We start from the raw sequence: 285,135 nt of genomic DNA on the forward strand, positions 1-285,135 counted from the left end.
GGGACATTTGGGTGGCCGTCAGGAATATGACTTTGAAGAGTAATGAGGCGAGAATGTTCAAAATAAGGCATTGAGTGAAAAAGAGCGAGATGTCAACTATATACAACACAGTCTGTTTTCATTTTGAAACAACGCCTTCCCAGTGTTCTGCAACGGACACGTATCCTCCAAATTAGAAAAAAATGCTGATTTGAAGAAAACAGAGAGCCGTCTTTGCTCGCACAGGAATTAGGCCGAGGCCTGACCCTGCGTGTCCTTTTGTCTAGAGACCACTGCTCTCCACGGTGAGCCTGGGTCAGAGCAGCCTCCTCTTCCAAAAACACTGCTGAAGGTTCATAAGATTCGCCCTCACTCCCACCTAACTCTACCGGCGTTTTTGGTTTGTTTTTGGTTGGTTGGTTTTTATTTATTACTAGTAATTTGTTTTACTGATTTCAGAGAGGAAGGGAGAGGGGGGGGGGGAGAGAGAGAGAGAGAGAGAGAGAGAGAGAGAGAGAGAGAGAGAGAGAGAAAGAGAGAGAGAGAGATCAATGATGAGAGATCTCCACTGGGGATGGAGCCTGCAACCCGGGCATGTGCCCTGATCAGGAATTGAACCATGACCTCCGGGTTCATAGGTCAACTGAGCCACACCGGCCGGGCACTACACGGGTTTTTCTGAGATAGAGATGTCTCATGATTTCTGTGAAATACCCAGAGGGCCTTTTAATTTAAATGGCCTCCTTGCTGCCCTGATCACCACCGACTCACCTGGAAGAGACAGCTACACTTTGGCATTCTGAGCGGCCATGGGGTGGGAGTGTGTGCAGGGACCAGGGATAGGATGGGGGGCAGGATGGGGCAGACGGAGCCTGGGTGGGAAAGAACACGGGTGGGACCAAAGCTGAATCTCCTCCCAGAAGCCACCCCTCCCTGGTCTGCTGTAGGACCAGGGATCACAATGGGGCTGGCAGGAGGGACCGAGCTGAAGTGAGGGTGACCCAGGAGGGCAGTGCCGAGAGACCCCATGGAGGACAGGGTGAAGCCACCCACTGGTCACTGATCCAGGCCAGATGCCTCTGTTGGATGTCAAACTCTGAAACCCCCAAACAGCGCTGATGACCTGTGCCCTCTCATAGTCCGAGACCCCTTGCTCCTTACCCCCCCCCCCCGGCCCCCACCTGCTCGCTGCTCCTTAGTGCTGCCTCCTTAGTGCTGCCACGGAGGCAGGAGAGGCTCCCACCACCGCCCTGCGCTCTCCTGCCATGAGCCCGGCTTCTGGCTGAGCAGCACTCCCCCTGTGGGAGCGCACTGACCACCAGGGGGCAGCTCCTGCATTGAGCATCTGCCCCCTGGTGGTCAGTGCGCATCATAGCAACTGATCGTTCTGGTCGTTCTGCTGTAACAGTCGCTTAGGCTGTTATATAGATAACATGTATTTCATGATATATGTACATCTTTATACCAATTCAGTCATAATAGACATTATTTAATCTTTTTTATGATGCATCCCAGGAGGCCAGGTGCTCGGGGGCCCACGGACGTCACCACGGTGCTGCCCGTGGCCCGCTCCTAGCCCCCTCCAATCCGTCCGCTCTTCCCCTCCCGCCCACATGTGCCTTCTCCTGCTTCTTCCCGCCCAAGTCTTCTTATGCAGATCAGAGACTTTCTCCCTCTTCTCTCAGTTTATCTCCCACGCTCCCTACTCCCAACTCCACCTGGTCTAGCAGAGACAAGCTGCTGAGAGTCAGGCCGGACCCTCACCACCGACTTTGTTCCCTCCAGGCCCTTAGGACTGAGGAGTTCAAGTCCAGGCAGCCAGGCTGTCGGCCCAACCTCTCACCCACAGGCCTACGGTCTCAACTGACAGGTCAGTAAAATGGGCCAGAACCCGTAGACAGGAATCATGTTGGTGACATTATGAGAGTATAGCCCCACCTCCGATCTGGTGAGGGTGACCGAGGAGGGCATTGTCGAGAGACCCCTTGGGAGGACAGGGTGACGCCAGGTCTGGAGGAGGGGCTCTCCCCGGATCAGGGAGGGCTCTCCTCCTTAAGGAGCCCTGGCTCAGCTCTCCCATCGGCCTGCCCTCCTAGTCCCCTCCCCACCTTCACTCTGACCCCTACTCAGTGGGGTGGCCTCACGTGCACTTCCCTGGTTCCCGAGAGCCCCCTGTCACTGTCTGTAGACTCTCTTCTGGGATTTACCAATCTACATAGCCTTTGTCCGGTCAGCTAGACGTTTTACTGACTAGACAGCCGTGGGCAAACTACGGCCCGCGGGCCGGATCCGGCCCATTTGAAATGAATAAAACTAAAAAAAAAAAAAAAGACCCTACCCTTTTATGTAATGATGTTTACTTTGAATTTATATTAGTTCACACAAACACTCCATCCATGCTTCTGTTCCAGCCCTCCGGTCCAGTTTAAGAACCCATTGTGGCCCTCGAGTCAAAAAGTTTGCCCACCCCTGGACTAGAAGGAGCTGTCCATAGTCCAGGATGGCCATCCTCTCCCGCTGTTCACAGCCCCTCACTCACCTTTTAACTCATTCTTAATGAGGCGTGTGTGTGTGCGTGTGTGTGTGTGTGTGTGTGTGTGTGTGTGTGTGTGTGTGTGAGAGAGAGAGAGAGAGAGAGAGAGAGAGAGAGAGAGAGAGAAGCTCCCAATATGCAGTGCCCTGGTCGGTCTCTGAGTGTGGAGCCTGCCTGCCTCTGCGATGACATGTCTAATCTGCTGACACTGAAGCCTCACCCCTGGCCTGGCTGTAAAGCCCTTCAGAGCATCTCTCCTCCCTGGAGCTCAGTCAAGAGACTTCACTGTCTGCCCTGCTTCTCAGAAACACCCTGATCTGCCTCCCCCCGCCCCCCCGGAAACCAGAGAGAGCTTTAAAAGATGTCCATCAGCTGCCTCACACCCCAGCCCAGGCTCGGGGCTTCTGCACGTTTACAATTACAACCTCAGCCCCGCACCACACCCAGACCGCCCTGCAGGAGATGCTGCCTCCAGGGAGGCCCCCAGGGACAGCCGAGAGCTCCTACCCACTGCCCAGGAGGGCAGGCGCACCCCATTGTGCCCCCTTCCCACCCCTCAAAAATGGGTCTTGTCACAATAAGAGCAGGTGCGGGGTGGAGCTGGGTGGGAGTTTTCACGATCACCCTCTTTCCACCCACCCCCACCAGCCTGCGAGGCAGGAAGAGGTGTCAGCACCCCACCCCACCCCTTTGATAGCTGAAGTTCTGTGGCTGAGAGAGGGGAAGCGGTTTTTCCACCCTCACACAGCCAGGTAGAGGTGGGGGCAGCAGGGAAATCTTGGCATTCAGACGTATTTGGAGCCCTTTCATGGTGACAGGTGAGGGGTGGGGTAAGCAGGGACCACACTGGAGGAGCCTGTACGTGGGTGAGGGGCTAGGGCTGTAACTGGGAAGCCCAGTGGGTATTAGGAGTTGCTCTCCATTCCGACCACACCCCATGGGTTGGCGCCTAGCCTATACCCTGAGTCTCATGAGGATCCATAGCCCACTGAGTCAAACTCCTGGAATGCCCTAGGCTCCCCAATAGCAGGCCCCAGAGGCCTGCACGGACACGTGATCCGTGGAGAGGGGGCTGTTTGTAATAGAGGCTGCTAGCACGGGAAATGGCCCAGGGTTCAACAAGAGATGAGCCATCTGGTCGTCCCGAGGTAAACAATTTACAAGAGACAAGTCAAGCCAGCCTGCTGTTCTGGTTTTTCTTTCGACAGTGGGATGTGTAGTTTCTCTTTCCTCAGGGCGCAGGGTGGAGAGAGAGAGAGAGAGAGAGAGAGAGAGAGAGAGAGAGAGAGAGAGAGAGAGAGAGAGAGAGAGAGAGAGAGAGAGAGAGACCCAGGCACCCTGGCCCCAGCTCAAGTGCCTCCCTGGGGCAGGAAAAGTCAGATTTTTTTTCACACTTCTTTATGCCAGATGGTTAACCCACATTGTAAGGAGAGTAGATTTTCTCCCAAAGGAACAAACTTATTTTCTAGAATCCAAAACCTTGAATTACTAGAATCTTCAGCCTTAAATCCATTTCCTATGGGAAGGAGACCCCCTGCTGGTCTCCCCAGGTATTGCAGCCCTGCTCGACCAGCCGCTGTAAATGCCCACAAAAGCCTTAGGGGGGCTCCGTGCTCATCCTGGGGAGGGCAGCCGGTGGAGTCCCAAGCACGCAGGGCATCTACGTGGCTTAACAGCCTGAAATGAACAGCTGGTGCTGGAATCGTCATCCTGGAGTTTCCAAAAGTGTTGCAAAACATCCAGGCTGTCTCGGAGTTTGTGTACTACAAGCTGTTTATCAATTAATTCCCTCTTTGCCAAACATTCTTCCTTGGGTCTATAGGGAGATGATTTTGGTGGGAACGCATCTCCAGTTTTGGAATGAAAATAGCCAATTTTGTAATGAAAGCCTCACATTTTGCAATGAAAATTTTGTAATGAATGAGGGCTCGGTTTATAGAGGCTCATATTACAGAAAACGTGTCCGGAACAGGTAGTTCCCACGGGGACGAGGACGAGGATTGTACTAAGTTCTGTGCTCATTTAATAAGAAAAAGTGACACCTGGGGACTAGGATCTGGGGACTCTGCAGAGATCTGTGAGATACACATCCATAGAATCACAGAGTGGTGATGAGTATAAGTTGGGGGGCAGGGGAGAGTCAAAAAATCCAAGTTCAAGCCTAGCCTTTACCTCTTTCTAACTACTTGACTTGGAGAAGTCCTCTGAGCCTCAGTTTCCTTATTATAAAATGGAAGCCACTGAAATTACCTTATTTTATAGTTTTGAGGACATGCATTCTTCTTCTCACTAAAAGGAAGAACCAAACTATAGTTGTCAGCTTTTTCTACTGCTTTGTGCTGCTAAGGTTAGGGATGTGAGGTAGTATATTAATTTTCTGTGGCTGCTGTAACTAAGACCATACAGTGGATGGCTTAATTAAAACCACAGAACTGTATAGTCTCACAGTTCTGGAGACCAGAAGGCCATGTTCCCTCTAAAGGCTCGAGGAAAGGGTTATTCCTCACCTCTCCCAGCTTCTGGTGGTGGCCATCACTCATGGCTCATGGCTGCATCGTTCCAACCTCGGCCGCTGTGGTTACATGGCATCTCCCTGCGTGGCTCTGTCTGCACGGGCGTTTCCCTCTTGTGATAAGGACACCAGTTGTAGTGGACTAAGGCTCACTCTAAAGACCTCATCTTACCCTGGTTATGTCTGCAAATATAACCCTACCTGCAAATAAGGTCACATTCACAGGCACAAGGTATAGGACTTCAACATATGTTTTGGGAAATACAATTCAACCCAGAACAGGTAGAACACACTTTGTTTAGCCCAACACTTTAATGAGATTTTGGATGCGCCAAAGTGGGCCTCACGCATTGGTGGGTCGGGAAGAGAGGCTAGACTGTCCTGAATAAGAAAACCCAGAAGTGTGTGTTGTGTGTGTGTGTGTGTGTGTGTGATGACTGACAGCTGGAGAAGGGGAAGGCTTTGGGGGAGGTGAGGGGACAGCACATGAAATTCTCTGGGCAAAGGATAGGGATTCTAGAATTTATTTCCAAGTATGCTCCCCGTGGGTTCCCAGGACCCCAAATTCTGTGGACTTTCTTCCTGATGGCACCCCATTTTCCTTTTGAGGATTTGGTTCTTGCCCGCGGCTGTCGATGTGATGGGACTGGCCCAGAGCCCCATGGGCCCCTCACCAGAGAGAGGCACAGACCCGTGCCCGGCTAAGCAGGCACAGCCTCCCTGGCAGGGCAGGACACAGACCACGCTGGCTTCTCATCCTGTCTGCTGTGAGCCCCCTCAGGCTCCTGAGCCCCTAGTCCAGGCCCATTGGCAGGCCTGGTTCTCTGGATCCATCGGTGGCCAGATCTTTTACACCAGCTCACAACCGATATCTCCAAAGTCAGCTGTTCCGGAAGCCTTGTGTCAGCAAGGCCTTGGGAAGAACAAAAGAACTGGAGCCGTGGACAGATGGGATGAAAGGGAAAAGATAAAAAAATAACATATCGGCACAAAGGTGACTAGAAGAAGCGTTAAGCCCCTAGAGAGCACCCTGGGGGACTGTGGGAGCGCAGGGAGGAGGTGGTCCTGGGTTTCTGGCTGAGGTCTCTGCCTGGTTTAAATATTAAAGGGCAGGGTATCCCGCAAGAAGTCTAGAAGATGGGGGTGCCTTGGCGCTGACGCTTGGGCATCCATGTCACGTTCCAAGTAGAAAGCCGGGCACACAGAGACCCAGGACGGGGGACCGCTACCGACATACTGCCCTCCGGAGAGTGTGGTCCCCCGCTTTGGGCTGGGACATCACAGCCTGGGCAGATGCCTCCCCCGCTGGGGGCTGGGCCACCGCCAAGCTGAGCTCCTGCACGTAGCTGCTTGGACTCAGTGCCCCTCGGGCTTTCCTGGTTTTCCTGCTTGATGAGGTGAGTTTGCCCAGCCCAGTGGCGATCCCTGGAACAGCCTGGAGTTTCATGACCCAATGTGCTGAGTTTACAGGGAAGCGCTCCCTGAGGGCTGGGCTGGCTGGAAACAGATGCTTTCCCCTTCCTAAGGCAGTAATGAGGTTCTAATGGGAGGCAGGGGTGCTGTGGGCGCCAAGAGCCCTGAGCTGGGGGTCAGAAGATCTGGACTCCAGCCCCTGCTGGCTCACGAGGCATTCGCCTCTCCCTCATGGGTAACGTGGGGATAAAATGTGCATCTCACAGCATCACTGCTGGGCTACCAAGAGACGTAGAATCGCCCTGACCGCCACACGCTCTAGCTAGTGAGAGAAAGGGCCGGCCTAACTGTAGCTGTCACTCTCGCTGTCATTAGAACCTGACCTCCTGTGGCAGGCGGAGCATTAAACCCCCAGCGACTCTGACCTGGAACAGTCCTCTCCTGTTCGAGTGTGGGCGGAAGCTGTGAATATAATGAGATATGACTCCTCCGATTAGCCTCCTCTAGGAAAAAGAGGCTTAAAGCATGAGAGGGATTCGGTGTGAGGGAGGTTCTTTATTTCCGGCTTTGACGACCAGAGGCCATGTGGTAAGGGAAGCTGGAAGCCTCCAGAAGCTGAAAGTGGCCCTGGCTGACCGCTAGCAAGGAACCTACAGCCACGTGGAACTGAGTGACGCCAACAAGAATGATCTTGGACGTGGATTTGACCCTCCAGACAAGAATTCATCCTGACCAGTATCTTGAGTTTCAGCTTTGTGACACCCTGAGCAGAACCCCCGGCCTCGTCACGCCAGGACGCTGCCCTGCAGAGCTGGGACCTCCTCCATAGGGACTGTGTGAAGCTGCTAGGTTAGAAGCAATTTCTTGCACGGCGACAGAAAACCAATACCCACTCGATAAAGGAAGCCTTAACGTGGAAGGCTCCTGCAGGGAGGCTCCTGCCCTCCCAGTGTATCCTAGTGGTTAGAGACAAGGTTCAAATCCTGACTATACTGCTCACCACACTCTCTCCCTCACCTCTCAGAGTCTCAGTTTCGTCATCTGTGAAATGGGCATGGAAAGTAAAGCACATCGTAAGAGCATGTCGTAAACGCTCAAGAAACATGAGCGTTTTATATGTTAATGATTAGAATCCGCCGACAACTAACAGCCGTCACCTGTGGTCTTCAGAGCCCTGCCCGCACACCAAGGACATGGGAATGAGCTCTGACCTGGGAGTTAGAGGCCACTTGATGAATCAGGACCCCAAAAAGAAAACCCCAACTTTGAAGGAAATAGGTGGCATATGCATAACATTCTTAGTGGGCACAGCAGGGCGTAGACCAGGCCCCAGAGCTCACAGCTCCCCCGTGGAGTCTGGCTCAGGCCTGGGTGTTGTAGACCCTTCCTCAAGATCCCTCCGCACTGACTTATATGAGGGGGAAATTATTTTTTTAGGATTCTGCTGCTAAGCCTCTGTCTCAAGCCTGAGCTCAAGGCCTTGCCCTTGTGAGCATGAGGAGAAATGGGAAGCCTTGGACACTGCTGGTGGAAATGTAAAATGGTGCAGCTGCTTCAGGGGGTAGTTGTCAGTGCCTCAAATGTAAGCATAAAGCTACAATCCGACCCAGCAATTCTGCTCCTTAGTACACACCCAAGAGAAATGAACATATGTCCAATAAAGCCTGTACACAAATGCTCTGGGCAGCATTATTCATAACTACCAAGAAGTAAAAAGTTCCCATATGTCATCAGCTGATGAATGGATAAACAGAATGTGGTATATCCATACAATGGGCTATGTTATCCGGCCATATAAAGGAATGAAGTATGGATATATGTTACAACATGGGTGAATCTTGAAAACATGATGCTGAGTGGAAAAAGCCAAAGGTAAAATTTTTCCATTTATATGAAAGTCCAGAACAGGCAAATCCTTAAAGACAGGAAGTAGATTAGTGGTTGCCAGGGACTGGGAACAGAGAGAATGGGAGTGGCTGCCAATGGTACGGCGTTTCTTTTGGGTGAGATGAAAATGTTCTGGAATTATATGGTGGTGATGGCTGCTCAACTTTGTGAATATGCTAAAAACCACTGAACTGAACACTTTAAAAAGCGAATTTTATGTTATATGAGTTATAGCTCAATGTTTAAAAATCAATTTTTAAAAACGTTCTGTTACCAGCTACAGGGCCTTGCACGGGTGACTTGGCCTGAGCCCCCAACTCCTCACCCTTGGACAGGACCCAAACCACACTGCTACCCATGGGTCTGCTGAGGTCACATAAGCAAATGCAAGAAAGCCGTGCTCGATAAGCGAAGTTTTAGGATCCATGGTAGGATTAGTCCCTGGAAGAGCAGAAGGTCGGGGAGGCTTCCCGGGGTCTGCCTCCTCCAGCAGCTCTGCTCCCCTCTCCTGGAATGCCCTGCATGACCTTCCCTGGCAGGTCAGAACCCACCCTGCCTTCAAGCGCCCCAATAGCTCCTCCTCTGGGCAGCTTTCCTATTCCCAGCAGAGCCCTAGGGCATGCTGTCCCCTCCAGAGGCCCTGGCAAGAGGCGCTGACCGCAGCCTGAGTCACCATGAGTGCCCGCATCTCCGGAGCCAGGTCCTCTCCGAGCAACGTGACGAGAAGGGTCGTGACTTAGGCTGGTGTGCCCCAGATTTCACTCATTTATCACCGCCACAGTTTTCCCCGGTAATTCGCGTACTGGCTGTATCCAAGTTACTCCATCCTTTCCTTGATATCAACCTCACTTTTCAAAAAAATAAGTGTATTTTAAAAGGACACTTAAGCTTGATGGTAAATGAAGAGCCGGGGTCATTTGCCATCAATAACTTAAACAGGAATTACAAAGCAGTCCCACTGGTCACAAGACCCCATTCGGTGCCGGTGGGCCTCGCTGCCACGAAGCCTCTGCCACTCAAGGGGGGAGATCAGTGAGTCTCAGGGAGGCATTCAAGACATTAACAACAAACAGACGTTCTCTTGGCGTAATCGGGTCGGAGAGATCTTTGAGAGGGACTTTCTCGCCCTGTGAGTCACTGTGATTTCATGCCTGCACCTCCTAAATCATCTCTCCTCGTCTCCTGCAGGTGGTGACTAAATACCACCTACTCAGGAGATGTTTTCTGGCCCCTCATCTCTGTGGGTCCACCCCTGCCCCCCACTTCCCAGTCCCCCTTCCAGCTTAATTTTTTAAAATATATTTTATTGACTTTTTACAGAGAGGAAGGGAGAGGGATAGAGAGTTAGAAACATCGATGAGAGAGAAACATCGATCAGCTGCCTCCTGCACACTCCCTACTGGGGATGTGCCCGCAACCCAAGGTACATGCCCTTGACCAGAATCGAACCTGGGACCCTTCAGTCCCCAGGCCGATGCTCTATCCACTCAGCCAAACCAGTTAGGGCCCAGCTTAATTTTTTTTTATTGAGTATCGATTGCCGTTCGATAGTCTACGTGCTACATTTTCCTATTGTCTGTCACCCCAGCTAGAATGCAAGCTCTAAGCGGCAGTTTACGGCCAAGGGCCCAGCACTTCCTGAAAGTGCCTGGCACCTAGGAAGCATTCCGTAAATATCTCCTGGACAGACGGATGCATGGATGGATGGATGGATGCATGGATAGATCAATGGATGGATGAATCTCAGCTCTCCAGCGACTTTGCACTATCTTACACTAGCTTCGCACAAAGCCTTACACGGAGGAGGTGGCCCAGTAAACAATTGCTGAGTGAGAGAGTGAAGGGAGGAATAATCCATCCATGAATTTTTGCCTGGACAGTGAAGCTCCCAATTCTTGAGACAACCCAGACCTCATGTCTGTATGTTTTCAAAGTCCCCAATTCTAAATTCCTCCTGCAGACTGTCTCCAGGACTGAAAGAACAGAGACTTTGACAAAAAAAGAGGTTGCGTTCCCAGGCCTCCAGTTTAGATGAAACAGTGATGGCTTACCGGAAAAAGAGAGTTGGGGACCCCATGAAGTTGTGGGGAGCTAAAGGCGTGGGGAGAGCATTTCCCAGGGTTGGTCCCCTACTCGCCCTCCTGCCCAGCGCCCTTGGCACCCTGCCGAGCAGAGAAGCCAGCCAGACACACAGGCACGCTGCCCTTCCTAAGTGATCCTAAGCACATCAAGATGGGCACATTGACGCCAGCCGCTCAGAGGGGATCTGGAACAAATTGGGGGTTGTTAAGATCGACTTGAGCCTCTTCTCACAGGAAAAATATTTATTTCACCGAGCTCTGCTTTCTGGAAAGTTGCGCCTGTAACAATCTGCATCGAACTAGCAGAGTTTTGGCTACTGCTGGCTTTTGTCTCCCCTCCTGTCTCAGGCGGCGTGGGCTGAGCGCGTGCGTGTGTGTGTGTGTGTGTGTGTGTGTGTGTGTGTGCGCGCGCGCGCGTGTGTGTCCATGATTATTAAGCAATCAGCCATAAGACACCGCCAAGACACTCTGCTCTACTTTAACCAGAAAAAAGAAAAAAAAAGGACACAAACTGAGTTCATGACATGGGACAGACACAAGACCTGGTGTTTCAGCTGCAAAATACCTGCTTGCAAGAGGCAATTACTTCTTTCCTTCCCTTTTTATCGAATATGCTCCTTTCCCCCCCTAGTTTGTGGGAGAAAATACAGACAAGTATAAGGAAGAGAGTAAACCTCACTCCTCCAAGGAGCCACGATTACCTTCAGGGCACAGCTCTTGTCATTTCTTTTCTGTTCTTTGGAGCCTGAGGGTTTGAATTCTGGCCTTGCCACCTGCTGGCTCTGTGAGCCTGACAGTCATGTCACCACTTGGAACCTCTGTTTCCTCATCTGTGAAATGGAGCAAAAATAGTACCTTCCTTTGTGGGTTGTTGGGAGGAGTAAACAAGAGAAAGTCCATACAGAGCTTAGCAGTTTCCAGCACATACTAATGCTCACTAAATGGTAGCTATTTTGATAGGATAAATATATATAATTTTCATACCTTCTTTTTCCCTTTTCACTATCCTAATAAGCATTTTTTTTTAATAACTGCAAGATATTCTATTGCAGGGCTACACCAAACATTATTTTTTAAATATATTTGTATTGATTTCAGAGAGGAAAGAAGAGGGAGAGAAACATCAGTGATGAGAAACATTGATTGGCTGCCTCCTGCACGCCCTCTACTGAGGATGGAGCCTGCAACCCGGGCATGTGCCCTTGACTGGAATCGAACCCAGGACCCTTCAGTCCAACGCTGATGCTCTACCCACTGAGCCAAACCAGCTTAGGCCCAGACATTATTTTTTAACTGTTCCCTGTGGGTGGAAATAGAGGCTGCTTCCACAGTATTACAGAAACCGCTGTGACAAACTTCTCCAGACTCAAATCTTGGTCTGCATTCGAGGTTCTGTCTCTAGGATGAATAGGATGAATTCTCAGAAGTGGAATTATTTAGTCAAATGGTATGAACACTTCCAAGAACCGCAATGTATCATATTTAGCACTGGGAGCTGCTTTCCAGAGAGATGGACGTGTCTGAGAGGCTCCATCTCACCACAGCCCAGCTGCACTGAGGGTAATTGCCTTTTAGTTGTTGCTACTTTGACAGGCAAAGCGTCATCTCAATTCTTTAATTTCCATTTTTAAAATTTTTACTCACTCTTTTTCTCATACTGATTTTATTAGAGACAATATGTTGAATGTGCACTACAGGCCAAGCACGGGCTTAGGGTCTTTGTAAACTACCTTCATCACACTCTGGGTAAGCAGTGAAAGCAGGGTCTGAAATAGGCATGTGTGCCCCTGTGTTTATGGCAGCGTTATTCACAATGGCCAAAAGCGGGGAGCAACCCAAGTGTCCATCGACAACTGAGTGGATAAACAAAATGCAGCATATGCTCACCATGGAATATTAGTCAACCTCTAAAACAGTGGTTCTCAACCTGTGGGTCACAACCTCTTTGGGGGTTGAATGACCCTTTCACAGGGGTCGCCTAAGACCATCAGAAAACACATATATAATTACATATTTTTGTGATTAATCACTATGCTTTAATGATGTTCAATTTGTAACAATGAAGTTGGGGGTCACCACCATATGAGGAGCTGTATTAAAGGGTCGCGGCATTAGGAAGGTTGAGAACCACTGCTCTAAGAGGAAACGAATTCTCGCTAGAGCACGGATGGACCTTGAAGAGGTGCCAAGTGAAGCGAACCAGTCACAAAAGGACAAGTATTGTCTGACTCCTCTTATATGAGGTTCCTACAATAGCCAAATTCAGAGAGACAGAAATGAGCACGGCGGTTACTGTGGGCTGAGGGAAGGGGAAATGGGTACAGAGTGTCAGTTGGGGCGAAGGGAAAGTTCTGAAGACGAACGGTGGTGATGGTTGTACAACAGTGTGACTGTACATGACGCCACAGAACTGAAAAATGGTTAAAATGGTAAATTTAATGTTATGTATATTTTACCACCACCACAACAAAAAATCTCAATCAATCTTCATGCACTTAATCAAAGTACACGTTGTTATTACCCTCCGCCCTTCTTTAAAGGATGATGACACTGCCCTGGCCTGAGTGGCTCAGTTGGTGGAGCGTTGTCCCGTGCACCGAAAGATTGCGGGTTAGATTCCCATTCAGGGCACATCCCCGGGATGTAGGCTGGATCCCCAGGAGGGGCCATGCACGAGACAGCCAATCAATGTTTCTCTCTCTTCTTCTCCCTTCCTCTCTCTCTCAAAAAAAAAAAAAAATCAATAAAAAGATATTTTAAAAATAAAAATATTTTTAAAATAAATAAAAGATGATGAAACTACTGCTTAGAGAGGTTAAACACATTCCCAGAGTCACAAAGCCTAAAAATAGTGACAGGCTAAGATGCTAGGTCGTACCCTTGAAGGCTGTATTATCCTACAAGAATTCTGTGGCGGCAGGAGTCAGAGGTAAAATTCAACCAACTGAAGGTAGCATGTGGAGTTAGCAAGACACACTGCCAGACTCCGGAGCTGCTGGCCCTGGAAGTTCAGGGTTCAGTTCTAAATTTATTCTCCAACCTCCTTGTGGGTTCTAAATATGGCCAAACAAGTCCTTCCAGCCTAATCAATGACGTGGGTGTGCTGTTTTGAAGATCAAACCCTTTTCCTGCTATGAAAGTAATAAAATGATGCGGAGTTTGTTTGGAGAGCAGTCTGTTAGCAGCCATCTGGAATGAGCCTGGGCTCGCTGATGGTGGACACATGTGGCTGTTGACTGATTTCGCGGGATTAAAACTGTTTCCTAAACCCAAGCCTGAATTTCTCCTCCTGAATGAACCTGAAACAGCCCCTCCGGAAATAGCAAGGCAAAAACTTCCAACCTGAACCAAACATAAGATTTCCCTAAAATTACTAAATAAGACAAAATGGGGCTCTTTAGATAGTCTCCAGGCCGGAGAGAAACAGCAGGGTCTCTGGGGACCCCCAGGCTGAGTCCCCACTTCTCTGGGAAGGTGCTGGGGGGCGGGGGGGCGGGGGCTGACTGGCCCATTACCCCTTCTCAGACATGCTGCCTCCACTGAGGTGGAGTGGGCCTGTGACCCCCGTGGTCTGGCCACCAATGACTGAACAAGCCCTGAATACTGAACCCAGGAGAGACCACCGCTCACTGCCCAGAAACATACACCTTCTGGCGCTTGGCCCAAAAGGATAAGCCTAGAAATCATATTGCCTCCCTCAGGAATGCAAATAAGAGGTACAGGACAGCCCTAACCGGTTTGGCTCAGTGGATAGAGTGTCGGCCTGTGGACTCAAGGGTCCTGGGTTCAATTCTGGTTAAGGGCATGTACCTTGGTTGCGGGCACATCCCCAGTGGGGAGTGTGCAGGAGGCAGCTAATCGATGTTTCTCTCTCATCAACGTTTCTCACTCTCTATCCCTCTCCATTCCTCTCTGTAAAAAAATCAATAAAATATATTTTTAAAAAGAGAGATACAGGACATTGCAATTGGTGCAGATACTAGAGCTGAAGGTCATGGATATATGGAGTTGGAATGGCCATTCTGCGGGCACAAGCACACAGATGTACATGGAAGAGAGGTAGGTGCCGTGGCACTCTGGATCACAGTCATAGTCTTGTGTGGCTGGATAAAACTTCACCTGAAACCTACCCTACCACTGGATTTTTCAAATTCATTTTATTAGATTTTCTGGGCTTTGATTTTCATGTTTTTAAAATATATTTTTATTGATTTCAGAGACGAAGGGAGAAGGAGAGAGAGAGAGATAGAAACATCAATGATGAGAGAGAATCATTGGTTGGCTGCTTCCTGCATGCCCCACACCAAGGATCGAGTCCAAAACCTGGGCATGTGCCCTAACCAGGACTCGAACCGTGATCTCCTGGTTCATAGATGGACTCTCAACCACTGAGATACGCCGGCCGGGCTTGATGCATTTTTTTTAATAACCAAAAGGAATATGTCTATAACCTTCCAACGCCTCCCTTTTTACCTGAAATTGTTAGAGTAGACTGATGATCCACAGACCCAAGCAGGCACACCCAGCGGGCAGAAGCCTTTGGGAGAGTTTGGGACACAAAGCAGTGTCCCTGCAGGTCCCAGGGACAAGCTTCCTTTTCCTGCCTGAGGCCCTGGGAGGAGGGACGAAGCGGTTAGGCCTTTGCTGCAGGAACACGCTGTCCTCACGCCGACCCTTCCAGCCTCAGAACTGCTGGTATCAGACTCCCTGGAGGTTGGACAAAGGGTGAAGCCAGGAACTCCTGAGGCTGCAGGGCAGGGCAGGGGCCTGGGAGAGAGGGGCAGGCTGCGAGGGAGCAGAAACATGTCCTTGGTTTCCCTTGGGCCCTTGCAGCACAGCTGTTGTCCACAGTGAGTTTAGCTGACAATGGGGACGAATAGCATTCATTCGACAGGCAGTGACCCAGTACTATGGGGGAAGGGGGGGGGGTAAACTGAGTCTCATCGAGGGGAAGCGGCTTAGCCGTGAGTGGTGGCTCTGGGATTTGAACCTGCGTCTGATGGGCTCCACGTGTGGCGCCTTTTCCACTATCTGCCCTCGAACTTCCCTTCCAGCTGGTTCTGCAATCAGCAGCCCCTCCAGACGTCCCTCCGCGGCTGCGAGGAGCTCACGGCTGATGAGGAAAAGGATTAGCTGCAAACCTGCCTCTCCCTCCAGCCGCCGCCAGACAGACCCACCGGAGGTGTGGGTGTGTCTGCCCACCTGGGAGCATCTGCTTTTGTCCTCAGATCCCCCAAAGAAGGGGAAAGCCAGAAAGAATTAAAGTGAACTTCCACAGGAAATACATAAGCCACGAGAACTGGCCGCATCTGTGAAACTGAGCACTCAGAGCCAGGCACTGTGCCCGGTGTGAGCCCAGGTGCTGGACATCAGGAGCTGCCATAACGGCTGCAGGGCTGTGCCGGGGAACTGCTGGAGGCGTGGAGGCCCAGCCCCCTTCGGCGGTGCGTCCTCCAGGGCCCACCCAGGACCCTCCTCTCGGCTGCCCAGCACCGCTTCCCCCATTGGCTCCTTGCCTCTTCCCAGGGGCCCAGGGGAGACAGCTGAACCGGAACCAAGATACGAATTCGAGTCCTCGTCCCACGTTCACTGTGTGACTTGGGGTAAGTCCGTGCTCCTCTCTAAGCCTCAGTTTTCTCACCTGTACAATGGGGGCTTGTGCTAGACCGACGTTTTCAAACTGCTGATTGCACTCGTGTGTGTACTGTGAGCTCAACGGACTGAGTCCCGACAGGCATGTATTGCTGTTATTCGGCCTCCACGGTGAGGGGTACACCCCATCCTTCCTGGGGACGGCCATGTGCTTCTCCGATCCCACCGGGCACCTTGCTCGGAGCTGCTGCTGGGCGAGCGTGCTCACTGGTTAAGTGACTCGGGCTCTCTGCTCTGTTTCTCTGTGCATCGTCTGCTAGCCAGGAGTGTGGCTCGGTCAGAACGAGGGTCAGGCAGCCTGGTCCGTCCTGACTCCAGTGTGGCTGCCTCCCCAAGCCTCTGCTTCAGCATCCGCCGTAGGGAGTAACCCATGTGTTTAACTGCATCTGTTTTGATTACGAGGAACTGCATGCTGTGGGTCAGCGGCCTTCACAGGACAGCGGCCACTCACAGTGGCTCAACCAGCCACTCCATGATTTAACCCCATGACCTCATAGGCCCGACCTGTGAATTTGAATTGATATAAAGCATGCAAAGCTCCTGGCTTTGTGGGAAGCACATGGTGAGCCCTCAAACCACAGGCTCCCTGAGGTCAGGACAGCCCTCGGTACCTTCCCACCGCCGAACCAGCAGCCGGGTCTTGGGCACCGATTTTGTGACGGATGGATTGGCTGGGGCTGAGCTGGGAGAATCATGGATATCAGAGGGCTTAACCTCTCCTTTCTGGCTTCCTCCAGCTGGTTGCCAGCCCTCTCTTCTCCCCTCCTGGACAGCCCTGGCCCCTGGCCCCAGCATCACCTCCACTGGAGAATGGGTGTCTGGCAGAGCACGTGGCTGGGTTTTATGATATTTAAGGTGGGGCAACAAAGGCCCATTGAGGTCTCTGTGGACGGACCAGCGGTTTGAGGGTCACTGAGCCAGAGCCAGGTCAGCGGCCGAGCTTCCTGGCTACCCTTGACCTCGGGGTCTTCCTGATCCAGGGGCAGCAGCCGTCTGGAGTGAGTCTCCAGTGAAGGACAGACCTCCTCTCAACGTTCTAGTCAGGCAGAACCCCACAGGAACATCGGGAGGGTTGGGTCTGAGGTCCTGTGTGACGGTAGGCAAATGACGCCGGCTCTCAGAGCTTCGTTCCCGTATCTCCCTCGGCCCAGAACGGAACTTACAAACTGGTTTGGGCTTGTGTTCTAACACCACTGGCGGGTATGGGTGGCTCTGATGAAGTGTCAAGATGGATCCTGAGGCTCTGTTTTGCTCCTGGGGAAAGGGTGCTGGATTGATCGTCAATGTCTGCCATGAGTTGAAGGATGCGCATGGATAGTCTGTTTGGTGTCACACACTTGCCACCCCAACCAGAAGCGCTACAGGGCTCCTCAAAGTGTGAAATGGCTCCGGTTCTTAAGGTTCCACTGGATCACGTGGAATGTAAGCTCTCGCTGTGGATGCGACCTTTTCTCTAACACCCCCAGCTTTCCCCTGGGCAGGGACGCAGCCCCGCTTTTCCGCGCACACGGCGGCCTGTTCCGACCACCACATGGCACAGCCTCAGTGACTGGCTCGGCCAGGAAACCTCCCCCGGGCCAGGTCGCTGGGAATCAGCCCTCAGAGCCCCCGCCCCCACTGGATCCAGCCAGACCTGAAGCTAAACCTAATCCTACACGTTCACGTTCTGTGAGCCAATACATTGTCTTTTTTGCTTAAGCCAGTATTAATCAGCATTTCATCACTTGTAACTCAAAGAGTCCTAACGTGCAAATTCTTTCTTTTCCCCAGTCAGGCCCAGAATGGGCACCAACGAGGGTTTGGCTAACATGACAGTGAGAACATCTGGGGCTTTGTTTTTCTTTCCTTTCTTTTTTTTTAAAAAAATCCATCCTGGACAAGAGGCCTAGAATGCACGAAAAAAGAGACCAATTTCTTCAAATGTAGAAGCTGGGAGGCCGGGCGTCCTGAGGGGTCTGTGTGATAACACGGCCCCGGCTTTGGATGCGTAGAGTCAAAAAGAGGGCCAGTTGTCTGGAACATCCTTCTCTTCCCCGCAAAACAATGTTTTCATGAATGCTTTTTCCTTAGCTTCCTGGGGCACTGACTCTAGCGTGGTTAACGTTTGTTTAAAAACATTGACATAAATCATAAACACCCTTGAGAGGGATCATTAACCATCAACCAGCAAAGTTAATATCCCGCCACCCCCCCGCACCGCCCCCTCCTCCCCCCCCCCCCCCCCGTCTCCTCCAGCTAAATGGCCTGGAACCCCCACCCCATCCCCAGAGGAAACGTCCCTGCCTTGTCCTGAAACATTTCAAAATTGGGTTTCTGCGTAAGTTCCTGACGTATCCTCCCTCCAAGCTCAGCGTGCTGGCCGGCTCCTTCACAGTGAGGGGACCGTGACGTGGAACTAACAGCTCTGGGCATTTCTGGAGTCTGGCTTCAGACGTTTTCTCTGGAGCAGATTCTTCTCTGCACCTCCTCCACCCCCCACTTTCCCTCACCCCGCTCCCAGCGAGCATCCAAGAACCTGAAAGGCACAGCAGCAGTGGGAGAAAAGTGAAGGCTTTAGAGCAGCGGTTCTCAACCTGTGGGTCGCGACCCCTTTGGGGGTCGAACGACCCTTTCACAGGGGTCGCCTAAGACCATCAGAAAACACACATATAATTACATATTGTTTTTGTGATTAATCACTATGCTTTAATTATGTTCAATTTGTAACAATGAAATTGGGGGTCACCACAACATGAAGGACTGTATTAAAGGGTTGCGGCGTTAGGAAGGTTGAGAACCACTGCTTTAGGGGCAGATAGACCTGGGGACGAATCCTAGCCTGACACACACTTGCTGTGTCACCATGGACAAGCTGCTTAACCTGTCTGGGCCTCAGTTTTCCTTTCTGTAAAATGGGGATAATGCCACCCACTGAAGGGCTGTTCTGAGAATTCGATGTTACAGTGCTTGCACTGCGCCTGATTTAGTAGCAAATGGTACTTGTAGTAGTAATATTTATGTCATTCTCATTTTGATCAGCTTAGACCGGGGCGGGAAGGAAGGAGGATGGAGAAGAGAAAGAGAAGGGTGTTTAGGACATCCTCAGAGCTTCTGCATCATTCTACCTTGGGGGCGGGTCACGACCTCCCCAGCCCCTCTAGTTGAGAGTTGCCCTTTTTAGCCTACCGGGTCAGCCCCTGGAGAGCTGTCTGCTTTATCCTTTCAGAAGACTGATTGATCTCTTTCTTCCCCACGTGGGGAAACTGAGGCTGGGCCTCGGCCCAGATCCCAGAGTCCATTGGCAGAGACTGAGCCGTGGCAGGAGCTCTGACCACCGGGTCTGCGGGACTTCGTCACCGTCGCCTGAACAGGCTGCGACAATTGTTGCACACCCTCGCTGCTCTTCTTCGTCTCTCTGTCAGCACAGTTAGCACAACCATCCCCAGTGTAGTGTGCGATCGATTCAGGAACAGGTGATAGTTAGAAAACCTGGCTGCACTGTCCTCTTTGCCTGGCGTTAAGCAGCCCTCCCTCCTTGGTCCTCAGACGTCCACCCTCCTGGAAGACTGGGTTATGCACCGAGGGCTGCAGAGCGCACCACGCAGCATGCAGTTCCTCGTAATCAAAACAGAGGCAGTAGACCTAACAGCCACCCCAGTGAGAAAGCTGATGCCAGGAAGGCAAGCAGTGACCAGGGCATCGTTTTTGTAGCTTTTTGAGAAAACAGTTTCTAAAAGCCCATTAGTGCCTTGGCCAAGTAGCTCAGTTGGTTAGTATCATCCCATTATGCCAAGGTTGCTGGCTCAATCCCTGGTCAGGGCACATACAAGAGTCGACCAGTGAATGCGTAAATCAGCGAAGCAACAAATGGATGCTTCTCTCTCTAAAAATTCAATTAAAAATTTTTTTAAGACCATTAGCTCCTAATTAACATGGCAAAGGCATAGAGTTTTCCCACGTTGTTGAGAAAGTAGAAAGGTCTTCCTTCAATACCTCGGGCAGGAGCCCACGCATAGAGGGCAGGACACCACTCCGTCCTTCTTGGTCTCGGCCACAAAAGACAGGAGCATGGAGGAGGGTGGTGGTGAAGAGTATGGACTCAGGGTTACCTGGGCTCAAATCCCAGCTCTACCACTTATTAGCTGTGTCACCATGAGCAAGTTATTTTGCTTCTCTGTGCCTCGATCTTCCCATCTGTAAAGTGGGACTATGAGAACTTCCTCGAAGAGTTGCTGTGAGTATTAAATGAGTTGGTGGGTGAGGTTCTTAGAATGGGCCTTGGTGGATAACAGGCATTCTGCGTGTCTGCTGTTTCTGTGTATTTGTGTTTTTTTATACAAGTAGAGTCAGCCCCCAAGGCTGGGGTTGCACTGCCCCTCCCGGGGCTCGAGGGGGAAGCTGCACTGAGACCACCAGCCACCAGTGTAAGGTGGGGACCCTGGAGGTGCAGCAGGTTGAAAGGCAGGAAGCTCTGATGTTCCACTTTCCCTGGCTACACAGGGTCCCCCCGTGGTCAGGATAGGGCTCCACACGTGCCCACTCCGGTGTGGACACAGTTAGGATGACAGCCATTGTGACTGTGGCAGGGCCTGGCGGTGACAGCCCGGGTCGGGGGCCCGATGCAGTGGGGACGAGGGTGCAGAGCCCAGGTGGAGACAAGTGGGCCGGGCAGGGCTCCAGGCCCCAGCTCCTCCAGCTGCAGCCACAGATGCCGGGAAGGCAAGCAGTGACGGGGCCTCAGACACGGCCGCAGGCCCCGCCGCAGACCCCGCCTCGTTCCCCAGCTGGGGCGTCTCATGGTCAGCACACCTCCGGTCACACAGACTCAACGGTGCCCCCTAGAGAGAGGCTGAGGGGGCAGCGGAGGAAACCTGAGCTGAGCAGAACCTAAAGGCCTGAAGTGCGGGGTCAGATTAAATTGCCCCGATTACACTGAACCTGGTGTTTTCCTTGTCGCCCTGGGACTGGGGTTTGTGAGAAAGCTCAGCTCAATTACAGGAAACAAAGAGAAGACATCTCTCTCCACACACGCACGCGGCCCCGTCCGTTCAGCGGGCAAGAAGCCGCTAGGTTTTGGGGTCCTGTGTGAGGCGGCAGCTCTGCACCCATGGACCAGTCACTTAACCCTGATGTGTGTACCCTCATCTAAAAAAGGGCATAATAACCACACCTTTCCACCTTATGGGCTCATTGCAAAGACCAAGAAAACGAGTAAACGGATGGATGGATGGATGGATGGATGGATGGATGGATGGGTGGGAGAGACCACTGGTTGGATTACAGATTCAGGCAAGAAAACCGAAGGGGCAGGATGGAATGAAGCCGTGAGGAGCTCTCACTGAGCAGCTGCCACAAGGCCATGCCCGTGCCTTTGGGAGGGCCCCTCACCAAGGGAACCCCTACCTCCATCCTCACTTCACCGGCCGTTCTTCCTGAGGCTCACGGACCAGGGCTCAGAGCCGCAGGGATGCTCAGCATCCTGTGCCACCCCCACACTGAGATCTGCTGTCCCTTCTTCATGGGTATGTTCCCCCTGGGGCTGCTGTTGCCCAAAAACTGGCCGGGCTTGGCGCCACGGAGACAAACAAGCCGATAGCCACAGCATCTGATAGCCCCAGAACCTGACCCTCGTGGGAGAGCCACAGCCAGCTGGCATGGGTACCACGGCCTGGCCGCAGCTCCTGGGCAGTCAGTCCTGGGAGTGGCAGGACAGAGGGGAGGGGTCAGACTTCAGCCTTCACGTGGTCACGGATGCCCGACTGCGTCAGGAGAATAAACGCAGGCCTGGACACATATCACAGGACCTGGAGCCTTAACAAATACGCTGTCCACACTCCCTGCCTGGGTCTGTGTGACCCCCCAAACCTGAGCCTGACCCCTCATGTTGAACCAGGCTTGACTGCCCATAGAGGCACCCATCTGTCCCCCATCTCATCGGGGGCTGGAGCCACTGGAGCAGAAGGGCCACAGGGGCCACAGGGACCGTTGTCTGGCCCTCCCTCCCTCCCTCTTAAGTTGGGGATGTGAATCAGACCCTGCATGTCCACAGGTATGGAGACTGGTTGGCAGCAGGTTGGGGTTTGGGGGTAACCCCAGCCCCCCTCCCGAGTCCTCCCCGCTCTAGCTGATCCCACAGCCTCTTGGATGCTGGGCACAGGGGCCCCCCAGTTGCTCTGAGAGGCAGGTACTAGGAGCAGGCTCCTGCCCAGCGTGCATCAGGCAAGTCAGGAGCCAGGCCGCTGACCCACTGCCAGGAGGCTGTAGTGCTGTTTCTCTCGTCTTAACGGAGCCCCCCATCACCACCATGACAACAATGATCAGCATTAATGAAACCCTCTGTGCCACTAGTCCAGGGATCCCCACAAACCCCTGCCCGCAGGTAGGTTATGTGATAATAATCCCTGCTGGGCACAGGGGCGGGCTAAGGCCCCGCTGGTCAGTGGAGGAGGCAGGGCTTGAACCCAGGCAGCCTGGCTTGGAGGCAGTGCCCCCCGCGACGTGGCCGGCTCCTCCACGCTGGCCAGCCACCCCGGCAAAGCTCTGCAGGCTGGCTTTGCCCTCCGGGAACCCCCGTCTCCCCAGAGGCCTCCAGCCCACTCGCTGGCCGGGGCAGCTCCAGGCTCGCCCTGCTGACACAGCAGCTATTTCTTGGCCCCAAAGCCGCAGTTGTTGGAAATGACGATCCTTCCTTCCTGACTCCGAGCTCACGGCTCCAAGAGGCTCCTAATGCGCACGTCCCCCATCATCCAGAGCAACTTCTTTCCATGGCCACGACCCAGGCGTGTGGAATGCACGCCGCCGCGCACCACGCGCAGCAAGCTCATTTGTCTCTGTCAGGCCCCGCCAGGACGCTCTCCCTCGCCGTCAGCCCGCGAGGGGCTTGGCCAGGCCTGGCCCGAGCAGTCAGGGTCCGAGGACCCCACGGAGTGCACCACGACGTGAGCATCTAATAGCGTTGTCTCAATGTCGAATAAATCACACCTTCACGGGCCATTTTCCAATTTGTAGCCCCAAGTCGCCTAAAACGTTACCAGCTGCAGGGAGGAGATGTGTGCCTCTGGCACGCGGCTTCCTACCCGTGGCAGAGCCGGGCTCTGGTGATCAGAAGCAGAACACAGCTTCGTGTTTGCCACTCGAAAAACAAGATTCCTGCCCGGCCGGTGTGGCTCAGTGGTTGAGCATCGACCCATATGAATCAGGAGGTCACAGTTCAATTCCTGGTCAGAGCACATGCCCGGGTTGTGGGCTCAACCCCCAGTGGGGGGCATGCAGGAGGCAGCCAATCAATGATTGTCTCTCATCACTGATGTTTCTCTCTCTCTTCCTCTCCCTGCCTCTCTGAAATAAAAATACTCTTTTTAAAGAAAAAGACAAGATTCCTCCCCCCACCTTTCTTTGGCCTCTGGGGGGACATGCATCTGGAGAGGTGTGGGCCAGAAGCATGTCTCATGTGGCTGGGATTCTGGGACAGAAACTGTGGCAACTCCATGCTCTTGGAATGGGGTTGGCGGGCCTTGAAGCCTTACCAGCTTTGGAGTCAGAAAGAAAAGGGTCCGACCCCCAGATTTGCTATTTATCAGCTGTGTGACCTTGGGCAAGTCATTTCACCTCTCTGGGCCTCAACTAAGTAATCATAGCACCCCCTTCCCAGATTGGGGAGGGGGCTGAATGGGAGAAGAAGAGAAAGGAGATTAGAGTGTGCTTCGGGGGTCCTGTGGTAAGGGGAGTGTTCATAACAGCTAATATTTATGGGGGGGGGGCATGAATTGAACAGTATCCCCCAAATATGCATGTCTCTCGGGGTCTTAGAGCATGACCTTTGGAAATAGAGTCTCTGCAGATGTCATTGATTAAGATGAAGTCGTATTGGACGAGGTGGCCCCAATCCAGGGCCTGTGTCCTTGGGGAGGAGGATAGGACACGGAGGAGGGCCTGTGAAGGAGCGACAGCTGCTCACTCACCTGCTCTCTCCCCAGCAGACCAGGCGGGGCCCGGCCACATCAGTGGTGCAGGGAGCCTCTGGCCTGATCGGCGCCCTCAAACGATTCCCAGGTCATCCCTGCATTTACCCTACCTGGGTTTTATGCAGTTGCTGCTGCTAAGCAGTAGAAGGGGGAGAAAGTAGCAAAATACAGGCAAAACCATCCTTACGACGCAACCCAACAGCAAAGATCCGTCCCCCCCCCTACCCCCCCCCCCCCCCCCGCCGGGTCAGGAGTGTTTTTCCACCAGGAAACCAGAACAGTTCATCTGAGTTTCTTCACCCTTTGTCCCAAGACGCAAAAATGTCAGAAATGTCAGAAATGTCCCCCCTCTGGCCTGAGGGACACAATCTCGCCCTCGTGGTCCACTTCCTGCACCGGCCGAGGGTCGGGGTGAAGACCACTGGCCGGAGAGGCAGGACAGTGGGGTGGCTCCTGCTGGGCCACGTGCTTAATGCGGGGGTGGGAGTGGCGCCAGTTTTATTCGCTGTAAACTGGGGGTGATAATGCCTGGTCGTCATCTCACAGATTAAGCTGGAGCAGGTCGTACAGGGCTATTTTCCTCTGTCTCCCCTAAGGGGTCAGCAACGTGAGAGCCAGGCCTCTATCTGTGCCTCCAGACTCTACTTTATAACACGGGGACTTGGGCTGTGGGTAAATCCATTTGTATCCACGGAGCACCAACTGCAGCTCCACACCATGCCAGTTTCTGGGAGGTTATTTTATATATATATATTTTATTGATTTCAGAGAGGAAGGGGAAGAGAGATAGAAATATCAATGATGAGAAAGAATTATTGATCGACTGCCTCCTGCACACCCCCTACTGGGGATCAAGCCTGCAATGGGGCATGTGCCCTGACCGGGAATTAAACTGTGACCTCCTGGTTCATAGGTCGACGCTCAACCACTGAGCCACGCCGGCTGGGCTCTGGGAGGTTATTTATAACTGTTAACACGGATGCTTAGCAATACCAGCAGGAGCCATTGAGCATTGGGGGCTCGCATTGAGCATTCGCTACGTGCTTTGCCTTAGTTAATTCTCACAATAAACCTGCAAGATGCGGATCATTAGAAGCCCCGTTTTCCAGGGAAACTCAGTTCAGCGGGAGTAACTTGCTCGGGACCCCACTAGTTCAGCTGGACTCCCTTTCAACTCTGCCTCCAAAGCAGATCCTGCTGCCCGCAAGTACCACGGCCCAGTGGGTGGCTGCAGCGAGGCCAGACCCCCCATAGATATGACATTCCTCACACAAGCTTGTATTTCTAATGCCCAACACCGGGTCGAACAATCCATACACCTTACGTCGCTGAGACCTCATACAACCTTCCTGAGAAGCCATCGTCATTATTATCCTGTTTATACAGATGAGGAATCGAGGCCCAGGCAGTGACAAGGATGGTGGCACGAGTAAGCCAGGAGCAAAAGCTGGCCTTCCTGACTCCACATCTAAGGTTTTTCCCCCACCCTTTTCAAAATGGGGCTGGATACATGGGTGCTAAATCCATGCACAGCCAAGGGTGTTGGGGAAGAGATCCCAGGGGGCTTCCTGGAGGAAGAGGATCACAAAGGATGGGCAGGACCTGCCAGGCACAGAGTTCCTCTCTGCAGACACCTGAGGGCATTTGCCAGGAACCTGGGAGCTGGAAGGCCCCAGCCCCATCCTTCTGAAACTTAGCCCCTGGCACCTCATTCCCCCGAGGGACGCAGGAGGAATGTGTCCTGCCTCCCACCCCGCCCGCCGCACAGGCTTGTCTGCATGCCAGGCCAGGGCTGGCCCCGCGCCCTGTGCACTTCTCTCTCCTTTGTTCCTCAGGCCTCAGGGAGGAAGGTCCAGAGCCAAGGTTATCGTGGGGCTCGCATACCTTAGGGGAGGGCTGGGTACACAAAGCACAGGTTATTCGGTGCGGCATTATTTGCGATCACAAAGGCCTGGACCCAATCTCACGTCCATCCACAGGAGACTGGATGGAGACACTCAGGCACAGCCACATACCATCCAGGGTCAGCCGGGGCAGAGTGGGAGGGCCTGGGAGCGCTAACAGCTGACATTTGGGGAGAAGTTTGCATTTACAAGGGCAGGGCCTCATTCACGCGTATTAATCCGCACATCAACCTCGGGGCGGGACCGTGATCATCGCTTTAAAATGAGGAAGCTGAGGCGTGGAGAGGTCGAGTCCCTGGCGCCAGGACCGATGGCTACAAACGGGGCAGCTGGGATTTGGGTCAGGCAGTGGGTGTCAGAGCCACGCTCAGGACCACTCTGCCCCACGGCCTCCCTCCCCCGCCAGGAGCACCCGAGAATCTGGGAGAGAAGAGAAACACGCGGACAACCTTCGCACTCCCGTCCTGCGCTGGCCTGACAAATGGATTGCGGTAACGCAGACGCTGTGGTAGCCAATTTCTCTCTCCGCTCCGTGATGGCCAGCGGGCCCATTGATTCATTTTATAGCCTTTCCTGGAGTCAGGACAAGGAAAACGAAACGATCCGCAGGACCCCTTTCATCACCAGCAGCCGGGTTTCACGGTGGGGGCGGAGGAAGGAAAGAAAAATCACTTTTTCCCCGCTTTGAGCTCATCAACAGAACTCAAGGCCGGGCGGCCAACATGTTGGTGTTGAGAAAAGCTGTTCTCAAGCAGAACTAATTGGCAACAGAAATGGAATTTTCCCCCAAAAAAGGATAAACATGCTTTATCCCTGGGAATTACCCTGCGGAATAGGTATTCCAGACACGTTGTGTGCAGCTACCCGCGTGCGGCCGGCAGCCTCAGCCAGACGAGGCCAAAGGGGCCCGTGTGTGCTCACCATTCATCCAGGTCGGCCTATTTTGCACTAAAGACGCTCACGTAGGTCAACGGCCCAAACAGTGCAGCCCGGGGCGGACATGGCTCTCCTCTGGCCCGGCATCACGTCCCTCCTCGAGGAGTAGCAGCTGGCTTTGGGGTCCTCCAGACACTGGTTTGGAGGGGGTTGACCCTCCCCCTCCCCCTCCCCCTGCTCTGGGGACTGCCTGGCAGGCTTCCGCCGAAGAAGAGCATACTCCAGGGCTATTTCAGGAATGGGCACACAGCCTGAGAAACAATAGGCACGAGGAAAAGAAAGAGAGAAACCACTGGACGAGGCTTGCGGGAAGGGGAGCTCTGCCATTTTAGAGGTGCAGAGAGGCGGTCGCACAAAACTCAAGACAGCAGCTACTGCCGAGGAAAGGAGGACATAAATGCATGTAAATAACGTCAGCTTTCCGGTTCTCAGCGGCGGAGGGTGTACAGGTGTTTTTTATTTTACAACTGGACATGGTGAGACTTCGCGGGAAGGGTAAAGGCGGCCGTTCAGGCGCCTCTGTCAGTGTCTCGTGATGAGACGACGATTAGTTCAATTATGGACCTGAGGTCCATGTTTTCAAGTCTTGAGGGAAGCTCTCAGACCTGGATTTGGGGATCAGGGATCTACAGGGACCCCTCTCCCTGGATAAGTGAGCAAAAGACGTGAAGCTGTTCCTCTGCGGTTAACCGGGGACAAGCCTCTTAGGTCCCTGGTGGGTGGAAGCGTCCAATGGCATGTTTGGAGGGATCGCATGCCCCCTTCCACCTGCAGGGCCTCCCCTCCCCTCCGTGGGGTGAGTGTGGAAGGCGATGCGGGCCTGGTCCTCAGAGGAGGGCTTCCTGCACGCTGGGCGGGGGACAACACAGGAACAGCCACCTGACACCACAGAATCCAGGTCCCATGACCTGCCTGACTCCTGGGTTTATCTGGACTCAGGTGACGAAGAGGATGTGGTGTCCAGGGCCCTCCACGCCCACCTGAGACAGACACTGACTCTCACTGTGATGCAAACGGAAGGGCCACTGGATGGATGAGCTGTGTATACGTCAATGAAACACAGGCATGCGCTAGAGCAGTGGTTCTCAACCTTCTGGCCCTTTAAATACAGTTCCTCATGTTGTGACCCAACCATAACATTATTTTCGTTGCTACTTCATCACTGTAATGTTGCTACTGTTATGAATCATAACGTAAATATCTGATATGCAGGATGGTCTTAGGCGACCCCTGTGAAAGGGTCGTTCAACCGCCAAAGGGGTCGCGACCCACAGGTTGAGAACCGCTGCGCTAGAGGTTCCCTATGATTCTAATTCAGGATTCTCCCCAAAAGTCTGGCTGTCTTGTCACCCTTAGCAACATAGCAAAGCAAGTATGTCCACAAGTATGTGTTGAGTGCCTAGTATGGGCTATAGCATTGCATAAAACAGCCCACCACCCCCCGCCCCGCAAAAAAAATCCCTGCCCTCAGGAAGCTTACATTTTAGGGGACATTGAAGAAAAGAAAAATATATAGTATATTGGATGACGGATGATCAGTGGTGAAAAGTCGGCCAGTGGAGATCTGGACAATGAGTGCCCCAGGCAGAGGGGAAAGCAAGTGCAAAGGTCCTGAGGCAGGACTGTGCCTGGCACAATTGAAAACAGCAAGTGCAGTGAGGGGGTGAGTGAGGGGATGACCTCCAGATCCTGCAGGACCTTGTTGCCATGGCAAGGACTTTGCCTTTTACCCTGGGTGAGGTGGGAGCCAGGACTTGGGAGACGATGGTGTCCTGAGCAGAGGAAGGACAGGATCTGATTTCCTTTTTTTTTTTTTAAATATATTTTATTGATTTTTTACAGAGAGGAAGGGAGAGGGATAGAGAGCTAGAAACATCGATCAGCTGCCTCCTGCACACCCCCAACTGGGGATGTGCCCGCAACCAAGGTACATGCCCTTGGCCAGAATCGAACCCGAGACCCTTCAGTCCGCAGGCCGACGCTCTATCCACTGAGCCAAACCAGTCAGGGCTGATTTCCTTTTAACAGGACCCGACTGGCTGCAAGTGGAGAACAGACTGTCAGAGCGGCAGGAGGAGAAGCAGAGACCCCAGTGAGGAGGCAACTGTAATGGTCCAGAGAAAGATGATGGCCACTTGGGCCGGGCGGATGCAGTGGAGGAGACAGGAGGTAGTTAGCGTCCAGTTACAGGTGGCAGGTAGAGCCGGTCAAATTCTTCTTACTGCAGAGTGGAGGCAGCTAGGCTCTACTCATGTTTTGGGATTGAGAAAGTTGGAGAGCTGGTTAGCAAGTGGAGATGTGGTTGTCGAAAGGGCTTTCTTCTTACCACCTCCTGGGGCTTGTGTCATGCCGGCATTGAAAGGAATGGTTTGGGTCTTCGTGGGCTAAGAGGGAAAACACCCAGGACACATGGGCAAGTGAAGAAAGGAAGAGGCAACGTGGAGGGGAAATGGTCTCGCTTTCGGAAACTATGAGTAGGAGTGAGTGAATGGTCTGGACAGTGGTCGGCAAACTGCGGCCCCTTGAGTGTGGCTCTTCCACAAAATACCACGTGCGGGCGCGCACGTACAATGCGATTGAAACTTCGTGGCCACACTCAAGGGGCCAAAGAGCCGCATGTGGCTCGCGAGCCGCAGTTTGCCAACCACTGGTCTGAGAGAACAGGCACATCTGGCCCTTAATCACCTGGAGTGAAGACTTAAACTCGGGAATTGCCCTTCCTGCCACACAAAATAAAATTATAATAAACGTTGTTTTTAGTTATTTTTAAAGTTGCTGTGGCCCAGCCGGCATGGCTCAGCATCGAACTATGAATCAGGAGGTCACGGTTCGATTCCCGATCAGGGCACATGCCCGGGGTGCAGGCGTGATCCCCAGTACGCAGTGTGCATGAGGCAGCCGATCAGTGATTACCTCTCATCATTGATGTTTCCACGCCTCCCTCCCTCTCTCCCTCTCTCCCTCCCTCTCTCCCTCTCTCCCTTCCTCTCTGAAATTAATACAAATATATTTTAAAAAATAAAATGAAATAATATTGCTGTGGCTTCCCTCTGCCATCGCAACACACTTCTCTTAGCCAGTGTCCCTACCTGGGCCTCCTCCTTGGCCTGGCCTGCAAGGAGGCGGAACTTGGAAAGGAGAAATATTTTCCTCTCGTGCTTGCTGACTTGGGAGAGCTGGAAAGGGCCCACCTGGCTCCTAAAGTTTCTAAAAATAGAAAGTTGTCTTAACTTTCCTATAGTTTTGGCTTAGCCCTTCCTTCTACTTGTGCCAAGATGCCGTTTGTGTTAGAGAATCGGTCGCTCTGCATGAAAATACAGGCTGGCAGGGCAAGACCTGCAACGGGAAGGAATGAGCGGCCAAGTGCCACTGAGGGGCCGCCAGAGATGCTGCCAGTGGGGACGACACCTCCTACCCCACCAACCCCTGCACAGATTCCAGCCCCTGCACCCATCCCAGCCCCTGCACCCACTCCAGCCCCTGCTCCCATCCCAGCCTCTGCACCCACTCCAGCCCCTGCACCCATCCCAGCCCCTGCTTCCATCCCAGCCCCTGCACCCATCCCAGCCCCTGCTTCCATCCCAGCCCCTGCTCCCATCCCAGCCCCTGTTCCCACCCCAGCCCCTGCTCCCATCCCAGCCTCTGCTTCCATTAAGCCCCTGTTCCCATCCCAGCCCCTGCATCCATCCCAGTCCCTGCACCCATCCCAGCCCCTGCTCCCATCCCAGCCCCTGCTCCCATCCCAGCCCCTGCTCCCATTCCAGCCCCTGCATCTATCCCAGCCCCTGCATCTATCCCAGCCCCTGTATCCATCCCAGCCCCTGCATCTATTCCAGCCCCTGCTCCCATCCCAGCCCCTGTATCCATCCCAGCCCCTGCATCTATCCCAGCCCCTGTATCCACTCCAGCCCCTGCATCTATCCCAGCCCCTGTATCCATCCCAGCCCCTGCTCCCATTCCAGCCCCTGCTCCCATTCCAGCCCCTGCTTCCATCCCAGCCCCTGCATCCATCCCAGCCCCTGCTCCCATCCCAGCCCCTGTATCCATCCCAGCCCCTGTATCCATCCCAGCCCCTGCATCTATTCCAGCCCCTGCTCCCATCCCAGCCCCTGTATCCATCCCAGCCCCTGCATCCATCCCAGCCCCTGCTCCCATCCCAGCCCCTGTATCCACTCCAGCCCCTGCATCTATCCCAGCCCCTGCATCCATCCCAGCCCCTGCTCCCATTCCAGCCCCTGCTCCCATTCCAGCCCCTGCTTCCATCCCAGCCCCTGCTCCCATCCCAGCCCCTGCTCCCATCCCAGCCCCTGCATCCATCCCAGCCCCTGCATCCATCCCAGCCCCTGCTCCCATCCCAGTCCCTGTATCCATTCCAGCCCCTGCATCTATCCCAGCCCCTGCATCCATCCCAGCCCCTGCTCCCATTCCAGCCCCTGTTCCCATTCCAGCCCCTGCTCCCATCCCAGCCCCTGCTCCCATCCCAGCCCCTGCATCCATCCCAGCCCCTGCATCCATCCCAGTCCCTGTATCCATTCCAGCCCCTGCATCTATCCCAGCCCCTGCATCCATCCCAGCTCCTGCTCCCATTCCAGCCCCTGTTCCCATTCCAGCCCCTGCTTCCATCCCAGAGATCAGGGCAGGGAGAGCAGTTTGGCTGTTGATTCGTTTAGCTGAGAAGAGGAAGTTGAGGGAAGGGTTCCAGGGCCCATGGCCTGGAGTTTTAATCCTTCTGGGTGAGGGCTGAGGACAGTCCACCCCAGGGCTTCTGAGATGCTGTGGGCCAGCGGTGGGCGGGTGAAGGGTTAACCACAGCTCCCCAGGAGAAAGTGTGTCTGTGTGTGTCTGTGTGTGTGTGCGTGCACATGTGTGTACATACAAATACTATATATGCATATACACACGCACGCACACATACACATAGATACATATACTTAGGGTTATTATACATTGTATTGACATAAAGAATGTGTAGCACATGATTTACAAATAAAAACAAAATTTACAATACCACTTTTTGTAAATTTCATATCACCCATTGTTTCACACAGAACATTTTCATTCATTTTTTTCCCCCTCTATTCTTGCATCTGTAGTCAACCTATGGTTACAATGGATGAACGACCATAGTTCTTCAGGAATGGTGATTGATATTTAATTTTACCTTAAGGAGTAAGACCACCATGGTACAACAGAGAGCAGTCGAGCTTAACCCCTTTTTCAATGAAATGAGCAACTTGCCCGATGTTTGGTGCTATTCACAGTGTAACAGCCAGAGAGACAACGGGCTTTGATGTTTAATCCGCATGGTTAACTTTTCCTCCCTCACTTTCTCAAATCTAGACAGTGAATCAGACAATAAATCAAACCCTGCGTCATACTCATTTGCCAATTCCCAAAATGTAAATACTCCCAATACGATCAGTATCAGGCTACCAACCTGACATCGCTAACAATGAAGTTGGGAAGAGACGCACCGCAGCACACCGTTACAGTATTCCCACCAGACAGCCACCCTCGATGAAAATAGCCTCAGGAGCACAGTAACATCATAGGTGCCAAGGTCCTTGTTTGCCCGGGACCAAGGGGGCTTCGGGACTAGCCAATCACCCTAGAGCTGGGACCACCACTCGGGTCTGGGCTTGAGCCTAAGGCCGAGCCAGTTCCTGGAAGGACAGGAGGTCTGAGTCAGTGCAGAGCTGCGCTGGGATGGAATTTTCCAGGGAAGAGAAAACAGGAGGCCACATCTGGGTGCCAGGACCTCCAACTCCGCCCAGATGCCTGCCACCCGAGGGATTTCCCACCTGCCGTGGCCCTGCTGCGTATTTCTTATCTCTTGGCTGCTGCCGGCCACAGCTGCGGGGCGCATATGCAAATCGCCTGTGATAATATTAATGTGGGAAGGGGGGCGGGGGGAGGCATGTGGAAAGCACTGTTTGTGTTTCACAATTCCGTTTCTACAGAGGAGCAGAGGGGGCCCGGGGTGATTTGAAACACATTTTTGAAAAGGCAAAATAAAATTGGAACAAAACCTAGTAGAGACATATGCCACTCTTTCCACACCCAGCTCTCCCCACCCCTGCCTAAGATTAACCCTCTTCTCTCACGCCTAGGAGTCTCCTACAACAGAGCAGCAAACACAGCAAGTGATTCGCACCAGGAGCCCTGCCCACCCCATGCCAGGACAGGGTGCCCCTTCCCTGGGCTGACATACATCCAAGGAGCTAAAGGCTGCTCGGCCGGCTGCTTCTTCCTCTGTCCACGTCTCTGCCTCCCTCCTCCAGACAATTCCCCCTCCTCCTTCACCCCAGCTTCCTGGGTGATAATCGCAGACTCAGAATGCAGAATATTGATGGTGGGAACATTAGTGAAAGTCAAGTCGGAAAAACCGAGATCTGGTTCTCATCTCGGCCAGGGACCAGCTGTGTGTCCTTGGGCGAGTTATTTCACCTCTCTGAGCCTCTGTCTGCTCAGTGTACAACGAAGAGAATAGTAATAATAATACCTACTGTCTGGGGGATTGTGGGGCTTCCCCAGGCTAACGTTTCAAAACGCCTAGCACGGTGCTTGGTACACAAGCAGACACACGAGAAATAGCAGTCATAGCAATAACCACCACCCCCCTCCCCCCGCGCTTAAAGATCGCCTCGTTCAGCTGCTCCATTTCAGAGATGGACAAACGGAGGCCCAGAGAGGGAGAAGAACTTGCCCAGCGCCACACAGCGAGATACTGCAACGCCCTCTTAGCTTCAACGGAGCTCCAGGTGGGAAAGTGAGGACCCGCTGCCCTCCTGGCGCCTCCCCCCACCCTCCAGGGTCTGGTCCCCATGCGGCCGCACTCACCAGCAGCGGGTCCGGACCTTCAGGAGCCTGTCACCATCCTCCTGGGAGCAGCCTGGTTGGTCGCTGTAGCAGTGGGTTCCCATTCAGGGCAGGACTCCAGCCAGGACTCGCGCCGCCTCGCAGGAGCCCGCTGTCCCCGTGGTCTTTGCGACTGTGCGCTGCCGGCCCTGATAGCGCAGCCGGCGCTTATCTGGCCTGTGTCAGGGTGCAGGCAGCTGTGGAGCCGGGGTTCCAGGAAGCCTGCCTGGGGCGCCCCCAGCGGCCCGCGCCCCCGGATGCTGCCTGCTGCTCTGGACGCCGCCGATTTGCCCGTCAGTGTCACTCGGAGCTCTGCCTGGGAGGATTCCATGTGGCCCCCGGCAGGCGGGGCCCCCACCCCTTCACGTCCCACCCCCCCACTCCCATCTTGGCAAGGGGACTGGGAAAAGGCAGCAAGTTGCAAGTCCACACGGCGTTTGTGGTCGTGTCCTGAGCTCTCCGCGATTAATCCTGGAGCATCTGACTTCTGCTGTGCCTCGGAGCGGGGTGTGGGGACGCCTAGAAGTTTCTGTTTACTCCATTCTGCGGGGCTGCGTGCTAATCACAAACAGACAGGGACGCAGCCTCCCCCCACTCCGCCCCCCCCCCCTTCCCCTCCTTACCTTGCCGCTTTCTCCTCGCGCTTTCTCCTTTCCCTCCTCTCTTCCCTCTTTGCCATCTGTCCCCTCCTCAGACTGGGATCTGATCCTCCACACACCCCTTCCCCCAAACCCCATCGTCCCCTCTGCACCTCCCCCATCTCCTAGGATGTGAATTGGCTTGGCTTTTTCCCTTTACATCTTTATAGTTAGTAGTCAGCTTCTTTTATTACCTTTTCCCCTTTTTTTACAACCTAATTATTTCAGGGTTTGCCCTCCCCCCCCTGCCCCCCCCCCCCCGCACACACACCCTCCCTTCTTACATCTGTGTGTGTAAGACTCCCAGAAACTTGGTGTCTCTGAGTCGAGGGGTGGGGTCCCAGGCTCCTTTGGTCACCTCGTGCATCTTGCTTTTGGATTCTGCTCAGGGATGCAGCTGGGAACAAAGTCCCCATTGACGGAGGCCGGCCCCGCAGTGCCTCCCAGCCTCTAAGTCTAACACCTAGAGATGCATTTCTCTCTGCCTCGCCTTGGCTCCCGTCCACCCTACAGCCCTGCAGACAAGAAACCAGGGCTCAGCAGCCCCGAAGAACAGAAACGGACACCTCTCACCCCACTCCCCCACACGCATCCTCTGAAGGGTAACTGGGCTAGAGCTTTGAAAACCGAAAGTGAGCAGAGGGCGCACCCAAACGTCACTTACGCCTGTGCATGGGGAGGCACACACGGAGAAGTTCGCTAGAAAACAATGGTTTATCACAGGAAACCATTGGAAATAGATATCCATCAAGTAAGGACTGTTAAAGAGAGCACGGAAGAGTCATCCTGTGGTTTAAAAGACTGAGGGGTGTCTGTACAACAGAGATGCACCTCCAAGATGTATTACTGAGGGAAAGGGGGGTCAGAATGGAACATTTTATAATCCTGATGGTGTGACCCTCCCCCTTCCTCACACACATAAAATGAAATACTATGGAAACACGTACGAAGCCAGGAAAATAGTCTGGAAGAACACAAACCAAACTGAGTCATTACCTCTGGGAGAGGGGGCGGCAAAAGGTTTCGGGGCGATGCTCTGACCTGTAATAGCTTCATTTCGAAAAAAAAAAAAAAAGACAATGGGTTCGTCTGTCACTCACGTCCCAACAGCTTCCTTCTCTGGGGACACGGCGCCTCACACAAGGAGAAAACCTCATCCCGCCACCCCCCACCCCCCATTTGCCTCCTTGGACCAACTCAAAGAATCCTGCACCCTGTCCGGGGAGAATTAACAGCCGTCCTAAGGCGGGAAGCCAGACATTCTGCAAACGCTCCAGCCGGGCACCTCGGGTTAGATGTTGGGACCCCTTGGGCCAACAGTGACTTATCGGAGTGAAATTCCTTAAGAGCAGGGAGCTGTCCAGTTCCCCGCAGTGGGCCTCCTGGCAAGGACAGCAGATCCGCACTTGAAAGGAAAGGACTGGAAAGGGGTGGCTTCGTTTCAGGAAACCATGTCACTTACTCTAACCTATAAAACACGAAAACCTTTTTGAGGCGCTTTAAAGGAACCCGTTTGAACAATTCAGACAAAGGGCTACTGAGGAAGCACAGCATCGACTGAGCCACGTTCCTCCCCGTGCTGGCTGCACGGAGGCCCAGTCTCACGGACGGGAGGGGCACGCGGACCTTGTACCCTACGCGGGGGCACTCGCGCGCTGTGCATGGAACTCCCCAGCACGTTCTCTCGTGTTCTCCACTTGTCAGGAGGCGGCTTTGTCGGGGGGGGCTGCTGCGGAGAAGACAAATGGCACCCCCAACGCCTGAGCCAGTGGGGCAGCCCCCGCCCCGCCCCCGCCCTCCAGGGCAGAAGAAAGCCCCAGGTGTGGAACTCAGTCGTCCTGAACTTGGGGTTTCCAGCCGTCCGAAGGCCTAACGTCGCCAGGCCGTGCTGCTTCCCAGGCTCACGCAGGGTGGCCCCCGACGGGACTTGGTGACACACAGACGGGGCACCAGCCATCGTGGGAAAGGCACGTTAAACCTGGGGCAATGCCCTTCCAGGTCCATCTGGCCTCGGACTTGAACATCTCCACCATTTACTAACCTGCCTTTTCAACCAAGAGAAAGCCGGCCTCTGGCTTTTATTCACTCAGCCGCCAACAGCCTCCAGCTAGGATTGTGGTTTCCCATGGACACTTTCCAATCTTCACATTTTTAAAGTTTAAAAGTGACTTTATCAGATAAGGAAAAACTCACAAAAACGTGGAGTTTAGTTCATGATAATGTATGGATATTGGTGCATTCATTGTAACAAATGCTCCATAACATGTAAGATGTCAACAGTAAGGGGAGACGGTGAGAAACTGGAAACACGTTACATAAGCGTTCTCTGTACACTCTTTGTAACTTTTCTTTAAATCTAAGTGATTCTGAAAGTGAAAGTTTCTTAAATATTTTAATGGACCTAGAAAATAAATAATTCCATGTGGTTGTTTTGTTTTGTTAATCCTCACCTGAGGATATTTTTCCATTGATATTTAGAGAGAGAGAGTGAGAGAGGGAGGGAAAGACAAAGAGAAATATCTATGTAAGAAAAACACATTGATTGGTTGCCTCCTGCAGGTGCCCCAACCAGAGCCTGGGTCGGGGAGGAGCCTGCAACGGAGATAGGAGATACGTACCCTTGACCAGAATCTAACCCAGGACCCTTCAGTCTGCAGGCCGACGCTCTATCCACTGAGCAAAACTGGCTAGGGCCCATGTTGTTGTTGTTTAATGTATATATGGAGAGAAACAGAGAGAGAAAGCCCATGTGGCAGAAATATTAACAATCGGTGAATCTAGGGGAGAGGTATTTGGCTGTTGGTGGCGCTATTATCTCAACTTCCCAGCGGGTTAGAAATTTGTCCAAACAAAAAACTAGCAGACAAAGGAAATTAAAGAGAAATATTGAGTACGGGAGAGCCCAGGTGGCAAATGAATTTGGCCAGGTGGTGGCTGAGCTGCTGGCACTTCAGGCGAAGAGGTGCCTGGCAACGAGGTGGATCTGTGATGACTCCGATGACCTCTCTAGTCCCTGCGCGGCCACACTCACCACCGTGGCCCCACAGGCACACACTTTCGAGCCACACAGCGTTTCTAACACTTCCAAACAACTTCCCGTCTCTACCCGTGCTCCCTCATGAGGTGAGCAGGGCAGGTGTCATCGTCCCCCATGGCCAGGCTGGGTGTTTGGGACAGAGATGAGTAGAGAGGAAGTGTCCCCGTGTGGACAGGCGTGTCGGGCCAGCTGCACGGCAGCCCAGGTGGTGAGTGTTGTCATCAGAGCAGAGGGGAGGGGCCTCTGCCTTTGAGACTGGAGAGGAAGCCCCAGGGAAGTGTGTCACCAGGGAAGGATGAGGAAACAGAAAGGTTACGTGATCTTTCTAGAACACCTCTATTCTCGGGCCCTCAGGGGAAGGCCAGTCCCACCGCCCTTGCGGCCCTGTGGGGCCGGAGCCTAGCTGTCTAGTCCCACACAGCCCCCCTCCCGTCTCCTGCTTGGGAAGGGGGTGCAGGAGGTGTGGGGTGCTTTTAACAGGAGGAACAGTCTCCAAAACCCACCCCACTTGGTACCATCCATCATTCTCTGCTACCCACCCTGTCAGCCCTCAGCACTGACAAGGGCGTAGTTTGCTGGATTCCTCCTGGAGATAAACATCTCGATCCATCCTTCCAGGCTTCTTTCCCCTGCACTCTCACCGGCCCACGGCCTCTGCCGCACCTCCGCTCATGCATCAGTTAGACGTGCGCTCTGGTGAGCTGGGGAGGCGTCTGGGATGACAGGCTCCCGCTCTGGCCTCGGCCGGGCCGGGGCCATAAACCTGGATTCAGCAGAGAAGGAACCTGCCCTGCAACCTTATCAGTTGGAGGGACTGTTAGAGGCCTCGTCCTGACCCCAAAGAAAATCCAGACACCGTCCACACTCCCTCGGGACCCTCCGGAGTCAGATACTTTCAGAACCAGCCCCAGTTAAGTAAATAGTTTCCTGCACGTGAATGCTCAGGGGGCTTCTCGGAGGACCTGACATTCTCCACTTGGTGACAGTCGTTTCCTTGCAAACATAACACTGAGCGCAATCCTCGCATTCCCGGGATGACTTCCCCCGCGGAGGAATTCTGCGAGCCCCCTTCAGTTCAGGGCCGCGGCTCTGTTTTGTGCATTGATGCCAACCCCCCCCGCCCCCCCCCCCGAAATGCATCCTGTATAATTTGATAAGAGCCCTTTGCGCCCCCAGCCCATGCCTGTCTTCCTTCGCCACAAATTTCTAGGAAACTCTTCAAAATATGCGCTGCCTAAATTGGACCCTGATGCTGGGAGCACTAATGGGCGTCCCCTTCAAAGCGATTCTCTACAACTCAACCGCGTACGTGGGGCCGGAGACAATGGGCTGAAGCGCACAATTTATTTGTCTTGGCGGGTTTCACGCTGGTTGGAATCTGCTCTGGGGGGAAAACAAACCCTGCATATGTTTAGATTTATAATTTATACCAAAAGCACAAATACCTCGCAACAGAGCCAGAACGAGGCGCAGTCCAGAGCAGGAGCCCTGGGCATGGAGGCTGCCCTCTGCCGTGGGCGTACTAAGAGAGATGACAAGCTGCTTTTCAGTAAAGCCCCCTTCTTCTCCGCCCCCTCCCCAGGGAAACATCTACGGCAGATGCTCCCAATGGCCTGACCCTTGTGCAAATGGCCTGCTACGGCTCCTTCCTCGCTGTCTGGGGAGGTGACTGTCCTATGCCCCGTCCTGAGAGGTTCCCACTGACCACCTCCCTCCATCCTCACACAGCTGTCCCAGGTCCCCAAGCCAGAGAGCAGGAAACTTCAGGACAGGAATGGGAAGTCACTTCCCCCCAGTCCACAGCGAGCAATGGACAGGGCCAGGATTCTAACTCAAGGAGTCTTGTTCTAGAATCAACGTTCTCCATCCTTAGGCACTTTCGGAGCAAGATCTAGCCGGGATGCTTTACTAACTGGACTTTTTATTGTAGCCGAGTTGGAAGAGAAACAAGACAATAGCAAGAAAGTAAAATGAAATCATGACTTGACAACAATGAGGTCCCGCTCCCCAGATTAAACCAAGAAAAATGGGGAAAGAACATATTCAACCTAAATCTCTTCAGCCTTCTCCACCTCCATCTCCAGGCCCAGACAAGAGATGCCCAGTTCAGAGAGGAGACTCGGGACCCCAGAGGACTCTCCATCAACAAGCATGGCCCAGAGCTGCCCTTTGGGTTCCAGAACAAGGACCTGGAGGAGTGCACTGCGGAGAGATTGCTGTGAGGGTCGTTATAATAAGGGCCCCCATCAATATGCCTTCCCAGATCCATGGTCCCCTGCAGTGGGCTGATCCTGCTCACCGTGAGAGGTGGAACCTGGATGTCCACCCCTTCGGGTCTGTGACTTGCTCTGACCCACAGAATGAGCTGGAAGTGATGGTTCGCCAGCTTTGGGACCTTCTCCCTGCACTTTCTGTCTTTGCTTTCACTTTCTTGCAACCTCAAGACCAGCAGCAGTGAAGGCGACTGGGCCAGAAGGTGGAGGCCCGTGTGGAAGGGAACCTCGGCCCTCGGCCGACAGCCAGGCCACTGCTGGGCCCGTGGTGGGGCACCTGGACCCTTCAGCCCGGGTCCAGTTGTCAGGTGACGGCAGTCACACGAGTGAGCCCACGTGAGGCCAGCAGAGCCTGAGCACAAACGTTCTCAGCAGCAGTATTCCTAATCCAAACGGGAGAGACAACCCAAATGTTCATCAGCTGGCAAACGCATAAGCAAGTGTGGCACAGCCACACACCGGAATACTATTCAGCCATACAAAGGAGTAAGATGCTGACACATGTGCTGACCTTAAAAAATAAGAGTTAAACCGGGCTGGCGTGGCTCTGGTTGAGCATCGACCTATGAACCAGAAGGTCATGGTTCAATTCCTGGTCAGGGCACATGCCTGGCTGCAGCTCGATCCCCAGTAGGTGGGGTGCAGGAGTAGCCGATCGATGATTCTTTCTCATCATTGATGTTTCTCCCTCTCCCTTCCTCTCTAAAATCAATTAATGTATATATATATGTATGTATTTTAAGAGTCAGTTATATTACCAGAAAAATGGGTTTATTTAGAAACAGCAGAGGAGTTGCGATCTGGGACCAGCAGACTACAGAGAATCACAGACAAGTCTGAAGAACAGAAGATGGGAGCTGGCTTTTGCCAGGGAAGAGGGGGGAGCTGGGAGGGCTGTTTCCGGAGAGTTCAGGGTGGTAACGGCTTCTCATTGGCTGAGTGTGTCAGTTATTCATCAGCTGGGCTGTACCCAGGAGCCCAACCTGAAGGCAACCAGCTAAAGAGGTGCAGGTGGCCATGGAGGCATTTGCTGGACAAGGAGAAACCTTCCTTCCTCCTGCTGTGTATGGCCTCCTTTTGGGGTCTGGGCGGCAGGACGGAGGGCTCCCCCTTCAGGGCTTCCCAACCCCATCTCAAGTGAGGTTTTCTTTATTTTTAACACGTGCTACAATGTGGATGAATCTTGAAAACATTATGCTAAGTGGAAGGAGCCAGACACAAAGGCCTGCTGTAGGATTGCATTTAGGTGAAATGTCCAAAATAGGCAAATCCATAGAGACAGCAAGCAGACTCGTAGTTGCAGGGGCTGGGGCCAGCGGGGTGGGGGGAGGAGTAAATGGACGGTGACTGTTAATGGGTATGGAGTTTCTTTTGGGGGTGATGAAAATATTCCGGAATGAAACAGTGGTGACAGCTGTACAGCTCCGTTAACATATTTAAAACCACTGAATTGTACACTTTAAAGGGTGGATTTAAATTATATCTCAAACAAAATAAAACGAAAAGATGAAGTCGAACAGATAGCCAACCACACAAGGCATTGTGGCCCAGGCTGAGGAGCTTTTATCTTCAACCTCAGACTAAGGGGAGCCACTGAAGGTTTGAAGCACACAATGGCAATATAGGTTTGCATTTTAGAATGACCTCTGTGATGAGGGGGCTGGATATAGGGGGCATAAACGGTGATGGAAAAAATAAAGAGTGGACTGGAGATGGGCAAAATGGATAGTTTTGAAGGGTGATGAAGATCAGGGTGTCCGGAAGACTGCTTGGCTTGGAGCTTGAGCAACTTGATGGAAATGGTGCCATTTGCCGGAAGGCTAGAAGGCAGCACATTGAGAGCACTTTGCTGCAACAGCTGTTACAGAGATACAGTGGTGCGCGATGAGACAAGATCTGGAAGAAATTACTTCTGACTGGCAGCACCTGGGAAGACTTCTTGGAAGAGGCGGCATTTGAGCAGAGCTTTGCAGGGTTGGCTTAGGCCCGTGGTCAGCAAACTGCGGCTCGCGAGCCACATGCGGCTTTTTGGCCCCTTGAGTGTGGCTCTTCCACAAAATACCACGTGTGGGTGCGCACTTACAGTGCGATTGAAACTTCGTGGCCCAGGTGCAGAAGTCGGTTTTTGGCCTGGGCGAGTCTATTTTGAAGAAGTACTGTTGATATTTGGCTCTGTTGACTAATGAGTTTGCCGACCACTGCCTTAGGGCATACAAAGATTCAAGGGGCACGCTAGGGAGAAGGAATCACATAAGCACAAATATGGGGGCTAGGAGTGCCCAGGGATAATGGGGTTCTGTTTAGCCAGGTCAGAAGGGAAACAGAAATGATGGTGGTGCATTTATCTGGGTTCTCCAGAGAAACAGAACCGATGGGATATTAGAGAGTCATCTACGAGGAGACATGATAGAAATTGGTCCATGCAGTTATGGAGGCCCAGAAATCCCACGACGTCCCATCGATAACCTGGAGGACCAGGAAAGAGCCGGTGGAATTCGGTCCAAATCCCAAGGCCTGAGAAGCAGGGGAGCTGTGGCCAAGGCCTGCAGATCAATGTCCCAGCTCCAAGAGAACAAATTTCCTCTTCCTTCACCTTATTGCTGGATGCAGGCCCTCGACAGATTGGATGATGACCAGTAGCATTGATGAGGGTGCCCTTCTTCACTCAAACTCCCGATTCAATATTAATCTCTTCCAGACACCCTCACAGTCACACCCACAAGGAATGTTTTACCGGTTCGCTGGGCATTCCTTCGCCCATCATACCAACACAGGAAGCTGACTATCACAAGTCTACCCCTTGTCAACCTGGCACCCACCTGCATCTCCTTGAGCCATACTAAATCTCCTAATAGAGACAATGCCTCGGGCATAATTCTGCCTAACATGATACAACTCGCCTAGGAACAACTGAAAACACCCTAAACTGGCCAGAAGGGGGTGTTCTCTCATTTCTCACACCTTCTATGGGAGGTACTAGTTCCTTTTCACAGGGGGCTGAGGTTCCAAAGGGTCTAAGTGACTTACACCTGATGCCCCACAGCTTGAAGAGGCTGGCTGGTTTTTAATCTTAGGTCTATTTGGAAAAAAAAAATAATAATAATAATAATAAAAGATGCACAGAGTGGGTTCGGGCCAACGTGTAGCATGTGGACTTTATTTTATAGTCAATAAAGTCATTCTTTCTCTTCTTGGGCTGTAAAACGCAGTCTTTCCCCGCAGGTCTGTTTTGGATTACACATTCCGATCCCTCGAATCTTTCGATTGCAAGTTTCCTTAAGGGAGAAATTGTGCTCATTGTTTGGAAAATGTAGTCCGCCATCGCATAGCAGATGATGGAGGACTCCTGACACCTACATGTAGGGATGTGGGGTGTGTGTCATTTAAGCGCCAGAGAACTGTAACCTGGGAACGCTGTATCAGTGGGGCGATGACAGCTGCCTAATATTAAACAGCCGACTGTGTTCTTCCTGCCACTTACACTCCCGGGCTTTGCTCTGAGCAATACGTACCCAAAACAAATACATATTTGTTGAATTCTTGTTTAATTCCGGTTGGATTCCAGTTGTTGAGATAGAATCGTTTCTTTTATGTAATGCATGTTTTAAAAATGTACTTGAATATTTTTACCTTAGGGTTTCAACAGCCATGGGGAAAGTCTTGAAATATTTTTAAAGGGAAAAGGGTGAGGCGGGGGGGTGGGGGGGGGGGGCGGGGGGGAGGTCACAGGGATGAAGGATGCAATGATTAGAACTTGGGAACCAGCGCAAACCTAGCTGGAGACGATGGGACATCTGAAAGGGAGGAGAGTGAAGGGGAACAGATGCCCAGCACATGCCACCAGCTTGCGTCTCACCTGAGACGTCATGCAATCCGGGGCGCCCAGGGGGCCTGGCTGAGGGACAGAGCGACCTGGGACTGCTGGTAGCTGCAGCCCTAAGATGAGCAGAATTGCCTCCCAAAGTTAGTCTCGCGTTTTATCTAGCCTTTTCCAGAAAGTGCATCATTTCCCAACTTGCCTCAGGACAACCACAGCCACAGGTGCTCTTTAACAAGGCAGGTTTAAGGGCCTGACCTAAAACCAGTGAAGTGGAATGTCCGGGAGAGACTGTTAACTGCGGGATTACAGGCAAGCTGCTCAGCTCAGAGGCGCCTCTGTTTCCTCTTACAATAGTGATGGGAACAAGCACCCAGCCCCGGGGTTGGGGGAGGTGGGGTTGAATCGGGGAACCCCAGCGATGAGCTCAGCAGCGTGCTGGCACCTGTCCATCCTCGATGGCTGTCACCCACTTACCTCCTATTTTCTGTTTCATGCGAGGCACACGTCTACACATCGCCTTCTGCAGCCTCAGCCTCCAGAGGTGGCCCCTAGGAGAGTCTCCTCAGAGTCCGTCTGCGTCTTGATCCAACCGGAATCTATTCACCTCTTTTGTGTTTTGGCAACACCGCCTGTGCCCTGGTTCACCTTTCGCCAGGTCAAGTGGAGATGCGTTGCCTGGGGTTTCGTCTAAGGTGGTCACTGCCTCTTAGAACTACATAGGTTTCCATCGCTCAGCCTCATTCACTGACAAGCACTGACCCTGGGACAGAACTATTCCAGGTCCTGGAAATAAAGTCAGAAAAACAAAGTCCGTGCCTTCGCGGAGCTCACCTTCTCTGGGGGAGCAAACAATAAACAAAGAAAGTGAGAAGATGTGTCCAGAACCTGACCCTCTCTCACCGGAAGCAAAGAGCAGGAAGAAGTGAGGGAGAGGCAGGGGAACCTCAAAGGCCCTGCATGAGGGGAGGGTGGTCGGAGATAAGGTTGGGGGGAGAGGGAGGAAAGATTTGGACTATCAAAGGCTATTGTAAGGAGTTTGGATTAACTGTGTGAGATAAGAAGTTTTCAAAGGGCTTTAACCAGAGGAGGGACCGGCTATCACTTAGGTTTTACCTTCTGGCTTGGTGTGGAGAATAGACTGTAGAGGGGCAGGGGGAGAAGCAGAGAAACCAGAGAGGTGGCTACTGCAAGAGTCCAGGCAAGAGAGGATGGAGACTTGGTCCAGAGTACAAGATATGAAGGTGGTGAGAAACAGTTGGATTCTGGATATTTTTGGAGGTCAAGCCAATAGTCTTGGATGTGGGGTAGTAGTCATCTGGAAGACACATCTGCAAGGATGGAGTTGCCATCCACTGAGGAGGAAACGACTTCTTGATGAGCTGTGGGTGGGGAGAGCAAGAGTTCAGAGTGAGCTGCCTAGTAAGTAAGGGGCCGAGGAGGCAAGTAAACACACAGTAAGGAGTTCAGGGGAGAGACTGGGCAGGCGATAGCTATGTGAAGCCATGTCATCGGATGAGGCCACCCGGGGAAGGGGTCAGAGAAGAGAAGAGGCCCGAGGACCAAGGACCGAGGCTGGGGTGCTCAGGGTGTGAAATGGGGGCCAGCAAAGCATCCGCTCCGCAGATGCGAATCCAAGCCCTGCTCACTGTAGTCACCAGGCGCTGGACCTCCTTGGACCGGCTGACGGTGGACGGTACTGGAAAGAGAACTGGATTTAGATTCCCAAGACCTGGCCCCTGCCACTCACTATGGGATCTTGAACACAGCACTCTGCTGCTCCCAGCCTCCTCCTAAAAGTGGGGATGCTACTTCCCCAGCCACAAGGTGACTGTAAGGACCCAGTGAGATTATGCTGGGAGGGAATGCCACAGACTCTCAAGTCCCGGTCAGCACAGAGTTCTTCCTCGAGGGGCCCAGTCCAGAAACTCAGCCTGGCTAGGGGGACTCACTGGTTGAGGGTCAACCTATGAACCAGGAGGTCATGGTTCAATTCCCAGTCAGGGCACACGCCTGAGTTGCAGGCTCGATCCCCAGTGTGCGGCATGCAGGAGACAGCCGATCAATGATTCTTTCTCATCATTGATGTTTCTCTCTCTCTCTCCCTCTCCCTTCCTCTCTGAAATCAATAAAAATATATTTTTAAAAAACCAGAAACAGTTCATTCTGAGTCCGATCATACCGTCAACGTTTACTCATTCAACAAACATTTCCTGAGAGTCTCAAATGTGCCGGGAACTGGTTCCCCAGCAGGGAAGATAGACACGTCCCCGGCTGGCTGCAGCTTATTCTCTAGTGAAAGGGCCGTCGTCCTAACAGGCACCTTTAATAGAATTCTACTTCTCCCAGAATCCTTGCATTTTGTGTTTTTAAGGTGGTTTTTTTTTTCCAATTTTGTTTATTTCTAAGAGGTGAGAAGAGAGATTATCAGGTTTTTATTTGTAAGTGCTGCTCCCCTGAGTACAGATATGTGTAGAATCATTGTTATGTTGTTGTTGTTTTTTTGTTGCTTTTTTAAATGTACGTTTACAGTTGTGAGTATGCCAGTTTATTCTTGTATTATTTATTATTATTATTTTCCACATGAACAACTGTAAACCTATGTTTTTATTTTTTTATGTGTTTTTGTTGATTTCAGAGAGGGAGAGACGGCATAGAAACATCAATAACGAGAGAGAATCATTGATTGGCTGCCTCCTACACACCCCACACTGGAAATTGAGCCCGAAACTTAGGCATGTGCTCCGACCAGAATCGAACCGTGACCTCCTGGTTCATAGGTCAACGCTCAACCACTGAGCCACACTGGCTGAGCCATTGCTGTTTTTCTTTTTAATGTTGATTTTGCAATAACATAAGTGCCCCATTAATTAGGTTACAACAGCAGTTCTGCCATGGTAGGAATAAAGCAAATATAGGTCTGAGAGAGAACCAATGTGATACCGTCCAGCCGCCCGTGCTTGGGGAGTTTCACCGGAACTGGTGAGTGGCTGAGCCGTGCACACTCACTTGTCTGCACTCACCGCAAGTGGCAGCTCCTACACTGCCAGCTGTTTTAAGGGAAATTTAAAAATAATTTTTTCATCTTTTTAAAGTTGGAATGGAAACAGACGCCATTGCATTTTTGACATTTCAAAGGACTCTCTTAATTAACAAACCCGGGGGGGGGGGCGGATATGAGGCCCACCCCTGGGAAACACAGTTAAAACACCCAGGGCTTTAACTCAGGCATTGCCACTGCCTGGCTGCATGACCTTAAGCAAGTCACTACATCCCCTTTTTTCTTTTTCTTTTTTTAATTTATTTGAGAGAGAGAGAGAAAGACAGAGGGAAACACTGATTTGTTGTTCCACTTACTTATGCATTTACTGGTTGATCCTTGTATGTTCCCTGACTGGGGATCACACCTGCAACCTTTGTGTATTGAGACCAACTGAGCAACCTGGCCAGGGCACAAGTCAGTACATTCTTCTGACTCTTGGTTTCCTCGCCCATAAAGGAGGGATCATAATACTCCCTATCTCCTGAGCATGAAATGACATCATACCTATAAAGGCCTTTGCTTTACACAGTCCGCTCTCCACAAATGGAAGCCATGATTATGGGAACTGAAGGCACAGGGTTGGAGGCAGGCCCTGGAGAGCCCTGGGTGTCAGGCGAAGGTGGGGAGGGCGGTCACCCCGTCAGCCGGGCTCTAGAGGGGCAGTCAGATTGCTCTGGCTGCAGCCTCAGCTGGGGTGGCTCAGACTCGTCTGCCTGTGGTGTTTACTAGTAGTTTCAGCAGGAGATCACGAAGGCCACCCTGGGATGCTGCTGCGTGTTAGATGTTTGCACTCAGGCAGCTATATGGAGAGGGTCCAAAACAAAGTGGCGGTCCTGCCTGGCCAGAGACAGTGAGGCCGAGGACAGAGATGGGTTCCGTGGGAGATAGAGAAGCACAGACGGATGATATTTAGGAGAGGAAGGGCTTAGAGAGGGATTAGAGTGCAGGGAGTGTCTGTGGAATTTGGGGATGTGGCCACTTCTTGTCCTTAAATAACCTCTTCAGAGCAATGCACCAGTGATAAGTAAAACGGACTCTAACCTCAATTAGATCTGAACTCTGAGGCTAAATTAGCACCACGGTGCTTCTCACTCGTGCTCCTCTCTCTCTGGGTCGGAAAATCCCACTCCCAGCTCAGACTGCCCTCTGTTGGACGCCTCAACCGCAAGTCCTGATCCTTTTCAGCTCCACAGGAGAAGGGTCAGAGAGGACTCGGTTTCCCGAGAGCCTTCCAAGCCTTTGCCGTACAGTTACCTTATTTCCACGATCACTCTGTGAGAAGGTTACTGTTTCCAAGGTGGGGACACTGAGTCAGGGCAGAGGTAAGCTTGGAGACCAAGTTCTGTGCTTCACTCACTGTTCTCTGCTGTCCCTATACTAGCATATGACAAGGATGATTAGGTCAAACGAGAATCAGATGTTCCTCCGAAAGGGCTGCCAGGGCACCCCAAGTCACAGTCCCCTTCTTAAGGGATGTAAGACACAATCTTAGGGACCACGGTTCAAATCTGACACAAATATAATTATTTAAAGCCTTCACTCTTGGTTCTGCATAGGGCCCCCCACCAGTCAAGGCCACCGGCATAGGGCTGTTAGAGGGCGAGGGAAACACTAAAACTTCGCCAGACAGAGTCAGGAGTCTGTTTTCTTAGCTCTGTCTTGAACTCACGTGTGACCTCGATCAGGTTCTTCCCCCTTTTGGCTTCTTGATCAGCAAAAGGAGGAGTGAGTTCAACAGCACCCTTTTCCAACGTCAAAATCTGATGTGATTTGTACTGTCTTTCAAGAGGGCTGTTTTGGCAACACCTACAACACCCACTGGCTTCTTGGTACCTATCCTAGAGAAATACACATAGAAGCATGTGGGACGTACGCACATGATGTTTACCGCAACACCGTGAGTAATAATGACCTGAATGTCCACCATCACAAGACGGCCTAAGTAAACTATGGCGAACCTAGACCTCGGAAAGCAATGCCACCTGGGAGAAAAAAAACAACAAGGGAGGTATCTAAGTAGCAGAGGGAAGTATCCCCATGATATGTATTGAGTGAAGGAAGCAAGATTTGTTTTTAAAAAATTCTGTGTGGTATGAGCCCATTGCTATATTCATGTGCAAGACCTAGAAGGAAGGATAGAGGGGAGGTTTCTTTTTCCCCTACAAAATGCTTTACTTTTAGAAGAAGAATGATTTTTAAATATTCTAATCTGTAGAGTGCTTTGTACGTCGAAACGGGTCGCATCTGAGCGGTCGGAGTGCTTGAACTACCAGAAGGGAAGGATGATGAGACTTGCACGGTATTCCTCCAATCCGGGGGCGTCCAGTGCTTTGTGTGTTAGCTACACCCAACAACTGGGTGGAGTGGGGAAACTGAGGCCCCACCGATGATCGAGCCCTTTGGATTCCTACACAACGATTTATGTTCCTGTCTTTTGGGATCTCAGCCTATGAGGACATTTATCACATTGTATTGTAACTGTGTGTACAAACCCCATGCTGGTCAAATGTGGTCTGCACAAAACGGGGAATCCAGCACTAAAAAATGGGGCTTGCATTTTGTATGTCTTTGGGGTTTTTAAGTTTCTTTTTTTTTTTCCTGATAATTCATCTTTATTATGTTTTACAAAAGTATCCATCTGCAACAATTAAAAAATTGTAAATTGACCAGGTCCTTCAGCACTATCTCTGAGAAGCCCTGGGCGGAGGGAGCAGTTGAAAGGTGGGGCAGGCCCTCCAGGTTTGGTGTAGGAATCAGTATGTCACCGACGAATGGCTACATAAATGAGCAAGGGAATGACCCAGGAAGGAATTTGCCCGGAATCCAGGTCTCTCCAGCAGGGCCATGCAAAGCGGGGAGAGCTCAGGACTTCAAGTTCATGGCCAGACTCCAGAGGAGCATCCGTAAAGACGCACTCTCCTGATTTACAGATGAAGCTGGGAGACCTTCCCCCGCCCCACCCCAAGTCATAGAACTGACACACAGAGGAAAAGTACCAGCAAGGGCCACACGCAGAGGCAGAGCAGCATTCACTGCTCATCGTTGCAAAAATCAGACGGGGTTTGTGGACTAAGATAAACATTCTCCTTACCATCCTGAACAGGCAGCTGTAAACACAGGCTCCAGGCCCAGCTCCTATTTTAAGGACCGCTGTTTACGCTGTTTACGTGGAGGGTTTTGGACACATTTACCTCGGGGAGATGGAACTGAGGAGGGGGCTGGGCTCAGCCCTAGGGCACAGGTTCAAGTCTGCCTGGAAGCCCTTGGAGTGTGTGGAAAACAACTTCAGCCTGAAGTCATTGCCTCTGACACAGGCAAAAACTTCCCCATCCAGGAGGCTGCCGGGCACACCTTGCTCCACTTTGAAATTTCTCATTCCAGAAACAGATCTTCATATTTAAGGGGCCCTGGGACTAGAAAAATGACATCTTTAAAAAAATTATTAGTTATTATTATTTTTTTAAGTTTCCCTGGAACGTTGTGCAGTAAAAAGCAGAGTCAGAATGGACCTGGGGCCTAATAATCCCTTCCTCTCTGTGTGACTCTTCAAGCCAAACCCTGAACCCTCCCCTCTGTGCCTTGGTCTCCACATCTGCAAATGGAATAATCATCAGTCCCTGAGTTAAGGTGAGGATTAAGTATCAGGTTGTGTGTGGGATGCCTGGCTGAGGCCTGACAGGGCAGGAGCCTTCAACAAACACGAGCTCAGATCTCTGCCTAATCGCAGACCAAAGGCATCCTGACCAGGAACAGGCACCATTTACTCAGAAATGGGCCAGAAACAGGGTTAGTGAGCGACTTATAATCTGCTGGGTTTCTTAACACAGCCCTCTAAGGCAGAAACTCAGTATCCCCTTTTGGAAACTCAGAGAAGGAGGTCACTGCCCCAGATTAGCCAGCTCAGAGACAGGCAGGCAGGACTGAACCAGCCCCCCCTCTATGCTCCCCAGCTGTGCTCCCTATCACCCGGCTCAGAGGCAGGCAGCCAGGACTGAACCAGGCTCCCCACTATGCTCCCCATCACCCAGCTCAGAGACAGGCAGGCAGGACTGAACCAGGCTCCCCACTGTGCTCCCTAGCTGTGCTCCCCATCACTCAGCTCAGAGACAGGCAGGCAGGACTGAACCGTGTTCCCCAGCTGTGCTCCCCATCACACAGCTCAGAGACAGGCAGGCAGGACTGAACCGTGTTCCCCAGCTGTGCTCCCCATCACTCAGCTCAGAGACAGGCAGGCAGGACTGAACCGTGTTCCCCAGCTGTGCTCCCCATCACTCAGCTCAGAGACAGGCAGGCAGGACTGAACCAGGCTCCCCACTATGCTCCCCATCACCTACCTCAGAGACAGGCAGGCAGGACTGAACCAGGCTTCCCACTGTGCTCCCCAGCTGTGCTCCCCATCACCCAGCTCAGAGACAGGCAGCCAGGACTGAACCAGGCTCCCCACTATGCTCCCCATCACCCAGCACAGAGACAAGCAGGCAGGGCTGAACCAGGCCCCCCTCTATGCTCCCTATCACCCAGCTCAGAGGCAGGCAGCCAGGACTGAACCAGGCTCCCCAGCTGTGCTCCCCAACACCCAGCTCAGAGACAGGCAGGCAGGACTGAACCAGGCTCCCCACTGTGCTCCCCATCACTGGGCTCAAATGCTCTTGGCATCCTTGATCTCGCCTCCTTCTCTGTTTCCCAAGAGCATATGATTGTGGGCATTGACTTTGGATGGCTTTGTTGTTGTTCTCAAGCCTCTTTCATCATTGGTATAATTTTACATAAACTTGGCATTCCTTTAAGTTTTTTAAAAATATGTTCGGTTCTTAAATGTCTCCCAAGGGAGAAAGGGGTTTCTGTAAATGATTTCGTTTTCTTCTTCTTAATGTTGAACTTAATAAGGCTCAGTTACTGGATCTCCGTTAACGAGTTGGGTTGTTTGTTGGTTTATTTTCATTTTGGAAACTCCTCTCTGTAGTGAACAGCACACTCTCTCCTCCTGAAAAAAATCCCATGAGGAATTTTGATCAGATGCTGGGGCTGTGGGGGCAGGTTCTCTGGAGGGTGTCATGTTTCTAGAAGGCTCCTAGAAGGCAACAAGTCTTGCAACCTGACTCTTTACTGACTTTTTACCTGTAGGATTGCCTCAGGGCAGGAGAAAGGACACAAGCATGCTTCCAAACAAAATGATGCATTTCATAAAGGAAGAAATATTTTTAAACCAAGAACTGACATTCACTTGACCCTATAAAAGGCAATGTGGGAGGGTGAGGGACCTGGAAAGCAATGGCTTGGGTTTGAGTCCCAGCTCTGCCACGTACCTGTGTGACCCTGAGCAAGTTACTTAACTTCTCTGTGCCTCAGTGTCCTCGTCTAGAGAATGAGGGTGGTAACTGTCCAGGTGTTTTCGTGAAGATGAAGTAGTGTTTGCTAGGACTTCTCTGGGGTTTTCTGGAACTCTCGGGGCTAAAACTGGGAAAGTCCCACGCAAACTGGGTGAGTTGATCAACTTGCAATGAAATGAGGGCAGACGGTGTGCTCTTTAGGAACCGCCCCTGCATATTTCAGTGCTCCATAATGTTTATGTCATTATTTGTCGCTGCCTCTAGCAACCATCTTATGCCTCGTGATGTGTTGCCATGGTCTCTCATTTCCTCACTATTCACTCTGCAGGGGCCTTCAATGTGCCTTTTATTCTGGCAGGACACCCCCAAAGTCCCCAACAAAGTTTCTGTCCACTCACGGGACAAGCACTGGGAGAACTGGTCATATGCCAGGCAAGCAGCTTTTAAACCAGGGCTGCGGAACCTTTTTTCTGCCATTTGGATATTATACCGTCATGCGCAGGCCATACAAAATTATCACCTTCAAAACTAGCTTGGTATATTTGGTCAAACATTTAGTTAACTCACCTCTCATGCCTTGGCAGGACCAGACCAAATGATTTCGCAGGCCTTCTATGGCCGGCGGGCCGGATGTCCCCTACCCCTGTATGAATCCTATGGTCTTTTCCCTCATCTTTCAGGCAACATGTAACTTAAAAGTTAACATGGGGAAAACGCAACGTGATTATAAAATGGGAGACTTGAGTGACGCTCCTGCAAGCGCAGGAATACCAGTGAGGTGGCCACCCCCAACCCCCACCCCTCCCCTCCATCCCCGGAGCTGGGAAGCTGGGAAGCTGGGAGCGAGGCCTGCATCAGATTCTCCCTCTGCCTTTGGCCTCCTGAGCGGTGAGAGGACACACTTCTGTTGTTTTACGCCTCCCATTTGCAGTACTTCGTTACGACAGCCCTAGAAAATGACTAACGGTCCCCTTCCACAGCCTGTGTCCAGCCCCTCCCCCTCCTGTGTCCTGACACCAGCAAGGACCCCATCCTGGGTCTTCTGCCTGCGAGTTTCCTGTCCTCAATCTACCGTGGACACCGGTTCTGACTCCCAAGTCAGAAACCTGCAATGATATGCCTACATCACCATTTTCCCAGACTTACCTGAGGGTAAGAATCCCTGGATGATAGTTAAGATTACAGGTTCCCTGAGGCCCATTCCAGAAATGGGACCACAGAAGGGGGGCCCTCAAACCTGCATTTTTAATATTCACCCAAGATGATTCTTAGCCTCAGGCGTGCTTGGGACATCCTGGCCTACAAGATAAAATCCCTTGGTTGAATGATCTCCATAAAATGGCACCAAGCCCCCTACTTAAATGTCATCTCCCGAGGATTCCCAGGGTCTGGAAATCCATCCCAGTGCGATCACTGCCTCACTCTCCTTCAACTGTCCTCCACTCAAGGGTGAGTGAGAACTTGGAGAACTAGTTTGTTCTCACTATTTTCCTCTCTAGAACATCTCTTTGTTTCCTCCTTCTTCTAGATCTAGACTCAAAGGCCACAGGCATTAATGTTATTTCTAATTATTCAGAGACTAGAGGCCTGGTGTATGAAATTCATGCGGGGGGGGGGGGGGTCCCTCAGCCCAGCCTGCACACTCTCCAATCTGGGACATCCCTCTCGCAAGCCTGGACCACTGGCTCCTAACCGCTCACCTGCCTGCCGGCCTGATGCCCCTAACTGCTCCCCTGCTGGCCTGATCTCTCCCTAATTGCCCTCCCCTGCCGGCCTGATCCCCCATAACCGCTCTTCCCGGCTGGACTGATCACCCCTAACCACCTCTGCCTCAGACCCCGCCACTGTGGCTTTGTCTGGAAGGACCTCCAGAAGACATCCTGTCTAATTAGCATATTACCTTTTTATTAGTATAGATGGCTTCTCAATGAACTTCTCCTGGATGACCTGGCCCTGCCCACCTCACCTCGGGTTCACCTGGAGTCATTCTTCTCCTTCATCTGAAGCTCCAGGCACGGCCTTTCTTTGAATTCTTCAAAAACACCAAGTTCTGCCCTTACTGGACCCTTAGTACTGCTCTTCTACCTCGACCCCACCCTCACCACCTTGTAAGACTTACATATCACATCCTCAGAACCTTCCCATCCTAAATAGAACACATACACACACACACTCTACTTATTCTCAGTCACCACACTGTTAAAACAGTTGCCATCATTTAAAAACCAGAAAGTTTCACTTAAAAATGTCAGCGTCTCCTCTAGAGTCAGACCTGCACTGTGAAGCTCGCCTTCCGCACAGCCACACCAGCTGGCGGAGAGCCAGGCTGGGGCTGGGGCTGGGGCTGGGGCTGGGGCTGGAGCTCTCTCCTCCGCAGGCCCCTCCCTGCCTCTTCACTCCTTTCAGTTACAGTCTTGTCTGTGGCCCTCCCCTGCCCCGCCTCCCAGCTGGTCTTATTCCCAGAGCAGCCCCAGCCAGCATCTAGCCTGTGCCTGGCACATAGCTGGACCTCTATAAAGATGTGCTGAATGAATGAATAAATGAATGGACGGATGTCCTGCCTCCTCCCTAAGTCTCACGGCCACACCACTCATTCTGCCATTTAATCACGCCCTTCCCTGCAGAACTCATTACTTTGCTGTCCCCAGTGCCTACCTCCTGGCTAGATCTTATGAAAACACAAAGCTGATCCTTTTATCAGCCCGTTTTAAAGATTTTTCTCCCAGCACCAACTGGAGAAAGCATAACCTCCTCCCCAAGGCTTTTGAGGTCATTGTCATCTGGTTCCCACCTACTTCTCCAGCCCCCATCTCCAGAGAGGACCCCCACCCCGCACCCACCCATACCCCACTCAATGGCTCGGGGAACACACGGTGTTTTTTCTCCCCCCACACTCTTCTGGGAAGCTCCCTCTCCCTGGAATGCCTCCTCCCCTTCTCACTGCCCGCCCCCCCCCCCGCCCCGCCCCCATGCCTCTGGCTAACTCCTACTCATTCTTCTGCCCTCGCTCTAACCAAAGTCACTTCACCCCTGAAACACTCCAGAACTCCCCGGGCTGACTTAGTCATTCTCCCTTTCTACTCCCACCCACCTCTCCTGTACCCCGGCCTGGTACTGGGTAATGTCTCAAAACAGCAGCTGGTGTCTCCTGAGCACGTGCTGTGTGCCAGGCACTGAGCGAGCTTTATCACCTTTAGTCCTCACACCCCAGCAGAGCCCTGCCTAGAAGGTCCCCGCGCCCCCTCCCACCCCCCCACCCCCCCACCCCCGACCCCCAGGCTGAGAGTGGGGAGGGTGGGGGAGGGGGCAACTGGAAAAACAAGAGGATCATTTTCTCACCTCCAGCTTTCCTGAGAGGCCATCCCTGCCACATCATTTAAATTTTTCTCTCCATCCACACCTTGCCCCCGCTTCCCGCACACAGCCAGGCCTCCCCATCCCCCTTCCCCGCTTAAGTTTTCTCCAGGGCTTTTAACAGGAACACACTATATATTTTAATGAAATAATTGGTGCATTCTCTCTCCCCTGGGATGTCAGCTCCAGGAGGCAGGGATTCTGTTATGTCTTCTATACTACAGGATCCATCTAGACTAGTGCCTGGCACATCACAGACACTCCCTGAATGGCTGTTAATTCAAAGAAGGTAGGTACTATTACTTATCTTCAGTTTATTCTTGTGGAAAGTGGTCTTTAGAGAGAGTTCCACAGCTGGCTGGTGGAAGAGCCAGATGTGATCTCTGGGTGGTCAACTCCAACAACCCCACCACATCCTTAACTACTGTGCCCACCACTTCCAGAAGACGTCTCTCTGTGCATCTGACTTCTCAGCCACAGTTCCTTGGAGGCAACAACTCTATCGTACCCATATTTGTCTGATCCTGGTAAGAGCTCAAGGGATGTTTACTGAGCCGATCTATGTGTAAACGGTGAAGTGCCAGACAGTAGGAATCATATCTTCATTCTCTTTTCTTATTATCCTTCATCTCCATGTCAAGCACAGTGTTACATACACGGTTGGGGTTTATTAAATACTCATTAATGAATTATATTATGGCAGTAGGTAATAAAAATAATTAGACAGCAATAATGACGATAAAAGGTAACATCTATGGAATTCTGACCCTGTATTGAGTCCCATTCTAAGTGCTTTATACATGAATTGAGACAAGTGAATCTCTTAGTAGCCTCATTTTACAAATGTGAGAAACCAAGGGTCACAGAAGTTAAACACTTGCCCAAGGTCACCATCGAGGAAATGGCAGTATCTGGTGAGTCCTGTTATCAATGGCTCCAGGCTGACTCTCAGCATATCTAAAAGATATCCATGGAAAGGTGGTTCTGTGTGAAAACAAAAAGAATAGTTTATTACACATTTCTGTTTTATTTCAAGGAATTGTTTTCAAAGGCTTTCATAGGCAATATTATTAGCTAAGTAATAACCACTAATATTCGCATCACACTTGATGCTCTGCAAAGCTGTTATCTGATTCCAGCAACAATGCGATGGGCACTGCCATCTCCTTTTATAGAGGAGGAATCTGAGGCTCCGAGGGGTTAAGGCAGCGGTTCTCAACCTGTGGGTCGCGACCCCTTTGGGAGTCGAACAACCCTTTCACAGGAGTTGCCTAAGACCATCGGAAAACACATATATAATTACATATTGTTTTTGTGATTAATCACTATGCTTTAATTATGTTCAATTTGTAACAATGAAATTGGGGGTCACCACCACATGAGGAACTGTATTAAAGGGTCGCGGCATTAGGGAGGTTGAGAACCGCTGGGTTAAAGGAACAGGGTCAAGGTCACCCAACCAGCAAGGAGCAGAGCGAGGGGCTCAAATTAGCATCCATCACCTAAAATTTCTTTTTAAGAGCTGAGTGCCTCCAAATACAAAGCTCTTTCCTGCTGCTACTTAAATGTAACTAAGATAATCCTCGGGAAAGCTTTGCACAGTGCCTGGCTCCTGGTAGGACGCTCTTAAGTGTTAGTTTTCATCATCTTCACCAACACTTCCTAGAAACGAGACTATTTTAGCTGATGAGTACAGCCTGCCTGTTGACCCTGAAGAAAAGATTACCCTTTTCTTTCCAGTTTACCCCTGGTAATGTTGAAATAATGATCAATCTTCATTATCCCCGGATACTGCAGAACGTTGAGAGCTGGAAGGGACTGTGGAGATGATCTCATTCTGGCGCCTGCATTTGCAGATGGAGAAATTGAGTCCCATAGAGGGAAAAGGTCAGCTCCTCAAAGGCTGGGCTCATGCTCAGTACCTGGCACATTCTGCCTCCCACGGAGACGGTGATGTTATCTAGAAGGGCAGCTAGCCTCTAGGCCACAGGGGATAACTCATCGGTCTCTGGAGCAGTGAGTTCCAACCCCCACACCCGGCGCGCGCGCACGCGCGCGCGCGCACACACACACACACAGTATTAAAGTATTATAAGCTATTAACCAGAAAACAGATCATGTGACTTAATTCCACCTCTGCTAAAGAGCTTAAAATGCTTTGGTGAGTAGTCTGAGATTCATAAATATACACTTCAACTCTTTCTCAAAGAATTATTAACCAGCTCCATCAACTGGAACTTGAGCAATCGAGGAGAAAAAGAGCTGGCAAGAGAAACTTCTTGAAAAATACCTCACCACCATTATGTATGACTCCTTGCCACCTCTTTTTTTTTTCTTCTAAGAGTTGGAGGAAGAAGGAAAGAAAAAAGTATCATTATGCATGACAAGAATCAGTAAAACTAATTGTGGAAAATTACAAACTCTTTTCAGCCAACGAACACCACCATGTGTTAAGTTGTAGAACTTGAAAACAGAAAGTCTTGAATAGGATAAAGCAGAAACGTAACAACCCTCACTAGCTCCTTTCAGGGGTGGAGATGGGTTGGAGAGATCAGAAGCTGTGTGGGTGTGATAATCAGCGGGAGCCAGTTCCCAACCATTGATTTTTGTGAACCTATTAATTTATAGAGTCCGTGTCCTACACTCCCTTCACTTTATCTTCCTAACTCCCTGAGTACTAATTCTCCCAGGCAAGGGACTAGCTTTTCATTCCACATGTAGGTCTTGATCAGCTTGAGCTCCAGGATTCGGGGGTGGGGAGGGATGATGGAGAGAAATGAGATTAGGATTCAGCCTTCAAACCAAAGAAACAGATATAAACCCTTCTGTATGCTTTTCTTGGGGCTTCATGTTTCTGGAGAAAGGCTGAAATTCAGGCCCCGTGAACAAGCTTGTGGTCCTAACAGCTCTCAGGATGACAGGGTTCCCCTCCTCCACGGCGCCTTTATCAAAGTCTAACTATTTTCCACATTCCTTCCTCGCACAGCCCAGGCGTACTTGTGAAGCAGGCCTCCGCGCAAATTCTGCTCAGGAGATCCAGGGAGCGCTGGCCTGGCTCACTCCCTCTGAGAAAGGAAAGTCCAAGTAAAGAGGGCTGCCACACCCTGGGGGAGGGGAGAGAGGATGTGACGACACCTCCAGGAATGCAGGGCCCACGCAGGTGTGTTGGCACCCACAACCTTCCTTTTTAAAAGGACCTGATAAATCAGTGCCGATAACAGCAATAAAGCGCAACCACCCAACACTCACTCACACAAAGCTGGGGCTCTGGCTCCCAGGGTGTGGCCCTGGCAACTGGGGAGAGGAGAGTGACAGCTGAGATGAAGATCCCTAAAGGTTGTGACATGTTTTCTAGCCAGCGGTTCTCAAAGTGGGGTCCCTGGGACCTTGCTAGGGGATTCTCAGTGCCAAAACTGTTTTCTCAATATTGTCATGTCACGTGCTCTGATCACCCTCCTTGAGTATACAATGGAGTTTTCTAGAAGGGACATGACATGTGATGATATCATCACCCTGATGACTACTGGAATGTGTGCCTGTGTATTCTTGTATCTTAAACATTTCTCACTTTTCATTCTAATACAACGAATATTGAAAGGCATAATACATATAAATAAAATACATGGTGGCCTCTGTAATTTTTTAAAAATACATTTTTATTGATTTCAGAGAGGAAGGGAGAGGGAGAGAGAAACATCAGTGATGAGAATCATTGATTGGCTGCCTCCTGCATGCCCCCTACTGGGGATTGAGCCCAAAACCAGGGCATATGCCCTTGACCGGAATCGAACCCGGGATCCCTCAGTCCACAGGCCAACGCTCTATCCACTGAGCCAAACCAGCTAGGGTACCTCTGTAATTTTTAAAAGTAGTAAGGGGTCTTGAGACCAAACCATCCTACGGCCTCATCACAGGAGCATGCTTCATTCCCAGCTCAGCTTGAGTCACAAAGTAGGTACTTACTAGTATGAACAGGGGTGGAGAAGGGGTGGAGAAGGGGATGGTATCTTTTCCACCTGTCCTGCCACCCAAAATGGCTAGAAAAACCTTATAATCCCCCACAAGCATTTGGTGACCTGAACCCCTCCGGGGAAAAGATGGGGTTTTCACCTTTGAAGCTAGGTGGGGCACATTAGTATGGAGAAACCACACTCCCTCCGCACCAGCACCCAGCAAAGACCTATCTGAGCACCTCCCAGGAGTCAGGTCCCATGCTACAGGCTCAACAATGAACAAAGCCGATGTGGTCTCTGCCTTCCCACAGCTTTCATTCCAGGGCAGAAGTGAATTACACACACACACACACACACACACACACACACACACACAATAGGAAAACTGCACCTTGTGAGTCACATGCTGACATGCAGGTGCGCAAGGTGTTAAGAGGGATGTGAGATGAGGGAGGAAGGCCCTGAGGACTCAGGTGGAATGAAACATCCTAACCAGCTATTCTTGGCCATTATTCCAGGTGAGACACCCACCTGCAGGCCCGGGCCCAGCTCAGGAGAGGGTTCAACAGCTCTCTGTTGGGCAGGACTCCCACAGTGAGCCCTCCTGCGGGTGGGTGCCAGGGTTTGGGGGTCTCCTCCTCACCTCCACATCGCGGCCAAAGCTAAACAGGGTCCCTGCGAGGCGAGCCGGACTCTAGAGCATGTGGAGAGGATCCAATCTTTTGTTATCAGAGACACACTCCAGAGGCTGTTACTGGTGGACACAGCGTATGGCCAAGACATGGCTGGAGGGCGGGAGAGGAAGACCTCGGAAATTAAAATAAAGAAAAAGGAAGAAAAGGAAAAAAAAAGCCTTGGAGGGCCTGTCCAGGAGAAATCCCGAGGGAGGCCAGACCTGCGAGGATCCCGGGCCTCAGCCCACGTTCCCTCCCTCCAGGCACCCATTCTCCCCTTGGGACCTGACGGATGGCAGAAAGTCTGCGGACAAAACCAAACCAGAAAAACCCCAAGGTTCTTTCTCCCCCAGTAACTGCGGTCGAAGCGGGAAAACTTGACTTTTGCAACCAGAGTTGCAGCCTGACACCTAAAGAACGCAAATGGGTGGCGGAGGGGCGTTGTTTCAGGCTGCAGCATCCCAAAGTGCTGGCAGGAGGGGCAGGTGCAACCCATCCGCCCCTGGGCGACGCACCCGGCGGCACGTTACATCCCCCAGCGGGGTGCGAGCTTCAACCCGGGCCCCGGCAACCGGGCCCGCGCCTGCGCGTGCGCAAAAGGCCCACCCACCCCAGCTTGTCTCCAGGTGCGCTCGCGCTTCCGGCTGGCCTTCCCGGGGCGGAAACCACAGGGCGGGTGCATGCGCTTTCCAACTCTCCCGCTGGGTCAGAGAGGCCCAGGGCTTCAGGTGACCCGCCCCGCCCTCGCAGCGAGAGGCCAATCGCGCTGCGGTGGGCGGGATTTTCGAGAAGGTGGCCCGCCCACGCGCCCTGCAAGGCGTGTACCGATTGGTTGGCGCCGCGGGCGCAGGTGCGCGCTTCCTATTGGGTGTGGGCGGAGCGCGAGCCTCCGAGGCCTTTCGGGAGGCTGCAGGTGAGCGCGCCCGCGCGCCGCCCCTCCCGCCCAGCTCGGGTGCGCGCGCGCGCGGGCTCGCGGGGGAGGCGGCGGAGCGCGAGGCTGCGGAGCCTGTCGCCTCTGCTCCGCCCCCTCCGCCCCCTCCGTCGCGGGTGCCGCCAAGGCCCTGAGGGAGGGAGTCGCGTCCCCGCCGGCCGCGCGGCCAGTCCCGCCCTCGGTCTCGCCGCGTGAGGAGCCGCCCAGCGGAGCTCTGCGCGGAGGCTCGAGCCGCGGCCGCCCCTCTGCAGGTGCCTGTGAGGAGGCTCCCGGCCGCAGCCACGTCCAGAGCCCTCCGGCCACGCACTCTCTCCCCGCGCTCCTGGGGGGCGGCCCGGCTGCCGGAGGCCGCCGCGGGGCCCGGCCTCAGCATGAACCGCAGCCACCGGCACGGGGTGGGCAGCGGCTGCCTGGGCACCATGGAGGTGAAGAGCAAGGTGCGCGGGGCCCTGGCGGGGCGGAGCGGCCGTCCTGCTGGGAGGGGGGCCTGGGGGTGGCCAGGGGCTGGCCGGGGGCGGCCTGCGGAGCTGCCCCGGCGCCTGGGTCGGCGAGAGGCGCGGTGGTGGGACTTGGAGGCAGGAGATGGTGGATAATAAACTTGCCGAGGAGAGGGCGGGGGTGGGGGGGTTGTGTCTGCTCCTGGCCCGGGCAGGTAGATGACCCGTGGAGCACTTCGGCTCCTTCAGTCTCATTCCTGGTCGTGGGCGGGAGTCAGGGCCGGGATTCACCCCGGCCGGCCGAGCGCAGGGTGGTTTCTGAGCGTCTGGGCGGATTCCGCCTCCTGGCCTGTGAGTGAGAGGTCCTTGGGGCACCCGTGGCCACCACATGTCACCCGCTTCTGTGGCTCAGGGGTGCCTGGGGTGGCGAGAGGGGGCCCCGGGAGCCGCATCACCCCTTGGAAGCTGGCGTGGCTTCCCGCCGGGGAAGTTCCTGGCACCGGCTTCGGTATGCGCTGGTCCATACCGTGAACGCGCTCCCCTTCCGCTGAGTGGCACTCCGCCGGCTCACTCCCTCCTGCTACCTGTTCACGTCAAGTGTTGTTCCTTCTCGACCAGCGGAATGCCCGCCCGCCGATGGTGACCTCGGCACCCAGCGAATTCCTCCATGGCCAGGCGCCCCGAGCGGGGCGGTCTGCAGGGATGAGCGGGGGAGTGCTTCCCCAGGAGGTCCCGGGCTGGAATTGGACGGTGACCGGCAGCCACAGGAACCCTCGTGAACCGGAGAGCCAGAGGGAGCTTAGATCATCCAGTGTCATTCTCTCCAGAAGACAGGGGCTTCGGAAGGTGACGGCTTCGCCAGGCTCTGCTTGTAGGACAGAAACCTCAGAGCCTTTTTACAGGCACTTTGAGGCTTTGTAGAAAACAAAGAGAGGGCACTGGCTGGGCCCTGAGACATGGGAAGTAGAATCGGGAAGACCAAAACACACAAAGGGGTAGGAGAAGTAAAAGCACATCAACTTCAGAAAGAATGGGGCGCCACCGAGTGTAAGGCTACTTAGAAGGCCTCCCGGAGCCTGTGGGTAAATGGCTTTGATTATCTAGAGTTGATAGACAAAGTTCTGGAAGTTGTTGTAGCTGAGATCGTCAACTCAGGAATGTGTATATTCATTTTTAACGTCATTTTACAATGTACTCTGAAACTTAATTCATGTATCAGCATAGGCACTAGTTTCAGAAGCCTTGTGGCCTCCTAAGAATCGAAAAGTAATTAGAGCTGTTTAAGGAGTGCGTTCTTCCCTGTGACCCCCATGGAACTGCCATCGCAAATGGAAGTGACACATGCTTGAACTGAGGGTTTTAAGATGATTTAAAACACAGAAAACTGTTCCTCTGGCAGTATAGAAGTGGTAGTGGTTGAATCTTCCAATGGCATTTCTCTTATAAATCTAGGATGGTTTTGTGGGAGTTGAGGCTAAAAAAAGAAAAAACCAATATTGCATGATCTTAAAATTCAGTTTATGGTCCTAATTTTGGTAGCACGTCTTTAATTTTTTTGGTCACAGGGAGAAAATGAGTAGGAATTCTAGGTACACTGTTAAATACAACCAGACAGTAATTGATCTCCTGAGACCAGGAAACCTTGAGCTCTTGGGGACTGGAATTTCAGGCTTTCTGTCAACTGATTTGTGAATCTTTCCCATACTTATGTCTAACCTATATTATATATGGGACCGGCCATACTGCACTTTTCGTGAACTGTGTCTCTTAAATAGAACCAAGGCATTCTGAGAACCTGCAGGGAATGGAGTGTCATCCCGCTGTCACTCTAGCTGTTGATAAGTAGGCACGGTGTAAGCACTATTTCTAATGTGACACCTTGTGTTTCAAATATATGTGGTTGGCACATTTGTCTTTAATGGATTAAATAAAACACCTGTCATCTTTACCATTTAAAAATATTTGGACAGATGTTTTCTTTTTCACTGCTTTAGTGATAGCACGGCTTTTTACAAAAGTGATCACTGAGAAGTTAGGTTGTGACCACAACTAGGTGATGTGTAAACCCACATTTCTGGATCTCTTTGTTCTTCATAGAAAACAGTGTCAACTTTATAATCTTTGCTCATGGAAAGGAAAAATGGTACAAGTAAAGTAATGAATATTGCAAATATAACTATAGTTAAATTGTGATACCAGCTACCATGTGACTTTTCTTTGGTAACTGATTTATCTTCCTGTTTCGCCAGAGTTGGGAAAGTTCTTAATCAATAATCAAGGTGGTGTCCTTTAATAACCTTGGAGCAGTCTTTGAGCTGTACCTTTCCTAATTATTCATGGACAAACAGAATATTAAAATTAAGTTGCATTTCTAGAATGTACCAACAGATGCTAGGAGAAGGGTGTTGATTCACATTCTGGGTGATCAAGACAAATTAGACCAAGCTAAAAAAGTTGTAAATGGTTTATATAATGAAGAGTTGTTGATTGGTCTTAATTTTATCTCTGCCTTCATATTTTGTTTTGTTTTTATGTAGTAAAAAGTTCTCTTAATCCTATTGTTCCGATGCAAGAAGCATAACAATTTCTCTTTTTTTCCTGCTAACATTTGCAAAAGGGCACATCTACTGTGAGCCATACAGTTTTCCATTGTTTTTGTCATAACATTTAAGTGAGAGAAGAAAATGTTGAGCAAAGAATTTTCATCCAATAGCTTTAGCAGAAACATTGAAGCCCTAAAATGTTCAGTGATTAGATAGATGTTACTCCCATTTCTGGATCATGGGAAGTGATAAAGACGGGGGTGAATCAAAGCCCTAGGAACTTTACATTGTGATACCAGAATAAAGAAATGAAGGAGAAACTATGACTTTTGATAACATCATAAGACTAACTCTGATATGAAGGGTGTTCCCGAGTTTTTATTTACTTTTAAATGAGAAGGTGTGACTAAACTTTTTGAGAGCGCTGGGTATGAGTCACCTTACATTTCTTGACAAGTGTTAGTGTTTATGATTCAGGAATGTATTTTGGAAATTTTTAATTATTTATTAGAGGTAATAGGTGGTTTTGGTGAGTTTTAATGTAAAACTAGTGAGTAGCGTGGGTAAGCAAGGCAGATGAACTTCATAGAGTAAGAGCTGTGCCTCCAGATACCCATAAGGCTCTTGGAAAAATGAATTGACACATTTGTAACCTCAAATTATGCTGATGGGGACTTTGTCTGCAGGGTGCTTAAGGCTGTCTTAGTGGTGCATTAGTATTTCTTACTCATAATAGCTGTTTAGAAGAAAAATTAGTTCAGTGGTCAGGCACATTTGGCAAACATTTGGTTTTTTGGTTTGGTTTTTTTGGATTTTTTATAATATTCAGATGCTTATATATTGAATGTAAACAATTTAAATGGTATTTTTTAAATATATTTTTATTGATTTCAGAGAGGGAAAGAGAGGGAGAGAGAGAAACATCAATGATGGGAGAGAATCATTGATGGGCTGCCTCCTGCACACCCCTCACTGGGGATTGAGCCCGCAACTCCGGCATGTGCCCTTGACCCGAATTGAACCTGGGACCCTCCCTTCAGTTTGCAGGCTGACACTCTATCCCAGTGATGGCGAACCTATGACACGCAAACTCATTTTTTTGGTTGATTTTTCTTTGTTAAATGACATTTAAATATATAAAATAAATATCAAAAATATAAATCTTTGTTTTACTATGGTTGCAAATATCAAAAAATTTCTATATGTGACACGGCACCAGAGTTAAGTTAGGGTTTTTCAAAATGCTGACATGCCGAGCTCAAAAGGTTCGCCATCACTGCTCTATCCACTGAGCCAAATCAGCTAGGGCTAAATGCTATCTTTTTGCAGGGGGGGTTGTGGGGGGGGGAATAATCAGTGGTGGAAACTTTTTAGCCTTATCTAACTGATAGTTCATAGGGAGTCAGATGATGGTGGTTGGGTGTTGCTTTGTTCCAAAAATTTGAAATTCAGTGCAGAAAAGGGATGCACAGATGCCTCCTTGTACCACGATTCAGTTTTGTGATATGATGGCTTCCCTGGTAGAGCTTTTAGTTGAAGATATACTTGTTTTCCTTATTTCCCATAGTTTGTAGTTCTGGAATATAGTTGCTACATTTAAGTCTTTTCCAGTCTGTTTCCAGAGCTTCACTCTAGGGCAGTGATGGCGAACCTCTGACACGCGTGTCAGAGGTGACACACGAACTCATTTTTTTGGTTCATTTTTCTTTGTTAAATGGCATTTAAATATATAAAATAAATATCAAAAATATAAGTCTTTATTTTACTATGGTTGAAAATATCAAAAAATTTCTATATGTGACACGGCACCAGAGTTAAGTTAGGGTTTTTCAAAATGCTGACACGCCGAGCTCAAAAGGTTCGCCATCACTGCTCTAGGGTATGATACCTTTCTTTTAGAGCAGCCTTGATGTCGCTTCTTCTTTAATTCCCTAGGTGTAAGACTTCCATTCAGCCAGATTTCAGGGGGTTCTGAATGATGGTTGTTCTGTAGTTTAGTTGTAATTTTATTGTTGTTGTTAACCCTCCCCAGGGGATATTTTTCCATTGATTTTTTTTTTTAATTTTTAAAATATATTTTATTGATTTTTTACAGAGAGGAAGGGAGAGGGATAGAGAATTAGAAACACTGATGAGAGAGAAACATCCATTCAGCTGCCTCCTGCACACTCCCCACTGGGGATGTGCCCGCAACCAAGGTACATGCCCTTGACCAGAATCGAACCTGGGACCCTTCAGTCCCCAGACCGACGCTCTCTCCACTGAGCCAAACCGGTTAGGGCCCCATTGATTTTTAGAGAGTAGAAGTGGGGGTGGGGGGGAGAAAAACATTGATGTGAGAGACACATCAATTGGTTGCCTCTGACACACACCCTGACTGACCAGGGTGGGGATCAAGCCTGCAACCAAGGCACATGCCTTTGATTGGAAATTGAACCCTGGACCCTTCAGTCCTACATTCTATCCACTGAGCAAAACTGGCTGGGGCTAGTTGTAATTTTGATGCGGCGTGGGAGGAGGTGCTTACCCTGCTTACTCATGCCACCATCTTGACCAGAAGTCATTTGCAAACATTTGCTTTAAAAAATTTTTAATCAACTGCAGGACTTAACTGAGCTTTTACTATCTGGTCTCCACAGTAACTCCTAAGAGAGTGACTATAGTTATGTAGCATTTTCCACTTGTGTGGCTGGTACACCTTTTTGAGGAAGGCTGATTAACCTTTTTTTTTTTTTTAATATGTTTTTATTGATTTCAGAGAGGAAAGAAGAGGGAGAAAGAGATAGAAACATCAGTGATGAGAGAGAATCATTGATCAGCTGCCTCCTGCATGTCCCACACTATGGAGGGAGCTCCTAACCCTGCCATGTGCCCTGACTGAGAATTGAGCATGGCCTCTGGGTTTATAGGTTGATGCTCAACCACTGAACCACACCAGCCGGGCTGATTAACCTTTCTTAGGTTTCCACATTTGGGGAGAAATGCCATGCTAGTCCCATAGTAAGCCTATAGATCCTGTTGTTCATGGACTAGATGAAATCAGTCCTAAGTGTTGAATAAGGGCCACTTGACTAATTCAGCATTTGGAGAACAGAGGTGTGATTCTAGCATAGGGAAGCAGACCTGGGAATCAGAATTGTGAAGATAAATATTGGCCTGGTGGAGGTGTCATGTACTCCCTGTTGGTATGATCCCTTAATACCTCTCTGATGTAACTATTCTCTTTATCCACTAATTGGTAAGCTCGTGTAGGCCTGAGCCTTTCAATCTCTAGGGTCTAGCCCTGTGCCAAGCATGTAAACACTTCTTGTGTTATTAGGTAGTTGTAGGACATATATTTGATGTATTAATAAAGCTTTTTAATAATATTAACAGGGAAGATGCTTATCTCTAGACCAATTTCTTAAATACTGTACCTCCATTTGTATCATATCTTAAATGCCAAGAAGCTCAAAGTCCTTTTTTTACCTGTTTCTGTTCATTCTTGCCACTTCTGTGAAATAGCAATTCCTTTTATGAGGGAAGAAACTTAGGTGCTTTTTGTTAATGATCAAAATAAAGACTTGGGCACCTCTTACCTCATGGCTTTCAGAATCTGGGCCGCAGACAGGGTGTGAGAGGACAGTCCCCAATGCGGCCTGGGTGCCTGGGCATTGAGGTAAACCTGCACCTTCAAGTGATACCCTTCAGAGATACAGCATCAAGAAGGCACATTCCTGTGCCTTTCTTATGTTGTCTTATCTCCAGATGATGAGGTTTCTGACAGTAGACTGTATCACTGGAACTATCTTCTTTATTAAGAGAAATAATAAGCCTGTTAATGTTCTGTGGCATGCATTTTAAAATTGAGTCCTGTTTTTAAAATTAATACATTTTTTATCTTTATAGTTTGGAGCTGAATTTCGTCGTTTTTCACTGGAAAGATCAAAACCGGGAAAATTTGAGGAATTTTATGGATTACTGCAACATGTTCATAAGATCCCAAATGTTGATGTTTTAGTAGGCTACGCAGACATCCATGGAGACTTACTACCTATAAATAACGATGATAATTATCACAAAGCTGTTTCAACGGCCAATCCACTGCTTAGGATCTTTATACAAAAAAAGGGTAAGTACCACTGTTTACAAAAATTGTTTTACAAATAGAAGTGGTTTTATTTTTCTCATTGATAGGATACACAGACTTTGCCACAAACTTAATGAAGAGACATTTTCTGTGAATCTTACCATATTAAGCAACAAGTGGGTTTAAAACATTTTCGGTATTAATGATTATCTTTACACTTCACTAGTGTACTTTAGAAAATTTGTGGGGGGTTTTTTGTTTATGTATTTTTTTAATCCTCACCCAATAATATGCTTATTGATTTTAGAGAGAGAGGAAAAGGAAGAGAGAGAAACATCAATGTGAGAGAGAACATCTATCGGTTGCCTTCTGTATATGCCCCAACCAGGGATTGAACCCACAGCCTTTCAGTATACAACAATGGTTCTCAACCTTAGGGTTGAGGGTCAAACGATCCTTTCACAGGGGTCGCCTATGACCATCGGAAAACACATACATAATTACATATTGTTTTTGTGATTAATCACTATGCTTTAATTATGTTCAGTTTGTAACAATGAAAATACATCCTGCATATCAAATATTTACATTACGATTCATAACAGTAGCAAAATTACAGTTATGAAGTAGCAACGAAAATAATTGTATGGTTGGGGGTCACCACAACATGAGGAACTGTATTAAAGGGTCGCAGCATTAGGAAGGTTGAGAACCACTGGTATACAGGATGATGCTCCAACCAACTGAGCCACCTGGCCAGGGCAGAAAATTTGTGGTTTTAATTATAATCCTCTTAGATTTTTAAAAATAGAAATTCTAAATTTATTGAATCTTCACTTTAATGAATGAAATTTTGTTCATTCAGGAAGATGTGGTAGAAAGAGTATAACTGTGGAGTCAGAGAAATATTCCAGTCTTTTGGTGACAACCAACTTTCAAGTGCTATACTTAATAGATACCTAAAGGAAAGCTATTTATCCTTCTTGGGTCTCTGTCTTTTTCTATAGAATGGACATATTATCTCATAGGATTACTGGGAGGTTTGAAAGAGCTGAGTACAGTGCCCTGGCATGTAGTAGGCAGGCATCCAGAGACTATTTTCTTTCCTTTCTCTTTTAGGATATTGTTCGCAGAAAGCAAATTAGTTACTCATCTGGAAAATTAGATAGCAACTCATTATTTTGGAGGAATGTAAACGTTGATATTTGTCTCACAAAAGAACATTTGAAGTAGCCACTTTATATTGCAAACATTTTCAAATGTCTTTTGAGTCCTAAATTTTTATTTTTTTAACTTTGTGTCTTCATGTGTGTCTCTGTCTGCAGATGGGCAGGGTGTGTGCCATTTATTCCTTTGTCTTTGGTAAATGAAGAGGTTTAGAAAGCTAGCAGGGAAGCAGCAGGCACTGTATGGTGGGATAATTAAAGCCTTGCTGTGTTTGTAAACCAACCCAGAAAGCAGAGAATGGTAGGGATTACCCTTGAAGATGAAACTTTCTTTCCAATCAGTTGATAAACTTGGGACCACTCCCAGGGCTTTGAAATTCCACTGATTATGTATGTTAGCTTTTCTGGGTTTGGAGGAACTAAAGTCCACCAACAGAATAAACTGCCAAGCGTAACCTATATCTTTATCACTTGACTATTTACAAAATATTAACAAACACAATTTCCCCTAAACCACCCCCCTCCCCAGGTGGATTTTATAGATAACGGGTGTGGTAGAATTAGAGTAGTACTTTAGGAGATTAATTTGGCTGTTGGGATGAATTGGAGGAGCAGCAGAATATGGAAGAGGGATGGACTTGAAGAGAAAATTGGTTTGGTTTTAGGGCAGAAAAGCTAATCTGGCTGGTGAGTTTCAACCATGTTAGGAAATTAGAAATGGTAAATAAAGACCAAGGATAGACCCTTGGAAAGCTTTGTATAGAATGTTACAAAAGAAAGAACTGCAGTAGAGGAGAGAAGGACAAAACTTTTGAGTGGAAGTTGTCATTTTGAGCAGAATAATTTAAACAATTGTTGTTAGATAGTAGGCCTTTCTTGTTAGCAATGCAATTTCCACTAAAAATTTAGTTGCTCTCTGGAATGTGTATTCAAATGTAAAATGACTATTTTTAAACCACTGCCATCTGACAAAATTATCCCCTTCATTAGGAAGATTATATGAGTTGGATTATACCACCACGTGTTTTTGCTACTGGATTTGTAACACTTAAGTGATCATGGGGTTAATTAGTCCTAACATCTTTTAAGGATGGTTATCTTCTGCTATTTCCTTTTTAAATGTTTCTATGTGAACAAAAGTTTTCTATGTCATAGAGATAAACATTCAGTACAATTATTAGCCCTCAGAGTTTGGCTTAGAAATAGGTAGTCCATTCAACAGACAATTCTTTAAAAAATATATAAATTTAAGCCTTGGCCTGTTTTGCTCAGTGGTTAGTACAGCGGTTCTCAACCTGTGGGTCGCGACCCTTTTGGGGGTGGAACGACCCTTTCACAGGGGTCGCCTAAGACCATCGGAAAACACATATATAATTACATATTATTTTTGTGATTAATCACTATGCTTTAATTATGTTCAATTTGTAACAGTGAAATTGGGGGTCACCACAACATGAGGAACTGTATTAAAGGGTCGCGGCATTAGGGAGGTTGAGAACCACTGGGTTAGTACGTAGGCCCAAGGACCGATGGGTCGTGGGTTTGATTCCTAGTCAAGGGCACATACTTTGATTACAGGTTTGATCCCCGGTCCAGCATGTGTGGGAGACAACCAGTTGATGTTTCTCTCTCATGTTGATTTTTCTCTTTCTTTCTCTCTCTCTCTCCCCACTCCTCCCTCTCTTCCACTCTAAAAATCAGGGGGAAAAATATCCTCAGGTGAGGATTAAAAATAATAATAATAATATATATATATATATATATATATATATATATATATATATATAATACAAACATGACTTAAGCAAAAAATTAACAGGAAGTTGGTTGATTATTTCTGCTTAAAACCCTGTACTGGCTTTTCATTGCATCCAGAAGAAACTCCTTCCTTGCTTGGCCTTTTCCAGTTCATCTTCCTCAGTTCTTCCTCCCTAATCTCCCTAAAGGGCCACACCCTCCCACCGTTAGCTGGATGAACTACCCTCTGAAGATCTGGAATTCAGAGTGTCTTTGAAGTGGAAGCTCAGGGTTGAGTGTGTAAGCTACTTAATAGCCTGAACTTGAAGATAGGAATGAAAAGTTTTATATTTTGTAATAATTTGTTAGAAGAAAAACCCCATACTCTATTTCTAGGTCTGTTATCATGGAAGCAAAAACAAAACAAAAAACCTGATATCTTAAAAGTTTATTTTCACAGAGAGGATTCCCAGGTCTTTTGCCAGCACCATCCCCACTGGAGTTTAGAGTATTGTCATTTATTTGGGGGAGGGGAAGAGATGGTACAAAGTAGAGTTTTCCTCCTCTTGTTGTTTAGATTATTATTGTGCAGCAAACAATATTAGAAAATATCAAAAGGTTGTACCTTTAAAAAATACTCAGGTTATTCCTGTAGGTTTAGAATACAGCCAAGGAAATGTGTATTAAAAAAAACACAAAACTTCCCAGCGAGGCATGGTGATCAGCCAAGTCTGGGGCCTGTTGAAATGCACAGACTCCTCGCCAGATCTGATCAGAATGTGCACACTGCAGTTCTTGCTGTACGTATCACCACCTGTTTATGTGTGACATTAGACAAATATGTCTGCATCTTGGATTTATTCAGAGGAGTTTGTTGGAATCTCTAGAAGGGCCTTGCTTTATTAGTAAGCATCCTCTCACTTAGGACATGGCCTTGTGGCCCCAACACCTGTACAGTGGACATTATTTTGCAAATGGACCTTAAGATTATATTTTAACGAATCAGCGTTTAATTTAGAAATGTCTAAGGTATATACATTGTGATAGTAAGTTGTAAAAAAAAAACAGTTTAACAAAAGGTATGGCCCCAGAAATTAAACAGTAAATAAAATAAAAAGAAGAGAGAGAGAAAAAAAGAGGAAATTGTGGAGTAACATCTCAGAATATGACACCAGTTCTCATGATGGAAACATGGGAGCCACCTTTGACACATACCTGTTTTTCTTAGTCACCAATCCTGTTAAAACTGTGTTCTAATTATTTTTCATGTGTTTTGCCCTATCTCCATTGCCTCTGCTTCAGGCCAGGTGCCAGCCTCCTATCTCCTCTCAGGTCCATTCTCCAGCTTGAAGCCAGAGCTTTAGAGAAAAATCGAAACCCTTGGTTTTCTTCCTGTTGCCCTTAGGCCAAAGTCCATAATCCTTAACACTTCCCTGAAGTTCCCATTGGTCTGCCTGGCCCCTGGCTGCTTCCGACTTGGCTCTGGACTCCTCCTTCTCCCTGCCCCCTCTCCCCCAGCCACCCTTTAACCTCACTATAGTCATGGGCCATATAATGAGGTTTCTGTCAACAAATACTCCATTAGAATACAGGAGCTGAAAAATTCCTGTTGCTTAGTGATGATGTTGTGGATGTAGTAAGGTGGGAGTGCATCACATTCCTCATGCAGTTGTGGTGTTGCGGGTAAACAGACCTACTGCACTACCAGCCCTATAAAAGTTCAGCCCATGCAATTATGTACAGCACTTAATACCTGATTATGGTCATAAAGGACTGTTACAGGTTTACATATGTACTATACTTTTCATTGTTATTTTATAGTTTACTCTTTCTACTTATTCACAAAAAAGTTTTCTGAAAATAGTAGGCCCTGCAGCATCGCTATCTCATCTCTCTCTCTCTCTCTCTCTCTCTCTCTCTCTCTCTCTCTCTCTCTCTCTCTCTCATATATTTTTATTTATTTCAGAGAGGAAGAGAGATATAAAAACATCAATGATGAGAGAGAATCATTAATCGGCTGCCTCCTGCCAGCCCCCTACTGGGGATTGAGCCTGCAACCTGAGCATGTGCCCTTCACCAGAATCGAACCCAGGACCCTTCAGTCCATAGGCCGATGCTCTGTCCACTGAGCCAAACCAGCTAGGGCTCATGTGTCTTGATTGCATCATTTTCTCTTGTGCTTCATTTAATCTCATGTAGTTTTGTGCAGTAACCTGCTATGCAGGCTTGTAGCTCTGGAGCACTAAGCTAGAGCATGTAGCTAGCCTAGGTGTGCAGGAGGCCATACCGTCTGGTTTATGTAAGTCACTCTATGATGTTCGCTCAACAGTGAAATTGCCTAACCATGCATTTCTCAGAACATATCCCTGTTCAGCAGTGCGTGACTGTACATTGGACTCCTTCCCCTGCTCTATCCTGCTCCTCTCTTTATTCGTTGTATTCTATGCCTGGACTGTCTCTCCCTTCTAACTGATTAGCTAGTCTCAGCGTGATCCTTACTTTCCTGACGAAGCCTTTCCTTTCCTTTGCCCCAAGCTAGGTTCTCATTTACATACTTGTACAGCACAGTGTACATCACTGCTCTTGGCACCTTTGTAATAATTCAGTTATTTGAAATTAATTGCCATCTCCTCCTTTAGACTGTAAGCACCATGAAAGCAAGCACCTTATCTATTTTGTTCACTGGATCTATGGCCCAGAAAACAATGCTGAGCCACATACGAGATACTTCTTAATATTTGGTGATTGATTTTTCTTATTAGAAAGTGAAGGGATCTGCAGAATTTGAATATCGCTCTAAGTGATGTTTAATCTTTGTAAAGTTGCCAGATCTGTTTCATTTAACCATTTTGGATTAGAACAAGGGTTGGCAAACTAAGGCTTGCTGGCTGTTTTGTAAATAAAGTTTTCCTTGGAACACAGCCAAGCTCATTCCTTTATGGTCTGCCTATGGCTGCTTTTGCAATAGGAACCGTGTGACCTCCAGGACCTGAAATATTTACTGTATAGCTCTTTACAGAAATAGGTTTACAGCCCCTGGTTACAATTTTAGCAATCATTTCATTCTTCCCTGTCTTCCTACTGAACTTCAAACAGGTCATAATCTTGAACTTTCTTAATGACTCTAACATGAACTGTTCCTATTTTGTTACTATAAAGGGATGCTGATGCTGCGCCCCCCCCCCCCCCCGGTTTGCTTTTTATCCACTGTAGGCTTTTATTTCTTGTATCTGTGTCTGCCACTCACTAGTGGACCCTAATGTCTCTCTCTGTAACTTTTGACTCCGTGAGCTAAGGAATGAGATAACCAGGCTTTTCAGGATTAATGTTTACAAACTAAGGGCCTGTAGGGCTCCTTGGTAAGTAAAGCACAGGAGCTTTTTCTGTGGAAAGAAATGAGACATCCTTGGCAGTTCAGTGGCCTTGCAGGTGGCTCGTTGTCCATTCCTGTTAGCTGAGATTGTCTGCTGAGGGGCAGGCTTGGGGTAAGGGAGGTGCTGCTGTATAAGCCCGTATCATGTACTGTTGCATAAGCCTGGCTTTATACAAGTGGAAGGTTGCTATAAACCGAATTTCCAAACTTCCCATCACAGTCTGAGTTCAGTGCTTTGATATACATACTCAGATAGAAAGTGAACTCCTACTCCCTGTGGACATTCACCTTTACACTTTAAACTAACACCCTGCACCCTGGCTTTTTGCCAAAATATTTTTTCCCAGTGGCTGGAAACTGATTAGCTAGATGGGAGAACAAAGGTGCCTTTGTACAGGGGCATATTGCTTCTGAGAATTTAGCAGAGAGCATTCAAACAGGGTCAGGATGCGATGCCAAATTATGCAGATTTGAGGGGTTTAGGGTCAGGTTTCCCATGAATAGGTATGTAGGCAACTTAATTTTGTTTGCAGTTTGTATGGACTGGAACTTTCCTTATATTAGGTGGGCTTTCTTGATTGATTGTTTTAAAATGAAAATATATAATTTTGAAAAAAACACATTTAGAAGATGATTGTTAGATTTTTTTGCCAAAAAGATTTTTGTGTCAATGGATTTATTTCCACAGCCAAATTACAAATAAATTTCTGTCTCTGTTAGAACCCAGTCTAAATATTTTATCTATAAATGAAGACAAAATTATCCTGGGTGGAGGGGAGGAAATGCCAAAATAATTAAGTACCCCTAGTCTTGTACATTTCTCTGAAACTAGCTTTTGAAGATGTTAAGTAGCATGAAAAAAAAATGCCGAAGTTCTCTATACTCTGACGCACAGTTGATACTTAACATTCATTGTATGAATGTGTCAGGTATTGGCCTAGAAAGAACTCCTGGGTCTAGTCTTTTCTCTGTAACCTATTATGTCCCGGTCATTTTCTGGTCTATAAAGTAAAGATAATAATAGTTATCAATGGGGGGCGGGGGGGTTGGTGGTGGCAGAGGGTCACAGGAGAGAATACGAATTGAAGCCTTGGATAAACGGTGATGTTACTATTCTCTGTAGCAGTAGCCGACACTAGGAGTTTGAACTAGTTCTTTTGGGGGCCCTTTTGCCTTTTGCCTTTTGCCTTTATTTTAGTTGAAATGGTATTTCAACTCGTGTGCCTGCTATTAATTTCATTTCCTTTTCTACCTCTCATTCTCTGATGAGATGCTTTGTTTATGGCAGGTCTTCCTTCATCCATGTGATCTAAGAATATCTGGTTTTAGGTGCCCTGTTGTCCCTTAGTGTACATCAGAGATTATAAATTGTTAGCTTGAAGAATGAATTCAACCCTGGGTGTTATTTAACTCAAATAGGTTTTTGTTGTTGTTTCACTGGGTATCAGCATTTAAAAATGGGAAGTTTTTTACCTAAAAACCATGACTCTGGCAAATTCCTACAGGAATGAAGAAAAACTGTGGAATGAAGAGCAGCTGTGCCATTAAACGGGGCAAAATGCATTTTAAGTAACTTGTTTAAGAATGTGTTTGCACCTGGCCGACGTGGCTCAGTGGTTGAGTGTTGACCTCTGAACCAGGAGGTCATGGTTCGATTCCCAGTCAGGGCACATGCCCGGGTTCTGGGTTCAATCCCCTGTGTGGGGTGGAGGCAGCCGATCAGTGATTCTCTCATCATTGATGTTTCTATCTCTCTCCCACTCCCTTCCTCTCTGAAGTCAATAAAAATATATTAAAAAAAGAATGTGTTTGCAAGACTTACCAGAATTTCATTTGGCCATGGTTCATGTTGTTTCATAGTTACCGAGCTTTGTTAGATTTACCATGAACATTGGTAGTTTTATGTGTACTTGAGAGGGCCACCTAGTGTTTTTTTCTGATATAACATCTTCTGCACTACATTTTGATCCCATTAGAATAAGTTAATGTTTAACTAGTGTGTTTATGTACGAAATACATTTTAGTTATCCTTTCTGTACAGACTCAACTGCAGATAAGTGGGTGTTTTCACAGCATTTCTGTAATTATTTTATTTTATTTTTAAACAGAAGAAGCAGACTACAGTGCCTTTGGTACAGACACACTAATAAAGAAGAAGAATGTTTTAACCAATGTATTGCGTCCTGACAACCACAAGAAAAAGCCTCATATAGTCATTAGTATGCCCCAAGACTTCAGACCTGTGTCTTCCATTATAGACGTGGATATTCTCCCAGAAACGCATCGTAGGGTCCGTCTGTACAAATATGGCACTGAGAAACCCTTAGGATTCTACATCCGGGATGGCTCCAGTGTCAGGGTCACGCCACATGGCTTAGAGAAGGTCCCAGGGATCTTTATATCCAGACTTGTCCCCGGAGGTCTGGCTCAAAGCACAGGACTGTTAGCTGTTAATGATGAAGTTTTAGAAGTTAACGGCATAGAAGTTTCAGGGAAGAGTCTGGATCAAGTAACAGATATGATGATTGCAAACAGCCGCAACCTCATCATAACAGTGAGACCAGCAAACCAGAGAAACAATGTCGTTAGGAACAGTCGGACCTCCGGGAGCTCCGGCCAGTCTACTGATAACAGCCTTCTCGGCTATCCACAGCAGATGGAACCCAGCTTTGAGCCAGAGGATGAAGACAGTGATGAAGATGACATTGTTATTGAAGATAATGGAGTGCCACAGCAGATTCCCAAAGCTGTTCATAACACGGAAAGCTTAGAATCATTAACACAAATGGAACTCAATTTGGAGTCTGGACAGAATGGTTTTATTCCTTCTAATGAAGTGAGCTTAACACTGGCAGCAAGTGGCACAGACACTGAATTTGAAACGCGTGTTCCAAATCAAAAACTCTTAGAAGAAGATGGAACAATCATAACACTATGAAACCACTATCTGACTGTTTTCTGAGTGAAGATGCCATGGGAACCTGTACATTCCGCTAGTTTAAAGCATATATACCTCTGAACCAGTGACCTGGAATGGGCATGAGAAAAAATAATATTGCAAGCTCAAAATGTTATTAAAATAGTAGTTTGATAATTGCTAATATAAACTTTGGTGGGTCAGAGGTGAATTTAACTCTAAAACAAAGGGGCCTTTGCTAATGCGATTATGTGCTTTTGCTGTTTTGTCTACAGATAACTGGATGTTAGAGCACATTCTAGATTGTGTGAGAGGACTAAATAATTTCCGTTTGAAGTTGTTGCATATTTAACCTGCTGTGCAGAGCCCAGTTCATTTTTCCTTTATATTTTTAAAAGTTCTAATGTGAAGAAATCTCATTCTATCTTTTGGTACCTTGGGGACCTCAGCTCCTATGTTCTCTGTATTTTATTTTGACATTTTAATGTTTCTCTGTTGTGAATTATAACAAGTAGTCTTTTCAAGTGCTTTTTTTCTTAATTTCTAAGAAACTGATTGACTATTTTTAGGAGTTGCTTCCTATGTTATAAGGCATCAAAACTATGTTCCTGAATTAAGAATCTCTACCAGTTGTTCAGGTGCCTGCCTGTCCTTCCTGTAGCTTTCATTCTCACAGAGGCATTCCATGTGGGTGTAACTTACCCTGGAAATGGCGATGCCACTGACTCTGGGCATTGGGAGACTCTCCCTTATCCTCCACCTCTTCACCTCTTCTCACCCTCATTCCCAATCTCATTGGAAATTATCCTTTTGTTGTGTGTGTGTTGTTGGTGTGCTTTTATACCCTTTTAATGTATTCAAGAAGTGCAAATCATTTTGGATTTTAAAAAATGCACCCAAATTCAGAGATTTTTTTACACACAGGACAAATTTGTGCACTTTTTATATAAACAATTTGGGTTTTCCTTCATGGGATTTCTAGGAACACTGCCTACACTTTATGAAAATTATATAGTATTCACCTTTGTCAGGTAGAGTTTATCACTATTAATTTTATAAGGCTATTTATTACTTTCCAATGCATCCACTTAGAACAAGTTAAGTGTAAGGCTGCTAACTTCCATTCCTTGCCTGATTTCACTATACAATGTGCACAAACACTACAGAATGCTTGTATATAGAAACAAAGAATAGTATGAAGTACATAAGTTCTCTGTGGCTTATGGATATTACTGTCAGAGTTATTTATTAATTAATTTTATGGTAGGGCTAGTATGGATACCTATAACAATTGTGTGCTATTAAAACAATGAAGAACCAGATGACTCCGTTTTGAAGGATATTTTCTCTATATGGTCAAAATATATGAAGAAGTAAAGTCTTGATTAAATGAAGATCACTTGACTCAGAATACTTAAATGTATTTTGTTCACATTACCACTAAACATACTGTCACTAAACTATTAATTGCACAATATCATGTAATACAATGTACTTTTTGTTGAATTCACTGACGTTCTTCCACTTACATACCACTGTTTTATAATGGCATTCCAGCTTTAACATTCTGTGAGTTTTATACATTTGACTCTTGAATGACAAAACAATGATAATATGTAGATAATATGTATAAGGTTAAATTTCATTTATAAGCGGTGCAGGGGTTCAACATTCTAAGTAAAAATACTTTCACACACTACCTCTGTCTCTCTCTCTTTTTTTTTTTTTAACAAAGTTTTAACATCAGAACTTTTCTTGTGGGGGGGAAATACTTCAGGGCTTGACTTTTTGTACAAATTTTAACTAAAATATAGACTTGTATGTCTTCATGAAAATGGAAGTCAAAGCTTCTAATGCTTCTTATTTTAATTACCCTGCTAAAGATACATGCCAGGGGTGTCTTCAGCTAGATCTCACTTAAATTATTGGTAAAATAATTGATTACTAGACGTATTGTAAAACCAATAGATCTTGGTTATACAATAAAATGTGGATTCATTGGTTGTCTGAATCAGTTATTTCAAGTGTATCATCATTAACAAAAGTATCAGTGGATTCAGCATAAAATTTCCTAGTACTAAGTGTCAAGCCTAACTGTGAATTTTGTTCTGTATCTTTAAGTAAATTTATGCTAATGTTCTTATGTGCTATCAACAAAATGTATGTACTTCTGTGAACTATGAATTTTCTAATTAAATTTTACATATAACATGATTTGTACATGAATGACACTTTGTTTAAACTATCAAATGTCAGTATTTTACTACAATTTTATTATAAAATGTACATTATCATTAACTGAATTTTGATTTTAAAATCAAATTGGCTTTAGTTGTATATTATTTTTTACAAATAAAGATAGACTTGTATAAAGGCTACTTTCTTGTTTGCAAATATATGAAAAGTGCCCAACAGTTATTTACCTATCACCCATTATATAAGCTACTAGAGGCCTGGTGCACGAAATTTGTGCGCTGGGGGGTGGGGGGGGCCCTCAGCCCAGCCTGCCCCCTCTCACAGTCCGGGAGCCCTCAGTGGATGTCCTACTGACGGCAGCAGAGGCTCGGAGCAGGCGCCATGTGTGTGTCCACTGGGGCCTGCCCCCAGCCACACCACGTAGGCTTGGAGCAGTTGCCCCGTATGTGTATGTGTCCCTGCTGGGGGCCTGCCTGCAGCCGCGTCGGAAGCTTAGAGCAGGCACCCCGTGTGTGTGTGTGTGTGTGTGTGTGTGTGTGTCCCCTGGGGGCCTGCCCCCAGCCACACTGTGGAGGCTTGGAGCAGGCACCCCTTTGTGTTGATCTCTCAGGCTCCTGGCTCTGCCTGTGTGTTGTTCTCTCCCTTGAGCGGCGGCCAGGACAGGCTGGAAGCTTGGGTTCCTCCATCGCCAGGGGCAACCCAAGCCTCCAGCTCCATGGCCGCTGCCATCTTTGTTGGGTTAATTTGCATATCACCCTGATTGGCTGGTAGGTATAGCAGAGTGACACCAATTTGCATGTTTCTCTTTTATTAGTGTAGATGGCAAGGTCCTGGCGCCCTTAACTTTTAATTTTTAAAAGATAAACATGAGGCCCTAACTGGTTTGGCTCAGTGGATAGAGCGTCGGCCTGCAGACTGAAGGTCCCAGGTTCGATTCCAGTCAAGGGCATGTACCTTGTTTGCGGGCACATCCCCAGTAGGGGGTGTGCAGGAGGCAGCTGATCAGTATTTCTCATCGATGTTTCTAACTCTCCCTCTCTCTATAAAAAATCAATGAAATATATTTAAATAAATTATTTTTTTTAAAAAAAGATAAACATGATCCCGGCCAGTGTGGCTCAGTGGTTGAGCATCGACCTATGAACCAGGAGGTCACAGTTCAATTCCCGGTCAGGGCACATGCCGGCTTACGGGCTCTATCCCGTGTGGGGTGTGCAGGAGGCAACCGATCAATGATTCTCTGTCATCACTGATGTTTCTCTCCCTCTCCCTCCTTCTCTGAAATCAATCAAAATCTTTAAAAACAAAGATAGCCCTCGCCGGTTTGGCTAAGTGGATAGAGCATTGGCCTGTAGACCAAAGGGTCCTGGGTTCCATTTCAGTCAAGGGCACATACCTCGTTTGCAGGCTCTTCCTCAGCCCAGGCCCTGGTCAGGGTGTATGCAGGAGGCAACCAATCGATGTGTTACTCTCACATTGATATTTCTCTGTCTTTCCCTCTCTCTTCCACTCTCTGTAAAAATCAATGGAAAAATATCCTCAGGTGAGGATTAAAAGAAAACACGAAATTGTGTGTACATCCACTACAACCATATATGCATGTATTGACTGGAAGGTTGCATTGAAAACGTACTTAATTCTGATAAATGTGGGAAATTGTGCATGATAATCCATCAGAGTTATCATTTAGGTTTAAGATGATTTGAAACAAGACAAAAGTGGTTTATAATGTGACCATTTATCTTCTGAAACTCAAATTCACTTAGTTATACTTTCTGTTGCCATTGTATATGGATTCAATTCAGTTTATCCTGAAACATGTACACTAAAAGGCCCAAAATAAAACAGACCATTTTAATCCCAAATTAGTCACCCTGTCATTTGCTTGGTTGGTCTCTGCACTGTCTCTTCTGCCAACCAACGTGGAGGATCATTTTGATTCCTTCCCCCGATGAAAAACAGCTTGAAAATCCTCTTAGTAAAAATTCAACATCCTATCTTTAGACCTCTTCATCGTGGATAGGTACCCATTGTGCTGCATCCAATGCCTGGCATTCATCTCAGTTTCAGGTCCATGAAACTGGTGAATTAAAACATCCCTTTCACCCTATGATGTGATCCCAGTGCTGTTTGATCTCAAATCCCTGCTGCTTTCAAGCTGGCACTCTGCAAAAGGACTAAAATTTGATTTTGAAGTCATAGGAATTTGCAAGGAAAAGCTAGCCCCCTTTAGGGTTGTGCACCTTTAGGTGCTCTCGTTCATGATTAGCAACTGGTTCTTGTTTGCTTAAGATGTTCCCATCTTCAGATTGATGGAAGGTTGAATTGTGGGTAATGAACTTTAAGTGTGTGTATGTCAGTGACTTTGGCAGGTGAGCTCTCTTGAACAGGTTGGGAGTTGGGAGGGAGGGTGCTTACTTACAAGACATTGATCATTTGGACTTTATTTGGGACAGCGTCTCAATGGGTGATGGTGGCTATTACCTGCGGGGTTGAGCCTCCAGCTGTGATAAGTTCACTGGTAAGCTACTTCAGTGCTGTAATTGGGTGGATGTCTGACTGGTTATTGGAAGGTAAATAGAAAGGAAATTAATGTTAGATTTCATAATTTAAAAGTCCTCAGTATGTAGTAGTCTACCAAGTTCTTCCCTACAAACAGGATTTAGATAATATTTTTAAAGCTACTATGTTTATCCTAGTTGCTTTGCAACGTTTGATGTGTATTTTATAAATTAATACTAAAAGTCAGTGGAGTTTGTGTTTTTTACAGCCATATTTAGGTGTTTTCTCATTTTAAATAGCTCTCTTGGAAATGGTATTTATCCCCAAACCAGTGTTTTCCATGTAATAGAAAACTACTATTTTCTAGTTCATTATAATTATCTACTTCATTATAATCCCAAGGGATGGATAACAAAACTATTTAATACTATTAGTAAAGAAAACTTTAAAAAATTTTTAATCATATAAATAATACATAAATTCATTTTTTAAAAAGGTTCAAGTCCTTTTTGGTCACCAAACATAGTTATGTATACTGTGCTTTGTTATAAAAAAGGAATTAAATTGGCTTAAAATAAGAACAACTATAATTAATCATCTAAGTGGGAACACTTTTGCTAGAGAGTGGGTTTGCTGTTATGCCACAACAGGCACAAAGGAGCTGTCTCAGGTAAGTTGTCAGGTGAGTCATCCTATTAGAGCTACTGTAGTAGAATGGCTTTTAAACATTTTTTGAAACTGTACCCCACAGTCAGAAACGCATTAAACATTGTGATCTAATACACTGGTATGTGTGTGTATGTATATGTGTGTGTGTGCGTGTGTGTGTGTGTGTGTGTGTGTATATATAATTGAAAGTTTCACAAAGTCAATATTACATAAAAAATGCTCTGATTTTCTATTCCATTTTTTTACATGTTTATTTTAAAGATAAACATCCAAACAATTTTAGGATGCATTCTTTGAAAAATGCGTTTGAAGAATTTCGTTTTCCACTTGGGTGATTTGCCAATGGTAAAATATTAGTATATATTTTTCCTAATGGGGGAGATACACTATTGCTTGCTTGCTTTCTTATTTTTGAAATAATTAAACCTAGAAAAGAGCTGCATGGAAAGTATAGTTTATACCCTTAACCCAGATCATACCCACATTTGCTTTATCTCTCTATTTTTCCCTGAAACATTTGAGAATTGTTTGCAAAGATCATAGCCCCTTAACTCCTAAAGGCAAGCATATATTTCCTAAGGACAAGGACATTCTCTCTCCTCTCTCTCTCTTTATTTTTTGTTTGTTGTTGTTGTTGTTAATCCTCACCTGAGGATATTTTCTCCACTGATTTTAGAGAGAGTGGAAGGGAAGGGAAAAGACAGAGATAGAGAAACATTGACATGAGAGAAACACATTTGATTGGTTGCCTCCCGCATGCACCCTGACCAGTGCCCAGGATCAAGTCCACAACCAAGGTAAGTGTCCTTGACTGGAATCAAACCCCGATGACCATTCAGTCCAAGAGGCAAACCAGCTAGGGCAAGGACAGTCTCTTAATACATTCCCTTATACAACCACGGTTCCCCTATCAAGTTAAAACATGTAACGGTTGTGGGCTCGATCCCCAGTAGGGGGCGTCGTGCAGGAGGCAGCTGATTGATGATTCTCTCTCATTGATGTTTCTATCCCTCTCCCTTCCTCTCTGTAAAAATCAATAAAATATATTTTTAAAAAAACATTTAACATACATAAGCCATACTAGAATCTCACCAAGTGTCCCCATAGTGTCCTCTACAGAAATGTTTCCCTTGACCCAGGATCTAATCCAGAATCACATATCACATCTCTTTGGTCTCCTTTAATGTAGAATAATCCCTCATCTCTTTTTTAAATCTTTCATAATACTGACATTTAAAAAAAAAAATAGACATTGTTTTGTAAGCTGCCCATCCATTTGGGTTTGTTTCCTTAGCATTAGATTTAAGTTGTGTATTCTGGGCCAGAATAGTACGTTTATGGTGTTACATCCTCATTGTACCATGTCAGAAAACACATTATGTCACTTTACTTTCATATTGTTGAAGTTAAATTCTTTATTTTTAAAAAATGTATTCGTTTGAGAGAGACAGCGAGAAACATTGCTTTGTTCTTCCACTTATTTATGTATTCATCGATTGACTCTTGTGTGTGCCCTGGCCGGGGTCAAACCGGAAACCTTGGCGTGTGGGGACGATGCTCTAACCAACTGAGCTGCTCCTCCAGGGCCAAGCACTTTCTTTTTTTTTTTTTTTTTTTTTTTTTTTTTTTTTTTTTTTATTGCTTAAAGTATTACAAAGGGTATTACATATGTGTCTATTTTATCCCCCCGCCCTAGACAGTCCCCTAGCCTCCCCTATCCCCCCATGTCTTATGTCCACTGGTTATACTTCTATGCATGCATACAAGTCCTTTAGTTGATCTCTTACCCCCCTACCTCCTGCCCCGCAACCCTCCCCGGCCTTCCTGCTGCAGTTTGACAATCTGTTTGAGGCAGCTCTGCCTCTGTATCTATTATTGTTCAAAAGTTTATAATGGTCTCTATTATCCATGAATGAGTGAGATCATGTGGTATTTTTCCTTCATTGACTGGCTTATTTCACTTAGCATAATGCTCTCCAGTTCCATCCATGACGTTGCAAATGGTAAGAGTTCCTTCCTTTTTAGAGCAGCATAGTATTCCATCGTGTAGATGTACCACAGTTTTCTAATCCATTCATCTACTGATGGGCACTTAGGCTGTTTCCAGATCTTAGCTATGGTGAATTGTGCTGCTATGAACATAGGGGTGCATATATCCTTTCTGATTGGTGTTTCTGGTTTCTTGGGATATATTCCTAGAAGTGGGATCACAGGGTCAAATGGGAGTTCCATTTTCAGTTTTTTAAGGAAACTCCATACTGTCTTCCATAGTGGCTGCACCAGTCTGCATTCCCACCAGCAGTGCACAAGTGTTCCTTTTTCTCCACATCCTCTCCAGCACTTGTCGTTTGTTGATTTGTTGATGATAGCCAGTCTGACAGGTGTGAGATGGTACCTCATTGTTGTTTTGATTTGCATCTCTCGGATGATTAGTGACTTTGAGCATGTTTTCATATGTCTCTTGGCTTTCTGAATGTCCTCTTTTGAAAGGTGTCTATTTAGGTCCTTTGCCCATTTTTTGATTGGATTGTTTATCTTCCTTTTGTTAAGTTGTATGAGTTCCCTATAAATTTTGGAGATTAGGCCCTTATCGGATATGACATTGGCAAATATGTTTTCCCACACAGTGGGTTTTCTCGTTGTTTTGTTGATGGTTTCTTTTGCTGTGCAGAAGCTTTTTATTTTGATGTAGTCCCATTTGTTCATTTTCTCTTTAGTTTCAAGTGCCCTAGGAGCTGTATCAGTGAAGAAATTGCTTCGGCATATGTCTGAGATTTTGTTGCCTTTGGATTCCTCTAGAATTTTTATGGTTTCCTGTCGTACATATAAGTCCTTTATCCATTTTGAGTTTATTTTTGTGTATGGTGTAAGTTGGTGGTCTAGTTTCATTTTCTTGCATATATCTGTCCAATTTTCCCAGCACAATTTATTGAAGAGACTATCTTGGCTCCATTGTATGTTCTTGCCTCCTTTGTCAAATATTAATTGAGCATATTGGTTCGGGCCGATTTCTGGGCTCTCTATTCTATTCCATTGATCTATATGCCTATTCTTGTGCCAGTACCAGGCAGTTTTGAGAACAGTGGCTTTGTAATACATCTTGATATCTGGTATTGAGATCCCACCTACTTTGGTCTTTTTCAGGATCCAAGCACTTTCTGATGGGGAAAACTTTGTATTCTTATAAGTTGTCCATTATTCTAATTATTCTTATGCTGACAAACATCAGAATTTGTTCTACATTCTCAATTGTTTTGTAAGCAGTAGAAAATGGTGAAATGGAATGAGTATTTTTTTAAAATATATGTTTTCATGGATTTTAGAGAGAGACAGAGAGAGAGAAACATCGATCGGCTGCCTCCTGATGCCCCCTACTGGGGACTGAACCTGCAATCTGGACATGTACCCTGACTGGGAATGGAACCGTGACCTCCTGGTTCATAGGTCAATGCTCAACCACTGACCCACACCAGCCAGGCTTTAATTAGATTGTTTTATGTTGAGTTATATGAGTTCTTTGTATATTTTGAACATTAACCCCGTTTGGAAATATTTGCAAATATTTTCTTTCATCCCGTAGGTTGCCATTTTGTCCTGTTGGTGGTGTCCTTCTCTGTGCAAAAGATTTTTGGTTTGATGACATCCCATTTGTTTATTTTGCTTTTGCTGCCTTTGCCTGAGAAAATATAGCCAAAAAAAATTGCTGAGACCAATGTCAGAAAGTTTACTGCCTCTGTTTTCTTCTGGGAGTTTTGTGACTTCAGGTCTTACATTTAAGTCTTTAATTCCTCTTTAGGTTATTTTGTACATGGTGTAAGCAGGTGGTGCCGTTTCAGTTTTTGCATGTATCTGTCCAGTTTTTTTTAGCACCATTTATTGAAGAGATGGCCTTTTCCCCTTGTATAGTCTTACCTCCTTTGTCCTAGATGAGTTGTCTGTGTAAGCCCGGTGAACCATCCTGATTTGTAAAACAACACATGTGACAGACCACATGGACCCGTAGACCACAGCTGGCCTGCCGGCTACCAGATGGTCTCGGCCATCGCTGGTCTCCGAAGCTCGGACCACACACTGTCAAGTGGCTAATTCCCTGCTGTGAATCCAGTCCCTCGACAGTGGCTGTGACGGTTGCACAGGTAATGTGTACAAAGCACTTGGGGCCTGAGGACTGATGAGCGCTCAGTGAACGTGAGCTGTTCTGTCCCCTTTGCCAGACGACTGAGGGCCAAAGGGACTGGCCAAGGCAGTTTCCTAACTCCAGTGACTCCGGGATGCTGTCCCCAGACCGCAGCCCCTGGCTGCCTGTTAGCAATGCAGACGCTCAGGCCCCACCTCGGCCCCACTGAACAGAATCGCTGCTGAAGGCGTCCGGCGTGGTGCATGCTAACAAGATTTCCCCCGGCGCTTCCCATGCCCGTGAAAGTTAGGGGAGGTCTCAAATCCAGCTTGCTTTTCTGTGTCTCTCACTCTCTCTCGCTTTAAAAAATTTTACTTATGTAACAGTGTTGTTTTCTAATTAACCTGAGAGAGAGCGAGAAAGAGAAACATTGATTTGTTGTTCCATTTATTTATGCCGTCATTGGTTGACTCTTGTATGTGCCCTGACTGGAGAGCGAACCTTGGTGTATCAAGGACAGCTGAGCTACCCAGCCAGGGCTCTGCCCTTCACTCTTAGCAGAACTGCTTTCATGAGCATGCTTATCCTTTCTTCTAGGATTCGTAAAGATGTAAGAAAAGCCTTCACGTAATTACCTGCCATTTACTGTTCTGTCAACTCACTCGGCCGAAGTCATCTTCAGTCTCCAGCCCCCTGTGCAGAGGGTCACACTGCCCGAGTCAGTAGAATCTGACTTATCGGAGTTGCACTTTGGATGAAATACTGTGCCCCCCCCCCCACCCCCCACCCCCCCCCCCCCCCCCCCCCCGCCCCTGCCGCCAAATCATTATAGGTGTGCAGAAAATAAGCCTCTGAAAACTCCAGGCTTCATTTTTGTGCTGGCTTATCTGCCCCCCCAAAAAGGAGGAGAAAGGCTAGAATTGGACTAATAGTACAACCCACAGATGGTATCAGTGTCGCATTCCTGTCCCATTCCGTCTCCTAGCAATGCATCAGGCTTGGACAAGGAAGTCGCATTCACGGCATTGTTTGCGACTGAGACCTGGAGCAGGCTGCGCTCAGATGAAACCGGCGCTGTGCCGACAGGACGTTGGCGCTCTGTTCCCAGGCTTTCCGCCCCGCCCGCCCTCGCGCTAGCCTTACATCTACAGTCAGTCGTAAGTTGCCTATCGGGTTTTCTCTAACGTTCCCAGAGGCCCTCAGCTGCTGTCTCAGGCATGTACCCTGGTGACTCAGGCAGAACTCTGTATGCTCAGTGACTCAGAAACTAAATCATTAACCTGGTAAATTCCTGAGGAGCACGGGTGAAGGAAGCTCGGAGGAGAGGGCGTTAGAATGTGAGCCTCCAATAATGTCAGTGACCACAAACGCATGACACAGCGATCCCGAGCCGTGTGGCTTCTCAGGTGGACCTGGGACTGACCTTGGGATCCCCTGGAATCAGAAAGAATCTCCCATCACTCACTCTCACGGCAATGATCTACACACGGTAACCTACAAAGAATATAGATTTCATACCTTTGAATCTCTATCTGGTAAAGCAGAAAAACATGGGAAGGATTCTTGGCTTAAAAACACACATATACACAACTTCTAACTAGTTGATTTTAAATTGGGAATATGCATCTACACATACGTACACACACACACACACACACACACACACACACACACACACACACACATCCACGTCTGCTCTGCCTGAATGTGAAATTAAACTGGTGCACCCATACACAAAACCCCAGACAATACTTGAAAAATGATTGTGAGCGAATCTCACCCCAAAACGGCCATGGTAATGATTTTTCAGTCGCCCCGCGGGAGGCAACAGTAACTCCTTTGCAACAAAACCTTTGCAATTCAGTTGTGACCCATGAGGGCTTCTCTAGTGAGCTGCCCCGCCCCCACCCCCTGGGCGCCTGGGCTGGTGTTCACAGGGCCCATGCCCAGTGGGCCTGGCATGTGCCTCCAACAGCCGAGCGCACGGGGCCAGGGGAGCGGGAGGAAATAAACGGTAAAGGGAGGGGCGCCAGGAGAGGAGGCAGGGTGGCTGGGAAGGTGGCCAAATGGCTCAAGGCTGAACGGGCGACATCAGCTCCTGACAGCTCCTCAAATGCCCTCCCGTCCTTTCCCACTCGCTGCATGGAGACCAGGGGGGACAACAGCCCTTTGCCCGGGCGTCACCGAGAATCACCAACATTCGTTCCTAAAACAGCGAGTTAGGTAGAGCAGAGTGCCCGTGATGTTGAGGGCTGGCACATTTGAGGCCGAAGGTGAGATCGCCATGCCATCCGCTCATCTGGGTATGAAGTTCAAGTTCAGCTTGCCAAGTCGACCCCTCATTTTCATCATGGTTAGTTTTTCCACTTCAGAAGGGTTTGGGTTTGAAAGTTTGTGGCTGTCCTAGGGGGAAGGAACGATGACAAGACTGTAATGCTTATGATGGGGGTATGTTCTTCTGTTCCTCTTTTAGCCATGGGGAGACAAATAACGGTTAAGGATGGATAAAATATTTAACAGTGGCCATGCATAATTTATTCCTGAGCCGATGCCCGTTTCCAGCCCAACGGTTCGCTCGCAATTAGAGCTTCTCAGAACATCGAACCCCCCGTCTCCTTGGCAAGCTGACATTGTGCTTATTTTTACTCTTTCCTCCCCCAAGGCTCATGGTCTCTACACCCTCCTGTCGAAGTCCTCCTTCCTTGATGTTGTTTTCATCAGCAGGCAGCAAGAGCAAAAAGTGTAAGCAGCTTGTCCACATACAGATTCGTTTCTGGGCTCAGGGTTTACTCTGAGCTTCAGAGCCATACTCGGAAAGGAGAAAAATATTTGTGTGTAGAAATGCTGCTGATGAAAAGTAGGCTGTGTATGTGTCCAGTGGAGTAATATATGATTTCAGAAGACATTTTAGGGGGAAAAGTATATACAAGAAAAAAGCCACCACCTCCAAACATCACTGTTCGGAGATAACCACTCGTGTTTTTTGGTCCCTGTGCATATCACGCTTTATTACCTAATGCATATTTGGACAAAGGCAGGGCCACAGCCTCCATGTAAATTATTCTGAAGTTTGCGTTCTTCAGAGGAGAATATACTGTGAATGTCTTTGCTCTGCGTTTCTCACGGCTTCATCGCATCACTGTACAGACGAACCAGCGTTTTCTGTCACCCACCCCCTACCGTAAGCTGCTTCCATTTTTTTTTTCCATGACTACAAACAGTGCTGTGATGAAGTTTTTAAACACATCCTTCTGTACTTTGCAACCTACCTGAGTGCCCATCAGTGGAGGAATGCATAAGCAAACTGTGGCACCCCCATAAAATGGAATATTATTGGGTTGCCAAAAGGAATGAAACACTGACATACACTACAACGTGGATGAGCCTTGAAGACTGAGGGAAAGAACTCGGACACCAATGTTACATAGTGTAGGGAAGAGAAAACTCTACAAGAACAGAAAGTATTCGTGGCTGGGAGTGGAGGGGGATGGGAGTAATGGCTAAGGAGTGGTGGGGGAGTCTCTTTTTTGGGTGATAAAAATGTTCTAAAGTTGATTGTGGTGCTGGGTGTACAAATCTGTGAACATACGTTGATGGTTTGAGGATTGCATCATTCTCTAAATATAGTTTACCATTGAGTTGTGCACTTTACATAGGTGACTTATATGGTGTATGAGTCATATCGTAATGCTCTGTACAGGTTGACCTTTTACCCAAAGCAGAAACCCTGTCTGTCCTACCCCCATGCCAACCCTCTACCCAAAGCAGAAAATCATCTATACCATCAGCATGTGCCAGGAACCGTCTGGGCGGTGGCAGTCCGACTCTGCTTGAATTGTCCCATCCGTGGGGACTCGCTACTTGGAGAGCCTGTCTGGTCAGGAGTCTGGGTACGGTTACCGGGTCCTTGGCTCAGGGCCTCTTTTCCCCCAACAACTCAGCAGAAATTCATTGGTGGGGTGACACCTGGCATGAGGTTTATCTCACATAATTCAGGCTTTCTCCAAGCAAAACAGCTCCAGCTCCGTCACACTGTCATCAGATGACATGACTTTATTGTCCGTTTGTCTCACATTTATTGAATGCCTACTTGGTGACAAATACCTTGCCTGGCAGTTTAATCGATTTTATTATTTATATGGCCATCTAATCTACCCTCCCTGAAAACATTCACCTTTGTCAGTATTCCACTTATAATGTAATACGTACCTTTTGAGCACTTTCTGCCAGTGTTTAGGGTGCTTTATGTAGATTATCTCGTTGAATCTTTTCAGCAAACATAGTGAAGTTGTATTATGCCACTTTACTGATGAGGAAATTCAGGCCAGAGAAGTTAAGTAACTTCGCCAAGGTCACACAGCCGTGGTACGTCATGAGTGAGGAGCCACATTTCAAGCTCAGACGGTTTGACTTCAGAGTCCCTGTATTAGCCACTGTGCATTGCTCCCTCCCAGAGCTACCCTCTGTACCCAGCAGGGGGCACCCAGGGCCCAGAGGACATTTCACTTTCACTTCTTTGTACAGAATTTTGTATTTTTTAGTTAAAGCACCTTCACTCTCATTTACTTTTTAGCAGGTGCGTTATCTCATTGCCTTAAGTTGGACTCAAAGCCGATTTAAAAATTCTCTGTCATGTGAATTGCTGAAGACAGGATTTCTCACATGCTCACTAAGAAAATGTTTTTTTTTCCTTTGGCTAAGTTTCATTGTGTTTGCTTTTGGTCACTGTTGAAACCAGAGGCCTCCCTCAGCTTTTTGTTCGCTGCTGCTATGCAGGTTTCACTGAGGGCAGTATCTCCTTTGTGGAGTGCCTACTGTCTACATAACACCGAGCCACGTGCTCCAAGGACAGGAAAGGGCCTTCGAGGCCTCGTGAAACAGAGGCACGGTTTCCTGAAGCAAGAAAGCAGATCTATCCACGTGTCCCAAATCGCCTGCAGGACACTGTTCTCACTAAGGCACTTACCTACCTTCTAACATCTTCTGACAGATGCCGATCCAGCTCAGTGGGATAGAACAGAGCAAGTCTGGGCGTTCTTTTTCTCTCCCGTCAATTCAGCAGAGATTCACTGCCAGGGCAAAACCTGAGCCGAATGGCACGAGGTTGTGTCAGGCCTGTGTTCAGCTCATGTGGGGTGAATGGACACACCGTTTGCTGAGAGACACTAAGTTTGCTGACAGGTTGCTGCCCGCCCTAGAGGTGTTAACACTGTAAAACACAGAGTTCTCACTTAGGCACGTCTGTCCCCAGTGGTTCTGCATTAGGGGTGCTGGACGGCAGTGCTCAGGGGCGCTGTGAGCACTTGTGAGCATCTGTGGGAAGCACTCAGCTCAGACTCGGAACCTCAGTCCTGCCCCTCAGACCTCCTTGTGCTGGGCAGTATTTTCCATCCCGTATCTGTTTATTTTTGTTTGTTTTGTTGTTGTTGTTGTTGTTTTTGTTCATCCTCACCCGAGGTAATTTCGATTGATTTTTGATAGAAAGAGTGGAAGGGAGGAGGAGAGACAGAGAGAAAGAAATGTCCATGTGAGAGAGACACATCCATTGGTTGCCTCCTACACGTGCCCCGATGGGGTCTGGGATTGAGCCTGCAACTGAGAAATGTGCCCTTGACCGGAATCGAACCTGAGACCTTTCAGTCCATTGGCCGATGCTCTATCCATTTATCCATTGAGCCAAATTGGCTAGGGCTGTTTATTTTTTTAACATGTTTATTTTATTGATTTTTTTTTTTTAGAGAGAGAGAGAGGAAGCGAGAGGGGTAGAGAGATAGAAACATCACTGATTGGCTGCCTGCTGGGAATTAAGCCTGAAACCCCGGGCATGTGCCCTGACCGGGAATCAAACCAACGATCTCTTGGTTCATGGGTCGATGCTCAACCACTGAGCTACACTGACCGGGCCATTCAGCATCTGTTTAGAGGCGCCCACATTTCAGTAGCTGGGAGGGGCAAGCACTCCTCTCTCCTCTTTCTTCTCAAGACCAAAGCTAGACGTTGACATGGATGGAACAGTTTGAACCTTGACCCTTGGCCTCCTGCTTGCAAAGCTGCAGGCCGGTTCTGCGGCTCTGTCGCGGAAGGGGGAGGAGCAGAGAAAAACTGGTCAAATTACTCGGGAGAACTGCAAGCTTCCCTTTACAGGGAACCAACAGCAAGGGGTGCTGTGGCTGCCTCCTGGACTTCGTGACGGTTTCAGAATCGTGATGGAAACATGCATTAAAACCTGGTTCCCCACCATGCTTCTGTGCCGATGGGCTGCGTTCTGAATGTCGCTAGCGGGGAAACAGCGAGGCTGAGCCGGAGAGCGGCTTCACATTTGAGAGACACGTGTGCTTTGAGGATTCGGTGCAGAGGCCGCCTCCGGGACTCCTGTATCAGTCTCCCCAAAACATGCGCCAGGCATTTCCTTTGTCCTCCAGGGACTTTCTGTCCGGTCATGAAATGACAACTTAGCAGAAGGGGGACGGGGGGGGGGCGGGGGCGGAAGGCAAGCTTACAGGGCATATCTGTTTGGAGGTCAGAAAAAGGCTGTTGAAAAGAGACCTTGAAGGCCAGTGGCGGGCAGGAGGGCGGTCAGCTCCGGGCAGCAGGGGCATCCAGACGGGAAAAGATGGATGTAGATGTGGAGCCGGGCAGACCTGGGCATGTTCAGGGGACCACAGAGCCAGCTATCTTCAGGGACCAACAGGCCAGTGGGGGACGGGGCCAGGTGGGGAAGACGGGGGCAAACCGGGCAGCTTCTTACCTGGCCACGTGTTATTAGGCCAGGGGCAGGCCCACTACTTCCTGATCCCTCCTTCCTTTTCGAGAGAAGCCACAAGTCTGAACGTCCGTGTGAACCACAGACTGAATGGCTTATAAACAGCAGGCATTTACTGTTGACAGTTCTGGAGGCTGGCAAGTCCAAGACCATGGCACTGGCAGGCTCAGTGTCTGGTGAGAACCCGCTTCCTGGTTGCAGACAGACACCTTGTCACTGTCCTCACATAGCAGAAGGTGGCGGGGGGGGGGGGGGGGGCGGGATTTTGGGGCCTCTTATATAAGGGCCTTAATCTCATTCATAAGGGCTCCACCCTCATGGCCTGATCACCTCCCAAGGCCCCCACCTCCTAATCCCATCACTCAGGGAGGGGTGCAGTTCAATATATTAATCCGGGGGCGTGCACACATTCAGTCCATAGCAGCAGGCAGCGTGGCAGGGCCAGGACTTGGGAGAGACTAGCAGAAGCCCAGGGCACTTAATGCAAGGAGACCCTCAGTCCCGGGGGCCCACCCTGAGGGGTAGACCCCTCACAGTTTGTATGCTAAGTGCCTCCTCTCTGGGCTCCCATTTGCAAGTTAGTAGGGTTCAAAGAGAAAAGCAGTGAGAGATATATTGGCAAGATAGGGCTAGGTCTTTGAACTTCACTGGGTGGGCACTGGGGAGCCACTGAAGATTTATGATGACCATCATGTGGAGGGCAGTGAAAAGGTGGGCTGGTGAGGGCTTTCCTAACAGGCCAGGCTGGAGCTGGGGAGGCGGCCTCAGGAACCATTGGTTATCTTGTACGGAGGTTCTAGAATCAGATTGTCCCAGTTCAAATCCTGACTTTTCCAGTTACTAGGTATGATCCTGGGCAAGCAATTACGCTCTCCATGTCTCAGTTTCTTTATCTGTAAAATGGGCATCATAGTAGGGCCTGCCTACCTCACAAAGTGGTGAATTTCAATGAGGTCCTCTATGTGAAAAGTTGAGAACAGTGCCTGGCACACAGTAGGCCCTCGGAACACATTAGCAGTGAGAACTGATGTAGAGGCCAAAGGACCAGCAGATCCCCAGCACCCACGAGGTAAGCAAGCACGGGAACAGTGCAGGTTAGAAGCCCCTGTGGGAGCTTTTAAACCTCCCCAAACCAAAGCCCTGCCCCAGACCAATTAAACCAGTCTCTAGGGTGGGGTCTGGGTATTGTTTTCTGGAAGTTTCCCAGGAGTTCAATGTGCAGCTGAGCTAGGGAATCACTGCTAATCTAGAACCTTGTGTGCCTGGGGCCTGGGGCAGAGAACTGACCTTGAAAAGACACAGACAGGCAACCATTTTGCAGCAGGAGGTGAAGCCAGATGGAGTGGGGGAGGAAGGGTGTGTGACCGCAGGGCCCAGCTGGGGGCGTCTAGGGTTCCTGGGGGCCTTGAGGGCCTGGCTGTCACCGGCACCCCACCCCCAGGCTGGGATGAAGGCCGCCACCTGTACCCTGGGAGGACTACCGAGGAGGAGGCCTGAGCAGCAGCTCTGAGCTGGGCTTGGGCGCCAGGGGGAGCTCGTGGGGACAGCCAGGGCTCCATCCCCGCAGCTGGTTCAAACTGGTTTGGGCAGGGTGCGGCCCAGGCCGGCTGCATTCCGGGCCTCAGGCTTGCAGCCTGCCTCACGGTCTCCCCAAGATCTGGGGGCCCCGGGCAGGGCGCTGGGGCTTGGGCCCAGTACACTGAGAGGCCGGGAGATTTTTATAAATTCAGTTCTCTTTGTTTAAAATCATTGTTTTGGCCTCCCATGGGGGTCCCTAGCCAATGCCCGCAGGAAGAGGGAGCTCCCTAAGTAAGGGTCACTCTCAGACTTCCGTGTGCATGGGCCGCAACTGCAGAGCATGTAGAACGCAGGTGCCCCGCTCCCCAAAGATGCTGAGGCAGAAAGTTGGGACATGGCTCCGGGCATCAGTATTCTTAGCAAACTGTGTCTAAGGCACACTGGCACTCACACATTTAGGGGGGAAAGACTAGAAACAACAGGACTGTTGGCTAGCCAACTGCGCCCAGGAATCACGGGGGTGCTTGGGAAGAGAGCAGATCACTTCCCCAGACACCCCTCTCCAGGGACAGGGTCTCTGGGCACTCCCTACTTTCAGCTAACATCCCAGCTTTTTGTTTTGTTTTGTTTTTAATTAGTAATTTGGGGCATTTAAACATTATAACCAATAGCAGCAGGAGAAAGAAAATGTTATAACTATAATTGAACCCCCCTCTCATACCCTTCCCCAATTTACCCCCACCGCAAAGCACCCACTTTCCTAACTGTGGCACAGCTTTATGCTCTCACTCCATATGTCTGTATCCATAAACAATATATAGCGTGCTTTCACATGTTTTTAAAACTTTATGTTAATGGCAGGGTGCCCTACCGAGCCTTCTGTATCTCTCTCTCTCTCTCTCTCTCTCTCTCTCTCTCTCTCTCTCTCTCTCTCTGTGTGTTATGCTTTTGAGATTCATCCATCAGGGGAAGTTTGCTGAGCTCAGTCCTATTGGGCTAATCTGAGGCCATTTCTGGGTTTTTCCATGGGAGAGCCCCAGCCAGCCTGAAGGGGTGAGGGTCTGCCCTCCATCCCTCGGGTCGGGGTGGGGGTGGGGGGGTGGGAGGGTGGGGGGGCGCGGTTAATGTGTGGAAGGGCTCTGAGCAGGAAGGTCAGGACAGTAATGAATGGCTAAGCACAGGTTCAGTGAGTTCCTAGCAAATCCTTTTTCTAAGCACCTGAGGCCCAAATCTTTGCCAAGAATTTTCCAGAAAATGACTCTGGCCTGAAGGCCTGAATGTTTGGGTGGGAAGTGGAGAAATCAGCAGTGGGCAGCGGGAACTGTGCAGTGACAAATCACCCAGAAGGCAGACCAAGCATGTGCTGCCACCCCCTCCCTACCCAGGGTCATCCGATAAAATATAAATTCAGATTGAATGGGAGGGGGGAGGGGTGGCCTGTCTATTTATTCGAAACTCTAAGCCCAGCCAAAATTTTTTAAAACGAATTTAATCTTTTAAAGGAAAAGTCATCATAGGAAAAATTAGAACTCCAGGCTTCCCCATATCTCTTCACCTCGCTTAGTACTTTCTTCATTAGCATTGCTTTGGGGGCTGCACCCCACCCTCCCCAGCCTCTAAAGCAGCGGTTCTCAACCTGTGGGCCGCGACCCCTTTGGGGGTAGAACGACCCTTTCACAGGGGTCGCCTAAGACCATCGGAAAACACATATAATTACATATTGTTTTCGTGATTAATCACTATGCTTTAATTATGTTCAATTTGTAACAATGAAATTGGGGGTCACCACAAGATGAGGAGCTGTATGAAAGGGTCGCGGCAGTAGGAAGGTTGAGAACCCCTGCTAAAGGGTCTAGACAAGCGTCCTATGAGTGATGGGGGGTGGGAGGGGGGGTCATATGTGTGCGCTGAAGAATTATGCCGGGAGCTTATGTTAAAAGCTGCTCGGGGAGGAGGAGGACCGCCACACCCGCATTCCTAACTTCCAGGACTCCCCGCCTGGCGCCAAGCAGATGCTGGAGGAGGCCGGGCCTTGGGGGCTGGGCTGGGGTGGGGGCTTTGGTCTTTAAATGAAAGGATCTTTTAGGATAGCTGTTTCCTATCCGGAATGCACGCTGGGTCACCCCAGGAGGTTTAAAAACTACCGGTGCCCAAGCCCCACCCGCCACGGATTCGGGCTGAATCTGTCTAAGGTGAGGCCTGCAGCCTGGCTTCCCGGCTTCTGAAAGCTCCCCACGGCGTCCCAAAGCGCTGCGGGGACGGAACCACTGCTCCCCGGATTCCCATGAAAAAGGGCCCTTTAGGCCTCGGATGTTTGTTGAAGTCACCTGGCGCACTTCAACACTGACGTCCAGGTGTCAACCGAGACTGCGTGTGGCCCGCACTTGGGAAGTTTGATGAGCCCGGGAGATCGCAATCCGCCGGAGTGTGAGAATCTCCTGTTTACCCGCCGTGCGAGGCCGGGCGCAGTAGCAACGCGCGCCACTGGGTGGCGCTGCCCACTCGGCCCGGCGCTTCGGAGGCGTGGGCCGCTGCGCGCACCTGACCTGCCTCCGCCAGGCTGGCCGCGGGGCATGCAGCCGGCCGGGGGCGGGGCTCCGAGGCCGGGTCGCGGTGACGGGCTCCCGGGCTGCCTCCGCCAGCGGGACCCCGCCAGCCCCCCGATGCTGCTTGTGGACGCCGACCGGCCGGAGCCCATGCGCAGCGGGGCTCGCGAGCTTGCGCTCGTCCTGACCCCCGAGCCCGGGGCCGAGGTAGGGGACGGGGATGGAGGTGCAGGAGGCAGGTCTCGGTTGGGGCGGGGGGGAGGGGGGTCTGCGGCCCGCGCGCCCTGGGGGAGAAGTGGACGGGTGCGGGGCCCCCAGCGCGCTGGTACCCCGACCCAAACTCTCGGCTTCGCATCCTCTCTCGCACGCGGCGCAGGAGCTCCCGACAGGAGTAGGGGCGCGAGGGGTCCCCTTTTTTTGCAAAGCGGTGACTCCCTCCCTGGTGCTACCCAGAGATGCGCGGCACGTTGCGCCCGCTTTCTCTTCCAGCCGATCCCCCGCCCACTCTCCGCCCCCCCCCCCCCGCGCCGCCCGCACCCCTTACGCCGACCCCCCCCCCCCCTTGGTACCCACTCGGCTCCCTTCCCCTTAGGCCTCCCAGCTCCGGCCGGGACATCGGACCCAGGCGGCTGGGAGCTGCTGCCCTTTCCTGGGGAGGACGACCCCTGCCAGGCCCGGGGCAGCTCTGCTCGGAGCTGTGCGCCAGGTGCTGGGAGGAGGCGGGCAGGCTGCGGCGGTGCGGGACGCTCCGGCCTCGGTCCTGTCTGTTGCTAGGAGGGAACATACTTCGTCTCTGCCTGTACTTTCTATTTTAAACGCACAGAATAAACAGTAGGTCTAAAACTAGACCCTTCTTCATCGGAAGCCAGTCTGTTGACGGTGCTGTGAAAAAGTTACTTGCCCAAGTTCACCAGGAGTTATTTAGGTCGGCCTAGAAGTTCTACTCCTTCCCTTTTTAAATCTCAAAAGCAGTACAGAAGTATATAAAGGGTGAGCGCCCGCCCCCTTTTCTCTCCCACCCGGACCCTAGATCCCTGAGATCACCACCAGTAAGTTTGGTGTGCACCATCGCACACAGTAATGATGCATTTACAAATGTGGGTCTGCATATACATGGTAATATGTGTTCCTTTTTCTAAATCTCCACTCGATACTGTCCTGCAACTTGCTTTTCTTTACTTGAAACAGCGGACAAATGGGGAGTGACCGCTAATGACATGGGTACAGCGTGATGAAAATGTTCTGCAATTAGTGGTGATGGTTGCACAACTTTAAGAATTTTCCAAAAACCACTGAGTTGCACACTTTTAAAAGGCTGAATTTTATGGTATGCGAATGATCTCTCAAAAAAATATTTTGTTAATCCTCACCCAAGGATATGCTTTCTCCACTGATTTTTAGAGAGAGAGTGGAAGGGAGGGGGAGAAATAGAGAGAGAGAGAAACATTGATGCGAGAGAGACACAGCTGTTGGTTGCCCCCGGCCCACTCCGAGACCAGCATTGTCAACCAAGGTACTTGCCTGACGCTTCAGTCCGCGGGCCAATGCTCTAACCACTGAGAAACCGGCGAGGGCTGATACCTCAATTTTTAAAAACAGCATGTCCAGTAGAAATTGAGTCTGAGCCACAAATGTGCGCCATCCATGTAATTTTAAATGTTCTGGACCCACATAATAAAGGGAAAGGAAACAGGCGTGATTGGTTTCAGTTACTTAAAATAATGGTGTAGCCAGTATATCATTTCAACATGTCATCAATGTAAAAAAAATTTAATGAGATTTTTGCATTTTGAAATCAGGTTTTTAATATTGAACTCACAATACATCTCAGTTGTGACCAGCCCACATTTAAGTATTGCATAGTCATCTGAAGCGGGTAGGGGAGAGTGTAGGTCTGCATGATTCTTTGCCTTCCTAGTATCCCACGTTCAATGACAATTATTCCTATTTCCTGGGCACATACTATGCAGCTGTGTGCCGAACTCCGTTCGTGGATTGTGGCATTGCATCCTGGCAGCGACCCAGTGGCTGGGAGGCGGTTATGCCGATTTTATAGCTGGGAAGACTGAGGCCCTTGCAGAATAAGGGGCGTCTATGGAGGTACTGTAACTTAGGACCCATGCCCCAGGGGTGGGCAGGGAGGTTGTCTGCAGACTTTTACTGGCTTGAGCCACCTGAGTGTCTTTTTGTGCTTTCTCTCCTTGCTCTCAGCGGTGAGATGTCCCTGTGCCCGGTGGCTGAACCTCCGCTTCGTTTGGTCTCTATTAGGGAAAGCTTTCAAGAGGAGCTGCGTGTGCTAACTTCATTTTCTCACTCAGGCTGTCTTTAACTGAGACACGGGTTGGCTCGCAGTCGTTCGTAAGGGCCTTAACGAAGAGCCCAACTCCCGTAGCTCTGTGCGGCAATGAGCCCACTCAGAGCGCTTGCTTGCTGAAGTTTATTCACCAAAAGAAGCAGAAATTACCCGAGTTGAGTCATCTGCAGCCTCTACTTACAGCTAATTCTTCAGCAAGTCCCTGAGCCGGGCTGTTTGCAGGTGGGCAACTGAGTGGGAGAAGGGAGGTCTGGTTTGGGAACTGGCCTGGGCAGCAGGCCCCGCCCCCACTGGCCTTCTCCTGAGTCCACTTTTGGCTTTTAAAGGGAGCAGTGGGAGTTTCAGCCCAGCCCAGCCCAGTCTGAGTGTCCTGCGGTTCCTGGTGAAGTGTACCTGCTTCATGGAACACCTTGAACTCCTACCATATGCCAGACACTGAGGATACCGCAGCGGTGAAACACACAGGGTCCTGCTCTCTTAGGACAGGAAACATGAACACACAAAAGCTGTAAATTGTGATGAAAGCTGTGGGAATGTAACATGGGGTGATGTGATAGCGGGCATCTATCTGTGTGCCTGGGAGGCAAGGGGCGGGGAAGGCCTCTCTGAGAAAGCCAAGACCTGTGGTAACCACGGAGGAATGTGCTGGGAGGAAGGACAGAGGTCCAGGATCTAGGTGGGTGACTGGCCAAGGGACCCTGGGCTTGTCTGGGCGAGATCAGGGAGGGCTTCCACGAGGCAGTGTCATTGTAGGCTGAGCCCTGAAGCATGAGTAGGAGTTGGCTGAGAGGGAGGAGAAAAATATTGCAGGCAGAAGGACCAGAAGGTGCAAAGGCCCTGGGTGGGTGAAGCAGGTGTTGTCGGGACGGAAGAGCAGCAGCAGAAGGGGGCAGTGGCAGGTGTGGCTGGTGAGGAGGCAGGAGCCGGGCCAGCCCTTGGCAATGGCTCACAAGATGCAGGGGCTGCTGAGGGGCCGAGTGCTGAGATTGGTGGAAGGTGAGGGTTTTACTGTTTCCAGTGCCCTTCGGGGTTTCTGTCCAACCAGCTGTTGTGTGTTTTACTGTCTCTCTGTTTCTGGTTTGAGCTTCCTCTTTGGGGGGAAGTTTCAAGGGGGCTCTCCGGAAGCTGCATCAAGGTGGCAGGGAGAGAGGGAGAGGTTTGCTCTTGGGTGCTCTGTCACTTACAAGGGGGAGCTCAGGGCCCTCCCACATGGCTGAGCATGGATACTCCCATGAATTTCTGGTCTTTCAGAATTCCATTGGGCTCCTGCAGTACACAGATGGGTTGATGGCCTAGATCAGTGGTTCTCAACCTTCTAGCCCTTTCATACAGTTCCTCATGTTGTGACTCAACCATAAAATTATTTTCATTGCTACTTCATAACTGTAATGTTGCTACTGTTATGAATCGTAATGTAAATATCTGATATGCAGGATGGTCTTAGGCGACCCCTGTGAAAGGATCGTTTGACCCCAAAGGGGTCGCGACCCACATGTTGAGAACCGCTGGCCTAGATGGAAGGAGATGAAGCCAGCCCTTTCTCACACGCAGGATCTTTGCGGAATGAGCAGAGGATGATGGCGGAGAAAGCACCTGGGTCCTTTAACCACACATGGATTAGATCAGGGATTGATGTAGTTGCTTCAAACCAGAGAGGGCTTTTTAAATGGAGAATTATTATCTTAAGAAAACCCGAGTTTCTTGTTTATTTAAAATAATGAAGAGTCTGGTAATCCTAGGTCCATGTTTCCCAGTTGCAGCCCCCTGTTTGCCACAGTCCCCACTTTTCCCTATTGTCTCCCCATGCTGAAGCTGGTGTCAGTTACCATTTGCCCTGGTGCTTGAACTTGTATTTTTCTGTAGTCGTGATAAGAGGAGAGGGAACTATTTCTCCAAACCACGTGTCTGGACTAAAGTCGGAAACCATGAATTAGCCAAAGATGCCCTTGAGTTGTAAGAAAAACGTAGACGAGGCTGTTTCTGTGTGGAAGCCAAGAATATTTTATTGAGTCCAACCTGCAAACACCGTGCGCCCGTGGGAAGCCCCTCCCCCAGGCGTCCTGTCCTTGTGCCTCGGGGTCCCTTTGGGCATCAGTCTTCACACGGTCAGACTGGAAGGCGGTGGGTGGAGCCGGGCACAGTCTGCTCTGCCTCAAGCTGTAGTTCTGTATGCATTTGTTCCTCGGGTCTTTATGGCAGACCTGCTGTGTGCTGGGCACTGCGCTGGGCTCCTGGGAGAGGCCAGGGAGACAGGTGCGGTGCCTGCCCTCAGGGCTGGCCTAGCAGTCAGATGAGCAGACTAGTAACGATCAGTAACTGAACACCAGGAGACAGCTGAGGGCTGGGATGGAGACGCAGGGAGGACTGGAAGGTGCGACAGGGCACAGGTCCAGAGAGAGGAGGAGCTGCCCGGTGGGAGGACTCGGTGATCCAGGGGGAGTGTGGGCAGGGCCATACCAGGCCTGGGGTGAGGGGGTGGAGACCGGATCCGATTCTGGGGTCATGGATAGACGCCCTGAGCAGGGAGAGCCGTGAGCAGCTTATGGACTGCAGTCTGGGGGTGCTGGAGGAGCAGGGTGGCAGCAGGGAGGCCGCTTCTGTGCCAGTCAGGTGGACATGGACTCAGCTGGCCACACCCCCGAGTAAGAACCTGCAGGAGTGTGAGGAGCCAGGGCACTGTGGGTGCGTGGAGAGGGGCAGCCTCTGTCGGGGGGAGTTCCCCTCTTTCTCCTGCTGTGGAAGGAGCCATCTGGCCCCGAACCCCCTCTTGTCCTAGGGTGGCCGTGCTGCGAGGGAGTCAGCCTGGAGCCGGGGCCAAAGGTGCCCCGTCTGGCTGACCCTCAGCACCCACCAGCCGAGACGCTTTAGAACAGACCAGTTCCCACTCGTTGGAAATGACCCCAGTGCCCATCAGCTCGGCTGGTCGCGTGGTGAGGCTTCTGCCTGGTGGCCAGCTGCCTGCAGCCGAGCCAGCTCTGAGCACACCCGGGAGAAGGGGAAAGCGGGAGTTTCAAATAAAAATCCAAATGACTGGCCTCTGGCCTCTGCAAAACGGTTGTAGCTGCAGGTGCAGGACTTCAGTTCCGTGCCCTGTGCCTGGCCCGGGCTGAATGGACTGCGTGGTTTCTAGGAGGAGGTGTGCGTGCGTGTGTGTGTGTGTGTGTGTGTGTGTGTGTGTGTGTACAGTGTTACTGTGATATAATTCTATACACACAGTTCACCTGTGGGAGTGTACAATTTAATGGCTTTTTATATATTCACAGAGTTGCACAACCATCAACCACAGTCACTTCTAGAACATTTTCATTACCCCCAAGAGAAACCCTCTTCCCCTTAGTTCACCCCCCCAACCCCTACTAATCAACTTTCTCTCTATAAATTCATCTTTTCTGGACATTTCATGTATGTTTGTATTTTAAAGACGCTGATAGGCCAGAGGTTTGAAGACCCCATTCAGCCCGTGGACAGGTTTGTTTGGCCGTCACAGTGATTTTAAAATGTTTAGGTTAGTTTTGAACATTTTTGAATTGGGAGAGTTTGCATAAATGTCTGGGCCATCATTTGTCTTGAATAAAGCAGGTGTGGCACATTCCTACCTGGGACAGTCCGTTGCGGCCAAGTAGCAGCCACCCTCTGTCGATGGGGCCCGGGTCTCCTGTTTGCCACAGTCCCCACCCCTCTCTGGTGTCTCCCTGCCAGAGCATCAGCTGCCTGCTTGTGCGGCTATGTTTCCTAAAGAGAGTCAGAGGTCTCCGTCAGAAGCAGGAAACGGAAAGCAAGCCGTGTGCTGGACACGCTGCGGCAGCAGGGCCCCCTCCCCGGTGCTCATCTCCTGCCTGGCTTCAGCGTCCCTCTGAGTTCGGACACCCTGCTAGGGTCCAGGTTACGATCATCTCTGATATGGATATAGCATCTCACCGAGAGGGACCCAGAAAAGTTACTTGACCCGCCTCAGCTTTCATCTCAAGACAGAGAGAGTCTGAGGATTGTTCTCCTCCAGTTTTCGAATGGGGAAACTGAGGCACAGAGCTGGTCAGAGGTGTGGTTGGGACCACACAGCAGTCCAGGCTGCTGCTCTCAGGCGGGCTCCTCCAGGAGAGTGCGTTTCTTCTCCCTCCTTTCCTGGCTCACTCCTGTCCTCCCGCCCTCCTTCCTTCCTTTCCTGCAGCGAATATCCACTGAGCACTGCATTAGTGATCAATTGTCAGGTAGCAGACTACCCCAAACTTAAGTAGCTGAAAGCAATGACCATTTATGGTGCATGGTTTGCAGGCTGACGGGCTCATGCGAGTGGTTCTGCTCCCATGGTGTCGGCTGAGCCTACCTGCGGGGCTTCCTCTGGCTGGGGGCCTGGCCACCTCGGAAGGTCAGCACGGCCTCACTCATACGTCGGGCATCTCGGCCCCCGTCCACGTGGCCTCCCCACAGAGTTGTCTGGGCCTCTTCACATGGCCGTTGTCTTCAAAGAGAGTGACTCAGATGCTGCAGTCTCTTGAAGCCTAGACTCAGAAGTCACAGAGCACTGCTTCTAGCACATTCTATCGGTCAAAGCAAGTCATAGGCCCGGCCAGACTCAGGGGTGGGAGGAATGGATCCCACCGCCTCATGGGCAGAGTCATAGTGCACAAAAGTATGTGGGGTGGAGGGCGGTGGAGGACCAGCTTTGGAAGCACAAGCACCTACTATGTGCCAGGAGTTGTTCTAGGCCAGGGATGGCGAACCTTTTGAGCTCGGCGTTTCAGCATTTTGAAAAACCCTAACTTAACTCTGGTGCCGTGTCACATATAGAAATTTTTTGATATTTGCAACCATAGTAAAACAAAGATGTATATTTTTGATATTTATTTTATATAATTAAATGCCATTTAACAAAGAAAAATCAACCAAAAAAATGAGTTCACGTGTCCCCTCTGACACGCGTGTCATAGGTTTGCCATCACTGTTCTAGGCCCTGGGAATACAAAGGGGAATCAAATAGACTAACACCCCTGCCCTCCAGGAGCTTTTATTCCAATGGAGGAAAATGAAAGGAAACAAGTAAAATATATAGTTTGGTGGTAAAAGTAAAGAGACATAAACTGGGGCAGGACAGGGAATAGTAGGCGATTTGAGAGGTCAGGGGAGTCCTCATCGAAGAGAGACATTTGAGCAAAGGAAGCATGGGCTGAGCTTCACCAGTGAAGGGAACATCAGGTGCAAAGGCCCTGGGGTGAGGACATGGTAATGTGGTTGGGGGGGGGAGTGAGCAGCAGGTGATGAGGTTGGAGAGGAGGGGGGTGGTACAGATGGTACAGGGAAAGGGAGTTCTATTTGACATTACTGAGTGAGGTGGAAAAGAGGAGAGGATTTTTTTAAATTAAGATAAAATTCATACAACATAAATCTGACCATTTAAAGTGTGTAACTCAGTGTTCTTTGGCATATTCACTATGTTGTACAAACATCACCTGATTCCAGAACATTTCCATCACCCAAAGGAAACCCCATAACCATTCCCTGTTTCCGCTTCCTCGCGTCCCTTGGGGGAGACAACCAGCAATACACTTCCTGTCTGTGGCTTTGCCCCTTCGGACATTCACATCAAAGGAATCCTGTCCCAGTGGCTTTTGTGTCTGGCTGCCTTCACGCGGCGTGTTTTCCAGGCTTGTCCGTGTTGTGGCGTGTAGCAGGACCTCGCTCCTTTCTGCGGCCGAATACTTTTCCACCGCGTGGATGGAACGCGTTTTCTTTGTCCGTTCATCAGTTGATGGGCGGGAGTTGTTTCCACTTTTTGGCTGTTAAGAACAGGTCCATGTTTTTGTAACAGCCTATGTTTTGGGGGAGCTTGGCTATCCTCTGGGATGTATTGCTGGGTCAGAGGGCACCTCTATGTTTAGCCTTTTGAGGAACTAACTGCCAGACGGTTTCCAAAGCTGCTGCACAAATTCACCCGCCAGCAGGGGTCTGAGCGGGGTCCCGGCGCTCCGCATCCCGCCAACACGTCCTGTTTTCCATTGGGGTTGTAGCCACCCTAGCAGCTGCGAAAGGGCAGGTGGAAGATTCTGAGCTGAGGAGACTTTGGGTTTAACGGGATCTTTCAGGGGAGCAGATTGAAGGGGAGCAGGAGGGGAAGCAGGGGACCAGTGAGCAGACTACTGCACTAGTCCCAGCAAGAGAGGACAGTACCTTGTGCCAGGGTGGTGGCGAGGGAGATGGGGAGAAGCGGTCGGATTTGGGATACATTTTTTAAGGAAGAACCGAGAGGATTTGTGTGTAGATTGGATGGGATGAGGGGAGAGAAAGGAAGATGAGCCAAGGGTGCCCCCAGTTATCTGAGCAACTGGACAGTGGCGTTTCCACTTGTTGAGTTAGAGAAGACCGTAGGTGGAGGGTCTTCTTGTGTCTGTGCGTGTTGTTGTTTTTTTATGCCAGTCACTTGGTAGGCAGGAGCCAGCCCCTTTTCGTGTGTGTGTGTGTGTGTGTGTGTGTGTGTGTGTGTGTGTGTGTTTTGTTGCCAACCCAGCTGGGAAGTTTCGATTGGCACTTTGGGAGGAGGGGGGTGCGGAAGAAGAAAGCAAATGCTATGCTTCACACATGTTAAAATAAGTGTCCACTGGCCGTGCCCTGAATGTTACTAAAAGTGAGCCATTTGCGTCCTTCCCCTCGGAGCAGGACAATGTGTGCCCGGGGAGCTACAAAGGACGGCGAGGGCATTCATCCTGATTATGGGCCGCTTCAAAGGGTGTGTGGGCTGCAGCCTGCAGGACTCTGGTTTCTGAGGCCACTTAGGGGATTATCTGGAGAGAAAATGGTCCCGAGAATGATTTGTGGGCCGGTGGGGTGCTAATTCTGAGCTCCTTCCTGTGTGTTGGGAACGTCTTGGGGCTTGTTCCTCCCTTAGCCCACCGGACAGTCAGCAAACACTTTCTGGGCTGCCTCCTGCTTTGGGGCACCGCCCTAAGCGCCAGGAGGCGGGCGGGGAGACGATAGCTGACAGGTAGCAATAAGGGGACCCATTTCCCTCTCCCCCAGGAGCATCCTGGTGGCTAGACGTCAGCTCTGGAGTCAGTGCTGGGGGGGGGGCGGGGGGGGGCAAAACTGGCTTCCGCACTTATGAGCTGTGTGACCGTGAGCAAGTGACTTAAGCTTTCTGGTCCTTTGTTTCTCAGTCCAGAAGAGGGGGGAATTCCAGCACCTGCTGTATCGAGTTCTCCTGAGGCTCAAATGAGATGATCCACTTATGGTGATTGGCCCTTGCTTTTGCAATCCAGTGAGAGAGAGACAGAAAGCAGCCACTTACACACCTACTGTGTGCGGGCTCTCTGTTAAATTCAGCCACCTTTATTGTCAGGTTAGCTTCCTACCAGCCCTGCCCAGCCGAGGCTCCTGGCACAGGGGAGCCAACCAAAATGTAGAAGTCAAACCCTTGGATCAAGGTCGCACGGCTGGCAAAAGAGGAGATGGGATTTGAACCCAGGACCGACTAACTTCCTTCTGCACCTACCGGCACAGGTTGAGATGCGCTTCCCCTGAGCAGGGCTTCAGGCTCATTGGGAAGGAGGCAGCGGTCCAGCCGGGGCGGGTCTGCGTTGTCTACACCCATGCTCCGCGGGGGGTCTCAGCACCCCCCTGTGCCCCTCTGTGCCCGCCCCCACCTCTCCCTCTTCTCTGCATCAGGAGGAACAGCCCACCTTCTTTCTCCCTTAGCACCTTCAAGGCATTTTACCTTGAATTTCACTTCCGGGGAGAACGTCCTGTGTGTCTCCCAGCCTCCCTCCATGAGGTCGCCCTCCCTGACAGCCTCCCCCGGCAGGCACAGAAATAGTCCCAGCTGTGAGATGAAGGCTCCAGAGTTTAAAATTGCAGCGGGGCACTATTTATACTCCAGCCGGAAGGAGGGCTTTTTGCAGTCGTTTACTTTGTGGTGGTGGCGACAGCTCGCGCTGCAAGCAGCCGGCTCTGGCACTAAGCAGTTCCCAGGGCACGTGGGTGGTGAGGAGCCTTCAGGTGTGGGGGGCGGTCCCAGGCCTGCCCAGAGATGTCTGCTGTCACCTCCCTGAGCAGCGTGATTGGCCTGGTGAGCCAGAGAAAGAGGTTCAGGGTCTAGAAGTGTCTTCCTAGATGCCTGGAAATTAAAAAAAAAATACACACAAAAACCTCACATATTTTATAAGCCTTGAGAGTTGCACATACCTGAGAGGAAAAGGGTCAAACTAATTTCTGCACAAGTGATGAAAGCAGGGCTTATAAACTGGCCGACCCATTCACATTCCTGTTGAGCTTGGCCCGTGGAGCGTTAGAAAAAAATGTATCTTTTTTGAATTTGTGCCACTACTTAAAAATTGGGACATTTCTCATGAAGTGAGAACTCTGGCCTCTCTTGGAAAATGAAAGGGGTCTGGCACCTTCGAGATCAGCCCGGGGCCCAGGGGCGTGTCACTCAGTCACGGTCACGTCACTGCCTGGCCCTGGTACCTGGAGCTGGGACCCTTCAAATTACGTAAAACCTTCTTTCCAGTCTCCCTCTTCACTCCCCCCAACCCCTGCTCTCCTGGGCTGATGACAGGGTTCCCAAAGAAACAATAGGGCGCCCAGTTAAAGCTGAATTGCAGACAATGAATAACATTGTAGTGAGAGTCCGTCCCGGCTGGTCGCAGTTGGTAGATATCACTGCGGGCCTGTGTCTGTTCACACACACGTCGTGGTGTCGTCCCAGGCTGGGCTTACAGTCTTCATCTCCTGCGGCTCACGCTTCCTCTCTGCAGGCATGTCTCGGGTTTATCAGAGCCGGCTTTGAGGCTGTGGGCTCAAACCTACATGAGAATCCCGGCCCTGCCACTGGCTAGCTGTGTGTCCTTGAGCAGGTGTCCTCACCTCTCTGGGCCTCAGTTTCCTCGCCTGAACAACGGGGATCTTAAGGGTACCTTTGTTACTTCCTGTTGGTATTTATTTCATGTCTTTTGAAAGCTGCATAGAGCCCTGGCCGGTTTGGCTCAGTGGATAGAGCGTCAGCCTGCGGACTCAAGGGTCCCAGGTTCGATTCCAGTCAAGGGCATGTACCTTGGTTGCGGGCACATCCCCAGTAGGAGGTGTGCAGGAGGCAGCTGATCGATGTTTCTCTCTGATCGATGTTTCTAACTCTATCCCTCTCTTTCCTCTCTGTAAAACATCAATAAAATATATTAAAGAAAAAAAAAGAACACTGCATAGAGTGGACGTGCCATGGCGGCTTTGCCCAGTCCTCAAGCATCAGGAATGTGGCCAGATTATCCCTGTTTCCGATGAGGCTAGGAGAGGTTTTGCAAAGGAAAAGTAGGTCTGGAGCAGGGGTTCTCAGCCTCGGCTGCACATGAGAATCACCTGGGAATCTTTTTAAAATCCTGATTTCCGGGCCTCACCCTCCGGAAATTCTGTTTCTTTGTTATGGGGTGGGGCCACAACATTAGTAACAAAGAAACAGAATTTCCGGAGGATGGGGCCCAGAAATCAGGATTTTAAAAAGATTCCCGGTGATTCTCATGTGCAGCCCAGGCTGAGAACCACGGTCTAGAGGGAAGTGGGCAGATGACTAACATGCAGTTTGCTCTTCTTAAAAATGAAGGGCACTTGTCTCCCTGGAAACCATTTGCTAACCTCCGGGATATTGTCCTCCAGGCAAAGGAGGTGGAGGAGACCATCGAGGGGATGCTCCTGCGGCTGGAGGAGTTCTGCAGCCTGGCCAACATGGTGAGTGCCGCCCGCCGGAGCCGTGGTTTCCGCAGGCCACACGCCAGGCCCTGCCTGAGTTTGCTGGGGAAGCCATTTGGGTGGAGATTTAGCAACCAGCAGGAGTGGGGCCTCGGCCAGCGGTGATGGGAAAACCCCATGCACTCGCTCTCCCCCTCCACACCCAGGCTTCCCGGCTGGCCGGCCATCTTGCTGCGTCCTCCCCGAAGGTTTTATTCCTCAGAGGAGCGGGAGCGGGCCACCAGGTGGCACTCTCGGCGCCGCAGCGAGCCCTGCGGGATGCTGAGACTATATTTAACTTCCCTCACTCTGCGCAGTTCCCCGGGCAGATGTGGAGTCACCAGGAAGCGCCTCAGGCCGGTGAGGCCTGGCAGGGCTGGGCCTGGGCATCGCCTCCTTCCCGAACCCTCTTGCCTCCACCTTTGCCTCCCACCCTAGTTTTTTGGGTCAAATCCCCTCAGTTGGGTGGGGAAGAACATGGAAGATGGTGCCTGAGGCCCAGAAGACAAGATCTCCACTCCCTATTCTCCAGCAGTCTCCTCTGGATCCTGGTGTCCCCAGGCTTGCTGCCAGCCAGGCATGAGGCCCCAAGGAGCCATGATAGACCGTTCTGGAAATTCCCAAGCTTATTAAAGGCAAACCGGCAACCAGAGATGTAGGCGTCTGCCTGGGAGCCGGGAGGGCAGAGCTCCATGCTGTGGCCTGGCCCTGCCTCTCCCGGGAGCCGGAGCCCAGCCGGCTGTGGTGTAGACTGTGCCTGGGAAGCCAGGGCTGCAGCGGAGTCTGGGAGCCCAGGGGTCGCAGTACAGCAGCCCCAGATGTTTACTGCACATCTGCTTTGTGCCAGGCACTCCAGGAAGTGTGTCTCCTGTGTGACCTCGTCTCCCCGAGAAGCAACCCAACGTGATGGGCACCGTGTCAGCCCATTCATTCTCCAGACCTCCCTGTGCCCCCCTGGACACGGCAGTGAACAGACAGACGGTCCCACGAGGACCTGTGTGTGTCTCTCGAGCCGATATTTCAGTTCAGGTGGTGGCTCGGGTGGGAGCTGGGTAATCAGACAGACTTCACGTGGCCTCTCAGTCAGTCCTTTCTTCCTCCCCAAATATGGACGCCTTCCCCGGCCGGGCCCTGTGTGGGTCCGAGGGTGCAGGGTCCCCGTGCTGCCCCTGAGCACGGTCCGCTGGGAGGGCGCTGTGTGTTCCAGTTGCTGTCGTTCACGGTGGAAATGCTGTCATCGCCATGTGCGCAGGGGCAGAGGGAGGCTGCAGAGGTTTTGAAGAGAGAAAGCGGGTCCAGAAGGAACGGGCACGTATCCTAAGACTTGGTTTCCTTAAAAAAAAAAAAAAAAAAAGAGCAGAAGCATTAAATTCTGCCTGGGAAATTGGGAAGGCTTCGTAGAAGACACGGTGATTAACTGGGGGGTTGGAGACGCAACAGAAAGAATTCAACTGCTAAGGAGAGCGGGGGCAGGCAGGCATGCCAGGCGCAGCGCGGACAGTGAGGGCCCCCGGCGAGGGGCGGACGTGGAAGATGGCGTGGACGGGACCCAAGGACATGGCTGCTGACAGGTCCTAGCCCGTCCTCCTGTGAAAGGAGCCCCCTGTGGGTCCAGGACAGCTGGGGCAGGGAGTCAGTGTGGACAGGCCACGCCTGCCTTGAAAACTGCCAAGGCTGTTGGGGGAAGTCGTGGTTAGGTGACCAGGAGGCCCAAGGCCGCAGGCTGCATCGAGAAGGTCCTCTCTGAGCTCCGCGTCTGGAGCTGCATCCCTGCGAAGATTTAACACTGAGGTCGCACACAGGTGACCCACAGGCCAGTCCTGCCTGCAGATATGTTTTGGGGGGAAGGAAGTCGCTGCTGTCATTTATAGAATGTCATGCCCCAAATCTGGATTCCTGGCTTCTTAGAAAAGCAGAGATCTGGCCCCCGATGGGTGCTGGTTCCCACCCAGCCAGCATCAGCTGGAGCTGCACAGTGGCTGCACCCCTGGCCTGGCCACTGACCCCCTGCCCCCGTGGTAGCTTCCCTGGCTCCATGGCCACATGCCGGACACCCATCCTCTGCTGTGTTTGAGGCAGGAACGTTTCTCTGTACTCTGGGCCCTACTGAAGCGGGCAAATACAACCCGACCAAGAGGCCCCTGTTTCAAGAAATGGGAGAGGGTGTACTTCTGTGGACATGAAAACTATTTCAGCGTGTTTACGTGCAATGAGCATGTCTGCACTGATAGAACGCGCCTAGTACGCACTCTTGTGGCCCCTGTGGGCGTTTTGAGTTTGCAGTGCTTTCACTGATGCTCTGTGCTGATGCTGTTTAGATCGGGGGGTCCTCTGGGCCCCAACAGCTGAGGCTTAGCTTACCTGGTGCGTCTGCCTCCAGGTGTTGTGAGCTCCACGGCACAGGGAGAGGTGTCCCGCTGTCAGCCCTGGCTCAGACCTCCACTCCCCTCTTGATCTAAGCTAGGGATGCGTGGGGACCTCTGGGGGCAGGTGATGTCACACCATGGACCACGGTCCGGGTCCCTGCCTTGGCTTTTGGAAACACTGATCAAGTTAGAGGTCTGAGAGAAGCCAGGCTCCCTGGTACACAGTCCAGAGAGAAGCGGCTTCATTTCTGATAAAATCAGGCTGTTAGAAATGAGCCCGGCTTCCTGTCTGGCGCATTAACTCCTCTGCCGGCCTGTCCCCGATCGCTCTCTGTGGCTGGGATTCACTACCCTGTGCCTGTGGCCTGTTTGACCTTAGAAATAGTGCCACGCAAGCTCTGAGTCTCCCCGCTGTGGGGCCTTGGGCACAGCACGTCACCTCTCTGTGCCTTTATTATCTCCTCTGTGAAATGGAGAGAGTGGTCCCGACGATCTGCTACATCCAGCGACCCCAGGACGTGGGGCTGTGAAACGGCAGCCCATGTGTGATGTGGGCCAAGGCAGGGCACGGAAGGGCGGCTTGTGTGAGCCCCATGGCGCCTGCTGCCCGGGGCTGTCCACGGTGGCTCTTCTCGCACTTGTCCATGTCTGGCACGGGAGGCGGGGAGCTGGGGCCTGTCAGGCATGCTGGTCCTTTGTGCAGCCCCCCACATGTTGAGCTTGGGCTGCCTCGTGGCATGGCGGTGTGGCCCCCAGAGCGAGCCCGCCAGCAGCCTGGAAGCAGAAGGTGCCGGGCTCCGGAGGCTTGCATATGGAAATCAACACGGGGCATGGCCGTCATTTTTTTTTTTTTTTTTTTTTTTGTCAAATCAGTCACATAAGTGACCCAGATCCACTGGGAGAGGACACTTTGGTAGACGCCCCCTCATCCTGGAAGGACATAAAGAACTTGTAGGCATGTTTAGCCAGTAACAGTGTCCATTTCCAAAGAGTTCTCATAAGAAATAGGTGAGGCAGGGATGTATGCTTTCCATCCACTAGAGCAGTGGTTCTCAACCTTCCTAATGCCGCGACCCTTTAATACAGCTCCTCATGTTGTGGTGACCCCCCAACCATAAAATTATTTTCGTTGCTACTTCATAACTGTAATCTTGCTACTGTTATGAGTCGTAATGTAAATATCTGATATGCAGGATGTATTTTCATGGTTACAAATTGAACATAATTAAAGCATAGTGATTAATCACAAAAACAATATGTAATTATATGTGTTTTCCGATGGTCTTAGGCGACCCCTGTGAAAGGGTCATTCGACCCCCAAAGAGGTTGCGACCCACAGGTTGAGAACCGCTGCACTAGGGTGACCCCAATGAAAGGACAGACAATGGCAAGTGTGGAAAGGATGGGAGTTTAAAAGGGCACAGCCACTTTGGAAAATAGTTTGGCGATTTCTTATAAAGTCAAGCATATACTTACCCTACATTCCAGCGACTCTGACCCTAGATAATTGCCCAGGAGAAATGAAAACAAATGTCCAGGAAGGCTTGAACGCAGTGTGCATAGCAGCTTCGTTCACGACGCCCCGATGTCCAGCGGCAGTAGGAGCGGGAGGACAGATGATCTCATACAGAGCAAAGGGAGGGAGGGAGCGCTACCCACAATAGCACGGGGGGGCTCACAAACATGATGCTGAGCGAAAGAAGCCAACCACAAGAACACGCTCTATGTGGCTCCCCTCACGTGAAGTGCAGAAAGAGGCAGAACTAACGAATGGTGACGGGAGTCGGAGAGTGGTCAGCTTTGGGAAGGTGTCAGGCCCAGGAAGAGGCCTGACGGAGCCTCACGGGTGGAAGGGTGTTCTGTGGATTGGCGCACGTGGTGGTCACACGGATGTAAACACATGTGCGAGCTGATCGAGCTCTCCATTTGAGGCCTGGGCTCTGTATGTCATATGCGCCCAATTAAAAATAACTGCTTAGCACGGGGCCTGCTGTGAACCAAGTGAGCCACACACGGTAGCTGCCGAGGTCATCGTCGCCAGTAGCAAAGCACCAGAAGGTTGTGACCCTGACGAGATGATATAGACACTGGACAGTAGGGCCTTCCGCCTCGGTGTCCTCTGGGGTGGGGGCAGCTGGCCAGGGCCCTCTGACACCCCCGTGGCCTCAGGCCCACCTCCTGGCAGGGAGCAGACTCTGACTGCGCTCACATAATGGAGATTTCCTGTTGGCCTCGGCCCAGCAGTTGCATTTGGCATCGGTGCGTGTTCTTGGGTCAAGAGCATTTGACTCTCCTTCCTGGGGCCCTGAATCATCCTGGACAGCGGTCTCGGCTCCGTGATAACCCCACCTCCACTGCCCAGACGTCTGGGCTCCAGCGCTGAGCTCGGGAGGAGGGGGCTCAGCCAGTGAGCCTGCCTGGGGTCGTCCTGGCAGGGCCTGAAAAGCATTGCTTCCCCACTGACATCTCTTTGCTCAGGAACAAACAAAACAAGCAAACTCAGGTGCCTGGGACACAATGGTGTGTCACAGGGTGGCTGTGAGAAGAGAAACGTGTCGCTTCCCTTTGTCGCCCCTATAACAAGGAAAGGGCACAGGGTGTCCAGGGACGCCATGCTGGGGACACACTAGGGAGTGGTGGGCACTGTGGTTAACCAAAGCAGGCAGCTGCCACCCCGCTCGAGATGGTTGCTGCCACGTGGAACTGGGCCTCAGTGTGGCCTGGTCTGCAGCAGCCAGAAACCTGGGTTCCTAAGGGAAATAGTCTTAATTGTAGATCTTGGCACCTGGCTGGGTTGAGCCCTTCTTGGTTTCTTTTTTGCACGTGTGTGTGTTTAAGGCACGATGCTGGTTCTCTGTGGGTAGACAGAACCTGTGTGCGGATCTCTGGTTTGGGGGAATGGCCTCAGACCAACCTGGATTGGAGTCCCCCATCTCCCGCGTTGTAGCTCTGTGCTCCTGGGCCAGCTCATTCCGTTTTCCTGACCTTTTCTCCGTTTCATCACCGGTAAAATGAGGTTGAAGATAAAATAGTTCCTCTTTACAGGGCCTGTTTCCCGAAAATTACCCTCTGCTTTCCCGGGGTGCAGCCTGCCCCTGGGCAGGTGCAGAGAGCTCCCTAACCCCCACAGTTTGGCTGGCGGAGTAGCAGCCTCAGAGAGGGGCCCTGGCTCAGCCCACAGACCTCTTTCGTCTGGTTCCTTCAGATTCAGAGGAGGCAGGGGGTGCTCTGTGAATCTCCTCTCTGCGGTGTTCGCTTCTCTCCTCTGGGTTGCTAAGACCAAGTCCTCCCGATTCCCCCCCCCCCCCCCCATATGTTTCCTTACCAATTAATAGAAAGAAAAGATTGCATTTGATCCACCGTGTTCTGTCCTCGCCACGCGTTACCTGCTCTGGATTGCGTCGTGGCGATCGCTCCTGAGGGTGGCCGTGCTGAGAGATGGGCTTCCCTCTAGAAACGTGGCCTTGGGGAGAAGGGGGACAGCGAGGACTTTGCCCATCGCGTGGCAGATGCAGGTGCTGCGGGAGCCGGGGGCACATGGACATGGGGAGGCGTGAGGGAGGGGTGGTGGCTGAGCTGCCCCATCTGGAGGGAGCAGCTTCGGTGCCTGGGGAGACGCAGGCCCATGTTGCCGAAGCTGCTGACTCTTCAGAGAAGCTGTACATCCAGACTTCACCGCTGCAGTGTTTGTTAAAGTCGCATGTGTGTGCTTTGCTGTGGAATAGTGTTGGATTTACGGAAAAGCTGCAGAGGTAGTGCCGAGAGCTCCCATATCCCCTCACCCAGCGCCTGCTCTGTTAACACCGACATCGCCCGACATCTTCTGCTGAAACGGTAAACACCAACCCGGCCGGGGCTGCTCACGCCACTCACGCGTGACTTCTGTTTCCCGTTCCCACTCGGGCCTCGCTCCGCGCCAGGCCCGGCGAGGAGACCACACTGCCCGTCTCCTTAGCCTCCGCGGTCTCCGAGTTTCTGTCCTTGCTTTCCGTGACTTTGCAGTTCGAGGAGTACTTACCGGGCATTTTGTAGACCAAGCCGGTCAAACTCAAAGGCTAAGACGGGCCAAATAAACAAGGTTTAAGTTTATGTGGGCTGCAAAAAAACAAAAGCTTCCATTTTCATAGAGACGTAGGTTTATTTCCGTAGAGACGTGCTGAATACAAAGGGCTGAAATAAATGAGTAATCGTTAACATAATTTAATAGAACATTTGAATAAAAATTAATATTTCTTCTTGAACTCTAACTTACCAGACACTGAATAACTGCACAAATTAATAAGCGTAATGCAAATAAAATTATTTTTCTTGTTCTCCGAAAGCAAAAAATTTCCTGTGCACACACCAAACAAGTCAGTCCAAGACTAATGACGTGGCGATCGGCTGCTAAAGTGTTCGCTGCTGGTATTAGTGGAGAGAAATGGTGCGCCTGCGTGTAAGGCGCGTACGGGAAATGAATGCAACACGATTCTAGTCATCAGTCATTAGTGAACATTGTAGTTTGTTATTAATCATTATGTATAACAGGATATTGTAAAAATTAAGTTATAAAATTTTTATTAAAACCTTTCTTACAAACCGTTATATTGGCTGGGCCGCAAAAATATTCGTCGTGGGCCACGATTTTGACATGTTGTTGTAGATGGCCCCTCCGTTTGGGTTTGATGCTTCTCCTGTGGTCAGACGGGGGTTCTGGGTTTCTGGAGAGAACGCCGCAGAGGTGAGGCGCTTCCCGTCACATCGTCGCAGGCACGTGGCTCCCACAGGACGTCACGGGGGTTAGCCGGTCAGGTTTCTCCGCCGTGACATGCCCGCGTTCCCGCTCATCGTCCGCTCCCGTCAGACTCCTGTGCGTTCATCTGACTCGTCGGGTTCTAGTCCCGTGTCACGCTGTTCGCTGTGTCGGCAGGTGGCTCCGGCCTCAGCGACGGAGCTCTGTCGGGTTGGCTCCGGGCCCCTTGGACACGCTGCCATCTCAGTTCTAAACACTCCCCTCCTTCCCGGCCCCCGAGCACTCCAGGCTCTTAGCTTTCCCGCCCCAGCCCTGGGATCGGCTGTTTCTCCTGGAGCCCATTTGAATTTAAAGTTGGAAATTAAGTCAAATTTAACAACTGAAACACTTTGTGAGCCGAGTCAGGTGCCACATTTAGACACGGGAGATCTCGTTTAATGCCCAGAACATTCTTTCAAGAGAAGCGCCCGTAACCTCCCCGTTTTACAGGTGAGGAAACTGAGGCCGGCAGCCTGCGCCAGACCCTCCCTCTCAGGACACTCTTCAGCCTCATGGGGTCAGAGCTGGGGAGGGACTTAGCCCTGGACGGTGGGCTTGGCGCCTGCTGCCTGGGGGTGGGGGGGTGGCAGGCTGTGCCCAGAGGAGGGGGCCCGGGACAGGAGTGGGGTTTGGGCATGCTGGGCCATGGGATGGCTTCCGGGGACCAGGGCATCCTGAGGTGGCGGGGACAGACCTTCAGGAGAACCACAGAGGCCTCAGGTACTTAGGCAGAAAGAGGAGACACAGGTACAGTTTTTAAAAACAGGCTTAAAATTAAAATTTTGTCCGGAGTTGTCACTGTGTGTTCCTCTCTATTGCTGCCTAACAGTGATCCCAAACTTAGTGTCCGCAGCAATTCTTTCTCACTTGGCCGCGTGTGCGGGTCGGGGGTCTGGGTGCAGCCCGGCCGGGCCCTGCGGCTCCGTCTCAGGCTGCAGTCACGGCCTGGGCCGGGGCCACGGTCGCCTCCGGGCTCAAGTGGGGCAGGACTGCGTCCAGGCAGAGCCCGTGGTTCTGGGCAGGGCCGGCTCCTCACTGGCGGTTGGCGGAGGCCCTCAGTCCCTGGCCACGTGGGCCTCTGCAGCACGGCAGCTTGCTTCCTAAGAGCGAGCAACCGAGAGGGCAAGTGAGAAAGGGGGGGGGGGGGGCACGCGGGACAAGCCGGCAGCAGAGAGACCGCCGGCAAGGAGGAGGGACAGTCTTCTGTGAAGGAGGCTCCGAGTGGCATCTCTCGCTTTGGCCGGTCCTCTCAGGAGCCGTGCGTCTCTCGGCCCGGCCCAGGACAAGGGGAGGGCTCACCCAGGGCCTGAGTAGCAGGAGGCGGTCACGGAAGACTTGTAGACAGCGGCCTGCACCCGCCTTGCCACACACTCTGTCCTCACAGCATCCCGAGGAAGCCGGGCCAGTGTCGCTGCCGGTTAAGCACAGGAGGGCTGAGAGGCCGTGGCCGCCCGGGGTCCCACAGCTCTTGGTGGGTAGAGCTAGTTCAGACTCCGCTCTGGGTCCCAAGCCCAGCTCCTGCTGTTTCTCGGACTGTCCCTGGACCCCACTCCCGCTGAGCCTGGGAGCCGGGCTGAGAACAGATGGCCAGCCAGCCCCAGACAAACCAGTCCAGACTCAGGGGCCTGGGGACCCGCATTTGGCTGGCTTCCCGCGGGGGACTCGGATGCCCCCTGGAACCTGAGAGCGGGGTGGACCTGCCCCTCTGCACGGCGAGGACGTGATACCATGGACATGGCATTTCTCTCACACGAAGGGCTGGGCTTCGTTCGTTGGGCTCTGAAGGAAAACGGAGGCTGAAGTGTCCAATTTCAGTGATGCAGGGACGGTGGTGGCTGCATAAAATGTAGTCACTTTGGGGGTCCTTCCAAACCGAAGAAATTGGACATTAATGAGCCGCGTGGGAAATGCCCAGCACAGTGTCTGCATGTAGGGGGCACCCTGATAAGTTGTGTTTTGCATTAACGTTGTTACTGTTAATGATTAACTCATTAGTAGTATTAATTCCAGGGCAGTGAAAGCTTGCCTCACCTCAGATTCAGTGAAGACATTTGGATTCTTTCCCTTTGCTCCTTTAGTGCTTTAGAAAATGAGGACCTGGCCAGGTACTCAGATGGTTAGAGCTCAATGTTGTGGGTTCAATCTGCAATCAGGGCACATACAAGAAGCAACCACGAGTGCATAAATAAGTGGAACAACAAACCAATGTCTCTCTCTCTCAAATCTATCTATACTAATAAAAGGGCAATATGCTAATTAGACCAGGTCGACCGGACACCTTCCAGACGCCTGACTTCCTTCGGACAAAGCCATGGGGGCTGAGGCAGAGGCGGTTAGGGGCAGTCAGGCCGGCAGGGGAGCAGGTAGTTAAGGGTGAGATCAGGCCAGTGAGGGGGAGCAAGCAGTTGGGGCGAGGTCAGACCAGTGCGGGGGAACAAGCAGTTAGGGGCGAGATCAGGCCTGCACGGGAGCAAGCAGTTAGGAGGTAATCTGGCTGGCAGGGGAGAGCAGTTAGGGGGCGATCAGGCCGCAGGGGAGGGCAGTTAGGGGGTGATCAGGCCGCAGGGGAGGGCAGTTGGGGGCGATCAGGCTGTCAGGGGAGGGCAGTTGGGAGTGATCAGGCAGGCATGGGAATGGTTAGGGGCGATCAGGCAGGCAGGCGAGCAGTTAGGAGCCAGCAGTCCCAGATTGTGAGAGGGATGTCCCTCTGCAGGATTGGGCCTAAACCAGCGGTTGGACATCCCCCGAGGGGTCCCAGATTGGAGAGGGTTCAGGCCAGTTTGAGGGACACACCCCCCTTGCACAAATTTCATGCACCGGGCCTCTAGTCATTCAATAAATTGATTAAATTAAAAAGGAAACGAAGATATTTCGTTTGGGATTGGTGGTGGTGGTTATTTGGGGTGGGGGGGGCGACAATTAATTTTCAGTTTAGTAAATAACACCTGGGCAGGTCTGGGTCCCAGAAGCAGTGGTGTGGGTCCCCAGCTGGGCTCTGGTGGATCCTGGGCCTGCCCTGGGGCAGGATGCCACTCAGAGTCTCGGCCATCAGCGAGGCCTCCGCTGTCCCTGGCCAATCCCAGAGGCAGGCGGGAGGCCGTGGTGTTGGGACAGAGGGCCTCAGGAGCTGTTTTGTTCCTTGCAGATCAGGAGCGACACTTCGCAGATCTTGGAGGAAAACATCCCTCTCCTTAAGGCCAAGGTGGTGGAAATGCGTGGCATCTACGCCAGAGTGGACCGGCTGGAGGTGCGTCCAGGAAAACGAGCTTTCTTTGTGAGATCCGTGGACGTGTTCTGGCTCTTTTGTCTTGTCTTCCAAGATACTGATCTGACCCTGAGACTGTCAGGCACCAGACCTAGTGCAGGAGGTTGGGGCCTACACTCATGTGACGTTTAAAAAATATGACAAATATGAATTTATATAAAGTATCCTATTTAAAAAATTGGGTACTTTATATAAAATCTGAATGTTACGCTGCTTTTGGAAATTCAGCAGCTTTGATAACCCTGGGCCCACATTTCTTTAAATACTTTCATCTATTTATTGTTTAAGGTATCTATACTAATAAAAGGGTAATATGCTAATTGGACTGGACATCTTCCAGACGTCCTTCCTGACAAAGCTGGGCCCAGGAGAAGCCGCCCACCCCTGGTCCTGGGTGCCTGCGACCAGCCAGAGGGAGGGAAGCCCGGGTCCTGGGTGCAGGGCCGAGGCAGAGGCAGTTAGGGGCGATCAGGCAGGCAGAGGTAGTTAGGGGCAATCAGGCAGGCAGGCAGAGGGGTTAGGGGCAATCAGGCAGGCAGGCAAGAGGTTAGAAGCCAGCGATCCTGGATTGCGAGAGGCAGACATCCCCCGAGGCATCCCGGATTGGAGAGGGTGCAGGCCGGGCTGAGGGACCCCCCACCCCCACCCCCTGTGAACGAATTTCGTGCACCAGGCCTCTAGTAAATATATAAAATGCACCCATCTAAGTATCCAATTCAGTTAATTTTTACTGAAACTCACATGTGACCCCAATTTGAGAAATGGGACATTTCCAAGCCCTGGGCTGAATTGTAGAGCCGGTGGCAGCTGCCCTTCAGCTGAGGCATGTGTTTGCTATTTCACCACAGTCCCCACCATGCCCTATTGCCTCACTGCTGCCTTCTCTCCCCCATCTGTTACTGTGTGGGCTGAGTTGCACAGCATCTCATTGTCCTCCTTGCTGCGCTGCAGAGTTGGTACCCTCCTGTCCCATCTCCCAGAGGAGGAGCCTAAGCTCCGAGACGTATACCACTTACCCAGGGTCACACAGCTAATTCCATGAAGCTGGGACTCAACTTCTGTCCACTGGGGCCTAAGCTCTTAATTGAACTGCAGTCCTCAGCTCGGGACCTTGGCTCCTTGCACAGAGAAGGACTGGGAGGCCGGAGGCTGGGAGGAGCTTGCCGTGTCATAGTGGTCACCTGGACAGAGGGACGGGCCCCCTCGGAGCTGCAGAGGAAGGGAGCCTGGCAGGCAGCACTGAGTGAGCAGAGAATTAACATTCTTGTCAGCGGAGAATGAGGCAGGAATATAATTAAAACGTTGCCCTTGAAATAGCTGATTCATTTGAATTTTATTCCACACGTTGGGAAAAGGAAAAAGGAAACATGAAGATTTGCAGCCCTGGTTCTTGCCTTGCTTGGGTCGGCCCAGCTCTCCAGCCCGATGCTTTCCTTAGCATACGGTTCACTAACATCTATTGTGGGCCTACTATGCGCCACTCATAGTGAGAAAGATAGATACGGTCCACAGCCATATTCTAGCAGGAGGGACTTGACGCCCAAGCATGACCTTAGCAGTTCCCTATTGCCACCATCACAAATGACCTCACATTAGTGGCTTAAAGCATGGATTTACTATCTTATCGCTCCTAGGGCAGAAGTCCAAACTGTCCCGCAGGCTGAAGTTGAGGTGTCAGCGGGTTCCTTCGGGAGGCTCTGGGGGGAGAACCACCCCTTTGCCTTTTCCAACTTCTGGAAGCCGCCTGCACTTCTCAGCTCATGACTCCTTCCTCCATCTTCAGAGCCCACAGCCTACCATCTCCCGTCTCTCTCCTACTCGGACCCTCCTCGCCCCTCTCCTGAGGACCCTGTGCTTACATGGGGCCTCCTGGATAAGCCAGAGCCATTGCCGCCTTTCAAGGTCCTTAGTCACATCTGCAAAGGTCCTTTCGCCGAGTAAGGAAACAGATGCCCAGGTTCCAGGGATGAGAACGTGGACATCTTCGGGGCCATTATTCTCCCGGCCACCATCAGCCGGGGTGACTGAGAGCGAGGCAGGTGCTGGGAGGGAAGGTGACCGAGGGGAGGAACCCATAGGCCCCTGGAGGGTGAGTGGAGGGAGCAGTGGTGGGGGAGGGGTGGGCAGGGGCACAGCCGAGACAGAAGCTCTGAGGCAGGAGGGAGACGGGCACCAGAAGGGTCAGGCTGTCCTGGTCCCCGGCCGTGGCCAGAGCAGGGCTGGGGAAATTGGGCAGCAGGAGCCCCGTTGCCTGGGCCTTGCAATCCAAGGTCAGGATCTGGCCTTCATCCTGAGGAACAGGAAACCACTGAAAAGACGGGATTGCCTAGTGGTTAGGAGTGGCAGCTCTAGACAGCACAGCCTCAGTGCCATCGGTACTCAGGGCCTGAAATGCTGTGGGGCGGGCCATCCTGTGGGCATCGCAGGGCTCAGCAGCAGCCTCGGCCTCCACCTCCAAGACGCCAGCAGCATCTTCCCCGGCCCCTGCCCCCCAGCTTCATTATGACAAACATGTCTCAGATGTTGCGAATGGCTCCTGGTGGGAGTCCTGCTGCCCGAGCTCAATCCCGAGGCTGCCTCTTCCCAGTGTGCACCCCAGCAAGTTCCCTGTGAAGTGGGCAACAGCAGTGAGGTTCTTAGACCCAAAGCGTGTTGATCTTTACTCGACAAAGATCTGTGGAACACTGACTGTGGGCTACGCTGAGGTGGGTGCTGGGAACATGGCTGGGGCGAGGCTCCCGGTCCCCTGCTAGTGGCCGTGGGGTGCTGGGTGAGGAAGTGGTGGTGGTGGTGGTGGGGTGCCTGCCAGACCTAGAGGAGACAACTGCCCAGGGCTGTGACCTCCACGCTGAGGCCTGAGAGGTGGAGCAGTGAACCGGGAAGGGAACGGGGAGGCTGGGAGGAGAACGGCCTTTGGGGCAGTTGTGGGTAGGTGTAGTGTTCAAGATCAAGGGTGAGGCTGGGGTGGCGGGCCTGCTGGCCAGGTAGGGCCCAGTCATGGCTTCAGACCCTGTTTTGGGGGTGCCAGGACTTATCAGAGGGGTTGTAGTTACTATACTTTGTTTTCTCTCTGACAAAGTCCAAAATAATTTTTTAAAGCATTCCATTCAGAGGTTCTTAGTATATTTACAAGGTTGTACAATTATCACCACTATCTAATTCCAGAACATTTTATCGTCCTTAAAGGAAACTCCATATCCATTAGCAGTCATTCCCCCACCCCTGGCAGCTGCTCATCTGCTTCCTGAATCTATGGATTGGCCTGTTCTGACGTTTCATAGTAATGGAATCATACAACCAACATGTGGCCGAGAGTGTCCGGCTCCTTTCACATAGCATGTTTTCAAGGTTCATTCATGTTGTAATATGTGTCAGAACTTCAGCCCTTTTATGGCTGAATAATATTCCATCATATGGATATACCACAGTTTGCTTATCTTTCATCAGTTGATGGGTGCTTGGTTTGTTTCCACCTTTGGGCGATTATGAATAACTAGAGGCCCGGTGCACAACATTCGTACACTCGGAGGCGGGGGGCAGTGTCCCTCAGCCTGGCCTGTGCCCTGTCGCAGTCCGGGAGCCCTCAGGGGATGTTAGACTGACAGCTTAGGCTCTCTTCTTGTGGGGAGTGAGCCTAAGCCGTAGTCAGACATCCTTAGCGCTACCACAGAGTCAATAGAGGCTCCCACCACTGCCACTGTGCTTCCCAGCGGTCAGCCCGGCTTGTGGCTGAGTGGCGCTCCCCCTGTGAGCATGCACTGACCACCAGGGGGCAGCTCCTGCATTGAGCGTTTGCCCCCTGGTGGTCATTGCGCGTCATAGTGATCGGTTGTTCCGCCATTCAGTCGATTTGCATATTACTCTTTTATTATATAGGATGCTGTCTAAATTTTATGTGGATATGTTTTCATTTCTCCTGGGTAAATACCTAGGAGTAGAATTGCTGGATCATACAGTAACTCGTTTTAGGATCTGCCAAACTATTTTCCAAAGTGACCACAGCATTTTGCACTCCCACCAGCATTTGCTATAGGTTTTAGATAGAGGTTGGAAACTCAGAGGCCAGTGGGATTCAGGACTGTATTGAGCCGCCAACCTCAAGGCCCCCTCCGCTGTTATTCCCCAACAGCTGGTGCTGAAGAGCAACTGTCCCCTTCAGGGGATAGGATCCTCCAGGCTTGCCGCAGTCCCCACTCTGCCCTAGAGCCTCCCCACCATTGAGGCTGATGGCATTTGCCTTGTATCACCCCCACCTTCCTGGGCTGTTGCTTTCCCTAGAGGAGAGAGATATTGCTCTGTCCGTGGGTCTCTATCAAAAGGACGAAAAACTAAGCTAGTCGGAAAGGGTCGTGGATTTCGAGGCCAATGGGAGAATAGGTATTTCCCATGATGTGGTGTGTGACATCAGAACAGTACAACTCAGGCCCCTGTGAGAACCTGACATTGTACCCGGGTAGATGGATTCCACAGCCTGACTGCCTGCCTCAGCTCTGCCCTTTGGGTAACTCTTTCCTCTTTTGTCCCCTGCAAGTTGGGGATGTGCAGTTTGTCCCTTGCAGAGTCGTCATTGGGCCAGCACCTGGCGCATTCAGGGGCTTCGTGAGGACACGCTGTCGGGTGGTCACTGCCCACAGGCGGGGAGAGGGGAAGGATGCTGGCCACTCAGCCAGCCGGCCACGGCCACGGCCACGGGCCCTAGGCCTTCCAGGAGCCCAAGACCGCCCTGCTCTCAGATCAGTGTGACCACTGGGTGGACGGAGCTTGGGAACTGGGCCCTTTCTCAGTTTTAATAAAACTAACATTTACTGAGCACCTGCCATGAGCCAGGGACTCTTAGTGCTTTTCTTGTAAGAACTTGCTTTAACCTCACAGCAGCCCCAGGGGGAAGTTGCTGTTGTTGGTCCCATTTTATAGAGGGAGCAGCTGAGGCACAGAGAGGTGAAGTGGTTTGCCCAAGGCCACACAGCTAGGAGGTGGCGGAGCTGGTATTGCAAAAGGCTGTGCTCCTGACGGCGCCTCAGTGCTGAATGTTGGCACTTTCTGGGCAGGGACCTGCTCTGAAGCTGGGGCCTTTGCCAGAGTGTTCAAATGCATTAGAACTCAAGTATATTTTAAAGTATTGGGGCTTTCTCTCTCCTTCCTTCCTTCCTTCCTTCCTTCCTTCCTTCCTTCCTTCCTTCCTTCCTTCCTTCCTTCCTTCCTTCCTCCCTCCCTCCCTCCCTCCCTCTCTCCCACCCTTTCTTCCCTTCCCTTCCCTTCCCTTCCCTCACTCCCTCCTTCCTTCCTTCCCTCCCGCCTTCTCTTTCTCCTCCCCCCTCCCTCCTGATAATAAAAGTAACACATTTTTAGTTGTGTAGAGAGATATATAGAAGTCACCCAGACTCCATAACCCAGCCACCAGGGTGGCTAGGATTGGCTGCCACCCTCTTCCTATCCCCCAGCCCCGTCTGTGTGGATGCATGTGTGTCTGCCCCAGTTGGCTGCAGGCTGGGGTGGCCCCAGTTTGGCCTCTCCCTGGCCCTTCTGGGCTGGGCTGCCCTCGCTGGCAGGCATTTGGGAGGCGGGTCAGACCTCGTGAGCGCGCATTCCTCAGCATGGCCTCACTCCCCACCCGGCTGGTATTAGCGCAGGGAGCGTGAAATTGGAATCGGCTGGAAGGACTACAGGATTTTCTTCTATTTCACAACCAGATGTGCTGGCCCCGCGAGGCCTCCAAGCTTGAGGGCCAGAGCCCTGGTCAGGGGAAGCTTCCTGCCCGTGGCCCCTTGTCCCCACCACACGCACACGCACGCACACACACACACACACGCACACACACACACACACACCCCTGATGTGGCTCACGTGGCCTTTCAGCTCTGCCCCTGCCAGAACCCCGGGGAGCAGCACACCGTGGGTCATGGAGTGCCCTTTTGCTGAGGATGCACTGGTTCTCTCACGCAGGCGCGCACTCATCACGGGTGCATCCCTCAGGCCCTCACCGCCCAGCTGAGCCCACTAGCTGACCAGGCTCTGGTCGTGGCCTGTGGACAGCACTGACCCAGCACGTGCTCTTTCAGACAAAAAACCTCTCTGAGCCTTGGTTTCCCTTGTCTGTAAAACAGGCTAAAGATAGGGTCCCGATGGGGAGAATAGGGGAGGACAAGCCGGTGGGGGTGGGGGCGGCTGCTGTGACTGTCGGGGGCCCCTGGAGGCAGCCTCCCAGCTCAGGCCCCACCTCTCCAGGAGCCGCTGTGGCAGTGACTGGGGGTCGGCCTCCGCTGGCTGAGGGATGCAGCCAGGATGGCCCCAGCCGGGGACAGAGGTGCCATCCCCGCTCTCTCCCCCCGCCCCCCCCCAGGCCTTCGTCAAGATGGTGGGACACCACGTCTCCTTCCTGGAAGACCATGTGCTCCGGGCTGAGCGGCGCCACGGAGCCTTCTCACAGGCCCTGCGGAGGTGGGGGTGGCCGGGCTCCAGAGGGCTCCCCTCCTTCAGGAACGTGAGTATCTCCCCACCCCTCCTCCTCCCAGGCCCCAGAGGGGGAGGGGCTCAGGAAACGGGAGGTCAAAGGGCACGTCTCATTTCTGCAGACAGGAAACGGTGTCTGGCTGGCCCGGGAAGGGCTGGCCCAGGTGGCTGGTGCCTCGGTCCCTCCCGCAGGTCCCTCTTCTTGCTCTGAGTTTTGAGCTTCGTGTGACCGCTTGCTTACTCATTCACCATTTATTGAGCGCCTGCTGTTTGCTGAGCATGGTGGTCCATTGGGATTACATAGTGAGCAGAGACAGACCCTGCCCGCCTCTCCCGTCCTCACAACCGGAGGACATGCTCATAGACGCCCAGCGTTCAGGTGGGGTCCTCCTTCCCAGGCACGGGCTGGCCTCCAGCAGACCCGCGGGGCTGGGGCCAGGAGGGTGCCCAGCCTGAGTGCGGCCTTTGCGACATTCTCTGCTTCTTGGGATCCTCCCAATGGCCCGTAAGGATCACGTGTCCCTTTTACTGATGGGAAAACTGATGTCAGACTCTTCCTGCCGTTGAGACCTTCCCTGTCTTTTCAGCTTGTCACGTGCTGACTCCCAGTCCAGGGGACACTGGGCAAGCCCGGAGACATTTGGGTTGTCAACTGGAGATGAGGGTTCTATTGGCATCTAATGGCTAGAGACCAGGGGTGCTATTAAACACCCTCCAAATCCCTAGAGCAGGGATTGTCTAGCTCTAAATGTCAGTAATGCGAGTGTGGGAAACCCTGCCCTGGGCTGGATTTGCTCATAATAATGGCTTATATTAGGTCTGTTCTAAGTGCTTTTTTAAAAATTTGTTTAAATAATTTCAGAGAGGAAGGGAGAGGGAGAGAGAGAGAAACATCAGTGATGAGAGAGAATAATTGATCTGCTGCCTCCTGCATGCCCCCCACTGGGGACCAAGGCTACAACCCAGGCATGTGCCCTGACCGGGAATCAATCCCTTGACCTCCTGGTTCATGGGTTGACGCTCAGCCACCGAGCCACACCGGCTGGGCTGTTCTAAGTGCTTTACCTGCTGTGTTCTATGGCATCTAATTCTCACACCAGTCTTTGGAAGAAGATACTTTTAGCATCACCCCCATTTTATAGACGGGGAGACTGCGGCTCAGGGAAGTGAAGGGAATTGCCAAGGCCCATGGCTGGTGTGACAAGGCTGGATGGAGCCCTGGCTGACATGTCTCTGGGCCTTGCCCTTCTCAGAAAGGTGTCTACCCAGCCAGCTGCCCTGCCCTGCCCCGGTGGGGTCTCTCACTGTTCTTTGAGGTCTGCCTGTGGGTCCCCCTCTGTTCCTCCATTCCCCTGTGCCTCCTGCTGCTCCCCCCCCCCCCCGCACCCCCGTCTCCACGCTGTTATCTCTGATCAATGTGCGCACTGGGTTTTAATATTACCCCCTTTTGATAGATGAGGAAACGGAAGTTTGGAAAGTTTTGGGGATTGTCTTGTAGCCCATGGACCAAATTTGGCCCCTCATTTCATTTGGCCCGGCAGTGTTACCTAAGCAGCATATCTCAGGATGCCTGACTAGTCATTCACTCTCTAGTCCCTGCCGGATCCCACTGCCCCATCTTTTCTTACACCTGCCTGAAGCATATGCTGCTCACCCAAGAAAGCAGAGATGTCGATCACACAGTGCCTGCCTCCAGGTGAATGACTTGTCCAAGACCAGTAACAGCTAGACAGATCTCATGGTCTAGAAACTCCTATTAATCCTTCAAAGCCCAAGTTAACGCCACCTCTTCCGGGAAGCCCTTTGGGATTTCCCCATCTCCAGACAAATGCAATCGTTTTGCCTTCCAATGACAATGAAATCAGAAGCTGCTACTTCATCCTCCTCTTTGCAGAGTTATGGTAACTCTTCCTGGGTGACCAGCAGCACCCTAGTCACACAGTGCTCTGCCCAGCGATGGCTCCAGAAGCACCTTGGGTGAGGAAGGTCAGAGGCCTTGGCTGCCATGGCCTGCTGGGCCCGTGCCCCTGTGCACCTTGCAGCCTTTTCTGTAATCCGCACATTGTCCCCTGTGGTTGGCACTAGTGTCCCCATTTAGAGGCAGAGACCAAGGCCTGGAGAGCGAGAGACACGTGTCTGAGGTCAGTGCTGGGGTTGGGACTCAGGCCTGTGAGGCCCCGAAACGGGGGGTTCTCCACGCACTCCTGCAGCAGGACCCCACCGGGGTGTGGCTGGGCGTGCCGGGACCTGCACCTTCTCATCTCTGCCAGACTCGGGCCCCCAGGCCTACCTGCGGTGACTTGTTCCAGGAAACTTGTGGCAGCCCAGGTGTGGTGAGTCATCTGCACCCCCAGCGTGTTGGTCTTGGCCCCAGGAGGGCTTTGTCTAAAGCAGGCAGTGCAGGCGAGCAACACACACACACGCACACGCACACATGCACACATATGTGCGCGCGCGCACACTCACACACACACACACAGACCCGAGGGTGTCGAGGGCTGCACCTGCCTCCAGGGTGTGAGCTGAGGGCCTTTCCCTGTGCGGTAGCTCTGGCCATTGTCTGTTTCCCAGATGGGAAACTGAGCTGCTGACGGGTCAAACTGCTGGCTCACCCGGAGGGTGGAGCTGGGATTTGAACCTGTGAGGCCTGGCTCTGCCAGGTCTTTCTGTTCCGACCACCAGAACTGGTGTCTGGGGGGCAGGGTCCTGGAGGAATGCCCGGATGATTCTCCATTTCTTCATCTGGGTTTTCCCTAAGCCAGGATTTCACACTGTCCCAGTCCTCTCCCCTCAGTGCCTGCACGGGGTGGACACTGCCCTTCTCGACCAGTGAGGGCACAGCAGCCCCTTCCCCTGCAGGAGCGAGAGCTGCTCCTTACAGCCCGACTCCATCTCCTGCCCCAGCGCCACCCTCCGAGGGTCCCGTGGGGTGGAGGCTGAGTGGAGGCTGGGGTGGGACAGGGCCTCTTGGGCCTAGCCTGGGGCTATGGGATGCAGTGAGGGGTCCTGTCACTGTGGGGTGAGCCACCGATCGCTGTCCCCATGGCCTTCCCGGAGTCGGGGGAGGAGTGGGGACCCCCTCATGGGGCCCAGGAAGGAGGGGCCTTTTGAGGGAGATGGGGAGAAAATTGGTCCTTGCTTTTTCTATCTAGCCCCCCCTCCCCGCCTCCCTCCTTCCCCCTCTCTCCTTCCTCACTGCAGAGAGGCTGCGGGCAGCAGTCCCCCACACGCTGCCCCGGCACCAAGGACTCCTGGGACTGGGTGCTGGCTGGAGCCTGGGCTGGCCCCACGAGGCCATGGAGGGGAGGCCTGGGAACATGGGTATAACCACCCCCTATGGAGCTCCCCCCAAGCCCAGGCCTTGTACCTCTAGTTGAGCTGCCTGAGAGCTGTGCAGTCAGTCCACAGACCCAGGGCCTGCCTGCGCCCAGGGCTCAGTGTCCAGGTCAGAAATGTGCGTTTCCATGCACAATGCGTGTTTCCATGCTATACTGCATGTGCTTCCATGCACAATGCATGTGTTTCCATGCTATACTGCATGTGCTTCCATGCACAATGCATGTGTTTCCATGCTATACTGCATGTGCTTCCATGCACAATGCATGTGTTTCCATGCTATACTGCATGTGCTTCCATGCACAATGCATGTGTTTCCATGCTATACTGCATGTGCTTCCATGCACAATGCATGTGTTTCCATGCTATACTGCATGTGCTTCCATGCACAATGCATGTGTTTCCATGCTATACTGTATGTGCTTCCATGTTATGCTATATGTGTTTCCATGTTACACTGTATGTTTCCATGCTATACTATATGTGTTTCCATGCTACGCTGTATGTGTTTCCATGCTACGCTGTATGTGTTTCCATGCTACGCTGTATGTGTTTTTATGGCACAAAGGTCCGTGTTTTCATGCTGCACTACGGAAGGAAAAGTTTTTATTAGGCTCTTACATTGATCCTTACACCGTCCCAAGATTTTAACTAAGAACCGCACCTCTCCTTCACTGGCATGTTTAAGCCGTGTGGCCGTGGCGGGTGGCAGGGCCACTGTAAGCCTCTGGTAGCTGACCTGTCAGTTAGCGGACGTGGGCATGATCATATGCTCGCTGGAAAGCGGGTTTGGATTTGATGCAAAGTGACGGGCCCTCCATCAGAGCCCCAGGAATAAAAGGAAGAGAGAGACCGAAGGAGCGTTCTGGGCATTGGCAGGTCTGGAAGGCCAGATCCGCTTGTGCAGCACAGACTGCCGTGAGCAGGGGTCCTGGTCGTGGTGACACAGAACTAGCCATGCAGGCCACCACCGTCTCAACTCAACACCCACAGGGCAGGAATGTTTATCTCCCCGATTTACAGGTGAGCAAGCTAAGCCCAGAGAGGATACCCCAGGTCACACAGCTGGGCATGAGCATACCAACCCCCATTCTCAACTGTGTCCCAGACCGCCTGGGAGAGCTCTGCCCTTGAAGCTGTGTCTGGGTGAATACAGACAGTAACCAAATCCTAAGCAAATTCAGTAGCTGGTCATTTCCTAAGGGGCCCTGGCTTGCTCTGAGGGGGGTCAGGGATGGCCTTGGCAGAAGGGCCATGCCAGCTGAGCCCTGGATGATGAGTAAGAGTCGGTCTGAGGTCAGAAGAAAGGGCGCTCCCGGCAGAGGGAACCACAGCGCAAAGGCTGTGAGGTGAGGCCGGCACGTGCTTCAGGAGGGGCAGAAAGCCAGCGTGGGTTGGTCGAGTGAGCAGGGAGACGAGGCCAGGGCCTCAGGCCACACAGGAATTTAAGACTATTCTAAGGGCAATGGGGAGCCATGGAAGAGTTCATAGGAGGAGGGGACTTGGTCATATTTGCTTCGTGTGAAAATTTCCTGGCCTGGTTCTCTGCCCTGAGTGAAGGCTGGCACTCAGGGCGGGGATGTCTTGTGGAGACTTGAACAGGGGCGCTGGGGCCCCGGGTTTCAGGGCTCAGTCAGGAGTGGGCTTCCTCAGCCTGGAAACATCCTGTGCCCTGAGCCCACTGCCATCTTCACATCGCAGGACCTCAAGGCCCCTGTCCAATCGGAAGAGAGAAAGAGGCTCCAGGTGAGGAGCCCAGGTCTCCTGCTGAGTGTCTGGGTCCCTGAGACCCTGCCTGTCAGCCCATCTGGAGGTCGTTTGCAGAAGTGGCCGTGTGAGATGGAGCTATAGTCACGTGGGCTACGGGCCTCAGGAGGGCTGGGGAGACCATGTCAGGTGTCGCCGTGTCCCCTGGGCCCAGGCCCGGGCTGGCCCGGTGGCCGCCATGGGTGTACTGCTAACCGCATGCTTGGGCCTCCCCTGGGCGCATGTGCCCCGGGACTCAGAACAGCCTCGATAATTTGTTGTAAACCACTGTTTGCTTTCTGCGGAGCCAAAAGATCTTGTTCTCGAGGTGTCATTTTGATGAATTTTCCAATGGATAAGCGTATGGTGTTTTCCATGGAGGCTGTCTGGCTAATAGCAAAACCACTTGCGGCCAGGTCCTGACACCCACAGAGCCGGGCTGACCGGGGATTGTGGCCTGGCCTGGACTTGGGCCTCCCTGGCCCACCTGTTCCCCCCACAAATACCAGCAGGGCAATCTGAGAACGAAAATGAGTTGTCTGCCAGCTGTGACAGTCAGGAGTGGGGGGGACTGTGGTGAACTGCAGAGCCCAAGCCTCACCCAGAGGTGCCTTGCAGAAATAGGGGCATAGCCAGATTGCCCTCTTTTGGGGGAAAAGCTGTACGCCTGTTTTCTTTTCCCTCAGTGTTAAACACTGTAGGACAGATCTGTTGCACCTGCGTGTCGCACCCAGCACACTCCCAGCTCTGGATTTTAGGATGCTGGTCCGTACCCCGCAGGCCCCACCCCTTCAGAGGCATTTGGGACCAGGGAGAGCGGAGAGATAAGCCCTTCACTTCTTTGCACGAGCCCCAGCAGGAGCCTGTAGCTTTCAGTAGCAGTAGCACCAACAGCCACAGTTTTATTAAGCCTCTAGTGCCCCCACTATTGTAGTCATACTGAGCATGTACGCGAAGGGCTTTCTGGGCCCTGTCTTAGCCTCCCGTAACATCTCCAGAGATGTTATTCTTCCTGTTGGCGAGGAAGAGACCTGAGGCTCAGAGAGGGCTGTTCACTTGCCCGGGGTCACACAGCATACGTGGCAGATCCAGCTGTAACTTTGTTCTATGTGTCTGTCCTCTCCCTGTTGAGATCTTCCCGGAGGCAGGAACGATAGCCTCTGTGGCCAAGGTTGCAAACTTTGGGCCAAATCCACCCCATTAACATATTTTGTTTGGCTAGCTGGGTGTATTCATACATTTAATTTGAATTCAATGCCAGCATTTAAAAGAAGTTTTACATAAGAATTTGTACTTCTGACTTCTCTTGAAAAAGCAGAGGTCTGGGCCCCTGAGCAGCATACCTGCCAAGCCACCATCTGGCCCATCACCCATTCTCAGTTCCTGCCTGTGGGCATTTGAGCTTCCTACCCAGGTTGAGCACATAGTAGGTGTGCATTAAATATGAATCAATGAATGCTCTTATGGCTCCCACGGCCCTTGCTGGCCTCCCCAGATTTCTCCAGAGTCTGTTTCTAGGCTGTGGAGAGCTGGGATGGAGTGTCTACACCTTCCTCACTCCCTGCAGCTTGGGGCTGCCTCGTGGAGGTAATGGAGGCTGTGAGTGGAGCTGTCCTGCCCAGGCCGGCCTGCAGGAGTCGTCAGTGCCAGGTTTGGTGTCTCCTCCCCTCCCCCTTCAAGCTCTTCCAGCTCCCTCCCCCCAGCTCCCTCCCCACAGCAGAGAGGAAGCCAGGGAGGGAGGGAGAGAGGGAGGGAGGCTCAGCCCGGCTGGGCACCTCCCCCTCCCTCCGCCCAGTTCCCCTGGAGGGTGACTCCCGGAAGGAGGCAGGCTTGTCTGGGGCTTTATCTGGTGGTGGAGGCCAGCGAGGCACCAACACAAAGGCAGATGAGGTTCCATGGCGCCTTCTCCAGGCCCTGAACCGCCTCTGCTTCTCCTTCTGCCCCCATCATCCCTTTCGGTAAAAATGCAACATGAGCAGATGGCAGATATTACCGCGAGAGCCGAGTGGCTCTGGTCCCCAGCACCCCCCCCCCCCAGCAGCCCCCACCAACTGGCTCCCAGTGAGCTGCTCAGCACGCACACGTGAACAGGTCTGTTGGACTGGGCAGGAACGTGCTGGGGAGGGACAGGGCTCTGGCAGCTGGTTTGGGAACCATATATTTTTTAAACATTGCATTCATTCTTGTTGAGGTTTTGAGGGTGTTGGGAGGAAGTTCCTTTTGACAAAGAGGGGTTATTATCTGGGGGCCTGCATGGTGCACGCCAGCTTCTCCCTGATTGCTGGGCACTCTCGCTGCACCCGTCCCAAACACCATCGCCACTGGGGGCACCACCTTGTCAGCAGCGTCCTCGGGCCCTCAGACCGGGCTCTGCCAGCTCTGCACATGCTGGTCCCTGCCTAGAATACCCTTCCTGCTCTCTGCCTGGTCGTGTTTATTCATCGTTCAAGGCCCAGTCAAAGGAATGTTGCCACCTCTGGGCAGCCACCTGGACCCCCCAGGCAACATTCCTCTGGGCCTCCCTGCCCTGTTCCTTACCCCGGGAGCTGCTGAACTTTCACCTGTTGCTCCCCCCGGACCCAGTTTCTCAGGAGTAGGTTCAGGGACTCTCTTACCTTTGACTTTGAAGTTATGATGAGGCTAGCGGCCAGTTTCCTGGGCACTTCTTTGGGCTGGTACAAGCTAGCGCTTCACCTGCCCTCGTTTGGTTCATGTCCATGCCACCTGTTACATAGGTACTGTCTGTTATCATTCCCACTTTACAGATGAGGAAACCGAGGCTCACAGAAATGAGAACATTTTAACTTAACCAGCCAGGCATGTTTGATTCCACAGCCCCATACTCTTCATGCCCCAGGGCTCAAAATTACAGTTCTCACCAGGATTTGGTAGGGCCCTGGGAGAGGCAAAGGGGCTGGGTGGGGACTGTGGCCAACAGAAGAGGCAGGTGCCCTCAACTCCAGCCAGGAGAAAAGGCCCAGCCTGGCCTGAGCTTGCCCTTATGTATAAAGAGTTTGAGGATGTAGATTTTCATGTGAAATCTGTTGATTTTGAAGATAAATCTGAGAGGCTCCTAGCAATCTCAGGGGACCCGTGGCCCTCAGGCCTCCATCTCTGCCTTGGCAAAGAGCTGTGGTGAAGCAGTGCCGAGCATGGTACCGGGCCTGGGCGTGGGAGAGGAGAGGAGGGAGGAGCTGATGTCACAGCAGTGGAGATGGGCCTTGAGAGCTAGTGCTGAGCAGGCAGGATTGGACTCGCTGTGACCCTGGCCACTCCAGTCCTGGCCATGGGCACCCCCTGCCCTTCTCCGAACCCTGGTGTCCTTGATGGACATAGTGCAGCCAGTGGGGGTCCCACAGTGACGTGCCTGGTGTAGCGAGGCTTGGCACGTGGGGGCTATGAACTGGGCACCAGAGGATGAAGAAGCCATGACACTGGTCCCTGCTTGTTACTCACAGAAGGTAACTCCCAGGTAGGCGCAGTCAGCAGGTAGTTATGAGAAGGGCTGGCTTCTGCACGTGCACAACAGGAGAGAGAGGTCAGGGGAAGTCGCTGACAGAGGCGAGGAGAGGATGGGAGGGCACAGCATGGCCCGATGGCGGCACCCGCTTCACACTGGGTCACACAGCACTCCTGAGCGAGGCAGAGGATGGCAGCTCGATGGGCCATCAAGGCTCTGGGGTGACGTGATGAGCGAGGTGGGTCCTTTAGGGGTCCAGGCGCCTGTGTGATGCCTGCCGCTGGGGTTGGGGCATCTGGAGAACGTGTGACCCCGTGATGCCCGTGGAGAGCTCTTGAACTTGGTTCCGTCCCTGGTCAGTGTTCCGCTGGGAGAGCAAACCACATCTCATTAGGCAGTAAACCCGTCCAGGTGCCTGTCCCGCTGATAGCACCGCACCTTGTCCCACTGCCAGCCCTAAGTCAAGGCCAAAGTTCCCGTTCCTCGGAGAGTCCTGAATTACCCTGGGACCCAGTGGAGAGGGGACTGCTGGCTCTCCATGGAGGGAGGGGCTGGAGCAGCGAGGGGCAGTTTCGGGGCTGGACATGGCTGAGCGTTGCTGGGCGTTGTTGGGAGGTGCCCAGTGTGACCTGGTTGGGGCCTCGGCCTGTGGTCTGGGTCTGCCTTGTCCTTTCCCGTGTCTGGCAGCTCTTTACTGGCCTGGACCTGGCTCCAGAGGCCTTGGGATTGGGGGGCGGGGGGGGGGAACGGGAGGAGGGGCTCAGATGGCCATAGTCATTACTGGGAGAGAAAGGGGAGACCACAGGCTGCTTGTGGGGCTGGCTGCCCGGTGCACCCAGCAGTCTGTCGCTGTCTGGCCAGCAGGCATTTATTGAGCACCTACTGTGAGCCAAGCACCCTGATTGGGCGACGAGCCACGCCTCTTGGTGCTAGAGATGTCCTGGCACTTAGAAGTCTGGAGGCTCCTGGTGATTAAAAATGGAAGCAGTGCGCGAATTGTGATTTAGTTTAAATGTTCATGCTTTGAAACGGAATGCACTTAATACTAAAAATGCAGTGTTATGAAATGGTACACTCAGGGCTGTCTGCAAGCTAATGAAGGCATTTAAAAAGAATACGAATCCAGAGGGCCGTAATCATAATGAAATGAGCCGGCATTCACTGAGCAGTTATATTGGCATGACACCCTGGCCGTTTCCAAATGAGGAAACCGAGGCACGGAGAGGCTCAGGTGGCCAAGGTCACACAGCTGGAAAGGGGCCCACCAGAGGGGCTGGGAATGGGTGAGGGACCTGCTGTCTGTGGGCGGCTCCCTGGGGCCTTCAGAGGGGATGTCACAGGTTCCATTATGAGGGCCTCTGCGAGCCCATGGCTACACCTCCCCTCATCCCCAAAGCAGCATGAGCCACATGTCAGGGGGGTTGTGGACAGGCAGACGTGGGAAGCCCCCAAGGCTTGGCCCCTGGGCCCCCGGGAGGCCCCAGAAAGTGTGCTCAGCCCCTTGAGAGCATGTGGGGCGGGGGTGGGACGGGCAGCAGGGCCTGGCCTGCGGGGTACTCTGTCCTCCGCTTCTTTCTCTTTGTACCTTGGGCTTTTGCTTCTGGAAACCTTGGATCTTGTGCCTGGAGACAGCCTGCCCATCCCCCTCTGTGCACACTGCCTCTCCCTGCCCCCACCTTCTCCTCTGTTCTTGGCTATTCCAGGAGCTGCCACATGTGTGACCCCAGCCCTTCACCTCTCCCTTCCCGGCCCCAGGGCTGGGCTTAACTCCTGTGATGCCAAATATACACCCACCTCCCCTCTTTCTTTCATTCGTGCATTTATTCATTCATTCAGCAAATACCCACTCAGCCATAGGAGCTGGTGCTATTTCATGTCGCAGCCCAGGACAACAAATAGAAGATGTCCCTGCCCTCTGGCCGCCCGCGATCTAGTGTAACATAGAATGTGCCCCAGGGGAGAGGGAAAGCTGCAGAAGGGCAGGGAGGGGTGTGTCTGAGGGCAGGGGCCAGGGAAGCTGGACACCAGCTCACGGTGGCTGGCGCCTGGAGGGAGGCAAGTGTGAGGTGTTGTGCGGCAGCTGAGGGAGCAGGGAGGCCTGCGTGGGTGGCAGGTTGGAGCCGGATGGGAAGGTGGGGGCGTGAATGTAGCAGATATGGGGCCAGTGCAAGGGCTTGGCCCTGGAGAGTTTGGAGCGGGACCTGCCCTGCGTCTGGCCGTGGAAAGGAGATGAGGGTGTGTGTGGAGGTTAGGAGGCCAGAGCTGCTGGCCTGGTCCAGGGAGAGATGCTGGTGGCCTGGGTTAGGGTGGCCAGGGTGGAGGTGGGGAAACATGGCCTATTCTGTGTGTGTGTTCACTTGAAATTCTTTATTGACATGTTGTAGATTCACATGCAGCTATCAGAAATAACAGAGCCCTGGCCAGTGGCTCGGGTGGCTGGGCATTGTCCCGTACACCCGGAGATTGCAGGCTCGATCCCCAGTGGAGGGGTGCGGGAGGCAACCCAAGCGCTGTATCGCTCACATTGATGTTTCTGTCTCCCTCTCTCTCTCCCTCTCTCTCTCTCTGACAGTCAATTTTTAAAAAGAAAGAAAGAAAGAAGGACTACAAAGAGGCCCCTTGTGCATGTTGTCCAGTTGCCTGCAGTGGTAACATTTTGCAAAACTGTGGCACAATATTACGGCCGGGACACTGACATGGATGCGATCCCTTGTTCTTACTCAGATCTCCCCACTTGTACTTGCACTCATTTGCTTTTTGAGTTCTATCCAATTGTATCACTTTTATTTTATTTTATTTTATTTTATTTTATTTTATTTTATTTAGGTTGTGTCTCCACTTTCTCCCAACCCCTGGCAACCGCTAATCTGCCCTCTACCTCTAACATTGGGCGATTCCAGAGATGTTCTATAAATGGAATCATGCAGCCTGTAACCTTTCGAGATGGTTTTTCTCGTGCAGCCTAATTCCCTGGAGATTCACTCCAGTTGCCGTGTGAATGGAGAGAATCCATCTGGGTGCCTTGCAGGGGGAGCCCCAGTTGGAGATTCCAGGGTGGGGTTCAGGGCTGGAGGCCTGAGGCTGCATGAGCTGGCCCAGGGAGGCGGAGCGGGGGGGTCGATGCCCGGGCCTGTATTGATTAAGCGTCTCCAGGACACCAGGTGCTGTTCGAGGCCTGGGGATTTGGCCGTGTACCAGACGGATGAGGTCCCTGCCGGTAACATTGTGGGGGAACATGGGGCCGGAGACCTGGAGACAGTGCCCAGCATCTTCCTCCTCCTCTTTTCTCTCTTCGCAGCCAGAGGGCTGGGCCCCTGTGAAGGCCAGCGGCGAGGCCCTGGGTGGGGGTTTAGACCAGAGGTTTCCAGGAGTCCTGAGTCAGTGAGCGCAGAGGGAAGTACTGCCCTAAGGCAAGATGGAGCTCATTCAATAAATGAGCTCTCATCTGGCTTCTCAGATGGCCTTTGTCCTTTAAGAATATTTTTTTTTCTGAGAGAGAGAGAGAGATCGACATCGATTTGTTGTTCCATTTCTGCATTCATTGGTTGATTCTTGTATGTGCCCTGACCAGGAATCAAACCCGCAACCTTGGCATATCAGGACAACACTCCAACCGAGTGCCCAGCCAGTGCAAGAGTATTATTTCTTTTTATTTATTTTATTTTTTACAGAGAGGAAGGGAGAGAGATAGAGAGTTAGAAACATTGATGAGAGAGAAACATCAGTTCAGCTGCCTCCTACACACTCCCTACTGGGGATGTGCCCGCAACCCAGGTACATGCCCTTGACCGGAATCGAACCTGGGACCCTTCAGTCCCCAGGCCGACACTCTATCCACTGAGCCAAACCGGTTAGGGCAAGAGTATTGTTTCTTTGACAAAGGGATGTGGTTGGCATATGGTGGAGGGTGGTGGTAGGTGATTTTCGTGTTCTTTCCAGGCACGGTGACTCGGCTTGGGTTTGGAGAGGCCCTGACCCCAGGACTGACTCCCCAGCTCCCATCCCAGTTTCCTTGTCCCCAGCCTGCAGCCCAGCCCCTTTCCTGTCACCCCATCTGGCCACCTCACTTTTCTGTCAGGGCCACTCCGCCCTCCGCTCTCCTTTCCTCACTTATTTCCAAGATTCCCCTCTGTAGCTCTCCATTTTCACTTCCCTCTCTCTTCCCCACCCCCTCCTTATTTCCGCCTGTTTCCTCTTTCTAAGTCCCCCTGCCCTGGTTCTCCCTCTCTCTCTCTTTTCTCTCCCAGTTTCGTTTTCTGTCTCTCTGTCTCCCCTCCGTTGTCTGTCCCCCTCTCCCCATCTCTGATTCCCTCCACAGCTTCATCTCTGCCCCCTGCTCACTCCGTCTCTCCCTCTCCTTTCTCTCCCTCTCAAGTCTTATTTCCCAGACCTTGAAACCCCCCTTTACACACTCGGGCCCGTCTGATCCACTGTCTGAACCAGGCAGGACAGCACGCCAGGTGCCTGTGACAGGGCCTCTGAGACAGCCCCGGGCCCTGGTGAAGGGCGAGGCCGGGGGAGGGAACCCGTGTGGCGACAGGTGCCCCCAAGGCTCCCAGGCCAGCGTGCAGGTCACGTGGTGCAGGACGGCCCTGGCTGATCCATGGCCCAGCAGGAGCCCTGAGGGCACCTGTGTGAGGAAAGCATAGGTGCCTGGACACCCGGACCAGGGGGCAGCCTGGGCCTGGCCCCGGAGCAGGAGCCTCCAGCTGCTGGGAGGCGGCTGCTCAGCAGGGGAAGAGGCCCCCGGGCTGGGCAGGGACAGGGCGGGCCTGTGCGTGGCCTTATCACCGGTGGCTTCTGGTGGACGCCTCTGTTTTTGCCCTGACGGCCTGTGTATTTAATGACGAACAGCCGCCCACATTAGGGACCCGACAGAAGGGTCAGTGGCGTCTGTGTGTGCACTCTGCCTCCCAGGGCTCATTGGTGCTTTTTCAACGTTGTTTTGTGGAGCCAACCACCGTCCAGGCCGCTGACAAAACCTGAGGCGTCCACCCATGAGCAGCGTGGGGGCGAGAGGTGTACAGCCCCCGCAACGGTAGCCGCTGCGGGGCGGGCTCCTGCTCTCAGCTGGAGGTGGGACCCTGCGGGCAGGGGGCCTGGCCCAGCACCTCCCCGGGGAGGAGAAGCTCAGAGTGACAGGAGGCCGCTGGCCTGAGCAGCACTGGTTTGCTGCCTTCCCTGCGCTGCTCTGTGCCCAGAGGGGTGGTGTCTGCTGCAGCCAAATTCCTCCGCTGCTGTCCCCCCAAACCCACGCCTGCCCCTGCTGCCCCTTTGCCCCACACAAAATTCTCAGGCAGGAGGGCTGGCCCCTCGCCGTCCATGGGGCTGTCCACGCCTCACCTCTCAGAGGCACAGCATGGCGCATACCCTCGCTGGGCCACCCGGGCTGGCACCACGACCGGCTGCAGACCTGCAGGGCCACGTGAAAAAGGAAACCAGGAGCCCCTTTCGAGGCTCAGGAAGGATTTTCGGACAGTGGCAGCGAGTGTTGGACCAGCACGGGCCACGGGCCTGTACAGGTCGCACGCCCGGGGCAGCCCGGGCCACCACTTGCAGGTGTCGCGCTTCAAGTGAGTTCCTGCGCCTCAGTGTCCGCATCTGTAAGGGGATGGGCAGCCGTCTCTGCATAGGATTGTCGTGAGCAGTAACAGACCAGTGGGCTTAGCTGCTGTGACTGTCATTGATGACATCAGTGTTACTACTTCGTAGGCGTCATCTGTGTTGTGTGTGTTTCCTCAGTGCTTTGCACATGCTGCGTGGACACGCTCCATTTATTTTGAAATGACCTTTTTGTCTTGGGTGGTTTTAAATGTGCAGAAAGCTTGTAAAGACGATACCGAGTCCCCGTGTGCCCCTTACTCAGTGTCCCCCGTGGTCGTATCACAGGTCACCACATACAGTGCAGTCATCACAGCTCAGACCCAGCCCCGGCCCGAGCAGCCACTAAACCCAGGCCTGGATTCACCAGTTTTCTTTCTCCCCGTGTTCTGTCCCAGGCTCCCGTCCCGGGCAAAACGCTGCTGTTAGCATGTGCTTTATTTGTACCGTGGCCTCGTGTCTCCAGTGACGGGCACAGAGCCGGCCAGGCGGGCAGCAGCCTTGAGCCCCCAATGACGCCAGAACAGGCCCTGCGGGTGTCCTCGTGTGGAGACAGGGTGGTCGCCGCTGGCCTTGGGCACCTGAGCGACCGGCTGGAGGCCAGCACCCAGGCCCTTCCTGTCCGCCTCCGGGGCCCTCAGGCCAGCCGTCCATTTCTTATGGCCTGAGTGTCTCCCGTGAGCCCGGCTCGGCTGCCGCTGGGCTGTGGCCCTGAGGCCTGACGTGGCCTGTCCCCAGGGGGCTGAGCTTCGGGAGACGGTGGCAGCCACGGAAGAAGGTTACAGAGTAGGCTCCACGGCGAAGGGGGGTGACACGTGGTTGGAGGCCCCTCAGGAGGGTCTGAGGAAGGAAGGACCCAGCACGAGACCCGGCAGGAATGACTGGAGGGGAGACAGCGGGTGCAAAGGTCCCAAGTGAGGACCGACCCAGTGAGGTCCAGGGTCCAGGCCCCGGGCTGGAGGGCTGTGAGTGACGGGAGGGGACAGACCGAGTTCAGAGGTCAGGCCGGGTCATGTGCATCTGGGGTCAAAACCCCCAATTCTAGGGGCCAGGCCGGTGGCAGAGATGAGTCACACTGGGGGACCGCGGGCGAGTGCACATGTCCCCTGTGCAGGGACAGCCGCTGCTCAGCGCCAGCTCAGTGTCCGCCAGCTGCCAGGGCCCCCGGTTTTCAAAGAGGAGCTTGAAATCCATTTTGCATAGGGAAATGGCATTTTATTCAAAAATGTGAGAACAAAACCAAGCAACCAAACGCAACAAAACTAGTAACGAAAGTCAGGCCCGCGGAGGCCACACGGGACACGCCTGCGGTCTGGCCTGCCGGCGGGTGTGACGTGGTGACAGCCTGAGGACGGGGTCCTGGAGCCGGTGCGAGTCTCACTACTGGGAGCTGCTTAGCGCAGGGTCAGCTCCGGGGTTGGGATCGGTCCCTCAGGCTGCCGGGGTTGGGACCGGTCCCTCAGGCTGCCGGGGTTGGGACCGGTCCCTCAGGCTGCCGGGGTTGGGACCGGTCCCTCAGGCTGCCGGGGTTGGGACTGGTCCCTCAGGCTGCCGGGGTTGGGACCGGTCCCTCAGGCTGCCGTGTGGAGAAGGCGCTGAGGATAAGAGCAGAGGCTGGGAGGGCGCGACCGGCTGGGACGATGGGGAGAGGGTTTGGGAAGAATTCCTCGGCAGATGGGGGATGGGTTGGGGAGTCGGGGGTGACCCGGTGTCCGGTTTGGACAGCTGGGTGCTGGCGGTTTAGGCAGCGGGTGGGCTGGCAGTGAGGCACTTGACCCTGAAAGCCTCCAATTTCCTGGCTTGTAAAAGGGTGTGACCTGTGGGATCGGGTCTCTGGAATAGAGCAGGTACTCAGTTAAAAATATTCACGTAAGTGTATTTATGACTCGTCTGGAATCGGACAGTTGCACCCAGTGGCCATGTGATGAGCAAACCCCGGCATGTGGGGTTCAGATGGGATGACTCCCGCGCTAACCAGCAGCGTCGCTGGAGGAGGGAGTTGGGTCCCCTGGGGGGGAGGGTGGCGGGAGGGGGAGCGGGGAGGGCAGCCCTGCTGGGAGGAGAGGCGGCGGCTGGAGGCTCAGGTCCGGAGCTGGGCCCCAGGCCGACCTATTCCAGGGGGGCTGTGGCGTGACCCGCCTCCCCTGCCTGCCTCCCCTCCCCAAGGAGGTGTTGGTTCGGATGCAGGAGCCAGTGTCTTGGCAGAACTGCGGCTCCTCCTCTGCGTTTCACATTAACGCTTTTCCTCCGGCTAAAGGCAGGGCCGTGGGGACCCCGAACCTGCTCCCGGTCAGCATCGCCTGCAACAAGATGGCACCAGTTGTCCCCGCTGCTGGGCCGTCCGGGCAGGGGCTGCCACTCCGGGAACCCCAGCCCTGTTTCCCGGTCCCCACGGCCACCAGCGGCTGTGGTCCCCAGGCTGGTGGCGGCTGGGCAGGCGCCAGGCTGGGCGGCAGCTTCGGCGGGACGGGTGCCTCTGTGACTTGTGCTCTGTCCGTCCCTGAGGCCACCAGCCAGGCCTTCGGGCAGGACGGGACACGCAGGGGCCGCTTACAGGAACGGGAGGGGCTCTGCTCAGCTGTCAGAGCATCTGGAATACTGCCCCCCCCACCCCCCCCCACCCCCCGCTGCCCCCAGCAGGCACAGGCAGGTCAGCCAGCAGCCCAGAGGCAGGACTGAGGAGGGAGGCGGGCATCGAGGGCAAGGTCCCTCCGTGGCTCAGAAGAGCCCATTTGAGCCCCAGCCCTGACTTTTCCCAGCTGTGCGGCCCTGGGCACAGCCTGCCCTGTCCTCGCGGAGCCCGCCTTCTCCTCCATAAAAAGGCACCATCGCAGAACCTCCTTCTCAGGCTCTGGCGAGACCAGAGGAGACTCGTCTGTGGGTAAAAGGCAGCAGCCACTGGGCGTGGTGATGACCTGGGACAGGACAGCCTGGGCCCGGGCACGACCGAAGCAGAGCCTGCCCCATCCCGCTCCTCCGCAGCCACAGGACTTGTCTGAGCCACGTGACGGGAGCCGGGAGCCACTGCCCCCTCAGACGCCTGCAGCTCGTGTGGACGAGTGAGTCAGGCCGGGCGGGGACGGTGGCAAACCGGACAGCACATGCCCCGGCCAGAGGGGCCCGCTCCCTGTGCCCCGCAGGAATGCGGCCGTGTGGCCAGGCAGCTCTGTTGTTCAAGAGACGTAGGAACTCGATACTTAATTGAAACATCCCAGTTCCTCCCTGTTGGCAGCTCACTCATGGTTAAATTTGCATGAGCCCAACCCTGTCTGTGGGCCAGATGCTAACCAGAGGCCACCATTTGACCTCTGAGGACACTGGGAGGGGGACCCCTCAGGGTCCCGGATGAGCTCAGCCCCGGGGTCACCTCGTCCTGGCTCGGTGCTGGGCCAGTGCAGGCCCTGGGGTCGGGTGGGCCTGGGTTCGCATTCAGCTCTGCCAGTTCCCAGCTGGGCAGTCGGGGCAAGTGCCTCTCTGAGCCTGTTTCCTCTTCTACGACATGGGATTATGGGCCTGCATCTCGGTGGCTGAGGATGAGCGGGCCTGGCCCTGCTTGTCCTTCCCTCCCCGTTGTCGTGTGGCTGAACGGGGAGGTCAGATGCTGGAGCTGCTGCTTCTGTTTGCTCCTCCCCCGCAAACGAATGTGTTCATTTTAGAATCAGAGTCAACAGATACGACGATGCAAAGAGTCCCCATGTGCCCCTTGCCAGCTCCCCCGTCGACTTCCACGTCTCATTGGCTGTGCACTGTGAACCTGACACGCCGCTGTTCATGGCCAGCAAGTCCACGGTTCCTTCAGACGCCACTGGTTCTTCTAATGTCCTTTCCCATCTCAGGATCACGTCCAGGATACCAGCAGGATTGCATTTGGTCACCGTCTCCCCCAGCCCCTCTGGTCTGTGGCAGCTTCTCAGACTGGCCTGGGTTTGATGACCCTGCCAGTTGGGGGGAAGAATGGCTCGGTGTTTTGTACAGTGTCCCTCCATGAGAGCTGACCTGGTGTTTTTCTCGTGGTTAGACTGGGCTGCAGGTTCTGGGGAGGAACACCACAGAGGTGAAGTGTCCTCATCACATCATACCAGGGGGACACGCTGTCGACAGGACATGGCAAGATGAAGGCCTGACCCCTGGCCGGGAGGGGCGGGGGGGCTGGCCAGGCCTCTCCCCACACACACACACCTTCCCCACACACACACACCTTCCCATAGTCCACATGGGAGCCAGTCACCCAGGGCAGCCCCATCCAGGGGGCGGTGAAGCTGCAGCTCTTGGCGGGGTGATACACACATCGGTTACTGGGAATTCTTTTGTATCTTTTGGAATTATTTTGAGATTTGCATCTCCCCCTCCTGTCTGTCTGCTCTTACATCTGGCAGTTTTGCCTTCCTTTGGCGATCATTACATGTCGTTACCTAAGCAATGCGAGCTTCAGTCCTGACGGTGGGCAGCTCTCTCTTAACTGGAGCGGCGACGAGAACAGTAGCAGCCGTGTCAGTCGTTCCTCTGGGTGACGGAACTGGACTGAAGCAGTTTAGCCAGATAGGCTGTGTGTGTTTTCCTCACGTGGCAGGAAGTCACGAGGTGGCCAGCTGAGCTCGTGGGTCTTCTCACGGAAGTGGTCAGGGACCTGGGCTTCTCCTGGCTGCCGCTCTGCCATTCCTGACATGTGGCCTGTGTCCTCGTGGTCCCAAAGTGGCTGCCAGACCTCCAGCACCACTGTGTGTTCCAGGCAGGACCCCGTGGAATGGATGGCGTGACCCCGTTTCACAGAGAGGAAGGCGATGCTCACGAGGATGAGAAATCCCTGTCTCACGGGAGTGGGTGCTGTGAGGGCTGAGGCCGTCCGTGTCTGGGGCCTGAGGCACAGCAGGTGTAGCCGTTGTTTGCTCAATGGGAGGGGCCTCTCCAGGCCCCTAGGGGATGATGGTGGGCCTCTGGGTGCTGGAGCCCCTGCACATGGTCGGCCTGGGGCCTCAGACCCCCTGGGGCTGCCCGTGGCACCTCAGAACTGGCCCGTGAGTGGGACAGCAGTGTGGCCTGTTTAGTTGGGGGTGGAGGATGCTGGTTGTGCCAGGACAGGCTGGGGCTGCAGTGATGGCCAATGACACCCAGGCCTGGCGACAGGCAGCAAGGCACCTGGCCCTGAGTCCTGCAGCTCGTGTCTGCTGACCCGGTCCTCAGTGCCCACTGCATGGGAGATACAGGGGAGGGTTTGTTCTTGTTCCATTTAGGAAGACAGATTTAAATTCAGGGGCAAACTATGGCCTGAGGACCAACCTGGCCCACCACTGTCTTTGTCAATAAAGTTTTACTGACACACAGCCATGCATTTCATTTACATATTGTCCCTGGCTGCTTTTGTGCTACATGGCAGAGTCGAGTAGTTTGACAGAGACTTTGCAGCTTGCAAAGCTTGAAATGTTTACTGTCTGGCCCTTTGCAGGACTGGTTTGCCGACTGTGGCCTGTGCAGAAAGCAGCCAGGATCAGGGCTGTGCAGGGAGGCTTCCTGAGAGGCATGGGTGGGCGGGGGCTCACGAGGGCCCACGAGGGCCTGCAGGGTTTCTGGAACACATGATGCAACAGCCATGTGGGGGCTTGGTCAGGAAAGAAGCTGCTTGGGGTGCAGATGGCCAGGGTGCGGCTCTGAGCATCTGCGGGGGCAGCGGGCCAGGCGATGGTGAGGTGGCCTGGGGGCGTGTGGCCCAGAGGACAGCACTCCTCAGCTCGGCCCTGGTGCCACAAGGGGCTGTGGGTCAGAGCAACTAATTCCTGCCATTTTCCAAGAGAAGCCGGCAGTCTGGTGTCATGGGAAACGTTTAAAAACCACAAGCGCATGTGCCTCAGGTGCGCAGGGTGGAAGTGAGGAAGGTGGGGTGTGGGGGAGACCCCGGGAGCATGCCAGGCTGCGTGCCCCCGAGATCCCTCCTGCAGAGGCTGGCAGGCGGGCTCTGTGCTGGGGGAGGGCTCTCAGGAAACTGGGAGGTCGGATGTGTGGCTGAGCCTGGGGCCTGCATGGCTGGTCTCCTGTCTCCTATCCTGTCGGAGCTGGTGGGTCACTCCGGCCTGCAGGCTTGGGCATGAGCCTGAGTGGGGCACCTGTCCTTGCTCATCTGGCCACCCCAGAGGGGAGGGGCTCTGTAGGTGGAGGGTGGGAGGTGGAGATCTCCGAAGTCCCCTGGGAGATTCTCAAGGGTTTGGGTTTGCTGCTCGCCCTCATGGAGTTGAGGCCGTGCCAGGAGGGGTGACAGGTGGGGGCTGGGCTTGGAGCTGCATCGTCCTGAGCGGACCCCAGCTGGAGGCTCCTGTGGCCTGAGATGGGGATGACTCTTTCATCGCAGGTTGCCGTGAGAATGAAGAGAAAATGAGAGTGACAGGGCTGGGTTTGCACAGCATCTGGGGTGCCTGTGCTGGGGCCTGGCCTCGGGGGCGGGCCTGTTCCCCCGACAGCATCTGGGGTGCCTGTGCTGGGGCCCTGCCTCGGGGGCGGGCCTATTTCCCCGACAGCATCTGGGGTACTGGGCTATTTTCAGCCTCACAGATGGGCCCTCACCTGCTGAGTTGAGAACTGGTTTCCAGGCGCTCGCTGGCATCACTCTGGGCTTAGTATTTGTTTTAAGCAGGACTCTTGGTTGCAAAATGACAGCAGCCCAGGCCAGCTTGGCTTCAGCAAGAAGTCCTGGCTCAGGAACAGGGAGTCCAGGGTGACTCTAGCATCTAGCAAAATAGGATTCAGATGCTCAGACGATATTGTCAGGTCTCTGTCTTGCTCTGTCTCCAACTCAGCTTCCTTGGCAGGCACCCCAGTGGTGGCAGAAGTGGCCTCAGGCCCTAGCCAGTTTGGCTCAGTGGATAGGGTGTTGGCCTGTGGACTGAAGGGTCCTGAGTTTGATTTCAGTCAAGGGCATGTACCTTGGTTGCAGGCTTGATCCCCAGCCCTGGTCGGGGCGCATGCAGGAGGAAACTAATCAATATGTCTCTCTCACATCGATGTTTCTCTATCTCTCCCTCTCCCTTCTATTCTCTCTAAAAGTCAATGGGAAAATATCCTCGAGTGAGGATTAACAACAACAACAATAACAAATAAGAGGTGGCCCTCAGGCTTGGGACCCAACCTCACAGGAACCTGGGTGGAGTTGGGGACATCCCTGTCCCAATAGCAAAAGTCCCACAGCTGCTTCTCATTGGCCCAGCGTGGGTCACGTGATCACCCCTCATCCCTGCTGGGGGAGGTCCAGCCTCCTCTCACCCTTCCTTTAGCTGTAGGGTGGGCTGGGGGGCTGGCACAAGTGAAAGCAGGAAAATCAAGATGCCCATCCACACCAGAATGGGGAGTGGAGGCTGGACGGGCACACGCCCTCGCCACGCCCACCCACCGGCTAGCGCAGCGCTTGGAGCTGAGGAGGCCACATTCCGAGCCCCTGGCTCATCACAGGCCACCTGTTCCGGCAGCCGTCAGTCCCGCGCTCCAGCCGGCTGCGTCACTTGCCCACATTCCCCCCCCCCGGGCCCCACGGTGTTGCCAGGGGCTTGCTCCAGGGCCGGCATGGAGCCGCCAGCTCCACAGCCTTCCTTCCGGTCGTGCAGGCTGGGGCCCTTAGACAAGGCTTGTTCTCGGGAGCCCTGTGCGTTCCTCGCGGGAGCTTCCTTTTCTGAGCACACGCAGCAGCTCTCTCATAACCGGGCCGTCTGGCGGGGCCCACCTCCCAAGCAGGGATGACGTTTCCCTCCCTCACGAGGCAGGACCATTTCTTACATCAGATCTCGCTGGATCTAGAGACACCGTGACATCTAAAGCTGCTAAAAGTCTCTTCTGACCACTTCGTGGTTCCTTCTTAATGAGGTGGATTTTCCTCCTTTTCTGGGAGTCTGTCCCCTTGAGAGAGGAGGCAAAAGCCCCGTCTGTGTGGTAGAACCATTTCAGAAAGAACGGGATCGGGATAAGGCCCAGCAGCCCCAGGAGGGGCCGCACAGCGGGGCCGGGACCCTGGCTGTGACCTGGCCTGGTCACCGGCCTGTGGGGACTCTCAGGGGCCCCTCCTCTTGCCTGGGCCCTAGGCCTGTCTTTCAGGGTCACAGAATGGACTTTGGAGTGTTCTCTAGATGGCACTGGGCGGGGGCCAGTTGGGAGGAACGGGGTGTAGATACCCTAAAGCTGTGGGCTCTCCTCTCGCCTCGCCACATCGCCCTGGTGTGATTCTCAGTTGTGTCTGGCCTTGGTGCTATTGAAGGGCTTGGTCCCCATCTTTGGGGGGGGGGGTTGGGGGTGATGCAGCCCAGGGAGGTGCTGGGAGCAGGGGGACAGGTGGCAAAGGCCCGTGTCCCAAGTAGCCTCCTAGTGGGCTGAGCCAGGGTGGGCTGGCCGGCGCTGAGTGCGTGGAATGTTCTGTTCGTCCTTTTGTGAGGCTGGCCCGTGGCCAAGGTGAAATGCTGGTCTTGCTTTTCAGATGTGGGTGACGGCACGGAGGTTTGTGCTCCTAGACACCTGGGCACGTGCTGCCTTATTGGGAATCCTTCGATGCAATTGAGAGGGCTGGGTGTGGGGAGAGCTCGGGCCCTGGGCTCAGACACTACAATCCGCCTCCTCCCCCTACACCCTGCCCATCCCCCCTACTGGAGCAGCCCTTCCGCAGCCTGGCCGATACTCAGCTGTCACTCACTGGGATCAGCCCTGGGAGCTCTGACGGTGCCCAGTGTCCAGGCCACACCACCGACCAGTGACATCAGGCTCAGGGCGGGTCCGACGTGGTCCTTCCTAACCCTCCCAGGAGACTCCCCGTGCGTCTGAGTTTGAGGGGATCCTGGGTAAAGCTGGACTTTCCTCAGATGCAGGTGTAGCCTGGAGCGTCTGCCACTAGAGAGAGCTTGGGGAGGGCGCCTGATGGAAACTCCCTTCCCATCCCCCCTGCAGCAACATCCACCCAGAAATAAGTGCTTCCTAAAACGGTTCGATTGAAAAAACAAAAACTAACGCATGTGGCGCACACTCAGGAGCACAGACGGGTCCCCAGTAGCCCGTCCCGTTCCCGCAGCGGCAGGCCCTGCCCAGGCTCCCGGGGACCCTGCCGAGCTGTCTGTGTCCCGGCGAGCGGCTGGCTCTCCCGGCGTCCCTGCGCGCCCGCTCTGCCTGTGCCTGCCGCGCCCACACGGCGCTCCCTGGGGCACAGGGACCTGCACATGCGGGCTCCCTGGGGGCGGCTTCCTCTGGGCAGAGCTGCCAGAGCCTCTCGGAGTCTCCCATCATGTGCACAACTCTCCCCACAGGACCCGTTCCTCCAACTGGAATTCTTGGGTCACAAAACAAGTGGAGTCACACGGCTGATGGGCACCCGTTTCTGTCATTCCAGAACCTGCCTAGGCCGGCGTCCCCGCCCTTTGAGCTGCCCGCGTTGTACAGGACGGAGGACTACTTTCCTGTGGACGCCGGGGAGGCGGCGCCCCAGGCCCCCCGCTGCCGCGGCCGCCTGTGAGCTGGCGGGAGGGACCCTCTGCGTGCGGGGCAGCCCGCTTTCTTCTATTTTTGTTGTCATCGATGTGTTTGCTGAATTTCCTCCCCTGCTTCACGCGAGACCGAGGGGTCTGGAGAAGCAGCTGGACCTGCGTGGCGATGCCTCCGGGAGGAGCTGTGAAGGCTTTGTCCGGTGGTTGGCGGTCAGCTGTGACGGCTGCAGTGCCCGAGGGACAGCGGGACTTGCTCTCTGGGGGGTGTTGCCCGGGAATATGGGGGACTCACTGGGTGCACAGGGCTATGGCTCATGTCCCTCACTGTTGGCTGGCTTGTTTCGAACCCAGTGCCCCCTGGCACGTGAATCATGTCAATAAAGGTGTCAAGAGGTCACGTGTGGTCTGGGCGTGGGAACGGGGTCGGACGTGACGGTTCCCGTAAGGCTGCTCCTGTCACCTGGGCGAGCCCGCCCCAAATCTCCGATGCGGCCCCGGCCGTACCTGCCGGGCGCCACTCGGCCCTCAGACCCCAGCAGCCCGCGGAGGTGCAGTGTCAGGACTTCGTCTGCAAAGGTGTGTTTGCTCCCATTTCTTCTCATGCAGGTGAGTTTCCTGCAATTACCCTGAAAGTCCACACGTTAGTCATGTTTCTCGTTTTTCTAGAATTTCTCAGAGAGCCAAGGGAACACACACACACACACACACACACACACACACAGACCTGCACTGGAATTTCAAGGAAATTTAACTTAATGAATCAGGTGAGATAGCAGAAAAGGAAAAAGTTGAGACTTGCTAATTTTAGGGTAATTTTTGGAATTAAACGATAAAGGTGGACCCCTTGTTTCAAGAAGAGCTGATGTTTTTCTGTGGAGGCAGTTTTTGTAAACTTCTGTGATTTTTTTATTAAAAATGTTTATAAATTATGTTAAACTATGGAAGTCTAGCAGACATAGAGGAAGGTGCACCTTCGCGCATGGTTCACTGGGGTTTCACATCTGTTCCCCTCCCCCAGGTGGAGAAACAAGCAAGCTTGGTCCATGTTCCGGCCTCCTGCACCAGCCCCACCGATACCTCGCGGTGCAGACAGGGCTGCAGCCTCTGTCCTGTGGGCTGCAGGGTGACGAGGATGCGCACGCTGTGTCCTCTGTGTCTGGCTCCGGCTGACACTGCCTGTGGGAGGCGTCCCTGTGCAGCTGCGATCGCTGATCCTCGTGGCTGCGTTGGATCGATCGGACTGTTAGTAATGAAGGAAGCTTAGACACTCGCTGTGCCCCAGCCTGCTCGGGGACAGCACAGATTCGATGGAAAGTTCATTTTTCAGACACCACCTCCCAGAAGGCTGAGTCTATGTTGATCACTGGAGAGGCCGAGGCTTCTTTCTCCTTCCAGAGCCTGAACCAGGTGACAGGGAGGGTGACAGGCACTGCCAGTGGCCAAGCTAGAGCACCTTCAGTGGCCTAGAATAGAGACCCACAGGACCGAGGCTAAGAGCTATGGGCTCTGAGTGGCACCATCATCTCCTTATGCCTCTCAGCTGTGTGACCCCGGGCTAGTTCAGTGATGGCGAACCTACGACACGTGTGTCAGGTGACACGCGAACTCATTTTTTTGGTTGATTTGTCTTTGTTAAATGGCATTTAAATATATAAAATAAATATCAAAAATATAAGTCTTTGTTTTACTATGGTTGCAAATATCAAAAAATTTCTGTATGTGACACGGCCCCAGAGTTCAGTTAGGGTTTTTCAAAATGCTGACACGCCGAGCTCAAAAGGTTCACCATCACTGATCTCTGGGAAAACGGTGGCAAATGAGCTAGAACTGGCCACTCCAAGTCCCTGGAGTTGCAGTGCCAAACAATAAACGCTTAGGGTCCTTTGGAGACACCTGGGGGAGGGGAGGTCGGGCGCGGTCTGCCAGGTATTCCCGACCTCGGTCCTGGGAGCCTGGGATGCGGGAGGCCCTGTCCTGTGCCATGTGACCTGACAGGTGTCTCCTTTAGAGCAAATGCCAGAGTAAATGAAGCCTCGGTGCTGACGCGGCAGGTGCCCCTCGCGAGGGTCACTTTGCAGCCTTAGAAAGGGCGACCTTTCCTTTCTCTGTGGCTGTTGTTGGACAGGGCGGCCACACAAAGGCCACTCTGCAAATTTTCACGAGGGCAAGGCTCTTCTGCCGCCGCCTGCCCCTTCTGTGGATGTGAACTTCGTGTCCGTCAAAGCGTGAGGTTTCAAGACGGTGGCCCTGGGTTGACAGAATGTGTGGTTTGCCCTAAACTGTTTTTAAATTGTTTTCAGGTTGAGACAGCTGAGTAACTATCTGGAAAAGGTGAGTTCCATACTTCACTCTGCTCACAGGAGCAGCTCCAGAATTCCAGATGGATTGAAGAGGAGTTAAATATATGAAAATTAATTTATAAGGAGGCATAAACATTACAGGATCATACAAAATCCAGAAGCCATAAAAGCTAGATCAAATTGACCGTATATATATGATTAATCCTCTGCATGGCAAAAAGAAACTCCAAAACAGAACAACATCCTAAGCATATTTAAAAGACAAATGACAAGCAGGGAAAATTTATTTGCAGCTCATATTACAGAAGGATAGACTCCCTAATATATAAACAGCACCGGTATATAAAAGGAGAATAATTAAAAATGGGCAAAGGATAGGAAAAGGAATTTCACAGGAAATGCAAAAGACTTTTAAACATTTGAAAAGCTGGTCAACCACAATCTATACCCATCCATATGCAAGAAGATTGAAATCACATTTTTATTAGGCTGGCAAAAATGAAATGTCTTTTTGAAAACACTGTTGGTGAAATCCTGAAGAAACATTCATTCTCACACATCATTAGGGGGAACCACTCTCCTGGAGGCCGTGGGCTGTACCTGTCAACATCAGAAACGTGTATACCTGTGAACTAGCAATTCCACCCTTAGGGTCCAGCCTCCCAGTACACACACGAGAGAAACGACACATGCAAAATGTTACTCACTGTGCAATGAAATAGCAGGAGTTCGGAAGGAACCTCCGTGCCCATCACTATGGGATTGGTTTAGTTGTAGCCCATCCATGATACATGGATAGATGGAATCCCCTGAAGTTATAAGAATGGATTAGGAATTCTTGATGAATCGGTATAGAAATACCACCGATATCAGAAAGGCAAAGTGCTTACACATGTGCCTGATATGCCACCATTTGTGCACGAAAGAAGGACATCGAAATTCTCTGGGAGGGTAAACAGAACTTTGAGAACAGTAAATATCTGTTTTAGGTGAGAAAGCTTTTTTATTTTACTTTTGTATCCTTACAAAAATAATTTTTGGCCCTGCTGCAGTGGCTCAGTGATTGAGTGTTGACCTATGAACCAGGAAATCATGGTTCAATTCCCTCATTAGGGCACATGTCCAGGTTGCGACTTCCATCCCTGGTGGGGGGCGTGCAGGAGTTAGCCTATCGTGACCTCTCTCTCTCTCTCTCTGAAATCAATAAAAATATATTAAAAATATTTTGGTGTTTACCTATTCAAAATATTCAATTAAAATCAGTTCCCAGCATTTAAAAATGTGGACAGTCCAGACAAAGACCTGGACTTCCAGTTTCTCTTACAAACGGGAATTATCTGGCAATATTGGCCCAGGTTCTCGCAAGGCAACAATGAGCCACAGCTGCGTCGCTGTGGCGGGGGCATGCTCTCCAGGTTTCTTGTATCAAATAGTTTCACTAATTGATTTTACCTGCCCGGCCCCTGTGGGCACTGGCATTTGCAGGCATCTCTGTGCCCCGATTTCAGATTCCATGGGACAGGGAGTGGGGGTCTCATTACAGAAATTTATGCTTTCCTCGGCTCTCCTCTGGGGGGTGACTGGTACCAAGTCAGACAAAGATATAAGAGCGCTACAGACCGGTATCCCTCGTGAATATAAATACAAAACTCCTCGACAAAGTATTAGCAGACTGAACCCAGCAACTTACGAAAAGGATTATTCACCATGACCAAGTGGGAGGTCCTAGAAATGCAAGGTTGGCGTGACATCTGAAAATTGACGTAACACACTGTTACTGAAGGTCAACAACTATGCAGTCACCTCAGTGGATGCAGAGAAAGCACTTGACCGCATCCACCTGTGATAAAAAGCTCTGCTTGAGGTGAAAAGCGTTCTCTGAGAGGAGGGCCAGATGATTGGTTGACCCCATCCTCAGGCAGCTGGAGGCACCCAGGCATTTTCCTCCCCATCTTACAGCAAAATTCCTCTTTGTCTTATGGTCAAGAGCACAACCAACCATCTTGGGGTTTGCAAACACTCAAAGCAATCCTGACTCTGAGCAGCTGTCCCTGAGTCCTGTGGGTTGGCTGTGGACTCAAAAGCCCGAAGCCTTACCAGTCAGCATCAGCTGGATGCACTTCAGGCTTGCAAGCCCCTGGGGAGGGGCGGTGGGCCCAGGGCTGGTCTCTGCCCTCTTTCCTGGGGCTTCTGGCGGGTCTGCTTTGCTGGCTACACATGATGGGAGTTTGAGGAAGGGGCTGAGGAGCAGGCTGCCCCAGACAAATGCCTTTGGTTGGGATAAAGGTGTGGTTCTCCCAAAGAACCAAACCAGCCCAGCCTGAACGCTGGAAGCCGGCCCCTGCACCCGGAAGGACTTCCTCCCTGGGTCTTGCGAGGAGCTGCTCCATCACAATGTGTTTCAGCAGCACCACTCTTCTGGGAGAGCCGGGCCCGGGCGTCCGTGAGGGAGACCTGGAGGAGCACCCCCTGAACAAGGTATGTGCCTTCTTCTATTGGCGTATCCAGGGTGGCTTCCCGGGGGCTCTCCCGTTTTAGGCCCCTGGTCTTGCTGCCCGTGAAGCGGGGAGACATGAGGGCATTAGCTTGCACACGTACAATTGTTTGCTATGCCCAGGTTGCATCTCTGAGCGTAGAGATGGGACTTGTAGGCTGTCCGACTGGTGTCGAATAGAGGAGAATGGAAAATATGGTCTTACACCGGGAACCACTGGGAGCAAGTTTGTTCATCAGGGGAAGGCTCACGCTGTAGCCCAGGTTCCCTTGTGTGTCTTTAATGCAGTGGTTCTCACCCTGGCTGGGTAGCTTGATTGGTTAGCAGTGGTTCTCAACCTTCTGGCCCTTTAAATACAGCTCCTCATGTTGTGACCCAACCATACAATTATTTTCATTGCTACTTCAAAACTGTAATGTTGCTACTGTTATGAATCGTAATGTAAATATCTGATATGCAGGATGGTCTTAGGTGACCCCTGTGAAAGGGTTGTTCGACCGCCAAAGGGGTCGCGACCCACAGGTTGAGAACCGCTGGGTTAGAGCATCGTCCCTATACACCAAGGTCGTGGGTTGGACCCCCAGTCAGGGTCCCCAACCAATGAATGCATAAATAATTGGAACAAGTTATTTCTCTCCCTCTTTCTTTCTCTAAAATCAATTAAAAACCCCCCACAAAAACAAAAAACCCACCATGGTTCTGTCTTGGCTGCACATTGGAATCAGCTGGGCCACCCGGCAGCCCAGTTACATCAGCGTCCCTGGGGGAGGAGCCGCAGCATGGCTGGGTTCTGTGACTTCAGCGTGCACCAGGGCCCGGGTCAGTGCTTTTAAAGAACAGCAGTCAAGAGATTTTTAAAAGAATTTGCTACCTCTTCTCAGTCGTAACAACTGCACTTTTCCTTGTGTGTGTGTGTGTGTGTGAGAGAGAGAGAGAACACAGTGGGGCCTTGACTCGTTCCGTGACGGAGCTCGTAACTCAAATTACTCGTATGTCAAATCAACAGTGAACGAGTGAGACACGTGATGCTGGGCTGATGTTGTGGCGTTCACTGTGACGTTGGCTGTGCCAACTAGCAGTGGGGTATCTGGAGCTGGCTCGTAACCCGAATTTTAGCTCGCAACTCAAAGCAAAAAATCGGCCGAGAGACGGCTCGTATCTCAAAAAACTCGTTAGTTGGGACACTCGTAAGTCAAGGCCCCACTGTATCTTTTTGTTGATTGCAGAGAAGGGAGGAGAGATAGAAACATCAATGATGAGAGAGAATCATCGATCAGCTGCCTCCTGCACACACCCCACTGGGGATCAAACCCACAACCCAGGCATGTGCCCTTGACCGGAATCAAACCCGGGACTCTTCAGTCCACAGTCCGACACTCTATCCACTGAGCCAAACCAGCTGGGGCCCTTCTGTTTTCCAAACTTGATGCAAAAAGTTTTATTTTGGAAAAATGTAGAGGTCTCACCCTGGCTGGTGTGGCCCAGTTGGGTGGGTGTTATCCTGTGCACTCAGGGGTTGCTGGTTTGATTCCTGGTCAGGGCACATGCCAGTTTCAGGCTCGATCCCTGGTGGGGGAGTGCAGGAGGCAGCCGATCGGTGCGCTCTCACATCGATGTTTCTCGTCTCCTTCCCTCCCTCTCTGAAATCAACAAACTTTTCTAAAGAAAAAAAATTGTAGTGGCCTCAATATCCATCTCAAGCCTTCCTGAGGTTGGAGTGGAACTGGGTTGAACGGGTTCCACCTCAGGTTCAGAGGTGGGTGCTGACTGATCTAAGCCACAAGGTAATCCTAGCTCAGCAACTCACCAAGGTCGCTCAGGCCTAAGCCATGGGCCACAGAAACTTGTTCGGGAGTGGTCAGTGGGCTCTCAGTTTTAAGTCTTGTTCAATAGGAGGAGAGGAAACCCTCTCAGGGAAGGTGAATGGAAGGGCCGATGAACACCGGGTTGCCTGCCTAGGATGAAGGTGACCATGTGGGTGTCAGAATGAAGATTAAAAAAAAAGGGACTGGAGCCCTTGCTGATACCGCTGAGCAGCCTTCCCCACTCAGGCAGTGGGTTACCTGCATGTCCCCTTGATTCAGCCCAGTCTTAGTTGGAGTTCCTGTTATCTGCCAGGGAGAGGGAGACTCTTATTCCATAAAAAAGGAGTCTAAAGCCAGAATCAGGTCATCGCAGACTTCCCTGGGAAGCCCTCTGAGCTAGAGCCATCCCCTGGCTTCTAGTTCAGGGCCACCGGCACGCAGTAGGGAACAAGCCACACTGAGACAGACATGAGGCTCATCCAATTCTTTGTCTTCCTGGCTGGGCCGAGGAGAAAGTCTCCTTTTGATGCCCGTGTGACCTGAACCCAATTTTCCCTTTTAACCAACAGAGCAAGTCTCATGCCCACAGACATCAGCAAGCAGCTATAGGTGGCAAAATTCAGTGTTTTTTCTTTCTTGTATTTATTTTTATGAAGGCCATTAAATGGCAAATGATGTGTTTTTTTTTTGCAGAGATAGCTTTCTTTTTTTAAAAAAAAGGGGAGTTGAAATATCCCAAGTACACAGAGCAGTTCCTTAGGCAGATGTAGCAAAAATGAGGAAGACGGCAGCGTGAGCAAGCAGTTCGGAAAACGCTGTCAGGGAAAGTGTGTGTTGGTTGAGACGGGCTCATGTGTCTCTGCCTTCGCAGCACAGACAGGCTTTCTTGTGAAGCTCGTTTTTGGTTAGGACCACAGCTGCGCGCTGTGGTTGGGAATTCCAGGGGCCACGGACTCAGCCTGGGTCCAAGTTACTTCTCTGAACCTCCATGTTCTGAAACTGGGGGCTAATCCTCCCTTTACAGGGCTTTATTTGGGGGCTGGAGCAGGACTGTTTTGAGGACTCACATCACCTTAGAATCCAGTGTTCCACAGCCAGTCCCAGGAATACTTCCGCATGTTCACTCGCAAGGACTTGCTGAGCACGCGTGCGCTGAGGATGTGCGCTGAGCTCCAGGCGTTTGGGAACAGTCACACTCCTCTGGCCTGGGGGCCCCTCCTCCCAGAGAAGCCCCTATAGCTGTGCTGGCAGATGCAGCCGCCAGCAAGCTGTGCAGCGGTCTCCAAGGCAGGCTCTGAGTCCTGTGCTCCCAGATGGCTGCTGGCCTCACATGGCTATAGATGGCAGCCAACACAGACTTCCCATCAAGTACGTTGGAAAAGCCTATCAGTTTCAACAAGGTGAACAATTTGCTTAGTAGGATATCCATTTTGCTTCATTTAGTAATAAGACATGAATAAAGGCACAGGAAGATGTATTGCAAACACCAGTCAATGTTAAAACGGCTGTACATCTAAGACCTAACGGTGTACTGGGAGTGGGGGGAGGGCTGGTGTGTACCACAGACGGGTGTTGTATTCTGAAACACAGACCTGCAGCCTCATTTAAACAGAGCTGAAGACTCTGCATCTCTCCTGACAATGACAGCACAACTCCCTTCCTGTCTAGTTGGGGCACGCTGAAGTCATGACTTCAGGATATGCAATTTCCCCCTTATATGCTTATTTTTGAACACAGCCCCCACCAGATTCAAGTTAGTGACTGTTAAAGCGGAGTAAGATGATTGCAGAGAATTACCAAATGGAGACCCTCATGCGGTACAAGTTTGAGTCTACTTTTACGCTAACCTTCCCGTAGTAGCTGGCAGAAAAAACCTCGCTTTTATTTCCTAGTTTGATGGTTGAGTTTATCTCAGCTGAAAAAGTCTTTTTCTAGAACACCTTCCGGTGGCCAACTGGCTGCAACACCATTTCAGAATGGTGGGGGCCGCCTCTTCTATTTCCAATCTTCTGGGGTTTGAGGTATTTTCACATGACACTTTGGTGAAACATACCTGCAGTTGGGGCCAACCCCATGAGCAAACCGGGTGGTTAGAAATGGGGGTCACAATGGGTGGAACAGACCACTGCTGAAGGGGGGCACCTGCTGCTCTGAGAAGCCCACTATGTAAAGAGTAGACTTCACTCAAGCTAAGTGGTTCTCACGCTTGAGTGGCGGACAATCACCTAGAGATGCTTTGGGGGCCCCACCCGGAGGGTTTGGGGCTGGCAGCCTACAGTGAAGCACCCCTTTATGTGGCAGTCCTCATTGGCAAATGGCTTCAATGGCTTCTAGTGAAGTGCTTCAAACAGGGCACTCACCTGTCTGCTAGATGGCTCTCAGAATTGGCACGCATTTGTTCTCTTAACAAGCGTGCATTTTTACCAATGGCCAGGCATTTGGACCAGGCACACAGCTACAGGGCATAAAAGGCACAGATACTTCACAGCTTGGATCTCAGGAGGGGACAGACCCGGAACTGCTCAGGGAACCAAAGACGGAACGATGACAATGCTTGCAAGTGCTGAAAGGGGAACCGCAGTGCTAGTCAGCTGGACTCCAGAAGCTTGAAGGGCAAATGTTCTCTGGCATCACATTCTTCCTTGTTATAAAGAAAATTTAAAGAATTGTTCAACTTCCAGTTGCATTCTCTAAGTAGCAGTTTGCCACAGCTTTTATTTCCAGATTATTCCAAAAGCAAACAGTAAGCAACAACATTCTTTTAAAATGGCTTTTATTGAGACACTTTCAGGGCTTCTGCAACATGGTTAGTTGGTCCACTTCTTAGCTGGCTAAACTTTTCTGAAAGTCAACAAAGTCCACTCCCACCACTTCAGCAAGAAAGCACTCTTCTGTCTCTGCTCGAACACCCAAGCAGGAACCCCACCCTGGCCATCTTGCACAAGTCTCTCACTAGTCCTCTATGGAGGATGAATAAGCCCAGGCCCAATTCTTCCCACCTGTTAATTAGGCAGAGTAATTTCCAAACAAAGTGAGATGGCTTAAGTTCAGCTGGTATTACTATCCTCAAGTAACAGACCTTCTTAATTCCATTTCTCCCCACCTCCATTTGTTATTTGGGGATATCCTGTCCTAAGTATTAGCTGGCATCCACAGAATTTATAACCTGACTGTGTAACAGAATTATATTAGCCCCATGCCACCCCTCATACTAAAGACTCTAGTTTTATGCTTTCTTCTGTATGGAGTAGCAGGACTAACATTTTACGGGGAGGTTGGGCAACTCTCAGGTAACAAAAACATCAATGAGATGAATCTTTTGGAAAGTCTTAGAATTATAGAAACCAGTCTCTTCAGAAGCGAGAGGTGGCTGCCAAGCCTCTGCCCTCTGCATGGATCAGTTACAATTGCTGAGAATGCTAATTCTGCTCCTTGTAACTTCCCTTCTTTAGTATGAGTTGATCTTGGGAATCTTTGCATAGTAAATATACCAGCTCCTTCCATCTTGAAAGCCCTCCAAATGGGTGATCTCCAAGCCTTTTTCTTATTAACAAGGTGGTTGAGTTATAACAAAAGAAAGTAGTTTCCTGTTTAGTACAATTGTTCCCATCATAAGGTGAAACCTAACATTTACTTCATTTAGAAGAAAGAACACCAGGGCATTAAGATTCTGCTTGCAAATTAATGCCAATTTATGTTTACATCCTTTTATCATTGAGACATTTACATATATAAGCAGGGTATGCTCCTTAACAAAAGGGGGACTGGAAAAAAAAAAGAATGTTTATTTTAGCACTTAAAAAGGAAAAAGAAAAAAAACATTAACAGGTGCCTTGAAAGCCTTCTTCATGCCAGTGGCAGATCTTGGTCTCCACTAGTCTCTCCTCAGTGGCCTTGGCTCCATCTCGGATGAGAGCGCCATGGCATCAACTGGTACAGACATAATGGACACACAGGACTGTAATGTGTAATAAAGCAAATATTTACATTAAGCACAGTACAGCAATTTATTTAGATGCTTAAAATGAATACAAAGGGAAATAAAGATCACAAAATTATACATACTACAACAGTGTGTCATATATTAAATGGTATAAATGAATACACCAGGTGGTGTTTAACTAAAGATAAAACTAAATATCCAAAATGCAGCACTCATTGGTTTGCTGCTTCAACACAACACACTTTCATACAGATCTTAAAAGGTGTCAAAATTAGTAGCTGCAAAGTCAATTCTTGCGTGTGGTTTTAGCTTAAAAGATTTCAGAAAACAGATCTGAAATACCAGTTTTTGTTTGTCAGCTGTAATGTCAAGGATATTCAGAACAAGAAAAATTCTATAATACAAGAGAGTCCAGATATATATCTTACGTGGCTGGCCTCTGTTGCAAGATTGTACAAGGTTATGTGCAAAAACTAAGTCTGTTCAAAAGTTTATACTAGCGTAGTTTCAAGCTTTTGCTAGGTAAACTAGATACAGCGTTTGTTACACAGCAAGGGCAACACTAAAAAAGAAACATCTATGATGGGTACACAATAACAATATCATAAGCATTACCTGAATAGGTCTAAAAGACTGTACAAATATACATTTTAACTATTCAGAATGAATACATGAAAAAAAATCAATTTTCCCCAGTCTACTATACACATTGGATTGGTAGCGTGTATGTTGGCCCTATGCTACCATGTGAATCAGGATAACACTTCTTAAGGACATTCAACCAAACATTTTACAGAGGGAAAGAAATGTTGAGAAGGCAGATAAAATAAACCTCTGCTTTTCCTTGTGTGCATTCGTGAGCCACCAGCTTATTGGTTTTTCACATTTAGTTACTGTGTCTGTCACAGCAAGTTCTAAAGCAAATCAGACAGTCATGTATCATAGAAATAACCATCGGGACTGCAGTGGCCACATGTCCTTACAGCCTGATGACCCAGCAACTCAGAAGGCAGTACCAGTTAGAATAGAGTTTTGCAGTCATACTCAAAGAACAGAGTTCCAGGCTGCAGCATGTCACTGACGCCAGAGAGCCCGGCCCTGATGCCCGAGAACCTGTCACTTACGCCTGTTGGCTGCTCAGTTTAACTCCAGGTAAGCTGCCATGCATTGGCTCAGCTACTCCATCAGTCATGTTCTCAAACTGCTCTCCATCCTCACTGTCAATTGTGCTATTCTGCCACTCAATCTGTGGACCGGACAAGCGCTCATCATTTTCAGATGCATTCTTCCACTGTGACTGGTCCTTGGACCAAAACCCTTCAACTTTTCCATAGGAACTATTCTTCCATTTCAACTGCTCTCTGTCACCTTGCATGGTAGCCTTTTTTTTGGCAGCTGGCTTACTGCTCCTTGCATCCTCACTCTGGGAAGACTCATCGGACCAGGTTCCTGGTTTCATTTCACAAGTGTCCTCAAAGTCTGACACGTGCTGGGAACCAGGGCCGCTCTCAGACGGAGAAGCAGCACCTTTCCACTCTACAACATCATCTTGGTCAACCTCACTATCAGAAGCATCATGCATTAGTTTGGTTGTTTCCTCAGTCAAATGAATAGTTTCATATTTTGAACCATCCACATCTTTTTGGTCTAGTTTTCCCTCAGATTCTAAAGCATCCTCAGAAATTACTTTCTGTATATGCTCCTCTGGATTATCATTAGGGATTTTAGGCTCAACTTCAAAAACAGGGTCAAAAGGGCTACCACTTCCATTGGATTCTTCTTCCAAATTTTCAAAACTGTCTGAGGAATTGTCATCTTCCTTCCCAAGGTGGAGCTTTTTGTCAGCAGTTTTACTAGCATTAACTCTGGAATCTTTCTCATCATGATTTTCAAATAACCACTCAGCATCAAAATCCATCTCATGCTTAACCTTGTTTAACTCTTTCATGTTGAAGCCCAGTAACACACCAGGCTTGTACTTCTCACAGTCTCGGACACACTTCTTCCTCTTGTTACTAAAGTGGGAAGCAATGTCACTCTTCCATAACCATAAACTGGCTGCCAGCTTCTCAATTTCTCTCCTGGTGGGATAGGGCTGTTTGTTGAAATACTTTGTTAGGAAGCTTTTCCTGTCTTCATAGGAATCATCTTCATGACCCTTGGGGTCTAAAGCTAAAACAACAGGTTCCTCGGGCTTCTCCTCAAAGAAGCTGGGTGAATCACTATCATCATCTAACTTTCGCTTTTTCGTCAAGGGAAATTCTATTTGCTCGTAAGTGCGCTTCACAGGTGCCAGTCCTGGTGACTGATTAAGCCGAGAGGGTGCATTTGTCTTATCCTGGCCATTCTGGGTCTTCCCAACACCCCTGCAGTGAACTAGATGCAGAGTGATAGTTGAGGCAGTCATGTTGCTGGTATACACACCAAGGCAATGGATACATTTGTAGGTAAGCTTTTTCTCCACTGGATGAACCGTCTGAATAACTTGGTGCCTCTCTCGTAAGTGATGTGCAAGTGCATCAGATATGGGTCCTTTTAGGATTGAAAAGCAAAGAGGGCAAAGGGTTTTCCCGATATCTTTTTTATAGGGTACTGCAGCTTGAGGTGAACTTCTAACAGGGGCATCTGCTTTTTCTGGAACTTTTGGCTGTGGCTTTGGAGGGATTGGAGGGTTACTTTGGGCATGATAAGCAACAGATTCAGCTGGGGCATCCCTCAGGTTGTATGTGGTTACAAGGAGGTGAATGTTAGTGTGACTACCCTGCTGCAATGTCAAATCAAAACTCAAGGTAGAATCTGTTTTAGGTCCCAACTCTTCATCAATGTGAACCATCCTCATGTGTGCTGCCATCTTTTCCACATCATTGAAAGTTGAACGGCAGAATGGACAAGACAGACCATGAATTAACATATGGTTGAGCAGGGTATCTGTGGGCAAATAGCGATTACAGTAGAGGCATTTGCTAGTAAAATTGTGGATTTTCATAATGTAGTTGGCTACTGCTGGGACTTTCTCAGCTTTATGTTCTTTTTCGAAGTGCACACTATAGACATTTTCAGGAAAAAGCTCATTACAGATTGTACATATTTTCCACTTTTGGGTTGAGGAAGTATTGGCCAGGGGTGGGCCTGTGGCAGCTGCAGTAGGTTTGGAACTGGACTGACCTAATACTCTGGATGCCTGGGACTGGGAGAGGGAAGGAGACTTTAACTGGCCGGATGAGACAGAAGAGGCATTAGCAGATTGCAGGGAGTATCGTGCTGGTGCCTGGGACCTTTGCTCTGCCCCAAGCCCGAAAGATCTTCCATTTCCACTTGGAAGTAACTGCTTCACAGACTGAGACTGCTGAGGGATGGAAACTGGTGCGTTGCCACCTAGACCCAGTCTCATTGACTGACCAACGCCATAGCCCTGGCCTACAGATTTGACTCCGTAATTGTTCTGCTGTAGGTGGACATTGGACATCATGTTGACTCCTGTAGAATTTAAGTTAGGCTTTGGTATCGAGAGTCGATTTACCATCTGCTGTGAAGGCAAAGACCGGACATTTCCAGAAGCAAGGGAACCAATTCTTGATTGGAGTCCCAGGCCCTTCTTCTCTTGAGGTTTGGGAGCAATTAGCATCAGAGGCTTGGATCGGGGAACTACCACATTTGTGTGCCCAATCATGGCAGTGACCTGATAGCCTATGCGTTCGTGGTCTTCGATGACATGCTGTACCAAAGCTTCATAGGACTTTGGTATGAAAAGGCATCGCTTGCAGTGAATACTACCCTCTTCCCAGGCATTTGGGCTTAAGGGGACAGCACCGTTGAGTGATTTTTCGCCTGACTTTGCTATGTAAGGTGCTGCCACATGCTGAAAATGTTCCCTGTAAATGTGCTTCCTAACTACTTCATAAAGAGGATCGCGGTAAGTGCACTTCTTACAGTAATAAACAGCTTGCTCCACACTGTCAGCCTGCTTAGGTTTAAGGCCATCATTTTTGCTTTTATCTTTGAAAGTGCTGAGGCTGCTACTTGGTGTGCTGGCGTTTGGAGCATGAAATATTTTAATGTGTGTTTCCAAAGTCTTTTTGTCTGCATTGAAGGTACAGTAGGGGCAATTAAGGAGAATCCTATTTTCAAAGTCTTCACTATGGACATTCCGAAAATGACTTTTGTAGGCAGAGAAGAATTTTGAAGAAAATGGACAAGCGCTGCAGCAAAAAGGTTTTGTCCGATAGTCCTAAAGAAAAGACAAGACTGGAATCAGAATGCCACTTCAGATAGGCAATAACAGGTTCTAGGTTCTTGTTCTTAAAAAACATTATTTTTAGAGCTGAAACTCTACCAGGTATATGGGTTAATAATGCGGATTTTATAATCAAAGAAAACACGATAATTTCAAAAGAAACATCAAAAGTGCTTTATTCAAAGTAATGTCTATTGTTAGCTACACATTTCCCCCATCTTTCAGGTAATCTGTGGATACCGTCCCTATAGAACTTTTCTTGTTTTGAGACAAACCATTCAGAGACCCAATTTTCCACTTCTTGGTATGTTTTGAAGTGCTGCTGAGAAAGTGCATGTGCCATTGATTGGAACAAATGGTAATCTGAAGAAACAAGGTCTGGTGAATACCAGAATAACTTAACTTTCTGGCAGGTGTGTTAATACTTCCCCAGCAAGATCTTTTAACATGTCTTTAACGGGTTTTGAAGTGTGTAATGGTGCATCATCATGAAGCTAAATTACTTTGCCATATCTTCTGGCCCATTCTGGCCGTTTTACGATCAAAGTGTGGTTCAAATTGATTATTTGTTGTCGGTAGCGATCAGTATTAATGGTTTCACCTGGTTTTAGAAGCTCATAATACACCACAGCTTTCTGATCCCACCAAACGTAGAGCATTGTCTTCTTTCTGAAGCGATCTGGCCTTGGAATCGATGTTGATGGCTGACCTGGATTAACCCATGGTTTTGTGCGTTTGGGATTCTCAAAATAAATCCACTTTTCATCGCCAGTCACAACTCGATGCAAAAAAGACTTTCTTTCGTGCCGTTGAAGTAACATTTTACTGATGACTTTTCGGTTTTCCATTTGTCTTTCATTCAGTTGATGTGGCACCCATTTTCCTTACTTTAAAATCTTTCCCATTGCCTGTAAACGATCGGAAATTGTTTGCTGAGCAACGTTTAATCTTTCTGCAAGTTGTTTTTGAGTTTGACATGCATCTTCATTCAATAATGCTTGTAACTGTTGGTCTTCAAACTTTTTTGGTTGACCTGGACGTTCTTTGTCTTTCATATTGAAATCATTACTTTTAAAGCGTTTAAAACCAGCGTTCACAAGTATCTTGAGATGGAGCATGTTCACCATAAGCTTCCTGAAGTATACGATAACTTTCAGCAGCACTTTTCTTCAAAATAAAGTAATGAAGTAAAACTTCCCGCAAATGGTTTTTGGCACAAAATTCGACATTTTTAAACGTAAAATTATCTATGATGTTAACACCTTCAGAAAATTTGACATATGAAGTTTGAAGCTTGTTGTCAATACAACAAAATAGCATATATAACAAATTGCATATATACCAACATATGTGTAACTCCATCTATTGAAATCCGCATTATTAACCAGTACACCTGGTAAAGTATTGATTTTTTTCTTTTGCAAAATAAATTTATGAAACAAAGTCAAATGAGAAAGCTGTTTTAAACTAAATATTTTTGAGTTCCACAGTGTAAATTTAAAAACAAACAAACAAAAACCCCTCAATTTTAAGTTCTTACTCAAATGCTTGGGAAAGATCAGAGTCACATTTGCTGATTGAATGGCTTGAAGATAAATGGTTTATAGGTAGATATGAACGAATAAACTGTGTAATCACTTTCACTCTGTGAATTAGTAAGGCTTTAGATTTACTATATAATAAAATTCAAAGCCCAGAGTGTTGTAGTACAATTAAGCAATAAAATATAAAGGCACACCTTTTATCCTTCCCATCATGGAAAAAATTTCATTAAAAAAAGGCACATCTTCAAAAATCTCAAAACATTTTTTCCTCTGATTGAAGTCCAGTATAGTTTTCAGATTTCATTGCTGATCAAAATACTGATCCAAAAGTAGGCTTTCTTCTACAAGCCATGCTCTTCTTCTTAAGAGCAGCCTCAAAAGAAGTAATGAATTGACAGCTTCTTTGATTCAAATTAAGAAGTAAAATAAAAAATATCCTACAGACTGGGGAATCAATGATGTTACCAAAAGCCAGAAGCACTGGTATCAAAGAGCAACTTCCAGAATTATGCTCATTGACACTTAATGTAGTAATTTGGTCCTTTGATGAGGACAGGTCACACAAGGTTGGTTAGAGATTCTATTTTCTCCCTAGAAGCCTACTTTGTTTAAGATATTGGTTTGAATCAAAATAAAAGATCCACTTTCCCTTAAGTCTCAACCCTTCTTTAGTGTTGGAATATGAGGCTTTGGGATTCATGAAACTGAATAATATGTCCCACTTGGAAGCTTTTGTATTCTAAGACTGTTGGTTAATACCTTTTCCTGGGGAATTAATAGTAAGAAAAAACCAGATAACTATACTATCAAATTTCTGAGGAAGAGTTTAAAAGTACTAATTCCTTGCCAAGTATGTTCTGATAAATGAACAGATATATAATCCAGAATTACAATTTCTACTGAAACAGGTAATTGTAAAGTTAGAATTGACAATCAACACTCCCGGTGGAAAAGGAAATACCATCTACTAACTTTCTCTCTGTCATATTTTCACCTGATACTTGTTAGTATCGCTGGTGCTGCACACTAGATGTAATATTGTTTTTAACTCTTATTTGTAAAAACTTATGTTATACCTCTCTGTCACTGCTATCTTACAGAACCACCAAACCCTCCCCCATGTGCTGGCTTAGGCCCTCCATAGAGGTGGGGTGAGAGCAACAAAAAGGATTAAGAAAACTTAAAAGGAAGAAAGAGTATGGTCTTCTCTTCTCTAGAAAAAACAAGAATTGAAACAGACAGAAAATGGTGGATAATGGAGATGAACAGAATGTTGGAGGGAAAATTTTAGAAATAGTGGTAGTACTTTTGGGGGAGGGGAGAATGCTGGTATATAATGGACTTCAGAACTTTAAGACACAAAATTTCTAAATTTCACACTTGAAGTTTTAGTCCAATGACAAAAAAGAGGTTTTTTCAAGTTTCCCTACTAAAGAAAATATGAAATACAGTCATGTGTCGCATTACCAACAGATATATGTTCTGAGAAATATATCATTAGAAGACTTAGTCATTGTATATCTAGATCAGGGGTCCTCAAACTATGGCCCGTGGGCCACATGCAAATACAAATATTGTATTTGTTCCCGTTTTGTTTTTTTACTTCAAAATAAGATATGTGCAGTGTGCATAGGAATTTGTTCATAGTTTTTTTTTAAACTATAGTCCGGCCCTCCAACGGTCTGAGGGACAGTGAACTGGCCCCGTTTAAAAAGTTTGAGGACCCCTGATCTAGATGGTATAGCCTACTACATACCTGGGCTATATGGTGTATAGCCTGTTACTCCTAGGCTACAAATCTGTATAACATGTTACTATAGTGAATACTACAGGCAATCTATAATAATAAGAGCGTAATATGCTAATTAGAGCAGATGTCCTTCCTGGCGACCTTCCTGACAAAGCAGGGGCTGTAAGGGAAGCCTGGGTCCTGGGTGCCAGAGGGAAGCCGTTGCCAGCAGCCAGGGGAAGGAAGGTGTACTCTTGCACGAATTTCGTGCATCGGGCCTCTAGTTATAACATGGTTAAACATTATGAATCTAAACACAGAATAGGTACAATAAAAATATAACATAAAAGATAAAAAATGGTAAACCTGTATAGAGAGAGCACTTACCAAGAATGGAGCCTGCAAGACTGAAGGTGCTCTGGGTGAATGAGTGAGTGAGTGAACATGAAGGCCTAGGACATTACTATACATGACTACAGACTTTATAAACACTGCACATACAGATTACACTAAATTCATTAAAAAATGTCTTTCAATAAATTAATTTTAGCTTACTGTAAACTTTTTACTTTACAAACTTAAAAATTTTAACTCTTCGACTCTTTTTATAACAGCTCAAAGCATAAACACATTGTATAGCTGTATAAAAATTATTTTTTCTTTATATCCTTATTCTACAAGCCTTTTTCTATTTAATTTTTAAAAATACTTTTTTTGTTGTTTTGTTAAACACACAAACACATTAGTCTAGCCCTATACAATGTCATATATATCACTGTCTTTCACCTCCACATCTCATCCCATTGGAAGGTCTTCAGGGGCAGTAATACGCATCTCTGAGGATAACACTGCTTTCTTCTGGAACACCTCCTGAAGGACCTGCCTGAGGCTCTTCTTGAAGTGACTTTACTCTTTTCAGAAATACAGTGGAACCTCGTTTCTAGAACTTAATTCGTTCCAGAAAGCTGCTCGAAAACTGAATCTTTTTTCCCATTAGAAATAATGTAAATTGAATGTGTTCCAAACCCCTAGTGATTCCGTTCTAACCTTTCTTATAGATAGTACATGTGTACTGTTAAATTTATAAATAAACACTCCTTTTCTTAAATTAATTGAGCCACTCCCTACTAGCCTTAAACAAATTTTTCATACACTACTGCTTGGAAATGCTATCACCAGCTAATTGCTTTTCCTTTATACAATCAACAAGTTTTTCTACATATTCAATTGCCTGTGATTGTTGTTTGGTAAACACTTTCACACCCTTAGGAATACCAGCACTCTCAAAATTCCTAAATTGTGCTAATCCTTGATTTCTCTAGCAACAAAAGCATTCTCTCCTTTGTTGCTTTTTATCTTACTGAGGTATCACATGAAAGGGTCACATCAAAAAGAAGTTTTGGTTGACAACTGAGACATTTTTTACTGTGAATAATTTGGCTGAGAATCCAACTGTTCAAGATGGGAGATGTTTGAGAACCGAGATTTGACTGTCCATAGTGGTTTGTTTGGTTTCTTTCTTTTTTCATTATAGATTTGCTTGTAAACAAATAATGCACCATGAACATTCCTCTCTATGTAATGAGAACCTTTCCATGTTTGGGTCCATGCTTTCAAACTTCGTAAGGAGCTTGCTGAATGAAGTCAGCAAAAACTTCTGCCAAAGCCTTCACCATGAAGTTTCTTTTTCTTCTCTTGCAGTTTCCTTTTCTCTTGCCTTTTCTTCAGCTATTTGTTCCTGTTCCCCACCTAATGAGTCCTCATTAGTCAGTCCCTCAGGAATCACCTCTAGGAGCTACTCAGGGTCATCCTTATACATACACAGGTTAAAGTGGTTTGCCACTGTTCAGCCATGGCCTGACTGATTTTTGCAACATTCTCATCCTTGACAAATCCTTTGAAGTCATGGATGGATTTCTTGTGTGTCTTCTTCCAGATGCCTTTCATATATGCCTAGGTGACATCACCCTAAGCAGTTTTCTTATGCAGTCTTAGATATTGTAGTAATTCTAGAACTTCATCAGTATATTCTCAGTGTTTTTATATTGCAGCAATAGCCTGGGCAAAAGGTCCTGGCTTTAAAAGCTGCTATAACTCCTTGATCCATTGGTTGAATCAAAGAGGTTGTCTGGAGGGAGAAACACTACTTTGATGTTGGGGTGAAGATCACCAATAAAAGGAAGATGTCCGGCAGCATAATCAACAGTAAACAAAGTTCCTTGAAAGGTGTTATTCTCCAAATAGTATTTCTCCATTTTGCTGCTGTAGCAACTCAGGAGGGCATCTTGGAAGAGAAGCTGGGTCATCCATGACATCCTATTGCTCCTGTGTTATACTATCAGTGTTATACTACCAGCTTATTGATATGGTTGAAGACCCTGAGGTTCTCAGTGTGTCAGATCACAAAGGGTTCCAATTTGTAGCCTGCAACACTGCCCCCAGCAAAACTGCTATCCTGTCCTTAAAGCCTTGAAACTTGACATTGACTTGGCCTCCTTTTGGGCTGAAGACCTTTCAAGACATCTGTTTCCAGAGTATGGAGATTTCATCCATATAGAATTATTTACTCTGGCAAGTAATTTTCTTTCACAATCAGTTTATATAATTTCCAAAAATTCTTCTGCTGCCTTCACATTAGCAATAGCAGACTCAACACTCACTTTTTCACATTATGTAATGAATGATGATTCATTTTTGAATCCTTTAAACTACTCAGAGCTAGCAGTATAGTCAACGTCACAAAGAAACATTTTGCTTTGGCCATGATCGTCATGATGCTGAGAAATATAAGCTTCTGTGTCTGGTCTTGTATTCAGGTCATTAGAAGTTTCTCCATATCTGATATTGGCCCTTTTTGAATTTTTGTTAGTCTCGTTGCCGTCAATGAAGCAGATCCTATAACAGCTTCTGTCACTTTGTTCTTGTTCTTCAAGATTGTAGCTATGGTGGAATGGGACATGCCTGACTGCCCAGCAATAACCATCACCGGTTTTTCACCTTCATAGTCCTTAATTACTTTAATTTCATTTCCAGGTTAATCACTTGACATGGTCTCTCACTGTCAACATCAGCAATGGATTTTGTATGTTTAGGGGTCATGATGAATAAAACAAACAAGATTAAATCAATCACAAGAGAAATGATGCAATCAAGAGCTGTGGTAAACAGATATATGAAGCTGCTTCTGGTGTAGCATATACAGCATACTGTTTTACAGCAAACTCTTTTTTGTGAGTAGAAAGAATATTCTATCAAATAACAATAAAATATATAACATTGTAAATATATAAACCAGTAACAGTTTATCATTATCAAATATTTTGTACTGTATATGCTATACAGTTTTTTAAATCCTCACCCAAGGATGTGTTTTTATTGATTTTTAGAGAGAGAGAGAGAGAGAGAGAGAGAGAGAGAAAGTGCGGAGAAAGAGCACGAAACATTGATTGGCTGTCTCCTGCACGCACCCTGACCTGGGCTTGAACCCGCGACATAGTTATGTGCCCTAACCAAGAATCAAATCTGCAACCTTTTGGTGTATGGAATGATGGTCCTACTGAGCCACTCGACCAGGGCTATGCTATACTTTTATGATTGGCAGTGGTTTATTTACACCAGCATCACCAATAACACATGAGTAATGCATTACATTACTATCTTTCAACAGCTTCAACATTACTAGGTGACAGGATTTTCAGCTCTATTATAATCTTATGGGACCATCGTTGTATATTCAGTTCATTATTGACAAAAACATTATTACATGGCACATAACTGTAATCAATTTTGACATTTTTCCACTATGAAAGGCCTAGGGCTGAAAAGGGAGTATACCTGTCCCACTTACCTGGTTTTTTGTAAGTGAAGGGTCCCAAAGTCCTACATCCTCCCATGTAGTGTTTTTCAAATAAAAGTCATTAGGTTCAAACTGTTTAAAATCCTAGAAAACAGTGAAAAAAGTTCACAAAAACATAGTTGTATCAACTCTAGCCCAACCTTACTTAAATATCCTTTCTCTTAAATAGGGCTGGAGTGATGTGCCAGAAAATCAACCCCACCAAGAGCTAAACTAGGAGCCAGAAGACTCTCAGGAAACACAAAAAGGCACATGGAAGTTGCATTGAACATTTTATATCAACCAAATGTTCCCCTAATGATCAGACAGTTTCCAAGGAAAACACTGAAAGTTTTAATTAAAAATTTAGCCACAGATTAAATGCCAAAGTACCTTTCATTAGAGTAATGAAACTCATCAACTGTATTAGAATGGAGTGTAATGTTCACTTATAGCACTACAGATGTGATATTCTGGTTCTGTACAATAAATAAATAGATATGTTAGGGGTGGGGTAGGGGGGATTGGATTGGGAAGAAAACTCAAGATTTCTGAACCCAAAAAGGAAGAAAGCTATTCAAAGAAAATAAACAGTATTATGTTGAATTTATACTCATATAAAAATTTAATGGCCTGCATCTTCCCAGGCTAGGAAGATAGTCTTAGGGTATAATTCCCCTTGCTCCTAAAAGGCTCATACTTCAGTGTGGGAAAACCAAATACATGTAAATTGCAGGATATGTAATGGGAGTAATCATGGGGGGAAAAATCATGCAGGATAGAAAAGGTGCCTTATTGCATTATTTATTCTATGAAGATTACCTCCCTGAGTGTGATGTGAATGGATATTTCATCAGGCAGATCTACCTGAACTTGAGGGGTTGGAGAGGAAGTGGAGCCATCATCCATGATGGGAATAACTTAACTAGAGAAGCTGCAGTCTACATAATCCCTAGACTACTATTAGTGGGAATCAGGAAAAGAAAACCTGTTGAATAAAGGAAATTGCTTTTTTACTTTCAATTCCATCCAAACATTTACTGAGTACCTATTTTGTGCCCATCACTGTACTAGGTGTCTGGGATATACAGATGGACAAGCTATTTCTGGTCCCTGACCAGTTGGGGCTTAAAGACTAGTGGGGAATACAGCTTTAAACATTTCTTGTCAATCAGAGGCTTTGTTGACCAACTAAACATAAGACCTGGAGCAATGAGATCTGGAAAAGGAGAAACCAATACACTGGCTATCCCACGGGGTTGTTATAAATAAAGCTCATAGAATAAAAGGCTAGAAAAACAGTTTGTAAAGTCCAAACTGTTATACAAGGGGAAGATAATGGTCTATGATGGGTCAAAAGGGCCAACAAATGCTCAAATCCTATGAAAGTGACGACGAGCACCCAAACCACCATGACTCAACAATCAGAAGGTCAACCAGAACATTCAGGTATATTAGAATGGGAACAGGCTCTGGAGTTCCAAAGATAGATCCTGCCACATGCATAGCTGTGAGGTGAACCTTTTTCCTTACAGTTTCTTCCTCTGTAAATTGGAGATAAGAATTTCTATATCCCTCCAGGGGTTGTTTTAAGGACTTGAAATTTAGAGATAATTTTAAAGCACCTAGTATATTGCCTGAGATGTGTATGTCCTCAATGGTAATTGCTTTTGCTTCAGGATGCAAAGATGAAAAAGCCCATTTTAGGGAGAAGGGAACAAGTTAGGCTAATTGAGAAAGCTATGGTGAAGCTAACGGTGAGGTTCAAAATCAGAATCACACCTAAGAGTTCACCATCCTGGCCGCTGACACAAAGTAATGGATCCGAAGCTGAGTCATGTTAAAATTAAAAAATGGCATGCTACTTACTTCTATGTGTTCTTTACAGTATTCCAACCCAATGTCACTAAGTATTTTTTTCACAGTTTTCCGGGCTTTTCTTAAACTGCCAAGATTGTTGACAGGAAGTTGGAACATAGTTTCTATTGGAAAAAAAAATTTAAGTCAAGTCAAAACATGTACAACTTGTAATATTTACTAATTCCACTGATAGTAGGATCAAAAACCCTGGCCCAGTCTGATAAAATAAGATGAATAGATATTTTAGTATTTTCTGAATATTTAAAAGAGGCAAGCATAAATAAGTGGTCTCTGATCTTTTCTATTTTCAACAAGACATTTTATGTTATAGATTGACTATGAATCTAACCTGGCACAATTCTAATTAAACTTTTGGTGATGGACTTCTAAAGTTGAGAATTAGGTTAATAATACTGGTTATTTAAAAATCAAGTGTTAGTGCTTTCCTCCTTGTGATGTCAAACCTCCGAAAATAGAAAATGCTCACCATTTCAGCATTATTACCGTATAATTTTGAGTGCTAGAGAAAAGCAGCTTTTGTTGTCTGGGAATTGTCTTGAACATTAATTGCTATGGTATTCTTTTAAAAAAAATGATTTGTATTCCTTAAAAAAAAATGTTTTTATTGATTTTAGAGATAGAAGGGGGAGAGGGAGAGAGAAACATCGATCAGTTGGTTGCCTCCAGCATGTGTCCTGACCAGGGATTGAGCCTGCAACCTGGGCATATGTCCTGATTGGGAATCGAACCAGCGACCTTTTGCTGCACAGGTTGATGCTCAACTAACTGAGCAACACTGGCCAGGGCTTGTTATGGTATTTTTTAAAGAAACATTCTTAAATGTTTCTGTATACCACAAAAGACACTAATGATTGTGTAACTTGCCCCTCAGCCAGCGCCATTCCTAGACAAAGGCACTCACTTATGGTCATGGAATGAATGCTGAGATGGGAAAAGCTAGGCACAGCATCAAATAATAGTAACTGTTATATGACTTTAGGGGAATCTTGAAAAATGAAAAGCCTGTATGTGTGGTGAGGGAAATGAAAAGTTATTTAAATGATAAGACCTACCAAAGAAGAAAATTTTTATTCATTTTCCCAAGGTCTTTAAAAGCAATGGTTTAGTAAAACTTGGGTGGATGAGAATGTGTATGGCTTCCAATGAGACCATAAATGTTTATTTTAAAAAACCATAACAATTTATCAACTTAATAATCTAAATCAACTTTACAGTATATAAGGTCATTTTAAAAACCAAAAACAAAGGCAAAAAACAAAAGCTAAAGCATCAAATAATTAAAACTTAATACACGCAAACCTGCTTTTCTAATTAATAATAAAGGCTATTACTCTATAATACCACTACCATTTTTAAACCACAATCATGAAGTCAACTAATCCAAATGTCATACCATGTTACCTCGTTTATTATTCTAATGCAAAAATCAATTAACTATGAAAAGTGGAAAAAAGGGTGAACCCTACTAAAACCAACAGTAACTCCTAGAAATTCTGAATCTGAATATATTACCAGAACTTAGACGTCTCAATATCCTATATAATAAAAGCCTAATATGCTAAGTGTCTGGTCGTCCAGTTGGCCATTCAACCAATCAAAGCATAATATGCTAGTGATATGCTAAGGCCGCTCAAGTGCTTGCTAGCTATGATGTGCACTGACCACCAGGGGGCAGATGCTCTTACCAGTAGGTTAGTTTGCTGCTGTGGTCCAGCTGATTGGGACTGAGTGAGATGGGCCGGACCGACATGCCCTGGAGCCCTCCCAAGGTCCCTCCCTGGATGGCCAACCTCCCACATCCCTCCCCGGCCCCAATTGTGCATCGGTGGGGTCATGGCTGGTGAGCATAGCAGCACTAAGGATGTCCGACTGCCAGCTTAGGCCCGCTTCCTGTGGGGAGTGGACCTAAGTCGGCAGTTGGATATCCCGAGGGCTCTTGGACTGTGAGAGGGTGCAGGCCAGGCTGAGGGGGACACCCCCCTGGCAGTGCACAAAATTTGTGCACTGGGCTTCTAGTATTCTATATGAAGAACCAAAGTTGAGCCAAAGAGAACTGTATTTCACTGAGAAAAACAGCCTTCTCACCTTCAAGATGGACTCCTACCACTTATAAAGCATGACTATGGTATTCTCTGCACTCTCTGCCATCCAATAACCTGTATAGTATCTCGCTAAGAGCAGACCTGAAAGTAACTTCTGATATAATTTAATGTGCACTCAAGGCCAAATCTATACCTTATGGAGATGTAAATGCTAAAGAGACGTCTTGTTTCTCTAGTCATTTATAAACTCTCTGTGGGTCAAAACCAGCAGAACGTTTGGAAGAAGTTAATTCTGCTTCACTTCAAAGCAGAGATGTGCCCAGAAGGCAGCCATTACTGGTTTCCTCTGCATCCTGGATAAGTAGCTCAACATCTCAGCAAAACAAATACACAAAGATTTGGAAATGTTGCCACCACTGACGCCACCAGTCCATATAGAAAACATCCAGGGGAGTCAAACTACAGCTCAGAATAAAGGAAAACTCATTCTTCTATGGAAAATACCAGGCATTCTAAGTGCCCACCCACAGCTAACAAAGTTGTTTGAAGATATCCAAATGAAGCACCTAGGTAGGAACCTGCATGGTAGGTACCCAATTAGTTCTGAAAAAGTGAGTATGCTCATAAGGGAGCTTCATTATAAAGAGCACAATTTATAAAAAGTGACATTTCTGCCATATAGTAAACCTCAAATTTACTTATTTAGGCTGAATTAAATAGGCTTGTAAATAAAATAATAATTCTGCTTATTGGAAAGTGCTGTATAAAAATGGTTCTTTGCTCTATGATTAGTAACTAGGAGAAACCCAGGTTAAAGTTTATATACTGAAAGATGTAGAATATTCTGAACTAAGATTATAACTGTCTTCATGACATTTCTAATCTTGGGAATTCCATTATCTGCCCCTTTCCCCACATGGATGTGTCCTCCATGTATTTGCTTACAGTGGCCTTTTTTGTTCATCTGGAGTTGGAATAACACATTCATGTGTTAGAATCCTCAAAAGCATTTACAAAGATTCTCCTGTTGTTGTTTTTTTGTTGTTGCTTTAAATTAAATAAAACAGGCACACAGTATAGGAATGTAAGCAAAGAAGGCTTCCCCTACTCCTATCATCTAGCTATAGGGGCCATTGTGTATACTTCTTGAGCTTTCCTGTGCTTATAACAAAACAAGCCAAAGGTTCCTTGAAAGAAAGCCTCCACCAAGCTCTATCAGTTAATGTCAATTATTATCGGTGACAGGTAGAATTCAACTCTTATTTTTTTCCATGCTTGTTGTAAAGAGAAAACTTCAAATCAATGGCTGGCTCCAGGATTCATTAATGTTATCTATTTGATTACTGTTTAAATACTTTTACAATTTCCCTGGCCTCCTCTGCACCCCTCAAAAACCCTTTGAATTAGAAATCTGGAGAAGGTGCCCAAAACTTAAGTGATTAAAGGGTAGGAACAGAATAATTAGGAAACTCAGTGCCTTGAGATTAAGGACAGCTTCTTTACTTTTGCATAGAGAGAGAGCTAAAAACAAAATATTTAATTATTAGCCTTAGGGAGAAAGATGTCTTACAGTATGTTGAAAACAATATTGTGTAGAGATGGTCTTTGGAAGGAACACAAAGGGATGGGCTTACTTTCCCTCCTTTCTCTTGAACTACCCTTAACTGTCAGGATGGCCATTTTCACAAGGTCAGCACCATTATCCCAATACCAAGGAGAGCTCCCTTCAGCCAAACCATAAACCTCTTAGTTCATGGCATAAAAAAAGGAAAATATCCAATTTAATAGAATGGTACCATTGTTCACCTATTCATCAATAATTTTCAGAGCACCTTCACTTTGCCAGTCAATAAACTAGGAATAGAGAGATTAACAGCTCACAATTCTTATCCTTCAACAGCCCATCAATTCTAGGGGACAGATCTAGAGCACACAGTAGACACAAGGTCATTGGCGTAAAGAAGATACTTTGTTTTTGTGTGCCCAACTTCCTCTTGAACCACCCCCGCTATTGATGTGCAATCAGTTAGGAGGAGGCCCTTCATCCTATAGAGCAGAGTGTATATGACGACTCAGGCCGACCAATTAAGAGTAGTCTATCTCAGTAGACACTGACGGTACAGAGTTGGGCATGTGCCTCAAATAGGGCTGACTGTAATGCTGAAAAACAGAGTCAGAACCTGCCATTTCATGGAGAAAGCAGAAGGTGAGGAAGATTCCTGCCCACATTGCTTAAGTTCCTCAATCCACCTGTGCCTGAAAGCCAGTCCCACTACCCTCTAACTTTTCAGAAATAAGAGCAAACACATTATCATTTTTTCTTAAGTTTTGGTTTATGTCCCTTGTAACCATAAGTCTTAGTAGTCCTGCAGTGGGACATAGAAGAAGTGAGTAAGAGGAAAGATGGGGAATTTTGTGCAAAATAATTATACTTCTAATTGGGTCTATCGGCAGAATAGGAGTTTACCAGAAAGATGGGTTATTCTAAAAGACGCGTTGGCCCTAGTTTCATTAATAAAAAACACAATATGGAAAGAGTAAAACATTTTCTAAATTCTAAGAATTTGGGGAAAACTCAATGTATTAATAACAGAACTGAAGACAGGTAGCTTTTGAGTAAGCATATAATACCTGATGAGCTAGACCAGCCGTGGGCAAACTACGCGTTTGAAATGAATAAAACTATTGAAAAAAAGGACTGTACCCTTTTATGTAATGATGTTTACTTTGAATTTATATTAGTTCACACAAACACTCCATCCATGCTTTTGTTCCGGCCCTCCGGTCCAGTTTAAGAACCCATTGTGGTCCTGGAGTCAAAAAGTTTGCCCACCCCTGAGCTAGATAGACCTAAATAACATTTTTCAGAATGATTTAAATTTATTGTTGAATGATTCAGTCACATTCCTTTTTCCGATCAATCTTTGCAAATTATACCCTCATCTACTGATTGGGGCCAAAACACTGAAGTTTTACTAAAATTCTGGGCCAAACTCCTACTCACATGCTTTCAGTGATTCAAAGTGCTGCTTTTCCAGATAACTGAAATAAAAATCTAAGATCCATAGGCCTCGGCTACAGATGAATGACAACCATATAAATTATATATAAGACTGATCAAATGCATGTACCACTTTCTCCTCCAAGCAAAAACACTTCTTTACTCCAACTACTAAGAGGGTAAATAAAGGCAGAAGAGAGCCTGTCTCATGAGGAAATATATAGGCTGATTCTGACAGGAGAAGAATGATGATGCAGGATCAGTGACTGGACTTGACTGAAGGAAAGAAGTCATTAATTGGGGAACATAATTATAATCACTTGGCTTGGATCTAGTCAGGTGTACTCAGGATCTTCTGAGTCAGAGAGATGAAGGGAAACCCAACAAATGATAGTGCTAGGTTTTAGCAGGCTCAAGGCAAGGTTTGCAGGACCTGACACACCAAGAGTCAATGGGGCTTGTCTATGTATGATAGTCCCTGCCAGATCAAAGATGGTATAATTTAGTCTCTATTTTTAGGGGTAGAAAAACAAACAAACAAACAAACAAACAAACATTTATAACTGTGCCATTAGAAAATAAGACAAAACCAAACTCCCCCCCGCCCCCAATAAAACCCAACCTTAAACCTTTGACCAGGCATAGATAAATAATCAAGCCAGGAGGAAAAAAAAAAAAAAAGCCTCCAAATTAAACCTCTCCAGGTTATCCAGGTTATTTAAGCTATTACAAGTGTGGATCTAGCATGGCATTTTCCAGTACATAATTCTGCATATTTTATATTCATTCTTATATGATGTTACCCACGTTACTAATAAGAATACATGTTAATTTAACATACCAGAATATACAGAAGCAAATATGATCGTGTGTCCTAGTTTCCATCACCCACTGGTATAACTCTAATATAGGGATGGGCAAAAGTACATTTACAGTTGTAATACAAATAAATACAATAATTAATAAATAATAATACAACCCTTTGCCTTACCCTGTATTTGGGAACTGCAATCTAAACATATACCAGTCACAACTAATGCATATTAGCAAATGCAACAAAACAATTTTCATAAGGAAAGCATTTCTAACACTGCATTGAGAGCCAGACAAGGATGATTACATGTAAGAATGTTTACCCTTCTTCAGGGTAACACCTAAACATAAGCTGCTTAGTCTAAACCAGTCGTTTTTAACCCCACCCACCCCACCCTCCAAATCCTTGTTTCTAAAGAAATCTTAGATGAAATATAAAAAAAATTAAAAATGGAGGGGTTTGGGTTGAAATGAAGAAAGAAGTTCTCTGTCCCTAAATATCTCCTTGAAACAGTTACTTGTCTAAACTAAGCTCATAATGCAAACTTATGCCAACGTGGCTGTCTACTGAAACATAAAATCTGGACCTAGTGCGCAATCAATCAAAGCAGGAAATTTGGGGGCTATAGCAGAATTCCAATAGTTTAGTGAAAATACCCCCTAAATATAACTAGTCTGATCAAAATATGGTTATAGGAAGCCCACAGTAAGCCTAAGGATTATAACATAGCTTTTACTTTGATGTTGTCTTTAAAGCTGTAAAGATAAATATAACCCAAATTAACCGTTAAGAAATACAGACCCTTGATACTTAACTCAAAACAAAGTACAGTTAGTTGACCTTTGCACAACGTGGAGGTGAGGGGAAGTGACTCCCTGTGCTGTTGAAAATCTGAGTATAACTGAACTCCCCCAAATCTTGACCAGAAGACTTAACAATAAACATAAACAGTTGATTAACACGTTTATGTTAATATGTATTAACACACTTGTATACTAATATATACTGTATTCTTATAATACAGCGAAATAAAGGAAATCATAATAGAAAATATATTTATGTACTGTACATATTTATCGAAAAAATCTGCATATACTACTAGTAAGTGTGGGCCCATGCAGTCAACTGTATTCCAATTAATGCTGATGAAAGTATATAACAACCTATAACCCACATTGGGGTTTAAGAGTTAGAAATTTGAAGTTTCTTTAAACAGCTAGGCATTTTAAGAAAATTCTCAGAGAATCAAAGCACCAGTTACTTCACTGATACCAGGATGGTACTTAACCCCCGCAACCCCAACAGATTTTGTAATGTCTCTGTGGAAACAGGACCTAGTTAAGATAAAAACAGTTTAGGCAAGAAAGAAAGATCATTCCCATATTCATACACTCTCTCTTCCTCCTGCTTCCCGCCTCCCTCAGCAACATATTTAATACCTGTCAACATCACTCATTAAGAAAAATTTTGGTCATCATAAAACACTTTATTTTTATAAGCAATATGCGCTTATCTTTCCTGACTATTCTGGGATCTGAAGTGAACACAGACACCTTATTTGCTTTTAAGGGTGTCACTAAGTCTATATTTAAATTAAACCAGTTGTGAAAAGGTCTATATATTTGTATTTTTTAGAATGAACCTTGCCCAGCCAGCGTGGCTCAGTGATTGAGCACTGACCCATGAACCAGGAGGTCACAGTTCAATCCCCAGTCAGGGCACATGCCCAAGTTGTGGACCAGATCCCCAGTGAGGGGGTGGGGGGAGGAGGGCGGGACATGCAGGAGGCAGCTGACCAATGATTCTCATCCTTGATGTTCCTATCTCTCTCTCCTCCTCTCCCTTCCTCTCTGAAATCAATAAAATATATATATATATATATATGTGTATATATATAAACAAACAAAAAAATGAACCTTGAAAAGCCATGCTGGAACCACCCTCCAATACGTGAGCACACCAAGGTCCCAGACCTACATTCAATCTGGAAGCAATCATCCTACTCAATCTTTTTATAAAACACAGTTCTGAACAGAAGTAGCTGACCTGTCAATTTCCTTCCTATAAACTTGGGCAAAAGCTCTTCATAGAAAGGCAGCTCTGTCTTTTCTCTTTCTCAAGTTCCAAACACCAGAGAACAAGTAGCTGTCTGACTATCCCAGGGGCAGAATACTCTTTCGGATTAGCAGTTAAAACTGTGCAGCATGACAGAGGTAAGAAAGAAAAGAAAGTTTAGTCTCTTCTCTTAATGTGTAGTAGTGTTGAGCCTAAAAAGGGGGGTACTTAGAAAACCCTGGAAAATTAGAAACTATTTTGCAAATGAAGACACACTTGTACCAAAAGCTAAATCTGAAAAATGAACATCACTTACATTGCTCAGGATCTTCATATTGGAACACTGTTAATAAAGGCAAGAAGTAGGAAGAAAATGTTATCTATTTCTGTTTTTATTACTAACTGCATTGACTTTTACTAGCCTGTTTGATAATGAAAATAAAATCAACACACCACCCAAATAATTGAGTAAAACATCAAATACAAATTGCCTCTAACTCAGGATAAAAAACACACCTTTGATTTTTTTTTCAATTTTTAACTAAATCAATTGTTAAATTCCACATATAATTAAGTTTTTATAACTATTTCTTTGGTCAGTAGAATATATTTATGAAGGCAGAGTGAGTATATTTACCTAAATAGAGCATTCTGTATGAAAATAATTGGCCACAGGAATACTTTTACCCACTTTTTATAAACAATGTGTGAATTCCTTACACAAACAACTGGGCTCTAAGAGACTATTTCTATGTCTGATCACCTCAAAGGAGAGAAGCACAAACCCTACCAGGCAGCTCGTTTCACACTGGACAGCTCTGTTCACAAGCTTACTCTTTACAAGGTTTTGTAAATGCCTACAACTCTCAGGTCAGCTACAGAAGTCTAATCATTTAGTCACATAACAGCCATAAGTTTTTAAAACATTTCCTCCCTCCTTTCCAAGTTTTTCCCCTTCTCCAAGTTAACCATGCTCAGTTCTTTTCACCATTCCTTGTGCTATTGCATAAGCCAATCACCAATGAATAGGCTCCAGCTTGTCAATCTCTTTTGATGCCCTGAATTAACTGTTATTCCAGATGTGACAAAATCAGAATGTCAAGTGGGATAATACTTCTCTAATTCTGGATTTATTTTGAAATTAATGCTCCTGAAAGGTGCATTTGTGTTAGTGGAAGGCACTTCACACATATGATTACCCAAATCATTTTTTTTTGCGTATGTGCTGCCTTGTCAGCATTAGCTGGTTCAACTAGTGGAAAAAAGATATTCTATGCTGAATCCATGTCTGGTTAGAAAGGAAGTAACATCAGCTTTCTTTAAGTTATCTCAATTGAAGGAGCATGAACATTCTGATTGCAAAATGAAAAAGAACCAATGTCCAGAACAAGCCTTAGGAAAGATAAGAGATTGAGATTCATGGTCCAAATCACAATATCAACTGCAATGTCACGGAAAAGCAGCGCTTTGAATCACTGAAAGAACCTATGGGATGTCTAATCTAAACTCTTCTCATTTTACATATTAGCAACTGAGGTGAAGCAACTGGTCTAAAGATGATCAGTTTGTCAGTGACAGAACCGGATCTCATACTTATATCCAGATCTAGGATGCAGCGCTCCCCCCATTATTCACACAGATGAAGCTCTGATCTCTGACATTAATTAAAAGTGAACAACAGCATGTTACATATGTATATCCAAAAAGTGCCACTTCAATCCCCAGGATGAAGTGATGTAAAAATGTTAGCCAAACTAGCTCAAGTGGTGATCCAGAGATTAAGAATGTACACTCGTGTCTGGTTAGATAGTCCAATCACTCCCAGAGAAGAACTGCAACAAGAACTCAGTTCTGAGACCATTTGCCCTAAAGTGCTCTTTACCATCACCGTGGATGCCAACATTCACTGGATAGTCACATCTGAAAGATATCTTTCTACCCAAATTGTAATGGTAGTATCATGCAAAAGGAAAACCATAACCTTGGTATCCTTAAATAAAACAATAGCTTTTAAAAAAACAAAGGTATGCTATGTTTCTCATTTATCATCTTCTCATTATCAATACTCAAATTGCTTGGGAAAGCAGAGGCTTTGGTGATTTTTTTTTTCTTTTCCTGGAGGGCAGGGCTAGACAGGAGGCTAGTCAGCTCATAACTGCCTCTTTAGCAACTTTCCCCCCAAAAGTTCCATTCATTTTTGTTAAAAAAAACAATTGAGAAATGAAACATACATCCACAAAACAGTATAACAAACTTGTACACTAACATTATCATCAGTATTCATAATACCCAAGGAGAAACAACCCAAATCTTCAACTGACAAATGAATAAATAAAATACGGTATATCCACACAATGGAATATGATTCAACCACAAAAAGGAATGATGTACTGATACATGTTCCAACATGGATGAACCCTGAAAACATTGTTAAGTCAGTCACAAAAGTCTACTTATTGTATGATTCCATTTACATGAAATGTCTAGGAAAGGCAAATCTTCAGAGATAGAAAGGAGATTAAAGTTGCCTAGGGCTTGGGGATTTAGAGGAAAAAATAGAAGGTGACTGCTAACTGGGTACTTTGTAAGTAGTAAAAATATTCTGTAAGTGATTCTGGTGTCAGTTGCACAACTCTGTGAATATACTAAAAACATTTAATTGTACACTTTTAATCAGTGAATTGTATTTCAAGGAAGCTGGTACCCACCCTCCCCCCATCAATTAGGCCTAGTATATGATTACAAAATATGGATAAGGCAAAGAATAAACAAAAGAAGCTTTACACAAAGACAATAATAGTTAACACTGGGATAATATTTATCCTTCCAGATTTTTATGCACGCATACATTTGTTTTTCTTTTAAAAGAAACAATCTATTTATTTCGGTGTTTATACAGGCAGCAAGAAAAGCAATGTTGCTTGAAAATTTTGCAAATTTCTATTTTAAGAACTGTGTTTTCCAATAAGATAGATATTTATCATAAATAGCTATTAAGCTTAAAATGTGCTTAATCTGAACTGAGCTTATTATTTTGATTATTTATATTGTGGTAAAATACACATAAACACCATTAAGATGGTAAATTTTATATGTGTATAGTTCAATAGTATTGAATAGTCAGAACATTGTGCTATCATCACTACCATCCGTTGCTAGAACTCTTTTCATCTTGTACACTGAAACTCTATACCCATTAAACAATAACTCCCCATTTCTCCCTCTCTCTGTGCATCTGCCAACTACCATTCTACTTTGTCCAATTTTGACTACTCTAAGTATTTCATATAAATAGAATCATAAAATTACGTCTTTTTGTGACTGGCTTATTTTACTTGGCATAATGTCCCCAAGGTTTATCCATATTACAATGTATGTCAGAATTTCCTTCCTTTTTAAGACTGAATAATATTCCAGCTAGGTATACACATTTTGCTTATTCATTCATCTGTTAATGGATACCTGTGTTGCTACTCCCTTTTAGCTATTGTGAATAAAACTGCTATGAACATGGCTATACAAGTATCTTTTCTAGATCTTATCGTATCACATAATTCTATGCTTCTATAGCAGCTCTACCTTTACCAGTACATCCCACCAACAGTACACAATTCCAATTTTTATCCACATCCTCATCAACATGTTTGCTGTTGACCTCTTTTCACATGCTTATTGGACAGTTGTGCATCTCTTCTTTGCAGAAATGTCTGTTCAAGTTTTGTGCCCATTAAAACATATTCAGGATTTCCAATGTTTAGTATAAAATATGCAAAGTACCTCATAAATATCTTTACAAAAATATTGATTTTAAAATATCAATACTTTGGATATACTGAGTTAAAATATTTTAATTTCTTATTTTTTAAAATGTGGCTACTAGAAACATAGATGAACCCCAAGGACATGCTAAATGAAAGAAGCTAGTCACAAAAGAAGAAACAGTGTATGATTCCACTCCTATGAGACATTAAGAGTAGTAAAATTTACAGAGACAGAAAGTAGAAGGGTAGTTGCCAAAAGCTGAGGGAGGGGTGAATGGTATTGTTTAATTGGTATAGTTTCAGTTTTGCAAGCAAAAAAGTTCTGGAGATTGATGATGGTTGTAGCTGCACAACAATGTGAGTGTACTTAATGTCACAGAACTGTACACTTAAAAGTGATTAAAATATTGTTATACATATTTTATAATTAAAATATTTGGTGCTCTCTCTAGGGAGCACATTCGTATCTTCCTTCCCTCTCAGGCATGCATCTCCTAAACTCTAAGAGCACCCAAGAGATTTGCAACCAGGGGAGCAATGGGCAGGGGCAGTTCGTCCTGGGCTAACCCCCTGAACCTGTCTCCAAGGCCATCTCTGATTCTTCAGCGAGCCAACAGCAGCCTGGCCTTGGCTCACTTCTGTCACTGTGACTTATTTCTCAGTGAATCAAAACAGCCCTGCATAAGCTCATTTCTTTCCTATAACATTTCTAGAGTCAAAGCAGCCCCACCGCCTAGGCCAGTGATGGTGAACCTTTTGAGCTTGGCATGTCAGCATTTCAAAAAACCCTAACTTAACTCTGGTGCCGTGTCACATATAGAAATTTTTTGATATTTGCAACCATAGTAAAACAAAGATTTATATTTTTGATATTATTTTATATATTTAAATGCCATTTAACAAAGAAAAATCAACAAAAAAATGAGTTCGCGTGTCACCTCTGACATGTGTGTCATAGTTTTGCCATCACTGGCCTAGGCTATCTCCTGTTGCTTCTTCTATCCTAAGCCCATCCTTGTTTCACTGTCCCCAACTTTAATAAACATACTCTCAAAATCACCGGGACTCACCCTGTGAAATCTTTCCTGCATGAAGTCAAGAATCCACACACTACCTGCGGCCCAAGGCAGACCTGCTCCATCCTGGTTCCAGTCCAGCAACATCCCCAGTCCCTTTTCCTCGCCCCCACCCTCATCACTTTTTAATAATCCCCTTTGTTCCAGGATCTACTTCTGATGAATCAATCTAAGACCAAGTATAGTTCGCTACAAACCATCGCAGCTGCTTTGTACTGTGCATGTGCTGTATGATCACTATTGTCAAATGCCCTACAAATTAAGCTTCACTTAATTTGCATAAAAGCCCCATCATTATTACTGGGAAGGGGACCTGGCTCTGAGCAGGTCTGCCTAGGGCCAGCTGGTAGTATGTGAGTTCTTGACTTTGTGCAGAAAAAATTTCACAACAGGAGCCCAGGTAAATTTTAGAGGACGTTTATTAAAGCTGGGGACAGTGAGACAACAAAGGGCCTAGGACAACAGGAGAACTAGGAGGGGGAAATGAGCCCACCAAGGAGTCAGAGAAAAAGAAAAAGAGGCCTTGGGAACAGGTTCAGGGGTTTGCCTGGTATGAACTGCTGCTGCCCACTGCTGCCCTGGTTGCAAGCCTCATGGGGTCCCTTAGAGCTTAGGAGATGCTTACCTGTGGGGGGTAAAATGCATGCTCCTGGGAGGAAGACCTTGGGTGGGCCCTTTATTTTGAGGTGTTTTATTTATTTTTTAAAAATATTTTTTTATTGATTTCAGAGATCAAAGGAGAGAGATAGAAACATCAATGAGGAGAATCATTGATCGGCTGCCTTCTGCACACCCCCTACTGGGCATGTGCCCCAGTCCAGAATTGAACCTGGGACCCTTCAGTCCGCAGGCCATTTTGAGGGGTTTAAAGGCTGAGCATTTAGGGAAGAATCAATAGAATATTTATCTGCTTTATGCTAAAGTACCAAAATGAGATTTATTCTCTTAACTTCATCTGTCCTTGGGTGTGGTTGCCAAATGGCACTACTTGGACTCTTACTGCCTACCTAAGTGATTTAAGCTATTTACCTTCTTTCTGGTTGGGGAGGAATGTCCTAGGTTTAGGGAAGACAGGACTTACCATGTGGCTGCAAAGTGCTGCTTAAGTGTCTCAGTTTCCCTATTCTTATTCTGGCTTACTCCCCTGTCTCAACACCATTTTGGAGAAGAGAGAAACAGGCTCCGGAGAGGTACAGGCAGGCAAGGTCATTCAGGGGATGAAGGGCAAAACTGGGGTTCGAACTCAGGTTGTCCTATGTCAATATCTCTGGCTTTAACCACTACATTTTCCCATCTCTTTATTCATCTGTGTCCCTGACACAAAATACTGTTTCTGGGCCTTCATGTATCCTTAGTATGTTTTGTTAGTCATAGTTTTCTGAAGAAACAGAACCAACAAATATAACAATGGAGATTCATCATAGGAATTGGCTCTTGAGACTATGGAGCCACGATCTGACATCTGCAAGCTGGAAACTCAAGAAAGCCAGTGTAATACAGTCTTGAGTCTGAACCAGGGGAGCAATGGTGTGGGTCCCAGTCCTAGAGGAAAGGCCAAGAGTGCCAAAGTCCAGGGGTAGGTCAAGAGAGGAGAGTAAATTCCCCCTTCCTCCACCATCCTGTTCTATTCAACCCTCAAAGACTGGAAGACACCCACCCACATTGGTGAGGATGGATCTCCTTTATTCAGCTTACCAATTCAAATACTAATCTCTTCCAGAAACACCCTCACAAACACAAGCAGAAGATACAGAAATAAACACAAATTTCCAGACCATTTTGGACAATATTGAATGAGTGACTCTATGGTCATATATTAATGTCCCCAAACTGTTAAGTACTTCAAAAAAATCTTAGTAGAGAGTTCACTTTTCTGGCAAATCTGCTCCAATCCAAGAGGCCAGGGAACAGTAGGATGTAGTAAGTCCTCACTTAAAGTCATCCTTAGTAGATTCTTGGAGCTGCAGTGACAAAATGTAAAACAGAACCAATTTGACCATAGAGCTAACTGATATAAACAGGAATTAAGTTATTCCAATATTGACTTCACACCTGAAACCATGTTGATTGTTGAACAAAACATTATTCGAGAACCTGCTATATCTCACTTTGTCATATCAAAAGCTCCAATTAACTCTGCCTTAACTTAATAGATTTAATCCAGCTGGGATTACTTTAACAAGTTCAACTTTTTTTTTTAGTTTTGTAAAACTGAAATGACTCTAGAGTATGTAGTGGTACAGAAAAAGATTACAGCCACTCCAGACCCACTCAATCTGAAAGGTCTGCAAAATCACCAGAGCCTTAGGTATAAGGTAATGATATTGAAGCATTAACAAAAGGATGAAGAAAGAAGGTTCAAGGGTAAAGCCTACAGCCTACATCAAAATTTGCTTTCATGGACAAAAATTTAGCTGAGCTATCAGCCACATGTAAAATATTTTACCTCATAACTTCAAACTTCTGTAATAAGAAGGTGACAAGCACAATAAAGCTCTCCTCTGCCAAAAAAGAAAGATGGTATGATATAGTGACTAAGAATACACCCCTAAGAGCTGGACAGATCTGTGTTTAAATACTTGCTCTGCCACTTACTATTTTTGTGACCCTAAAAATGTTCCTTAACTTCTGGAGGTCTGTTTTTTCGTTTGTTTTTGGTTTTTATGGTATAACCAAATGTCAGAGGATTAAATGAGATGATGGCAGTTAATACTTAAAAGCAGTTGTCATTATTATCTTAAACCAGATCAGATACTGGGAAAATCACTCTGAAAAGTATGAGTTCACACCAGAGTACAATCTTTTAAAAAGCAAGAAATATTATTATTCCTGAGAATCAGATGTGTTTGTCATATATTTGTTCTTGTACACATTATAATGTGCATTCAAACTTACATATATACATATAGTATTATTTTAATACGTGTGTGAACCATTCATGTCAGAATAAGCATATCCTTAACTTTACAGAGCTGTGGCACTTAAAATGCTTATGCAATAGAACACCTGCAAATACCCAAAATAAACCTACATGACTTACAATTACATAGAAACATTAAAAGTGTGATATAGGTTTTGCATATTTATTTAAAAAATATGTGAGTCACTCCTCTTTTATGAAGACTTTCAGACTAAGAGACTAGTGAAAATGCTATTATATTGCTGCTTATCCTGCTACTTTGAGCTTTCAAACAAGAATCCTAGCTATGACCACTAGAATTTCTAGAACAGCAATGGAACCAATAGTTTTCAGGGTTACTTCTGAGATTGTGCCGAGAGACTCTAAGATATGAATTTGGATGGAGGGGAAGACGACGCCTGAGGGACAAGATAAAAGCTGAGCAACTACAACCAGAGGTGTGACCTCCCTCCCCTCACCCGCAACCCTTAATTTTATATACTAGAGTTCACATAAAATTTATTTGAAAGGGAGAAAGACGCCTTACTGCTTAATAAGATTGAGAATATCTCTAACATCCCAATCTAGCTTTAGGGAGTATGAGATGGAGAGCATTTCCCAATTTACTACTTTTAAAACAGGCATTCCAGCAAAGCAAGGACACATTGTGGGACATGATTCTAACACTTTGCTGTCTACATAAGAACTCCACAGAGCTGCTTGCTGTCAATACAGGTGGAAAATCTGACTTATGAGAAATGTGAAAAAAAGGAAGCCAATTCACACTGGGCCTAAGAAGACATCCAGATATGTCCTCTGGAATCATTCCAGAAGCATGCGGCTGGCCTTGGCATCTAAATGGGCTAGGACAAAAGTAGCTTATTTTCAACCCCTTAAAAATTTTTCCATGCTCTATCAAAGTGGTGGAAATCACTTTCCCACAGTAATGGGGAATGTACTTTTCTTACCATTCTTGAAAAATAAAATAATACATTTAAATTATCGTTTTTCTTTTTTTAAAAAAAAAATATTTTTTATTAATTTTAGAGAGGACGGGAGGAGAGAAAGATAGAAACATCAATGATGAGAGAATCATTGATCGGCTGCCTCCTGCATGCCCCCCACTGGGGATCGAGCCTGGAACCTGGGCCTGTGCCCTTGACCAGAATCGAACTGGGGACCCTCCAGTCCACAGGCCGACACTCCATCCACTAAGCTAAACCAGCTAGGGCTCTTACCAAGTTTTTCTAACTCATCTTCTAAAGTCAAGATTAACCAAAGCATTCTCTGTAGTAAAAACATTATTCTTATAGGTTTTGACATTTAATGGTCAATCCCCACATTTTCTGCAGTTTTGTTTTTCTTGATTTTAAGTCTAATGATCTTGAACCAGGATTCTGAGCACACCTTACATTAGGACACTCCAAGTCTCAATTCACCTTTCACAAGAATAAGAATTGTAATTGTTGACTTAAATTAGTACTTCCAATTTAAAAGTTTAATACATTTTGCCACATTTCCACTAGACAGAAGTTTCTTCAGACACACCAGGTTTCAAAAGATGCCACTCATGCAGGTTTCTCAACTGTTGCCAGCTTTTGCCAGAAAAGGAAAGCTTTACAGATTTTCAAGGGAAGCACATGTTTCTGCGAGCTCTTCAATGCAGTATAAAGGGCTCAGAAAAAGACAGAAATGGCAGAAGGGTAAAAACCAGCAATTACCTGTCTAAGCAAAAATAACTGCTCACAGGAGAAGGAATAAAAAACTGCCCTAAACCAAAATATTGAGAAAAGTAACAGGACCATAACCAAACTTTCTTTTTAGATCCTCATACAGGTAAACATCAAACCAGACATATGCTACTTCAACTACTACCATCACAGTTTTCATCTACACTGTCCTGGTGGGGGTATAACTGGAGCCCATTTGGGATCCTTGGGCGGTAGCTGACATACAAGCACAGAACATCACTATGAAGTTATGACGCATTCATTTGAGCCCCCATAAACCAAACAGCTCATAGGAGCATTATAAAAGCCAGTGTTCCAAGCACAGGTCTGGGGACCAGCTCAGCCGTATTCTGGGGGCTCGCTTCATTATTGCACCTGGTATTGCCTTAATTTCCCTACTTGTGAAATAAGGACAGTCCTGAGAGAATTGAGAATGGTTTATAAAGTACTTGAAAAATAAAACAGGCAAGCCATCAATATTATTTTACTAGTGGCCTAGTGCACCGACTCATGCACATTGAAAGGAAATTAATTAGAATATTTTAGTATCGTAATAAATATTTAATAAATAAGTACTTGTCGATGACTGTTCTTCAGACATTTTCTGTCGACGACGCCGGCTTCTTTCAGCTTCAGCGATACGTTGTGCCAATCATATTTCTTCAGACATATTCTGTCGATGACGTCGCTTTCTTTCAGCATCAGAGATACGTTGTGCCAATCGCTGTTCTTCAGACATATTCTGTCGACGACGCCGGCTTCTTTCGGCTTCAGAGGTACGTTGTGGCAATAGTTGGTCTTCAGACATATTCTGTCAACGATGCCGCTTTCTTTGGGCTTCAGAATGTCAACAAAAACAACCAAATTTACGATCGACACTGACAGATCGAAACACACGTGTGTTATTGGCACCAGCGAGAGCTTTATATGTATCGTGCATGTGTGAGTCAACTTAGCCTTTTATATATATATATGTAAACTTGCTTAATTAGACCTGCTTTCTGATTAGCTAAACTTTTTCCAGCCCAGTGAAGCACCCCAACTTCTCTTTCAGGTAATTGCAGCAACACAGCAGTAAATATCAACATGAAGCAGGTTATTATTGTAGATCACGCAGGGAAAACAAAGGGTAAAATATTTAACTGTAGCAGTGTTTGACTGTATTCTGTGCAGTGAGAAAAACTGAAGTCATTTTCAAGTTCTGTTATTTCTTACTTCTTTTCAGTTGGGTCAAGTTCCTAAACTTTCTAAATCCCCATTTTCCGGCTAATGAAAACAGATTCTACTGAGTCTCCTATCTACCTACTCCAGGACTTCTGTGAGGATCAAGTGAGATGAGGCATGAGAAAACGCTTCACAAACATTTGGTTAAACTGTAAAATGTTTGCACCTGGCTATAAAGCAAGTCGGTTCCTGGGCTGAAGAAACTCCAAGGAGGCTAGTCGCTAGGGAGACAAGCCGGGCATTGCTATATGATGTCATTACCCAGTGCCCACAGCGACTGTTTCTGGGTTGGGCTGTAGGCCACATTTTGCGCCATGGGATCTTGACAGTGTTGGCTGCGGTTTGGTGGGGTGTCACTCTGGGGTGTTGGCGGGGCCACTTGGGGGAAGCCAAGCGTTGGTTTGTCGGCTTCAGATCCATGGTGCTATTTATTTTTAAATGGCCAGTGCGCGTCCTGGTAGCTCCTGCATTGAGCATCTGCCCCCTGGTGGTCAGTGTGCATCATAGCTACCGGTTGGAGGGAAAGATGGACACTTAGCCTTTATATATATAGATAATACCACAAAGGCCAGCAAGGGAGCCTTTACACTCATCCTTATTAAAGAAATCAACTAAGTCATATGAGAAATGTCACATAAACACAACCCAAAGTTGAACAACTAAATTACAGATATACCTATCCCTACTGAAGAGGGAATTGGGATGTGAAGAAATTTATTTTCAATTCTAAGGGCTAATCAAACAGTGATGAGCCTTTTATAGATGATGTGCATGTTTTTGAGTTAAACCTTAAAATTGTAGCATATGTTCACGGAAGTCTTCCCTCAGAAAAGTCTTAACAAAAATCTTTTTTGCTCTCCTTTATTTCTGAAACACTGATGAAATTCTTAAGATTTTAGAACTCTTTAGCTGCTCTCTTGGAACTATGCTAGGGATCAACAAAAACAAGGAAGCTTGTGAGTGCATCTTAAAGAACTCCTAAAGGTAGAGGAGAGTGAATACATAAATGGAGATGAGGGAACCCAGAACAGAAATAGTGCTAAGAATTTTGCATTTTACACTGATCAGAAAAAAAAATGTACTCTCAGTCAAAACTGGCACTTTAAACAGTTTGCTCACATTTTATCTGTAACTTTACACACACACACACAGACCCACATAACCATGTTCACATATATTATCCTGTCCTATATAATAAAAGGCTAATACGCAAATCATCTGGACAGCAGAATGACCAGTCGCTATGATGCACATTGACCACCAGGGGGCAGACACTCAACACAGGAGCTGCCCCCTGGTGGTCAGTGCACTCCCACAGGGTGAGTGCCGCTCAGCCAGAAGCCAGGCTCACATCTGGCGAGCGCAGTGGTGATGGCAGGAGCCTCTCCCGCCTCCGCAGCAGTCGGACACCCCCCAAGCTCTCAGACTGCGAGAGGGCCGCATGCCGGGCTGAGGGACACCCTCCATGTACATAAATTTCGTGCACCGGACCCCTAGAGAGAGAGAGAGAGAGAGTGTGTGTGTGTGTGTGTGTATGTTTAATATATATCCCAATTTGAGAAGCCTAATAACATATGAAGGGAGTCTTCTCCCAATGAAGCAGTCCATGGATTCTCATTTAAGCTGATTCCCTAACCTGATAGAAATCAAAGGTAGGTCATGACCAAAACACATGTATAAGAAGCACTAAGAGAGTGAAGGAACATAATCATATCCTTCCTACCACTTCCTAACTAACAAGGTAAAAAAAATTAAAAAATAATAAAAAACCATGAAGTCATGATGGAACTATGGCCATTAAAGTGGGCAAAACATAGATGGCTTCTCTTATAAAGTATCTCAAAAATCAAGGTGGTTTAAGTGCCAATGTATAAACAAGAAACAGCCTTTACACTCAAAATATTAATTCAGTTAATGTGGAACTTTGGTTCATGACAGTTTCAAATGCCAAGTTTCCAAACTAACAATATAATATGTATAACTGACAGCAGTGCACATCAGTAAAATATGGCATTTGCTCCAGATTTAATACCACAATCTCTTACAAAATGAAAGAAGGGAAACTGTGAAAGTTTATGCAATGTTAATAACACATCAAACTGTTAATCAAACTATAATTAAATTATTTATAAAGAGGAACGATATTTTTCTTAATCTTCATGTCATTTTAGACAAGTTAATGAAAGTTAAACTTTCATGGAAAGTATTTTTTACCTTCTGGAAGACATAACAGGGTTATGACATTCATTTAAGGTGAAACTCCTTTGGAAGTCAAGGCTGAAGAAGTAGCTTATTACGCAACGGTATTGGGCAACTTGATGTAAATATAAAATTAATTTCTAATCTTATAAAATAAAAAATTTTGTACTTTCACATCATTTTAAAAAAGTTTATTTCACTAAGATTTAAACAGGTTATTTAAAAAACTCTAGTGTTTAATTCTGGTATCTTTTTCTACACTTAATTTCCAAGTCTAAAACAGTAGACTGTATTTTGTGTGTGTACACACACACACATATTAATGGAATTAATCTGCCAAGGTCTATTACAACTTACACCATTCTGGCATTTATATATTTCTCAAAAGAAAAAATACACTTAAATTCTGAAGATTTTCTTTTCTCTTTTCTCTATTAGTGCCTACTAAATGGGTAGTCAGAATGTGTACATCTTAAATATATCAACCAACAGATTGTTGGATATTTAAAATTTCAAAATGTAAGATTTTTAATAGGTATTCTCCAAAATTTTTAGGTAGTTACAAGGAAAGCAAAACCATAGCATACCTTAAATAATCATGCTTTTAGTGATCAAATAGAAACAATAAATGTATTTATGTTATAATGAAATCAAAAGCCATTTTATTTGACAAATCCCTATTTATTATTGGTTGTTGACTTGGGAGCAAGCAAGTACAGACTCATGGAAAGGCTTAGTCTAATGAGAGAATCTTTAAAGTTTTTAGAAGCTTAGCAACTCTTGAGATTGGGTCATCAAAATAAGAGTAACTGAGAATTTACTGGACAATCTCTTAAATATGATGATGTTTTATTTTAATATAAATAGTTCTGAAACTTCTGCACTTTGGCTTAAGGGGAAAAAGGGAAATTTAAGCAAAACAAATGAACAGTGTTATGTGTAAAACCAATGACTTCCAGACAGGTAGGGTGAGGAGGGAGGGGTCTTTAGATTCACAGCCCAATCACTTATATTTTCTATAGAGACTGTAAGAACCCAAATAAAAAATTTAGTTTGTATAATGTACAGCAACCTCTGGTAAGGTAGTCTTAGAAAATTTTCAACAAGGGCCAAGATAAAGAAGGAATTTCTACTTAATGTTCAATTAAATAGGATAGGATACCCATACCCACCCTCTAGTTAATTGAGGCTTTTTTACTATACTTTAATGAACCCTCACAATTTACCTAAATTCTAGCCATCAAGCCCAATTGCTTGACCTTTTTTTTGAGTGTCAAACCAGGGAAACCTTTGAAACCACAGAATGCTTTTCTAAGAGCTCACAGCAACTGTAGAGGAAAAACGGCTATTACCAATAATGTCATCAGTTAACACTATCTTAAATATAGAATCTTTAAAAACTTCATCTCAAACATACCCTCAAATAAGAAATTGTCTTCAAATTACTCATTTAAAACTATGTGTAGCCCTAACTGGTTTGGCACAGTGGATAGAGTGTTGGCCTACGGACCGAAGGGTCCCAGGTTTGATTCCGGTCAAGGGCATGTACCTTGGTTGCGGGCACATCCCCAGTGGGAGGTGTGCAGGAGGCAGCTGATCGATGTTTCTCTCTCATCGATGTTTCTAACTCTCTATTCCTCTTCCTCTGTAAAAAATCAATAAAATATATTAAAAAACAAAATAAAAACTATATGTGTAATATATCAAAAACCAAATCTAGATCAAAATATTTAACAAATACTAAACAATATTTAAAACTTACAATACCCATTTAGTTTAAATATCTGATTCTTGTAATTACTAAATAATTTAAAAGATAGTTAAGTTTCTAATGGAATACCTGAACGAAACTGCCTCCTTTTTCACTCACCAAAATGTTACTTGGTAGCAAATGTCCAGTGAAGTCTCCCTTAAGCACCAAAGTGGTCAACTACGTATCAAATAATACACCCATTCATTTCCCCATAAATTTATTTTGGTGTATCTATATAAAATACTTGAAGTACCCCTGAGTATCAACAACCAGTCAATCTCTGGTAGCAAGTACATGTTCATGGAAAAGCCTGTTCTGATCAGAGAATCATTAAGGTTTTTAGAAGCTTATCAACTTGAGACTGGATCACCAAAAGAGCATTAACTGAGAACTTAACATACTTTATGTTAAGAGTGCAGACTACAAAATATTAAAATTTTTCTCTTAAACAAGTCATAAGTCATTTGCAAATGCAACCATCTCTAAACGGTTCCTTGAGGAATGTGGGTAGGCTAAAATTTTGGAAGTGTTGGCTTTGGTGGTGAGCAAGGAGGAAGAAGTCTCTGGCTTCCCTGTTGCTGCAGTTCCCACCCTCCAAAATGAATATACCCACCAGTGTGAATTGACAATGTGGTCCAAAGAGCAAAGCAGGAACGCAGTCCAGATCCTCAAAATAGTAGTACGGGGCATAACCACTAGGCTACATGTCTAGTTCAGTACAAAAAGTACAACCCTGCGCATCATGGTGCAACAGCTGGGGCCTAGGTTTCGCATTGTGCATCTCACACCTATGGAAATAACAAGAGTAAAATCTATAGAAATTAACACAGCCTAAGGAGGTAAGTGTTCACCAAAGACCAGCGTCAACACTTTTGCAAAGGTGGTTGGCTACTAAGATAATGAGTGGCAATTACAATCCCAAAGTTGAAAGAAAACAAAATTTTACAATCAACTGTTGAGTTTGATAATGGAGAACTCAATGTGGGCTAGATGTTTACCAACAAGGCTTTGCAAATCATGACACCCATCTACGTGCTTATGAAAATTACTACCCCCACTAACATCTACCATACCTGAAGAATGATGAACTCTCAAAGAGTTGGGAAGATTTGGGCCATTAAGAAGGGAGATATCAGCAATACCCCAAACCAGTTATTCTTAGGTTTTAAGCTTTTCCCTTTACCACCTGACCTTGGAAAGATATGGTGACACAAAGTTTAAGGTGGCAGAATTCCAGACAAGGGGAAATCTGGGTACCAAGGATGTGCCAAGGTGATTCATCAAGAACTAAAGTAGACTGAGGGTCAACAGTTTTGAAAAGTAAAAGACAGAACTTCTAAAATGCAGGGTGGATTTTTTAAGATATAAAAATCACTGCTCTTGACTCAATCCTTCGCCATGTTGCTGTCAGCTCACCAACTAAGAGTGCAGTGTGTCTTGCTAGGCCCATTTTCCCATGGTCTGTAGAAGGCGCTGTGAAGCACATCCTGTTCTAGCTCTGGGGCCCTTCCCCCCTCTGCAGCCTTACCCAGTGCAGAGAATGCGCCCCCTACTGACTCCAACACTCATAGCCTTTAGCCGACTTGGCTGCGGTGCATTTTGGGTGGGGGCGGGTATTTTCTTCATGGCCATAAACCAGAAGCAACAATGCAGATTTCTAAAGAAACTGTATCAAGCTCCCCAGGAGTTTTTTTTTTCCTTTTTCATTTCGAAGGTTCAAGGCACTGGCACAAGAAGCATCAGGAATAGGAACTGGGTGTGTGGGGATGGACAGCATTAAAATGGCAAACCCTGGAAACAGTTTGGTTCTTTTTCCCTCCTAAGCCTTTGTCTGAGAAATGGGGTTATGGCAAGAACTGTCCAGAGGAATTGGTGAATGCAGAACATCAAGAAGACTTGGAGTGGGTGTGTGTGGCTAGAAAGGATGTTAGATCTTAGTGCCCGATCTTGGGCAGAAGAGGAAGAGAAGCAATCGCGCCTTTTCCAGCAGACAGGCATCCAGGTCGGGGGGAGGGGAAGTCAGTCAGGCAGCCCAGAGGGAAGAGGTGAATAAAAAGGCGCTCAAAGAACTATTCCCCATTCATTGCGTTAAAAAAAAAATCTTTTCCCGGCTTCCTGGATGTCCATTTTCTACCCTCGCATAAGTTGGGGCTCAGAATGCTCCTGGGGGGTCGGGCTGACCAGGCGCTGCGATGGAGCGAAGAGGTGGTGGACTCCGTGGTCAGGAGAGCAGGGAGCTGGCACATCGGGAGGAAGGATCGCACAGCCGACAGACTTTCACTCGTGCGGTGCACGCTTCCCGCCCCCAGACTGCCCCCCGCCCCTAGCTATGGGTGGGTAGACCTGGCAGAAGGCTCGTCCCAGGCTTTGGGGGTGTGCGTGGGGGCCGGCGGGGAGGGGGGGCGGGAGGAAAGGCTGAGTTCCAGGGATGGGAGAGCTCGGTTCTGGCGGAGGGCGGGGTGGAGGGAGATGCCAGGAGCGGCTGACGCTCCGGCGGCCAGGCTGGCTCGCTGGGCTCCGCGGGCTCCCGAGGCGGGGAGCGGGGGTCGGGCTGCAGGAGGAGGCGCCTGGCCCACGGAGCAGAGCCGGGGAGCGGTTCGAGCGGCCCGCCAGCCCCCGAGTATGCACAGGAGCGTGTGTGGTTGGAGGGCCGGCAATTTCAGCAACAATGTGGCCGGGGCCGGTTCGGCGGGAGGAGCGCGGACGGAGGGCCAGGCCGCAGGGCGGCGCGCGGCTTACCTTGACTCGGCCTCGAGGCGCGCGCGGGGCCGGCGTGCTCGGGGGCCGGGCGGTAGCGGCGGGCGGGCGGCGGCGGCACGGCGGTGGCGGCGAGGGCGCGCCCGGGCTCGGTGGCCTCGGCGGGCTCCGGCTCGCGCCGCGGCCGCGGCTGCTGCCGGGGGGCGCGGCGGGCGCAGCAGAGCGGCGGGCGGCGGCGGCGGCGCGAGCGGCTTCCTCCAGTCCCCGCGCGGGCGGCGGCGTCGTCGAGCGGTGCAGACAAAGGAGGGGCGGAGGGAGGAGACGGAGGGTGTGGGAGAGGCCGCTTCACTGGCTCGGGCGGGCGGACGGCGGCGGCCGCGCTCCTCTCGCTCCTCAGCTGCGGGGACCGAGAGAGGGAGCTGTGCCTGAGGAGACGCCAAAATCCCCCTTAGCGCTGCCCGCGGGAGGGGGAGGGGGAACAAGATGGCGGCGGCCGGGGGGGCGGGAGTTCAGCTCATGGATCTCGGCGGGCGGCGGAGGGGAGACCGGGCCGGCGGCGGCTGCGGCTGCAACGGGCGGGGGAGGGGGCAGGTCCCGCGTCTCCCCTCAGCAGACAATACAAGCGCCTCAGAGCGAGTCCCCGAACCTGCCCTAGCCAAAATGGCGGCTGAGAAAGAGCGGAAGTGACGTAAGTGCTCATTAGCATAAGAGGACTCATTGTCCAGCTGAGTGTGTGTGTGGGGGGACGCAGTACCCTTTCCACACGTGTCCCCAGGGACAACTCTCTTACTCCCAATTATGCTGGCACCTAACTTTTTCTGAAGGAGGGTGGCGCCAGCACCCCACCACCCCGCCTAAGGGAAATTATATAATCCCCACTGAGGAAGAAATCTCGCGAGAACCAAGAGGATTTGCCATTGACCCACTAGGAGGCGCCGCAGATAAAGGCCGCAGTGCGCTTCCAGGGCCCGTGTGCAAGGCAGGCGCCTTCCACTGGCCGCAGCGCCGGCGGCGGAGCACAAGCCGAGGCCGCAGCACCCCTCGCACTCAGTCAGGTGGCCGTGCTGGGATCCCTGCGCGGGCCCAGCTGGGCCTGGACTACATCTGGCGGGAGGGGGCGTGTGGGCAGCCCTGAGGCACCACGTGCCGAGAGCCCCAGCGCTCAGTGGCTGCGCTGCAGCGGGAAGGGCAGGGACACCTGGCTGGTGGTGGCTGATGCTCCAGCTTAAATGAGGTGTGAGTGCCTCGTGCTTCACACACGGACTGGAGATGAGAAGCAACCCCATGGGTGATGCCCAAACCCTTCCTGGTGGGCTGTTCAGTGGACAGGGGCTGTGTTTTACAGAAGGCAGGCTGTTGCCCTTCGACTTGACATTCTTCCAAGGCAGTGATCATGGGCTCTTCTCTTTGGCCTGAAGAAAACAAATGGGATCCCTAGTGTTTTGAGGCCATTAGACTGGTGAAGCCTAAGGATGAGAAATGACGTTGCCAATGGACCTCACGATCCTTAAAAACTACACTTTGTATAGTTCTAGGGACAGTCATTTTTAGTGCTCCCACAATCTGACAACTTCAGACAGCACATGGACAATTTGCCTTTGTAAATTTAGGTCAACCCCAACCAACACATTATCTCCTCAACATTTTGGAATCCACCTATAATAATAGCAGGACGCATCTGAGAGTATATCATTGGCTAAACATACTGAAAAATACTAAATGCCAATAGTGAAGGATGAACCAAGCCTGTTTTCTAAAGATGTGCTCTGTAAATACACTTAACTTTTGCTGCTACTCTAAATGTCAAGGTAACAGTTTCAAGCCATACCCCAATATCACCAAAAAATCTTACCTTAATTGAAAATAGTACAAATTATGGTTACATGCACTCAATGTAACCTCTGAGTTAGCAGATTTAACAAAATGTGTCATCCAACACAGTATTTCATTCATTTCGGAAATTGTGATAAAATACATCCTTAAAACCCAAATCAGTATTTCAAAGGAAAACAATAGCTGAAAAAAGTTGTAAAAGAAAAAGGGGGGTAGGGGCACAAAGCATTTGGTTTAGAGAGACAAAGATGACTCAATTACATGTTGCAGAAGACAGGCAAAACGAATATGAAATAAGCAAATTTTTTAATCTTAAGTTTAGCTTTCCTTAGATATACTTATATTTCATAGTGATAATACTAAGGGAGAACATCTGGATTTCATCCTTGGCCTCATTCACAAAGTAGAAAGGGATGCTGGATTCACATGTAAATGATTTTAGTGTTTTAAGTCACCACATTTAGTACAAAAATGTATCTAAATAGTCTAGATTCTTTTCTAATAACTTCCAAATGGTGAAAGTCTTCACTGCTCAAATACTTTCTTGAGTGTAAACTTCAATAAGTCATAATGTTGTAATGATTGTGGGAATAAGAAGTGAAAAGATTAAAAAGGCAAAAGGTATCTACTCTAGTGGAGGTCTGAGAAGGCATTACTTCTAGTGGGTTCTCTGAGGTACTTAGTTCATCTCTGCTCCAGATCCTTGACAATGAAAACAACTTTGGGTTTGGATGAATGAGAACAGATTCTAAATACTTTTAAAAAGGATATTGTATTTCTTTATGCTAGCTTAAAAGCAATTTTACATAAAACAGTGATTTTTCTAGTAATTAATGATGAGAGAAGTCCTGAGGAAGGTGGATCCCTAGTGCGCCCTGCACAGCTCTGTGTAAAAGGGAAATGCAACAGTAGAGACCCTTACTGGAATGTCCCCTATGGATTCAACTATGGCAGTGGTTCTCAACCTTCCTAATGCTGCGACCCTTTAATGCAGTTCCTCATGTTGTGGTGACCCCCAACCATAAAATTATTTCCGTTGCTATTTCATAACTGTAATTTTGCTACTGTTATGAATCATAATATAAATATCTGATATGCAGGATGTATTTTCATTGTTACAAACTGAACATAATTAAAGCATAGTGATTAATCACAAAAACAATATGTAATTATATATGTGTTTTCCGATGGTCTTAGGCGACCCCTGTGAAAGGGTCGTTCGACCCCCAAAGCGGTTGCGACCCACAGGTTGAGAACCGCTGAACTATGGGACTAGGCAATGTTCAAAATGGCACCAATGGTTTAATACTCTGGTATTCATTTCTGGTAGGATCTGTTAGAAATGGAAATGAAAAAAATCAAACTTTAAATTTCTTGACTTTAGCAGCCAAATTAAACCAGGGAAATGTAATTAGGAATACTGTTCACTAATTTTTTATTAAATAACTTAGAGATGCCTCTTCCTTTTTTTTTTTTTTTATTAAATAACTTAGAGATGCCTCTTCCTTTTATTCAAAGGAAAGTCAACTTGATCTTAAGCTTATATGCCCATAGTAAGCCTTACCCAAAAATTTAAAAGATATTTCATGATCCAAAAGCTATGTTACAGTTAGAGGCTGATCGTTTTTTGAAATACCTACTTTGGAGGTGAACAGAATATTTGCACTGGCTTTACTAACCCTTTGAGTGCCAGCCAATATCCTAGGACCTATGCTAAATTTGCCAAGGCATTCTGAGTTAAGATTTTTAAATTCTTTTTTTCCCACATAAAGAGTGAACTACTAGCATCTAATAGTGACACTGCAGGAGGAGCGCGATAGCGCTCCCAGCACTTTTGGCGAAAGACCGGAGGAGCACGATCGCGCTCCCAGGCACTCTAGGGGCTAAACAACTTAACCTGCATTTAAACTATCAGAACATTTTTCTGAACAGAGAGAAAAACTATAAGAAAGGAACTTTTGTTTTTTTATAGTAAAGATGAATGCTTTTTTGAGGGTCCTGAAATAATATGAAAAGAATTATTTTGTGAAAGAAAATCATTATTTAGTTTGTAAGAGCAACTACATTTATGCTTTAATATCAACATTTTTCTTTACTAATAGAAGTTATTGCTCAGAAGAGCAAACACAACTATGCTATCAACTATTGTCAAGTTGTTTCCAATTCAAATATATATTTTAAATAGACTTGCTTTGACAGTTGAATTGCTTCACCAATTCAACAGCTGCAAAGAACCAAACTCTAAAACTGTGCTCTAAATGTATTGTTTTATCTGATTTAAGAAATTTCAGATACATTTTAAAAGAAAGGGGAAAGGTGTGTATTTCTTTTTCAATTCACACAGAAACAGTCATATATATTTCATGAATAAGAATTCCTCTTCTGACATATATTAGGTACATTGAGTTAAGAATATAGTTTTTATAGAAAATATTCCAAAATCTTCCCCCTGTAAGAAATTCTGCATCACATACTCTAATGAAAGCAGCAATATTTTATGCAAAAAACCCATATGCATTTATTTGTAGGTCTTAATACAGCAAAATGTTAAAGAAAACTGAGAACAGTGCTCATTTTTCTAATTTAATATATAAAATGGAACTTCTTCAGAAAAAAAGATTTGCATGAAATTTACCTTACCTATGATTTATGCTCTAAGAGTACATTTTATAAAAGTCAGCAACCAGGCTTCCTCTATGTTTAAATTGAAATGAATGTGATAAATAAGAATAACTTTCTTTTATGTAGTTGCAAAGAGAGTCAATAATCCTTTCAAGAAAGAGACTATTTCATTTCCTCCCAACTTGGATTCACCGTAAACACGATCCACAAATGTTATTGGAACCTAGTTAAAAAAATATATGTTAAGTCAGTCTTCAAAAATATTAGAAAAGAAGCGTAGCAGGCATATAAAAATTACTAATACAACCAAAACAAGATTAGTTCTATGATAGCAATTCCTTTAAATTGAAGCAATTCCTTCAATTCTCACAGCAAATGTGTGCACCTCCTCCAAGTCTTTAAAATTAAACAGGCACTTTATTATCTAAAAATGGGCTAGTATCAACCAAATCGACATCTGTTTGAAAGCATTGATCCTGCATATTAAGTTGGTTTACTCAAGTTTGACTACATTTCAAGGAAAAATTATACTACAAAAGTAAAATAGCCTTCCACTTAATTTTTTCATTAGTCTGTCAAATTTAGCTGTCACTACGTTTTAGTATTAAGTTAAAAATTTTGTAATTTCCACAAGAGATGTGGCATTCTAGTTAGCTACTTCCTGCTCTGAGAAAGAGTCTTCGTGTTAAACAAGGAGAGTATTCCCTGAGTTCACGAGCTCGCTGTAAATATCAGACCCCTCCCCTCCCCCGCGCTATTCCTGTGCTTTTCGTTTACTCAGAGGAAATTGGCAATGGAACTCAGCAGAGGAAATTGGCAATGGAACTCAGCATTCACTTTTAAGTTGGATGGGTGTGGACTATGGCAAGAGGAAAAGCAGTGAATACACTCATCCCAGAATGCTGAGTGGTGAGAAGAAAGGGCAAGGATGGAGAAGATACCAGTAACTTTTAATTATTTAAAAGGGAATGCTGCCTTTCTGTTAATCTTGGTAGGTCAAATGTATTGCTGTGAAAGGGATGTGAATTTTCACCCGTTAGTGCATGGGCATTCCCAACAGCTGGAAGCCTTTCACATTTATTTGGTAGTAATGAAAATTAAACTTTTTATAATGAAAAGTCTAAACCTTATTATTTATGAGGACTACAACATACTATTTACAATTAATTGCATACCTCGCCAATAGTATAATGCAACTGTCTTGCTCGAACAATCATTTCCATCTGGAAAACGTAGCCTTTAGAAACACATTTTTCTATTAATTTCTGTAGAACTTCTTTTCGATATAACCTGTATGAAATTTAAAAATATATATATAAACACCTAGATAAATACACTTGTCTACATGCATCCTGACCTTTCAAAAAGTTCACTGGTGCTCTAGCCGGTTTGGCCTGCGGACCGAAGGGTCCTGGGTTTGATTCTGGTCAAGGGCATGTACCTCCCCAGCCCGGGCCCTGGTCGGGGCTCATGCAGGAGGCCACCAATTGATGTGCTTCTCTCACATCGATATTTCTCTCTGTCTTTCCCTCTCTCTTTCACTTTCTCTAAAAATAGATGGAAAATAGCCTCAGGTGAGGATTAAATTAAAACAAAAAGTTCACTGGTATTTTTAAAACCTCAAAATTTTACTAGTCATCCTATATAGTAAAAGCATAGTATGCAATTTGTCCCCTCGACCAGAGTTCTTCCAGGAGTTCGACCAAGGGGTGGGCCGGCAGGGGGAAGGGAGGGAGGCCACCCCTAGCAGCCAGCCGCCAGCCGCTAGGGACCCTACCAGTGCACGAATAACAGTTGATATACATTTGTCCTGAAACAAACAGAAGGGTCATGAAATATCTTGTAAATAATTTAGAAAATGAATTCTTAGTATCTTTTAGAGAATTATTTTCCTACCATACTATCAGAAATTATAAAAATATAGTAAATTAAATCATTCAAAGCAGAACCACCTATTGTTTTTAACTCTTAAAATTAAATTTTAAAGTGGAAAGAGTAAGACGAGAAAAAGACTCTAGCAATTAACAGGGGTTTCCTCATAAATGTTTATGATGAGCTTCTCTTTCTAGTGATCTACTAAATAAATTTCCCGGGATACACTAGCCCCTCCAGGGTTAGGTTGGTTAGGTTAGGTTAAGACAGGAACTGGGAGGCAATCCTGGTTGGACACAGCTATCACCAGTCAGATGTCACAGTTAGATACTTATAACTGGGGAATGAATGTGCAGTCTAACTGTATGAACTGTAGGCTAGACACAGAGCTCATCAGGATTTACAAAGCAAGACAGGAGCAGGGAAGTCCTGTGCTTGAACCCAATCAGGAGCTCCCAGTTATCAGTCTCTTAGGTAAACAAACAAACAAGCAAACAAACAAAACCGCCAAACAGTCTCAATAAGAAGGCAGCAATTTCTCTTTTTTGGGAGCAAATTAGGAGAGGCAGTTTGGCATAACTTTGTTCTCTTCCCAGTTAAAGGCCACCTGGATTTACAATGCCTGAGGGTAACCCATATTCACTTTTTTTCAGGCTTCCTCTAGGGAACCCTACCTTTTTTGGCTTTTCAAGCTTTTAAGTGGATATTAAATGACAGAGAGAGGAACCTGAGAATGACTAGTATGTGCACTCTTTCATCCACACAGGTCCCATAAGAATTCAAAAGTATAAGCTTGAAATAAATCTAAAGTGAGGAGAAATGGATGGTAGAATATTTAGTCAATAAGTATTTACTAAGCAACCTACTGTGTTTAAGGCTCCTTTTTATGTTTTAGGATTTTAGCAGTAGAAACTAAATAAATTTATCACATAAAGTTAATTAAATAGGGGAGGGAGATTGGGATTATGGGAAAGACTATGATCATGATGGGATATTTCAGCATCACATTTTAAACTGGGTTTTGGCTAGGAATTCTGCCCCTTTAAGTCATTTTATTCCTCATAAAGAGTTATTTTGTAAGACATTTATTTCTCTTTATTGCCACCCCTTCTCCACCACAGTAGCTTTAAAACTATGGCTAATGATGTAATACTGCATACATGAAGCCATGAGCCAATAAATAGGATAATTAGGATCCAAGTGGTCTTCGCTATTAAATGGCTTTACATCAGACTGCAGTCTTTTTGGGTTCCCTTTTATTTGGTAAAAGACACATGCCTCCTCAATACTAGGAACTTCATCTAATGAGAAGTTGAACTTTAATAAAACATGTATTTAATAAATCACAGGGACAGTGAGCTCTAATGATTTAAAAGTAGTGAAATCAACAGGCTCACTTTTGCATGTGTGGCTGTTCGGATATTTGCACAGAATACACTCAATCACTGCTCTCTCTAAAAGGACACCCAGAGCTCACCCCCTCCTCTATTCCCTACATGGTCTGGTGGCAATGAGATGCTGCCATCCAATCCTCTCTCTGCTGTGTTTTTCTTCACAACTGGGTCCCCATGTGATGCTGCAAGTCTCATATGTCATTAGAATGTATAAACATGAGGACAGTGCTTGGCATGCAATAAATGTTTGCTGAATCTAAAATGAATCACCTTTTAGCTTTTTTGAAAGCACCTGCAGAGCTTTCAATAGGGGAACTAGGCCAAAAAACAAAGCCCCTACCTATCTCCACAACCCATGGAGCCACCCTGGATCTTCCATCAGTCATCATGCCGATGGCCTGTTAAGTCCACATTGGCCATTCTGTCCTCACAGAGATTTTGCAAGTGCCACTACTCTTTGCATTGCTGCTACATGGAATCAGTGATCTTAATCAGATAACACATTATTTCTTTGTCTTGAAATGTGGAACAAAAGGGATACATTTACAGGGATACATCTGTCTTTTACACACCAAATTCTGCTTTCTAACCAATTTACATTTTAATTCTAAAGAGGCTTCATTTTCAATATTTGGCCTCTAATTTGTGATGTCTCCTCTCTTCATTTTTTGGGGAGTGACAGACAGGGAGAGGGCAGTTGTCTGTGGCTCATAAACAATCTTATTTTACCAAATAAAGACATTAAAAAAACTTCTCTTCACTTTTGACCCTCTTAGTGTCTCTGAACTGCTATTTAAGACTTACAGTTATACTACAGGTACTAATTATTTTTAATGGTCAGCTCCTACTTTTTGTGTGTGAATTCTAATGAAGAATCAAAAATCAACATTATTTAATGGAAAAAGTAAATATCAAGTAATACAAAGTATTAACAAATGCATGGGGTTTGGGCTTTAATGAAAATGAACAGGCATTTTATAGTTTTGATGATAACAAATATCTGGCAGGCCTTAATCATTTGGCATGGTCATATAATAGTTCATCTACTGTAGCAGTTCTAAAATTAAACACATATACCACTCCCTCCCAAGAATAAACAAAAATAAAAAAGTACAGGGACGCAGCAGGAGGCTTTGTACCAATTAAATAAGAATATTTTATAAAAAATATAATGGAGAACAAGGTAACCAAAAAGACTCTACATAAATAAGGTTTTAAACTTTTCTGTGGACAATGCTACAAATATTTATATAAATTGCAGAAAATTCCTGGAAGAGATGCTGTTCTCTGGAGCACATTACCAGTGATAGCAATGTTTAGAATGAGTAGTGAGTGGTCATTTGGGCATCCCAGAGGGCACTCCTATGGACAGAATATTAATGTTAATATTGACAAGCACACTAACTTGAGCCCTGCCTTAGGTGCTCTTTAAAAAGCACAATATTTTTCAAGACGTGTAGGCTTCATTAGCAGCTTCTAAGGGAATACAGTCTGCCTTTTTAGAGTCCCAGGACAAAAACAGGGAAGAAATGCAAAGCATTTTTTTTAAAATAAATCATTGTGCCCAGCAGTTGAGTGTCTACCCAGGCACCAAGAGGTCACCAGTTCGATTCCCAATCAGGGCACATGCCCAGGTTGTGGGCTAGATCCCCAATAGGGGGTATGCAGGAGGCAGCCGATCAATGATGTTTCTCTCTCATCGATGTGTCTATCTCTCTATCCCTCTCCCTCCCTCTCTAAGAAAAAAAAAAAATCCATAAAAACATATTTAAAAATAAAATAAGCCACTGTAAAGCAAGAAATTTAGGCAAACAGTTATAAGCAGTAGAAATATAAAATTATAGGTTTTCACTGTACCTGAAACTTCCTGTTAAATCAGATGCTCCTGGTCTCAGCAAAATCTGAGTTACAAAATTGGCCCCACGGCTGTCAAATAAAATGATCAGATTTTCTTTATAAAATAGTTTCTAAGCAAGAGAAACACATCCAAGAGTACTAAAACTGCTATCCTAATTTCATAAATAAATGCAACACTACTTCACAAAAATATTAATTCTATAGAACAAATAAATTTTTAGTCAGTGCAAGGAGATCTGATGTTTCTCAATTTTCAGAAAATAGGAACATTTGGAGGGAACCTATAAAGCAATCACTCTTAAACTTTAGTTATGAAAGGGCCTAGGTTTTTAACTTGTGTATTTGCCAGAAGCCATTTAGAATTTCAAACATCTGTCAACTAGCAAGCGATCAGGGATCTGGAGTTTCCTTTTCAGATTCTAATAAGCACAAAGGAAGAGTGGCTTCAACTAGGTAATAGGTCAGTCTGCATAAAAATGATGCTTTTTTCAAAAAAAAAAAATGAAGGTGTCTAAGTGGAAGAGGGCTTTGGTTTTTGGCAATCTCTGGAAATTGTCCAAGGTTCAGTCCGAGACTGTCTTAGTGTGCTTGGGCTGCTATAACAAAATACCACGTTACTGGAGGCTAGGAAGTCCAAGGAAGTGAAACCTCTTCCTGGCTTACAGATGGCTGTCATCTTGCAGTGTGCTCACACAGGGAAGTGGGTGGGGTCCAAGCTTTCCTCTTTTCTTCAGAGAGCACTAATCCTACCATGAATGCCACACACTGAAGACCCCATTTACACCTAATTACCCCCCCAGAGGCCCCATCTCCAAATACCAACACTTACAGGGTAAGGTGCTCTAACATGAATTTTAGCAGACACACTGAGTCCATAACAATGACTTTAGGGCACTGCTTCAAACACATCTAAGAATCAATTACAAGCTATTACTGACTAACAGCTATTATTAACATTTCAAAAAGATGTGTGAAGAGCTCTTGAAAAAAGTGACTTTTGTACTGCAGCTATTTTATTGTGCTCATATTAAAAAAAACTTTTCTGGGCAGCCTGGAGATAAGTTTCCACAGCCAAGGTAACCACCAAGGCCCTCTCATGGAAAGATTATCTTTATATAAATAACACAGGGGCCCAGCCGGCATAGCTCAGTGGTTGCATACTGACCCATGAACCGGAGGTCACAGTTCAATTCTGGGTCACGGCGCATGCCAGGCTGAGGGCTAGATCCCCAAGTGGGGATGGGGGGGGGGGGGGGAGGGAAAGCATGCAGGAGGCAGCCAATGATGATTCTCCATAATCACTGATATCTCTCCCTCGTCTCTTCCTCTCTATGAAATCAATAAAAACATATTTTTAAAAAATATAACACAGGAATATAGCTGGGATAATGGCTAACAAAAACATTCCCCCCCCCCTTTGTTTTAAAAGCAACAACAAAAATTCCAGTGCATAGTCCCCACCTCCCCCAATATGTGTGTAATCAAAGAAATTTAAGTATATATATCTATTGTGTGTGTGTGTGTGTGTGTGCGTGTATCTGCATATGTTTAAGGTAATGTATTTTTAAATAGGAGTCTCTTAAAGTATAGCAAGAGTCAGACAGAATTTGGGTTCAAATTGTGGTTCTGGACCATATAAATGAGACCTAGCACAAGTGATAACAATCTTTTCAGGAGTTTATACTTTAAGTCAGCTCAGGCATGAACAACTAATGATATTTACAACTAAATGGTTCAACTAAAAGCTATGAACTGTCTCTGACTGGGACTCCCTAATTTTAAGAACAGTTTCAATGACTGAAATCAGAGAGGCCTGAGAGATCGCTGTTGGTCTCAACCTTGTCAGCAGTATAATCACCTGGGAAGCCTGTGGAAAATACTGATGCTTTGGCCCCACCTATGAGAGCTATTCAAATGGTCTGCATTGTGTGTGGGCAAGCGAAAGGGAGGATGAATAGGGAGCAGTTGTGTGTAATTTTCTCCTTACATGATTCCAATATTTAGCAGGATTGAAAATCAGTTTTATCCAACCCCTTCACTTCTCTGAAGATTGAGGCATTTACATGTTTTAAATGACTTGCCCAAGATTCACAGTTAAGAGGCAAACTTGAGATGAAAAGAATCTTCAACAGGAATGAAGTAGGTGATAAAAAAAATACTAATGGCCAAAAACATTTTGCAGGTCTTCCATTCTATTTCTGCGCCCCTTGGTTATGGGCTTGCCTTGACCAAGAATTAGCCCCAAAACCTCGGACTCAAGAAGCCTTATGGCTGCAGACTTGGTACTATTGGACGCTGTCCTTAGGACACCATGTAAAGAAGCTGGTCTAGCTTTCCAGAAGGCGAGGGGCCACAGCAGAACTGAGATGCCCCAGACAACAACCACCATCAACTACTGGATGGATGAATGAGGCCACTTGGATCTTCTAGCATAGTTGCCTCTCCAGCTGAAGAAAGCTGCATGAATGAGCCCAGGTGAAGCCAGCAGAGGACTCACCACCAGCCAATCCACAGAACCAGAAGAAATAATGTCGTTGTTTTACGTCACTAAGCTTTGGGATGGTCTGTTATACAGCAGTAGAAAACTGAAACAGGTTTCATTTCCATTTCATGATGAGGAAAGTAAAGCTTAGGAAAGGTAAAACATGCAAGGTGACAGATAATTAAGTGACACAGTCAGGATTTTAACCCAGGTCTGACTCCAAAGCCTCACTACTTTATGCTGCTTTAAAAAAGTTGAAATAATTGTCTTATTTACTTAAAATGATAAAAAATATATATGGAGAACTACCTTAGTAGTCCCAAAATATAGATGAATAGTTCACTTAAAATCAAAGCTGAAGGTCCAGAGAATAAATTTGTGCTGAATCATACCATTTTTACCAAAGGTTCAAAGGTTTATGTTGATTTTCCTTAGTGAAAAATACCCCAAATAAAATACTCTAATCATAGGAAAAATTGTAGGTAAGAAGTTATCTGGAAATATTTACTGGAAGTTAATACTCTGATCCCACCAATACCAAGGCAGTATGGTAATTTAACCTAAATACCTGTTATAAACATATTTATAGTAGTTACACTAAAAAAACAGTAATCATAACACATGTATATACCTGATTAATTTTCTTTTCAAATCCCAGCCATAAACACCTCCATTTCCTTTGTAGCGAGTTCCAGAGACAATGTCAAAATTACCTTCCTTTTGCTTCCTATAGAACAAATAAATTAGCTGTCAATTAGAGAAAGCTACTGGGATTTCAATAGTTATTTTCAAGAGTTACACAAACAGAACTGTCAAGACTTGCATCTAGGAAAAACAATGCCAAGGAAATAGATGAACTATTATTACTGCTGAAAGATCTTTCAAAGTAAGGTTTTCAAACTTCATCCTTTTCTTCCTTCATTGATATTTAAAACAGTACATTTGCTGACTGCACCATGTGAAACCATCCTAAAATGTAATTAATAAAATTAAATTTACACAATCTCCCTGAATTTCTGTTCTTGTACCTGAAGTAAACAATGGTAAAACAGCCTGGCAACCTTCTAGATCTTTCTCTTTGTTTACAGAAAGACAACTCAAAGACAGGACTCCCTATAGTGTTTTATGTCACTTTCACAAATTTGGAATTCAAAAAAATACACGTTTTGCAACTTGCTTTTTGTCAATTAATACACATCATGGAATCATGGATATCCCTACAAAGTTGACAAAGAATTTCCCCATTCTTTGTTGTTGTTAATCCTCACCCAGGGATATTTTTTCCATTGTTTTTTAGAGGTTGGAAGGGAGGAAAGGATGGGGAGAGAAAAAGAGAAACATGTGAGAGAGACACATCGATTGGTTTGGTTGCCTCCTGCACATGCCCCAACTAGGGCCAAGGATTAGGTACACGCCCTTGACCAGGAATCAAATCCGAGACTCTTTGGTGCTCAGGCCGACACCCTAACCACTGACTCCCATGGGCCAGGGTCTCCATTCTTCTTAACAGCTGCAAAAATATTTAATAGAATATTTAACCTGTATACTCATATGGTTGTTTCCATGATGGGTGCCCCGATTTCCAAGAGCACAAGCACAATGAATAGTATATCCTGCTGCTTAGACTACCCAAAGTAGAACATAATGGAATGGCTAAAACAATCCTAACAGATCTCACCATAGAAATTACTTTCCAAAAACGTAGCAACTCACTTCTTCCTGCAATATTTGAGTGTGCTCATTTTCTGCAGTCTTATTGGTGCTGGATGTATTGCTGAATTAAGTTTTTAAGTTTAATAAACTAATGGGTAATAACAACATAGTTAATTATTTTATTTTTTAAATTATATTTTCATTGATTTCAGAGAGGGAGAGGGAGAGAAAAATAGAAACATCGATGATGATGCACGCCTCTCTCCCGGGATTGGTGCCCTGACTGGGAATCGAACCATGACCTCCTAGTTCATAGGTCAACACTCAACCACTGAGTCACATGGGTCGGGCTGCAGTTATTTAATTTGCAACTCTCTGACTACATCCTAGGGTGACTATCTTCTTAGGTTTATTAGCCATTTGAATTTCTTTCACATTATGGCCTGTTTGTACCTTTCCTGTTTCCTACGCCACTGTTTCTATTTATCAAGTCAAAGGGGCTTTGTGTATTGGAGATATAAGCAGAGATGGTATCTCTGAGGTGATTCAATGCAGAGATCAAAGGATAGGAAATTATTGGCCACTAAGGAGCAGGCAAAGAGCACCGCAGGCAAAGGCAACATAGCATTGTGTGAGCGCAGAAATGGAAGGAGTATGCCTGCAGTACAAACAGCAAAGGGGAGAGGCACAAGGTAAGTTCAGAAAGGGAGGCAGGGACCAGATCACACAGCAGTTTGCGGGACAAAAAAACCCCCCAAAACCTGTGGATTTTCCTTGCTGTGTTATATTTGATACTAAATTCTTGCCTAAAAATATTACTTAAAATATTCATGCTTAATGTTAGCTGATATGCCTAGCTTGACGAATTAGAAATGATTCTACATTTCACCATTTTGTAAAACATTTGTATTAGGTAGGACTGGGTTTTCTTTATCATGTTTAAGTGGTTTCCTTCCATTTGTACTTTCTAAAGTTTTTATTAGAAATGGCTAGTGAATTTGATCAAACTTTTATCATCTACAGACTTAATCATGCTATTTTTTTGTTGTTAATGTTATAAATTATGTTGACGAATTCCTGAAGATGAACCACTCTAGCATTCCTGAATAAACCTTATTTGTTCATGAGGTTTCACCCTTATGATCTAGGGCTTAATTCCATTTAACAGGAAGTCACCTACTAGCTTTTTCTGTAGTCTGGAATAATCTAGATAACAAAGGAATTATCTGTTGATCAGTTCCTCAGGGCTCCTAAAACACATCATTTAGTCACATACTATATACTCATGAGTCTCAAACCTATATGTTGGTTTTATTTTTGATAGCTAACAAAATAGCATGTTCATTTTTCAATTAATAAAGAATGAAAAACAAAAATAAGTCCACAATCAATATAAGATAAATGATTTGAATCATGTATTTTTTTCAAATATTAGAATTACCTACCTAATGAATTCAGGAATAAATTTTGGCTGAAATTTAGAAAGAATAAACAGTAAGTCAGTAAAATAGGCTAAGGCAATCATAAATCACTATTAAAGAAATATGCCACTTACATGGTGTGAGAGATCAGCATCCATAATAATTATATAGTTTCCTGTGGCATGTTTCATTCCATGTATATATGCAGTTCCTAAAAATGAAAATATTTATCTCTATTAAAGAAAATCACCGGAAATGCTTACGTTTACAACATCTGAACAGAGAAGCAATTGTTAAGCACTGAAAAGCATACATTAGTCCTCTAAAGATGATCCTGATCTAGTATAATTAAGTATTATTTATTCTCAATGAAAAACATCTCTCAATTACATTCTTTGTCTTGAACTTCACAGTAGTCCGAGGTACCATCTTCTGATGACTCCTCCTTACCAAGCTTCCCTGCTTCTAATCTTCTCATCTTCCCATTTCCACAAAAAACTTCCTTTGTCAGTGTCTTCTACACTGTAGGAAGCCTGGTATAGTAGAGCCCTGCTCTGGTATTTGGGGCCAAAGGCACAGCTAGCAAATACTTAGCATCTTCACGCCTAAAAATTCCTCAGGAACTTGGCAGGTAAGTAACTGATTGGGAGCAGGATCTGGGGATTCCTGCATTCTCTGGCCCCAAACGACCACTGTCTTACTAGCAAAGCTGATCTTTTCTAACTTCTTGTTAAGAAGTGACTATCACAGCTTTTTGGATATACCACTGGCTGGTCAGTAATTCTGGTTGCTTTCATGGCAGTGTGCAGATTATTTCAATCCCAAACAACTTTCTGAATCAGATATTCAGAACATTTAATGAAGCCAGTTAACTAACAGTCTGCAGAATAACAGACATTCAATTTTTCAAAATGTGTTTCTCCAATTTTTCAGTAAAATTATACCAATTCTTTACATAAGCAATGATGACTAACAACAGAAATGAAGGCATTTAGATCTTCATCCCAGAATGACTGAGCTCATCTGAGATTTTAACTGTTTAAAAGCTAAGAAAGATTTCTTTTTTAAAAATAAATACCTTTTTAAAACGTATGACTTAAAGAAACATTCAAAGGTTTATAGCTAAGGCAGTGTGCTGGTCCAATATGTTTGCCCTCAGATCCCTTCTCTGGCCTTTCCCTATATTGCAAGGAACTTATTTCCCAGGTTGGCTTGTCAACTGGCTTCCAAACAGCTTTGAGAGGCAGAGGAGAGAAGGGAAGGTCAAGTGGCCTCCCTCTCTTACTCTGCCTCCCTGCATTGACTGCATATCCTCAATGACTCAACTGCTGCTGGGTATCACCAACTTCATCATTCTAGCCCCCTCTGGGCAGCCTGGGTTGCTGCTCCAGCTTGGGGGGGGGGGGGGGTAGGAACCTCCAGCTATTACTAATCCCTGAGTAGCTTCACTATTCCTTTTGGCTTCTCAGCAATTCCTTCACCTGTGTAACCAGGTTCTCTGTATTAAATTCCCTATATTGAAAGACTTGTGGTGGTTCTGTTTTCCCAAGTGGACCAAGACTGATACAGGCAACTCAAACCATTTAAATGTCATTAAGATCATTAAAAATCATTATAGGGGGTTACTGTATTTTGGCCTTGTTCCAAACAAAATACATACTGAACAATCTGCCAAGTCAAAAAGCAGGTGATGAGTGAGAGGTTCTACTTACCTAGTCCCAACTTTTTCTCCCGTGGTCTTAGAAGCTGTAAGAATAAGAAAGAACACTTTGACACAAATGATAAAAAACCTAACTACTAAAAACTTTTTTATTCATATAAGTTCTACTCATTTTAACAAAAACATAGCTATATTTTTTAAATCTTAGAGCAGAGTATGCTTAACATTTTTTTTTTTTTTTTGCCAAAAAAAAGCAGTTAGCCAACAAATCAAATAGTATAACAACTTTTAAGGAAAACCAACATTTTTTCTCACCCCTTCCTCACAATAAAAGCCAAATTTTATACTTTTTGTTTTTCTGGTGCTTGGAAACGATGTGAACAATGTTTTATATCTATCTCTTAATTTATCATTTTAAACTATCTATTGATTACTTCCAAGGAAACTGCAGGTCTAACTCATTTATTCTATACCTTTTTGGAATATTTGGTAGCCAGATTTGTTTTATTCAATTCCCTTTGTGATTTTAAATGCTGCTATTATTCTTCCTTCAACAACTTATCTTGACTTTATGCTTGGATAACCTCATCTCATTCTCTACTGGCCCAATGACAAGGTTTTCTTACAGCCTGTCAATTACTTAGTCTTTCTATATTTTGTGCTTCATATACAGACGCTGACTCAACTGCTTTTCATCTTATCTGAAAACTTGAAAAGGTAGGATGCCAAGTTTTGGATTCTGTTCTAAGTTTCTTAGATACAGGGCTCAGGTAGACACACACCTGAGCGCATCTTGTCCCCTGCTGCATTTGCCAGTGTCTCGGCCGGTTGCCTCAGAGTGTGAATCTCTGAACAAAGTACTTTCAGGTCCAGTCACCCAGGACAGGTGAATTTTATTTTTTACTACCTGCATGCTGCTCTAGGTCTTGGGGAGGAACAAAGATAGATAAAATACATGCCTGCCTGATGAGCTCTTAAACAGAGAACAAGACAATCATCTATAATAATTACAATTCACTGAGCAAAATCAAACAAGGTATGCCAGGTTTTATTTGATTTTTGTGACAGTTACTGACAAAATACTGAGCCCATCTGATCTCGGCCCTGAAAAAGCCAATCTTTTAAAGTTCATGTGAATAATCCCGTATTTCAGCTGGAAAAACTATTTGTTTCAGATAAAAAATAATTTTGTCATTTATAAGTTTCAGATTATTCAAAAGTTTATACAAACTATAAACCATGTTGCATATGACAGAATCCTATGGAGCAGTTAACAGAATGAGATCATTTGGTGACATAATGATATAGTAAAAAAGTAACTATGATACAGAAAGGTTGCATTCATATTTAAAAACAAAAAATACCAGCACAATACCTAGTTCTAAGATGTGGACTCATACACATATATGCACAAAAAGGCAACACACACCAAACTATTGACTGAATTTGACCCTGGGGAAGAGACTGGGATGCAGATCAGGAAATGCAACTCAAAGGCAACTTCAGTTTTATAGGTAATATTTACATTTTACACCAAGAATGTACTTGATATTTCTTACATAAGGAAAAGTACAAATTGTTTCATTTAGTGTGCTTAACTTTTAGACCCTGAATTATACTCCTTTTTGATCTGCTAATTAGCTGTGTGATCTGGGCAGTAAAGGGCACAATAGAGCTCACCTTTCGGGGGTTATGAGAGCAAGCAGTGAATTCACAGGTTGCTAGGCACAGACTCTCTGAAGCACACTTACAACACAACTGCTTATGAACTATTTCATGTGAGACTATAATCTGCTTGACAAAAAACCCATTTTGTAAAAGTTTTATCATAGAAAATCTTGATGACACTTCAGACACACTATCAATTTGTACTAGAATCAAAAGTATTTGAGTGAACCTGTTACCATACTCTTGAAATCAATGGGTTGAAGAGAAAAAATAAAAATACAGCTTCAGCCAAAGCCGGTTTGGCTCAGCAGATAGAGCGTCGGCCTGCGGACTGGAGGGTCCCAGGTTCGATTCCGGTCAAGGGCATGTACCTGGGTTGCGGGCGCTTCCCCAGTGGGGGATGTGCAGGAGGCAGCTGATCGATGTTTCTCTCTCATCGATGTTTCTAACTCTCTGGCTCTCTCCCTTCCTCTCTGTAAAAAATCAATAAAATATATTTAAAAAAAAAATACAGCTTCAGCTACGAAAGGTTAACTGTACTCTCCTCCTACTTTGCAATTCTTTACTCATTGAGGCTCATTTTTCCCATTATTTGCCATGTGTAGTTCTTGTTTCATGAATTATCCATTTTTGTACATTTGATTGGGGCACTGATCTTTTTGTTAGAGATAATTTGGTATTTGGGATTAACAAAATATTTTATTATATTAGTCAAATCTCTTGGTCCTATAGTTATGTTTCATGTTTTAAAAGTAATGTGAAAAACCATCTCCATCTTTTTGTTCTTTCTTGCTGTGGCCTTTGACCAACCTCACTGTCCTTAAGCAGCATATCAAAGCCTTCTAGTCAATGATGATCTGTGTTCCATAAAATGTAACCATAAATACTGTTAGTAACGGCCAGGAAGACCAGCAAGATGACTCTCAAACTGGTGGCAGTATCAACCACCAGTACGGCCCCTGGTGCTACTGCATTCTTTTCCCTTTGTCTTTTCAATCATTAGTACCTGAGTTATAGTAGCAGAGAACAATGTGCACAAAACTGCTGGGCTGATTGATCTGCCACAGATTTTTAAAAAAATATATTTCATTGATTTCTTACAGAGAGGAAGGGAGAGGGATTGAGAGTTAGAAACATCGATGAGAGAGAAACATCGATCAGCTGCTTTCTGCATACTCCCCGCTGCCTTCTGCACACTCCCCACTGGGGATATGCCCGCAACCAAGGTACATGCCCTTGACCGGAATCGAACCTGGGACCCTTCAGTCCACAGGCCGACGCTCTATCCACTGAGCCAAACCAGCCAGGCCTGCCACAGATTTTTATCTGATTTCAGGTTAGGGGAGGAAACAAAGCTCACGTATCAAACATGACAGAAGCATTCAAACACAGAAAGGTTGAAGTCCTCCACAATGTCAGATCTCCCTGCCCTGTAACAGTTCAGGACACGTGTCTCCAACTTTTCTACCATCCCATCTCTGCCATTTATTCGTTAGCTGTGCAATCTTGGGAAGTGAATTAACCCTCGTCTGTTTCTTCAACTACAGAGTTAAAAAAAAATCTTCCTCAGCTTTCTCCTGAAGCATTCATTTCAACTAGTCCAAAAGGCTAGCTTGGACAAAGCATCTGGGCTGAATCACTTTATCTGAGAAAAATAACCATTTTTATCCATCTTTCCCCTCAACTAAACATTCATACATCACTTAAAAGTAAGTGCCACCCCTGGCAAGGCCTGACACTGAAAAAAAAAAATGTTCTAGTTTAAATAATTTAAAGGTCATAAAATAATGAACAGGGAATTTCCCTGGTACAACATGGAAATTGTGATAATAGAGGCTAATTTTCTTATGAACTTTAATTTTATTTTGTTGATGGGAAAAAATGGAATGCTCTGAGGAATAATGTTGTTTTAAAATTTGTGAATGTCAATTTAGTAGGCAATCCCTAAAATCAATCAATCAGTTAGACCTCAAGGCTGAGCTTCTATGACATATGTATTCAAAATATTGCCAGGTTGATGTCCCCAGATTAAATAGCAACACATAACTCAGAGTGTTCTATATATAATGTGTGCATCAGTGGCCATGGCCCAGAACTTCTGAAAGAGAAGCAAGGGAACTCTTGTTCCTGTGAACCTACCATCATCACTGGAAGTCACTGCTAGAGGCTCAAGACCTGTCAACTTTCTGTACTCCTATGCAACAGGAGATATTCAGCGAGGACTGGAAAGTGACAGATCTGTGAGTTGCTCTGTGAGACAGACAGAAAGAATTTCTAGTATAGGAAAGATTACCAGGTATATAAGAGTAACACATCTCCCTTAAACTCTTCCCACCAACAAAGATCTCCTCCAACTAAATAGAAATTATTTCATTATTTAGATTAGTCAAGAATATTTGGATCCAGTGACTATTTTTATGATGTCGATGGCCATTTCTTGAAATGTAAATAATCAATAAAGGCTTTCCAAGAGACTTATGTTTATGCCAATGGTTCTTTGTTGAGAAGAGGGGGCAATTTTGCCCATAAAGGGACATCTGACAATATCCCGAGACATTTTTGGTTACCACATTGGGAAGGGGGGTAGCTACTGGTATCTAGTGGCTAGAGACCAGGAATGATGTTAAACATCCCACAACATACAGGACAGCCTCTCACAGCAAAGACTTATTGGTCCCAGATGACAACAGTGCCAAGATGGAGAAACTCTTACAATACCCAATGCCTATAATGTATTTTCTAAATCCAAACCAGTGACCAAAAATAAAATTTATGAGGCCATTATAAAATGAACTCTACATCTGCCTAAGTTACTCCCACAGAAGAGCAGGCTTCAAGGTACAGTAGAAAAATCTAAAGTTTAAGACTCAGAAGGTCAACCTACTCCCACAAGACTGTTCTACAGATAAAAATAAAAATAAAAATGCCAAGTACTCTGAAAAGCCATTTCAGTTTCAGATGAAAATAGTCACCTTTCTCAGTTATAAACTTTTAGCTGCAGGCAGTATTTCCTTTTGAAAGTATGAGAACACCTAGAGAAAGAGAGCAAGAAAGATCAAGTCCCACATTACCAACTGCAACCTTGTTCTATAATATTCCTTGTCAATTCAATATCGTGCTTTAATTTTCTCCTTCAAGAAAACTTATTTACAGAATCAGTCATAAAAACAGAGTTCATCCAAAGACTCACTATTTTGCTGTAAAACTACTGATCAACATATCAAAAAGATGTAAAACTTCACCCTGACTGGTTTGGCTCAGTGGATAGAGCGTCGGCCTGCAGACTGAAGGGTCCCAGGTTCGATTCCGGTCAAGGGCATGTACCTTGGTTGCGGGCACATTCCCAGTAGGGGGTGTGCAGGAGGCAGCTGATCAGTGTTTCTCTCTCATCGATGATTCTAACTCTCTATCCCCCTCCCTTCCTCTCTGTAAAAAAAAAAAAAATCAATAAAATATATCAAAATAAAAATAAGATGTAAAACTTCAAACACAATGAAAATGCATCTAAATGCCAAAAAGTGTTTCTTACCTTTTCAGTTTCTAGACAGATTGAATTTAAACACTGTTCATCTCTCATCTTTCCCCTACAAAAACACAACTGAAAAGATAGAAAAATATTCACATAACTTACAATTTTGTCTGATCCATAGATCTTCTCCAACTGTTCAGCAACCTCCCTTGTTCCATCTGGGCTCCCATCATCTATGATTATAATTTCATAGTCGATTCCACTAAAATAAGAAAATTAAATTTGTATTGTTTGAATATAGTATTATAACAAAAGTAATAATTTTAAAATTACTAATTCTTAACCAGTAGTGGAAATTTATTGTCATAGTAATCACTAAGGAAAACTTCAATTATCAAATGAAATGTCAAATATTCAGTACTTCACCTCCAAACTCAACATGTTGCTGAAAACTGTTATTATAAAGTCCTACGATGTTAAAAAATTCTCTCACAGAAAACATTAAAAAAAACAAAACAGTGAGCTCAGCAAGTGTGGCTCAACGGTTGAGTGTTGACCCATGCACCAAGATGTCATGGGTTTGATTTCTGGTAGGGGCACATGCCCAGGTTTCAGGCTCAATCCCCAGTGGGGGACGTGTGGGAGGCAGCCTACTGATATTTCTCTTTCATTGATGTTTCTAATCTCTCTAAAAAACCCACATATTTCTTTTAAAAAGCCAGTGATTTATATATATATATATATATATATTATATGTGATAGTATATCATATGAAGTTTTATTTACTTTGGCAATAGAATTGTGAAACCTTAATATCAAATAGTTTATTAACTATTTCAAAAGTATATTTAATAGATAGCTCAAATTGATTGCATAGCTCTGGGTGATTATTTAAAATTTAATCCCAAACGATTTTAATAACATAATCAGGAATAAATCCAACTTAATTTCACCCTTTAAAAAACCTACTTCAGAATGGCAACATAATATTTTACACCTCTATTTCAATAGTTGTACACATTATCCTACACTAGCAAATAAAAGGAAATAGCACAGAATAACAAAATATTTCAAAATCCGCCCTGGCCGACGTGCTCAGGGGTTAGAGCGTTGGCCCACATACAGAAGGGTCTCATGTTTGATCCCTACCCCAGTTGGTGTGTGTGCAGGAGGCAACCAGTCAATGTGTCTTTCCCACACTGATGTCCCTTTCTCTCCCACCTCCCTCCTTCCCTTCCATTCTCTCTGAAAAGCAATGAAAAGCAATATCCTCAGGGGAGGATTAACAAAAAAAAATTTTCAATATCCTTCAAAATTCACATCTTTCTGCTGCTCCTGATTGTCTTTATGGGATAGTTTCTATTCTAAAAACAAGCCAGCATAATACTTGGATGTACGTGAGAGCACTATCATGCCTGACACTACCCCCTGTAAAAAACATTCTTTTTGTTAACTTTATTGGAAACTTAAGGGGAAAGAAAAGGAGGCAACGCCAAACTTTCACACACAACATTCTGTTTCTTCTTGGTAACATGCAAAGAAGTCAACCAAAAAACACATTCCACTCTTAAAAGTTTAAGAAATTCAGCCCCAGCAAACTTGCCAGAAAGAAAACTCAGCCTTATCAATTCTCCAGGAGTAAAAAGTATGACTTCAGCTTCCCAATGTGCTTAAACTCGGGCATGTGCTTACAAGCTCAAACAAGTACAATGTTGATTCTAGCTGATGAGCTGAAAGATACACACTTCAAAGCAAAGGCACTTCTCCAGCCCACTTCAAAGCACCCATAGCACCTGAGGGTGAGGTAGCTGAAAGGAATCAAGCTGAGCAGATATTAGTTAATGTGACTGAATCTGACAAGTTGTTTCCTTCATTAAACTTCATTCTTAAAAAATGTTTTCATTGATTTGGCTGCCCTTTGCACACTCCTACCAGGGATGTTTCTCCCACATTGATGTTTCAATGAAACCCGGGCATGTGCCCAGACCAGGAATCGAACCGAGGACCTTCTGGTGCATGGGATGATGCTCAACCAACTGAACCACACTGGCCAGGGCTAAATTTCATTTTGATTAAATAAATCCATTCAGAGCCCTGGCTGGTTTGACTCAGTGGATAGAGCGTCGGCCTGCGAACTCAGGGTCCCAGGTTTGATTCCGGTCAAGGGCATGTACCTTGGTTGCGGGCACATACCCAGTAGGGGGTGTGCAGGAGGCAGCTGATCGATGTTTCTCTCTCATCGATGTTTCTAACTCTCTATCCATCTCCCTTCCTCTCTGTAGAAAATCAACAAAACATATTTTTAAAAAAAATCCATTCAGAGACTATTAAAATATAAACTGCACTACATAAAGTATTTAAAAATAAAGCAAAAATATTGTACAATCAGAAGTCAAACAGGAACAAGATAATTCTCTAAATTGAAAAGAGCTTGTAGAAATCAAAATAAAAATATAATTTAAAAAGAGGAAAAAGAGATGAATTAAAAATCTGAAGAACTATGTATGTGAAGATAGTTATCTCATTCAAAGAAAAATAATTAAAATGGCAATGTTTATGATTGTTTAACCGCTATGGGGTACACCTGAAACTAATACAAAATATTAAATGTAAACTGTAATTTAAAATAAAATTTAAAAAATAAACGATCGTGCAGCTGGAAAAAAAAACAAACACACCCAGCAATGCTTTTCACCAAAGAGCATTTCCAACGAAGTAACAATACTCAGGTTGACTGGCTGCGGGAGAACAGGCACTCTCTGAAAATGCTGCAAGAGTCCTGAGCCAGTACAATCTCTTTTGACAGTAATTTGTCAATAACTATCAATTTTAAGCACATCTCTATTGATCCAGCAATATCACCGCAAAGACTTTATCCTGATGTACCAGCAAAAGTATGAGTGTTTGTTGCAACGTTAATCTTAACAAAGGAGCACTCACTATGTGTCACTTTTCAAAATGCTGGAAAATGTGGCGTGAACACGTCCCTGTTCTCATTTGTAAATGTAACGGAAATGTAAAAAAAATATATGTATTTTTAAAAAATAAACTGTGTTTGCCCTAACCGGTTTGGCTCGTGGATAGAGCATCGGCCTGCGGACTCAAGGGTCCCAGGTTTGATTCTGGTCAAGGGCATGTACCTTGGTTGCGGGCACATCCCCAGTGGGGGATGTGCAGGAGGCAGCTGATGGATGTTTCTCTCTCGTCGATGTTTCTAACTCTCTATCCCTTTCCCTTCCTCTCTGTAAAAAAAATCAATAATATATATATATGTATATATTAAAAAGATAATAATAATCTGTTCGTTGACATGACCCGGTTAAAGAAAATATAACACAGCCACATGGAATATTATTTAATTTTCAAAATAATTTGCTGTGTGTGTGCTGATATGGAAAAAGGTCTTCAAAGATTTCTGCAACATGGTCCCATCAGTGTAACACAAATGGACGTTACTGTCCTGACACCAGGATTTTCCGAAGTTTAAGAAAATCTGTATAAACACTTTCAGGCCCAGGTTCTACGGGCCACAGCCAACACCCGCCGGCGGCCGGCGCAGCCGCCCTTGTGCTCTGTCCAGAAAGGCTGTGCAGCCCCGCGCAGCTCCCTGCCCGCGACACAAACCTCACGCTTACGTAAGCCCCGGGCACGGGGCGGGCGAGGCTGCTCGCCGAGACGCCCGGCTCCCGCCGCACAGCCTGGCCACCCAGGCTCCCGGTCCCGGAGCGAGGAGCGAGGCCAGGCTGGCAGCCTCGCGCCCGCCGAGAGGGGCCAGCGCTTGAGAGAAAAGGGGATTGGGGGGCGGCGCGGGGCGGGACGGGACCCGGGAGTGTAAACAGTAGAGATAAGGGAGTGTCTCACAAAACCCAAGGGCAGGAAGGAGAATCCGAGACAGGTTCAGATCCCCAGAGGTCTCCGCCTTGCATCCCTCGCAGGGTGGCCTCCTCCCCGACACTTCCCTCCCCAGCCGCAGAGAGCAGGGCCGCCTCGCGCAGCCAACTGCCGGCCACCAGCCAGGGGAGCCAGCTCATCTCCTCCGGGAGAGGGCCGCGCACGCTACCTCTCGGAGAAGCTTTTCACCAGCAGCCACACGATGAGCGGCAGGTTCTGGCGCTCGTTGTAGGTGGGCAACAGCACCGAGTACTTGTCCCGTCCCGGGGGGCGCCCCGCCGGCTCCCGACGAGACCTCGGAGGGGTACGGTTCGCTGTCTTGGAGGCCATGGCGGAACTCCGCGAGACGCCGGAAGCGGAATGACGTAAGCGCGGCGCGGACACGGCAGAGTCGGGCCGCGCCAAATGCGGGCAGAGGCGGGGGGGCCTGTGTGGATGAGTGCTAGTTCTCCTAAAGAGTCAGAGCTGATGAATCTTTAAAACGGAATCTGGCCAAAACCGGTTTGGCTCAGTGGATAGAGCGTCGGCCTGCGGACTGAAAGGTCCCAGGTTCGATTCCGGTCAAGGGCATGTGCCTGGGTTGCGGGCATATCCCCAGTGGGAGATGTGCAGGAGGCAGCTGATCGATGTTTCTAACTCTCTATCTCTCTACCTTCTTCTCTGTAAAAAATCAATAAAATATACTTAAAAAAAATAAAACGGAATCTGAAGGTTGTTTCAGGAAACACGTACCTATTTATCACCTCTTCTAAAGTTCCGTAAAGTTTTTTAGTTTATTCCGGTCTCTAGGAGACGACAAGCCGGAAACGGAAATTCCCTCAAGATAACTTCCGGAAGCAGCTGCCATGGCTGCCAGGGAGGAGGTTCTTGCCTTGCAGGCTGAAGTTACCCGGCGTGAGGAGGAGCTGAGTTCCCTGAAGCAGAGACTGGCGGCGGCTCTTTTGGCGGAGGACGAGCCAGCGCCGCGGGTTCCGGTGTCGCCCCTGCCGCCGAAGGCCGCCCTGTCCCGAGATGAGATCCTGCGCTACAGCCGGCAGCTCGTGCTGCCTGAGCTCGGGGTGCACGGCCAGCTGCGGCTGGCGACCGCGTCCGTGCTCGTCGTGGGCTGCGGTGGGCTCGGCTGCCCACTGGCGCAGTACCTTGCCGCGGCCGGCGTGGGCCGCCTTGGTCTTGTGGACTACGACGTCGTCGAAATGAGCAACCTGGCCCGCCAGGTGCTGCATGGCGAGGCCCTGGCCGGCCAGGCCAAGGTCTTCTCGGCTGCCGCCTCGCTGCGCCGGCTCAACTCAGCCGTGGAGTGCGTGCCTTACGCTCAGGCTCTCACTCCAGCCACGGCCCTAGACCTCGTGCGCCGTTACGACGTGGTGGCTGACTGCTCCGACAACGTGCCCACTCGCTACCTGGTGAGCGACGCGTGTGTGCTGGCTGGCCGGCCTCTCGTATCCGCCAGCGCCCTGCGCTTTGAGGGCCAAATCACCGTCTACCACTACGACGGCGGGCCTTGCTACCGCTGCCTGTTCCCCCAGCCGCCTCCCGCGGAGACGGTGACCAGCTGCGCGGATGGCGGGGTGCTCGGTGTTGTCACGGGGATCCTGGGCTGCCTGCAGGCGCTGGAAGTGTTGAAGATCGCCGCAGGTATGGGCCCCTCTTACAGTGGCAGCCTGTTGCTCTTCGACGCTCTCGGAGGACATTTCCGCTGCATTCGGCTGCGGAGCCGCAGGCCGGATTGTGCAGCTTGCGGAGAGCGGCCCACGGTGACCGACCTGCAGGACTATGAAGCCTTCTGTGGCTCCTCGGCCACGGATAAATGCCGCTCCCTTCGGTTGCTGAGCCCGGAGGAGCGCGTTTCGGTCAGCGACTATAAGCGCCTTCTGGATGCTGGGTCACCCCACCTGTTGCTGGACGTCAGGCCTCAAGTGGAGGTGGACATCTGTCGTTTGCCTCATGCTCTGCACATCCCTTTGAAGCATTTGGAACGGAGGGATGGGAAGAGCCTGAAACTCTTGGGAGAAGCAATCCAGGAAGGGAAGCGCGGCGCGCAGGAAGGAGCAGCTCTCCCCATCTATGTGATTTGCAAACTGGGCAACGACTCCCAGAAAGCCGTGAGGATCCTGCAGTCCTTGACAGCAATCCCAGAGTTATGCTCGCTAGCAGTTCAGGATGTGGTGGGGGGGCTCATGGCCTGGGCTGCCAAGATCGACGAAACATTTCCGCAGTACTGAGGTGGCTGAAATATATATATATATACACATAGTCTGACCTGAGGAAAATGTGCGTTGCCATGTTAACCTTAAAGATACGTTTATTTCCATTTTTCTCAGTAATGTACAAAGACTGGATTCTGCATCTGTGAATACAAAGATTTCTTTTTATAAGGGGATTTTTAATGGTAATTTATTGAATGATACAGTTGTTGAGGATCTATAAAACTTTCTGAGAACTGTCTTGTGTTTTTAATACTTGGAGGGGACAGGTGAGGTATATTGTAAGTGACAGGATTTTGTGTTTTAATTTGCAGATCATTTGCCTGTCTTTCTTTTTTCCCACCTCCCCCAAAAGATTCTCTAAATGATCTATTTTAGGCCTGGAATTAAGTTGTTGTAAACTTAGTCCTACGGAATTGATTGCAGATGATATACATAAGATCAGTTTATTGTTTATGAAAGGCATTCTTTGGGTCTTATTTCTACTTCAAATGATAGAATATATCCTACAGAACTAAGTGTTAAGGTGAAAATTGTCTTAATTATCTGGAAAGTGATCATTAAATATTTTGAATTCATATAAAAGTGAAGTATTTACAGGTTAGCAAGAAAAAGGAAACCGCGTTCGTAGTATGTCAGTTTCTCTTATAAGCTGCTGATTTTTTTCGTAAAGTTAGCTTCAGGGCCCACCCTATGTTGTACATATAACATTTTATAAACTGTATACTATCGTTTGGCTTGCTTTGGATTCTTCAGGTCCAAGTTCCAAACCTCTACCCTTTCCCATCCAGTCTGTTATTTTTATTGTTGGCTTCACTGTATGGTCAGGACCCCAAATACAATACTGAGTTAAGGTGGAATAGTGAACATTCTTATCTCAGGCTCAGGTGAAAGACTGATGATTTGATCAGTATTGCTTATTATTGCTTTACTATAAATACCCTTTATCAAATTAATGACATTTTTTCTGTTTATACTTTGCTAAGAGTTTTGACTGAATTTATCAAATGCATTTATTAAGATTATGTTTCTTAACATTTTTCTCCTGTTGATATAGTGAATATTGATATTTTTATTGTAGAAAAAATTATAAAAATAACCCTCGCAGCAGTTTCCAATAGTATTGTCAACCACCTGCACATGCTTTCAGCAGATCCCAGAATCCTCCCACTCCTGCATGACTAAAACTTTGCACTCACCAAAGAATTCCCCCCTTTCCCCTTTAACTTGCCTTTTCTATCTTGATTTAGTTTGTTTTATTCCAGCATTTTATAGTAGTGCAAAATGTAGGTGGTTCTGTTTTTTAAAGAACAATTCCATGAAATGGCAGGTACTCTGCCCAATTTCCAATATCTACAACGAAACTAAAAGTGAACATTTGGCATGTGAGTATATATTAGTGGCAAATTGAAGAGGAAATGCTTTGTCAAAGGGGGCCCCTACTCTCCAACTGACTCTGGCATATAAGCCTACCTATAATCAGAGTTCATAGTCATGAATATGAAATCTATCTCTGGCTACAAATGTTTTAAAAAATGAAAAAGCATTGCAGGCAGACAAAACCCTCTGTGTGTCAGATTTATTTATCAGTTTGCAACCTCTGATAGGGACTCTTGTTTTATTATAAAAAAGGATGGCATTTAACAGTCAAATTCAAAATGAGGATAGTCATCACTGTTTAACTGAAACATTGAAGCTCATTTTTTGAATAAGGGGTTAAAGTATAATAGGCCATTTTATGTTATAAAGATGGAGCAGGTTTCTTATAACTGCTTCTCCCAAGGAGTTGTGGAAATAAATGAGAGATGAGGAGAAGAAAACAAAGATCTCTGGGCCTGTGTCTTAACCTCTTATTCCAGGACCAAAGCTGATTCTGATACATATCAGGAAAAAATCAAGTGAGCAGAGATAGAAACTGATGTCTTAAAGTTAGTCAGTTTTGGTAGTTCCTGCAAACCTGATAGTCATTGGAGACAGACCCACGGCTGTACTTCCAGGAGCCATGCCCAAAACCATGCACAGAACTGGCCTGAGAATGCTGTCTTATGCTCTGCTGTCCCATGTAGCACTAGAGGAAACTTCCAGCAGAGCATCACCAATCTCACTTGACCTGACCCCACTCCTCTCCCACAAAGCCCAACACCATCCAGCCCAGGGGGCAGGAAGCAGAGTGGCTTTATACTGTACTAGAAGCCCGGTGCACAAAATTCATGCACTGGGAGTGGGGAGATCCCTCAGCCCGGCCTGCACCATCTCGCAGTCGAGGACCCCTTGGGGGATGTCCGCCTGCCACGTTAAGCCCGCTCCCCACGGGGATAGGACTTCAGCTGGCAGTTGAACATCCCTCTCGCCGTCCAGGAGCCCTCGCTCCTTACCGCCCACCTGCTCACTGCTTGCCAGCCGTGAGCCTGGCTTCTGACTGAGTGGCACTCCCCCTGTGAGAGTGCACTGACCACTAGGGCGCAGCTCCTGCATTGAACGTCTGCCCCCTGGTTGTCAGTGTGCATCATAGCGACCGGTCGTTGTGGTCGTTCTGCTGTAATGGTCGCGTAGGCTTTTATTACATAGATTGCTCTTTTCTGAGTCTTATGAGGATGTGTCTGGTAGGTAGAGCCCAAAGACATGCCTACATACTAGCAGCAAGAGTTCTGGGAATTTGAGTTCTTTTGTCTACAACAGGGAGGCAGAACTCATAATCTGGGATTTTCTCAAATTAGTGAAAGATTTTTCAAAAGATGGGCTGTTAGGAACATAAAAGTATCCACTTATGGGACCCAGCTCTTTTTATTCTTTGAAATCCTGTTTTCTCTGGGGATTGTGGCTAGGTTTTTACATTTGGATGGGATTTGAACTTGATAATTTTTTTCCTTTTCATTTAAGTGCCTTAAGTGTACCAGTCATCATTCTAGTTCTAGGATAAAGATGAACAAGAGATTTCCTGTTGTCATGGAGTTTACATTTAAATGGGGGAGACAAATCAAATAAATTATTGATAAGTGCCATAAAATAAATCAAAATGTGATGTATCGGGGGAAGGAGGAGCTATTTTGGATAGGTTAATTAGGGCTGATGTTAAACCCAAAACCTGAATGGTGAGGAGTCAGATCTGGGAGAACATTTCTTACTGGGAGTGAAAAGACCCTCAGGTGCCGAGACCGGTTTGGCTCAGTGGACAGAGCGTCGCCCTGTGGACTGAAAGGTCCCAGGTTCGATTCCGGTCAAGGGCACATCCCCAGTGGGAGATGTGCAGGAGGCAGCTGATGGATGTTTCTCTCTCATCGATGTTTCTAACTCTCTATCTCTCTCCCTTCCTCTCTGTAAAAAATCAATAAAATATTAAAAAAAAAAAAGAAAAGAAAAGACCCTCAGGCAAATAAACTTAGAATGATCAAGAAACTGAAGAGGCAAATTGGATTGTGAACAATTGGGGAGAGTAAAGATGAGGTTTGAGATACAGAATATATCATGTAGGTTGTCGACCATAATGGGAATTTGGTGTTTATTCCAAGTAAAATAACAGCCAGCATTTATTGAGCACTTACTATGTGATTTGGAATTTGAATCCAGATGGTCTGGTTGAAGAGTTGTGCCACACCAGCACGGCCAAGAGTGAACCTGAGGAGGGGCGGTGAAGGATTGAAGAAAAGACCGACAAGAGAATTTATCTGGGGCTCTGAGGATCTCCCGTGCCTGGATGAGGACACAGAAAGATCCAGCCTGCAAGCTGATGCTTCATTTTATAGTCTCATTAAAACAAGGGTAGATTAACATGTATACACAAATGTTTTTGTTTTGGCAGCACTTGGTGCACCTCCCACAGCCCATTAGCTACTTAGGAAGGAATTAGGGAGGGCTACAAGGTCAGGCTTAATGATGCTAGGAGAGCTCTGCCCTCCGGGCTGGGACTTGTTTGTGGCCAGGCCACAGGTCAGCCCCAGGCTTGACCCTAGAGCCGCTCCCTACAAAGAGTCAGCAGGTGCCCTAAGCATTATGCTGACTATACGGACTCTCACTGAAAACTTGTTGTTTTATATGTTTTCATCATTAGAAAACTACACCCTGATCATCACAGAGTGGAAGAGCTTGTATTTCAGATGGATAGAAATGTACGCTAATGCACTTGGTTTGCAGACTTCTCTCTAACACCCATGTGTCACATAGGTAATGTCCCGTTACCAATGAGTCACTTTGGTCAAGGAAAGCGAGATAGTCTCAACATAAAGCGTCACTGCTGGTAACTAGAAGGGTTGCCAAGGAGGGGTATGGTCAAAAAGGGCACTATGTCTGATAGTCCCTGTCCAAGGGGCTATGCCAGTGCATACTACCATGCCTAAGAAAGGCCATTTCCCAACAGCTTAGCATAGTCTTCGAACTTTTAGATCTTTGCCATTCTGATGGTTTTTTAAAAGTCTCATTGTGTTAATTTACCTTTTCATAAGTTTGAGCAGTTTTTCATAGTTTAAAAGTCTTTTCAAATAAAAAATATTTATTTTTAGCTCATTTTTTCTATGAGCTCTCATTCTTACTGATTTATTTAAGAAAGACCACTTGCAGGGGGGTGGGGGGAAGAGTGGAATCTGCATTCCGTAGCAAGGGAGTTTTGAATTCATTCATTCTTCAGACACTTATTGAAAGTCCACTATGGATGTACCAGGCATTGGCCAAGTTCTGAGGAGACAAGATAATTGGGATTGTGGGGCTTGCCTGTCAGGCATTCATAGCTCATTTTACCACGTTTTACGTGTAATTTCCAGAGCCTTTCCCACCTACATGGTTTCATTTAATCCTTCAACAACTCTGAGATCAAGGGAACTATCTTTGTTCACAGGCTCCTCTTATATGTTCTTACCAACAATAGACTTCCCCGAAATAGCCTAGTTGGGAGGGAGTCTTGTTCTCAAAGTGGAATCCTTCTGTCACTAATGAGGTCGGGCCCTCTTGTCCTTGTGGAACATTTTAGAAAGGATTCTACTGTAGACGGGGTGAATTTTTCAACTGTTCCCAAGTATTTCATGTGTCCTGATGGTCATCAGAAAACCTTTTTCTTTGGAGCCACGGTGAGACATTGTGAGCACAATGAATTGCCACTATAATGAGGCTTGTATCCTGTTGGTCTATTGTTGATGGTCTCAAGATGGGGTCAGACTCACTTGTGTATGGCCTATGGTGTTTTTTTAGAATAGATGGTTGGAGGCAGGGCACTTGGGACACCTATATCATTAGCTAAGTGCAGATATTTCTGACATACATTTTTTATTCCCAATGAATGATTTGTATATACTGTTTAAAATTCTCTGTATACATATTTATGATATAACTAAAGGCTCGGTGCATGAATTCATGTATGGGTGGGGTACAGCCCAGGGGAGGGGCCCTGGGTTGTTAGCAGGTGGCCCCACCCTCTGGTCAAACACTGGTCGAACTCCCAGTCCAGGGGACAATTTGCATATTACCCTTTTATTACATAGGATTTTACACATGAATTTCCCAATTTGAAAACAAGTATATCATGGGTGCTGGTTTTCCTTAGTTGAATTTCTGAAAGCCAGGTGGCTTTAGCACTTACCGCTATTCCAAGTCCCAGGCTATTTTGAAGTTTGGGTATTAGAAACTCTCACATGTAATAGAATGGTATAAAAAGGAAAGTTGAACACAGGACTCAGGATATAATGACCTTGATGAGAGAGAATCATGGATTGGCTGCCTCCTGCACACCCCCCACTGGAGATTGAGTCTGAAACCCAAGCATGTGCCCTTGAACCGAATCCAACCTGGGACCCTTCAGTCTGTAGGCCGATGCTCTATCCATTGAGCCAAATCGGCTAGGGATGAGAGGAAGGAGAGGATGGGAATGGGAACCATGTGGTTAGATGCACGTTATTGTCACACCCACCTGATGGTGCTGAGCTTGTTTGGTGGTGAATTTGTGGCTAATATTCATTTGGTTAGGCATCATCCCGATACACCAAGGATGCAGGTGCAATCCCCCATCAGGGCACATGTAAGAATCAACCAGTGAGTACATAAATAAGTTGAGCAACAAATCGATGTTTCCCTCACTTCCTCTCTCTCTCTCTCTCTCTCAAATCAATTTTAAAATTTTATTTAAAAAAATAAGTAGAGCAGATCAAGCTCGGCCAATAATGAGAATACGTCACAAATCATTATGGTTAATCCAATTATGTGTACCTGAAATTCAAATAAAAAGAGAAAAGAGCCTAGCTGGTTTGGTTCAGTGAATAGAGCATCAGCCTGCGGACTGAAGGGTCCTGGGTTCTATTCTGGTCAAGGGCATATGCCTGGGTTATGGGCTTGACCCCCAGTGGGGGGTGTGTGGGAGGCAGCCGATCGGTGATTTTCTCTCGTCATTGATGTTTCTATCTCTCTTTCCCTCTCCCTTCCTCTCTGAAATCAATAAAAATATATATTAAAGGAAAAAAAGAGAAAAGAGTGAAAAGAAAAATGTCTGTTGATTTGATCACCTTAAAATTTAACCTATCGAATCACAAATTAGTTTGCTAATAACACACAAGAACTGCCCTAGCCAATTTGGCTCAGTGGATAGAGCATCGGCCTACAGACTGAAGGGTCCCAGGTTCAATTCGGTTCAAGGGCACATGCTTGGGTTTCGGACTCAATCTCCAGTGGGGGGTGTGCCGGAGGCAGCCAATCAGTGATTCTCTCTCATCATTGATGTTTCTATCTCTCCCTTTCTCTCTGAAGTCAATAAAAGAAATATATTTAAAATAATAATACTAGACAAGAACTGCTTGATGCCTGGTACCCTGTTGTCTTTCACTTTCTCACATTTTTCCGTCATTGTTTTCTGTGAAAGAAAAGGCAAACAGTCCATCCACATTTGCCTTTATTTTTGCTCTGTCATCCAAAGAGTTATGTAGAAAGACCCTTTGGAGCATTTAATTGAGAGTTTTATGGAAGGGCTCTTAGGACCATTTCATGAATCAGCAGTGGCTATCTATTTTTTTAAAATATATTTTATTGATTTTTAAAATATATTTTATTGATTTTTTACAGAGAGGAAGGGAGAGAGATAGAGAGTTAGAAACATCGATGAGAGAGAAACATCGATTAGCTGCCTCCTGCACATCTCCTACTGGGGATGTGCCCGCAACCCAGGTACATGCCCTTGACCGAAATCGAACCTGGGACCTTTCAGTCCGCAGGCTGACTCTCTATCCACTGAGCCAAACCGGTTTCAGCTTTATTGATTTTTTAGAGAAGAAGGGAGAGGGATAGAGAGTTAGAAACATTGATGAGAGAACCAAGATGGCAGCATAGGTAAACACCAGAGAATGCTGCCTTGCACAACCACTTCAAAAATACAACTAAAAGATGGAATGGACATCACCCAGAACCACAGGAAGGCTGGCTGAGGGGAAATTCTTCAACTAGAAGGAAAGAGAACAGCATACCAAGACTCAGAGGAGGCGCAGTGTGGAAAATACAAAGGTGTGGAGGTGCACGCGGAGCGGGCTGGTAGCTGAGGGTGCGGTTGTCGTTTTCAATCAGGAGGGAGGCTCAGGCCCTGAGCTCCAGTTCTGGGTGAGTCTCCAGGGACCCAGACTCAAATGGGAGAAGCGGGACTCTCTGGCATTGGTCGGAACGCGAGGGCAGCTTTCTCTCTGAGGTTTGCAGCGGTTGCTGGGACTCTGAGAGGCAGAGCCTCTGGGGACAGGACTGAGAGCAGCCATAACTGCTCCCTCCGCCCGCCCTGTTGATCCCGTGCAACCTGCCCCGCCCAAGCCCTGCACACAGCCATTTGCCAGATAGCCTCAGGCAAAGGCTAGATTAGCACCTCCCCAGAGGACAAAAGTTTTCCCACTGCAGACAGATCTGACTCTCACAGCCAGTTGGCCTGGAGGTCAAATCCCCCCAGTATTAACTACAACAATCAAGGCTTAACTACAACAAGACTGCGCACAAAGACCACTAGGGGGTGCACCAAGAAAGCATAAAAAAATGCGGAGACAAAGAAACAGGACAAAATTGTTAATGGAAGATATAGAGTTCAGAACCACACTTTTAAGGTCTCTTAAGAACTGTCTAGAAGCTGCCGATAAACTTAATGAGATCTACAAGAAATCTAATGAGACCCTCAATGTTATGATAAAGAACCAACTAGAAATTAAGCATACACGGACTGAAATAAAGAATACTATACAGACCCCCAACAGCAGACCAGAGGAGCGCAAGAATGAAGTCAAAGATTTGAAATGCGAAGAAGCAAAAAACACCCAACTGGAAAAGCAAAATGAAAAAAGAATTCAAAAATACGAAGATAGTGTAAGGAGCCTCTGGGACAGCTTCAAGCGTACCAACATCAGAATTATAGGGGTGCCAGAAGATGAGAGAGAGCAAGATCTTGAAAACCTATTTGAAGAAATAATGACAGAAAACTTCCCCTACCTGGTGAAAGAAATAGACTTACAAGTCCAGGAAGCGCAGAGAACCCCAAACAAAAGGAATCCAAAGAGGACCACACCAAGACACATCATAATTAAAATGCCAAGAGCAAAAGACGAAGAGAGAATCTTAAAAGCAGCAAGAGAAAGAAACTCAGTTACCTACAAGGGAATACCCATATGACTGTCAGCGGATTTCTCAACAGAAACTTTGCAGGCCAGAAGGGAGTGGCAAGAAATATTCAAAGTGATGAATGCCAAGAACCTACAACCAAGATTACTTTATCCAGCAAAGCTATCATTCGGAATTGAAGGTCAGATAAGAGCTTCACAGATAAGGAAAAGCTAAAGGAGTCCATCACCACCAAACCAGTATTATATGAAATGCTGAAAGGTATCCTTTAAGAAGAGGAAGAGGAAGAAAAAGGTAAAGATACAAATTATGAACAACAAATATGCATCTATCGACAAGTGAATCTAAGAATCAAGTGAATAAATAATCTGATGAACAGAATGAATTGTTGATTATAATAGAATCAGGGACATAGAAAGGGAATGGACTGACTATTCTTGGGGGGGAAAGGGGTGTGGGAGATGCGGGAAGAGACTGGACAAAAATCATGCACCTATGGATGAGGACAGTGGGTGGGGAGTGAGGGCGGAGGGTGGGGTGGGAACTGGAAGGAGGGGAGTTATGGGGGGAAAAAAGAGGAACAAATGTAATAATCTGAACAATAAAGATTTAATGAAAAAAAAGAAAGAAAGAAAGAAAGAAACATCGATGAGAGAGAAACATCAATCAGTTGCCTACTGGGGATATGCCCGCAACCAAGGTACATGCCCTTGACCGGAATCGAACCTGGGACCCTTGAGTCCACAGGCTGATGCTCTATCCACTGAGCCAAACCAGTTAGGGCAGTGGCTATCGATTTTATCCTTATCTGCCCATGTGTCTAGGCCTGTAACACTGACCCAACACAGAGGCATAAGTTTCCAGTTCTTTAGTGTCCACTTAATTAGAACTGGAGCCTGTGTGCTCATAGAGGATGTCAGGAGGGAGGCCACTTAGGTCATGTCAGAAGAATACAGCGGACTCATTCAAGAAATCTTCAATGGGCAGGAAGTGGTGCCTGGAACACAGCTGTGAACGAGACTGACTTGGGTCTGTCCACATACTCACATTCTAGTGGAGGAGAGAGGTGACAAACCATCAAATATACAATTGCAGAATGTGATTCGTTGAAAAGGAATAATGGCTGGGTTGGTGGCCAGAGAAGACCTCTGATAAAAGGCCTGAAAGGGGAGATGGCAGGAGTCATGAGACGAGTTGGGGAAAGAGCATTCCAGGTAGTGGGAACAGCAAGTGCAAAGGCCCTGGGGCTGGAAAGAACATCCTCAATTGGAAGAGCCAAGAGGAGCCAACTAAGGTTGAAGAAGAGGAGGAGGAGAAGGCCAGGGTCAGATCCTCTTCCCGAGGTCCCCAGCAGGATTGAGCTCCTGCTGCCCGCAGTGACAACCCACTGATATGCTCCCTGTCTCACTCCTCCATTCCCCCTCCACAGCTTCTTGGGCTCTCCTCCCAAATCAACAACTTGTACTCAGGTTCGTGTCCCGGGTCCCCATTCTCTCACGCAACTCTGCTAGGACCTGACACCCAGGAGGTCCCCAGAAAGCATTTAAACAAATGCCCCTGGCAGCTGAAACATATAGAGCAGCGGTTCTCAACCTGTGGGTCGCGACCCCTTTGGGGGGTCGAACGACCCTTTCACAGGGGTCGCCTAAGACCATCGGAAAACACATATGTAATTACATATTGTTTTTGTGATTAATCACTATGCTTTAATTATGTTCAATTTGTAACAATGAAATTGGGGGTCACCACAACATGAGGGACTGTATTAAAGGGTCGTGCCATTAGGAAGGTTGAGAACCACTGATATAGAGGAAGACTGGCATGGGAGCTTGGGATTTCATTTCTTCTTGTTTTTATTTTCACTTGTTTTTTTAAGGAGAAATCGAGAATATTATTTTAGTACCAAGAGGTTTTTCCTGAATGGACTACACTACATTTTGTGCTCTCCATGAATACCCCAGTTTCTTCTGCTTGCCGGATACTGGGACTTTTTCTCCTCTGGAATTTTATTCCTGGGTCCTTAGAAGAAACACAAGAAGAGTCTTTTGCTGGGGCTCCTCCCCCAAGTCTGGGCCTGGACACAACGTTGTGTAGGGAGGCAGAGGTCCTCCGGACACTCAGGTCCTCGGGAGTGAAATAGGGGCCTGCCGCAGGCCAGCACATGTGCTCGGCTGGATGCCGGGGACACCTGACTGCAGGGGACTGGCCAATGCTCTTTTTATTGCTGAGTGGTGTCCATGGTGAGAGAATGTACTGAATTGTATTTCAGTTACTCATCTGGGTCATTTCCAGTTTGGGGCTATTATGAAAAAAGCTGCTAAAAACATAAATAGACTTATTCACTACATTGCTTTCATTTTTCAAAACAGAGTCCCAGTCAGGCCTTTTTCCTCTCCACTGTTCGCTCTGAAATGTGGGTCCCCATTCCTGGTAGATTGACCATGAACTGCCCTTTCCTAGCGCTCGTTTCAGCCTGCTGTCCTCAGCTCCTCTGGCTGTCAGAGCTGCAACCTGGTCAGCTCAGATCTCTGGGTGGGAGCCCGAGCTAAATTGGCCAGAATTAATGCAAAGTGAAGGCTGCTCTGCAGGGGCAGAGCTCAGAAATTCAGCGTTAAGACTCTCCCCGGGCCTTATCTCCTGACATCTGGGGATTACAGCTCCGTCCAGCTGACGTGGCATATGGAGGGCCACATGAAAGACACACAGACCACACAGGGTACACTTGCCCCTCGACACGCATGAGGAGTTGGGAAGAATGTTCCAGCAGCCTCTGGAAGGAAGGCGATTGAGTGGCGTGGCTTATGCGGGTTGGCAAGATTCTACTTCCCTTCTGTTCCCCGCAGGGGGGCCGTGGGGCTCATTCAGCCTCTCCCTTGCTCCTTGTCTTCAAGTCTTTTCCCAGCACTTTTCCTGTCAGCCCTCGCTTTGCTTCCAAAGCCCCTGGAGTAGTGGGAAAGAAATATGAAAAACGAGGTACACACCCAGAATCAGCTACGTCATTTGCACAGCCCCTTGTCTGTACCAGTAAGAATTTCATGGTGGAGACAGCTGAGCGTGAAACCGTGTGGGCCCCGAGTGACTGCCCTGGCCCTGAACACGGTGCGGTGTGGGATATTCTGATGTCTGGAGGCATTTTGGTTGTCACAGCTGGGGATGGGCAGGCCGATCGGTTACCGGCAGCTGGTGGGCAGAGACCAGAGATGCTGCTTAACGTCCCACAATGCACAGGGCAGACTCACAACAAAGATTCATCAGACCCCAACGTTCAGTTGTGTCCAGTTGAGAAATCCTGCTTCAGTCAATGACAATTTTGATATGGGCCAGAAAGAAAAAAAAAAAAATTAGGGGCTTTTATGAAAACACACAGCCAGGGATCCTGCCTGGGGCTGGGAGGGCTCCTCAGAGGAAAGGCCCTTGGAGACAGGAAGAATCAGTCTGAATTAGCCGAGCCCCGGAGGACCAGAGGTGACAGACGTTGGGTTTTAGGGGGTCAATTCTTAACCTCCTTTTGTTCTCTGTGGAGCTTCAAACCCCAGTGAGAAAGAAACATGGGATTTAGGTCGATGAAGGTGAAAAGCCCACCTTTATAACTAAAAAAGCTACTAGGAACCGGGCTTAGGTACTGGCCAACCTTGCTGCTGTGCTGGCCCTGCCTCACCCACTCACCGCCCCAGCCTGCAGGCCCAGCCTGCTGCTCAGCAGGGCGCACTCCCCACCCCCGATCTCAGAAAGAGGAGGCGGGAAGGGGCCACAGTTTATGCCCCGGTTTCCTCTCCGCAGCTCACCCTCTGGGTGAGTCAGAGGATGAGAGGGCCAGGGAGGGTCGAAGAAGCAGGAGGCTCCTCCGGCCCAGTGGGCTTCTCTGTAGCGGCAGAGGAAATCCCCTGGGGAACTCCAAAAAGCCCTGCGCCAGGCAGCAGTCCAACCCAAGCCAGAGTTTAAGGGGCCAGGCATTGGCATTTTTTAAAAGCTCCTCCTTTCCAGGGTTTTCAGGTAAAGTACAGGACACCCAGTGTTAACGTAAAAAAAAACCATTCAAACCTGTAAAGAATTTTTGTGAATTTATTTGAGCCAAACTGTTGACAATTGCCGGGAAGCAGAACCTCCAACAATGGAGATAATGCTCCGGAGAATGGCGGGTTACAGCTGTATTTATACCTTGCAATCAAGGGAGGGGTCGTAGGTGGGTTACATGAAATCCATTGGTGATAGACTAGAGAGGCAAGAGAAAGCAAAGCGGGGAAACCCATGGGATCGGATAAAAAGTAAAATGATAGACACATAGGTGGGTGCAGGAACAATTCACGTAACAGTTAAGGAATTTGTGGTCTCTGTCCTGGCGCCCAGCACATTTGGTTGTGCCCCAAGGGGTCCAGAAAAAGGGAAGTTAAAGTTACCCAGACATTCCAAGGGTCTGTTATTATAGATGCACAAAGACAGATAGGCCCAGTTAAGGTAAAAGTTGACCTTGTCAGTGAAGATACCGGCCTAGGATGTAACTGCCCACCATAACTGCTTTTAGTTAATGTTTAATTTCAGATCATCCTTTGTGGTGACTTTAGGTCTCTGAGTTTGCAAGACCACCGTGCAGGCCTTCCCTGAGCTTGTCAGGTTAGCATGTGGCCCCTTTTGTCCACACCTGTTAACTCTGTATTTCAGAAAAACAAATACATTTTTTAATCCAAGTGTGTCCCACTGATTGCATGGGACATGCTTACATTACAAATGTTATTTATCTGAAATGCCAAGTTAGTGGGAGTCTTGTGGTTTTTGTTGTTGTTGTTAATTCTCACCTAAGGATCTTCCTTTCTTTCACCTATTTTTTTTTGGTTTTTTTTTAGAAGAGAAAGTGGAAGGGAGAGGGAGAGACAGGGAAAGAGAAACATCGATGTGAGAGAGACACATCAATTGGTTGCCTCCCACATGTGTCCCAACCAGGGCTGGGGATAGAGCCTGCAACTGATTTTTTACAGAGAGGTTGGGAGAGGGATAGAGAGTTAGAAACATCGATGAGAAAGAAACATCGATCAGCTGCCTCCTGCACACCCCCTACTGGGGATGTGCCCACAACCAAGGTACATGCCCTTGACCGGAATCGAACCTGGGACCCTATAGTCCGAGGGCCAATGCTCTATCCACTGAGCAAAACTGGCCAGGGCGGGAGTCTTGTATTTTTAAAAAAATATTTTTCTAAGGAAGGGAAAGGGAGAGGGAGAGGAAGAGGGAGGGAGGGAGAGAGAGAGAGAGGGGGAGAGAGAGAGAGAGAGAGAGAGAGAGAGAGAGAGAGAGAGAGAGAGAGAGAGATACATCAATGTGAGAGCAAAACATCAACCTTTACTGGGGCCCTGATGGGGAGTGAACGGGCAACCTCTGGTGCACGTGACAATGCCCAACAAACAGAGCCACAGCGGCCAGCGTGGGTGTCTTGGATTTTTAGTTGCTAAATCTGGCAACCCTGGGATCCCAGGTGACTCCCACCTGCAGCCAAGGCTGAGAAGCACTGAACCAAGGAAACAGGAAGAGCGGGAAATAGTTGTCCTCCTCCCACATCCTCCCACCTTGTCCCCTGACCCTGAAGCAGAACTGTAAAGTCTGTGGACAACCGTGGTGGGTGGTCCTCATGGGGGAGCAGCAGTCCTCCAGGCCAGTCCTGGGCCTGCCTTCTTGTACTCCTATACCAGTCAGTGTGCCTTTTGGATCTTTCTAGAGCGACTGGCTCAGCAGTGGGCTGGAAAAAAACCACATTTTTTACATGGCCCATCAGGGGTTCGGTACTGAGATTATATACACTCCCATAATAAAACCGACCCCAATGGCTTTGATCTTATAACTCATAAAGGCAAGCCTTTAATTCCCTTGGACTTCAGTAACAAGGACTCTTTGACATTAATTTGTCTCAGAGAATATAATAAAGCCTTTTATTCAAAGTGGAGTCAATGGACAGTTAACTATGCAAGCAGGGATAGGACACCCTGATTGGCCAGGTCTGGCCACATGCCCACCCCTGGAACAGGGCTGGGTACAGCTCCACCCATCGCATGGATTGTAAGTGAGGGACAGGTGGTTCTGGTGTTAAAGTGCAGGTTTTATTATTATTCAGGAACGATGAGGCCAACAGATTAGGAGATGAATGCGCTACCCTCACAGATCCCAAGAGGAGAGGGCATGCCCTGGGGGAACCACCTAGGGAGGAACTGGGGTTGGTCAGGGGGCTGGGGGTGGGGGGAGGGGCGGTGCAAACTTGGACAAGAAGCTTTATTGTGGTTTCCAGGAAGAGGAGGAGCAGGCAGGTGGGGTGAGCAGGTTGAGAACTGGCTCCTTTAAATGATCTCAGAGTCTCGGGGCCCACTGGGCCCTGGGTGATTAGGGCAGGTGGAGAGCCAGACAGAGGAGGGGGTTGGGGCTCTGGGCTCTGGACCCATAGTTTGCACATGAAAAGTGTATTTCTGGGTGCAGAGTTTACTGTCTCTAGGAACTGGCTAATTCAGGGAGGGGCAGTCCCTCCAGAATCAGCAGGGCCCCAAGATGTCAAAGCATCAAAAATACATAATAAAGTGATATGATTAATACAGTTCTCCAAAGGAAAACCCCCTGACTTGTGGCCAGAAGTGGAGGCAGATGCCAGGCAGGCAGAAACAAAAGATCCACTACCCACATACGGTTCCAGCCACTTTGACCCCAAATTCCAACTCTGCTTACTTTGTTAGTTTTCATCCTCATACTCCCAGGTGGCCCGTCTTTCTTTGTCCCTGGGATTGAGTGCACCCCCGGGCCTCCAGGTGAGCCCCGCCCTGAGATCCCTGACAATGTGACCAGGTCTTCTCCAGGCTTCTCGGTCCCATGTCACTGGGTCCACAGGCCACATCTGCCACTGTCATTCATTCGGATCCCTGTCGGGAAAAGCTGACAGTTGCCGGTGGCGGCGGGTCTCACTTCCCTTGGCGCTGGGCCCTCTTGATTTATTAAACCATCCAGAAGCTGTGCCGGCTGTCGCAGGAGCAGGTGTAGTCCGAGCCATTTCACGTTTGTCTTCAGGCGCTGCTAACAGGATTGCTAGTCAACTCCAAGGCCAGCGCTGGGCAAAGCGAGAGACGCACCATCAGGGCAGCTGCCATCAGACTGACAGAAGACTATCAGGTTTGGGGACACTTTGGGCTGTTTAAGGGGCTTTGTCCTTTTTTGTTCCCACCTCCCTAGTCATTGAGATCCTTCCCCGGGGGGCTGGGGGTTCATTAGAAGCTGAAGATTAGAAGGCACCACTTTTGTGGTTTTATGATTGATTCCCAGGAGGGGGAGCTGATGAATGGAGGGGCCTTGAGAGTGGGTCCTGGGTTCTATGTGGGGAGAGCGGGCTTGGGCGTCTTCTCGAGCAGGAGACTCTCGTGCCCAGCTCTCAGCCTTCCCTTTCCTCTAGCAGCGGCTTTATCTCACGTCTTACTCCAGCAGGAGTTCGCACACCCATGGAACCGTTTTCTCTGCTGCTTGCAAATTGTGTGAACTGAGCAGTGGCCCTGGCAATGGACTGAGTTTGGTTTTGTTCCAAGCAATTGTTTTGGGATCATTTTGATTCCTACAAACCCAAAGAAGTTTGCTTTGTGACACCGGTCTTCCCCAGCCCTCCTTCCCAAACCCGCCCTTCCTGCGGTGTCCTTGGGCTCTTGTAGCGTCACCACCCTTCCCTGTGCCGAGGCCACAAACCTTGTAGTCATCGTTGCCTCTTCTTGCCCTTTTATTCCCACATCCCATCTGTCATCAAACCCTGTTGGCCCTACCCTCAAAATACACCGGAGTCTGCCCATTTCTCACCGCCTCCTCCTGGGCTTCTAGAAGGAACCATCTCATCCTGCTCTTCCTGCTCCTACCTGGCCCACCTCAATCTGTTATCCCACGACAGGGCAGCTGGAGGGAATCTGTTAACACCCATGCTCAAAACCCTGCCCTGGCTCCCGTCTCACTCAGACTAACAACCAAATTGAGCAGGGGACTGCCACCTGCCCTCTGACTTCTACACCTGGTCTCCGATGCTCCCTCCTGCTCACTTCCACCCCCTCTTGCCTACACTGCCTCACTGTTGAGCCTCCAACACCCCAAACGTGTGCCTCAGGGCCTTTGCCTAGGCTGTTCCTGCTGCTTTGCCCATATGTCACTTCTTCAGGAAGTCCTTTCCTAATTACCTTGTTTAAATAAATTAAACTTTAAAAATGCAATTTAAAATAGTCTGTCCTCTCAGGCTTCTGTGCTTCGTTTTTCTCCAGGGCGTGCCACCTCCTGACATACTGTTTTCTTGTTTATTTGTTTACTCTCTGTCTCTGTCACTAGAACATCCACTCTAGGAGGGCGGGGACTTGCGTCTGTGTTGTTCCCTGCTGTATCCTAGTGCCTAGAACACAGTAAATGCTCAATAAATATTTATCAAATGATTGGTTCAATCACTCTGGCAACCATCTTATGGTCTGAATAAGAGTTTGGAACTGTTGATGACCCTTAAAAAAAATCTGCATGATGTGTCTGAGTTTTGAGTATGCATAAGGGTCCCCTTTTGTCCAGAGCTCTCAGAAGCAGTTCACTTGCCAGTTTGGTGGCCGAGGGAATGAGTAACCTATTACTCTTACTTGTGAGTGAAAAGTTCCATTGATACTGTGTCTCCACATTCTTTGAAAATGTCATTGGGGATGAGTCATGGGCCAAGGGATTGCACCATGAAGCTGACCCATGGGCCAACTCAATGACTAAATCTTCCCCATGTAATGTCACCAGAGTCAGAGATGACCTCCCTTCCACCAAAAAAAAAAAAAAAAAAAAAAAAAAAAAAGGAAAAGCAATTTCACTGGGGATACCAGAACCATATTGGGTGTGGGTGTGCCAGACCTGGGCAGGGTAGCACAGGTCAAAGGCATGACCTTCAGGGACGCTTCTAACTGTCTGGCAAGTCACTCCACTTCTCTGAGTTTCCTTGTGTGGATGATGTTCTTGTTCATTCATCCAACCAGTACTTATTGACCACCGAAAAGGGGCTGGAGATGTTGAGTGAGCCAGACAGACAGGCACCTGTGCCCTTGAAGCTCACAGTTGGTGAAAAATAGATGATAAACAGGTAAGAAAAGATAGACATGAATTGCACTATTGAGAACGTCATGAAGGCAATCAACCAGGATGGTGGCAGAGAGTTAGGGGTCCGCCGGCTTGGGACCAATGTTTCAGGGCCATCAGGAGGACGTGGCACCAGGTGGACGAGCCATGAGCAAATCTGGGTAGAGGGACCAGCAAGGGCAAAGGCTCTGAGGTGGGCATAAGCTCAGTGCATTTGAGGACCGAGACCAGTGTGGCTGGAGTTGGGGAAGGAGGTGAGGGGACAGATAAGGTCAGGGTCAAAGGATGTTTGGGGGTGGGGGGCACAGTGAGCAATTTGTTCTATGGACCCACCAAGGACAAAATGTCATTATGTATAGAGAGCATGAGCGCAACAAGGTGAGTCCTTCCTTCTGGGATGTCTCAGCTGGGGGATGGGGGCTGGACCCCCACTGAAGAACTCCTGGTGGGCTTTCCCCTGGGCTTCCTCCAGCCTGCAGCCATTCCCAGGAGAAAACCAGGCTGCCCAGGGCAGTGCATACTGGGAAACCAGAGGGGGATCCTGGAGAGGGTGCAGCTGGCTGGGAGTCTGGGTCACCTTTCAACCTGGGCCACATTTGAGCGGCGTGGTGAGTGGGCTCATGGTACGTCACTTCAACACTGCAAGGCCACGTTTCTCGGGGCTGCCCCTGGAGCATCCCGCCTTCAAGTCTCTGACTAAAGCTGCCATCGTCAGCCTTTCTGATTTGCAGCTTCAGCAGGATCAGCCTGACAGCTCTTTCACTACCAGGAGGGGGCGCTAGATCCCTTTTAAAAAGCTTGTCATTATGTACACTTGTATTTTTTTTTTAATGTAACATTCCTTAAATCAACTTTTAAAAATAAAAAAGAACTCACTTTAGTCTCCTTTTTAGCAATGATACTCATTACATCACAGGTTTTCTGTACTGGTTTAGTTTTTCCCTAATATATATGAAAATAAATACATCTCAACCACCACGGCAAAAGAAATTTTTTATGCTGCCCTTCCTGTGAAACAGGCATTGTCCTAACAGCTTTATAAATATGACCCCATTTAATTCTCACACAGCGTTCTGAGGTGAGCACTATTATTATCACGGCCTTAGAGATAAGCGGAGGCAGAGGCTAGCAGACTTGCCCTGTGGCAAGTGTCAGAGGTGCTATGTGAGGCATCTGGAGTGGTGGAGACCATAGAAACAGAAGGTTGAATGGAGGCTGCCGGAACAGGGTGGGGTGGGGGTGGGGGAAGGTGGGGGGGGGGGAGGGGGAATTGGGGAATTTTTTAATGAATATCGAGTTTCAGTTTTGCAAGATGAAAAGGTTCTGGAAATCTGTTGCACAATGACGTGAATGTGCTTAACACCACTGAACTGTACCCATAAAAGTGGCTCATATGATAAATGTAACGTTATGTGTGTGTGTCTTTACCATAGTTAAAGTTTTTTTAAAAAGTAAAATAAATTTTAAATAAGTTGAAGTCTAGCCATTTAGATGTTCTCCAGTGCAAAATAAAGGTCCAAGGCCAGGAAGAAAGACATGAGTGGCGGACCCCACGGTGCGGCCGAGGGAGAGCACAGAGAGTGGGGACCGCTCAGTCCACCGGTGGCAGCCAGGCTCCCTGGCGTCATCCCAGAGCCCTTGTCTGGGAGGCGACTCTGAGAGGGTGGACCGTGAGCTTGATCTCAGATACCATTTTTAAAAAGTAAGTATGTTGCCCTAACCCAGTGGTTCTCAACCTTCTGGCCCTTTAAATACAGTTCCTCATGTTGTGACCCAACCATAAGATTATTTTCGTCGCTACTTCATAACTGTCATGTTGCTACTGTTATGAATCGTAATGTAAATATCTGATATGCAGGATGGTCTTAGGCGACCCCTGTGAAAGGGTCGTTCGACTGCCAAAGGGGTCGAGACCCACAGGTTGAGAACCACTGCAGGGCCTAACCGGTTTGGCTAGAGCAGTGGTCGGCAAACCGCGGCTCGCGAGCCACATGCGGCTCTTTGGCCCCTTGAGTGTGGCTTTTCCACAAAATACCACGTGCAGGTGCAAATCAGATTGAGGACGTTTTTAGCAAAGGCCAGCTCAGTAGTACCCTAATTAAGTTAATAACAATGTACCTACCTATATAGTTTAAGTTTAAAAAATTTGGCTCTCAAAAGAAATTTCAATCGTTGTACTGTTGATATTTGGCTCTATTGAGTAATGAGTTTGCCGACCACTGGGCTAGTGGATAGAGTGTCAGCCTGCAGACTGAAGGGTCCCAGGTTTGATTCCGGTCAAGGGCATGTACCTTGGTTGTGGGCACATCCCCAGTAGGGGGTGTGCAGGAGGCAGCTGATCAATGTTTCTAACTGATGTTTCTAACTGTCTATCCCTCTCCCTTCCTCTTTGTAAAAAGACAACAATAAAATATATTTTAAAAAAGTAAGTATGTTGTCACTTTATCATGTATTTACTTATCTTTTCCTCAACTAAATGTAATGAGACTCTGCCAAATGTTGTCGCTTCAAGGATTATGCTTCAGGTTTATTTAAACTTTCCAACTTGAACTTAAAAAAAAGATGTTTGTCTATGCTTTAAAATAATCTAATTAATACAAAAAGAGTAAAAAGTGAGCCTCTTCCCCACCCAAACCTGAGCGCCCAGTTCCCTGCCCCAGGGCAGCCCTGGTTATCGGCCTCTTGTGTCTCCTTCCTGAGGTCTGTGCACAAGCAAAGATGCCGAAGCATCTCCCTCCCTCAGACACACTGGTGAGCGTGCTCCACACCTTGCTATTTTCCCTTCGCGGTGCACTTTTGAGATTGTTCTAGATCAGTACGTGTACATAAGCCCAACCTTTTTTTAACAGCTCAGTTAGAATTCCACTGTATACATGTACCATGATCAAATTAGCCACTCTTTTAACGAAAGGGTTCATCATCATCTTCTTTTTCCTGTCTTATAGTTCCCGTTGGCAGTCTGCTGGAATCTATGGACTTCTCAGAAAAAAGAGTTTTTACATGCAGTTCTAGCCATGGATACTTCTGGAAGTCTGTGGATGCTGGGATAAGGACCCCAAACTAATTTCTAGTCTGTTTTCCACTACAAATATGAATTTGTGGATGCTGTAATGAATATCCTGGTACACATGGCTACTTATTTATGTAGGTTAATTTGCTAGACATGGAATTGTTGGGGTAAATGCCTTAACACCGAAAAAGGTGTTAATAACAGTAAAACTAGTGCTAAGGAGTGGTAGTGAGGGTCAAATCCTGCCAAAAATAGAAGAAACGGTGCCTTCTGTTGGGATCCACAGGTGATGGACAGGTAGGAAATACATCAACGATAAATAATATTAGCTATGAAGGAGACCAGTCCTGGCAATGTGACGAGAGGGACCGAGTGGGGAGGTGGCTGATGGCCTCTTAAAATAGGATGGCCAGGGAGGGGCTATTTGAGTTTGAGGACTGAAGAATAACAAGCAGCCAGGCATGTGCAGATCTGGGGGGGGGGGGGAGATTATAGCCTTCTCATGCTTACATTATCCAAGCTTTGGGATTGACTTCTACTCTGAGGTTGAAGCCATAAGACAATTGTGGCGCGAGCCCACCTATACCTACATACGGCATGGGCCAGGTGTTAGAGACAGCCTGGCCAGTATGGAAAGGTCCAGAAGCACAGGGGGAATACAGAGGGTCCTTCTCACGAGGAGTCTTCCAGATACATAGGTATGTTAGGATTCTTACCTCCCTTATGGAACTTGATAAACCTGGATATTCTATTAGCAGAGTCAGTGGGGAGAGCTGACTTGACCCAGGTTGTAGTTCTGGGAAAGACCAGTAGGTGGGGGTGAAGGACAAGGAACAGACGGCAGTTCTTTGCATCCTCCAGACCATTGCCATTCAGATAGAGCCCCTCACTGCCCAGGCCAGCTCCAAAGTGTGAGTATACGAGTGCCAGCTTCTGGAACATTAATCTGTCCGAGTACATATGAGCTCCAAAGGAGGGAAGTTAATGAAAATTTATGTAGCACCTGTTATGGGCCAGGGGACCGCAAGGCTTATTTATGTGCAGACTTCTGTCTCCCCACTTTCCCACTACTGTATACGTCAGGGGTCCTGCAGGGAACGGAAATGAGGGGGAAAGGCATGGGGTTGACAAACACGTGCTCTTTTGTAATATTCTTTTCCCCACGTTGGGTAAGCATCCTAAGTACAGAGAGAGTTTTCTCTTATAAGAAGCATTACAATGAACACTTGAGCTGGAGGTCAAACAGGGATGGTCTGCCTGCTGCTGGTGGAGACTCTGAGCCATGGGCACAGGACAGCATAGGGCCATTTAAAGGGACAGCTGTTTATCAGCTGCTCAGTGGGAATGCAGGCCGCTGCTGCCAAGAAGCCCGGAATCTAGATTTTTATGCAAAAGCTCCAGGTTTTAAAATGTTAGTGACTCAGCATACAATGTGCGGTGCCAATAAAAGGATTCTTTGGGCTGGACGCAGTCTCCCATGTGAGAGATGCCCGCCCCCCTACCCTTGTACCAGGAAGGAAGAAACATCCTTATCCCCAGAGATGTGGAGTTGAGGTGAAGAAAAATCTGTACAAAGGGAATTGTGAAAATAACTCATCTTCCTCCAGTCTCCCTATATATTTTAGTGATTTTTCTATCATCGCTATCCTTTGTTCAACCTAGAATATTAGGGATAGTCTCCAATTTGGGTCTTTATCTCCCTAGGAGTTCTGTGGCACATACAATTTTTATTAAATAAACTTTATGCTGTTCTCTTGTTACTCTATTTTGTTAGAGTCCAGCTGAGAACTGAGGGTAGAAGGAAAAAGAGTATTTTCCTCCCCTACACCATTGCCTAGCCTATATAATAAAAGGCTAATATGCAAGTTGACCGAACTGCAGAACAACTGGTTGCTATGATGTGCACTCACCACCAGGGGGCAGACGCTCAACGCAGGAGCTGCCCCCTGGTGGTCAATGCCGCTCAGCCAGAAGTAGGGCTCATGGCTGGCGAGTGCAGCGGTGGTGGCAGTAGCCTCTCTTGCATCTGTGGCAGCACTAAGGACACTTTGGGGGGTGTCTGACTGCCGGCTTAGGCCCATTCCTCCGGGACCAGGCTTAAGCCGGCAGTCAGACATCCCCCAAGGGGTCCCAGACTTCGAGGACCTCTCAGTCCGGGACCCCACCCCCCAGTGCACAAATGTCATGCACTGGGCCTCTTGTGACCAATAAAACCCCAATATTTTCATATTACATTACACTTGCTGATTACATATGAAGATACCTTGAAATATTGTTTATGCTCAGAAATATCTCCAAATTATGGTAATTATTAGAACCATGGCTATATCTTGTTAATTAATGGGGTTAGTAAAGAAGCTTGTTTATTACTGGACAACTTAGTTCTTTTAAAATGTTTTGATAAAGCTGTACTTCAGTACAATAGGCTTCTATTGCAATCTGATACAGAGTCTGTGCTTCTAATGCCTCCCAGGGGCATGGGTACCACTGGCCCACGCACCACAGTTTGAGCAGCAAGGGTTGAGAGCACACGCAGGCTCACTGTAAACCAGCTCCTGCAAACCAGCGGCACCTTGATCACCCAAAAAGCACATCTGTATTCCCGAGGGAAACACAACCCCTTCCCACTGGATTGTCCAGGGCCCAGGTTTGCAGGGCAAACCAGTTGTGAATACAGAGTGTCCCCCCCAAAATGTATACACACTTTAGCAGCTGATAGCTGTAGATTCTATTACATTTTGAAAATGAAATGTATTCTGCCTTTATAATTATTCAAAGTGTGTATACATTTTTTTTGGGGGGGGGGTGGGCACCCTGTATATATTTCCCTACGATCCACGCATGCCACTGGCAGGCAGCATCCATCACAGGCTCCGGTTACTGGCTTTGCTTTCTGATTTCTCGTCCCTCCAGCTTGGGTGCAGTGTGATTGCATTTTGCATTACACTCTCTCTCCTCTTTCCTCCTCTTTTCCCACTTACTTTTCACCTCACAGCAGCCTGGGTCAACGTGCAAATGAAAGGCAGGCCAGGGGAGGATGAGAACTCTTGCTGGCCCGCCTGCTGGAAAGAGATGGAAATGATTATTTTTCTCCCTCCCTCTCCTGAGCAAGCAGAGGCAGGTTTGCAGAAATGGCTAGGAGGGACAGCATTGCCATTTGGGCTTCTAGGAATGCTTCTTTTTCTTGTTTGAAGGAGTCTCTGTTCTAGCTCCCCCACCGCCCCTGCTCCCTCTGGCTTCTGTCATGGAGGAAGGCTCCAGGGCTGAGTGGTTCAGCCGGGCAGAGCCAGGTCATGTGTGACCTTGGCAAGTCCCTTATCCTAACTGTAAAATGGGGATAGTGACAGTGCCCCCTGAGCTGGGCATTCCCCAGACCCGTCTCTGCCCAGGGAGGCTGACTGTTGGGGCCTGCATCACTCGGGCAGGGCGGGCGGGCGTTCTGCCTCCTGGCTTCTGGCTGGGTCTGCAAAGGAGGGCACTGGCAGAAGATGGGAGATAGGGGTTTATTAACTGTTTCCTTCCTGCTCTGGGCTGCCGCTGTGCTTCCTCTTTGACCAAAGCTCCTTCCAGGAGGATGCCTCTACAGCTCCAGGCCTTGGGATGAATGCCGATTACCAATTCATTGCCTGTCTGATACGTACTCTTGCCATAATGGACAGAGTTCCTTACTGAGCCTCTCTCCTTTGCCCTGAGTGCAATGCTAGGCTTTCTCAGTAGGGGGCGATAGAGGGACAGTCCTGGCTCTGCCTGTTTACATGCTTCCCTCTCTCTCAGACCCCAGGGTATAGCATGTCCCCAGGGCCTGGCCAATGAGAGCATCGGCTCCTCATGACCTCACTGATCAGGTGGACACATAGTCTACGCTACGCCAATCAGAACGAATCTCAGAACTTCTGGCAGGAGCTAATCGAAAGGTAGCTTGCTCTTTCCTGTTGGACGTGAACTTGAGAAGATGAGCGACTGGGCATCTGAAGCCATGTTGTCACCATGAAGGGAGGAGAGTCCTGAGCTGGCAGGTGGGACGGAGTGAAGCCGATGAGATGGCGATTGTAAGGAGGAGGGAACGGACTCCTGGTGACATTGAGCTGCACCTGAAGCTGGCATGACCTTGGGACTTTTCAGTTACGTGAGCCTAGGAAAGTCCTCTCTTCAAACTCCTTGCTCCAGCACCACATTCCCTTCCCCCACCCCCCGAGACAGTTTGAGTTGGGTTTTCTGCTAGTTGGAATCATAATAATCCTGTCTGATACAATGTCCATTTTAATGTTTACAAAATGGCTTTAGGAAGGAACTATCTCTAAATATCTCCTCTTTGCCAGGCACTGCCTTCTCTCATTTGGTCCTCTCCCCGTCCTCACTCAGCCCTTGGAGGAAGGCATTATCATTGCCCCTTATTTCCAGATGAGGAAAACAGTGTTCAGAGAAGTTCGGTAACCAGCCCAGGGCCACCCAGCAGGAGAGTACATGCTGGCCACAGGGGAGGGCAGGGGCAAAAATCCAGATCCCAGAGTAACTGCCTAATGATGCAGTCCCCCCACATTCATTACCCACCTGCTAATGAAAAGATCTCCAGATTGTGGTTCTGCCAAGTCTGTTGTAACAAAGTGTGAAAACTCACTTGCAATCAGCAGCCGCCGCTGTGCAGGCAAATGAGAAATGTGTGAAAGTCCCTGGAAATGCTGCACAGAACCAGGCTAGAGCATGCTCTCATTATCTCGTGTGCGCTATTAATTTATCAAACCCTATTCGCTGCTGCTCGTTGAGTTTGGGGGGGGGGGGGATAATCTATATCATAAAAAGCCACCGGCTGTAATGCCGTATCAACCAAACGACCAGTCACCAGGAGGTGCATTGATGGGTCCTGCATGATTTCATGCGCTGGGCCTCTAGTTAACAATAATCGTAATAGCCACTATTTATTGAGCACTTACTAGGGGCCAGTTCTTGGTGCTTTAAATTCTTTATTTCATTTAATCCTCATAGAGGATGACCATGAGGTTGAGTAACTTGCCCAGAGACACACACACCAAGGCAGTGGCTTGTCAGGGAATTGAACTTGAGACTCTTTGGCTCCAAAGCCCAAGATCATTCTGTTGGTTCGGGACTTGCAACACTGCCTGCTACTCCAGGTTGTCACCCTCACAGAATAGGATGTGCCTGTTTGGGATGATTCAAATGAAGAGAGCGATATGGATTGCCTGCTCCAAAGGCCAGTGTGCCTGGTTGGCGAGAGTGCCACGTTCAGCTTCAGGACACTCGTGCTGTCAAAGGTGTCTTGGTGCTGAAGCCCACAGGACCCTTGCTGGACTTCTCATTCAGACCCTGCCCCGCTGGAACCAGAAAGAGCCAATAGCTGAGGGCAACAGAATAAAGGGAGCCAATAGCTGGGGGAGACAGAGTAAAGGGAGCCAATAGCTGGGGGAGACAGAGTAAAGGGAGCCAATAGCTGGGGGAGACAGAGTAAAGGGAGCCAATAGCTGGGGGAGACAGAATAAAGGAGTTGCTTCTTTCCCGCAGGCTCCCTCCCCTCCCCACAACCATCCCCAGGTACCTGGGTTGACTGTCATTGCTGGGTAATTTTTATGCCAATTACAAAGAGCTCCGAGCCTCTAAAGTGAGGAGGCATTTCCCTCTTCATCGACTTTGTGGAGAAATAGTGTCTGTCCACTTAGCCGTGATTTTGGCCACCTACTAGGTCGATTTGTCACTTAGAGAATGATTCTAACTACTTGTTTTTGGGTTCCATGCATATATAACAATAAACATGATGGAATACCAATAGCTACTAAGTAATATAGTCCCATCAGGTTATTCTTCCCCCTGTTTTTTTTTTTTTTTTTTTTTAAACAAGGCCAGTTGTAGCTTTAAATTTATTTCAACAAACTTATTTATTTGGACTTTTATAGGTCATTTGGGTGAGCAGCATGTTCTTTCCAGAAAAGAAAATGGAAAAAAATAATCTTTCAGGCTCTGGTTTATGGTTTCAAAACAAAGTCCTATAGTATCTTTTCATGCATTTAACTCAAAATACAAGGATGTTAATGGAGGACTAAACTCACATGATAGAGGTTGTCTCCAAGCAGAAATCATTGGGTGGCTCTGGGGGGGTGGTAGTTTGCCCATCAAAATTGTGGTGTCGGCAAATAGGAATGGATGGTAATAAGATCCATGCCACGAACTAGATGAACAAATATGGCTGATATGTTTGTGTGTTTTATGGGACTCTGTACAGAAGTAAGGGACTCAGGAATTCATTTATTCAGCAAGTATTTACTAAGCTCCTACTATGTGCCAGGTGTTATCGGAGACTGGGGATACTGCTGTATCCCCATGGGGCTGGCCATCTAGTGGAAAAAGAAAGACCACAAGCAAATAAATACATAATGTGTTGGGGGATAATACAGGTATTAGAGAAGGACAATGCAGGGTAAGGGGGCTGGTGTTTTAAAATATAGATTTTATTATTATTATTCAGGTGGCAAGACCAGTAGATCAGGAGATGACTTCCATTGAAAAGACATTTTTTATTCTCACAGATCCCAAGAGGAGGGGGCAAGCCCCACCATGGGGAAGCATGTCTGAGGAGAGAGATGGGGGAACAGTGGGCACAAGCCTGTGCTGTGGTTTTTGAGGGAAGGAATGGGCAAGGCAGGTAAGCAGTCTTAGGACTGGCTAGTTTGAATGGTTTCAGTGGCTCTGCAGTATGGGGGGGCTGTCCCCCTAGGACAGGGGTGGGGAACCTTTTTTCGGTCAAGGGCCATTTAGATTTGGATATTAACAACATCATTTGCTTAGTATAATTCACTTAATATAAACTTATGTTGCTATGAAAAAAGCTCCTAGATTTGTTGAATTCCTAGTCTTCCTGTGGTTGCCTTGGCAGGGCCAGACCAGGTGACCTTGTGGGCCTTAGACGGCAGGACATTCTCCACCTCTGCCCTAGGGGTACCGGGCCCTGGGGTGACAGGCAGGTGGATGGTGGCCTGCAGTATGAGGGCCGGATAACGGAGGTGGTGAGGTATGGGGTCTGGATGGATTGGTTTGCATTTGAGAAGCATGCTGCTACTATCTCTAGGAATTGGCTAACCCTGGGAGGGGCAGGCTCTTCAGGGTCTGCTAGGCCACAGATATCAAAGCATCAGAATACTGAAAATAGGAGACCTGGGTAAGCCGCTGGGGTATGCTGGGAGTGTGATCTTTTATACTGGGCTGCAGGGAGGAGGTCAGCTAAGGCCTCTCTTTTTAGGTGCCTTTTGAGCAGAGACTGAATGAGGAGATGAAGCTAGTGATGTGGGGATACCTTAGGGAAGAGTCTTCCAGCCAGAGCAAGCAGCCAGTGCAAAGGCCCTGAGGTGCTACTGTACTTGTCTGTCCCATGAAGAGAGGGGGCTGGTCTATCTGAAAGGAGAGAGGAGGCAGAGGCAAGGAGACCAGGTCAGGGAGGTGGGGCCGAGGGAGACTCTGGCTTTGACTGTGAGTGGATGTCACCAGCTTTGTTGCTATGAGCAGAGGATGAGCAGGAGCCGACTTGGGTTCTAGCAGGTCCCTCTGCTGTTGTGCAAGAATGGGTGGAGAGGGAGGCAAGAGCTCAGGGAAGCCGGGGAGGAGGCTCGGCAGCAATCCAGGCAGGAGAGGATGAGGAGAGGGGAGGAGATGTGTGCCCCCCTGCCCCCCGCCCCCACCCCGTCATGACACATGTACAGAAATACTTTATCCTGCGTCTTTTCCATCATGCAATCGGCCCTTCGGGGCCGGCACTGAACCCAGCTCTGTGGCGTGTTTTGTCCCCAGTGGCTTTGACGGCATCAGCTTCAGGGTAAAGTCTCTCTAATGTTTATTCAAGGATGTCTCCTTGCACATCTGGGTTTTCTCCTGGGAGGAAGGGTGCCCCCAGCAGGGGCCAGTTCCCGTGCCCACGTGCTCCCTTGGCAGCTGGAGAAATGCCCGCGTCTTCCCTGCCTCTGGGCCTTTCCACTGGCTGCTCTCTCTGCTTGGATCACTGCTCCTCCCCCACCTCCAGGTCCCTTTTCAGTGCCACCTTCTCAGAGTCCTTCCCTGACCCTCTATGTGGCTGCTCTGCACCTCCCGCAGCCTGTCGGTCTCTGCCAGGTCACCTGGTGCTCACCTCCGGAAATTACTTTCTCCCGTTCGCATGTCTCTCCCCATCACTGTGCGGGTCCCACAAGCACCGGGGCTAGTTCTAAAACCCTCACTGGGGCAGGAGCTGGTGCTGGTGCCCATCCCGATGCCCTCCAGTGGGCGGGGTGCCCCTGCTCAGCAGCTGTGGGTGCAGGTGCTGAATCCCACCTGCACGCGTGGGAGACGCCAATTAGTGCTGAGTCACTGGATATGCCAGGGGTGTCGGGACAGGACCAGAACTAGGCAGTGGCATGACAAAGGCTGATTCTGTCTTTATTTACAGTTTTGATATTTTGTTTATCATGGATTTTTGGCATTAAATTTGATTTTTAAAAATACTGCATTAAGAGTTATCTTGGTCAGTTTGTTTTTGTGTGTGTGTGTGTGTGTGTGTGTGTGTGTGTGTGTGTGTGTTTTCTTGGCTCTGCCTAAAATTCTGAGCCCAAGGTGAGAAGTCCTGGCCGTGCTCAGAGGTGGGGCCTGAGGATCTGTGTTGTTAAATCAGCTCCCCAGTCCTCCACTGCGAGTCTTGCAGAAGTGATGAGCTACATCAGAGATGGAGGATAATGTGTTTACTAAAATATAAAACAATTTGGATACTTGCTGTTTCCCTTAGCGCAGTGACTTTCACACACCGTCCCGGCTCTATGGAGTTAGTCACCTGTACAGGGTCAAAGGAGAGGCCCCCTTACGGCAGGGCAAGCAGCAGTGGCCCACACTTCAAGCGCAATAGCCCTTATTCGATCCGATGTATAGCCGGGCTTTCTGCATCTGATTTCACATCATTAAAAAAATGTGGAAAAGCCATGATCATCAATTTGGTCAGGGTCCTAGAAGTGGCTAGTTAGCTGTCTGAGGCCTCCTGGTTCTTAATTAGGACCAAGGGCCTTTGAGCCTCACTCTGCATGTGCAAGTCAGTATCTAGAGCCCCTCTGACCCTCAAGGGAGGTCCTGAGAGGTGCCTAAGTCTTGGACTCTGCCTCAGCCACCAGCTTCAGTCAGAATCTTCGCAAGACGCCAGGGATTGCGAGCCTCAGTGACACCTGCTCCTCCCTGCACAGCCAGCTGCAGCCTCTGTCCTCTGTGGGGGGTGGAAGTGGGGAGGGTGTCTCCTCCTTGCGCTGTCCCAGCTTCTCCTCCCCCCCACCAAATGGTATTTGCTTTCCATCCCCTTGACTTTTAAAGGGCTTCATTTCATACCTCTTTCTGTGTCACGTTCTACTTAGCATTTTCAGTTGTCCCTGTCTCTCACAGCCGCTTTGGAGGAGAAAAAAAAGGTCATTCCATAAATCTAACGTGTTATTAGCACGACGGCAGTGCCGATCGCTCTGACACTCCCCGGGCCGGGAAGGTAGAGCTAATTAGTCGGAAAACTTACTTTTCAGGCGTGAGTCATGGAAGCAGGTGTCAGGGGAGCCTTTAACAAGGCCCTCGCGTCTCGAATGATATTTCCACTCTGCATCACTGCCTGTATATTGTGATAGTGCACTGAGATGCACCCCCTCCCCAGCCCCCAGTGAGAGAGAGAGAGAGAGGTGCTCAGAGGCCCAGCATCCAATGTCAAAAACAGATGCCTTTCTACTTCCTGGCCCTCTATCCGGTTTCCCTTCATTTTTCATTCATTCATTCATTCATTCAACAAGTATTGATTGAGCACCTACTAGGTGCCAGGCCCTGTGCTGGGTGCTGGGGGTGAGCCATGTGGCTGAGTTTCTGCCAGCACAGCACTGGCCTCCGCCTGCTGGAAACGGACCATACGCGAGCAGCAGAGAAATTAACCAGGCAATTTGAGAGATTGATGAGTGGGTGAAAAAGATCAAGCAGGTTTGGAGGGAGAGTGGTGGTGGTGGAGGTGCCGGAGTGGACTCTTTAGGCATGTGGTCAGGGGAGTGATGGGAAGGAGCCAGCCACGCAGTGTTCTATGGGAAGGGCAGTCCCTGCAGAGGGATCACAGGTGTGAAGGCTCTGAGATGGCAATGGGCTAGGTCAGCGCTCGGCAAACCGCGGCTCGCGAGCCACATGCGGCTCTTTGGCCTCTTGAGTGTGGCTCTTCCACAAAATACCACGTGCGGGCGCGCACATACAGTGCGATTGAAACTTTGTGGCCCATGCGCAGAAGTCGGTATTTTGTGGAAGAGCCGGTGTTTTATTCCCCACGTGATGGGCGGCCCGTGATGGGTCTAGCAGGGCAGCCAGTGACCAGGTTTGCTTTAGAGCAGGGGTGGGCAAACTTTTTGACTCGAGGGCCACAATGGGTCGGAAAACTTACTTTTCAGGTGTGAGTCATGAAAGCAGGGGCCTCATCCTCCGGAAATTCTGTTTCTTTTGTTACTAATGTTGTGGCCCCACCCCATAACAAAGAAACAGAATTTCCGGAGGATGAGGCCCAGAAATCAGGATTTTAACAAGATTCCCAGGTGATTCTAATGTGCAGCCACGGTTGAGAACCACTGCTTTAATTGCATGTGATCCACAGTGAAGACAGACACGCGGCTGCGGCAGATTGTATTTTTTCTCCAGGCACACCCGTAAAGCAGGTCTTTGCTGGGCGGGCTATTTACATGGTGGAACGAACACGCCATCTCCTTATCGAGGGACACAGGCTGGAGGGCTGGGTCGGGCGGGGACGGTCACGCTGTGTGCTGGGACCAGCTCGGCTGGCTGAGGAGGGCAGGGACCCTTCTGGGATGTAGTGGACATCCCCCCGGGGGCGTGCACGGGGTCAGTCCTAGGCCAGGGCCACGTTCAGAATTGGCATGAGCCTTAGAAGGCGTCTGCAGTGATGGCGATAGCGTCAAGCCGCAGGCAGGGCTGGGGGTCCCGGGGGGGGGGGGCGGTGGTGGGCTCTAGGCTCAGTTCTTGTCTCTGGTGTCCGAGGAGGCACTTCCGAACAAGATGTCACTGTCCTGGGACAGGCCGCTCAGCTGCGACTTGGTTTTGATGAGGAACTGGGTCCTCCGGAACATCACCCGCTCCTGCTCCTGTTTGAGCTCCAGGTACGAGCGGGAGAAGGTGTGGAAGATGGAGGTCACTGGGAAGGCCATGAGGAGGATGCCGCTAAGGATGCTGCTGAGCGCCACCACCTGGCCAGGCGTGCTCCTGGGTACCATGTCTCCATAGCCCACAGTTGTCATGGTGATGACCGCCCACCAGTAGCAGGCGGGGATGCTGGTGAACTCGGGGCTGTCGGCCATCTCGTTCTCGATGACGTAGAGGAGGGGGGCAAAGAGGGCGATGGCCACGCAGAGGAAGAGCAGCAGGAGCCCGAACTCCCGGGTGCAGCGGCGGGCGGTGAGCCCCAGCGTCTGCAGCCCCAGGGAGTGGCGGGCCAGGCGCATGACGTACAGGATGCGCAGCGCGCGCAGGACCCGCAGCACCAGCCCCACCTTGTCCAGGTAGCTGTTGCCTGCGCCCGGCTTGCGGCGGCCGGAGGCCGCACCGTCCACCAGCAGGGTGATGTAGTAGGGCAGGATGGCCACCAGGTCGATCAGGGTCAGCGGGCTCCGCAGGAAGGCGAACTTGCTGGGCGCCTGGATGAACCGCAGGAGGAACTCGAGCGAGAACCAGCCCACACACACCGACTCCACGATGAAGACGTTGTGGCACATCTGGGAGCACTGGCCCTGGGGGAGGGGAGAGTCCCGGGAGAGTCAGCGGTCCCACCAGGAGGAGGACGGAGCACGGCCCTGGGCAGGGCGCTGTGCTACCTGGATGACCCCCCCACCCCGCCCCCCGCCCCTGTCATATGGCCCTGGGGCCTCTGCCTAGTTATGCACACCTCCTGGGAGATCGCTAGGGCTTGAGGTGTCATCTCGATGCTGACCATCTCTCTCTCTAGCCCAGGCCTTGCCCCTGAACTTCAGAACCCAGATGGGCTGGGCTGCTCCTTGATGTCACCTCTCGGTGTTTGATGGGAGTCACAAACTCCTCATGTCCCAATCCAGCTCCTGATTGTTTTAAACATTTATTTTTGGTGAAGTATAATTAACATGTAAGTTTAAGGTGTCCATGTGCTGACTGGTGCATCTACACATTGCAACATGGTTACTGCCATAGAGCAGACACCTCTATCATGCCACACAATTATCATTTCTTTTCTGTGGTGAGAACAATTACGATCTAGTTTCTTTGTAGAGCTGTACACTTGAAACCCGTGTAATTTACTAACAAATGTCACCCCAGTAAATTCAATAAAAATTAAAAAGGATCTAGTTTCTTTGGGCTCCTGCTTTCACCAGCCCGTCTGTCGTACCCCTGATTAGCAAACAGTGATCCCACCTTTCCCATTTTGCTCAGGACAGGAGACTTAGCCTTGTCCTGACACCTCCCATGTCATCCTCAGGAAATCCCGTCAGCTCTTTATTTAAGATTATTCCAGAATCTAACCACTTCTCACCATGTCCACGGCCCCAACCCTGGTCTAGCCACCATCCTCTCTCACCTGGACAGGGTGGGCACCCCCCTCCCTGGGCTCCCTCGGCCTACAATCCATTTAGCACACATAGCCAGAGGGACCCTGAGCCCAGGAGTCAGATCCTGGACCTCCTTGATCAGCAGCCCCCATGACTCAGAGGGACAGTGCACGTCTCCCAGGGCACACATGGCAGCTGCCACCCCGAGCTTCTCGCCCTTGCCCGCCTCGCTCACCTGCTCCCGCCTCGTGGGTCTCCTCACTGCCCCTCCGCCAGCCCAGGCTCACCCCCCAGCAGGATTCCTCTTCCCCAGACACCCACATGGCTCTGCCCTCCTGCCTCCAGCTCTTTGCTTCAATATCACCTTCCCAGGGAGGCCTTCGTGACCCCTTGTTTAAAAATCACCCTCTCCCTTTGTCCTATACCCGGTTCCCCTTATCCCGCTCCATTTATTCATAGCGCTTATCATCTTTGAATATGCCTTTAAGTTACTTATTTATCATGTTTATTGTCTGTCTCTGCCCCCTCCTCTCTGTCCCAACAGACTGTAACCCCAAGGATGGGGCAGTTTGTCCACTTGGAAAGGCCCAGTGTGCTGCAGGTGAGCAGCTCATATGTGTTACCTGCTGGACGGAAGAGCACTGGGATGGCGTTCGGACGGGGGGGGGGGGGGGGCAACTCAAGGCCAGGCGGGCAAAGGAAATGGGGGAGCTGAGCCATTTGGGGTGGAGGCTGCCGGAGAGCATGGCCATCACGTCCACCCCTTGATCGCTGCCCTGAGCCACTAATTCAGGCTTGAGACAGCCTCACTGGAGAAAAGCTGGAAATCTGGAGTTTTCCATGAAATCTCCTGGATTTTAAATGTTGTGATAAGTCAGCACAAAGAAAACACTCCATCGGCCTCTCACACACACCTGCGTGCTGCTGCCTTTGGCAGGCGGGCTGCCAGCTGGTCTCTCTGGAATATAACTGGATGGTGGTGACCTCAAGTTCAAAGGGGCCTTTTGGCAGAGAGGAAGGCACTGCTGGCTGTAGCCTGGGGCACCCCGCGGTCCCTGGGCACAGCAGGGCTCTGCGAGTCCTGCTCTAATAGCTCTCTCTCTAGAAATACGTTGGGGCAGTGGTTCTCAGCCTTGGCTGCACATTAGAATCACCCGGGAATCTACTTAAAATCCTGATTTCTGGGCCTCATCCTCCGGAAATTCTGTTTCTTTGTTATGGGGTGGGGCCACAACATTAGTAACAAAGAAACAGAATTTCCGGAGGATGAGGCCCAGAAATCAGGATTTTAACAAGATTCCCAGGTGATTCTAATGTGCAGCCCAAGGTTGAGAACCACTGCGTTATAGGCTGGAGAGATGAACTCATACTTGGGGGCTCTGAGGTCTCAGACTCCTTGTTCTCACATGTATGGTCACAGGGGTGTCACTGTCCTCCCTCCATTGGCCTTGAAGCTCCTTGAGGCTGGAAGACGTGTCCTGGCCACCCTGCCTCCCTGTGGTGCCTGAATACATAGACATACAAATGGTCCTCAAGGAGGAACTGAAGCAGTGAGCCCCACTGCTCCCCAAATGAAGTCAGAGAATAGTACTGTCACTGAATCATGAGAAAGGCTAAGTACTACTTTTTAAAAAGCAAGTTTCAGAAGTTGAATAAAACAGTGGCTTCATTAGTATTTTCCTGATGAAATCAGGGTCACATATGTTGGAGCTGAAATAAAATCTATACTAATCTAAGTACACGTACTTCCAGACAGGTCTCAAATGATGAGCATTTTCTCTGCCTTTTTTTTTTTTGGTAGGTGAGGAAACTGAGGCACAGAGAGGTGCAGTAACCTGCCTACAGATACACAACCAGAGTGGGGGAAATCAGATGTAAATTTAGGCCATCTGGCTCTAGTCCTGCCCTCTTCATCAGTACCCCTTATGCCTATCAATAGTTAATTTTACGGGGTGAGTGCTGTTGTTGCAACACTTGTTTTTAAAATTCAACGTATATAGCACTGGCCGGTGTGGCTCAGTTGGTCGGGTGTCGTCTCGCGCACTGGAAGGTTGTCAGTGCGATTCTAGGTCAGGGCACCTGCCTGTGTTGTGGGCTGGATTCCTGGTTGGTGTGTGTAAGTGTGTGTGTGTGTGTGTGTATGTGTGTGTGCAGGAGGCAGCTGATTGATATTTAACACTCACATCGATGTTTCTCTCTCTCTCTCCCTCTCCCTTCCTCTTTCTCTAGAGAATAAAAAACTAATAAAATAAAATTCAATATATAAAAAAGTGCCAGATATCCTCTGTGGTTTATAAATGCAAAAGTATTGCTACTTCTTCCATAATGCATGCATGTGGAAAACCTCACATGGTGAGTAGTTCTAGTTCTCCATCAGGGTACACAGCCAGTGCTCAACAAATGCTGGCTGGCCTGATATTTGGATTAAGTTCATACTGCCAAACCTACTTCTCCAACGCCTATACAATTTATACCTGTCTAAACCTTTCTGTCTGTCTTGAAACTTACACCCAGAAACCCCATGTGTGGGGAAGGGGGTCCCGACTCAAAGGCCCAAGGGTCTCACACAGAAGGAGGCTGAACTGGGGAGCAGACGTCCGGGGACTCAGCTCCCACCGAGAGGGGCTGCGTGGGGTGGCAGACCAGCAGGCCCCACCATACAGATTTTTAATGGGAGCTGGGAGTTTGAATTTTTAAATGAAAAAATGCCTTACTTTTAAATGTTGGGGCCCTAGCCGGTTTGGCTCAGTGGATAGAGCGTCGGCCTATGGACTGAAGGGTCCTGGGTTCAATTCTGGTCAAAGGCACATGCCTGGGTTGTGGGCTCGATCCCTAGTGTGGGGCGTGCAGGAGGCAGCCGATCAATGATTCTCTTTCATCACTGATGTTTCTATCTCTCCCTTCCTTCCCCTTCCTCTCTGAAATCAATAAAAATATATATTAAAAATAAGTAAATGTTGGGGACCAAGTCAAAATTTTGGGGAGTGCAGCCCATGACCCACCTTTGTGGGCTATCTGAGGACTCTGGCTCCATGTGGAACCCATAGTTCCACATTTAAGAACACAGAATTTGGACTCGGTCAGACCTGGGTCTGGGCAAGCTGCTGGGCCTCAGTGTTCTCATGTGTCACGTGGCTGAGAGCACGCCTGTACAGGGTACAGGGTACAGGGTACAGGGATGCTGGAAGAGTCTCTGTCAGAGTGGATGCAGGCAGGGTTGCAGCAGCCCCTGGCTCTCCTGCTAAGTGGTAGCCCTGGGAATGGAGCACGCCCTGCGCCAGCTTCTGGAGCAAACCCTCTACACGCATTCACTTATTTAACACAAAGAAACGCTCACTATTTGAAGACACGAGCACACCCGCATCCCTACCACAGAAGTTACATTTCTGGGATATTTTTATACAAGGGAACTTGGAAGGTTGAGAAAGGACTTAAGTCGGTGAAATAAATGATGATGTGTCATGTGCTTCAGGCCAAGCACATCATAAATCACGCCATCCATTTATTCACTCATTCATTCATCCAACAGAGAGTGCTGGAGTGCCTTGTGGTGCTGGACACTGCTATAAGATACTGGGGGCACAGGGCCTAGACTGGGACAGGTAGGGAGCCCCTATTTGAATGTGGAGGAGGATGACATACTGTCAGGAAGGAGGGAGGATGGTCCTCAGCCAGCGCAGTCAGGGAAGGCCTCCTGGAGGAGGTGACACTGTGAAAGTTGTGGACTTCTGAGAGGAGGTGGCCTAGCAGACAGCTTTGTCTCCTGTCCTGAGTGACCGTCCCCCATGCAGCAAGTCTCCCTGCATATAGTTGTGGGTTCTTACCTGCTCCTCCTCCTCCCTCAAGCTGGGCAAGGTGCTGATGGAGAGATTGACAGCGGTGATGGTGACAAAGAGCACTGACAGGCAGGCAAACACCTTGCCTGGCAGCCCTGAGTGCGGCCTCTCCACCATGTCACGCAGCCTCCGCATGCAGTGGCCCCGGTGGCCATCACCCTCGGCCAGGCCTTCACTGTCCTGGCTGTCACTGTCCAGCGGGTCTTCCTCATCCTCCCGCTCCACCATCTCGGCAAACTCCTCCATCTTCTGCAGGTAGCGGCGTTTGCAGCAGCCGTCCAGGTGGTCCTCGGCGATGCCCCAGTACAGCAGCTCCTCCTGGAAGGACAGGGCACACATCTCACGCAGCAGCCGCAGCTTGCCCGCCCGCAGGAAGGTCAGGATGGTGCCGAAGGCCCCCGGGTTGCGGTCGAAGAAGAACTCGTTGCAGGTGACATCGTAGTCATCGCACACGTTGAGGATGTCGTCAAAGTTGGTGCAGGCCTTGAGCTGGCCCAGCCGCGTCATCGGGAACTCCTCGAGTGTGGTCCAGGGCAGCGAGTACTTGATGCCACCCACATTGATGATGATCCGCCTCCGGCGGTCCTCGGGCAGGCCGGCCTGGCGGGGCTCATCCTGAGGCCGCAGCCGCTGGGCCCGGCGGTAGAAGACGCCCTTGAGTGACTGGCTCTGCGGGAAGAAGGCCGGGTGGGAGGAGGCGTCGGAGGTGCAGCTCAGGGCGCTGTAGTCGTAATCAGAATTGTCTCCTGGTAAGAGGGTCATTTTGAGTCTTCACATCCCTCTCCGGCCTGGGGGAAGAAGAGAGGAAAGACCCTCAGTGACTCCCGAGTCTCAGCTGACAACGCTGATCCTGCGATTATTTGCTGCTGTGGACTCAACTGTGTCCGCCAAATTCATAGGGAGAAGCCCTAACCCCAATGGGACCATATTCGAGGTGGGGCCTTGGGGCGGTGACTAGGTTTAGATAAGGCCATGAGGGTGGGGCCCTCATGATGGGATTAGTGCCCTTATAAGGAGCCCTGCCCCTCCACCCTGTGAGTGCCCAGTAAGGGGGCACCATCTAAAAGCCAGGAAGAGAGTCCTCATCAGAACCCCACCAGGATGTTGGCCTGATCTCGGACTTCACCTCCCCTCCTCACCCCGAACTGTGAGCAATAAATGTCTGTTTGTGAGCCACCCAGTTCAGGTATTTGGTTACAGCAGCCCCAGTGGACAAAAACATTCACTTAAGAGTGAAAATAGCAACGGCATCCTTCAGCATTCCTAAGTGTTACAGTTCCTCCACATCCGCCTCATTTATAGAAGTATGCTGAGAGCTGCTGTGTGCCAGGCACTGCTATAGGCTCTGCTGATTCACAGCCACACACAGAATCAGTCACGGTCCCCGGCCCATGGAGCTGGCGTCTCACTGGGCTGCCAGGCAACCTCTGTACTATTATTTACTTAAAACTTCCTTGTACATTAGCCCCAATTTTTTTTTTTTTGCATTTATTTAGCTTGTAAAGGTAGTTTAGTGTAGACCAGTGGTTCTCAACGAGGGCCAATTTCTCCCCCAGGGGACACATGGCAATATCTGGAGGCATTTTTGATTGTCATGTCTGGTGGATGTTACTGGCATAGTAGATAGGGGCCAGAAATGCTTCTGAAATCCCTACAGTGCACAGGCCAGGCCCCACAACAGAGAATTATCTGGTCCCCAAAGCCCATAGTGCCGAGGAGGAAAGGCGCTGGTGTGGTGGTTATGAGCATAGACTTGGAGCCTCATGGCCTGGGCAAGTTACTCAACCTTCATGTGTTCTAATGTCCTCATCTGAGAAATGGGTATAAACATATGACCTACCCCATAGAACTATCAAGACGATTCAATGAAGACTACTTAATACAGTGCCTGGCACATAGTAGGTATGCAATGATTATTATTACTATTTGTATTTATCTTGGAGGGATATTGCTCTCATAAATGGGAAAAGTATATCATTTGCCACCAATAAGAGATAATGTCCAAAGAAATACAGTTATGATAACAGTGCCACATTCATTCACGAATCAGCAAACGTCCTCTTGAGGATACAGGCGTGAACAAAGACAGGCATGCTTGCTCCTCCAGGAAGCCTTCTTGGCTTTGCCAGCTAAATCGAGCTCCCTCTGCCCCCCCTTCATAGTGCATTTATCTCCACTGCACTGATCACCCATTTTTAGAATTATCTGTGTGCAAGCCTGGCTTCTTTATTAGACTCCCTGCTCCCTGGCGGGGGGGGTGGGGTGGGGGGGTGGGGTGGGGTGGGGGGGACTGTACTTGACTCATCTCTTAATCTCTGTGCCCAGCAGCTTCGGAGCTCAAAGAAGTGTTTGCTAAATGAGTACATTTCCTGCTGGAGAGGCCGACATGGTGAGGGTCCTTCTGAGAAACTGAGGTCAGAGTATGAGCTTACGTAGACTCCTTCCTTCCCAACCCTCCAAGCTAGAACGAGGTTGCTTATTCATCCATAGCTCCTGGGCTGAATTTGGTTCACAAATATTTTTCCTGGCTTGGAGAAGATTTTGAAAGATAAAAAATTTTATGTAAAAATTCATATTCTTGGTTTCTCTTGAAACCCAGACTATCTGGCAACATTTGGCCCAAATTCCAGCTGAGAGATGACTGTCCCCTTTAAGCAGGGCATGCATGCTGCCATCTGCCACAGCCCCCCACTCCCTGTTGCCTTCCTAACACCCCTCTACTTCCTGGCCCCTGTAGGCATTAGAGTTTGAGATCCTCAAATCATAGCAACAGAGGTTTCCAGAATTAAGCCAATCTATAGAAAAGTGGTGAGTGTAATCTCTCTATATAAGAGCCAAGCAACCAGAACTACCCAACCACCGGTCGCTATGATGCACACTGCTGAGGCCAACTGCCGGATGGGGCCCCAATTGGCCCCCCCAACCTCCTGCCCCCAACCTCCTAGAGCCCCTCCCCTCCCCCTCCCCCAGCCGCTGGCCCACCCCCAACTGCCCTATCAGGCTCGGGCGGGACCCCACCCCTGCACGAATTCGTGCACCGGGCCTTTAGTTGCTTTATAAAAGCACCATGCCTCCTCCAAACCTAGTCCCCATGGAAGCACAGGGCACCATCAAAACCCATCAATTCCACATGGAAACTCATTTCCAGTACCTGAGTGTCAATGTGTACCCTGAACGGACACACACACACACACACACACACACACACACACACACACACCTGTTCAGATGAGAAACAGTGTTTAATAGGAGTCAGGGTGGGGTTTGGGGAGGAGATCTTTCCTAACAGGAATCCTTCAAAAGTGATGGTTTCGTCACTCATTTACCTTTGGGGAAAGCTAGTTTCACAGGTTGGGTTTGGAAAGACCAGGTTATACCTGTGCTTGAAATAAAAATGATTTGGTTTTAGAGTATTGAGAATGCTATTAACTTGACCTAAAATTGGAGTCCATCTCCTCAGGCAAAGCTGCCATAATTCCCCCCTTTCCCCCTCCCCCCCACACACAAGAGTGACAGGCGTCCCCTTTAGGCACTTCACACCCCGACCATCATCTTCAGCTCTGCTGCTGTATCTTTGCCACCGAAGACAAGAGGAACCCGACATTCTGTTTGGTGAGAATGATGGAGAATGATGATGACGGAGGCCAAGGAACATTCCTCTGGCTTTGCAAGCCCCGGAGGGCTCCTGTGAAACCCACAGGGGGTGCTGTCACCCCCTCTGCTCTTGAGGAATTTCTTCTTCCCATCCCCAGTGTCCCCTCCAGCGGGAAACTCCCCCAGTGCGTGTTAACTCCTTTCTTTCTCTCACCACTGGGGTCTGTTGTGAGTAACAGCCTCCGCGTCCTGTGTGAAAAGTTATCCTGTCTCAGCAGACGGTTCAGGATGGAGAGGAGGGAGAAGCAAACGTCATTCAGGCCACTCGTCCTCAGAGGGCCACACCTGGCATTTGCTGGCTGAGGAATGGGCACACTTCTCCTCGCTCCCAGTCCAATGGGTGTGGGGGGACGGCTCCACATGCTCCAGACTCTATAGTCCCTAATGAAGGTCATAAACCCAACAGGCCGCCAAGTCCTGCTTCTGGAAAGTAACGCCACTTCTCACCCAGCCTGACACCCTCACAGAAAACCCGGTCTTTTAAAAGTTCTCTGTGGTGTTGGGTCTGTCACTTCGAGAGCATGATGGACAATAGTGATTTTACCTCTGAGGGCCTATGGATTCCAGCTTGAGGGACAACTTGCTGACCACCCCAAGCTGGGGAAGCAGAAGAGCCCACGGGCTCTGAAATCCGGAGACGCGGGTTCAAGGCCAGTCACTGTGACTCTGGGCAAGACATGTCTTGCCTCTGAGACTCAGTTTCCTCATCTGTAAAATGGGGATATGAATAGCTCCCGCCTCCTTGAGTTGTGGTGAAGACTAAAGCAAATGACACAGTGACATGATTGCCCCAATGCCAGACATGCAATGGACACCTGCTGTATTATTATAAGCTATGGGGGAGGGGGGAAGAGTCTGTCATCTCTCCTTCCACCAGCCAAGGGTGACTCTTTTCTTGACCTGATCCAGTGGGATTTGAACCCAGCATTGTCTGAGCCTCAGAGCCCACTGCTGGGGGGATGCGGTCTGGGGTGCCTCTGGGAAAGGCACCAGGGATGCGGAGGGAAATGAAGGAGGCTGCTGCCTTGTGACCCAGGAATCCCACTGTGGGTAGATTTCTCAGATCTGGGTTTACCGGGGTCTTGGCAGACATTGCGGTAATAAATTATTTGCACTCAAATCCTTGACTCAGGATCTACTTCTGGGGAATCAGATGTAAGAGAGGAACAAGGTACAAGAATGTGCATCCCATGTTGCGGGTCGTGCTAAGAGGTCCCCTCGTGTCCATCGGGGCGAGGTTGGGGGGATGGACAAGGGAGTCGTGGTAGATGCAGATGGTGGAGCCCTGTAGATGGCACAGGAATTGGAAGCAACAAACTAGATGTAGAATTAGGAACACATTTAGGTCTTGGAAACATGGTGCCGAGTGGAAAAAGAAACAGAAGTTTATAGCACTATGCTATTTATGTAAATGAGCACACACACTATTACATATTTTACAAAGACTCATGTACATGCAGGGATCTATATCACCCACGGGGAGGGTGCCTGGAGGGAGGGAAAGGGGGACAAGAGTGGGGAATGGGGACTGCAAGGAAGGGGCCAGTGAATAATATGGCCCAGCCCAGGCCCAGGATGAAGAGAGAAGTAGACAGAGTGTGGTTAACACAACTCTGGGCTTTAATCCAGGTAAAGAAAAAAAAAATAAAGAAAGAAAGAAAAAGAAAAATGGAAGCATAAGAGCAACCAAGCCACTGGGTTCTGACCGGGCCTGATGCTCAGTGGAGATGCAGACGTCCCAGCCTCTCCCAGACCTTCCCCAGATGCTGGAGGGGAGGCCCAGGAGTGGGCATTTTGACCGGTTCCCTTAGGAAGTCTCACAAATGCTCAGGAGAGAAAGAGAGGATGCCATGAACGCCTAGAGATCCCCCAGGGACTGGGGTGCAAGAGCTGCTCTGAGCTTTGGAGGGGAGCCCCTTGCCCAATCTCTCAATGTCCTTGGGGTTCTGGAAGGCTCTGTGGGCCCTACATTTGGGGAGATTCACTGGAGATGTGGAAACCCTCTGATTTGAGAGAAAAAACTGCATGGGGAACGGCCTGATCAACTCCCCGGTGTGAGCCAGCAGATCCACCGACACTCCCACGTGAGATCTCCTGTCCTCTTGGGAGGACGATGTTCACCAGCAATGCCTGAGGGCCGAGCACACGTTTCCAAAGACAAATGAGAACTCACACCGTAAGCAGTGCTGAGTGGCAGCCCCACCATGAAGCCGCTCTGTGGCCAGGGTCTGACTCGGGCGGGGATGCACAGCTTGGTGGGGTAGGAGCAGGGAGCAGGAGGGGACCCCGCCCTTCCATCCTATGCTCATCCTTCGGACAGAGCTCTCTGTCCCTCTTCTGAGTGAAAGGGGGGGCTGCAGACAGACAGAGCGCACGCGCACGCTAAACAGCCATGGCGCTATAACAGCAGCAATCTCAGCCTCCCTCAATCGCACACTAAGTCCAGGCCCCATGTAAGAGCCTTAATTCCGTGAGCCACGTGCTTCCCTCAGAGGCAGGTGGTCCCATTAACGCCCCCACTTTGCAGATGAGGAAACTGAGGCTTTGAGAAGTGGGAACTCAGGACTCTGATAATAAGTGACGAAGCCAAAATCAAACTAAGCCTGTGGGACTCCAAGCCAAATCTCTCTGACTCTGCATTTCCCTGCTTCCCCGGAGGCGTCCTGGGGTGCGAGCCAGAGGTCCTTTCCCATGGGGTGCATGTCTCCACCACCTGGGTCTCTCAGCTCTGTTTTCTTCAGACAAACTTTCGGATGGTCTTTAGGGATGCGGAAAAGCAGGCGGTGGCTGTGGTCGGGGGAAACATCTTTATTCCTGTTGTGCACTTGGCACAGGAGCAGAGGAAGGAATCAACAAAATGCCTGCGTTTGTCAAATTCTGAGTGGCCATTTTGGCTTCTGGGCAGAAGCCCTCCTGTGGCACCAGCCAGGCGCGAGGGTGGGTCTCTGGCTCACCATCTGTAACAGACACTGGTGAGACACGCCCCTATGGTGGGCAGAATAGTGGTCCCCCAAAGACGTCCACATCCTCATCCCCGGAACCTGGGGCTATGTTACCTTACGAGTCAAGAGATTTTGCTGGTGTGACTCAATGCAGGATCTGGAGATGGGGAGAAGATCAGATGGTTTGGGTCGTCTGTGGGCCCTGTGTACTCACAGGGGTCTTTGTAAGAGGGAGGGAGGAGGGTCCGTGTCAGAGTGTGATGACGGAAGCAGAGGTTGGAGTGATGCGGGGCAGGGGCCAAGGATGCAGGCAGCTTCTAGAAGCTGGAAAAGGCAAAGAAATGGATCCTCCCCAGAAGGAGCACAGTCCTGCCGAACCCTTGAAGCTAGCCCAGAGACCCACTTTGAACTTCTGATCTCCAAACACTGGAAGACAATACATCTGTGTTGCTTTAAGCCACGAAATGGGTGGTAATCTGTGACGGTCACTAACTAACACAGCCTCCAAGGCAACTTCTTAAAAGAAAAGCGTTTCTTCCCCAGAGCTCCTGAGGTTCCTTCTCACACCACACCTCCCAACCTGTGTCCTTCCCGCATCCCAAGCAGGTGTCCGGGGGCCCATGGCTCTCTCCACGCTGCCCTTCCCCTGCCAGGGCGGCTTCCTCGGCCAGGGTGAGGGCTCCTGGCTGGGATGACTCAGACTTGGGGGATGCCGCATTAATCTCCAATTAAAACGTGAATCAAAATGGGTCCAGCCATTAGCCTGGCCCAGGTCCTGGCATGTCGAATCTCTCCGAGAGACGCTGTACCCACGGGGAGAGCTTTCCTAGCTGCCTGCCGTCCATCCTCATCGTAATCCAACCAGGCTGAACCTTGGCCGGCTTCTTTTGAGCTGGGGCCCAAGTTCCTGGGAGGGGGGTATATTTTCTGGGAGCTGGGCTCTTCCCTCTACCCCCACCTACCCCCACATGAGTACGTGTGCCAGAGTCACCTGCCCTCCTCACCCCCCACACCCAGAAAAAGAGACAGAAAAAGAGCCCTCTAGAGCCTCCTCACTCAGCTGCTGCAAAATACCACCAAATGCACATTTGCCTTCCACCAGGAGGTGTTTCGGGGTGCGAGCCAGAAGGCCCTTTCTATTTGTCTCCTTGCTGGGTGAAATTTGGGAACACAGGCGTAAGCAAGGGAGCAGGCTTGGGGACGCAGCGGAGACCTTGGGACAGCAGGAAGGAACCACCTGCTTGAATCACCCCTCAGTTCTTCCTCGGCGAGGGTGATGGCTGCAGTCTGTGGGGTAAGCCGGGGTGGGGAGGTGAGGAAGGGAGGAGGGACAGCATGGAGGTGCCTGCCTGCCCGGGAGGCGTGAGGCGCGGGCGTGAGGGCCCGCAGAGCAGGGGAAAATCCGAGGCACAGCTCAGATCCTATCTGTAGCACGTTCACTCTGTGCTCTGATTTTGTTAATCAAACACAGCCGGCTATATAATAAAAATGGCCAACAGTGATTGAGTGCTTGCTGCTAGACCTTCTTGCCTCTCCCTTTCTGTTAATTCTACTTGGAGTGGCCCTTCCGGCCGCCATTTCCCACTCAGGGACTCCATTTCTGGGTTTAATGAGTCAACCAAGAGTGGTTTCCCAGACCTCTATATCTTTCGACAACGGGAAATGTTGACTCTTCATCACATACAAGAAAAGGGATGTGGAGAAAGGCTGGCCCAGTCAAGACACCCTGCAGGGTCCAGAGGGTTAATCCCTTGAATCTCAGGACACAGGTCTCTGTTCTCTTCCCAGGGGCAACTCCCTCACCTCTCGCCAGAGCCCAGTTGTGTGCCTGGTGCAGAGAATTCAAGGGGGTGGTGGGACCCCAGGCGGCTCCAGGGCAGCCTGCGTTCTCAAGCCTCCAGGCAGGAATCGAGGCTGTCTTGTTTCCAGCACATTCATGGTTCCCCGTGGGCTTGGAATGTGTCCCACAACAGACATCTTCCTGCTGGAGAGGGCTGGGCTAGGGAATGGCTGCTGAGGGCCATCCCCAGGGGCCATCCTGCCCAAGTTTCCAACACCTGCCCCCTCAGCAGGTGCTCTGCAGAGCTCCCAGGAAGAGGGCATAGGGGTCAAGCTCAGGTCCAGCACAGCCTGAGAAGTCCAGACCCTGGCCATGCGCCCCTCCCCTGGCCCGGCAGTGGGACTGGTCTCCAGCAGCGAGAAACCTTCCCTGGGGAGGCTGCCCATAGTGGCTCTGACTGCAGTAACGTGTGTGGGTATCAAACACGCCCTGTGACAAACCTCTGCTCAGATTCACAGAGGCAGGAGCCTCCCCCTATCCCTCCCAGTGTGCAATGAATCAGCTCCCGCTCCCTCCTCTCACTCCCCCTGAACTTATCTCGAGGTGTCAGCAAAGGTGGGCGGGCAGGTATCTCTGGGTCTGTCTCATCCACCTGGGTGACTTAGGTGCCTGGCACCCTGCAAGTGTGTAAGAATAGCAAGTGTTTAAGAAAATGCCTGCTGAATGGACAGTTAACTCACGGGCCTCATGGGTGGGAGCCTGCCTTCCTCTGTAATGTTAGATCACTGTTTCTCACCCCTCCTCCCCATTCCCACCCGCCCCTAAGGAGCCTCTGAAAGACCCTTCCTTCTACCCTAGAACCTGTTCCAGACTGCCTTCTCCCCTGGGGAATGAACACACTCCATGGCCACGGAAGAGCCCTTCTACAACGTGTCCAGTGACTTTCTGCCCTACACACACGGGGGCTGCTGGGACAGCCACCCCACAGGCTGGGGGCTCTTCAAGGGAGGGCTGGGTCTTAATTCTCTTTAGCTGTCAGCTGCCCTCTGCCCTATCCGTCCCCACCCCATCCTTCTCCTTGCATGTTCTCTCCCCAGCGCTGGCCTCAGTAACTGTTTGTTAAATGAATGAAATAATAGTTGCTAAGTCTTGGCAGGGTGAGCTGTGCATAGTAGGTGCTCAGCCAATCTTTGTCCAATCCACGAATGAGTGAATGAACTTTTCTCCCTTCCTTTCTCACTCCAAAGCTCCAATCCATTCAGGCTGAGCCCCTCCTGAGTAGGGGGACCCTGAGGCTGAGGTGGTGACCACCCACCTTATCTATCAGATGCTGGAGCCTCAGGTGAAGGGTTGTCTGGGAACCCCCATGGCCTAGCACACAGTAGGCACTCGTTAGAAGCTTGCCGAGTTAATGAATGACTCAATGAAGCCCACTAGTGGGAAGCCCCATTCCCTGCCTAGGGATGGAGTGAATGAGCGAGTGACAGTCGCCCCATCCACCTCCCCCAACACTCCCTCCTCCCAGGATCCGCAAGGCGGTGAGACACCTCCGCCTCCTCTAGGATCATCTCCCCGCCCCCGCACCCCACCACCAAGTCACCGCCGTGGAGAAGGTCCCGCACTTCGCACCCTGGTGACCCCCCTCGGGAAAAACACCAGCTGGTCGCGCACCGTGACCGTGGCGAGCGCGCTCCACGCCCTGTCCCCCGCAGGTGCACCTAGATCCTCCGTCGCCCCAGGCACCCTCCCCGGCAGGTTTTGGGGTCGGCGCCGAGGAGCCCCGAACGGTCCCCGAGCCCGAGTTTGCAGGCGCGGGGGCCGGTCGGGACTCGGTGGCGCCTGGCGAGGCTGCGGCGCGCAAAGTTCCCACCTCAAGTTGCCGTCGCGGCGTCCCCGCCTCGGAGTTGGCCGGGCCGCGGCTCCGTCCCCCGCGCTGCCCGCGGGTCCCGGGCGAGAACCCCGGCGGCACGGGGCCGGTGGCCTCCCGGGACTCCCCTGCCGTCTCCTGGAGCCGCAGGCAAGCGCCGGCTCCCGGGCCCGGCTCAGCTCCGCACTCGGACCCAGGGCCGCCCGCTCTGCCTCGCCGTCCCCGCCGGGCTCCGTGTGCGCCGGGAGCACAGCACCGCGCGGCCGCCGCCGAGGGAGGGAGCGGGGCGGGAGGCGGGACGGAGGGAGGGACCGAGCGCGCGGCGGGCGGAGGGGCGGTGGCAGGCGCGCGGCGCCGTCTCGCCCCGCAGTCCGGGCCGAGGCCACGCACCGGCGCCCGGCGTCCGGGTGTCCAGCTCGCGGCGCTTCCGCGGACGGACAGCGCTCCACGCGGCCCCCGGGCTCAGCCGGCAGCACGCGCGCAGCGCCCCCCGCCACCGCGCCCCCTCTCCCGCCCCTCCGCGCCGGCGGCCCGCGTGGTTCCCGCGCTCCACCGCCTCGGGGCTGCTGCGCTCCAACCGCCGGGGTCGCGCGTGCCTTCCCTGGCGGGTCGCGGGCGCCTCTGGTCCGGGACCCTGGCGCCACCGCTGCGGGGTCTCCGCGGGCACGCACAGCCCCCGCGCGCCACTGTCCCGGGCCGCGCGCTCCGCGCTCCAAGCTCCTGGGGGCCACACTCGCCCTGCCTCGTGCTTTTCCCCGGAGTCCAGGGGCCTCATTGCCCTGGGCCCCTCATGCCTCTGCGGGCGCCTTGTGGCGTCAGCTTCTTAGGGACAGCATGTGCTGGGCGAGGTGTCTTCCCTTTGGGGTCTGGGGTCCGCATGTGCCACCGCCCAGAGTCTGCGTGGCCCAGCGGTCCACGGTTCTGGGGTCCCAGGGTCCCGCCCTGGGGCACAGGCAGCCGGCTGGGAGCAACGCCATTGGTAGGAGTCCCCCTGCTTTTGCTGGGGTTTGGGTTGGACCGGAGAGGGCGCCACAGCAGAACCAGACTCTTTTATTTTTTATTTTTGCTGTTGTTTATTGATTGATTTTAAAGAGAGGAAAGGTTGGGGGGGGGGCGGGGGGGGGGAAGAGAGAGAGAGAGAGAGAGAGAGAGAGAGAGAGAGAGAGAGAGAAAGAAAGAAACATCCACTTGTTCCACCCATCCATGCATTCATTGTGTGACTCTCCCCACAACAGGAAATCAAACCCTGGCATAGCCTTACCATGCTCTAACCACTGAGCTACAGGGCCAGGGCCAGAACCAGCCTCCTAAGGTCTCTTGCCTCTCACCTTTCTTTCCTCTTTTCCTTCCAGTCTCTACAGCCTTCTCACATCAGAGAACCAAGGCTGTGGGCCCTGCCTGTGGCCTTCTCCTTCAGGGAGGGGAACAGGCTCCGGAGTGGAGGGTGCCCGCTTTTCCCGGGATTTCATAAAGAGGGTTAGAGTGTTCACTCATGTGGCAAACCTAGGCTCAGGTGCCCTGGAGGCAACCACACCTGCCTCAAGAACTCACCTCCTGTTGGGGGAGGGACAAAACCAGGAACACTGCTGACATGCACAGCAGGGTGGGGTACAGTGAGGGGAGAGAGACCACTTTATTTTATTTTTTGCCTATTTTAAATATATATTGATTTCAGAGAGGAAGGGAGAGGGAGAGAGATAGAAACATCAATGAGAGAGAATCATAGATCTGCTACCTCCTGCACACCCCCCACTGGGCATTGAGCCGGTAACTCAAAACTGGGAGCGTGTACCGACTGGGAATTGAACTGTGACCTCCTGGTTCATAGGTCAACGCTCAACCATTAAGTCATGCTGGCCAGGTGAGAGAGACCACTGAGATGGACCCATGAGGAGGTGACTGAGCCCTGACGAGGTGAAGGAGCCCTGGGTGATCTGTGAAGAGCTTTCCAGGTGGATGGAGCAGCAAAGGCGATGGTCCTGGAGCAGGAGAGAGGGAGGGTTATCTGAGGAACAGGGACATCGGAGAGGGGACTGGGGCGGGTGTGCAGGAGAGGTGGTCCCTGGAGTACACTTTGAGAAGCAGCTCTGTGTGAAGGGTCAGGCCTCGGCCTGCCTCTGCCATCTGAAAATTGGGGTTTTTATATATGTTTTCCCTTCTCATTGTTGGTCTTCCCTCGAGACACCAAGCTCCATCAGGGCCAGGGCTGTGTGCTGCCCTCCCAGCATCTTCCGAACCGCCTAGCGCAGACACACCAGGCCTCGGAAATAATTGTTGGTGGAACACTCAGGACCGTCCTATGGGGCAGATTTCACTATCTCAGAGGGACCTCGAGGATGTTACCTGAACCCTATGGAGGGCTTGTTAAAACCCACATGATTGACCCCAGCGCCCCCGAATTTCTGGTTAGAGGGACCCTTCTAATAAGTTCCTTGGTGATACTGTTGCTGCTGGTCTGGGGATCAGAGTGTGAGAACCACTGATGCTGAAAGTTTGAAGCTTAGCCCGACTTGGTCTCACTTCCAAGCCCAACTGAGCTACCAGATCCATTGGGGATTGAAGCCTTACTGCCTATTGTGTGGGGGCAGCTGGACCTATGAGCACCTCTGTGAGGAGCTGCTCCCAATGGCTGGGCCTGTCAGAACGCTGTGCACCTGAGACAAATGTTGGGGTGACCCATGAACAGAAGACCCTGAGACACTGGGTGGAAACCATCAAGAAGGGTAGTCCCTCCCTCCTTTCCTGCCTCCCCCCACCGCCCTCATCCACCTCACATACACAGACTCACTTGCTGTGCCCAGGAGTTAAATTACTGCCTGATCTTATCCTTGACTTGTGCTAAACTATGTCCAATAAAATTCTTTTAAATCCTTTTAAGGAATTCCCTCTTTTCAGTCCCCCCTCCCTTTAGAGCCTTCCAGATTTTCAGCTCTTCATATCTTCATTTTCCGCCTGAGAAGCATTCCTTCCCAAGCTGTTGTGTGGAAATAGATGTTGGTGCTGCCTGTGAAAGTTTTCTGAAAAGATGGGATGCTCCTTGCTTGCTGAGCACCTTCCAGGTGTCAGGGGGGGTTGCTGAATGTCAGAGGTACACACTGGGCCAATAGGTGGGGCTCTGGCTCACAGACCTGTTATATTTGGCCCTGCTGGGTTAAATTTTTTTAAACAATTTTGAATTAGTTGCCAACCTTTAAAAGTTGGGAGAGTTCACATAAGTTCTTTTTTTTTCCTTTTGATACATTGGGAGACCTGGCTGACATCCCTCACGGGATGGTGTGCTGGTGCCGGGTCGTGGCCTCCCCAGCTCTTGCCTGTGGTTTGCCCCTCAGCCCACATTACGTCCTTTAAGTTACCACGGGCCCAGGGAATGGTTTATTGCTGGTCTCTTGCGCTGGTAAATTGTCTAGGGTCCGATAGTAAATGGCAAAGCTGTATCTGAATCCAGGTCTGTGTGACCTAAAGCCCAAGCCGTGGCACTGAAAAACAAGCCGCTATCGGTATGGGTGGCAGCACGCGCCTGGCGCCTCTGGCCCCGAGGAAACACCTTAAAAGGGAGTTGCTGTCAGCGGTTTAAGGATATGCCTTCCTTCCCATTCATAACCAACTGTCAGTTAGTCATAAAGTTCTGGGTTGTTTTTCTATGGCCTAAAGGGTTATGCAGAGCTCTCCAAACTTTTTTTATCCATCTTCTCCCTTGAGACGAAAAGGCTTAGATTTGCAAGGTAACTGGTTATTTGGAGGTGAGTGTGGGGAGGGGGTGGGGGTGCTGGTTTTCTTCCTTAGCTCTCTGGGGTGGGGGGAACCTAACTGGGTGTTTGTGTGTGAGTGTGTGTGTGTGGGGGGGGAGCGGGGGCGGTTTGCAGCTTGTTGAATTGGGGTGGGGCTGGGACGATTTTGCCTGCAGTCACTGCTCCAGGCACTCGGCCTCCTCTCTGTGCCTCGGACACCCCACGCAGGCTCCGTCCTTCTGTCTGCAGTGGCCTTCCCGCGGATTTCCACACAGCCATTCCTTCAGGTCTCAGGCAGTGTCACCTTGGGATCTGACTGAGACCTGTCCTGGCCGGGATCGGGGTGCAGGGGGTGAGGCTGGGGCATGCAAGGGCACAACTTTACTTGAAGCTTTCTTTTAAAAGTTGATATTTTGCTCATAATAGATTTGTTTTGTACTAATTTTGATTAAAAATATTCTATGAAAATGTTATTTATTTATTTAATTTTTTTGGGGGGGGGGTAAGAGTTTATTTGAGCCAGACTAATGACATATGCCAGGGAGCAAGATCTCAAATGTTATTTATTGTGATTACTGACATTTTGGTGCCCCCTTACATTTTGCATCCCAGTGGCGGGCCCCACCTGCCTCACTCCAGCCCCGCTTTGCTCCTAGCCCCCAGGGAGCTCTGGATGGGGAGTCAGGAGACCTGGGTTCTGGGCCAGCCTGTGCCATTAGACTAGCTGTGTGATCGGACACAAGACCCCTTGGTGCCTTGAGCCTCTCAGCTGCACTACTGACCAGGGGAGGGGTTATACTTTAGTTCTAGAATGATCCAAGATACCTACTAAAGCTCTGATATGTTGTGCATTGTCTCGTGGACATGTTGGGGCTGTTTCAGACCTCGCTGACACTGGTAATGATGGGTTGTCACTGTCCTTTTCCCAGCACCTCACGCGAGGGGTTCCTCTGTGCAAACACCGACCTTCAGGGCTGCAGCATGCCATGGGATTGCAGCCCTTGCCCATTTCCCCCGTTTGGGGGAAATTTTCAGTTTTGGAGGTGAGTGTGGGGAGGTGGTGCACTCTATTCTTTGATGTCTTGCTTTTTGTCTTTTGGTTCTGTCCATTGGATCATGGCACACATGTTCATTAGGGACTGAGCAAGCACTCGGGACCCAAAAGACACAGGTCAGCCCACAGATCCACATGCTGCAAGACGTCTGCATGGGGTGAGGACTTCCAGCCAAGCCAGGGCCATGTGGAGAGAATGGTGCACGGCCCTTTCCCCTGGGAGGACCTGCAGTCCTGTGGTCTGCAAGTGCCATCAGCCCAGGGCACCTTCCTGACAAGCGAGTGCCACAGGTCTGTGTTATGGTTGTCCTGGTCCCGACACTCACAGCCCACCTCCTTCATCCAGCTTTCCTCCACTGCTCCAGCCCTCAGGGGACTCGCGCCTTCGCTTTTCTCTCTAAGCCTTTACCAATTAATAGGCGTTCAGTCTAGAGCTTAATTAAGCTCTGTCTAGAGTTCCTTGTTGCTTCAGCCTGGCCAGAATGTCCTGGTTCTTGCAGGGAAGGGACACTTGCCTGGCAGTCGGTAACAGCAGGGAAGGCTCTGCCCCCCAACTTAGAGGGTACAAACAGGTACATCTTGCTCCATCGGCCATGCTTTAAAAATGATGAATTATGTGCCAGTATTTGAAAATTAGGAGACCTCATAAAAAAATCTTCATTTCTGGCTTCCCTTGAAAACTTAGAAGATGTGCTGACCCTGAATGTACTGGTAAAATTGTCTGAGGCTGGCAACAACTTTTTCCATGAGATGGGGTATAGGTTCTCCAGTTTGCCACAGTCTCCACTGCTCCTTAATATCTAACACTGTGCTTCCTTTACTCATCTACCTGCGTGGCTCCTATAAACATTTGAGATTTTGTTGTTGTTGTTAATCCTCACCTGAGGATGTTTATTTCCCATTGATTTTCAGAGACAGTGGGGCGGGGGGCAGGAAGAGCGAGAGCGAGAGCGAGAGCGAGAGAGAGAGAGAGAGAGAGAGAGAGAGATGAGAGAGACACATTGATTGGTTGCCTCTCACAATCGGGGATTGAGCTGCAACTGAGGTATGTGCCCTTGACCAGAATGAAACCTGCTAGCGTTTAGTCTGAGGGTCAATGTTCTATCCACTGAGCCAAATCGGCTAAGGCAGCACTTGATATTTTAACTCTGGCTTTCAACTTTTTTCTTTAGGAGGAAAGACAGCTCCTTAGAGCTGCTATGCACCAGCAAGGCTAGAGGAAGGCTGGGCATTATTGCTGAAGATTGTTGGGTAGATGTGGGAGGGGAGAGTCAGGAGGGTGCTTAGCCTCTTGGTATCAATGAACTTAGATGGGTGTTTGAACCTGGTTAGTACTAGTTGCTTTACTTGTATATACAGAGACATAATTAATGTGAATATAAAAGAATACATTTATAAAAATTAAAAGGAGCTAACTTATGGAGAGCATTTACTTTGTGCCAGACCTGTTCTCAGAGTTTTACATTTAATTCATAACAACCCGATGTGGTCAGTACTATTATTTCCCCTATTTTTAGAGCCGAGACACAGGTAAGTAATTTGCTCAGGATTACAAGAAGCCGTGATTGCAACACAGACTGAATGGCCCTGAACCTCAATTTTAGCAGGATTGCAGCTACCGGGAGATGATGGCTTTCTAAATGGTTGTCTTCCCTGCATCGTCTCATTTCCTGGGATTGTAACCTGTCTCCCTCCTGCTGGGAGTGCAAGGTTTGAGGCTCTTTGCCTTTGGCACAAGGTGGAAGGCACCCCGTCTGCAGGTCTGTTCCTGTGGGCTGTTTGATCTGGGGCAAGAGGAGTGGACAGGATGGGAGTGGGCAAGAAAACAGTGGCCCTGCCACCCAGGACTAGGTCCCCTCAGACAGCCCATGGACCCCAGAAGCGCAGGGCCCACCAGCCAGCCCTGGGTATGAGCTCATCGCCGTGTCCCCGAGTCTGAGGTCAGCACCCTGTGCAGCACTCTTGCTGCAGTGGAAGATTTTAGTGTCCTGTTGTTACTTTGCATCGCTTCTGGGCTGTGTTCCCTCTTATTTCATTTTCATCTGAAATCCTGAGCTCACTCCCCTCAGCAGCTGACGGGACCATTTATTTCCAAGGCTGCAGCCAGTCGGAGGGCTGCTGACAGCTAAGCGGAGCAGTCTGGGCTTTTGCCACCTGGTTTTATTCCTGCAGACAGGCATGGGAGAAACGACGTCTTCATTTTTGCAGCGATGGAGCTGTCAGAGCCTCAGAGCTCCCGTTCTCATCCTTTTTGCCCAGAGGGCACTGCTGTGGCGGACTCTGCCTGTTGGTCTTCTGCGAGTTTGGACGTAAAACCTTGAAGGAGCACAGCCTGAGCTTTGCAAGGGTCCTGTCCAATGCCCTCCCCTCCCTGCCCCCCGAACCTCCCCCAGGATCGTCAGAGTTGGACCGGCTTAGAAAGATTGTGTTGTCAAACCTTCTCTCAGATAATGAAACAAAAGCCCAGAGAGGGTAAGAGACTTGTGGGGATTGCACAGCAAGTGAGTGGCAGGGGAAGGCTGGCAGGCTGGGTCCCCGCCCTGTTGTACTACGCCAGCCTGCCTCTTAAGGGTCCCAGGGGGCCAAGCCTCGAGGGGCTCTGCCCTAAGCACCAATGCTCTTCAGCCAGGTCTTCATGGGGCCCCTCCTCCCTTCATCTTGGCTCAGATGCTCTCTCCGCAGAGAGGCCCCCTCACGCCTCTGCCTAAAGCATCGCCCCCCCCCCCCACATTCTCTCACATCCTCCATGTGCTTGTTCCCAGGGCTCTGACCAGTATCTGAAATGATCTCCGATGAGTTTAATTTACATTTGATTGTCTCTCCCTCCAGAATGCAAGCCCCACAGGGGCAGGGACGCCCGGTGTCCGCTCCCTGCTCTCTTTCAAGCACCTGGCGAAGAGGGTCTGCAGGACGCTCTGTGGAATGAAGGAAGGAACCTCGCCAGGTGGGTTTGGGGGACTTCAAATGACCCTTAAACAAGGAAACCGTTTTCAGGAAGCAATGGACATTTAAGTGTCTGCCGGATCACTTTTGTTTGCTTTAGATAAGGGTTTTATTGGTGGAAACAAAGTCCACTCCTAAAAATGCTCCGAGGACTAGACATCTAGCCCCACTTTCGAGGGTTCACTTGGCACCGTGTGCTGAGCCGTGGGCCTGTGCCACGCCCGTGCAAGGCGCTGGGCACGTGGAGACGAGGAGAAGCCGGAGCAGTCAGGAATCGTCCCCAACTGGCCTAGACAAGGAGAGTCCACTCGGTTCACAGGATTGAAAAGTCAAGGGGTTGGTCTGCCTGACTCCAAAGCCCATGTTCGTTCAAAACGACTTTCTGGTCATCCTTTGACACTTGGTATATGTTGATGAGCTGTTATTAGTCTTAGAGCAGCAGGGATGGGAGGAAGCAGCAGGCTTGGAAGCCAGAGGGAGAGACTGGAGCTAGAGAGCTGTCCTGAGAGGACCAATGACCTTCAGTTGAGAGACCAAGTAGCCTGATGCAACCCCAGGCTTCTCCCTCCCTCTGATCTTGCTGAGGCTCCCCATTGGCCAGGCCCAATTAGAAGGGGACGGGTACATGCCAGCCTCCCAGCCACAGAGCAGGGTGGAGAAAGTTATCTGATGTGGAGGCCGCCTGCAAACTCTTGTTTGGAGCCCTGGGTTTTTACCAAAGCGTTGTGGGGCCATCTCAGCGGGCAAGGGGTGAGCCAGTGGACTGGCCTCTGATCAGGCCATACGATTCCACGAGTATGTACTAGTATGTGGTGGCGAGAAGGGGGAGGGAGAACACAGGCCTGAATTTGAACCTCAGCTCTCCCGCTTTGTAGGTGCGTGACTTCGGATAAATCACTGTGCCCTGGGAGCCCGGGGACCGACGCTGCTCTGCAGCCCTCTCTCAGGGTTATGGAGAGTCAGTGAGGTTCGGGATGTGAAAGTGCTTTGCAAACAGCTGAGTCTTGGACAAATCGGTTGCTTTACTCTCAGCTGCCAGGGTGTTTCCATTGTTGAGCCAGAAATTCCAAGTCTAGTTGCAAAATGTGGTCACCCTGAGGACCTGGGAATGACCGCTATTTTCAGTCCAATCAATCTACTTAAATTGGTTTCTGATGGAAAAACCCACAGAATTCTGAGGAGCCCAGGGGTGGGTCACAGTTCTGTTACTCATGAGTTTGTGCTGGGGGCCTAGAGATAAAATCTTGATTTCAGCTCAATAAATGCCGCAGGCAGGGATCTGTTCTCCCTCCTCCTTCCCTTTCTCCAGCCAGAGCAAGCACCTCTGGGGTGAGGGAGGAGGCAGGGGGTGGGCAGGGCTCTGTGCTTCCTGCAAAGCTGTAGGAAGTGTGGGAAAACTTTAGCCTCTCTTTGCTTTGGGGACTTATCTGCCATTCTGTAGTGGGTAGGAGACACCCCACGGCTGGAGCACCGTAGTCCCTGCACCAGGGAGCAGAGAACATTGCCTGTGGTTGCCAAGGCATTTAGCGGCAGAGGGGCGTCTCTTTAGCAATCTGGGCACTAGCCCAGCGTGAAGTCGGCTGGTGGGCACCACACCACTAATTGCTGTGATTTGGCCTTGAGCGCTGAGAACTGCACATTGTACCCAGTGCAGGGTTAGAGGCGTTCTCCGCCAGCCCTGCTGCTTACTGCCAGTCTCCAGCTTTGATAATGAGTCAAGAATCATGTTTGTTATTGGGGGGTGGGAAAGAGGCCCTCCTTTTCTGTTTAATTATCACTCCCAGCCAGAAGGGACCTGTGGGCAGCGGCCCGAACTCTATCCTGGGTTAGAGACAGGGCATTCGCCTCGGCTCTGCTGCTCCCGGAGTGCATGTCCTTGGACAAGCTGCTTCTTTTTCCAGGCCACAGTTTGCCCGATAGTAAAACGAGGGACTTGTGCTGCGATAGATGTTCCTCCCAGTGTGTTTCTAGGCTGGGTTCCTGGCCACTATTGACATTTGTGTCAGGAGGATTCGTTGTTTGTGGGGTCGTCCTGTGCATTGTAGGGTGCTTAGCAGCAGCCCCGGGATGGCCAGTAGCACTTCCCCGAAAGTTGTAATAAACAAAAGTGACTCCAATAAAAAATGATGATGAAAACCCCCTGGGTAGCAAAATTGTGCCTGGTTGAGAACTACTGTTTTAGGGTACAGGCTGAAAACTTGCAGGTTATGGAAAATCTTTCCCCTGTATTGCTCTGGAGGGTAAATTATTGTCATTATTTTTGTTGTTGTTAGCCATTCACACACGTATATGTATGTGTATGTGTATTTGTATATTTGTGTGTATGTATATGTATGTGCATATGTATTTACATGTATGTGTAAATGTAAATGTGTATATGTATGTGTATATGCATGCTTTTGTATGTGTATATGTGTGTATATGTATATGTATATGTATATGTATATGTATATGTATATGTATATACCAGTGCTTCCATCTTCACCTGGCTTTCTTCCCTCTTGTGTCCTCCCACGTCTCTGTGTCCAAACCCTTCTTCCTTTCTCTAACAAAGACACTAGATTTAGAGCCCATTCTCATCTAGCAGGACCCTTTCTTAACGTGGTTACACCTGCAAAGACTCCGTCACCCAGCAAAGTCACATACCGCATCTACTATGTGCGGACACGGGAATATAAAACTGGACGAGACGAACCTGACTGTGCCCCGTGAAGCCCGCATTCCAGAGGGGCTTTGAGGAGAGGGAGTCAGGTGAGTGCAGGAAACCCCCATGGCAGCATCCTCATGTTTCTCCCTCCAACATGACAACATGAGGATTTATAATAATAATTATATTAATTATTAATTATAGTAATAATAATGCCTTTCAACAGTAATGTACTCTGCACTCAGCATCCACATTTACTTAACTTTTGCAGGTTATGGACCTTCTGAAAAATCAGTGTTACCGAACCAGCCTCTTTATAGTCAAAGTTATAAATTGTTTTCTCTTCCTTGTTCTGGAAAACTCTCAATGCTGCAGTTTCCTGCAAAATTTAGCACAAGATTCCAACACGTTTCAAATGGTGACAAAAAGAACACCCTCCTTATCCCCCCACACATGCAGCATTAATGAATGGCATTGTTATGAGTACAGCACTGCACGTAATGTTCCCAGCCCGGCCTGTCCTCACACAGGCCTGTGCCCAGCCGTGCTGCTTGCACCGGCTTCATAACCTGGGTCCCAGACGTGGCTCCACGTCATCTGAGCGAGCAGAGCCGCTTCGGCCAACCTCACAGGCAGGCAGAGCAGCCACACACGATGTGACTGGCCTTACAAACGGGAGA

The 285,135-nt window shown here is 48.5% G+C and overlaps 7 protein-coding genes and 2 long non-coding RNA genes across 27 annotated transcripts in view; 3 read left to right on the top strand and 6 right to left on the bottom strand.

Moving 5' to 3' along the window:
• RIPOR3 (RIPOR family member 3) overlaps positions 1 to 34,276 on the bottom strand; it is a 66,188-nt gene extending 31,912 nt beyond the window's left edge. The window contains exons 1-2 of one of the 3 annotated variants that reach the window (XM_036321441.1): positions 33,681 to 34,276; positions 11,107 to 11,235 (exon numbers count right to left, since the gene is read on the bottom strand). The gene's annotated coding sequence lies outside the window, so the exon portion shown is untranslated. Of the gene's footprint in view, positions 1 to 11,106; positions 11,236 to 14,878; positions 15,113 to 33,680 lie in introns of those variants that run through there. The other 2 variants (XM_036321439.1, XM_036321440.1) reach the window with 2 other exon arrangements.
• A 21,669-nt stretch (positions 34,277 to 55,945) lies between these two features.
• LOC118663681 lies at positions 55,946 to 58,289 on the bottom strand. The gene is made up of 3 exons (XR_004970114.1): positions 58,188 to 58,289; positions 56,936 to 57,034; positions 55,946 to 56,174 (listed from the first exon to the last, which is right to left on the bottom strand). It is a non-coding gene; the product is annotated as an uncharacterized LOC118663681 (long non-coding RNA).
• Positions 58,290 to 60,846: 2,557 nt separating this feature from the next.
• Positions 60,847 to 79,204, top strand: PARD6B (par-6 family cell polarity regulator beta). 2 transcript variants are annotated; one of them, XM_036322500.1, is made up of 3 exons: positions 60,847 to 61,185; positions 67,617 to 67,839; positions 76,182 to 79,204. In XM_036322500.1, the coding sequence occupies exons 1-3, from the start codon at positions 61,120 to 61,122 to the stop codon at positions 77,009 to 77,011; spliced, it is 1,119 nt and encodes a 372-aa protein (XP_036178393.1). In that variant the 5' UTR covers positions 60,847 to 61,119; the 3' UTR covers positions 77,012 to 79,204. The 2 variants fall into 2 exon arrangements, with proteins under 2 accessions (XP_036178393.1, XP_036178392.1); XM_036322499.1 differs by lacking the exon at positions 60,847 to 61,185 and adding an exon at positions 61,414 to 62,031.
• Positions 79,205 to 96,889: 17,685 nt separating this feature from the next.
• BCAS4 (breast carcinoma amplified sequence 4) lies at positions 96,890 to 150,311 on the top strand. Of its 3 annotated transcripts, XM_036323431.1 has the most exons (5): positions 96,900 to 97,508; positions 109,249 to 109,320; positions 119,603 to 119,704; positions 126,063 to 126,203; positions 149,662 to 150,305. In XM_036323431.1, the coding sequence occupies exons 1-5, from the start codon at positions 97,152 to 97,154 to the stop codon at positions 149,782 to 149,784; spliced, it is 795 nt and encodes a 264-aa protein (XP_036179324.1). In that variant the 5' UTR covers positions 96,900 to 97,151; the 3' UTR covers positions 149,785 to 150,305. The 3 variants fall into 3 exon arrangements, with proteins under 3 accessions (XP_036179326.1, XP_036179325.1, XP_036179324.1); XM_036323433.1 differs by lacking the exon at positions 119,603 to 119,704 and having other exon boundaries at positions 96,890 to 97,508; positions 149,662 to 150,311; XM_036323432.1 differs by lacking the exon at positions 109,249 to 109,320 and having other exon boundaries at positions 96,898 to 97,508; positions 149,662 to 150,307.
• An 8,799-nt stretch (positions 150,312 to 159,110) lies between these two features.
• Positions 159,111 to 204,516, bottom strand: LOC118663016 (activity dependent neuroprotector homeobox). 12 transcript variants are annotated; one of them, XM_036322268.1, is made up of 8 exons: positions 196,688 to 198,331; positions 191,475 to 191,735; positions 181,749 to 181,775; positions 180,193 to 180,307; positions 179,405 to 179,465; positions 173,509 to 173,621; positions 171,652 to 171,744; positions 159,111 to 164,525 (listed from the first exon to the last, which is right to left on the bottom strand). In XM_036322268.1, the coding sequence occupies exons 6-8, from the start codon at positions 173,614 to 173,616 to the stop codon at positions 161,418 to 161,420; spliced, it is 3,309 nt and encodes a 1,102-aa protein (XP_036178161.1). In that variant the 5' UTR covers positions 173,617 to 173,621; positions 179,405 to 179,465; positions 180,193 to 180,307; positions 181,749 to 181,775; positions 191,475 to 191,735; positions 196,688 to 198,331; the 3' UTR covers positions 159,111 to 161,417. The 12 variants fall into 12 exon arrangements, with proteins under 12 accessions (XP_036178161.1, XP_036178160.1, XP_036178162.1 ...); XM_036322267.1 differs by lacking the exon at positions 180,193 to 180,307; XM_036322269.1 differs by lacking the exons at positions 180,193 to 180,307; positions 191,475 to 191,735; positions 196,688 to 198,331 and adding an exon at positions 198,814 to 198,924.
• On the bottom strand, positions 186,671 to 225,070 carry DPM1 (dolichyl-phosphate mannosyltransferase subunit 1, catalytic). 3 transcript variants are annotated; one of them, XR_004969962.1, is made up of 10 exons: positions 224,763 to 225,070; positions 220,865 to 220,964; positions 215,618 to 215,651; positions 214,040 to 214,116; positions 213,930 to 213,955; positions 211,463 to 211,558; positions 208,350 to 208,418; positions 204,402 to 204,516; positions 198,814 to 200,183; positions 186,671 to 188,230 (listed from the first exon to the last, which is right to left on the bottom strand). XR_004969962.1 is itself a non-coding variant. In XM_036322281.1 (9 exons), exons 1-9 carry the CDS (start codon positions 224,921 to 224,923, stop codon positions 201,869 to 201,871), a joined length of 747 nt encoding a protein of 248 aa, XP_036178174.1. In that variant the 5' UTR covers positions 224,924 to 225,070; the 3' UTR covers positions 201,768 to 201,868. The 3 variants fall into 3 exon arrangements, 2 of the variants coding, with proteins under 2 accessions (XP_036178174.1, XP_036178173.1); XM_036322281.1 differs by lacking the exons at positions 186,671 to 188,230; positions 198,814 to 200,183 and adding an exon at positions 201,768 to 201,937; XM_036322280.1 differs by lacking the exons at positions 186,671 to 188,230; positions 198,814 to 200,183 and adding an exon at positions 202,036 to 203,449 and having other exon boundaries at positions 224,763 to 225,055.
• LOC118663020 lies at positions 216,462 to 220,838 on the bottom strand. The gene is made up of 3 exons (XR_004969963.1): positions 220,763 to 220,838; positions 220,206 to 220,265; positions 216,462 to 216,490 (listed from the first exon to the last, which is right to left on the bottom strand). It is a non-coding gene; the product is annotated as an uncharacterized LOC118663020 (long non-coding RNA).
• Positions 225,071 to 225,205: 135 nt separating the features above from the next.
• Positions 225,206 to 230,565, top strand: MOCS3 (molybdenum cofactor synthesis 3). The gene is made up of 2 exons (XM_036322279.1): positions 225,206 to 226,816; positions 230,365 to 230,565. The coding sequence occupies exon 1, from the start codon at positions 225,439 to 225,441 to the stop codon at positions 226,813 to 226,815; it is 1,377 nt and encodes a 458-aa protein (XP_036178172.1). The 5' UTR covers positions 225,206 to 225,438; the 3' UTR covers position 226,816; positions 230,365 to 230,565.
• A 27,865-nt stretch (positions 230,566 to 258,430) lies between these two features.
• On the bottom strand, positions 258,431 to 274,344 carry KCNG1 (potassium voltage-gated channel modifier subfamily G member 1). Its single transcript, XM_036322728.1, has 3 exons — positions 274,087 to 274,344; positions 263,829 to 264,628; positions 258,431 to 259,215 (listed from the first exon to the last, which is right to left on the bottom strand). The coding sequence occupies exons 2-3, from the start codon at positions 264,600 to 264,602 to the stop codon at positions 258,445 to 258,447; spliced, it is 1,545 nt and encodes a 514-aa protein (XP_036178621.1). The 5' UTR covers positions 264,603 to 264,628; positions 274,087 to 274,344; the 3' UTR covers positions 258,431 to 258,444.
• Positions 274,345 to 285,135: the final 10,791 nt, after the last annotated feature.

Source organism: Myotis myotis, unplaced genomic scaffold, assembly GCF_014108235.1.
Source record: "Myotis myotis isolate mMyoMyo1 unplaced genomic scaffold, mMyoMyo1.p scaffold_m19_p_9, whole genome shotgun sequence".
NCBI classification, from domain to species: Eukaryota; Metazoa; Chordata; class Mammalia; order Chiroptera; family Vespertilionidae; genus Myotis; species Myotis myotis.

Bases quoted from the DNA above. Each gene is read 5' to 3' on its own strand.
- MOCS3 (XM_036322279.1), top strand. From the start codon at position 225,439: ATGGCTGCCAGGGAGGAGGTTCTTGCCTTGCAGGCTGAAGTTACCCGG.
- LOC118663016 (XM_036322266.1), bottom strand. From the start codon at position 191,499: ATGTCTGAAGAACAGTCATCGACAA. The intron at 173,622-191,474 runs GTACTTATTTAT...TTTTTCCAATAG, and splicing joins TGAAGAACAGTCATCGACAA to AAACTATGTTCCAACTTCCT. The intron at 171,745-173,508 runs GTAAGTAGCATG...ACTGTTTTCTAG, and splicing joins ACTGTAAAGAACACATAGAA to GATTTTAAACAGTTTGAACC.
- BCAS4 (XM_036323431.1), top strand. From the start codon at position 97,152: ATGAGCCCGGGAGATCGCAATCCGCCGGAGTGTGAGAATCTCCTGTTT. The intron at 109,321-119,602 runs GTGAGTGCCGCC...TGTTCCTTGCAG, and splicing joins TCTGCAGCCTGGCCAACATG to ATCAGGAGCGACACTTCGCA. The intron at 126,204-149,661 runs GTGAGTATCTCC...CTGTCATTCCAG, and splicing joins GGCTCCCCTCCTTCAGGAAC to AACCTGCCTAGGCCGGCGTC.
- PARD6B (XM_036322499.1), top strand. From the start codon at position 61,822: ATGGTGACCTCGGCACCCAGCGAATTCCTCCATGGCCAGGCGCCCCGA. The intron at 62,032-67,616 runs GTGACGGCTTCG...TTATCTTTATAG, and splicing joins GAAGACAGGGGCTTCGGAAG to TTTGGAGCTGAATTTCGTCG. The intron at 67,840-76,181 runs GTAAGTACCACT...ATTTTTAAACAG, and splicing joins GATCTTTATACAAAAAAAGG to AAGAAGCAGACTACAGTGCC.
- KCNG1 (XM_036322728.1), bottom strand. From the start codon at position 264,602: ATGACCCTCTTACCAGGAGACAATTCTGATTACGACTACAGCGCCCTG. The intron at 259,216-263,828 runs GTAAGAACCCAC...CCCCTCCCCCAG, and splicing joins TGAGGGAGGAGGAGGAGCAG to GGCCAGTGCTCCCAGATGTG.
- DPM1 (XM_036322280.1), bottom strand. From the start codon at position 224,923: ATGGCCTCCAAGACAGCGAACCGTACCCCTCCGAGGTCTCGTCGGGAG. The intron at 214,117-215,617 runs GTAAGTAGAACC...TTTCATTTTTAG, and splicing joins GGAGAAAAAGTTGGGACTAG to GAACTGCATATATACATGGA. The intron at 211,559-213,929 runs GTAGGTAATTCT...TTTGTTCTATAG, and splicing joins TTTATTCCTGAATTCATTAG to GAAGCAAAAGGAAGGTAATT.